The sequence below is a fragment of the Anomaloglossus baeobatrachus genome, chromosome 4 (assembly GCF_048569485.1).
Source record: "Anomaloglossus baeobatrachus isolate aAnoBae1 chromosome 4, aAnoBae1.hap1, whole genome shotgun sequence".
Classification (NCBI taxonomy): domain Eukaryota; kingdom Metazoa; phylum Chordata; class Amphibia; order Anura; family Aromobatidae; genus Anomaloglossus; species Anomaloglossus baeobatrachus.
In genome coordinates, this window is record NC_134356.1 from 223,348,545 (window position 1) to 223,636,902 (window position 288,358).

General features: G+C 46.1%; 3 protein-coding genes across 3 annotated transcripts; 2 read left to right on the forward strand and 1 right to left on the reverse strand.

Annotated features, from left to right (window-relative positions):
* The first annotated feature begins 401 nt into the window (after positions 1–401).
* On the forward strand, positions 402–62,311 carry GAS2L3 (growth arrest specific 2 like 3). The gene is made up of 10 exons (XM_075344685.1): positions 402–519; positions 18,555–18,613; positions 27,945–27,988; positions 36,662–36,830; positions 38,353–38,471; positions 38,903–39,044; positions 42,419–42,482; positions 44,489–44,624; positions 45,263–45,370; positions 55,993–62,311. Exons 3-10 carry the CDS (start codon positions 27,971–27,973, stop codon positions 57,229–57,231), a joined length of 1,995 nt encoding a protein of 664 aa, XP_075200800.1. The 5' UTR covers positions 402–519; positions 18,555–18,613; positions 27,945–27,970; the 3' UTR covers positions 57,232–62,311.
* A 1,747-nt stretch (positions 62,312–64,058) lies between these two features.
* LOC142303383 (uncharacterized) lies at positions 64,059–205,046 on the reverse strand. The gene is made up of 15 exons (XM_075344687.1): positions 204,857–205,046; positions 149,411–149,477; positions 147,777–147,925; positions 145,692–145,829; positions 128,423–128,493; positions 120,195–120,274; positions 118,671–118,736; positions 93,858–93,940; positions 90,306–90,419; positions 88,440–88,562; positions 83,855–84,031; positions 82,852–83,002; positions 80,354–80,478; positions 72,583–72,716; positions 64,059–64,873 (listed from the first exon to the last, which is right to left on the reverse strand). The coding sequence occupies exons 3-15, from the start codon at positions 147,779–147,781 to the stop codon at positions 64,578–64,580; spliced, it is 1,563 nt and encodes a 520-aa protein (XP_075200802.1). The 5' UTR covers positions 147,782–147,925; positions 149,411–149,477; positions 204,857–205,046; the 3' UTR covers positions 64,059–64,577.
* Positions 204,795–206,820, forward strand: LOC142303382 (polyadenylate-binding protein 1-B-like). The gene has a single exon (XM_075344686.1). It carries the CDS (start codon positions 204,875–204,877, stop codon positions 206,660–206,662), a length of 1,788 nt encoding a protein of 595 aa, XP_075200801.1. The 5' UTR covers positions 204,795–204,874; the 3' UTR covers positions 206,663–206,820.
* The last annotated feature ends 81,538 nt before the right edge of the window (positions 206,821–288,358 follow it).

A 288,358-nucleotide genomic window follows, 5' to 3' on the forward strand; every position in this document is an offset into this window, starting at 1 on the left:
CTACATGCAGCTCATTAGCCCTAATGCCTTTCCTAGCAGCACATCATTCCCCTTTTGCATGAGAACCAAGTGTACAGAATATTAACCCCTCCTGCATTACAGTACTGCCCCCAGCAGTCCCACACAGCGTCAGCCCCTCGGCTGGAGCACCTGTTTCAGAGCCCCCCTCACTCCAGCAGGCGGCTACAGCGGGGGTCGTCCATTACTGTGAGTGTGGAGCCTCCAGCTGCCGCTCTGCAGCACGGACTCCCCCTCCTTCTCCTCACACCTCTGCCCTGGGCGGGTCATCACAGGGCTTGCAACACCCGAAATCTGATTGGATAATTCGAAGCAGTGTAGAACTGCCCGCCAATGGTGATGAAGAATGGGGAAGAGGGCGGGGCAGGCGGTTTGTCCGAACTGCAGAGTGTGTGACTGTAGGTCCGGGTGCTGCGCCTCAGAGCGGAGGGATCGTCCGTCCCGGGGACAGCGCACTGAGGATACGGCGGGAGCCGGGCTGTACCGTAGTATCACCGGCCGGTGAGTATCCGCACTATCTGCTGCAGTGCGTGCTCCACGTATCCGCACAGAAGTGCCGTGATTTAGGGCGGACTGCAGCAGCAGGGGGCGCTGTGCTAGGCTGCAGCTGTCAGTGCCCATCACTGGGGACCACTGGTGTCCGCTGCCTGGACCCTGCCTGTTCCTCAGAGCACAGCAGCTGGCACTTTCTTATTAGGGGTGGGAATCTGCAGTATACAGTCCCAGAGGAGATGTTATATGGTGGCCATACAGTGAGCAGCTATATAGGGGGCTACCAGCCATAAGCCTGAATGGGCTGATCAGAGACCCCCAGGGGGTCCACACAGGAGGCTTCATCTGCAGTATACAGTCCCAGAGGAGATGTTATATGGTGGCCATACAGTGAGCAGCTATGTGAGGGGCTACCAGCCATAAGCCTGAATGGGCTGATCAGAGACCCCCGGGGGGTCCACACAGGAGGCTTCATCTGCAGTATACAGTCCCAGAGGATGTTATATGGTGGCCATACAGTGAGTAGCTATGTGAGGGGCTACCAGCCATAAGCCTGAATGGGCTGATCAGAGACCCCCGGGGGGGTCCACACAGGAGGCTTCATCTGCAGTATACAGTCCCAGAGGATGTTATATGGTGGGCATACAGTGAGCAGCTATATAGGGGGCTACCAGCCATAATGGGCTGATCAGAGACCCCCGGGGGGTCCACACAGGAGGCTTCATCTGCAGTATACAGTCCCAGAGGAGATGTTATATGGTGGCCATACAGTGAGCAGCTATGTGAGGGGCTACCAGCCATAAGCCTGATTGAGCTGATCAGAGACCCCCGGGGGGGTCCACACAGGAGGCTTCATCTGCAGTATACAGTCCCAGAGGATGTTATATGGTGGCCATAGAGTGAGCAGCTATGTGAGGGGCTACCAGCCATAAGCCTGATTGAGCTGATCAGAGACCCCCGGGGGGTCCACACAGGAGGCTTTATCTGCAGTATACAGTCCCAGAGGATGTTATATGGTGGCCATACAGTGAGCAGCTATGTGAGGGGCTACCAGCCATAAGCCTGAATGGGCTGATCAGAGACCCCCGGGGGGTCCACACAGGAGGCTTCATCTGCAGAGATTCCCAAGCAAAATCTGCTACGGTTTTTGTTGCAGAAATGCTGATTTGCTGGGGATTCCAGAGTGAAAACCATGAATTTCCAATCTGTGAGGGGGTTATTGTGGTTGCCATACCCACCAGTAATGCATAAGGCCCGCTGTGGTCTCACCCATGGGGGCACTCACTTTATAATGTTGGAGGGGCGTGTGTATGCCCTGTATCTTGCAGGCATGCATCGCCTATAAGCGTCCTGTAAAATCTATACCAGCAGTATATGGTTGTAACACTACTTACAATGTAAAAAAGTAGGGTATGACCTAAGGATGAATGTGGCCTTTGAGACCTCATCTGTGTTGGTTTTTATGTGTCACCATATCACATACTTACAAGACCAAAAACTGTTTCCTATGTTAATAATGTCAACATTGCCATAAATCAGGCACTATATGTATGATCCGTATGGGAGCCCCTGGCATGGGTAAGTTTTCTGTATGGAAAAGCTGCCATCTGAAGAGTGCTATTCAATAACATCAGAGTCCTGTATGTAAGGCTAGTTTCACACTTGCGTTGGCCGAAATCCGCTGGGTCCGTTGCTGCGTCGTTTTAACGCATCCGTTATTTTTGTGGTGTCAACGGATGCAACGGATCCGTTATTTCACAGTAATCCGTTAACTGATTCCTGTGAAATAACGGACCGTTGCATCCGTTTGGCGTCCGTCTAACGGAATCCGTCGGCTCTTTTCTTTTTTCATTTTTTTCATTCTGGGCATGCTCAGTAGAAATTAGCGGAATCCAGCAGCGGATTCCGTTGTTAAGCACTTAGCAACGGAATCCGCTACCATAGGGAAACATTAAAAATTTTAACGGAAGCAACGGAGCGTCGGCCAACGGAAGCAAAGCAGGTCCTTTTGGCACAATCCGTCATCAATGCAAGTCTAAGGGAAACAGCGGAATCCGTTAACGGATTCCGCTGATTCCCAAGACAGCGGATTGCGCCAAAAAAAAAATAACGCAAGTGTGAAAGTACCCTAAGTGAATAGGGGTGAGGTGTAGAACCTGGGAGCAGCCATGGAACAAGGTATGGAGACCCTCTGCTCCAACTTTATACATTGTTTACATCTGGGCGCTGCCCATGTTGGAGCCCCCTTATTACATTGATAAGCTAGCTGTGCTCAAAATGTTATTCCCAGGCAACCCCCATAAATTGTATGAAGCGGCAGTAGTGTGCTCACTGTTATTTCATTGAAAGGGAATCTGTCAGTAGGGTCATCCTATCTATATAGGTATACAGGTCATAGGAAGCTGAATAAAATGATACATTGATATCTGCAATCTGATCTTATTCCCAAGAAATCGGGTTTTCTTATAGATCTCCCCAAGAGTCTGCATCTAGAGCTTATTCTACATAGAAAGGGGGAAGGTCCTCTCTGTGGTTGTGCAGTAAGGAGGAACAAGGGACTCATTACCCCTGTCCTAGAGGTTAGGTTGGGTGGCATTGATCATTCCCTAGGGTTGGGTGACAAATGTTGCTTAGCCAAGTGTGGCAAAACCCCTTTAAAGGGAACCAATGACCAGGATTTTTGTATATAACCTAAAGCCAGAGCTATACTGGCACTATCAGGCTGATTCTATACATACCTGTAGTGGTCAGCTCGGATGTCTAGGTTTTGGAATCCAAGAAAGTAAAGTTTATAAAATCGGTAGCTGCTTGAGTGACAGCAGCTGAGGATCAGATAATATCTGGGGGGAATTCATAGTTATCCTCTCCCCGTTAGAATTAGCATAAGTACTATACAATCAATTTACTTTTTCACTAGCAGGACCTGCGTGAGGTCATACCCATGTGACCAGAAGGGGCGGGTGCTTGTATGTGCTTTTTTTTAAATCATTGGAGTTCCTTGCAGCTATTTCCTCATCTCGTGGTCTTTACCGAGGGACCTTGCTGCAGGGAAGTCTGGTTATGTCACAGGGTGGATCAAGTTCATGCCAGCAGATCACCGGGGTTTCCTGCAGATCCACCGGCATGAACTCTGTTCACCTTGTGACATCACTGGGGTTCCCTGCCAGAGTCAGCAGACATTTTTTTCATCTTGCGGTCTTTACCATGGGACCTTGCTGCAGGGACCTCCGGTGATGTAGGTGCTCAGGTCTGTGAGGCGATCTGTACCTCAGGAACCCGGCCGGGGTCGTCATGGTGACGACCCAGGGTTATCATTACAGCAATCGGGTCCCTGTGATCACATTGCAGTGACCCGATTGCCAGGGAGAAATAAGCGATTCCTCTCCTTGCCTCCTCAATGCTGCAATCCCACTGATAGCAGCATTCAGAGAGTTAAACTGCCGGAAGCGGCGCAGGCACTGCTCCTGGCAGCGAGAGCAGAGTCCAGGCTGTAACATCAGCTGGTGACCCAGTGGCCATTGCGGGGGGTACAGCGCCTAAACCCCCAGTCGTCAAGACTTAAAAAAATAACAGAAGCATGGAAAAATTATGTGAAAAAACGCGCAGACGCAATAAAAAAAAGTGTGTTTTTTCAGCTTGTTTTTTCCTGCCAAAACATGCGTTTTTGCGTGCAGGTTTTTCTGCACATAAACATGCAATGTGGGCACATAGCCTAAAGAAATTCCGTCAGCACAGAATCACTATTCACACCAAGTACAGGCGCTTGGAGCATCATGGCAGGGCCAAACATTTATACACCTTCTCATCTACTTGTTTTCCATCTATTGCCGCCCTTTTTGCTCTATGAAGCCAGAGCTGTCAATCGCAGAAGTGGCGAGGGTGGAGACAGAGGGAAAACAACCCGGTGAGAAGGTGCAGGTAATTGTTTAGCCCTGCCATGATACACGAGCGCCTGGACTTGGTGTGAACAGTCATTCTGTGTTCCAGTGCTCAAAGTAAAGAGGTTCTCCGCTACTTTTACAATGGTGGCCTGTCCTTAGGATAGGTCACCAATGTCTGATTAGCCGTGGTCCAACACCTGTCGCTCCAGCCTATCTGCTGTTCTTGGTGCTGGCAGAGCAGGTTGCCAGAAATGCTGTGTCGGAGCTGCTCCGTCTTCTGATAGCGGACAGGTACTGCACATCTGCCTCCTGTTGATTTTGATTGAAAGGCAAAAGTACAGTACCTGGCCACCACTATCAGAAGAGGGGCAGCTCCGGAACTGAGCATTTCTGGCTGGCATGGAGAACAACTGATCGGTGGAGGTGCCGGGTGTTGGTCCCTGGCTGATTAGACATTGCTGATCTATCCTAAGGATAGGCAAGAAGGGCCATTTCTACTGTGGATGCCGTAGGCAGAGGAGTTTTTAATAGATATAATTTGAAGTCCTAATACTTCGGGGTTTTGCGCTACCTGGGCAACTTCTTCTTAAATTCAGTTGTGCCACATGTAAAATAAAATTACCCTATACTCACCTCCAGCACTATCTGTGCAGGATCTCCCAGTGCTTGGGTGACATTGTCATGCCATGTAAGCCCTACAGGCCGCTAATGAGGTGCAGTTTTCACATTTTATTCTGATAAAACTCAGATATCCAAGGGAAGTATGAGTGAATGTTAGACCACATTGGGGCCACTGATTGGCTGCAGCGCTTTTGTGATATAATAATGTTATGCGAGTGCTGAAATCACTGTTACGGTGCTGGGGCAGGGCGTGTGTATAAGGTATTCTTATTTCAAACTGGGTAATTAGGAATGGGTTGTCCGAGTACTGGACAACCCCTTTAATAAATAAGAATACTAGATAATTGCCCATTGATTGATTTCTTACTTTTTGTCAAATACCATGAGCTGTTTCCTTACTAGAGTCATTAATGTTAGATGGCGTCATCAAAAGTGTACCCAGTGCTATAGTACTGTCTTCTATGTGGTTTAGTCTGTATTTTGAATATATTTTTATGGTTTCCTGGCAGATTTCCCACTTGCATATTCGCCAGCCAGTTTGACAGACATATTGGATGTACTGTAATTGCCTATTGTCTTCATAATGGTGACAGTGCCTCTGATCTTATCCAAAACATCCTTCAGTTGTAGCTATTTACAGCTTCTCATTGTGATATTTGTATCTTGAGGCAATGACCTGATGAGGGTCATGGTACAAAAATAAAATCTTTGAAAGTGTCCCATAGGGATGTCTTTGAATAGGTACTGTGATGTATGAGACACAATGTCTCACGGGTTCTTACTGTTTACTGCACAAAGCTCTGGCTGATGGATGGTGGTCCTGAGAAAATCCCCTTCATGCCCTAATGGAAAATATGGACAACACTTGCCGTTCACCGTGCATATAAGTGATTACTTGACTTTTTGTTTCAATAAATTGTTTTAAATGAGAAAATCACCATTGCATGCTTCTACTTAAAGTGCACCAATCACCAGGATTTTCCTATATAATCCAAAGCCAGTGCTATACTGGCACTATCGGGCTGATTCTATACATACCTTTTAGTTTTCAGCTGGATGTATAGGTTTTGAAACACAAGCAAGTAAAGTTTCTAAAATTAACAGCTTTTTGATTGGCTGCAGGTCCGAGCAGCTAACATCTGGGGTTGGTATTCATAGTTATTCCTGCCCCCCCTGCCTGTCCTTTCTCCCGCTATCTATTTTTTATGCTAATTCCATTATAGATGTTTGTGGCTATAAATCATGGTGACTAGAAGGACCTTGCTGACTTCATACGCATGTGATTAGAAGGGCAGGGGCCTCAGCCAACAGAAAAATAATGTTGCTTCCTGGTATCAACTGTGTTGGCAGAAGCCCCGCCCCTTCTGGTCACATGGGTATGACGTCAGCAAGGTCCTTCGAGCCATCATGATTTATAGCCACAACCATTAGTAAAAGGTAACGTCTAAAACCCAGTAGCTAGAGGAACCTCTGCTGACGTCATGCCCATGTGACAAGAAGGGGCGGGGCCTCTGCCAACATAGCTGATACCAGGAAGATACTTTATTCTTTAAAGTCCACGTAGACATGGAGTTTATTATAATAGAAGCGGGGGTCTGGGGGTAAGAACCACAGACAAGGGAGGTTCAGGGGGGGGGAAGGCCCCCCCCCTTGCATGAGTATAGTGGATTAGAGGAAACCCACTAACCAAGCCTGTCACGCCCACAGGTCCTTCTACCCATTGGGATTTAGTCACACCCATTAGTAAAACACTTATATAATGGAATTCGCATAACTAATAGGGGAAGGATGGACAGGCAGGGGTCGGGAATCGCTATCAAAACCCACCCCAGCTATTGGTTGCTACCAATTAAAAAACTGTTCATTTTACAAACTTGCCTGTATTTCAAAACCTATACATCCGATCTCACAACCAAAGGTATGTATAGAATCCGCATGATAGTGCCAGCATAGCACTGGCTTTAGGGTATATTGGAAAATCCTGGTGATTGGTGCGCTTTAAATGCCCTAACTTCACCTGCAGGACAAATAACCCTAACGTTTTGTGAGTAGTGTATGAATAATTGGGTGACAATTGTTTTACCAGTGTTGGGTGTGCCCCTGCATGCTCACACTGTCCAATCACTGCTCAGTGTTAGATTATTTAGGCACACTCCTTTCACAGGTGGAATGGTAACACTTAGGCCCTGTGCGCACTGGAAAATGGAATTTTCTCAAAAAAATTCCGCAGTCATTGAAAGAATACCGCACCCGCGGTAAAAAAACGCGGCAAACCGCACCCGAAAACCGCATGCTTTATTACATTCAATGCAATAAAGCACATTGAAAAAAAAAATCATTTCATTCTGAGATAGTCCCTGTGAGCACACGCTGCATTTCTCACGGTCGGTAGTGTGTTCACATTACCGGCCGTGGGAAATGCCCTGTGGTTACCTCTGCTGTCTCGCTGCGAGGCTGCATTCAGCGCTGTGTCAGTCGCGGCTGGATGCAAGCGTCGCAGGACGTGGATTACGCCGGAGCTGTGTGTTTCGGCGGGGTTAATAAACGGGTGAACCAGGAGCTTTTTTGTGTTTTATTTAAAATAAAGGATTTTCCGGTGTGTGTGTTTTTTCACTTTACTTACGAGTTGATCATGTCAGCTGCCATGATCAAGCCTGGACTTAGTGGCGGCGAACCGCCGCCATTAACTCCTTACATTACCTTGATTGCCACCGCATTACGGCAACAAGAAGAGCCGGGGACACTCCGGTACTGTCGCATAATGCATGCGACAGTCCCGGGGTAGCTGCGGCTGATATTCTCGGCTGCGGGAGGTGGGAGGGAGACGGGGGACATTAACCCTGCCCCTCGCCCTCCCCAGCCTGAGAATACCGGGCCGCCGCTGTGTGCTTACCTCGGCTGGAAGGTAAAAATACGGCGGAGCCCACGTGTTTTGTTTTCTATATTTCCGTTTGCTTTCTATGTGTATTCTATATGTCTGTGTCTGTGTTCTGTGTCTGTGATGTCTGTGTGTGTCTGCGATGTGTGTGTGTTTACTCTCTGCTCCGCTTCCTCTTCCTGTCATAATGACATCACTTCCCTGCAAACCACAGGCAAGCGATGTACATTACCACAGGTAAACTGCGAAATACCGGAGGGAATAACGCAGGAAAACACAATGAACCACACAGAATTTGCTGCCTGCGTTTTTCCCTGCGGGATTTCACGATTACATGGCAGTCAATGGAGTGAAATCCCTCAGCGACGTACGGAAAAGAAGTGACATGCAATTGTTTTTGCTGCGGGAATCCCGCAGCAAAACATGCAGCTGTCAAATTCCGCATAGTGCGTGCAGCATTTTTTTTTCCCATTGGATTTGCTGGTGAATCACTGCAGAGATGTTATGAACATTTTCTGCAGCGAAACATGCAGCAAATCCGCAGGAAATCCGTGGGAAAAACCGGTAAGTGCGCACAGGGCCTTAGCTATTAACTTATTTGTAGCTGTTAAGGAAGAATAATGGTGGAATGGCACAACGTAGTTATGAAAATTTTTCACTAAAACTGCTAATTCCAGGTTATTATTAAACGGCCTTCAGCTTGAACTCAAGCTATGGCAGCTTCATGGATGAACGTTCTGTAGTTAGTTCGGGATCCTAATCTTCCTCTTCGCCTTGTTCCTTCTAATCTTCTGACCATGATGTACTTCTCCTGTGATTGCTCTCTTGATATGATGTGTCCAAAATAGCCAAGTTTTAGCTTGGTGATCCTTGCTTCAAGTGACATGTCTTGCTTGATTTGTTCCAAAATTTTTTTTTTCCTTCTTCTTGCCATCCGTAGTATAGATAACATCCTTCTCCAGCACCACATTTCAATGGCGTTTATTCTTCTCCTGCCTTGTTTCTTTATCGTCCAGGTTTCACATCCTTATGTTACTACAGAAAAGACCAGACTATGTACGAGCCGTTTCTTTGTCACCAGTGAAATGCTCCTTGTATTGATTTCTAAATTGTGTATTTGATCATTCCAAATAAATCGAAGTACTTATTAACCACTATTTATGGGCCACTTTCTCCGTCTCTGACCCAGCAGATTTTCAGATTTTTGTTTTGTTAGTCGCCACCCCCCCCCCCCCTGCATACATATGCTTTCGACAACTCTAAGAACAATGGCTGGTATTATCATTGGCGGTACATATTTAAAATGAGATAATCTTGCTACCTTTGACCACCACTATGGGAAGCTTATACAAGGGGCTGTTAATAAGTCTTTGGATTTACCCATAAAGAAACGAGATGGGAAGATGAAACTTTATAATTATTCCACTGATGTCAACACACTTCTTGCACCAGTATTCCAAGTTCTGTAAGCCTAGCAAAAAAGGATTTTGGTTGTGCCTCAAACCAAGCATCTGTAGCAGCCATGCCATCAGAAATGGTGTCAAATTTGGTACCCTTGAGGTGTTACTTCAGGTTTGGAAACGGATGATAGTCAGAGGGAGCTAGTTCTGGTGAATAAGGTGGGTGGTCAACAAGCTGGAAAACCAGCTCTGCCGGTTTTGTCGTGGTCACTTGTGCAATGTGAGCGGTGGCGTTGTCTTGCAGGAACAAGATTCCTTTGGACAGCTTGACGCACCTTTTGGCCTTCAGAGCTTCCTTCAATTGGTCCAAAAGTTCAATGTAATACCTTGCATTGATGGTGGAACCCTTTTGAAGGTAGTCCACTAGCAGCATGCCCTCCTTATCCCAGAACACAGATGCCATCACCTTTAGTGGCTGATTTTTGCACCCTGAACTTCTTTGGACGAGGAGAACCACTGTGCCTCCACTATTTTGACTGCTGCTTGTTTTCAGGGTCATACAAATAAATCCAGGTCTCATCCATAGTGACCAGTCCATCCAGGAAGTTCTTATCAGTCCGGAAATGCTGACAGTGACGTTGAATGTGGAATATAAAGGGCATTGATCCCCCCCAATGTCTGCAACATATCCCCATGAATATCCTTCGCGGACTTTCCTTGCAGAAACAAGAAGAATGTTATCACTCCTCTGCTCTCAGTTGCTGTGAATATCGCATTAGATTCCGCCATTTTGTTTTGCCTTAATCAACAAACACAACATTTTGAAAACATATATTAGACACATAGCTTTCATGTGATGTAACATTCGTTAACATGGAAACAAAAAGATCACAAAGCCAAAGACTTAGCAGCAGCCCCTTGTTTAGCTCCCTTTGACTTTAAATAAGTCGTCCAGTATATTGATGACCCATATAAGATTGGTGGGGATCAGAAAATTGACACCCCACCAATCACCTGTTAACACCTCCAGTGGTGGCTGCCAGATGGAACTGATGTACGGAGGCGGACATCACAGCTCGGTACACTGTTTAATATCCGCTGCAGAATTGTTGTTCTTAAAACGAATAGAAGCTGGTCTGGAGCAGCCACTAAACAGCGCACGGAGCCACGCTGTACCGCTCCATATGTCGTTTACATCAGGCTGCCGCCACTGGAGGTGATGACAGGTGATCGATGGTGGTGACTGTTGTTTGATCCCCACCAATGTCACTATATAAGTACCGGACAACCCCTTTGCCATATAAATACATATACCATGAGGTGGCCACTAGCTGCTGCGCAGTATAATATTTCATACTTCATTACAATTCTTATGCTTTACTTTTCCAACTATTGATTGAATTTAGCGTTTCCCATTTGTGACAATGAAGTCTCTGTCTTAAATGTCATAGAACATTTTCTGGTGCAGACATTCTCTGGCATTTGCTTTACTAGTCGTGGTATTCAGAATGTAAATTCCTCCATTTATCTGTAGCCCATGTGGGCAGCAGCAGTGGATGTTTTATCTTCTTGCCGGAGGGTCCGGCTCATACACATTCCTGCGCCAACATCTGACATTGTTTGGTCACTTCTTAGACTCTCCATTTTATGCCTAATTTCTTACAGATTTTCTTCATATTATGCTAGCATACAGCACAGAGATCGACCCTACATCCTGTAGATATATTTGGATTCTAGGAGGAAATGATCTCATTAAAAACATGGATGCGTTCAATGCAACTACTGCCTTTCTGATGTTCAGATGTTAGTGCCCAGCAGTGCAAGGCAGCACTGCGAATAACACGCATGTCAAAAAATACTGTTCACTTGCAGATATGGGGTTAATCTGCAGGTCGATAAACCTGTGTAGCCACTGCACTGAAAGCCTGGATACCAGGAAAAAATTAACTTTATTCTTCCAGGCAGCCTCCAGCTTTCAGTCAGAGGCGCTTTCAGTCACTGCTCAGTACATAGTAAACGGCGGTTGTAACCACACCCTGGCACTAACTGACCGTTGTCTTTGTACTAATGCACTGTAGAGTCAGCTGTCAGTTACTGTGGGATGTGGTTACAGCTGCTGCTCTGTGTACTGAGCGGTGGACTGAAGCTCCGCCTCCATAACTGAAAGCCAGAGGCTGCCAGGAGGAATAAAGTTAATTTCTTCCTGGTAGTCATGTTTTCAGTGTGGCAGCTGCACAGTTTTCAAACTTCATTGCTTTAGTTCAGCTCCTGCAATAGACTCAATTACAAAGCGGGGTACAGGGATTGTACACTACTGTTACAGAGCGGTGTATGGGCTCAATAGTAAGTCAGTATGGCCATACACTACTGTGGAGTGTCGGGGACGGATACATTGGTGCAGGGGCACTATCAATACATCAGTGCTTAAACATGTGTGAAACCTTCAGATTTTTTCATGTTTGCAGAAATTTGAAACTACCTCAGATTTTCACACAAGTCTCAGGCTATGTTCACACTCAGCGTTTTTATGGTATTTTTCCTGCAGTCGAAACCTGCAATTAAAACACATTTTCAGCGTTTTTGTGGTGTTTTCACTGTTTGACTCATTTTTTTTTTTTTTTTTTACAACATTTTTTGGGGTGCAAATTACATGTGTGCTATGTCTACAGTAAACTTGTGTTTTTGCAGCTTTTTTTTTCCTGACTGCTTTCTATGAGTGGGGAAAAAAGCTGCAGAAACAATGAAAAAATAGATTTAAAAACACCTGCAGTTTTCCAGTTCAGGTGTGTATATGAGATTTCTGAAATGAAAGAAACATATCTGCAAAACACAATGTGTGAAGATAGCTTTAAAAGTAGAAAAGATTATTAAGGCTACATTTCTACAATGAGCTTTTGGTGACTTTTTGTTTTTGATGTTGCTAAATGGGTGCACATATTAAAGGGAACCTGTCACTAGGTTTTCCCAGTATAAGCTGCGGCCACCACCAGTGAGCTCTTATATACAGTATTCCAAAATACTGTATATATGTGCCCAGACCGCTCTGTATAAAATAAAAATGAGCTTTTATTATACTCACCTAGGGGGCGGTGGGGTCGGATGGTTATTGCTGCTCTCGTTCCGGCGCCCCCTCCATTTTGCGCAGTCGCCGTCCTCCTTCCCAGCCCCATGTGTATGATGCATTCACAGAGAGGCCTCCATTACGCTCCTGCGCATGCACACTTTCATCTGTTCTACTGAGGGCAGAGCTAAGTACTGTAATGCGCAGGTGCAAGGAAAACTCAAAGACCACCCGCGCATGTGGAGTACAATACTTTGATATGCCATCAGCCGGGCAGAGAAGTGCACTTGCACAGTAGTGCAATGGAGGCCTGTGTGTGGATGTCATAGGACATCAACTTAGAGCTTGGAAGGAGAACATCGACTGCACAAGACAGAGAAGATGCCCGGCCGAGAGCAGCGACACCCATTGGACCAGACCACCCCCTAGGTGAGTATAATAAAGGTGTTTTTTACATTCTAAAGCATGGCCTGGGCTCTTGTATTGTGTATTGCTCTATATAAGAGCTCAGTAGTGGTGGCGGCTGCAGGTTATAAGGGGCAATACTGGTAACAGGTTCATTTTAAGTACATCGGGTTATTTGTTTTTTTGTTTTTTATTTTTCCTTGTATCTTTGTGGACTTTTTTCTCTGTATGTGTTTTTGATGCTGCGGTTTTGTAATTTGGTATGTCCTGTTTTAACACTAGAAGTCCCAGAGAGGGGTCATTTAACATTTCTACCATTGGAATCCTATGGAGCTCGAAATCTCTGGGACTTCTAGTGTTAAACCAAGCTGCTTTGTTTTTGATACTTGCTGATATTTGGCTTTGATAAAACGTTATCTTCTGAACACTTCCGGTCAGTGCGCCTCTCTGAAGCGGGGACGCTTTCATTCGGCTTCAGAAGCTCAATAATGTGAGGAAACAAATCCGCGCGCATGCGTGAACTTTGTATGGTGGTGGCGATGACGTTGGCTCTTGTAAATCATCTTATCACACCCACAGATGTGTAATAACATGCTAGGTGGCCTTACTAGTCTGAGGAACTAACACCCCGTCATCTAGTCAAGGGGGTCATTTGCAGATCATAAAACGGGCTTTAGAAATACTTTTTTCTAAAAGATCTGTTTGTGTGCTATATAATAAAGGCATTGTTAGGAGGGGGAATTTAGATGGTACACCCAGCTGCTGGTGGTTGTGGGGGCACGGGGGGACCTGACATGTTCCCTTTTAATACTTTTTCCTTCTGTTTCTCTACTTGCCTCAAAAAAAACTGAAGGGAAAGCATTCTGTCAGCATGTGATCATAAATATGATAAGAGTAAATGGAATGTGGTCAATCATGTGACGAGAAGTGTAAAGGCCGCTTTACACGGTGCGATATCGTTACCGATATCGCTAGCGTGCGTGCCCACCCACATCGGTTGTGCGTCACGGGCAAATCGCTGCCCGTGGCGCACAACATCGCTCGGACCCGTCACACTACTTACCTGCCTAGCGACGTCGCTGTGACCGGCGAACCGCCTCCTTTCTAAGGGGGCGGTTCGTTCGGCGTTACAGCGATGTCACTAAGCAGCCGCCCCATAGAAACGGAGGGGTGGAGATGAGCGGGCCGAACATCCCGCCCACCTCCTTCCTTCCTCAATGTGGGCGGCCGCAGGTACGGTGATGTTCCTCGTTCCTGCGGTGTCACACATAGCGATGTGTACTGCTGCAGGAACGACGCACAACCTGCGCCCTGCAACAGCAACGATATTTGGGAACTGGACGGTGTGTCAACGAGCAACGATAAAGTGAGTATTATCGCTTGTTAACGGTCGCTCCTGCGTGTCACATGCAACGACGTCGCGAACGAGGCCGGATGTGCGTCACGAATTCCGTGACCCCCAACGAGACCTCTTTAGCGATGTCGTTACGTGTAAAGCGGCCTTAATCCTAACGGTGAGTATATTGCACATTGTTAGGATTCAACATGTTACTGTACTTTGCAAATTTGATATGGCCCTATCACCCCCTTTTAGACTTCGTGTGTATGACCGCAGTTGCTGGCTGCTATCCCAGTATACCGGACCTCCATAATTGAGGCTTGTGTGATCTCATACACCATGTTTTGAACTTGTCATTCTTTTGTGATGAAATGATGCGGCATGTGCAGAAAGGCATGGAAATTGTGCTGCTAGAACAAATGTGCTATTCTATTTTGTGTGCCATTCCTAAATATCTGACCCTCTGATTTCATATGCTCGGCTAACTTGTGTGGGTGTAGTGACATGCATGTTTCCAGTCCAGCATGGGGCTGGGAAAGGGAACACTCACTAACGTTTAGCACAAGGATTCCCACTGTTTATTACCAGATGCATGAATAGTGGGTTTGTTGAAGGCAAAGAAAATCCTCAAAAAAAAAAAAATGTGGAAAAAGGTCCCAAATGGAAGATAATTGTTCAACTGAAGAGAAGTAATTTAGTTTGGAACGATGCAGGCCACTTTATATACTGTAATGTCACGAGTAAAGGGGACAAAAGTATTGGGATGGGCCTCAATAATTGAATTCAGGTTTTTTTTCAGTCCCATTACCACGGGTGTAGACCCCCCCCCCCTTCCAGCCATACTGTCTGCCTGTACTAACAGTTGTGATTGTCTCCTTCTGAGCTCACTGGTACCAGCATGGTCCTGAAATTGGATGCCACCGGTGTAACTAGTTGGGTCACGAAGTTTCCTCCCTTCTATATAAGCCATTGTTGATTACAAAATAAAGGGGTAGTATTGAAAAATGTGACACTATCAACTCAGCCATAAAGTGGAGACCACATAATGGTAGAGCGGGGTCATAGAGTGAGTGCCGAGGTGCATAATGTATAAAAGCCGCCATTGTTCTCCTGACTGAAGGCCAAATCTCTGCTGTATCTGCACAAACACCGTCATGAGTTTTTGTGTCTTGACAGGTAGCTGCCTTATACCACCAAACACAATAAGTATCAGATGGAGTGGAGTAAAGCACACCACCGCGGGAATTTGGAGCAGTGGTGACGTATTCTGTGCGGCAATGAATTGCACTTCTCTAATGGAAGAGTGTGGCTTTTGGTAAAGCCAGGAGAGCAGTACTTGCCTGACTATATTGTGCCAACTGTAATGCTATGGTTTGTTTTTTTTATTTTAAGATTTCCTTTATGTTCCTGTAGAATGTTCTAGTTTGTCCTATGTTCAGTCCCCACTTAAAGGGAACCTGTCAGGTGCAATATGCACTCAGGACCACGAGCAGTTCTGAGTGTATATTGGTAATCCCTGCCTAACCGTCCCTGTATACACTAGCATAGATAAAGGGATCTATAGAAAAAGTATTTCTAAAGATCCCATATGATATGCTAATGAGCGCAGGAACTAGTCTCAAGGGCGTTCCTGCACTCAGTCCGCCCTCTCAGCATGTTGGCACGTGCTAACATGCTATTCAATGCCCATTGCCCAGCATCATCATTGGTACTGACACTCGTACCTGTGTCCATTACACCGCTTCAGAACACTGGGCATAGGGTCAGTGCGCATGGATCAGAAGTCAATGGCACTTCCGGTCATGTGCACTACATAAGTTTGAAGCCAAGACAAATACACCCGGCTTCATAGTGCGCATGACCTGAAGTCCGGGGATCATGCGCACTAAGCCGAAATCCAACATTTGGTGCGGTGGCAGCAGAGAGGTGAGTGCGACCATGCCTCTGACACTGCGCATTCATTAGAATAATTGTACGCCCACAGGGGCGTGCTTACATGCTAAGGGGGCCAACTAGCCAGGAGAAGTAATGACTTTGTGACTAGTCCCCTCGCTCATTAGCATATAATGAAATATCTTTAGAAATACTTTTTCCAAAGATCTCTTTATATATACTAGTACAGGCTGGGATTGCTAGGCAGGGTTTCACAATATGCACCCAGAACTGCTGGTGGTTCTGGGTGCATATTGCACCTGACAGGTTCCCTTTAATGAGAAGGTTCAGCAGTTGCCGGCTGTGTCAAACAGCCAGCATCTGTCTGTAACAGTAGCGACTGGAACTTTGTTCTGATTGCTACTTTTCAAATATTTAAATCCCACTGTCAATCACTGGCAGTTATTCCTTTACCGACATATGACATACTGAGAGAGAAAAGTGAAAGCAATACAATAATAATATAGGGATCAACCAGTATGCATACTTAAAATGGATCAATAGGAAGCAAAAAAGAAGTATGCGATAATACTGGGATAACCGAATAAAAAAATCTTTTACATAATATGTAATTATGAGATAAAATATAACAAAAGCAATAAAAAGCCAATAGACTACAAAAGAACAAACATGGTGTGCCTATAATGAGGCTAGAGCTGATCCTCATCTGCACACACAGGGAAATATAAATGGGCTGAGGCAACAGAGTGAAGAAAAAATGGCAGCAGTAGATAAATATGCTTGATAGCCCTGTCCTGGTGTTAGAGAGTGTGGTTCTTCATCATCATCACAAATGATGCCCAACTGTGTGTGGTCGCGGGCGTAGGAGGGGACGCTGCGCTCACCCACTGCTCGGGTCCGGCTGCTGCTGCTCGGTGGTGGCTCGAGCGGTGGGCCGGATCCCGGGGACTCGAGTGGCGTTCCTCGCCCGTGAGTGACAGGGGGTTGGTGTGTGGTTTGGGGATATTGTCCGTGACGCCACCCACGGTTGTGGTGAAGTTGTGACACCACCGCTGCTCTGGATGGGGATCCCGGGAGGAATGACAGGGAGCAGCTTGGATGTTGGTTCTCCCCTCCGTGGGTAGGGGGGTTGGTTGTCCCGGGGCCCCGGTGAGGGGTTTTGGGGATGACAGGCGGGTTACGGGGCCTGGTGAGGTGCAGGATCGCGGGGGCAGCGCTGTGCCGCACGGCACGGTGGTACTCACTCAGCCAGTAATTTACACGGAGTCTCTGGTCAAACAAACGGCTGGATGGACGGGTCCCACAGACGGCTGCGGTGTTTCTCCTCCCGGCAGGTTGATGGTGACTGCCTTTCCCTGCACCTGTGTTGTGTTTACGGTTCCAATGGCTTCCCACCGGTAACCCGCTCCCCAGCTTGGATGGATGCTGAGGGAGCCCCTTTTGCCCGCAGGCTCTGGCCCTGGGAACTGTAGCCTTGGCGGTGACTGTGTTTCCCTTTACGGTGTGAGCTGTTGCCTTCAATCGGGTCTTGACTGCTGGGAAACCCCGGAGGTTCCCTTCGCTAACGGATTTGACCAGTTTTACGGCGACTCCTAGCCTGGTCGGGGTCCATAGGCCCTGCCGAATGGTGCTGGCTTCTCTTCACTTCCCGATCCGGTACCGGCGGGCCACCGCCCGTCCCCGGTCCTTACGGTTCACTCCAATCAGCCTCTCCTGCAGACGGTCACCACCGTCTGCCAACCTTGCTGTATGTGCCTGGGCCACACACCCGGACACAGTCAGGCTGCTCCTCTACCACTTCACTTCCAAAACTCAACTGCCAACTCTTCCCGCCTCCAGGACTGTGAACTCCTCGGTGGGTGGGACCAACCGCCTGGCCCACCCCCTGGTGTGGACATCAGCCCCTGGAGGAAGGCAACAAGGATTTGTGTTTGACCTAGGTGTGCCTAGCCGGGGTGTGGGGTGTGTTGGTGTAGTACCTGTGACGACCTGGCTTGTCCAGGGCGCTACATGTGTCTCATATATATCCATCTCTAACCCTGCCCCAAAGTCAGCAGCCACATACCTACAAGACTGTTGATTTCGGGTCATCAGACCCATGGCTGATCTGTGCATTACACCTTGTAAATGCGACTGTGTGAATCTAGCACTGAAAAGCAAGTAGCTCTTAGAAAGCTGCAGTCATTAATCTGCTGTCCATTTTTCCTCTTTCACTAATGGTGTATAATGGCGACAGTGTGGTTGCAGATTACCTCTCGGATCTCTTTAGAAACTGCGGAAGCGGCTTTAAGGCAATGATTACCACTAAATGCTATTTTTATCACTTGTTTGCATCTGTATTTTCAAGCAAAAATTACATTTAAAAATAAAAACAATAAAACGCTTGGTTTAGGCTTTAATATATAGGTGTAAATTCAGCCCTTGTAAAAGTGGCCTTATCTGTAGCCCACAGTTATTGCTTCCTGTAGCTATAGTCCTCCGAGGGTTTTTAGTGCTAATTTAGTTTTGTTTGTTGTAGATATAGTGATGCTGTGTGCATTTATCTGTATGCTTTTTTTCCTTTAAGGTCATGACTGCAGAGTTCATCCCTAGCACAGCCCATGTTGGAAGATTCCTGAAGGCCAGGTGGGTTTTCTCCCTTTTCTCTTCGAGACTATTTTCATGACTGGACCAGTCCATTCTTCAAGGTATAAGCCCAGGTCAATACTGAGCTTGGGAGTTATCTCCCAATGCATATATTAATATTCCCATTGGCTGACATTGGCCAAAGTAACATTGTCAATATTAGAAAGCAAATTGCACTGCATTTTCCTATACAGAAGGTAATATATAGTGCGCGGCGGCATATATATTAGATGGATATATATCTCTTTTCTCAATATATCTATCTATCCAAAGAATCAGAAGGTAGCACGCTACATTCCTTTCAGATAAAATCTTCTTTAATGGCCCATCACACAGGACGTTTATTCTTGTTCATAGAAATGAAGTATAGTCCATGCGAGAAATTGCCAAGAAACTGAAGATTTGTTACAACGGTGTGTACTACTCCCTTCAGAAGAGAGCACAAACAGGCTCTAACCAGAGTAGAAAGAGAAGTGGGAGGCACCGCTACACAACGGAGCAACAAGACAAATACATTAGAGTCTCTGGTTTGAGAAATCGACACCTCACATGTCCTCAACTGGCAGCTTCATTAAATAGTATCCGCAAATCGCCAGTGTCAAAGCCTACAGTGAAGAGGCTACTCCGGGATGCTGGCCTTCAGGGCAGAGTGACAAAGAAAAAGCCATATCTGAGTCTGGCTAATAAAAGGAACAGATTAATATGGGAAAAAGAACACAGACATTGGACAGAGGAAGATTGGAAAAAAGGGTTATGGACAGATGAATCAAAGTTTGAGGTGTTTGGATCACACAGAATACCATTTGTGAGACGCAAAACTACTGAAAAGATGCTGGAAGAGTGCTTGACACCATCTGTAAAGCATGGTGGAGGTAATGTGATGGTCTGGGGTTGCTTTGGTGCTGGTAAAGGGGGAGATTTGTACAAGGTAAAAGGAATTTTGAATAAGGAAGACTATCACTCCATTTTGCAATGCCATGCCATACCCTGTATACAGCGCTTGATTGGAGCCAATTTCATCCTACAACAGGACAATGACCCAAAGCACACTTCCAAATTATGCATGAACTATTTAAGGAAGAAGCAGGCAGCTGGTATTCTACCTGTAATGGAGTGGCCAGCCCAGTCACCAGATCTCAACCCTATTGAGCTGTTGTGGGAGCAGCTTGACCGTATGGTACGCAAAAAGTGACCATCAAGCCAATCCAACTTGTGGGAGAAGGGGGGGGGGGGGGGAGCATGGGGTGAAATATCTCCAATTACCTCAGCAAATTAACAGCTAGAATGCCAAAGGTCTGCAAAGCTGGAATTGCTGCAAAGGAGCATTCTGTGCCGAAAGCAAAGTCTGAAGGAGAAAATGATTATTTCAAGTAAAAACCATTATTTCTAACCTAGTCAATGTCTGGACTATATTTTCTATTCATTATGCAACTCATTTGATAAATAAAAGTATGATTTTTCATGGAAAAGATGAAATTGTCTGGGTGACCCCAAACTTTTGAACTGTAGTGTGTGTGTGTGTGTATATACGTACATGTGGTACCGATATTTAAGAAAGGTAAGAGGATAGATCCAGGCAACTACCGTCCAGTAAGCCTGACATCAGTAGTATGCAAAGTCTTTGAGGGTTTTAAGGGATGACATGCAAAAATATATTTGGAGAAAATAATATAATAACTGACAAACAGCATGGATTCATGAAAGATAAGTCGTGTCTAACCAATCTGTTGGGGTTCTATGAGGGGATAAATGCAAACCCGGATATTGGTAATGCAGCTGATGTGATTTATTTGGACTTTGCAAAGGCATTTGATACTGTACCACATAATAGCCTTATACTAAAGCTCCAGAAGCAAGGACTAGGGGACACAATATGCAACTGGGTAAGGAATTGGCTAAAAGATAGGAAACAAAGAGTAGTCATAAATGGTACCTTCTCTAAATGAGCTATAGTCAGCAGTGGGGTGCTGCAGGGATCTGTGCTAGGACCGATTCTTTTTAATCTCTTTATTAATGACCTTGTGGATGGGATTGATAGTAAAGTGTCAGTCTTTGCTGATGACACCAAACTATGTAGGATATTAAAAACTGACCTTGATATTACAATATTACAAAAGATCTGGATAAGATGTCAAAATGGGCAGATACTTGGCAAATGAGATTTAATGTTGATAAATGTAAAGTAATGCACCTAGGACAGGGTAATCCTATAGCTGCGTATACCATATTTTTTGGATTATAAGACGCACTTTTCCTCCCAAAAATTTGGGAGGAAAATGGGGGGTGCGTCTTAAAATCCGAATATAGCGTTACCTGGGGGTCCTGTCTGTGCGGCGGCCGGGTGCCTGTGGCTGCGTGCAAGTGGACGGGTACCTGTGCTTGCTTGCGTATGGTTGGCAGCCGGGTACCTGCGCCTGCGTGCGGGCGGCAGTCGGTTGCCTGTACGGGCGGCAGGCGGGTGCCTGTGTGCAGAAGGGTTCCGGCACCGACAAGCACCCGGCTGCTGCCCGCACACAGGCACCCGGCTGCTGCCCGCACACAGGCACCCGGCTGCTGCCCGCACACAGGCACCCGGCTGCTGCCCGCACACAGGCACCCGGCTGCTGCCCGCACACAGGCACCCGGCTGCCGCCCGCACACAGGCACCCGGCTGCCGCCCGCACACAGGCACCCGGCTGCCGCCCGCACACAGCCATAGGTACCCGGCTACCACCCGCACGCAAGCACAGGTACCCTGCCGCTTGCATGCAGGGTGGGCGGGCAGCCTGCTGGCTGCCACTCTGTGCGTGCGGGGCGGGCGGCTGTGCAGCAGGTTACCCAGTTTGTCCGCGGTCCCAGTTTCAAATGATGGCGCTGGGAGTGGGCACGTGCGCAGATGGAGCTCTTGGATGAGAGCTCCATCTGCGCACGTGCCGCTCCGGGAGTCAGCGCGTGCGCAGATGGAGCTCTTGGATGAGAGCACCATCTGCGCATGCGCCGCTCCAGGCGCCATCATTTGAACCGGGACCGCGGACACTGGGACACTCTCACTGTACTGGCCTGCTGCACGACTCTCCCGACGCCGCTCCTTCCGCCTTGGACGCCACCGCGCCTGCCGCCTCAGACTCCACCGCACCTGCCACCACAGATCCCGCTGCCACTGACCCACCGCGCCTGACAGCACAACCTCTGCCTCCTGTGACCCCACTTCACCACCACTGCTGCCCCCTTCCAGTAAGAGAACACCGGAGTATAAGACGGACCCCATTTTTCTTTTTTTTTTTTTTTTCCTTTTTTTATGTCTAAATTTAGGTTGCGTCTTATAATCCAGTGCGTCTTATAAAGCGAACAATACGGTACATTAAATGGAAGTAAACTCGGGACTACAGAACAGGAGAAGGAGTTAGGTATTCCTATTACAAATAAGCTGAGCAGCAGCACTCAATGTCAGGCAGCAGCTGATAAAACAAACAAGATTTTAGGGTGTATAAAAAGAGAGATTAGATCCCATTATCCCAACATATTGTTACATAGATATATCTATCTATCTATCTATCTATCTATCTATCTATCTATCTATCTATCTATCTATCTATCTATCTGCCTTATACCGTGAAGAATGGTCTAATCTTATCCAAAGACTGTTTGATTATTCTACACCATATTTGAATAGAAATCAAAGAGTATTCTTAGACTAGTAAGTTTGTATATTAACCATGCAATTTCTGTTTTTTTCTAACTTCTAGTATTGGAATGATGCTTTTAAGGGAACCTGGCAGCAAAAAAAAAGCTTTTTATCTGCAGTCACTGCGGTAATCTGCTGGTCAAGACCGTATTAAACATATGGAAGAGTCTAATGGGAAGTTGGTCTTAGGGAGAAAAAGTAGATGGTTTCAATATGTAGTGGCTGCTGCCAGGTACTACAGAACAGCTCATTTTTTTTTTTTTTTTTTTTTTTTTAATCGGTTAAATTTTTATTTTTCACCAGGTATACAAAACATGTGTTTATATTTTCAGCAATAACGAGCAGAACTATAATCTTTCCCTCCTCGACATCCCCTCCCTCCCTCTCCCCCCTCAGCGTACATATTACCCATATCATTATCAAAGATCTTACATTTTAACCCTTCAATAGCATATATTGGAATGTATAGAACTATCTCTGCCCCTAGTCAAACATCTCCCAACTCTAATATTTATCCATATTGCAACCACGGATTCGACAATCTATCAAAAAGTGCAAGTGGTTTCCTTTTCCCATATATGCTTCTCTCCATTCGAACAATATGATTAAGATATGTGACAAATTCCCCTCTAGTCGGTGGGTCCCCCTGCATCCAGTGTTTGGCAATTACCTTCCTTGCCGCATACAGCAGTCTGGCTATCGCTATTTTAAAATTGTTGTCTACTTTAATTTCCTCCACGTAACCTAAAAGACATACCAGGGGTTGTTGGAAAGTTTACATCTAGAAGCTCCTTCTATTCTATTAAGAACAGTTATCCAAAAGGGTGCCAACCTGGGGCACATCCACACCATGTGGAAAATGCCGGCACCTTCTCCATTACATCTAGGATAGTCGGAGTTACTCCTCAATCCCATTTTACACATAATTAGCGGGGATCTTTATGCCCTATGCACCACGTAGAGGTGGGCTAATCTTGCTGGTTCACTCATTGATAATTTCGGTATGTATTCCAAAACACTATCCCATACCTCATCAGTGATCCCGTCTATCTCTGCCTCCCATTTAGTCCTAGTGTTTACAGGGTGATCAAGTAAATATGTATGCAGTAGGTCCCTATATATAGTAGACATGATTCCTCTTGTGGGTCCACTACTACACACACATTTCAGTACTAGGTCTGTCTGTACCAGCAATGATTGCTTAACCCCCTGAGCCACCACTGCACGCGCCAACCGTTTATATTGGTACCACCCAAGTGGGGATATTCCAAGCTCATCCTGTATTTGTGTAAACGATTTCAAACATCCCTGGCTAAGAATTTGCCCCATATACCTTTACGTGCCCATTCCTTAATTTTGCCTATCTTGTATATCTCAGAGCAGTTTTCATTGTCCCACAACGGAGAGAATTCAGTTATTGCTGTAGTCCCTCTTATTTGCTTGATCTTCCTCCAGTTTCTATTCATCAAGGTAAGTGTGGGGCTCGTTTTTCCTATTCACCCAAATGATCCGTCCTCCAGACCGAACACTAATGGTTTCCGATGCAGAACATGCCCTAACAGTTTGGATGCTGGGTCTACCACCCCTAAATCTGCCCATCCCCTGAAATGTTGACTCTGAGCTGCCAGATAATATATTCCCGGATTTGGTGGTGCTTGCCCCCCCTTATCCTTCGGTCTCTGTAGCGTCTCGAGTTTAAGTCTGGCTTGTTTGTTCTTCCATATTAGAGCACGGAACATGGAATGAATCTCCTTAAAGTGACTCTGAGGGATCCAAACAGGAGAATTGTGCAACACATAGAGTATCTTGGGCATAAGCACCATTTTAATAAGATTAATCCGTCCTATTACTGATTAAATAAAGCTTATTCCAAGCAGTTATCTTACTTCGCAGTCGCTTCAGCAAAGGGACTAGATTAATAGTAATGTAGTTCCCAATTAGCATGGATACCTGAATGCCCAGATATCTAAACTGGTCCACATCCCGCAGTCTGTTGACCTCATCACCCAGGATCGACCTATCCACTCCCGCATCCACCTGAAACAGATTTGATTTGGTCCAATTGATAGTCAGTCCAGAGATTCCCCCCCCCCCCCCCCCCGTACCGCTCGATCACCTGCATGGCACAGCTCAACAATGCCCCTGGGTCACCCGGAAACAATAGAATGTCGTCAGCATAGAAGGCTATCTTCTCTTCTAGATGGCCATATACAAATACCTTTGTCTCTGTTCTGCCGTATAGCAGCCGCCAGTGGTTCCACTGCCAGAGCAAAAAGGAGAGGCGAGAGCAGACATCCTTGGCGAGTACCCCTTTGTAAATCCACCATGTGTGACAACATTTCATTAATCCTCACTTTAGCTACTGGTCTAGTATATAACAGCTGTATCCAGGATATAAAATTAGTGCCAAATCCCATATGTCTTAGCACTCCCCACATTACTCCTTGTTCCGGATTGTCCACCGGCAGTTGTATGTTAAGGTATAATCTTTGTATATTTTTTTGCCGTGGATCTATTAGGCATAAAACCAGACATCCTGGTAGATTAGGGTAGATATCACTTCTGTTAATCGATTAGAGAGTACTTTGGCCAAAATTTTAACATCCGTCGTTAACAGTGAGATGGGCCTGTATGATTCGGGGAGTTTTGGATCCTTATCCTCTTTAGGTATTACTGTTATCGCCTCCTTCATAGACTCTGTCAGTGCCCCCCCCTCTCGCTTGCCTCCTCCAAGACACTCAGCAAATTGGGTAAGAGTATTTCTTCCAAAGATTTGTATATACCTCCACCGGTAGATCATCTACCCCCGGGGCTTTTTCATTTGCCATGCCATGCAAAGCGCTCTCTATCTCCTCAAGTGTGATAGGGCCCTCTAGACTGTGTTTCTCTGTCTCTGTAATTTTGGAGAATGTCATTGTACCTAAGAAAGCCTCTAGGTCGCTCTGCCTCGTCTCCCCTCTAGTGGAATATAATTCCTCATAAAAGGCTGCGAACATGTCCAGAATATCTACCCCCTCCGTAACCAAATCTCCCATCCAAAGGATGATTGTCTCTGGGCTGCCGTCACAACCGACAACAGATGTCCCAGCTTTTCTCCCTCCACATAAAAGTTCTGTTTTTGAAAAGCCTGCTTCCTAGCTACTTTCTCCAATAGCACCTTATTACATTCTTCCTGCGCTGCTTTTAGCTTCTGCCTATTCTCTGGTGTGGGCTGTGTTACCATCTCTGTTTCTGCTCCCTTCAAGGCCTCTAAGCAATCAATTCCCCCCTGTCTACTACGAGACTTACACCGGCAAACGTCTCTAAATAAAAGGCCTCTCAGGTATGCCTTTATGGCGTCCCAAACTACCAATGGATCCGCACTCCCTCTATGAAGGGTAAAATATTCCAAAATCTCACTGGCTATACCATCCATGTCAATACTTTTTACCCAAACCGGATATAACTTCCATTCTCTTGTTAGCCTCTCCCCTACTCCCCATTTTTTAATAGATACCAATATTGGACTATGATCCGATATTACTCTAGCCAAATATTCAACACTTGAAATTCCAGAGTCCATAAGTTCATTTCCCAAGGCCAGGTCTATACGGGAAAGCGTACCATGGGTCGCTGAGTAACAGGAAAAACAGGTCACCCCTACATTCCTTATCCTCCAAACGTCTACCAACCCCAATTCTTGAATAAAGATACCAAATGCTGTTGCTCCGTCCCTCATCGCCTCACGTGAGTTTCTGCTCCTGTCCCAATATGCATTTATGACATTATTAAAGTCACCGACCAGCAAGAATGGCAAATTCCCCCATTTAGCCGAACGCTCGCTCACCTCTCTAATTTAGACACTAGTGTAAGGCGGTGGAACATATATAGCAGTAATGCATAATAATTGTCCATACAACTTACAGATCACCATTACATATTGTCCCTCTGTGTCTATCCATGTCTCCATATAGGGCGGATATATGGACCAATACAGAGACCCCTCTAGCATAAGTAGAAAAAGTAGAGTGATACGCCTTTTGCACCCATCGCTTGTTCAGTACATTTGTCATTTCGTTCGTCAAATGCGTCTCCAATAAACACATTCATGGTCTCTGGTCTAGCATATATTTTATCATTGCGTCTCTTATACCTCTATCTGACAGTCCCCTTACATTCCAACATAATATTTTAATCTCTCCCATGTTGAAAATTACTGGTTATCTTTAAACAAACATCCTGTCCTTCTGTACGCTGAGTCTTTCCCTTCCCCGCCCCTTAGAACCACCCCAACAAAACTCCTCCACCTCCGATTTACATCTTTAACTCCCTTATAGGGAATGAGGTCTTTCTCTCCCAGACCGGTCATCCTCCTTCCTCCTTTTCTCTCATACCAAAGCTGTCTCATCCCAGTGAGCAGAACCCCCTAACTCACCTCCCGCCTTCACCATATTCGTTTTCGTTTGCATATATCATATATAATGTAAACTACTAACATATGAATTTTTGAAAACTTAAGCATTTATCAATCGCCGCCGCATGGCCAGAAGAAAAAAAAAATATGAAAAAAAATGTATTATCCTCCTCCTGTCATTGTCCAGCTTAGTGTTACTAAATTTCTCCCTGCCCCGTGACGGACGCACTAACTATGTTGTTCGTCGTTGGCAGGGTGTCAAACACAGCAATATGTCTGCTGCGTTCGAACGACGAACAATATTTTGAAAATGAACGACGTGTCAGCGATTTTCGCTATATTTGCGATCGATTGAAGTCGCTCGTAGGTGTCACACGCAACAACGTCGCTAACGACAGAAGTGTTTCACGAAAACCGTGACCCCGACGACATATCGTCAGATAAATCGTAGCGTGTAACAGGGCCTTAAGTCTTGGGATAGGTCAAGTGTCAGAAAACTCTATTGTGTGTTTTTTTTGTTTTTTTTTTTTTTTTTTTAAATTATGGAATACATTCTAAGGCTTTGTGCGCACTAGAAATTGACTTTTTTTCAATCCATACCCTCTGAAAGAATCCCGCACCTGCGGTAAAAAAAAACGGACCAAAACCGCAACGAAATCCGCATGCGGTCTTGCCGTGGTTTGGTGCGGATATGCCACGGTTTTTCTGCAGATTGGTCCCTGCGGATATTTACCATTATCTATAGCAAAAACCGCAGGTACCTGCGGAAAAGAAGTGACATGCACATTAATTCCACAGTGGAAATTCCGCGGTTAAATCCGCAGGTATAAAAAACGCAGTGTGCGCACAGCATTTTTTTTATACTCATAGGTTTTGCTGGGGAATGACTGCAGAAATGTTAGATAAATTTTCTGTGACAAATCCGCGGTACATCCGCAGCGTGCGCACATAGCCTAAGAGAGCCGACATTGCTTCTTTCCTTCTACTGTGACAAATCTGCCTATTAAAGCCTTCTATATAAAACAATATGAATTCCCTGGTGCTTGTAGAAGTAATCTAAATTCAGGTTTTATTCCAAGTGAACACCATCTTCAATGCTGAAATTTCTCCACTTCTGGACTCCATTTGCAGAGATTTCCAGCATGGTCATAGTTGGCTGCTCCCTTGGAATAACTACCTGAAGCACCAGGGGTCCTGTATATGGAACTGATTGATAGCTAGAGTTTATTTCCATTGCAAGTAAACACATTTGGATTTTTTTGTATCCTTTTTAGAAACTGAGCATAATCTGACGAGAAATATGATTCCAGCTGTTCAGGTAAATATCCCAATCTTACAACTATTACTTTCAATTTACACCTCCCTACCTCCTTCATATAATGGAAATAGTGGTTTCTGTTTGCCTAACCATTACTTTTAATTCTTGTGTGTAAAGCTCACCAAATATATTAGATTGCTGTTAGTGATGAGTGCACACTGCCATGCTCAGGTGCTCTGTACTTGTAAAGAGCAGTTGGATGCATGGATGGGCGCAGCTTGAGTACCCGAGTATACTGGAAGTCAATGGGGGACTTGAGCATGTTTCAGAAGAGTTCCCAGAAAAATGATTGAGTTCCCTATTGACTTCTATTATACTCGGGTACTCGAGTAACGCCCGTTCATGTATCCAACTGCTCTTTATAAATACCGAGCATAAATGAATGTACAACAGCAAAGGGAAGCACATGGTTTACGCTTATGAATTGACCACAATAAATAAAGATACAATAATCTACACTATGCATATTATTTACCCAAAAATCATATGAATGGGCATGCCTCGAAGCGCGTTTCGCCTGCTTCTTTCTCAAGGGGATGCTAGGGGATGTGACATAAGTCCTCCTTTTTACTCCCCACTAGCTAATCATGAAGTTGATGACATATGGAAGGCAGTTACTCCCTTTAAGTGCTCACCTAGTTCACAATTCACTCACTTTTTCTCTATATATACACTTCTTGTATCTTGTTTCATTTTTTTTAAGAATTTACGCTTCAGTATCTTCCTTTCCTTCTAATGTACTTTTAATACTGGCGCTCCGGGTGTTAAACTTATTTATACCGTCACATGCGCACCGTAAATGGTCACATTTGTGTTCCACAGTGGAGCGCATGATGTGATGCGTTATCATGTATGCATACTGCAGATTATTGTCTTATTTATTGTAATTAATTCATATGGGTAAACTGTGCTTCCCTTGCTGTTGTACATTTATTTATTTTTATAATATATGATCTGCATAACTACCATTTGATACTTCTATGAGAGGCTGCTGAGAAGTCTTTGGCTTTGTGATCTTTTTTTGTTTCTATGGCAAAGAATGTTACATCACATGAAAGCCTTATGTGTCTAATATATGTTTTCAAAATGTTGTGTTTGTTGCTTATGGCAACACTATTCTACGTACGCGGGAAAACAAAATGGCGGAGTCTAATGCGAAATTCACAGCAACTGAGAGCAGAGGGGTGATAACATTCTTGTTTCTGCAATGAAACTCCGCAAAGGATATTCACGGTGATATGTCGGAGACATTGGTGGATCAATGCCCTTCATATTCTACAATAAAGAACTGGGTTGCCAAATTTAAAACTGGCCACTTCAGCACTAATGATGAGGAAATTCCTGGACGACCGAGAGTGGTTGTTGTTCCAGAGATCTTTGATGCTGTGCACAACCTCATACTGGAGAATCGACGAATTTCAGCTAAAGCAATAGCAGACATCATGGGGATTTCCCGTGAACGTGTTTGTCATCATCCATGAACATTTGGACATGAGGAAGCTATCTGCAAAGTGAGTCCTCAAATGTTTGACAACAGATCAGAGAAGCACGCAAGGGAAAACTTCCCAGTCCATTTGTCAGCATTTCCGGACTGATAAGAACTTCCTGGATCGACTGGTCACTATGGATGAGATCTGGATTTATTTGTATGACCCTGAAAACAAGGAACAGTCAAGAGTGGAGGCACAGTGGTTCTCCTCATCCAAAGAAGTTCAGGGTGCAAAAATCAGCCAGTAAGGTGATGGTGTCTGTGTTCTGGGATAAGGAGCGCATGCTGCTAGTGGACTTCCTTCAAAAGGGTTCCACCATCAATGCAAGGTATTACATTAAACTTTTGGACCAATTGAAGGCAGCTCTGAAGGCCAAAGGGCACTAAGCTGTCGAAAAATCTTGTTCCTGCAAGACAACGCCTCTGCTCACACTGCACAAGCGACTAAGGCAAAACTGGCAGAGCTGGTTTCCCAGCTGGTTGACCACCCACCTTATTCACCAGATCTAGTTCCCTCCAACTATCATCTGTTTCCAAACCTGAAGAAACCCCTCAAGGGTACCAAATTTCACACCATTTCTGATGCCATGGCTGCTACGGATGCCTGGTTTGAGGCACAACCGAAATCCTTCTTTTTGCTAGGCTTACAGAACTTGGAATACCGATGTAAGAAGTGTGTTGACATCAGTGGCGAGTATGTGGAATAAATGTAAACTTTCATTATCCTATCTCGTTTCTTTCTGGGTAAAGCCAAAGACTTATCAGTAGCCTCTTGTACATATGTCCGTTAAAACAAATTCAAGGAAATACAAAACCAATAGTTTAATCTTGAATAAAATATTATGATGTACTATTGTAATATTTATCAGCAAAATTATATTTTCTTTGTCGCTCCATTGGGAGACCCAGACAATTGGGTGTATAGCTTCTGCCTCCGGAGGCCACACAAAGTATTACACTTTAAAAAGTGTAACCCCTCCCCTCTGCCTATACACCCTCCCGTGCATCACGGGCTCCTCAGTTTTATGCTTTGTGTGGAAGGAGGCACACATCCACTCATGCATTCTCATATTAGTTATATCGGTTGGAAGAAAAGAGGGCCCTCACGGGGCCCCCGGCATGTTCCCTTCTCACCCCACTACGTCGGCGGTGCTGTTAAGGTTGAGGTACCCATTGCGGGTACAAAGGCCGGAGCCTCATGCCGTCTCCTTCACCATCCCTTAGCGGCTCTGGGAGAAGTGGGATCCTGACCGGTCATCCATTTACTGGGACCGTGCTCCCTCCGCAGCCCCTGTGGGAATCTGCCGGACAGGAGTCTATTCATCCTCAGGGACCGGGCCCTGCATCTCTAAGGTACTCTGTGTCCCCATGGGGACTGTGCAGGGAGCGCCTTCTTCCCGGACGCTGCAGCAGCTGCTGATTTGAGAAGACCGGCGGACTTCCGCGACGACCGCGCCTGCTTGTCGGCCGCGGTCTTAAATTTAGTCCCCGGCTTCATCGCGGCCTAGTAGCAAAAATCCCGCCCCCGGGCCTGCCTGTCAGGGGTAAGGGCGGGACTGCCGACCTGACGTCGGATGTGAGGGCCGGAGCATCCTGTATGTTTCCTCCCCCCTCACTGATCACTGTGGGGACCCCAGATTCCCGCACTTTCCTAGCGCCGCCCACGGCTCCACTCCTCCCCTGAGAGCTCCGGCAGCCATTTTTTTGGCATTCTGCCGGTGGAGGATTATCAGGAAAGAGCTCTGCAGCTCTGGGAGACCTAAGGCAGGGAATCTGGAGGACACACACTCCGCTTTTTAGCGGTCGGTAAGCCACACCGGTCACCCGGTGCTGGTCCCCCTAGGGTGCCGGAATAGATACGTATTTATATATATATATTTCTGTTCGGTCGGGCTGTATACCCTTTCCCATATACCCTCAGTGATCACTCTCCTAGGAGACAACAGCATGTCGTCCACAAGGAGCAAAGGTGCTAAGGCACAGGGTTTTTTTGCGGCCTGTACCTCTTGTGGGGCTTTGTTACCTGCGGGTTCCACCTACCCTCACTGTGAGCAATGCTCGACCCCTGTTTCGCTTGCTCAGCCGGAGCCTCGGTCACTAGTGGGCCCCTCGGCTCATGTAGACCCCCCTGCTCCCCCTGTCCAGGCGGCAGGGACAGAGTTCGCCTCTTTTGCTGAGAAACTCTGAGTCACTTTCACAATCCATGGCTCAGTCTATGGACAAATGGTCTGCCAAGCTGCTAGAAGCTTTGCAGTCCAGACCGGTCCTTACACAGGCCCCGGCCCCTGTTGGATCGTCGCCTCCAGGCCCCTCTCGGTCCGCGCCGCAGCGCGCTCCCAGGGTGGGCCCTAGGTCTCACGTGGAGGACTCCTGCCCGGACCACAGTCCTAGACAGGCTAAGCGGCCGCGCTGGGAGTCTTCCCCGACTTCTTCACGCTGCTCGGGTTCCCAGCTTGAGGACTTGCTGGAGGACGAGGTGGACGTCGCAGCTCAGGGCTCTGACCCTGACGTCGCCCTCAATCTTGATACACCTGAAGGGGACGCCTTAGTAAATGATCTTATCTCGTCCATCAACCAGGTGTTAGATCTCTCTCCCCCACCTCCACCTGTAGAGGAGTCGGCTTCTCAGCAGGAGAAACACCAGTTTCGGTTCCCAAAACGTACACGGAGTGCGTTTTTCGATCACTCTAACTTCAGAGATGCTGTCCAGAAACCCAGAGCGGTTCCGGACAAGCGCTTTACTAAGCGCCTTACTGACACATGTTACCCCTTCCCCTCTGACGTAGTTAAGGGTTGGGCTCAATGTCCCAAGGTGGATCCTCCAGTTTCTAGGCTGGCGGCTAGATCTGTGGTATCGGTTGCAGATGGCTCATCGCTAAAAGATGCCACTGACAGGCAGATAGAGCTCCTGGTGAAATCCATCTATGAAGCCACGGGCGCGTCTTTTGCCCCGGCCTTTGCAGCCGTGTGGGCACTCCAAGCTATCTCAGCTTGTCTGGCTGAGATTAATGCGGTCACATGTAATTCTGCTCCGCAGGTTGCGTCTTTGACTTCTCAGGCGTCAGCTTTTTCTTCCTACGCCATGAACGCAGTCCTAGACTCTGCTAGCCGTACAGCGGTGGCATCCGCTAATTCTGTGGCAGTCCGCAGGGCCATGTGGCTGCGCGAATGGAAGGCAGACTCGGCCTCCAAGAGGTTCTTAACCGGTTTGCCGTTTTCTGGCGACCGATTGTTTGGCGAACGATTGGATGAGATTATTAAGGAATCCAAGGGAAAGGACTCCTCCTTACCCCAGTCCAAACCTAAGAGACCTCAGCAACGAAAAATACAATCGAGGTTTCGGTCCTTTCGTCCCTCCGCCAAGCCCCAATCCTCTTCATCCAGCAGGCCGGAGAAATGCCAGAGGAACTCCTATGCGTGGCGGTCTAAGTCACGCCCCCAAAAGGCCGCCGGAGGCACTGCCTCCAAGGCGGCCTCCTCATGACTCTCGGCATCCCCGAACCGCATCCTCGGTCGGTGGCAGGCTCTCCCGCTTTTGCGACGCCTGGTGGCCACATGTTCAAGACCGATGGGTGAGAGACATTCTGTCTCACGGTTACAGGATAGAGTTCAGCTCTCGTCCTCCGACTCGTTTCTTCAGAACCTCTCCGCCCCCCGCTCGGGCCGACGCACTTTTTCAGGCAGTGGACGCTCTGAAGACAGAAGGAGTTGTGATCCCCGTTCCCCCTCAGGAACGTGGTCGCGGCTTTTACTCCAACTTGTTCGTGGTGCCAAAGAAGGACGGATCGTTCCGTCCCGTTCTGGACCTCAAACTACTCAACAGACATGTGAGCACCAGACGGTTTCGGATGGAATCTCTCCGCTCGGTCATCGCCTCGATGTCACAAGGAGACTTCCTAGCATCGATCGACATCAAGGATGCTTATCTCCATGTGCCGATCGCACCCGAACATCAACGCTTCTTGCGTTTCGCCATCGGGGACGAACACCTTCAGTTCGTGGCATTGCCTTTCGGCCTGGCGACTGCCCCACGGGTGTTCACCAAAGTCATGGCATCCGTTGTGGCGGTCCTACACTCTCAGGGCCACTCGGTGATTCCTTACTTAGACGATCTCCTAGTCAGGGCCCCTTCTCGGGTGGCGTGTCAACACAGCCTTACCGTCGCTCTGGCGACTCTCCAGCAGTTCGGGTGGATCATCAACTTCCTAAAATCCAAGTTGACACCGACCCAATCACTGACTTACCTCGGGATGGAGTTTCATACACAGTCAGCGGTAGTCAAGCTACCGCTGGACAAACAGCTTTCTCTGCAGGCAGGGGTGCAATCTCTTCTTCGGGGTCAGTCACACCCCTTGAGGCGCCGCATGCACTTCCTGGGGAAGATGGTGGCAGCGATGGAGGCAGTGCCGTTCGCGCAATTCCATCTGCGGCCACTCCAATGGGACATTCTCCGCAAATGGGACAGGAGGTCGACTTCCCTCGACAGGAACGTCTCTTTCCCTTGCAACCAAGACGTCTCTTCAGTGGTGGCTCCTTCCCAATTCTCTATCGCAAGGAAAATCCTTCCTACCCCCAACCTGGGCTGTGGTCACCACGGACGCGAGCCTGTCAGGGTGGGGAGCGGTTTTTCTCCACCACAGGGCTCAGGGAACCTGGACTCCGATAGTCTTCCCTTCAGATCAATGTTCTGGAGATAAGGGCAGTGTATCTAGCCCTATTGGCTTTCCAGCGGTGGCTGGAGGGCAGGCAGATCCGTATCCAGTCGGACAACGCCACTGCCGTCGCATACATCAACCACCAGGGCGGCACGCGCAGTCGTCATGCCTTCCAGGAAGTCAGGCGGATTCTGCAGTGGGTGGAAGCCACAGCTTCCACGATCTCTGCAGTTCACATCCCGGGCGTAGAAAACTGGGAAGCAGATTTTCTCAGTCGTCAGGGCATGGACGCGGGGGAATGGTCTCTTCACCCAGACGTGTTTCGAGAGATCTGTCGCCGCTGGGGAACGCCGGACGTCGACCTCATGGCGTCACGGCACAACAACAAAGTCCCGGCATTCATGGCCCAGTCTCAAGATCACAGAGCTCTGGCGGCGGACGCATTAGTTCAGGATTGGTCGCAGTTTCGACTGCCTTATGTGTTTCCTCCTCTGGCGATGCTGCCCAGAGTGTTACGCAAGATCAGGTCCGACTGCCGTCGCGCCATTCTCGTCGCTCCAGATTGGCCGAGGCGGTCGTGGTACCCGGATCTGTGGCATCTCACGGTGGGTCAACCGTGGGCGCTTCCAGACCGCCCAGACTTGCTGTCACAAGGGCCGTTTTTCCATCTGAATTCTGTGGCCCTCAACCTGACTGTGTGGCCATTGAGTCCTGGCTCCTAGCGTCTTCAGGGCTATCTCAGGATGTCATTGCCACCATGAGACAGGCCAGGAAACCAACGTCCGCCAAGATCTATTACAGGTCTTGGCAGATCTTCTTATCCTGGTGCTCTGATAATGGTTTTACTCCATGGCCGTTTGCCTTACCCACTTTTCTTTCATTCCTTCAATCCGGAATGGACAAGGGTTTGTCACTCGGCTCTCTCAAGGGGCAAGTATCGGCGCTCTCCGTATTTTTTCAAAAGCGCCTAGCCAGGCTTCCGCAGGTCCGCACGTTCCTGCAGGGAGTTTGCCACATAGTCCCACCTTACAAGCGTTCGCTGGAACCCTGGGACCTTAACAGGGTGCTAACGGCTCTTCAGAAACCACCTTTCGAGCCGCTGCGGGATGTCTCTTTATCACGTCTTTCGCAGAAGGTGGCATTTCTAGTGGCAGTTACATCACTCCGAAGAGTGTCGGAGCTTGCAGCGCTGTCATGCAAAGCCCCCTTCCTGGTCTTTCACCAGGATAAGGTGGTTCTGCGTCCTGTCCCGGAATTTCTCCCTAAGGTGGTATCTCCTTTTCATCTCAATCAGGATATCTCCTTACCTTCATTTTGCCCTAATCCAATTCACCAATGTGAAAAGGATTTGCACTCCTTAGATCTAGTGAGAGCACTCCGTCTCTACGTGTCTCGCACGGCGCCCCTGTGTCGTTCAGATGCGCTCTTTGTCCTTGTCACTGGCCAGCGTAAGGGTTCGCAGGCTTCCAAGTCAACCTTGGCTCGGTGGATCAAGGAACCGATTCTTGAAGCCTACCGTTCTTCTGGGCTTCCGCTTCCTTCAGGGCTGAAAGCCCATTCTACCAGAGCCGTCGGTGCGTCCTGGGCATTGCGGCACCGGGCTACGGCTCAGCAGGTGTGTCAGGCAGCTACCTGGTCTAGTCTGCACACTTTCACGAAACACTATCAGGTGCATACCTATGCTTCGGCAGACGCCAGTCTAGGTAGGCGAGTCCTTCAGGCGGCGGTTGCCCACCTGTAAGAGGGGGTCGTTTCGGCTCTTTTTATCGAGGTATTCTTTTACCCACCCAGGGACTGCTTTTGGACGTCCCAATTGTCTGGGTCTCCCAATGGAGCGACAAAGAAGAAGGGAATTTTGTTTACTTACCGTAAATTCCTTTTCTTCTAGCTCCTATTGGGAGACCCAGCACCCGCCCCTGTGCCCTTCGGGCTGGTTGTTTTTTTGTGTACACATGTTGTTCATGTTGAATTCTTCTTTTGGTTCATGGTTTTCAGTTCTCCGAACATCCTTCGGACTGCATTTACCTTAGACCAATTTTATAAGTTTTCCTCCTTCCTGCTTTTGCACCAAAACTGAGGAGCCCGTGATGCACGGGAGGGTGTATAGGCAGAGGGGAGGGGTTACACTTTTTAAAGTGTAATACTTTGTGTGGCCTCCGGAGGCAGAAGCTATACACCCAATTGTCTGGGTCTCCCAATAGGAACTAGAAGAAAAGGAATTTACGGTAAGTAAACAAAATTCCCTTCTTTATTAATTTTCAGATGTGTGATATAGTACTTTTTGTAAGGATATATGAATAGTTGTGTACATAAATCTACTGTTATTCTTTATATTTATGTATAGTTTTTTTGGTTGATATTAATGATACCAGGTCATGATCCAATGTTCATGTCATGATGATGTGGTCTGGTTTGATACATGGAAATCTACTTTTCTATAATATTTAGAATACAGTATAGTGGCTTTAGTGGTGATGTGATAAATATGTAATCCTTTGGGAACCAACCCTTTTTAATGTATTTGTTAAGGTTTGGTTCGGAGAGGATCTCCCATTAAGTCCAAGAAGTCCTCTAACGCCAAGACATGGCCCAGGTCTGTCTGATGTTTCTCAGTATGATCAGTGGTTGGCTGTTCGCCATGAAGCCTCCCTTGTACCTATGCAGGAAGATCTGGCAATATGGCTAAGTAGTTTGTTAGGTAAGTAATAATTGATCCATGTTTTAAAGTCATCTGGCCTAATTAGTCGTCATGTGCCTTGAAACAATTTACTAACCCCTTGCTTTTCTAGGCTGTTTACAGACTGTTTTTTGGTGCTGTCAAGAGATCACAACGTTTTGCAAGTCAAATGCTCCTCCTTTGGGGAGTTTTTAATTTCCTGAAGTGGTTTGAGTTGTTGACTCATGTTGGAAAATGCATTTTCAGAACCTTTAAGGCCGCTTTACACGCAATGATATCGCTAGCGATCTCGTTAGCGATGCGATGTGCCCAGATTGTTGCTACGATTTGCCAAGATTGCTCATAGGTCGTTTTGTAGCGGTCACACGTACCCATCTCATAAACGACGCTACATCGTTCAGCGATCTATTGTTTGACCAAGGCAGTCGTGTGGACACCGTCACACAGCATTCCTCCCAACGATTCTGGCAATGACAGAGGCGTATAATTTTCCATAGCATACACCCTGGCATGACACCTTAGCGGAGGAGGCGTGGAGCATTGCTCGTAACGACACGCCCGCGTCGCTGATAACGAACGCACGAACGATGTTCGTCGTTGGCAGGGTGTCAAACGTAGCAATATATCTGCTGCGTTCGAAGCGATGAACAATATTTTGAAAATAAACGACATGTCAACAATCAACGGTTTTCGCTAGTTTTCCGATCGTTCGGAGTCGCTCGTAGGTGTCACACGCAATGACGTCGCTAACGAAGACGGAAGTGCGTCACGAAAACCGTGACCCCGACGACATATAACGATATGTCGATAGATATATAACGATAGATATATCATAGCGTGTAATGGGGCCTTTACACGCTCCAACATCGCTAGAGATCGCACCCGCCTCCGTCGTTTGTGAGTTACGGGCAAATCGCTGCCCGTGGCGAACAATATCGCTAGTACGCGTCACACGCACATACCTTCCTAACGACATCGCTGTGGCCGGCAAACAAACTCATTTTTTTAAGGGGGCGGTTCGTGCGGCGTCACAGCGATGTCACGCAGCGGGCCACCAATAGAAGCGGAGGGGCGAAGAGCAGCCGCATGAACGTCGCTCCCACCTCGTTGCCGGAGGATACAGGAACGCTGTTGTTCGTCGTTCCCGGGGTGTCACACGTAGCGATGTGTGCTGCCTCAGGAACGACGAACAACCTGCGTCCCAAATGAGCAACGATATTTGGGAAAGGAGCGAGGTGTCAACAATCAATGATTTTTGCCGCTTTTTGGATCGTTAGCGGACGCTCGTAGGTGTCACACGCAACAACATTGCTAACGACGCCGGATGTGCGTCATGAATTCCGTGACCCCAGCGATAGCTCGTTAGCGATGTCGTTGCGTGTAATGAGGCCTTAACAGTTAATTATTGGTGTGGCTTTTGGCTTTACCCTATCTAGAGTTATTTGTATATTAGATGATCATTGCTTTCTTATATGTTAAGCCTCATGAATTATTCACGTAGCATGATGTGTTGCAAATTCTCAAAATGATTGTGTTTTTATAGGTGTAGAGGTTAGAGGGGAGCGCTTTATGGATGACCTTGACAATGGTGTTCATCTCTGCCAGCTAATTCATGTTGTGCAGCACACAATGAGACAATGCTGTACGGCTGAAGAGCTAGTGGTAAGTGTATGACTTTTACTACAGAGTGCCTAAGAACTAACAATAGAGCAGGCAACCCCTGTAAATGTAGGAAGATAAAAAACGACAATTACAAAAGCACTTCCTAAATTTAAAACACGTAAACCTAGAAAAAAAAACTAATAAAAACATAATACACTCAAAAAATGGGACTAGGGTTCAACCCATATGACCTTCATGACAACTAATAGTGCAATATAAAAGTACTGGAGATCTGAAAAGGATGTATGGTTAGCACTTTCCCCTAAAATGTTGTCAAATATAAATCAGTAAAGAAAAAAAGTTGCAGTACAAATATGCAGATAATACACCAAAAATAGGCAGATGCCATCTCTGTGCCATCTATACTGGAGAAACCCGTTAAGAAGAGTATATTTTGTATATTTGTTTAATATGACTTCTCTATTTTCCAGGGTATGCCCATGAGGAGAGTCCCATGTAGAAAAGACGCACCACCCGGGTCATTCTTTGCTCGAGACAACACAGCTAACTTTCTTCGTTGGTGTAAGAGTATTGGGGTGGATGATATCTATCTTTTTGAATCTGAAGGTCTGGGTAAGTGTTTATGTAGAGTTTTCAATAAAATGTTTTAACAGAAGTATTAAGATTCTACATTTGAGAACAGTTAGAGTATGGGGCCAATTCATGATATCCGTTTCCCCCAGTTTCACGTTTGCACCATCTTCTGAGCTTAGAGCAGTTTGATCATTAACTGCCAGATTGACAAACTTTCATAGTCACTGAAGACTTTTCTTCTCACTCTTCTCAACTCTCTACCGGCAATTTTGTTTTTTGCTTCCCTTCTGCCATAACTTTTTTTTTTTAAATTTTCATTGATAAAGCTATTAGACGAATGAACCAGTGGAAGTTCGTTTCGGTGGATGCAGCCCAACCGACCCACCAGGGGTTCAGACTTGACCCGAACCCCAATGGACGTCACTAATTGGCAGTTCGGATCTCCGCCCGCATGCAGCCAGCCATAAGCAAAACACATCCGGGGGAAAGTGGACGGGTTTTTTTTTTTTTTTTTTTTATTGGGTGGGGGTTGCACACCAAATCATGCTGCTGTTACCCCCAGTGTGAGCCGTTGAAACACTGCAAGTGGCTCACACTGGGCTGAGCGATGAGTGTACCCTAGCACAGCGATGCTGACGCAAGTGGTCAGCATACGTAAAGCACCTGAACTGGTTTGGGTTTTTTTTGGGGTGGGGGAGTCTGTATTTGGGCTGAAAACCAAACATGGGGTTTGCTCATCTTTAAGTTTGTGAGGTTTTGTTTTTCTTTTCTTTATGGGGGGACAAGAATTCTAAGTGAGGTGAAAATTGTTTTGTATTTTGTTTTTACAATGGTCAATATGCTGTAAAACATATCTGGAATTATGATTCTACAGGTCAGTAAGAATACATAGATGCCAAACTTGTATAATTTATTATTATTGTGGGGGAGGACTTGGTTCTGTCATGACTATAATGTCACGATCATGGGGGTACACAGCGCATAGAGAGGAGGATACTGTATCCTAATGTATGTGAAACACCTCATATGGTGTCATGCGCCGTCCGTATCCACACATGCGAATTACTTGTACTGTGTTGACTCTGTTCACATTGCAGATTCCGACTGGCAAACTGGTCTCTTTTAAGTGCTCAGCTCGGCTGGGCGCCGACTCAGTTTCACAGCTCCCAGCCGTGCATGTGTTAATCCTTGTTGGAGTAGCGTGCTTAAAGCCAGGTTACTGATTTCCTACCACAGCTGGTCTCCTCCTACTAAGGCTGGGGAGTGTAGTAGAAGACCGTTGAAGATGGCTTCTGCTTGTTGTTATCTCAGAGTCATGGTGATCCTCTATTTGGTGACCAGCCATTTATCTGCGCTGTATGATAGCTCCCTGGTGTGCCTTACTCCTTCCACTTTGGTTTATTCCCTCCAGTGTCTTTTTTTTTTTTTTCTCTTTCTTTTCTTTTCTCTCTGCTGTGACTATTTACGGTGTAACCTTCAGTTTATCCCCATGTCTTGTGGGTGGTGGTGTTCTTCATGTCCTGCCTAGCACTGGGTTGGGGGATATTAGGTCAGGGCCCGACAGGAGACAGGAACACACTGATGGCTCGACCCTGATTATCTCCAAGTCTAGCGTCGGAATAACGGACAGCACAGGGTCCCCAGCCTTAGCGTCAGCTCAGGAGCCCCTGTGCCATCCGTATTTCCCGTGACATATGGCCCCTAATGCTACTTCTTGGGGAAGCCTGGCCTATGTACGATTTGACAAAAAGTAGCCTCTCATTACAGTCAATGCTGTACCCTATCTAAATATGTTTCTAATTCTACATCTTCCTAGACCTTTGGCTATTTTTACTGTTACCTGGTCACATTCAATAACAAAAAAAAAAAAAGTCTGGAGCCTAGCCCTTTACATAGTCTTTCTTTCACACTTATCTGGTGTGTGGCACATGGATCATGTTATTTTAAATGTTCTTGTGTTAATATTTATTTGACCCAGTTCTGATCATTAATAATGGCTTTGTATATATTCTTATGATGAGAAACTAAAAATAAGTTCCAACAAATGACTCCTTTGTGAGAGGCCATTTTGAATCTACTATCCTTTTAAAAATATAATATCTTGTGATTGATACTTGGGGACTGTCAGGAGATGCTCGATCTCTACAAAAGCTTTACATTCTTCACATTACAGCCTCCACATTCATGTAGTAAATTCTGCCTTTAAGGTACTGGCTACCAGCTGCCGTGTAGCATTTGTCAGAACATTTCGCAGCTCATTATAAGAGGGAATGTATCTCCTATTGCAATTAAATTCCTCTGCCTCAATAGTCCTTTTCAAGACTTTCTTTTTGTCAGACCCCATCGTATTTTGATTGACGTGTAACTCTTTTGAGAAACAACCCCACATAATAGATGATTTATTATTATAGATCCATTTATTCCATGGCGCTTTACATGTGAAAAGGTGTTTACATAGAGGGGGGGGAGTACAATAATCATAAACAATACAAGGCACAGACTTGTACAGGAGAGGAGAGGACCCTGCCCGCGATGGCTGTCTACAAGATAATAGTAGTACATCTTTTTTTTTTTGTATTGGTGATTGTGTTTTTATATGCAGTAAAAAATGTTTGGGATCTCAGTGGTAATCTACCATATTTTTCGGATTAGAACAATTGGGAGGAAAAGGCAGGGTATGTCTTATAATCTGAATGTTGCTTACTGGTGATGGTGGTGAGGGGTCACAGGAGCAATGCAGCGGGTGCCATCTTGAAAATGTTGGCGGTGTGGACTTCAAAATAACGACGTCAGTCGGCGTGTGCGCAAATGGAGTTGTTGACTCAAGATCTCATCTGCACGCGTGCCTCCTCCGGGTGCCATTTTCCTGAAGTCTACTGCCGGGAGATCAATGGGCCGGAGGCGGCGCGTGCGCAGATGATATCTTAAGTCGAGAGCTCCATCTGCGTACATGCCGACTCTGGGCTCCATTATTTGAAGTCTGCACCGCTGACATTTTCAGGATGGCGCCTGCAGCCTCAGCACAGCGCCCTTAGCCTGCAGCCCCAGCACAGTGCAGCTCCAGTATGTCGCCTGCAACCCCTGCAGCATCGCCCTATTCCACCACCGCCTCAACCTCCTGTGACCCCGCTCCACCACCGCTGCTGCCCGCTCCCGGTAAGACAACACCAGATTGTAAGATGGACACCTTTTACTTTATATATATATATATATATATATATATATATATATATATATATATATATATATATATATATATATATATATATATATATATATATATATATATATATATATATATATATATAAATATAATATTTTTTTTTCCCTTGAGGTGCATCTCATAATCCGATGTACCTTATAAACCAAAAAATATGGTACTTTTGATTAAATCTGTCTTAACTCTTTTCCAGTTCTCCATAAAGACACTCGACAAGTGTGTCTCTGCCTCCTTGATGTGGGCCGAATCGTATCCAGGTATTTTATTTATTTTTTTTTTTACCTTTTATTACCTTAACAATGAAATGTAAAACTACCTTCTATTAATATACCGTATTTTTCGCTTTATAAGACGCACCTGATTATAAGACGCACCCCCAAATTTGGTGAAGGAATAGAGAATTTTTTAATAAATGGGGTCCGTCTTATAATGCCAGTGTCCGTCTGACAAATCATATAGGGTATATGTCCCTCATAGCCCCCCCCATCCTAAAATTAGCCCTCTGAATCTGGATATGGCCCAGTGATGCCACATGTCCCCTATGCCTGGCACACATCCTCTATGGCTGGCACACAGCCCACTGTGGCTGGCACACAGCCCACTGTGGCTGGCACACGGCCCACTGTGGCTGGCACACGGCCCACTGTGGCGGCACACGGCCCACTGTGGCGGCACACGGCCCACTGTGGCGGCACACGGCCCACTGTGGCGGCACACGGCCCCATGTGGCTGCACACGGCCCCATGTGGCTGCACACGGCCCCATGTGGCTGCACACGGCCCCATGTGGCTGCACACGGCCCCATGTGGCTGCACACGGCCCACTATTGCTGGCACATGGCCCCATGTGGCAGCACATGGCCCACTATTGCTGGCACATGGCCTCATGTGGCTGCACACGGCCCACTATTGCTGGCACATGGCCCCATGTGGCTGCACACGGCCCCATGTGGCTGCACACAGCCCACTATTGCTGGCACATGGCCTCATGTGGCTGCACACGGCCCACTATTGCTGGCACATGGCCCCATGTGGCTGCACACGGCCCCATGTGGCTGCACACAGCCCACTATTGCTGACACATGGCCCCATGTGGCGGCACACGGCCCCATGTGGCTGCACACAGCCCACTATTGCTGGCACATGGCCCCATGTGGCGGCACACGGCCCCATGTGGCGGCACACGGCCCCATGTGGCGGCACACGGCCCCATGTGGCTGCACACGGCCCCATGTGGCTGCACACAGCCCACTATTGCTGGCACATGGCCCCATGTGGCGGCACATGGCCCCATGTGGTGGCACACGGCCCCATGTAGCTGCACACAGCCCACTATTGCTGGCACATGGCCCCATGTGGCGGCACATGGCCCCATGTGGCTGCACACAGCCCACTATTGCTGGCACATGGCCCCATGTGGCGGCACCCGGCCCCATGTGGCGGCACACTGCCCCATGTGGCGGCACACGGCCCCATGTGGCGGCACACGGCCCCATGTGGCTGCACACGGCCCACTATTGCTGGCACATGGCCCCATGTGGCGGCACACGGCCCACTATTGCTGGCACATGGCCCCATGTGGCGGCACACGGCCCCATGTAGCGGCACATGGCCCACTATTGCTGGCACACAGCTCCCTGTGTTATATATCGCCCCATGCTGCTGCTTTTAGGAAAATAAACTTTCCTTACCTTCTCCAGCATTGTCCTGTCTGTGTCCCCTCCTCGGGGTTGATCTCCAGCCTCCTGCATTTCCTGGTTCTCGGCCGGTCATGTGATCGGCACGGCAGAGTGAAATCTCTTGTGCCTTATCATAGCAGCAGGAGGGAGGCCGGGCAGACACGCTGGAGGAGGTGAGTAAAAAGTTTATTATTTTACTGTTTGCAGCAGCATAGGGGACATAGCTAACACGGGGGAGGGGGCATGTGCAATCAAAGAAGGGGCAGGCAGATATAATATACACTGCTGCCCCAGCCTATCGCCGCGGTGCACTTTCAGCACCATGGTGGTGGACAGCAGCTGTGCATATTATATGAGCGGGTGCAGGAGATCAAAGGCTTCTGCTCCCAGCTTTTATAAGTCCCCCAGCAGAGCTCCAGAGCTGCCCGCACCTCCCCTGGACTCTGTAGTGTGTGTATATATATATATATATACACCCCCCCCCGTATATTCGGATTATAAGACGCACCCCCTACTTTCCCCCAAAATTTGGGGGAACAAAAGTGCGTCTTATAAAGCGAAAAATACGGTATATTTTTTTTTAAGATATGGAGTGGAACCTCCTGTCCTTGTAAAGCTTGAAAAGGAGATTGAACTTGAAGAAACCATGTTAATGGAGTCTGGACCTCTAGCTCCCACTACTATTGAGAAATCCTGCTGTCACCATGAGCTCCATGAGGCCGTAAGATACTACATAGTCTAGCTTGATATAATTGTAGCACTAATGATGAGTAGTGACTAAACATGCTCACCTCATTTCCTACCACATGTTGTCGCCAGAATCCGTATTCACGCTTTGGTTCCTTGCTGTAAACAGAAGGAGGCTTGTTACTTGGCGTTCTGCTGCCACTTACTTTGCAAATTTTATTTTTGTGTGGGTTAAATGTGCGGAAAGTCAAACATTACATCAGATCCCAGCATTCCTAAGTAATATTTTCCATGTCAGTAGGTGCTGTCAGTCCAATGTTTTATCAAAACCCGCGCTGAACTGTCCCTGATTTGTCTTGCAAATTGTAAACCTCTTTTGCTACAGCACCATAAGAGACTTTTCTGCTTTTAGTCCTGTGATTATGTCATAAAGAAGTTAAAAATTGCTGCGAGGGTTAGAAGAATGTATGGAAAAAAAATAGACTAAATTTGATAATCAGTTGAGTGAATAATTTATTGTAAAGTCAATCAAAAATACCTAGGGGAAATCTCTTGACTTCATCTCCTATATGCTCTACTGCTTGTTAAACATTTGTTCAATAGTTGCCGTAATAGAAAAACAGAAAATTGTTAATTTTCTTCATTTTTTTTTTAATTGCATTCTCTTTACAGGTGACCCACATTGCTCAAGATCCTCCCTGCAATTGCTCACACAGATTCTCTATTGAATACTTATCAGAAGGTCGCTATCGGTTAGGGGATAAAATCCTATTCATAAGGGTAAGTTTAAAGGGTTATTCTGATCGTGTCTTTAGCAGCACACAGCTCTCCGATCTCTTCACTTGTTGCTGGAGAGGGTAAGCATTCCTACTTGAGTGAGCGTTTTGGTCACTTCCCTTCTGCTGAGCTTATGTGCTTTTATGACACTAAGATCTTTCAATGTCCTTGATAAAGAGTATAAACTGCTTTCCCTAGCTTTGCATATAGCGATAACTGGGCCTTTGAGCTAGCACATGGCTCAGGAAAGTGAGAGCAGTGATTAGGAAAACTGCCCTGGAAGCAGTGACAAGTGTTGGCAAGGGGCTTATTTCTGCTGCACTGATTACTATACAGCAGTTAGCTGATGTTGTCAGTGGGTTGGAGAGTTGGGACCAAGATCTTGGTGGTCAGTGCACTAATCGTACATGTGGGTTCCTGGCGGCTTCTTCCCACCCGCTGTCCTAGACTAATAGGTCTTTGCCTATGCACGCACATGCCAGTCACTGTCAGTGGGTGGGGGAAGTCGCCAGGGACCCGCCTGTATGACTAGTGCACATTGTGGCTCAATCCCTAGCGGCTATTAAGTGTGTTCTGTTTTTTTTATGTTAAACGCTGTAGCATATCATGTGGAGCATACCTGGCTGTGATCATACAACCAGTGGGCAACTGTATCAGGTGACTGGTTGCCTTTAAATTCTCAGCCTAGAATATAATTGTTGCCATAATCAGCCAGGCTGTAGTGGTCGATCTCCTTAACAACCAGCTGTAAGCTAGTAGTAAGACAAAAGATCTCTTAGCAGGAGAATGACAGCAGATAGAAAATGCACGTCAACTGCCAGTTTGCCGATTTTCATGCTGCCTGCCAATTCCATAACCCGAGAGTAACCCTTTACGACTTTTAAAACATGATTGCAAGTTCTAGAAACAATGTACAAGTAACATCACTACTAAAATGTCTTCTGTAAAATTCCATTTCACAACAATTTAATGCCTGTATGGAATCCACATCAAAGCAGTAGCTTTGCATTAATTATGAGATGCCCATTAAAACGTCAGAAAGATCAAAAATCACTGAAAGAATTTCCAACATGCTAACATTTGGAATTACGACCTAAGGAGGATTTTGCAGCCACAAGGCACATCTTTTTGTTTTCTCTCTTATATAACGGTGCCTCACAATACGAGTAAATCAGCATTGCTAAGGTATTGCAGACAGATCAGCAGGAATGGTGTACAGTGAAGAATAGACTGCATAAAGAGGTGCCTTTTTAGCATATCATTACGTAATTTAGGCACATCAGTCTTTTGTTTCCTCTCCATGAATTGCTAGAGCTCAGACCTGGCAGCAGTTTCCTTGAGGAAGCATCTGTGTCTGTAACCCAATGTCAATGTCCAGCGGGTAAAGGAAACTGCAAAATTAATGGAGTGTTAAAGCATCACAAAAGGAAGCCGTGCGCCCCCTGTAATACGCTGGTCTTTGTGTTAACCTTTTTCCTGATTTATGGTCTGCTCTGAAGATTTTATATTTTTTTTTCAGCAGTAGTAAGAACATTTAATTTGCCATTGAAGTCACTTGTAAATAAAGCTTACATTTTTTTGCAATGAGCTGAAGCCAAACCGAGCTAAAACACTGGCAAAAAATGCATGGTAGACAAAAATACATACATTTATTAAAAAAAAATCTTAAGATTTATCAACAAAATCTTATTCTTTTTAGGAATCCTCTGACTCAGCATCAGGTGGATAACTTTATACTTTTGGAATTTATTTTTCTGAATTTTAGTAAGAATGCTTCACTTGCTGACCACAAGCAGAGATCGTGCCGGTGGTGAGGGATTAAAACATTAAAAATAAACTTGACATAAAATGGGAGAAGCCAGTGGCGAAATAAACTGGTAGAATAAGATAGAGATGACGTTAATGCTCTGCCTTTGACAAATTCACGGACTGTGCCTTTTTTCTTATTGCATTTTGATGGTTGAAATGAACTGCTATACACGTCACGGTGGCCTCATTCTGTCCAGTTACAGGCATTCGGAAAGACACAGATGCATCATGAATCCTATCACTTTGGTTACTTGATACACATTTGCAAAAAGACAGATTTGTAAGAAAAACTATATAAATAGAAGAAATATAATCTACAAAATGTAGTGGCAATGTATGTGTGAGTGTATATATGTGTGCGATTTTTATATATATATATATATATAGATAGATATATAGATATAGATAGATATATATAGATATATTATATATATAAATAATATGTGTGTTTATACCGTATTTTTCGGACTATAAGACGCTCCGGACCATAAGCCGCACCCTGGTTTTAGAGGAGGAAAACACTTATGGGGGGGGTAATGTCACCAAATTCTCTACTAAGGTACCCTATCCTGGTAATGATCCTCCTGCCTTGTATATGATCCCCATCCTTGCATATATGTCCCTCATCCTGCTATATACCCCCGTCCTGGTATACGTCCTGCATCCTGACTTACACAAAAATAAACGTTTATTCTCCCCGGTCCTCGCTCCAGCAGCATCGCTCGTCTTCCTGTCTGTTCCAGCAGCAGCGCCGCTGACCTGTGTGGGAGCCGGTCGCCAGTCCCTGCAGCATCGCAATGTCCTCCTATCTGCCGGCCTGCTGATGTGTGTGCAGAGTGCCCACAGGGATGACTACATCGCTGTGCTCAACGCTCTCTACACAGATCAGAGGGCCGGCAGACAGGAGGACATCGCGATGCTGCAGGGAACAGTGAGTATACCGTACTTATTCACTGCCCCCCGCGCTGCTGATGATATGCGGGGGGCAGTGAATATAGCTGCACATGATCACTCCAGGCTGTAGTTGCCGGGGATGATCACGTGGGTTCTGCTGCTAATTATGCGCGTATCCCCCGCCCATCATCCCACCCACCTGTCAGCAACGGCTTCAGCGCTGAGAGATGATGGGCGGGAGGATGCATGCATATGAAATGAGCGGGCCCACATAGTCACGACAGGCGCTGCTACAGCCTGCGCATGCCGCCGATGACCTGCTCCACCGCAGCACCCTCATTCCCCGCAGCCATGCCCTACATTTAGACTAAGACGCACCCCCCACTTTCCTCCAACATTTGGGGGAAAAAAGTGCGTCTCATAGTCCGAAAAATACAGTAATATTAAACACACATGCTCTAGACATATATACACTGAAATAATAGAGCAAAACTCGAATAAATATTGCGCGCACACACACATACTATGGACATATATACACTGAAATAATAGAGCTAAATTTTTATAATGTACTAGACATAACTAACCAAATGGTATAAAATAGCTCAAACAAAGAGTATATTACGCTTAAGATATTTTATTTCCGATGACATATGTAAATTAAATAGTAATTAAAGAATACAGTGCAGAATGCTACCTAAAATGCAGGGATGGACATATAGAATGCTCCCACATATGCATTGCACATCACAAAATGCTCTGTCTTTTTTTTTTAGTAAAAAAAATTCCTTATCGATAAGTAGTAGCCTGTCAAAATAACATGGGGATTAAAGGGATACTCCAGGGACATAAAAATATTCGTCCATGGTCCGTTCCCTCATATCTATAAAGCTGAGATGTCCAGTGCAGTTCTATTATCCTTACAATAAATTTAATTCATTGTGACAGGAGCTGCTCTTTCTGCTTCCCCTCGCATCTGGGATGTTACATCAGGGGGTGTGACTGGCTCCATGCTGTTAGTAACAGCCAGCTCCCTTATAGTAGCTGCTACTGTCCAAGAAGATGCAGCGTAGTGTTGGTGTGGCCATGCTCCCTGTTCTCCGACAGCAGAGAATCTGCTATTACCAGGGGGCTGGCTGTTATTAACATGGAGCAGGCCACACCCCCTGATGTGTGATGTAACATCCCAGATTGGAGTGGGAGCAGAAAGAGCAGCTCCTGTCACACTGAATTACAGGTATTGTAAAAATAATCTATTATGGATTAATTCTTTACCCTGCTGTTTTTATTATGACCTCCTGTCCTATTTTTTTTAGTATTTTGTGATGTGCAATGCATATACTGGATTGTTCTATTTGTACATCCCTGCACTTTAGGTAGAATTCTACTATATACTTTTAACTAATTATTATATATGTTATTGGAAATAAAATATTTTGAACTTGGTATACTCTTTATTTGGGCTATTTCTTTGTCGCTCCATTGGGAGACCCAGACAATTGGGTGTATAGCTATTGCCTCTGGAGGCCACACAAAGTATTACACTTAAAAGTGTAAGGCCCCTCCCCTTCTGGCTATACACCCCCAGTGGGATCACTGGCTCACCAGTTTTGTGCTTTGTGCGAAGGAGGCAACACATCCACGCATAGCTCCACTTTTTAGTCAGCAGCAGCTGCTGACTATGTCGGATGGAAGAAAAGAGGACACATATAGTGTCCCCAGCATGCTCCCTTCTCACCCCACTGTATGTCGGAGGTGTTTGTAAGGTTGAGGTACCCATTGCGGGTACGGCGGCAGGAGCCCACATGCTGATTCCTTCCCCATCCCTTTTTACAGGGCTCTGGGTGAAGTGGGATTTACCGGTCTCCAGGCACTGAGACCGTGCTCCATCTACAGCCCCTGGAGAAGATGCTGGATGGAGCGGAGTACATCAGGGACATGGCCCTGCTTCCTCAAGGTACTCTGTGTCCCCGTGCATTTGGCGCTCACACCGCAGCATGCTGGGTGTTGTAGTGCGCCGGGGGACATCAGCGCTGCGGCGCCTGTGCCATGGCCTCATTCAGCTTTGCTGAAGCAGGCTCACTTATGGGAATTGGTCGCGCCGGCCGCTGGGACTGCGGCGCGGCTGGCACTTGTAGTGCGCCGGGGACTTCAGCGCGGCCTGCGCTTTTACGGCGGCCGCGCTGATAACTAGAGTCCCCGGCTTTTGCGGCCTGCTTCCGTTCGTTCCCGCCCCCAGACCTGCCAGTCAGGAGAGGGGCGGGACGCTGGCCACTTCCAGGAATCGGTCGCGCCGGCCGCTGGCAGCGGCGCGGCTGGCACTTGTGGTGCGCCGGGGACTTCAGCGCGGCCCGCGCTTTTACGGCGGCCGCGCTGATAACTAGAGTCCCCGGCTTTTGCGGCCTGCTTCCGTTCGTTCCCGCCCCCAGACCTGCCAGTCAGGAGAGGGGCGGGACGCTGGCCACTTCTATGAATCGGTCGCGCCGGCCGCTGGAACTGCGGCGCGGCTGGCACTTGTGGTGCGCCGGGGACTTCAGCGCGGCCCGCGCTTTTACGGCGGCCGCGCTGTTAACTCGAGTCCCCGGCTTCTGGGCCTAGTCTCCCTTCGTTACCGCCCACAGCCCTGACAGTCAGGGTAGGGGCGTGACGCTGCATAGAGCAGAGCTGAGAGCTGGAGTATGTTTTGCATACTCCACCCCTCTCACTGTGTGCACTGTGAATCCGGATTCCCGCACTTTCTCAGGCACGCCCACGGCTTCCTTCTCTACAAGGACACCGGCAGCCATTAGTGTCAGTTTCTGTACGATACAGAGACAAGTGTGGAAGACCCTGGCATTCTGATAGTCACACAATCGCTGTAACAGGCGTTAAGCAGCACCTGTGGTGCTAACCCCACTAGTGCAGAAGTGCACTTATAGATATGCTTGTACTATATACATTGCACTGTTTGGTCGCACGTTGTATATACCCTCCTGGATTATGCGGAGGAGTTATCAGCATATTCTCTGTGTAAAACAAAGGTGCAGAACCACATGTTTTTCTATACAGCTGGTACAGCATGTACGGCTATACGGCCGGCAGGTACATAGACTCCCACTGTATGCACTAATGGCCAGGGGATGAGGACGGTGTCTGCAGTATTTACTGACAGTTTTTCTGAGACTATGGCTATGATACTAGAAGCCTAGCAGTCCGGACATGTCTCTCACAATATGGGCACTGTTGAATCATTGATCCATGGCCCCCCTCAGTGTGAATAACTAACAGCTCCGGGAATGTCACACGCATCCCAGAGTCACGGCTCTGCACGGACGTCAGTCCCAGACAGCCTAAGTGGGCTCGCTATGAGCGGCCTCGGTTTCATCAGGGTCCTAACAGAAGGACTCGCTGTGTAATGAGGCGGAAGTAGCGGCTCAGGATTCTGATCCTGAGACCGCTCTCAATCTGGATACACCTGATTGTGACGCCATAGTAAATAATCTTATAGCGTCCATCTATAGAATGTGGGTTATTTCTCACAGCTCCTCCAGTGGAGGAGTCAGCTTCACGTATTTTTCTGGACCACTCTGCCTTCAGAGAGGCAGTCCAGGAACACCACGCTTATCCAGATATGCGCTTCTCCAAACGGCTTAGGATACACGTTATCCCTGTCCCCTGACTTGGTCAAGGACTGGACCCAATGTCCCGAGCGGCATCCTCCAATCTCCAGGCTTGTAGCTAGATCCATAGTTGCAGTGGGAGATGGAACTGCAAACTCAAAGATGCCACTGACAGACAGATGGATCTCTGGTCGAAAGCCATCTATGAGGCTGTCGGCGCACCGTTGGCTCCGGCATTCTCTCCCTTGGGGCACTCCAAGCTATTTCAGCTTGTCTTACACAGATTGACACGGTTACACGTACATCTGTGCCGCAGGTGGCATCCTTAACCTCTCAAATGTCTGCATTTGTTTCTTACGCGATTCAGGTTGTCCTGGACTCTGCGAACCGTGCGGCGGTAGCCTCCGCTACTCCGTGTTTTTAAGCAGAGCCTGGTCTGCTCGTTAAGTGAATGGAAGGCAGATTCTGCTTCCAAAAAAGGTTGCCTAACCAGTTGCCTTTTTCTGCTGACCGACTGTTTGGTGAGCGTTGGATGTAACCATCAAACAGTCCAGGGGTAAGGATTCATCCTTTCCTCAGCCCGGACACAACAAACCCCAACAGAGCAAGAGGCAGTCGGGGTTTTCGGCCTTTTCGAGGCTCGGGCAGGTCCCATTTTTCCTCGTCCAATGTGGACTCAAAAGGATCAGAGGAGCTAAGATTCTTAGCGGGCTCAGTCTCGCCCAAAAAAGCGACAGTCTGAAAACCCGCTTCCAAGGCGGCTTCCTCATGACTTGCGGCCTCGGTCGGTAGCAGGCTCTCCCGCCTTGGCGATATTTAGCTGCCATAGGTCAATGACCATTGAGTGTGAGACATTCTGTCTCACGGGTACAGGATAGAGCTCACTTCTCGTCCTCCAACTCGATTCTTCAGAATTTCTCCACCTCCCGGCGGGGCCGCTGCTCTTCTGCAAACAGGGTGCACTCTATAGGCAGAAAGAGTGATGACCCCCGTTCCTCTTCAGGAACAAGGTCACGGTTTTTACCCCAAATTCTTTGCGGTATCTATAACAACGGGCCGTTCCGTCCCGTTCTGGATCTAAAAATGCTCAGCAAGCTCGTGGACACCAGGCGGTTCCGGATGGAATCCCTCCGCCATGTCATCGCCTCAAGGTCCCAAGGATATTTCCTAGCATCATTAGGCATCAAGGATGCTTATCCACACGTGCCGATTGATCCAGAGCACTAGCGTCTCTACGCTTCGTTATAGGAGACGAACACCCTCTGTTCGTAGCTCTACCTTCCGGCTAGCGACAGTCAACTGGTCTTCGCCAAGGTCAGGGCAGCAGTAGTCACAGTCCTGCACTCTCAGGGTCACTCTGTGGTCCCGTATTTAGACGATCTACTTGTCAAGGCACTCTCTTAGGAAACATGCCAACACTGCCCGAACGTTGCGCTGGAGACTCTCTAGAGTTTTGGGTGGATCATCAACTTTTTAAAGTCAGATCCGACCCCGACCCTATCGATAACATATCTAGGCATAGAGTTTCTTACTCTCTCAGCGATAGTGAAGCTGCCGCTAGACAAACAGCATTCACTACGGGCTGCAAGCTCTTCTTTAAGAACCAGTCGCACACATTGAGACGCCTCATGCACTTCCTACGTAAGATGGTAGCAATGGAGGCAGTTCCTTTCGCGCAGTTTTACTGCGTCCACTACAATGGGACATTCTCCGCCAATGGGACGAGGAGTCGACGTCCCTCAACAGAGTCGTCGTTCTTTCTCAGGCGGCCAAGGAATCTCTACGGTGGTGGCTTCTTCTCACCTCTTGGTCAAAAAGAAGGTCCTTCCTATCCCCGTCCTGGGCGATAGTTACGACAGACGCGAGTCTATCAGGGTGGGGAGCAGTTTTTCTCCACTACAGCGCTCAGGGTACGTGGACTCAGCAAGAGTCCACTCTTCAGATCAATGTTCTTGAACACAGAGCAGTGTATCTTGCCCTACAATCCTTCCAACAGCGGCTGGAAAGCAAGCATATCCGACTTCAGTCGGACAGCTCCACAGCGGTGGCATACATCAACCACCAAGGAAGAACGCGCAACCGGCAAGCCTTCCAGGAAGTCCGGCAGGTTCTGATGTGGGTGGAAGACACGGCATCCACCATATCCACAATTCACATCCCAAGTGTGGAAACTAGGAAGCTGACTTCCTAAGTCGCTGAGGTGTGGCCGAAAGAGTATGGTCTCCTCACCCGGACGGGTTTCAGGAGATCTGGCGCCGCTGACAGAGGCCGGACGTCGATCTAATGGCGTCACGGCACAACAACAATGTGCCAGCTTCATGGCACGGTTTCACAATCATCGAGCTCTGGCGGCAAACGCCTTAGTTCAGCATTGGTCGCAGTTCCAGCTACCTTAGGTGCCACCTCTGGCATTGTTGCCCAGAGTACTGCGCTAGATCAAGACCGACTGCGGCCGCGCCATCCTCGTCGCTACAAATTGGCCGAGGATGTTGTGGTACTCGGTTCTGTGGTGCCTCACGGTAGGCTAACCGGGGGCACTACCAGACCAATCAGACTGGCTGTCTCAAGGGCCATTCTTCCATTTGAATTCTACGGCCCTCAACCGGATGGTGTAGCATTGAGTCCTGGAACCTAGTGTCGTCAGGATTACCTCAGGACGTGGTTGCCACCATGAGACAGGCTAGCATACCAACGTCCGCCAAGATTGACCACAGGACGTGGAAGATGTTCTTATCTCGGTGCTCGGCGCAGGGTGTTTCTCCCTGGCCGGTTGCATCGTCTATGTTTCCTTCCTTCCTGCAATCTAGGTAGGAAAATGGGTTGTCGCTCAGTTCCCTTTAGGGACAAGTCTCAGCGCTATCTGTATTTTTTCAGAAACGACGACTTCCTCAGGTACGCACGTTCCTACGGGGAGTTTGTCTTCTCAGCACTCCGTACAAGCGGCCGTTAGAGCCCTGAGATCTGAACAAGGTTCTAATTGCTCTCCAGATGCCGCCTTTCGAGCCTTTGAAGGATGTCTCCCTTCCCGTTTTTCACGGGAAGTGGCCTTCTAGTAACGGTCTCGTCTCTTAGGAGAGTTTCCGAGCTAGCAACGCTCTCATACAAACTCCCTTCCTGGTCCTTCACCAGGACAGGGTAGTTCTGCGTCCGGTTCCGGAATTTCTCCCTAAGGTGGTATCCCATTTTCATATCAATCAGGATATCACCTCACCTTCTTTGTGTCCTCGTCCAGTCCATCAATTTCAGAAAGATTTGCATCTGTTGGTTCTGGTGAGAGCACTCAGGTTCTACTTCCCGCATGGCGCTCCTGCGCCACCCGGATGCACTCTTTGTCCTTGTCGCTGGTCGGCGTAAACAGTCGCAAGCTTCCAGATCCACCCTTGCTCGGGGGCTCGAGGAACCAATTCTTGAAACCTACAGTTCTACTGGGCTTCTGGTTCTCTCAAGGCCGAAGGCCCATTCTACCAGAGCCGTGGGTGCATCCTGGGCATTACGGCACCAGGCTACGGCTCAGCAGGTGTGTCAGGCATCCACCTGGTCGAGTCTACTTACTTTTACCAAGCATTATCAGATGCATACCTACGCTTCGGCAGACGCCAGCCTAGGTAGATAAGTCATTCAGGCGGCGGTTGGCCACCTGTAGGAGAGGGCCGTTTGACGGCCCTATCATGAGGTATTCTTTTACCCACCCAGGGATTGCTTTTGGACATCCCAATTGTCTGGGTCTCCCAATGGAGCGACAAAGAAGAAGGGAATTTTGTTTACTTACCGTAAATTCCTTTTCTTCTAGCTCCAATTGGGAGACCCAGCACCCGCCCTGTTTTCTCGGGGTTTTTCTGTTTTTTCGGGTACACATGTTGTTCATGTGGTATGGTTCAGTTCTCCGATGTTTCCTCGGATTGAATTGGTCTTTAAACCAGTTATTGGCTTTCCTCCTTCTTGCTTTGGCACTAAAACTGGTGAGCCAGTGATCCCACTGGGGGTGTATAGCCAGAAGGGGAGGGGCCTTACACTTTTAAGTGTAATACTTTGTGTGGCCTCCAGAGGCAATAGCTATACACCCAATTGTCTGGGTCTCCCAATTGGAGCTAGAAGAAAAGGAATTTACGGTAAGTAAACAAAATTCCCTTCTTTACAGTATATTCCAAAAGTGAGTACACCCCTCACATTTTTGAAAATATATATTAGCATCACTTTATAAGATGATAGTAACCCTTTAATATAATTCAGTGAGTGGATTCCTGTTACATGCAAAATGTTCGGTATTTTTGCTATTATTGTTAATATTATTTATTTATTTATTTATCTTATTTTTTTTTGCAGATGCTACACGGAAAGCACGTCATGGTAAGGGTAGGAGGAGGATGGGACACTCTTCAAGGATTTTTGTTAAAATTTGACCCTTGCAGAGTCCTTCAATTTACAACTTTGGAACAAAAGATTCTACAGTTCCAGAAAGGTGTACAAAGTGACAGCGTGTCAACACAAAACAGCAAATCTCTACATCCTCCTGTAATGAACCCCATATCTGCAATCAATGGGTCACAAAAACTGACATCTACCCCATCGCCACAAGTAGCCCCTTCCAGTGTTAATCTCAAAAGTCAAAACTCCCCTACATCGACTACTCCTAGAGGAACCAAGATTACGCCATTGCCATCAGTACGTCCCAAAATCCAGGGCATGCCGAGAAAGGGGTCTCCTTTACTTCCTGAGCCACAGAAAAAGGTAGCAAAAAAATCCTATTCGCCACCACATACTGCTACGGCTAAGCCTGAAATGAAAGGTACACAGAAAAACCTTGGTTCACCTACTAATGTTGGGAAAACCAATTCTACCAAAATAGTTCAGAATGGTAAAAGCATGCAGTGTGGGGGTACAAACGAGAGGATGCAGACTTCCAGAACTTCTCCCACATCTTTGGCTCATCAAGTAACCAAGTCTAAGGGTGTGCCTGATCTTCAGACAAAGCCAGGACCATTAAAAACACCATCTTCTAGTAAACCAGCTGTTACAACATCAATTAAAAGTGATTTATCTAAACGGACTGAGGTTGTAAAGCAGAACTGCAAAAGCACTGCCAATCAGAAATCTGTCCCAGCCACAATTTCCCCCAGGGATGTAAAAGTAAGTAAAAAAACAGATATGCCAAAGAACAATCTCCAGGAGAGGAAGCCCTTTGTGGTATCTTCTCGTGTGCCTGACAAAATCCCTATTTATCCATACCTTTCTCAGCCATTGTCTAAGCAGCCAACTGCAGGTGCTGTTAGCCGGAATACTACTAAACCAGCCCAGTCTGCCACAAATGGCACCAACAAGAATGCACCTGATAAGATGGCAACCTCTGGACGCACCCCACTTTCTGTAGTTAAACTTCCACAGTCTGCACCCAAAACACAGTCCGTACCAAAAACAAAATCCTCTGCCAAAACTCAGCCTATAAGCCATGCTGTAAAAAAAGATAAAGCACCAACTATGTCCGATCAACTGGGTTCAAGAGCAAAATTGTCTCGACGGGCTGCTCCTGATTCCACAAAAGAAAAATTGCTTAACAATAAGTAGGACCACCTTACTGTAACAGTGATCCAAAAGACCTTTCCAGTGTCACTAAGCTATTCATTGGCGAATAAGTTAATTCATATGTTTTTACTATAGGTTTAATATAGTAGGATGTTTTTATTCTCTAAACGTAACGCAAAGTACAATCATAAAGCTCTAGCTATAACACTATGCAAGAAACACATCTATAGGTTGTGTTACCGTAGCACTACAATTACCAGGAATCTATCTACATACGCACAATGCTCTATGGATATTCCTGCTGGCAGGAACCTTCCAGTTTTAAAGACTTTTACAAAATACTGCCTCACGTGGAGATTGTAATAGTTATGTGCCTTCCCATAAGGGTGTTACATGAATTTATAGATGGGTATTTTACAAAATTATGACTGGATCTATGTAAAGTTTAAAAAAAAACAAACAAAACCCAAACAAATCCTATACACTACAACACCAATTTAGTCCTTCACTGGAGGTTAAAATGTTTGGTATGGAATGATGTGTGTATTTTAGGTTTGCCAAACATAACCCTTTAAGTAGTCTTATTTTATTATTTTTATTTTTTTTAATCACATGATACATTTTCAAGCCCTCGGCCATTTTTCCCCCATTGCTGATTAGGCACATTTTCAGGTTTTGTTTTACATGCGCTTTTAACAACTCTTTAGAAAAAAAAATTCTGGCTTGGATATTTATATTTTTTTTTTCTGGCAGTATAAGGGCTTTATTTTTCCCACATTATCCTACATTTTATGTGGTTGTTAAAAGAAAAAAAATCCCTCAAAATGTTTTCCTTCGTCCGTAGAAATTATTTTAATATATTGGACATATTCTTTCAATGTGGGTGGTCCAAGAAACAGGGATTCATACTAGCAGTATAATGTATTTTTATTTATGCTTTTCTATTTTTAATTTTTTTTTTTTATTAATTTTACACTGTACCCCTATAAGGTCTTTGAAGATCTTTTGAGGGGAATTTTAACATAATACACCGTTAATTTTTTATTGCTGATTTCCCCTGTAACTGGGTCAGTTACTGGGGAAATTTAACCCCTTGTTTGCATTGCGGAATTGACTGGGTCTCCTAGAACCCAGCAGCTTCTGCTCCTTGCTACATCCAGCGAAAAAATCCAGAGAAAGCTGCACCGTTTGTGCTTCCCAAATCTGTATTCTGGTCCAGCACTGCATATACAGAGATTGACAGGGTAAACTCTGTAATAAACCATGTTAATCTCTCTAGGGAGTCTGGCTATGTCTGACAGCCAGCTCCCTGCCCCAACAGCTGCACAATCTTGTGCAATAGTCTTATACTACATTGATGTTTTAGAAGGTTGGTACAAAGAAAAGAGTGGACTGACCAGACATTTATAATCTGATTAGCTAACTGAAGAGTTACTTGTATAATGGAATCAAAATCGAATTTTTAACATTTTATGTTTTCACATATTGGTTTTCTTATTTCTAAGCCAGCCTTGCATTTTCTACCTCCTTTCTCTTTTCTATCACCCCCTTGTTACAAGTAAAGTGTGATGTGGCCTTTTAATTAGTTTATTCTCAATCATTTTCTAATATTACAAGGAGAATTTATGATGTGTTCATTCCACTCATGGTGAAGAGAAAAAAAAGAAGAGCATGCCATTCCCTTAAGATAACTTTCAACTACCATTTTGGTAAAATTAGGTAAAAGAAGCCAATGAAATATTACGGTAATTTGAGGGAAAACCGGAAGCAGTAAAAATACAAAATGTAGCGTGGTCTCAGCCAGAACCGTATTGGTGCCTTCTAACACCAGGAATGTATTATCATTATGAGGTCATTGTCCCTTCATGTAAATTTCATCCATATTCTTTGCGTACATTAAGTGGAGTATACACATTGTCCATTTACTGGCTTACTAATGGTCTGGTCTCAGCTGCAGCACTGATCCTATTGACCATAGTTGCCATAAACATCGCAGTGTCATAAAACTCATTACTATAAAGTGATGGCACTTCCTTTTTATTACGTTTGTGCCCAATTGTACAATTTAAAAATGTCAATACCATAGAATTAACTACCGTAACTTGCCTTTTTTCTTTTGGACACTCTTATATTTTTCTTTGTGGTTGGGTTTAAATTTAAACCTTGAGGAAAAACAGTCTATAGTTAACCTTCTAACCTCCTTGTGTACACCAACTAGATTTAAGACCACGACTTATTTTGCAGAAGAATTCATAAGGGGTTTGAACCAGATACTAATGAGACGTCAGCTGGATTCCAAATGTTAAGTTAGAAACTATCGTTTTTCCATTTAGTTCCCATAAATCATTATAAACAGTCACTAAAGTGGTATTTTACTGTAGTTCTCTGAATGGTAATGTGTTGGGGACTACTACATTATAAATGTGATGGTGTAGGCTGGTTGTTTTTTTTACTTGTTACTAGAATAACACATACTGGCTTAGATTTTGCACTTTTTCCCCACATTTATTAATCAGCTTTTGCCAGTTTTTCACATGTATGCAAAATATTGGAGTATATCGTATGTGGAAACTGTATGTGCTTTTGAAATTCTTTACGCTAGTCTCAATAAGTTTGAAAACTCCTTTAAAAAAAAAATATCTTTTTTTTTAGTGCAAATTATTTGTAAATGTTAGCCAAAAGATATAAGGCATAGGGATGTGTTCAACCTGTTTAATGAGATGCACAAAATATGAGTGACCATTTTATTCAATTCTGCAATATCTGTATCCTTACAATCATGCCACAACCCTTGAAGTCTCAGAGATAAATCTGGCAATACCCACTGTAAGCTTTACAAATAACTTTGCTAGCCTTTATGTTACAGAAATGTTTGCATTGTTTTGTTGTTTCTTTTCATTCTCCTATTCTGACCTAAACCTTTTTTGCAACAAATTTGCAGTGCAGTGCATGTGACAATACATATATGTAAAGCTCTTTCCAACTCTGCTTAAATATGTAAATGCTATCCAGTTTGAAAGGAGTCAGCGCCAAATAATTGTTCAAAGCAAGTACACGAGTTTGGGGCACCCTTAGCCTGGCTGATCAGCACAGGGCATCTTCCCACTTATTTGTCCTGCGTCTATCGCCTCTACTTTGATGTGACAGCTCTGCCTTTACAGGAGCCAGATGAGGGTAGACATATAGAGCAATTAGGAGAGAGGTGCATTGAATGATTGGTTTAGCCATGCAAAGGGTAAATGGGTCATGTGTGCTTGATTTACAGTTATTTTATATTGATTGACTCACTTTTAAAGAGACTCTGTTAGTAATATTAGTCTAAAGCAAGTAAGAGTCTTTAAGAGAAGGCAGTGTAAAACCTCAGTGCACTTAATGAGCTAGTCTCCAAAGTTAGATAAATTGGGAATAATAGGATGAGACAGAAAATCCCTATATAGATATATTGAAAAATTTTAATACATTTTACTAATATATTGTTCATATGATTTCCTTTGCTTTTTTAAACATTGTCTTCTATTTGAACCCCTTCACGACCTTAGGCATACCGGAACATCCAAGGTTGTCTGTTCCTTAATGCGGACTTGCTCGGTGAGCCCATGTTTCTCTGCACGTCTACTGATCTGCCGATATGTGCAACTAACAGGCACTGGTGGATCTCCGGTCCATCCACACCTGTTGATCAGTTAAATCCCTCTGTCAATTTCGGACAGAGGGATTTAACGCGTGCCAGTTGGGAGTACGTTATTCCCAACCCCCATTGCAGCCCCCTGACGCCGATGGGTGGTCATGACAGCGGGGGGGTCAGCTGATCGCCACTGTCATGGCATACTTCCTGTGAACACTGAGTGCCAACATTCACAGGAGATGAGCATTTCTACTGTTCAAAGCGGTGTTTATGTACTGCTCTATACAGCACAAGCAATCAGACTATATGCTTATATTTTTTATTTTTTTTTCACCACTTAAAAAAAACAAAAACAAAACTATACATGCTTAGTGTCTACAAACTCCTACTTACCCAAGGAATCTAACTACCAGGTCAGTTTTACAATATAGTGAACATGGTAAATAATAAAACAATCATGGAATTGGACTTTTTTTTTTTTTATTTTTTTGCAATGTCACCAAACTTGAATTTTTTGTTTTCCTTTTTTCCAGTACAATGTGGGGCAGAATGACTGGTGTCATTCAATAGTACAACTCGTCCCTCAAAAATCAAGCCCTCCTATGTAATGTTGAGTGAACGTGCTCACCACTGCTTGACATTTGATCTACTAGCAAAACATCCCTGCTCTCTTTTCCCTGGCAAGTGTTTGTGGGTGGAGAGACAAACTGCCCAATCATTGACTTCCATTATACTTTTTACTCGATTTGAACCCTTTCAGAGTATCTGACTTGCTCTACTCGAGTAATAAACACCCGAGCATTTTAGTGCTCATCCATCACTACTCATGGTTATAAAGTTATGGATTTTGGGAGAAAAGGATGGGGAAAAAGCCAGAAAATTGCTGGGTGGTGAAGGTGTTATCGTGCTTAAAGGGAACCAATCATCAGGATTTTCGTGTATAAGCTAAAGCCAGTGCTATACTGGCACTATCAGGCAGATTATCTACATACCATTAGTGGTCAGCTCAATGTTTAGGCTTTCAAATCCAAGAAAGTAAATTTTAAAAAATCGTCAGCTTCTTGAGTGACAATTGCAACTGAGCAGATAATATATGGGTGGGTATTCATATGGATTCCCGCCCCCCCCACCTGTTGTTCCTCCCTCCTCTCTGTTCTAATGTTGCTATTCATCTTTTTCGTCTCTAAGAAGGCGTCAAAGTTGGCGCCTGCGCATAGCTCTTATCTCCGGCGCCATCTTTGTGAAGACCCTGTTAGTCTAGTCTTGTGGCTGAGAGGGCGGCGCATGAGCCCTCGCTTCAGCTCTCATTGGGAGCGCGCGTGGTCACAACAGGAGTGGAGAACAGCTGATCGTAGCAATTCGCTGCAGAATAGGACACCGGGCGCCAACTCCGATGCCATCTTAGTGACGAAAAAGATGAATAATAACATTAGCATAGAGAACAGAGAGGGAGGAACAACAGGCAGGGGGGCTGGAACCTTCCCGAACCCACCCATATGTTATCTGCCCATTTGCAATTGTAACAAGAAGCTGACGATTTTTTTTTTTTTTAAAGTTTACGGTCTTGTATTTGAAGGCCTAAACTTCCAAGCTGACCACTATTGGTATGTAGATAAGCAGCCTGATAGCACCAGTATAGCACTGGCTATCACTGTCACCTTTTGAGTGAATTTGCTTTAAGGATTTTGCTTGTATATATCAGTGAACTTGTAGTTCTCAGCTCCTCTTTGCTTCTCCCTACTGGCAACAATGGAGACAAGCTCTGCATATAAATGTCGCATTTCTGAGCAAATTAACCCCAGATAGTGACAAAATTCTATCCTTAGGCGTGACGCTGCACTATCGTGCAGAACCTCTGCTTGCCTAGGGCAAATGTTCCTGACAGATTCCTTTTTAAAGCTGAGATGCACATACAAAAAATCCTGGTTTCTCTAGAAACTGGTAAACTAGCTATAGACATTTCAGTGTTTCCAATAAGTCCTACTATTTCTGGTGGGATCTGCTGACAAGCTAATGTCTTTAGGCACTATCAGACTTAATTGTCCATTTGTTCTGAGATATAGACTTGTCCCTTCCAAGATATGAAAGTTTATGCTGCATTTCTAGTTTAGACTGGTAATTATAGCTTTAAATATTCAGAAAAAACTTACACTTTATATCCGATGATTACTTAACCCACAATGAAGTCAGTTAGATACTCCATATGTGAGTGATAATTACTGAGGAGCAGGTGTGCTCACCACCAATCATTACTCGATCGAGCCTCGGTTTGAAAATAATATTCAGTTATATAGTGCCATTAATTCCGCAGCGCTTTACATACCTCAGCAACACTGTCCCCATTGGGCCTCCCAATCTAATTTCCCTATCAGTATGTTTGTGGAGTGTGGGAAGAAACTTGAGGAAACCCACACAAACATGGGGAGAACATGCAAACTCATTGCAGATGGTGTCCTTGGTGGGACTTGAACCCAGGACCCCAGCGCTGCAAGACTGCAGTGCTAACCACTGAGCCACCGTGCCGCCCTAAATGCTTGAGTTTCCTGTTGACTTACATTGTACTCATTGCGGCCGAGCACCGATTAACAAGCAGGTCACTAGTTATAATGCATGCCTTAAAAATAAAGATGTAGCTAGACAGACTATAGTACATTTTATAAATATGTTGCCTAAATAGCTATAAAATGTAAATCTTGCATTTATGGTAATTAAAATCAATATTCTGATATTTGGGAAAATGTGGTGTGCTTTAATTTAAAATCCATCTTGGACACCAATTTGCACTCATTTACCCAGAGAGATATAGTGTTGTTTGTTCTGATGGTCAATTTGCATAATTTAAAATAACCCGTATAAATAGGTTTTAAAAAGCACATCTGAGGATTAGCAGTGACTGTTTTTTGTTTAATTTAGATTTTTTTTTTTTTCTTCTCTCCAAGACCTAAAACTTCTTAGTGACTCAGAAGTTGCATAGTTAAGATGCTTGGCAAAAATGTTTTCTCTTTAAAAAAAAAAAAAAAAAGTGCCTAGAATTTGCTTTTTTACTTTATGTATTGTAACGGCAGAGTGATGTAAATACAAGTTGTCTATTTTTATTGCCTCCTGTTCTTTCGCAGTCTGGTTTGGTTACAGAAAATCTACAATTGTATGTGCTCTTGTTATCTCTGTATTTGTGAGTGAGCCCTATCCTTATCATTATCGAAGAGGAAACAAATTAACACCATATCTTATGATTATGCATTTTTTTTATTCTGAGATTCTCCGATCATGAGTATGTACAACAAAATTCTATCAACAGTGATTTTTTTCAATTGGGTAAAATTTCTTGAGCATATTCCTTTTACTGAATGTAATGAAAGTTGCACAAATGACCCATTAGACAAGTGTAATGTTGAGTGAATATATAATATTGTGTCTCCCTGATTACGATATGCTCTACTCTTGGTAATGCAACAATCTACTTCGGGTGTAAGTTGTATTCTACTTGATCTTTCTAAATTGCTGTATTATATTATTAAGCACCGTTTCTTGTCTCGTCTCTTCAGCCATGAGTATTACATTTTTATTGTATTCAAAAATGTCTTTTAATTTTCTGTAAAATGTCATCTAAATGTTTGCTTTGATGTTTGGAATAGAGGAAACTGCACTTTAATAAACACTGGGGAAAAGCAGAACGTGTTCATGACTAGTGAATGAGAAATAACTCTTTATTTTTAACTCTACTGTAAGAGGAAATCAGTGTATCATCTGTACTGAGTCACGGTTAGTCATAAGACATGGTGATATACTTTTGCTTCCTCATATAAAACTGTAGGAAAGGCATGTAGTGAAAGTTTCCATCTTGATTGAAATCAAATGCTTGGCACAAAATGTCAAATTCAGTTGGACCAACATTGATTTGTAACGTCAGGAAAGTTGAACAGATTTCCGAGAAGGAGACTTGGCCTGTGCCTTGTGGATCTCTACTTTTTAAAATTGCCTTTACTTCTTTCCAGTACTTGGTAATATCTCCGGTGATTCTGGTTTGGACAGTCTCCACTGGACTCTGTCTTTTGCCTCCTGTAGATAGAATTACAAGTGAAAGACTAGCAAAATCACTAGATCACCTTTTTTTAGACACAAAACAGTCACGGCAGTAAATGGAGTCAAAATTCTTCAACCCCAATTGCTAATTAGGTTTATTAGTATGAAAGAACAAACTTCATGATGATTGTAATAAACCACATAAGAACAATTTCGATGAGTCCATATAGTTAATATATTGAATCGTTTGTACAAATTCACACACAAAATACTACTTAGGCTGCTTTCACACTACGTTTTTTTAACATGCATCCTGAACGTTTTTTTAACGCAAAAACGGATCCAGTGCAAATGCGTTTTCATTTCAATGCATTTGCAATGGACTCGCGTCAACATGCGTTCACCTGCGTTTGCGTGCGTTATAGTGAGGATCCAGCAACTTGCAGTTTTTTAACTTTTTCCAAAAACCGCTACTTGTAGCGTTTTTGAGCTGCGTCCAAATACTGCAAATTGCTGGATCCTGACTATACTGCACGCAAACGCATGTGAACGCTGGCATGCTGACAGACAGGATCCTGCTTGCTCTACTGAGCATGCCCAGAAACCAGCCTGGTGTGATCAGTCTCTCTCTCCCCCTCCCTCTCTCCCCCGCCTGAGAGCTGCGGAAGCTCGTAACCAAGGTAAACATCGGGTAACTTGCTTGGATACCCGATGTTTACTTGGTTAAGTGTGCAGGGAGCCCGGCTCCTAGCAGCTGCAGACGCTCGTAACCAAGGTAAATATCGGGTATCAAAGTAAGTTACCCGATGTTTACCTTGGTTACGAGCCTCCGCAGCTGTCAGATGCCGGCTCCCAGTCTATCACGTTCAGTTCCCCTCACTCCCGATCACATGACTCCAATGCCCGCCCATAAACTTCAAGTGACAGGATCCTGCAAAATAACACATGCGTTTGCATGCGTTTTTCTCAAAAACAGGATCCGCTTTTGCAGCAAAAAAAGTTCATGACGCATGCTAAAAAAATGTAGTGTGAAAGCAGCTTTATACAGACTGTTGTAGTGGTTGGTAGAGCACACCTGGCTGATATGACCTGCTGTGATGTTAAGCAAAGCGAGACACCAGCTTTTGGCAGCATCCAAAACGATTTGCTTAGGCTGGTTTCACATCAGCATTTTTTTGAAGGACGTAAAAAACCTGCAAACCACATGTGACTGGATCCTATGGATTAACAGTTGAACGCATGGAAATGCAAGTGTTATTTGACAAGATCCTTTCACTTGCAGTTCATGGGTGGGCAATGGAGTCATGTGCTCGGGAGTCGAGAGAGGGAGACTCTGTTATTACGCCTGCTTTCTGGGCATGCTCAGTACAGCAAAAAGGATCCTTTCTATCAGGATACCACCGTTCACATGCGGTTGCATGCAGTAGAGTCAGGATCCAGTGACATGCAGTATTTGGATGCAGGACAAAACTGCTAAAAGTAGCGTTTTTGAAATAAGGTAAAAAAATCGCAAAACAACGGATCCAGTATATGACACATGTAAACGCATCTTACTGTGAATCCATTGAAAATGCATTGAAATAACGCATTTGTCAAGGATCCAGTCACAAGCGTTATGTGGGGGTTTTTTCGCAGTCAGACAAAAAAAACGCTGATGTGAAAGCAGCCTTATTCCATTCCTCATTGCAATGCGCTACATTGTGCTTGGGTTCTGGAGAGTGGTCCAAAATACAAATTGATTTTCATTCTTAAATCCCCATCTATGCAATGCCATAATCTAAACCATTTTCTAATACTTGAAGTAAAAATTCCCTATCTTTCCCTAACTACACAAATTGCTTGCCAAGACAGAGCCTTGTAGCACCCCACTTGATACGCTCTTTCAATTGGATGTGCAACCATTTTACTACCACTTTTTGAATGTGATCATTCAGACAGTTATGAAGCCACTTAACCGTAGCTTTGTCAATCCCAAAGTTGGTCATTTTCTCAAGTGAAATGTAGCGTCATCAGAGGCTAGTGTCATGACTTCTGTACGGTAGCCTGCGCTTCATTGCACCAACCAATTTCATTAAGGTTTACTTTCAGAATAAGCCCTGAAAGATTATGGTGTGGCCATCAGTTGAAAGACTTAAAGGAAATTTGTCACCAGGTATTTGCTACCCAATCTGAAAGCAGCATAATGTACAGGTAGAGACCCTGATTCCAGTGATGTGTTACTTACTGAGCTGTTTGCTGTCATTTTGATCAAATCAATGTTTTCTCTGCTACAGATCTAGCAGTTATACAGAGCTCATGAATATGCTGGACTACCTGGCAGCACGCCAAGTAGTCCTCTAATGATGATCTATTGCTGGTTCATCAGTTATTTTATCAACACTACACTAAGCATACCAGTAAGTGACACACCGCTCCAATCAGGATCTCTGCCCCTACATCATGCTGCTCTCAGATTAGGTGCAAAAAAACTGGTGACAAGTTCACTTTAAAATCCCACTAAAATTCAGCATTTAAGAAGGTTGCCACAAACAAATTCAAGAATATTGGAGCATGCATGAATATTGGTGAACTGCAGGCCACTGCCTGTTAGGGGCTAAGAATCCTCATGACTGCTGCCACACAAACTGATTATGCATCACATTTGCAGTAAGTCAGAACAGCCAAAGATTGCTTTATAGAGTTTAGCAAAAGTCCTCACTTCCTCAGCTGGCTGAACGTCTCTGTTGTTTAAGTCTTTCATGACATTGCAGGCTCTAGTAAACACTAAAACATAAAGGCTCTAAAGATGTCAGCTGCTGAAGGAAGTCTGACGTAGTCCGGCTATTACTGAAAACTGGCCTGGACCTCATACCAGGGCAAATCTATTTGTACAACTCTACTGCTCTATTATTAGGCTATGTGCCCACAGGAGTTTGTACCTGCGTATATATCCACAGGTACGGCCACAAGTTTCCTGCAGCTGCTCGCCGGAATCCGCAACTATTTCTAGCTGCGGTAGTACAGCAAAATAGCTGCGGAAAACCTGTGGACATTCATGCGGATTACCTGAGGAAGTCCCGGCCTCTATCTCCATAGTGGAGGGCCGTGATTTCCGCAGGTAATTCTGCAGAATGAATAGACATGCAATTACGTGCGACTGCGGAACATCCGCAGCATGTTCCGCAGCCGCACGTATCCGCAGCATGGACACAGCACTTCTCATGTCCCATAGGATAACATGGGGATTGTACATGCTGAAACCTACGGATTTTCCACAGATAAATCCGCAGGTTTAGGCCCTGTGCGCACTTGCCGGTTTTTGCCGTGGATTTCCTGCGGATTTGCTGCATGTTTCGCTGCAGAAAATGTTCATACCATCTTTGCAGTGATTCACCAGCAAATCCTATGGGGAAAAAAAAATGCTGTGCGCACTATGCGGATTTTGACAGCTGCATGTTTTGCTGTGGGATTCCCGCAGCAAAAACAATTGCATGTCACTACGTTTCCGCAGGTCCCTGCGGTTTCGAGGGCTGGCAGATCAATCACCCGCTGATTCTGGGTCGGCGGAGAATTGATCCCCGGTATCTGGCCAGATGCTGCTACCCATATAAAGTTTATGGCGAACAGAATCTGGCCCAAAGGGGGTAGGAGCAAGCACTTCATACTCACCGATGACCGGGCGGCTGTCACACTGCTCCCGCGGCGCTCTTTCATCTTCCAGAGCCGGCCGCTCATTATTCAATCTCTTATTCACTCCTTCCCTGCTCACCGGTGGCTGTGATTGGTTGCAGGCAGACACACCCCCACACGAAGTGACAGCTGTCTCAGTGCAACCAATCACAGCCGCCAGTGGGTGGGTCTATAGCGTACAATAAAATAAATAATTTAAAAAAAAATGGCGTGCGGTCCCCCTCAATTTTGATAACCAGCCAGGATAAAGCCTCACTCCTGGGGGTTGGTATTCTCAGGATGGGGAGCCCCACATTATGGGGAGCCCCCCAGCCTAAAAATATCAGCCAGCAGCCACCTGGAATTGCCGCATCCATTAGATGTGACAGTCACGGACTTTTCCCAGCTCTTCCCATTGCCGTGATGCGGTGGCAATCGGGGTAATGAAGGAGTTAATGGCAGCAGCCCATAGCTGCCACTAAGTCCTAGTTTAGTGATGGCAGGCGTCTATATGACACCCCCTCATCACTAAACTGCAAGTGAAAGTAAATAAGCGCAAACACCCCAAAAAATCCTTAATTTGAAATAGACAAAAAAGCCCTGTCTTTCACCACTTTATTAACCCCTAATAACAGCCCTCCAAGTCCGAAGTAATCCACAAGATGTCCCACGACGCTTCCAGCTCTCCTACACCTGGCAGTCACAGTGAGCGCCATAGACCCATGACTGCTCGCTGTGAGGGTCAGGACGCAAGTGAAGTGAACCGCTGGGATCAGCGGTGACTTCACTGATGTGCTTTGCAGTGACAGGTGGAGGACTCCAGAGGTGACTGCACATCAGCTGATGTCACCGCTGATCTTATACTCACATTCTCCTGCGAGGCTGCCTCCGGACACTGCTCTCCTGCTTCCAGGCCGGCTCATGCATATGCAGTGCAGAGCTGACCTGCTAACAGCAGAGCGCCGGAGGGACAAAAACACAACTTCAGCACCACGGACAGCATGAGCGGGGAGAACTGTGAAATCCTGCAGGGAACAACCTTCGGCAATTCCGCACCAAATCCACAACAATACGCAACATACCGCATGCGGATTTTGGTGCGGATTTTTTGCTTTTTTTTTTTCCCCCCCGCAGGTGCGGAAATCTTTTAAGAGCCTGCGGAATTTTCTTAAGAAAATTCCATTTTCTAGTGCGCGCAGGGCCTTAAGTGGGCTTTACACACTACGATATTGTTAATGTTTTCTCGTCGGGGTTACGTCGTTAGTGACGCACATCCGGCGTCATTAACGATATCGCAGCGTGTGATACTTATGTGCGATTTAAAACGATCGCAAAAGTGACAAAAATCGTTTGCCGTGGAGAGGTCGTCCTAAAACCAAAAAATCGGTCACCTCTCATTAGCGATGTTGTTCTTCGTTCCTGCGACAGCACACATCGCTGTGTGTGACACCGCAGGCGCGAGGAACATCTCCTTACCTGCCTCCATCGGCAATGCGGAAGGAGGAGGTGGGTGGGATGTCCCGCTCATCTCCGCCCCTCCGCTTCTATTGGACGGCTGCCGTGTGACGCCACACGACCCGCCCTCTTAGGAGGCGGATCGCCGGCCCTAGCGACGTCGCAGGGCAGGTAAGCCGTGTGACGAGGGAGTGCGATTTTGTGCGCGACGGGCAGCGATATGCCCGTGTCGCACAAACAAGGGGGCGGGTACGCATGATAGCGATACCGTTACCGATATCGCTCCCGTGTAAAGCCCCCTTTAATCTCACATGGGCAAGAGGTTTGTAGTGAAGACTGCCTTAGCCCTGTACCAACACAGGTTGTACTATGTACATCATATGTCTGCTCCCTGTCTTTGGTGCGAGCTAGCGAGTCTTATCTTTCCCAGCAAATGATGGCTGTGATAATCAGCAAACATCTGCATCTAACAGCTCTACTCTATCCCAGGCAGCTGTTAACCTGTTAAATGCCTTTGGCGATCTCTGACAGTGGTGTTTAATGCTCGTCTGCAAGGGGGTACTCTATTCTAACCCCTCATCGGTGCTCCATCGACATGATTGCAGACCGCCGATGGGTTGTCGTGATAGACACAGAGGTCTTCAACAGACCTTGGCTATCATCCTGGTACGCCTGTGAAAACCAGCCCATGTCTACTCTTTCTTTGTAGTGATTTTTGCTATATACATCATACTGTGGCATTGTTGTTATAGCACAAGTGCTCAGATGATAGATAGGTAAAAGTCCCCTAAATGGACTAAAAAATGCCGTGAAAAGTAAAAACTGGCTTAAAAAATATATGAAAATAAAGGTTAAAATCACCTGCTTTTACATAATTAAAAATGAAGAAATAAATTAAAATACACATTTGGTAACATTACGTTCCTAAAAGTCCGTTCCATCAAAATAGAAAAGACAAATTTATTTAACAAAATTAAAAAACTGCCCGGAGTGCGTTTTTTTTTTTTTTGGCAGCTGCAACAACACATAAAAAAATGAAAAATGTAATAACAGGAGATCAAAATATCCTATTATCCCCAAATAATATAAAAAAAAACCATCGGCACAGGGCACAAAAAACAAGCCCTCATACAGCTCCATATCTTCAAAAATTTAAAACGTTACAGTTCTTGGTAAATGGTGACATAAGTAAATTCTTTTTAGTCTCCAAAAATTAATAAAAATTCACCACAAGTAAAATAAATATCGTACTTTTCATTTTATAAGATGACCCTGTTTTATAACGCACCTCAAATAATATGAGGTCTATCATATAATCCGGGGTGGGGGAAGGAGGGGTGCAGCTGTGGTGGAGCAAGGTCACAGGGGGCAGTGGTAGAGTAGGGAAATGGCGCGCAACACGTGCTCAGATGGATCTTTCGGCTCGATGACAATCCAAGATCTCATCTGCGCATGCGCCACCTCCGGATGCCGTCTTCTTTAGGGTGCTCTCACATCAGCGATATTTCGCCACACTGCCGGATCCGTCACAACTCCAGTACAGTGCAATACAGTTCAATGGCATCGAGGCAAGCTCTAGTCACATGCTCCGGTCACATGCCAGCATGTAACCGGAGCTTGCCGCGATGCCCTTGAACTGTTTTGCACTGTACTAGAGTGTGCCGGATCCGGCAGTGCGGCGAATTACCGCTGATGTGAAAGCACCCTTAAGTCCTCTGCAAGGAATCAATGGGCCAGAGGTGGCGCGTGCGCAAATGACATCTTGAGCCGAGAGCACCATCTGCGCACTCGACGACTCCTGGGCGCCATTATTTGAAGCCTGCACAGCCGACAGTGGCCCCTGCCTCACTGCTCACAGCATCTCCCCTGCCTCCTGTGACCTCCTCTCCACCATCCCCGGTAAGCTACATTCGGGTTATAAGACTCACTCCTCATTTTCGTTCCAAATTTTTAGGAGGAAAAGTGCCTCTTATAAACCAAAACATACAGTACTATGCATGTTTAGTATCGTGGTAATTATGCTTTCGTGGACACTTATATTGCCAGGTCATTTTTACCGTAAAATGAACGCTGTAATTTAAAAACAAACATTTGTTTTTTGCTATTTTGCCACAATTGGAATCTTTTTGCCTGCTTTCCAGTACATCATGTGATAAAATGGATGGTGTCACTGATAAGTACAACTCTTCTCGCAATAATTAAATCCTCATGGCTATATCGACGAAAAAAAAAAAATCTTATGACTCTTGGAATAAAAGAAGGAAAAAATGAAAAATTGGAAAATCACTCTCTCCTTTGAGATTTATGTGGAATTTGGAGAAAGCACTTGTTATATTGTGTTTGTTTGGCAGAGTTCAATAAAAATGTGTAGCAACCTTGCACAGAAATATCATGTTTAGTATCTACAGCTCCTATGCTAACCTCTGCTTACAGACTACAAACAATAGATATAGTATTCTTTAGCCATATTTTATTCTTTTTTTTTTTTCCTCCTTTAGAACCCAGCTCCGCCCCATACTTCTATTCGAAGATTAGCAAAAAGTAGAGGACACGTGCAAAAAGAGTAAAGTACAATATTTCTTTAGCTTCTTCTGTGGGAGTACATTGTTGTTTTTTTTTTTTAATTCATGATCACATCTTACCAAAATCTTTTGGTCTCTTCATGTTCACGAAATATGAAAGGAGCTTTCGTAAGGAGATTGATTCAACAGGGTAAGTTATCGGTAAGCTGTGCCAGAGGGTTTTCAGTTCTTCAGGCAGCAGAACACAGTTCATTCTGCAAAAATGCAATGCACAATTGTTACGCAATAGAGACCTCTAGTGATGTTACTGAGGTAGTGCAGTTTTGAAACAACGTTTTTTTAAGTTTCTTAGAAAAGAGTATATTCGTTCCCTGAAGTTTTCAAGCTTTTCAGGTCATAATGGAAATCTTGTAGCTAGTGATCATGTCAGTACCAGCTCCATGGTGTGCTTTGATCTTGTTTCTGTTATAACTTATTTTGCTATCCTATATAACTGTATCCTATTACAGTTCTGTACTCCCCTCAAGTGTAAAGTGCCGCAAAATATGTTGGTACTATATAACTATAACTATTATTACAGCAGCCAAAATCGTGTTAATAAAATATTTGCCAAAGGTCCTATTAACCTTTCTAGGTTTCCCCAAGATCCTATTTATGAAGGTCATGGAAATTTGAATAAATAAAACATTGATAACTGCGAACTGATATGCTATTCCAAATCAAACTACATTTTTCTCAAAATGTAAATGAGCTGTTAAGATCTATAGGCCGGACATAGATCTCACTGAGAATCTGCCTCCAGAGCTCATTTTAAAGGGAACCTGTTACGGTTGCTGCGAGCACTGGAGACTATGTCCAGATTTCTTGCTACTGCACATGTGCGAGCGCTGGAGACTAAGTCCAGATTTCTTGCTACTGCACATGTGCGGGCGCTGGAGACTAAGTCCAGATTTCTTGCTACTGCACATGTGCGAGCGCCGGAGACTAAGTCCAATCTTGGAGCCATTGCACATGTGCGGGTGACATCATCGCTGACACGAGGTCACATGTCTCTGACACCTTCTATGCCGATTGGTCGCTGGTCATGTGCTTGTGACGTCTTGCTCGGTGATAGGCCAGCATGACGTCACTCCTGTCGTTCTGGAAGCGGATTGGCTCTGGTGTCCTCCATCTTGGATGAGGCACAGAGTCTATATAAGACCCTGACACACGCCGCATGGTGCTCAGTCCTCTTGGTTCATGCATATGAGTAGACGCTCTGTGCGCGTTCCTCTAGGCATTCCTCTGTCTATGCTAGGTGAGCGCTACCGGCAGGGTAGCGTTCTTATACCTTACAGCTTCGGCTGCTGTCCGTATCCTTACCTCTTAGGGGAGCGGACATAGGCAGGTGCCTGAGGCACATGGTCTGGCTGGGCCTTGTGATTGTACTCGTAGGTGGACGTTGCCGCTAGGGTAACGTTCCTTATACTGCGTCTGGCAGTTGTTCGTATCCTCGCACACTAGGGGAGCGAACAGAGGTAGGAGCTTTGTGCGGCTTACGCTGCTGTTCGTCTCTTTTGCACCACTAGAAGAGCGGACCTAGGCAGGTGCCATATCTAGTGGTTCGTGTCCTCGCACACTAGTGGAGCGAACGCAGGTAGGAGCTTTGTGCGGCTTACGCTGCTGTTCGTCTCTTTTGCACCACTAGAAGAGCGGACCTAGGTAGGTGCCATTTCGCACACATTGCCTTTGTCTCTGTGATTATTAACAGAGATCATTCCACACACCCTCCAAGTAAGGGAGGAATTGCTTTACTTTCTTATTATATCCTTCTGTGAGTTAACAGAGGTATTGCACTCTGCCATAGTCTGCAGCAAAGTCTTTGCACGGTGGACCCTGACTGTCTGATACTCCTTTCGGTTATTATCAGACAGCCCCCCGTAACATTAGGACTGAGCCAAGGGTCTGGCAGTTATGGCAGAATATCAGCAGTTACACCGTTACATACAAGTACTTGAGTCACGGCTCAAGAGTATAGAGGATAAACCTCAGACCATGGTGACATCTGCACATGATCCTCGACTTGCTCTACCAAACAGATATTCTGGCGATGCCAGATCATGTCGTGGTTTCATTAGTCAGTGTCAGATACACCTAGAGGTTAACTCTTCTCGCTTCTCTACGGAGAGGTCCAGAGTAGGCTTTATCATCTCCTTACTTCAGGACAAAGCCTTAGAATGGGCGACTCCCCTATGGGAGCGCTCTGATGTGGTTACTCTGAGACATCAAGACTTTCTTGATGCTCTTAAGGCGGTATTCATGGGTCCGCAGGTTACCCATGATGCGGCCCTGAGACTGTTAGATCTATCTCAGGGTTCGTTATCCACTAGTTCTTATGCCATTGCTTTTAGAACTCTGGTGGCAGAACTAGATTGGCCAGAGAAGGTGTTGATTCCTATCTTCTGGAGAGGGTTGGCTGGCTATGTCAAGGATGCCCTTGCTACTCGTGAAGTCCCTGCTTCTCTGGAGGACTTGATCACAGTAGCAACGAGGATCGATGTACGCCATAAGGAACGTAGACTCGAGGTCTCTTCCTCACGCCCTAAGCATCGGGCTATTCCAGTTGTTGAGGGTCCACTACCATCTTCCTCAGCATCTGAAACATCTCCCACTCCTATGGAGTTAGGTCATACGTTCTCCAGACTACGCAAGTCTGGTCCTCCTATATGTTACGTATGTCGTCAGGCTGGGCACTATGCCAACAAGTGTCCTAGTCGTCAGGGAAACTCCCTGGCCTAGTAACCATTAGAGGGGGGTTACTAGAGACGTCTTCTGCACCCTCTAAGTGTTGTATCCCAGGTCAGCTCTCGTTCTCTGAGAATACATGGCCTATTATGGCTTTTGTGGATTCCGGAGCTGACGGGATTTTTGTGTCCTCAGGATTTGTAAAGGGACACAATATTCCCTCTATCATGTTAGAGGCGCCTATTCCTGTCCGTGTTGTTAATGGAACTATGTTGTCTGACTCCATTACATTGAGGACAGTTCCCTTGCGCCTTTCCCTGTCTCAGGGTCACATAGAGGAGATTTCTTTTCTTGTTTTGCCTGAGGGTATAGACGACGTCCTTCTGGGTCTTCCATGGCTTCGGACTCATGCTCCTCACATTGACTGGGAGTCTGACAGCATTATTAGTTGGGGTTCGAAATGTCAGTCCCGATGTCTTCCCTTACCACCTAAGGTCGTTGCAGTTGCATCAACTGATCTCTCTCCCATACCTACACCCTATTTGGATTTCGCTGACGTGTTCTCCAAACAGGGTGCTGAGGTTCTTCCACCCCATAGGCCGTATGACTGTGCCATAGACCTTATCCCAGGTTCGGTTCCACCTAAAGGCAGGGTTTACCCCCTGTCGATACCTGAGTCGGAGGCCATGTCGACCTATATAAGAGAGAGCTTAGAGAAGGGGTTCATTCGTAAGTCTGTCTCTCCCGCGGGAGCTGGGTTTTTCTTTGTTCGGAAGAAAGAGGGTGATTTGCGTCCCTGCATAGATTACAGGGGTCTCAACGCAATCACAATAAAGAACAAATACCCATTACCTTTAATTTCGGAGCTCTTTGACAGACTGAGAGGAGCTCAAGTTTTTACGAAGTTGGATCTGCGGGGTGCGTATAACTTGGTACGAATTCGAAAGGGTGACGAATGGAAGACCGCTTTTAACACCCGAGACGGTCACTATGAATACCTCGTCATGCCTTTTGGGTTATGTAATGCACCCGCAGTATTTCAGGACTTCGTAAATGATGTGTTCAGGGATTTACTGTTATCCTCAGTAGTGGTGTATCTGGACGACATCCTGATTTTTTCTCCTGATCTGGAGACTCATCGTCAGGATGTCGTTCGTGTCCTTTCCCGTTTAAGGGAGCACTCATTGTTTGCTAAACTCGAGAAATGTGTATTCGAGCAGTCCTCATTGCCTTTTTTGGGTTACATTATCTCACAAGAGGGTCTGGCTATGGATCCTGCGAAGCTCTCTGCTGTCCTGCAATGGTCCGAACCTCATTCCTTGAAGGCGGTGCAACGCTTCTTAGGATTTATAAATTATTACAGGCAGTTCATACCCCATTTTTCTACTTTGGTGGCCCCTTTGGTGGCCTTGACTAAGAAAGGTGCTAATCCCAAAGCCTGGTCTACTGAGACATCTCAGGCTTTTGAGGCAGTAAAAAGACACTTTTCAACTGCTCCCGTTCTTCAAAGACCCGATGAGAGTAAGCCCTTCCTCTTAGAGGTTGATGCCTCTTCAGTGGGTGCTGGTGCGGTCTTGTATCAAAAGAACGGTGCAGGTAGAAAAAGGCCGTGTTTCTTCTTTGCTAAAACCTTTTCACCGGCAGAGAGAAACTATACCATTGGGGATAGGGAACTGCTCGCCTTGAGATTAGCCTTGGAGGAGTGGCGTCACTTGCTGGAAGGAGCGAAACATCCTTTCCAGGTCTATACAGACCATAAGAATCTGACGTACTTACAAACCGCTCAGCGTCTGAATCCTCGCCAAGCCCGCTGGTCCTTGTTTTTCTCCCGCTTTCACTTCTCCATCAACTATTTGTCTGGGAGTAAGAATAACAAGGCAGACGCCCTGTCTCGCTCTATGCTTTCTACCCAGGAAGAGATTGACGAACCTCGTCTTATCCTTCCCTCCAGGGTTTTTCATACGCTCTCTCCTGTGACGTTAGACCAAATCCCACCGGGCAAGACATTTGTTCCGCCTGATCGACAGAATGATATACTGTCATGGGCCCACACCTCAAAGGTGGGTGGGCATTTTGGTATTAGGCGGACACGAGAGTTACTGGAGAGGTGGTATTGGTGGCCACACTTAGCCAGCCACGTCAAGAGATATGTCGGTTCCTGCTACTCGTGTGCTCGCAACCGTCCATTACGGCAGAGACCGGCTGGGCTCTTGCATCCTTTACCAGTGCCAGATAGACCATGGGAGGTGGTAGGCATGGACTTTGTGGGTGATCTTCCATGTTCACAGGGACATAGATTTGTGTGGGTCATTACGGACCATTTCTCCCGGATGGTTCATCTCGTACCGTTATCGAGAATCCCATCTTCCAGGGTACTAGCCAAACTATTCCTCAAGCATGTCTTTAGGCTTCACGGGATGCCAGATCGTATCATTTGTGATAGAGGCCCGCAATTTACTTCCCGTTTCTGGCGAGATCTTTGTAGCCTTCTGCAAATTGAGTTGAATCTCTCTTCGGCATACCATCCGGAGACTAATGGTTTGGTTGAACGTACCAATCAATCTATGATTATATACCTTCGACACTTTGTTGCTGAGAACCACGATAACTGGTCCTCCCTCCTACCCTGGGCAGAATTTGCCCTTAACAATTCGCTGGCTGAGGCCACTGGGCAGACACCGTTCGTACTCAATAATGGGCAACACCCTAGGGTACCGGTACCGTTTCCCGCTGCTGCACCTCCTCCTCTTGTGGCCGACTGGGCAACTAATGCCAGAGAGGTTTGGGATCGGACTCAAGAGTCGATCCAAGCAGCTAAGGACCGTATGAAGACGGTGTCCGATCGGTTTCGTCGCCCGGCTCCTGTCTTTTCTCCAGGGGACTTTGTGTGGCTCTCTGCAAAACACGTGAGACTTAGAGTGAGCTCTGTCAAATTTGCTCCTCGCTTCCTGGGTCCTTATGAGGTTCTTCGACAGGTAAATCCTGTAGTCTATCAATTGAAGTTACCTGTCCATCTTAGGATTCATGACAAATTCCATGTCTCACTGCTAAAGCCGGCTATTTTACCTCACGCTCGTGAAGTGCACTCTCCTGCCTCTGATTCCTCTCGCTCTAGCTATGAGGTACGAGCCATAGTTGGTTCTAAGATGGTTAGAGGGCGCAGGTTCTTCTTGATAGATTGGGAGGGCTATGGCCCGGAACATCGCTCTTGGGAGCCTGAGGAGGCTGTCCATGCTCCCGACTTAGTTGCCGATTATCTGCGTCGCCGGGAGGGGGGCCCTTGAGGGGGAGGTACTGTTACGGTTGCTGCGAGCACTGGAGACTATGTCCAGATTTCTTGCTACTGCACATGTGCGAGCGCTGGAGACTAAGTCCAGATTTCTTGCTACTGCACATGTGCGGGCGCTGGAGACTAAGTCCAGATTTCTTGCTACTGCACATGTGCGAGCGCCGGAGACTAAGTCCAATCTTGGAGCCATTGCACATGTGCGGGTGACATCATCGCTGACACGAGGTCACATGTCTCTGACACCTTCTATGCCGATTGGTCGCTGGTCATGTGCTTGTGACGTCTTGCTCGGTGATAGGCCAGCATGACGTCACTCCTGTCGTTCTGGAAGCGGATTGGCTCTGGTGTCCTCCATCTTGGATGAGGCACAGAGTCTATATAAGACCCTGACACACGCCGCATGGTGCTCAGTCCTCTTGGTTCATGCATATGAGTAGACGCTCTGTGCGCGTTCCTCTAGGCATTCCTCTGTCTATGCTAGGTGAGCGCTACCGGCAGGGTAGCGTTCTTATACCTTACAGCTTCGGCTGCTGTCCGTATCCTTACCTCTTAGGGGAGCGGACATAGGCAGGTGCCTGAGGCACATGGTCTGGCTGGGCCTTGTGATTGTACTCGTAGGTGGACGTTGCCGCTAGGGTAACGTTCCTTATACTGCGTCTGGCAGTTGTTCGTATCCTCGCACACTAGGGGAGCGAACAGAGGTAGGAGCTTTGTGCGGCTTACGCTGCTGTTCGTCTCTTTTGCACCACTAGAAGAGCGGACCTAGGCAGGTGCCATATCTAGTGGTTCGTGTCCTCGCACACTAGTGGAGCGAACGCAGGTAGGAGCTTTGTGCGGCTTACGCTGCTGTTCGTCTCTTTTGCACCACTAGAAGAGCGGACCTAGGTAGGTGCCATTTCGCACACATTGCCTTTGTCTCTGTGATTATTAACAGAGATCATTCCACACACCCTCCAAGTAAGGGAGGAATTGCTTTACTTTCTTATTATATCCTTCTGTGAGTTAACAGAGGTATTGCACTCTGCCATAGTCTGCAGCAAAGTCTTTGCACGGTGGACCCTGACTGTCTGATACTCCTTTCGGTTATTATCAGACAGCCCCCCGTAACAGAACCTGTCACTAGATTTGGCGACTATGAGCTGCGGCGACCACCAGTGGGCTCTTATATAAAGCATTCTAGAATACTATATATAAGAGCCCAGGCCGCTCTGTAGAATGTAAAAAACACTTTTATAATACGTAGGGGGCAGTCTGGTCAAATGGCTGTCTCTGCTCTCTGGTCTGGTGCCTCCTCTCTGCTGCGGTCTCCGTCCTCCATCTATCCAGCCCAGGCTGGCATTGTGGTCTTGCGCAGGCGCATTTTCATCTGTAATGCTGAGGGCAGATTAAAGTAATATAATGCACAGGCGCAAGGAAAGATTAAAGATCGCATGCGCACTACAATACTTTGATCAAAGTGCGCCTGCGCGGGGCCTCAATGCTGGCTAGTGTGGATGATGTGGGACGCGTCATGCACATGGGCCTCAGAAGAAAGAGGACGGAGATCGCTGCAGAGAGGAGGCGCCGGAATGAAGAGCAGCGACACCCATTGGACTGGACCAACCGCTAGGTGAGTATTTTATAAAGTGTTTTCTACGTTTGGCCTGGGCTATATACCTATATACCTATATATATATATATACCTATATATATATATATATATATATATATATATATATATATATATATATAATGTATATATAATATAAAAACACTTTAAGATAAAAAAAAAAACAAAAACAACTCCTCCTGGCACATCCTGAAGCAGTTTTTGTTTTGGCCACATGAGAGAGAAATAAAGTCATGAGGACATAGCATAGTAGTTTCCGTAAGGCTTACCGCATTAATACAGCATCAAGCTTCTCCTTGTCTGCACTACATTCATTGTTTCTACATTCACTGATGAAAGATCTGCAGAATTGCCAGAATTTATGCTGGAGAAGATCCCAGACAATCAAATGTATCTGCATCAAGAAGAAAAATATTCTACATTAACAAAATGTTCCCCTACATGACAGCCATATTGTCTGTCGGTATAAAATATTTAAAGGGAACCTGTCAGGTGTAATATGCACCCAGAACCACAAGCAGTTCTGAGTGCATATTGCTAATCCCTGCCTAACCGTCCCTGTAGCATAGATAAAGAGAGCTATAGAAAAAGGATTTCTAAACATCTTATATGCCTATGAGCTTGGGGGCTAGTCCCCTGGGCGTTGCTTTCCTTGCTAGTTGCCCCCATTAGCATGTTAGTATGCCCCTGTGGGCGTGTTAACATGCTAATGAATGCGCAGCGTCAGAGGATGATCTCACTCACCTCTCCACTGCCATCGCCGCCCGACACTGGATTTCAGATCAGTGCGCATGACCCCGGAGTTTTGGTCATGCGCACTATGAAGACGGGTGTACGCGTCCTGGCTTCAAACTGAAGTAGTGCGCATGACCGAAACTCCGGGGTCATGCGCACTGAGCCGAAATCCAGTGTCAGGCGGCGATGGCAGCGGAGAGGTGAGTGAGATCTCCTCTGACATTGTACATTCATTAGCATGGTAGCACACCCACAGGGACGTACTAACCTGCTAATGAGGCCAACTAGCAAGCGAAGCAACGGCCTTGGGACTAGTTCCCTCGCTCATTAGCATACAATAAAAGATCTTTAGAAATACTTTTTCTAAAGATCCTTTTATCTATGCTGGTGTATACAGGGATTTTTAGACAGGGATTAGCAATATACACCCAGAACTGATCGTGGCTCTGGGTGCATATTGGACCTGACATGTTTCCTTTAAGGGTATAGTGCAGAAGGCTGTATTTGGTAATAATATACAAAAAAGTCTGGAATATAGTCCAAAGATTTAGGTAATTACCAAAACTTTCAGAGTTTTCTTATTTCCAAGTTGGTGCCTTTGAACTGAATGCCTGTGCTCTAGCCTCAAGAGCGATCTACTCTCTATAAGGCCTCTTTCACATATCCATGAAAATCACGCACGTCTTGCACGGACGTGTAAAAGGTGTGCCATGATTTTGGCACACGAATCACGGATAGCACACGGAGAGTAGGTAGCAGGAACTTTCTGCTCACCTGTCCCAGTCGCTGCTGTCCGTGGTGCTGATGTCTTCTGCTCTGCGGTCTCCGGATCTGCTAACTCCCCGCTGCTTCTGGCCCACAGTGCAGTGAATATGCGATGAGCATAATGAGCAGGGGTCGGAAGCAAGTGACAGCAGCGGCAGAGACAGCAATGCTGGAGAAGGGGAGTATAGAAATTTATTTTATTTCACAGAAACGAGATTTTCTCCAGTATGTGTTACTGTGATGTCACACGGATCACATCCATGTGGTCCATGTGACACCCGTGCTGCCGGACAAAAACGGACATGTCTACGTGTGGAGCACATGGACACGTATGCTCTACACAGACACATGGTCCATGTGAAAACACGCATGTGTGCGCAGACCCTTTGATTTTAATGGGTGTGTGCCCGACTGCCCGTGTCTCCTGATACGTGTGAAAACGGACGTCACACGTATTGGAGACACGGATGTGTGAAGGCGGCCTAAAACATAGTACATATATTTTCTATCTTCACTAGAGTCTAAGTGATGCATCTTCTGGAGCAATATATAATCATTATCCATTATTACTGGCAAATAGAATCTTCCATCAGCTACATTTATTAGTAAGCTTTGGGCTTTAACTGTATAATGTAAAACCTTAAAAGACAGAACCGAGCCTTTTATTAAAATGTTATTGTGCAACCCATATCATGGACTGCGAGATCTGGCAAGATTTTTTACAAAGATGGAGCATCCATTAACCCGGCATACTAAAGAAAAGAACAATTCTGTAAGTACTGTGTAACCTTTTTCTCAGGAAGTGGAAGGTTTACTTAAGCTTAGTACAAAAAAAGACCTTTAGATAGCTTTCATAAAATCATGATGGACGCCTCTCAAAAATAGATGCATAGTTAGGCTATGTGCGCACGTGTGCGCTCTGCACCGTACCCAAAAGGTGCGCTTCAGAGTGCAGCTGAAAAGCTCCGTTCTGAAGCGCATGGTGCCGGCAGAGAATGTGCGCTCTGCATGCTGCCTCTCCCTATAGACAGCATGCAAACTGCACGGAAGAAGTGACATGTCACTTCTTAGAACGCAGCGATTCGGGCAGCAGCCGAATCGCTGCGTTCTAATATGCCATGTGCGCACGGCTCCTGCACAATCTCCATAGACTGTGCAGGGGACGCAGGACGCATGCAGTTACGCTGCGGTGCAGAACGCAGCGTAACTGCATGCAATACGCACACGTGCGCACATACCCTTATGGAATGACATCTACATTGCTTACCTCGGGCAACTTTCTTGGGGTTTGTGCATGACTGTACCTTGATAAATCCATTTCAAAGCTTTTGTGATAACGAATTTTGTCTATGCGGTAATGAACTTTAATCAGAGATGAAAGCCGTTCCACTTCTTCCTTTAGCTCAAACGTTGAAGGCCTTTCATAATAATAAAATTATCATCATATTGGAGGAATGCAAGTTACATTGAAATGGATTTCTTTTTTCTAATTTCATTAAATATTGCTAAAGCTCATACCTACACCTCAGCTGTTACCTGGTCAGTGTACCTCAATTTGCTCACCATAACCATTAAAGGGAACCTGTCAGGTGCAATATGCACCCAGAACCACGAGCAGTTCTGGGTGCATATTGCTAATCCCTGCCTAACCGTCCCTGTATACACTAGCATGGATAAAGGGATCTTTAGAAAAAGTATTTCTAAAGATCTTTTAAAGTATGTTATTGAGCGCAGGGACTAGTTCCCTGGGCGTTACTTCCCCTGGCTAGTCGGCTCCATTAGCATGTTAGTACACCCCTGTGGGCGTGCTGACATGCTAATAAGTGTGCAGCGTCACAGGATGACCTCACGCATCTCTCCGCCACCCTCAACCCCGGAGTTTGGGTCATGTGCACTATGAAGCCGGGTTTACGCATCCTGGCTTCAAACTGAAGTAGTGCGCATGACCAAAACTCTGTGTGGTTCTTGGTGCATATTAGCCCTGACAGGTTCCCTTTAAAGCCAATACATGAGTCTTGTTCTATAACATCACAAGTTAGCCTATGTATAAATACGGTGCAGAGATCTCTACCATCACATCAAATCATGCTATTCACATAGAATAAAGTTTTGTATAATAGATTATACATTTCCAAAGAGAAAAAAATTATAGCAGAACCCCTTTAAATAAGACTATTTCAGACTCCTACATTTTTGACCTTGGGATTACTGAAAATGTCATTACTTAAAAACTTTTTTTTCCACTAAATAATGATGTGAGTTAGACATACCTATCTTGAATAAGATCAATAAACTTCATGAAAGGTAAAACTGTAGAGCCCTGTTCTCCAAGAAGAACAGCAAAGCTGTTGACTTGTTCTGCAGTGAGTGGAGTTAGAATTGTTTTCTCAATGATTTCCTTAAAGTCATCTAGATGAATGCAGCCGTTTCCTAGAACATCTGCTTGGCTAAAATGCAAATACATGTCAATATGAAATAGCAATGCATTTATCAACAGCCCAATTAATATGGGTGGGTAGGGATGGTGACCCCGGGACCCGGTGACTTGGTGCAGGGGACGGTGATGGCAGGGACCGATGCACCTGGTCAGACCAGGGAGTCTTAGCTTACTCACGATGAAAGAAGTCAGACAAGTCCTTTGGTTAACCAATGTGATGGTGGCCGGCCGCCGCGGCCGGGTGTGTTCTGGTCTCCCACCCGGGCTGGTGGTCTCTTCCCTCTGCACTGTGCTGTAGTGTTTTGGACTTCCCGGTCTGGAACTCGAGAGTCCGCTCCCGGTAATACTGCTGGGAGCTGTGCCCGCTGACGCTGACCCGTGGGATCTACAGGCTCTGACGGATGCCCTATCCCTCTCTGTGGGTGGTTGTCTCTTTTCGGGACTTAGGTTTGGACAGGACCTATAATCCTGCCCTCAATTGGTTAATTAGCTAGGCCGTTGGTTCCAGTCCTGGCTTCAAGGTCCGTGTACCCCCTCTGTGCATGGTTTCTGGTCGGGTCTCCGGTGTCGGTACCGGCGGGCTCCAACCCTGTCCCGGTCCACCTTGGATCTGCCGAGCCGTCTTCCTGTCTCCTGCTAGCTACGCGCCCACTGTATGCCACCAAGCTAATGTGTCCGGGCTCCGACCCTGACACCTGTCAGTTCAGCCTCAGGCCTACAGCAGAGGCCTGGACTTCACTCCACTCAACTCCACTGCTCACTTAAAACCTTTTTCAAAACTGACTCCTTTTACCTGCCCCGGGCTCTCCAGACCCCTAGGTGGGCGTTTCCTTCTGTCTGGTTCCGCCCACTGGTGTGCCTGTCTTTCCCTGGGGGAGGTGATTAGGGTTTTCTGGTTGGCTGTGTGTAACCTAGGTGAGGGAAGGTGTTATGCGGGGGCCTATGTGTGACTACCTGCAGTGTCAGGGCTTCACATTCCCCCTTGGTTAAATACAGACCGTCAGCGGGCTGTCCTACCACTACCATTTATTAAACTGGAACTGTAGAAAAAGGGGATAAAACAGGTTTACAAGTATAATAACATATTTACATTGAGATAACTTTCTTCCCTTACGGGAGGCACAAAGCTTAAACATTGCTAACGGACCGGGCCACCTTCTGTTCGCTCCCGCCACCCAAACAACCTGTTCCCTAGTGCCACCACTAAGACAGGTGACACCCCTTTACCCTTTACCCCAGTTCAGAAACAGGCCCAGGTAGCACCCACATGGACCGGGTAATAAGTTCCTTACCCGGCAGTCCTTGCTACGGGTCCCCATGGTCTGGAGGGTGGTCACCGGTTGCAATGGTGACGGACCTCGGCCGACTTCCTCCAATCTGCCTCTCCGGAGACTGGGTCGGTGCTGTATGAAGGTGGACGGTAATTATTTACAAGACCCAATAGTTCTTGGATTGGCCTGTCAGTTCACGGCCATGGTCTATGTTTAAAACGGTGTCACTGCAGAACGGTCCCAACGGGGACACATAACTGGGTAGCCGGGAATCTTCTACCTACTCATTTTCAGGCAATGTAGAAGGTGAAGGAGGATATGGACACATCATTCCTTTTACATTCACCCAGTTCCGAACGTTGAGGACGAACCATCTTCTCTCCCCACAATGCTGGGTGTATGTAACCAGCTCTCCGGGCTCCAGGTCGCGGTCCGGGTGTCCTGTGGGCAGGTGCGGGGCTACGTCTCTCCGGGACACGAAAATTTCGGCATCCATGCCCGGCTCGTAGATGAAGCCCCACCCACACTTGGGGTTAAAATGGCAGACCTGCCCTTGATAAGTTGGACTCCGCACTCGGAAGGTGGATTGCCGGAGGTGATCCTTTTCTAGGTATGTTTGGGACAACACATCAGCCTTCCTCTTTTCCCAGTCTGCAATCTCCCCCCACAATTGCCTCTGCTGCCGCTTCCAATATGGAGCGCAATCCTCAGGCTCTTCCCCCTGCTCGGGAGCTCGGCTCATGCGGAGGCTCTCACTGCCGGCCACCACCGGTTCCACTCTTGGTTGAGAGCTCCGCTCCATAGCTTGCTCCGCTTCCCGGCAGGTATACACTGGCTGCTCCACAGCCTGGTCTGGGTACGAGCTGATGCGGGGACTCGCTGCCGGGGTTGTCTTCTGGGTTGGCTCTGCCTCCGATGCGGCTGGGCGGACTGCCGGGGCCGGTCTCGTCAGACGTGTGGCCATCCTCGTGGCCGGAGGTGACGTCATCTTCGGCGCGGCCGGGCTCGGGGCTGGAGAGGATGTCTTTCGGGTCTTGGTCTGGCGCGGGACTCATACGGGTGCCGGAGTGGTGGCATGCTCATGGCCTGAGGGTTCCATGACCGAGGCCTCGCTAGCAAATGGAATGGGCTGCACTGCCGTTGCTTGGGGCAGCGGACCAAGCGGGACATCAGCTGCAGGTACGGGCGTCAAGGGAGGCGACGTGGCGGACGGGGGCAGACCGAGCTCCTCAGCCTGGTGGGCCGGTCCCAGTGGGACATAGGGGTTTGGGTCGCTTACCCGCTCCTCCGAGGCCATCTCCACTTCGCGGGCCCGAACGGCCGCAGCCAGATCCCTCATCTCGGCCATCCATCTTTTTAGCAAGAAATTAGCCTGGGCCTGGATCTTGCGGCACATCCGTTCTGTCTGGGCTTCGACGCAGTCAGCAGTCCTGGGAGCTGGTTGCTCCATCTTCGGGTCGCCGGACCGGTCGGACATCCTTCCACTTGGTATCCAGGAGCATAAGATGGCAGAGTCCTGGCATCCCTGCCCTTTATCCCTTCGGGTCACATAACGCAGCTTCTCTGCCCGCCCCTTTTGGTCTTTTGCGAGCACTCTCTTTTTTGCTCCGCTCCTTAGTTTCGATTTCGGCCTCAGTGTCCTCCTTCCGGCTGTGATCCCAGGGGGCGGGGCTTCAGCTTTGCGCCCTTTCTCGGGGAAGAAGACGCTGGGTTGTCCTTTTTCTCGCACAAAAATGGCGGCTAAAATGGCGGTTTTCCAAAATTTCGCAGCGGAGCACCACTGACAGTCCAATACAATGGCGCACTTTCACCAGGTAAGTGAACGGGTATTTATCCTGTTCGTGACGCCAAAAATCGAGGTGTGCCACCCCTGTGCCAGCAGCTGGCGCTGCTCGGATCCGGATATACGGTATGGCTCGAGGAATCCTGCCGGACCCGGGGGTCGCGCGGACACTCCGACTAAAAGGGGACGTATTTGTACGGGTATGGTAGTAAACTGTCGGTGACGCCACCCACGGTGTGTGGTGAGATGTGGCACCACCGCTGCTGTTGTGGGACACCCGGGGCGATGGGATGGCAGCTTGTTGTTAACCCCTCCATGGGTAGGGATGGTGACCCCGGGACCCGGTGACTTGGTGCAGGGGACGGTGATGGCAGGGACCGGTGCGCCTGGTCAGACCAGGGAGTCTCAGCTTACTCACGATGAAAGAAGTCAGACAAGTCATTTGGTTAACCAAGGTGATGGTGGCCGGCCGCCACGGCCGTGTGTATTCTGGTCCCCCACCCGGGCTGGTGGTCCGTCTCTCTTCGCTCTGCACTATGCTGTAGTGTTGTGGACTTCCCAGTCTGGAACTCGAGAGTCCGCTCCTGGTAATACTGTTGGGAGCCGTGCCCACTGACGCTGACCTGTGGGATCTACAGGCTCTGACGGATGCCTTATCCCTCTCTGTGGGTGGTTGTCTCTTTTCGGGACTTAGGTTGGGACAGGACCTATAATCCTGCCCTCAATTGGTTAGTTAGCTAGGCCGTTGGTTCCGGTCCTGGCTTCAGGGTCCGAGTACCACCTCTGTGCACAGTTTCCGGTCGGGTCCCCGGTGTCGGTACCGGCGGGCTCCAACCCTGTCCTGGTCCACCTCAGATCTGCCGAGCTGTCTTCCCGTCTCCTGCTAGCTACGGGCCCACCGTCTGCCACCTAACCAATGTGTCCGGGCTCCAACCCTGACACCTGTCAGTTCAGCCTCAGGCCTATAGCAGAGGCCTGGACTTCACTCCACTCAACTCCACTACTCACTTAAAACCTTTTTAAAACTGACTCCTTTTTCCTGCCCCGGGCTCTCCAGACCCCTAGGTGGGCGTTTCCTTCTGTCTGGTCCTGCCCACTGGTGTGCCTGTCTTTCCCTGGGGGAGGGGACTAGGGTTTTCTGGTTGGCTGTGTGTAACCTAGGTGAGGGAAGGTGTTATGCGGAGGCCTATGTGTGACTACCTGCGGTGTCAGGGCGTCACAGAACCGGTTACATTGAACTCACTAGAAGTTACGAGTACTAAGCACCCAAGCATGGTAGTGCTCGCTCATCACTAGAATAACGCTTCCACTCCTCCACTAAACCTAAGTTAACACTAATATAGCTGTAAATATAATCGACTTACCGGAATTGTGCCAGTAACTGAACAAATGGGCCCTGGCATAACTGGAAAAGCAACCATTCGGCTTCTACAGCAGAAATTACTTCTTTTGTGCCATTGGATGGTCCACAGAAATTACTGCCCTGCCTAAAACAGAAAAGTAGGAAAGATCATTGTTTCTTATGCATATTTATTTTATTTTTTTCATACAAGTCATTATTGACTTTTATAAGAAGATTTACAATGTTTGCGTGTTCGTTTACATTGGATACATCTCCTATAAAAACTTATGCAGGAAACCTGTCAATCACTCTGTGTCCAATACATTCCCGCTTTCAGTTTTGCTGCTAGGGCAATTCCAACAAGCCCACAATTTCTTTAGCTTTGCTTTATAACTGGGACAATATGGGAAAAGTTATAACATTATGATAGAGGGTGAGCAAGTAAAACTGAGTTCACATATTCTGTAATCATCCGTTAAAACGGATCCTGCAGAGATCAACTGGCAAAAAAGTTTTGCAAACACAACTTTTTGTGTCCATTGTTAAGTAACTAATCTCTGCTGGATACGTTTTTTTAACCTTGGAGTTTATGGAGGACGGATTCATTAATGGATTGCTATTTAGACATTCATTTTTCTTGCATTTCGAAGGCTGCTTTCACACATCCGTTTTTTGCTGTGCGTCACAATCCGGCTCTTTGCAGAAAAAACACAACCGTTTTTTTTTGCCGTCGGTTGCGTTTTTTCCGCATAGACTTTTATTAGTGCCACAGTGTATTATGGGAAATTTCCTAGGCATTCTGGGTAACGGCATCTATTTTCAGGAGTTAATTCACCACAGGAAGACGTGTGCTATTCTGTGTCCTAGCACTCTCCTTGTTAAAAGCCTACTATCCTTACAAAAGCATATCTGGTACGGGATTACTACTGTATGTAACTACATGTTGTTCAAGTCTGTTGTTTAATTATATAGCTGTGATTATATACAGAGATTAGGCCAGATAGAAATTCACATGTATGTGCAGTCTCCATTTTGTATAGCACTTCCTCTGTACAATGAATGTATTACCAATGCGCATTATGTGCTCCATACTTACTATTGTTATTTATATTCTTAAGGCTGCTTTACATGGTACGACCGATTGTGCAATTTCACAATCGATCGTACCCGCCCCCGTCCTTTTTGCGTCACAGGCAAATCGCTGCCCGTGTCGCACAAAGTCAGTAACCCCCGTCACACATACTTACCTCTCGTGCGACCTCGCTGTGGGCGGCGAACGTCCACTTCCTGAAGGGGGAGGGACGTTCGGCGTCACAGCGACGTCACACGGCCGCCGGCCAATGGAAGCGGAGGGGCGGAGATGAGCGGGACGTAAATATCCCGCCCACCTCCTTCCTTCACATAGCCGGCTGCGGCCGCGTGACGCAGGTGAGCTGCTGTTCATCGTTCTTGGGGTGTCACAAGGAGCGGCGTGTGCTACCCCGGAAATGAACTACTAAATTAAACGATATTATGGAACCTAGCGAGCAGTACACGACTCACGATTTGTGAGCGATACTGCGTCTCTAGGAGGTGTCACACAGGCCGGCATCGCCAGCGATGCCGGATGTGCGTCACAAAAACCGTGACCCCGACGATCTATCGCACGATAGATTGTCTGGTGTAAAGCAGCCTTTACAGTTTTACCATATATACTCTTTCGCACCAAGTGTACTGTTAACCAATAAATAAGTTTAGACTACAGAGCAACAGTCTGCTTACTTGAGAAATAGTGAAGGTTTATGCTGTATGTCAGATTGCACACTGTGCAAACGTGCATGAAGACAGAACAATAGTAGATTACTGGAAAAGAAATGATAAGGTTTGTAATATTTGCACCGAACCAGACCTTTGTTCTACTTGTTTCACCATTTTCTTCATGAAGCTGAGTCTGGATCTGCTCTTCAGTTTATTCACAAACATGATAAAGTCCACAAGGCCATCTTTTCTTCTCATATTAAATCTAAATGCAAATATATATATTAAAGGGATGATGAAAAAGCAACACTACAGTATGCAGTCAGCTAATCTTCATTTAAGGCAGACTTCCCTGAGAAGACATGTACTTGTAATTCCAAAACCTGTTGGTAAACTTTTCAAGAATACAATTTTTGAAGCAACAAGCAAATTACGTGCTCATGAGCAGTACGAAGCACCATCCCTCAATTAGTTAAGCTGCCCAATTGCAATGCAATTGTAATGCCGTGTATTACAGCCTGCAACTGGCCGGGCCTAAGAAGCTTTCAATGATAGCAAGCCCAGAGGCCATTGTAAGGAAATAAGCATTGGCGCATCGCAAATGGGGTACAGGGGATCCAATGGGGTTACAGATGTTCATTTTTGACTGGGCTATTGTTACGGAACTGCCTAATAAATGGTGGAAGCAGGCTATCAGGCAGTCAGGGTCCACCGTGCAGAGCAAACCTGCTGTTGGTGATGGCAGAGGGTATAGGGAACCTGTACCACAAAAGCGGTACTTGGCGCTGTTACCTCACAGCGGCACTAGGACCAACTGCGGTACTCCCTGTTAACTCACAGTGACTACCGAATTAGCATAAACGTAAATGAGGAAATGCTAATAGGCTTATGGGGAGTGCCTAAATAATATTAGAGGTGAACATGTAGTTCCTGTCCAATCACAGCAACTACTATACGTGAACGGATGGTAACCCCAACCGTAGTCCACTAACTGACTTCCTCTGTTGCCTCACAGAGGTAAAGTATATGAATGAAGGTAGGAAATCCGTTACAGGTCACGGAGATCCCTGGACGCTAACCTCTATTAACTCAGAGGATATGTACCTAAGGTGTAGGTGCAAGCAGTACTAACCGTACTGTCAAGGCTCAATGTGCAAGTTCCTGCCTAAACCTTTTGTGCTAGCCGCCAAGTAGGGAGAAAGGAAGCTCTCTATGCTAGCCGCAGAGAGTCACCTGAGAGCACAGTGAATGAGGTGCCTGCCTAAGCCCGGTTCCACTAAGATGCAAGGTAGCGGACACTAGTGGTGCACTAGTAGGTAGGTGCGCTTAACCAGCGGGTGTTCACTGGCTTGTAACTGTGAGCATAGGCTAGCTAATAGGAGAGGTCACACATGAGGCGGCTACCTCATGCATGCACCAAGACGACTGAGCACCGAGCAGCGTGCTGCAGGGTTCTTTATAGATTAAGCACCACCCACAAGATAGAGGCACCGAATCGGTTCTCGACCAATCAGCATCAAGAACATCAGCGGTGACGTCACCCGCGGCCAATCCGCAAGGAGAGCATCACAGTCATTGCATCAGCAATGCGTGACCAATCAGCGGCTGCCACGTGGTGAGCATGCTCAGGGCGACCAAGGCTGACTTAGTGCAGATAGCAGCTTGTCTACTCGCGCATTCGCAGAAGCCCCATTTCAGGACTTAAGGGTGCTTTATACGCTGCGACATCGCTAACGACATATCGTCGGGGTCACGGTGTTTGTGCACATCCGGTGTCGTTAGCGACATCGCAGCATATGACAGCTAGGAGCAATGATCAACGATCGCAAAAACGTCAAAAATCGTTGATCGTTGACACGTCGCTCCTTTTCATAATATCATTGGTGGTGCATGCCGCTGTTTGTTCGTCGTTCCTGCGGCATCACACATCGCTATGTGTGACACCGCAGGAACGACGAACATCTCCTTACCTGCGTCCACCGGCAATGAGGAAGGATGGAGGTGGGCGGAATATTCCACCCGCTCATCTCCGCCTCTCCGCTTAGAAGGAAGGGCGGTTTGCCGGCCACAGCGACGTCGCAGGGAAGGTAAGTCCGTGTGACGGGTGTAAGCTATGTTGTGCGCCACGGGCAGCGATTTGCCCGTGACGCACAACCGATGGGGGCGGGTACTCTCGCTAGCGATATCGCAGCGTGTAAAGTGCCCTTTAGCCTCAGCTGCTAAGGATTTCTCAGGCGGGTAGAACGCCATGGCAGAGAACCAGAGGGAGAAGAAGGAGGACGCGGACCAGCAGACCCACGAGCCGTAACAGCCATCTAGGGGTATACAGGTCTGTGCTTTGTGCTAGCACTTATCCCAGCAATTGCCTGCTGCCATAATAAGTTAAGCTAAATCCCCACAGAACTGTTCAGTTCATGTCATTTGGACACAATGGCAGCACTGCCTAGTCACATATACTGAATACTCAGCGTGTGGGCTGTAATCATGCCCACTCTTCTTTGATTGACAATCCTTTCTACCCAGTACAGCTATGAATAGTCAGATCTTCAGCTCCGCCCAGATGAAATGAGCATTTCATAGTGAGGACCTTAATTTCTATTTTGTTTTCCATTTTTCACTGTTAATTTCAAAATTAATACATCTAAAAAGGTTAATATCTACACTATGTTATCCTGCAATTAGTTACAGAGAGAAATCTATAACGTCAGTTTCCCTTTAAATATCACCTTGAAGTTCCATATGTGACTTGGGCTTCTATATGGCTATGAAGCTCCTTTGTTACTATGAATATTCTTATAGTGTACAGTAGGGAATGCATTATTCCATATATAAAAATCCTGTTACTTTTAGGCTAGGGCCACACGAGCGTATGGCATCAGATGCGATATGCTATATGCGATATGCTAATGACCCTCGACTCTCGCCCTGCTGTGAGCGTGAGCTGAGTGTCATGCACCTGTCATCCAATCTTGTGATCGGATCACAGCTGCGGAGGAGAGGGAGGGACTAATCTCCCCATCTCATCTGTTGTCAGTCTGTAAGTATATTGCACTGCAATTAGATGTCATCTGAGTACAGTCTGATGTTTCACTCGCACCCATAGTCATGTACGGGTGCAAGTGAATAGAGCTCTTGCATACACTCACAGCATCCTGCGATTGCTTGCTCTGTCCGATTCTGCTTGAGAAAAAAAATTATAGATGGGGAACTGCCTGATAGACTAACATTGGTCCGTGTGGAATGCAATTTATCACACTCCACTTGTCCGATTTTACTCACCATGTGTCCTAGGCCTTATTTTGAAATATTTTTTAATGATTTTAAAATATTTAATTTATAACAGTAATATAAATACATATAATTAAAGAGCTATCGTCAACTAAAATATTTTTTTCAATTGTACTCTATCTCTAGATCTATAAAAAAAAAGGAAGTTGTGTAATATTTGTTAAGGCCTGTGCAAAGTGCTGGATGTATAACATTTGGAAACACCTACTAACCTCCCACATATGAAATTAACAAACTGTTAAATTACAACACTTATATGTACGTCTTTAAATGTCCCTATAATCAAGATAGCTGAAATAAAAAATAATCATCTCAACACCTGCAGTTATTAATCCATCACATGAATATAAAATACATGTAAATGCTAAATATTACATTGCATGTGATCATACAGAATTATTACATGAGCACATACCTTGCAAGTAAGTGTTCCAAATCTACAGCTGACATAGAAATGTTACATTTTTGAAATATGAGACGAAATTCAGACCTGTTAATCTGAAATAGAAGATGGAATATATGTAGTGTACATTGATTGTATATTTCTGAAAACTTTCAGTCTATGTCAATTTTTGGGTCCTCTGTAGTCAAGCTGATTGCTGGAATGTCAATTGCTGAGGAAAGCACTTACAGACTACTGTAATCAGTCCACTGAAATCAAAGGGATTTTTAGAGTTTTTCCTGTGATACATTATATGCCCTGTTATTTTTTTCTTGTGAATCATGACTAGGGATGAGGAAACCCGATCGGTAAAGTTGGGGGTTTGTAACAGACACCGAGTGTCCGGGTCTCAGACTCAAAGACACACTTTTAAAAAAAATCCATGTCCTAGTTCGGGTAATGTTTGTATGCTAATGAAGTCTGTTGAAAGGCTGCAACACAGTCAATCAACAAGCTCAATTGCATTCGGAAGTTGCTGTGAACAATAAAGAAAAAAAAAATGACATGAGCTCCTGCCTGTTTTTGATAACCAGCGCAGGTAAAGAAGACAACCGGGCACTGCAACGCTCAGCTATCTGCTTTACCTTGGCTGTTTATCAATAATAGAGGGGATACCAAGCCGTTTTCTATTTAAATTATTTAAATAAAAATTTTTAAAAACCAGTGTGGGTTGTGATTTGCGTCCTATTTTTGATAACCAGCGCAGGTAAAGCAGACAGCAAGGGGCTGGTATTATCAGGCTGTGAAGGCCCATGGTTATTTGGCCCTCCCCAACCTAAAAATAGCCAAAAGCTGACCCAGAAGTGATGCATCAATTACATGCAAAAATTCTGACACTTTGCCCGAATCATCCTGATTGAATCTTCCCAATTGCTCTGATGCTGTTGCAATCATGGTAATACTTTTTGAGTTGGATTTAGCTGTGAATTGACAATTTTCATCAAGCTCAGGGGTTAGTAATGGATAGGCATCTATCAGACACCCCCATTACTAACACGGTAAGTATAGAGTTAAATAAAGTTCCATAGGTCCACTCTACTCTAGTGGTAACCATATCTTTAGGGATACCAAGGTGAATATTTTTGCGGGGCAATTCAGAATGCATTTTTTTTTCTCACTTGTTTGCCTTTTGTATTTTTACACTATAAAATTTAGCAGTAACAGTTTACCCTAAAAACTGAACATCTAATTTTCTTGTGAATAATCATGCCAAATATACGGTACCAGTCAAAGGTTAGGACACGGCATAAATCATACCGTACTTACAGAATGGATTTTTTTTATTTTCCCTTTTTATGCATAATACAAACTTTCATTGAGTGACCATAAACTTTCAAAATGCAAAAGAATATTACATTTTTAATCATCCAAAGAAGCTTCCATTTGTCTTACAGTGGCTATAAGGCGGGATTTGCACGTTGCGACATCGCAATCCGATGCTGCGATGTCGCACGCTATAGTCCCCGCCCCGTCGCAGGTACGATATCTTGTGATAGCTGGCGTAGCGAAAATTATCGCTATGCCAGCTTCACATGCACTCACCTGCCCTGCGACCGTCGCTCTGGCCGGCGACCCGCCTCCTTCCTAAGGGGGCGGGTCGTGCGGCGTCATAGCAACGTCACACGGCAGGCGACCAATAGCGGCGAAGGGGCAGAGATGAGCAGGATGTAAACATCCCGCCCACCTCCTTCCTTCCGTATAGCCGCTGGCGGTAGGTAAGGTGATGTTCCTCGCTCCTGCGGCTTCACACACAGTGATGTGTGCTGCCGCAGGAACGAGGAACAACATCGTACCTGTCGCGGCACCGGCATTATGGAAATGTCGGAGAATACACCGGTGATACGATAACGACGCTTTTGCGCTCGTTTATCGGATCATCTAGGATTTACACACTACGATGTCGAAAGTGACGCCGGATGTGCGTCACTTTCGATTTGACCCCACCGACATCGCACGTGCGATATTGCAACGTGCACAGCCGCCCTAACATGAATGCTAATTATTACTTATACACAGGATAGATTACACTTGCTCATTTGTGGGGATTCCGAGATCCCCACCGATCCCAAGAATGGGGTTCTGAAGTGCTGTGCTGTGGAGTGTCCCCACCAACTAGCGTCAGCTACCAGAGATGCATTTTTAGTTACTCTGACCACTTTCTGCTTTTTCCTGACGCTAAGGTCTATGTTGTGATAAACCATCTGTAGTTGATTTAGGTCAGAGGACTATGAGAGCTTGTTATTGTAGTACAGCACTCCATCAAGACCCCTACACTGCCAGGAGTTGTTTAGGATCAGTATCCTGTTGAAATACAAATTAAGACCCAACTACCAGTAAAGATTGATTGGCATGTCTCAACAGAAGTTTGTGGTAGCCATGGTGGATTACTGTGCCTGATTTTTAAACAGATTTTTTTTATCAAATAAAGTTACACAAAAAAAAGAGAATCACATAAACACAATAGAGCAAACAGAGCCCTTAATTTACATACATAAAAGGGAAAAAACCCATGAGTAAAGTTCACCCCTCTCCCACCCACCCCTTTGCCAACAAACAGTATTGTTTATTTATTATGTTTATGCATTGCTTTGACTACACAGTATTCAAAATAGCTTATTAGATATAGGGTAATAATAATCCTTTTTATATTCTATAAGGTATTTAGGAAACACTGTTTTATGATCAAAAAAGTGTAAAATTCATCTCACCATGACAAGGTGTATCCCAATCAAGCACTTATATAACTAGAAGATAGCACTGTTGATTGGGGTACACCTTTTTCCAGTGGAATGACTTTCAAAGTTTTTTAATCAAAAACAATGTTTACTAAGTACCCTATGTTATTTATATGTACTGCCATATTACTATTTACTTACTGCAGGTTATATATTCATTTTGTTTCTATCTTGGATTTTGACTGTTAAATGCCCACAGTGTGAACATAGAAGGATGGAGACTGCAATGTCAGGGTCAATTTTCTAGCACAATGGGCGCTTCCTAGAGTCCTCTGCTGCTAGCAGTAGATTAGACGCTGCTTTCTTCTGATGTACAGCTAGTCTCTCCCGAACCAGTAATGGCCCTCCCTGACAAATTTTTGGGGAAGAAAGACCAATTTAGGGTGTTCAGGGAGAGCGGTAGGTAATTTTTTTACCCTACAGGCCCGGTGAACAGGAAATGAGTCTATTTCGGGTGGAAATAATCAGATCCCTACTGAGGGGGGTCCTCGGACTTGGGTATTTTCTTTGTTTCCACAAGCCTCAGGTCAGTCATCTGGTGATACTTTTTTTTGCCTTATTTTTAATCTATGATGAGCCCGACAGAATCCAAGTTGCGGAGGCACAGATCATGGACTTGGCACTGGGGGGCCGCACTGCTGAGAACTAAAGTACTGAGGTGGAATGTTGCAGCTCTCCAATTTCAGTTTCACTGTGGCCATTCGGGTACACTTAAGGATGCTATGACTTTGCATACCCCACCTTGTTCCTTGGGGGAGGCCATGATGCAGGCCATTCAGATGGATTACAGGATTTGTGAAAGGCGCGATGAGCGACAGGGGGTTTGATTGTTTGTCCAGAATTGGTTCACGTACTTGAAACAGAATCAATAGAAGTTGGAGCTGCCCACTCTCGGACCGTTGAGAGAAGACATCAGCGCAATCTCGGACTCTGGCTCTCCTGCGGATGCGCAGATTGGTATTGGGATATCCATGGCTGTGTATTCACAATCCTGTCATTGAGTGGTGTTGGAAGAATATTGTTAAGTGGAGCCCCAATTGTCATAAAAGATGTCTTAGTTCTGCACAGGTTTTCTCCGCTAGTCTGGAAGGTCTGCCGAGGTACCTGAAAGGCTTTGGAGATGTTTTTATTGAAAAAGAGGCAGAAATATTACCTGCCCATTGTCATTATGACTGTGCTATCAACGTTATCCCTAATGCCAGATTACCCAAAGCTCTCCTGTATTGTTTATCAGGTACTGAACATACTGAAACTAAAAAAAAAAAAAAATATGAAAGAATATGTAAATGAAAATTTACGGAAGGCTCATATCCATCCAGGCTCCTTGTCTGTAGTTGCTGGGTTTTTCTTTGTTAAAAATAAAGATGGGGGTCTGTGACTTTGGCTTGATTTCCGTGAATTAAACAAAATTATGGTTGTAATACTTACCCACTTCTACTTAACTTATCCCCGACCCATTTAATCACCTTACAGGGACTAAGTGGTTTTATAAATTTAATCTTAGAGGGGTATTGTATAAAGTCTGAAGGTCTATTTGAAAATGTAGTCATTTCTTTTGAGTTAATCAATGCTCTGACAGTTTTTAAAAACTTTCTGAATGACAGCTTTTCTGACTGAATTGGAAATTTTATTGCAGTATATTGTGACAGTATTCAGATTTTTTTTTTGCCTGATCTGGATTCACACTATGAACATAACAGTTTGTTTTACAAAAGCTTAGAGAGTTTGTTTGCTAAATTGCAAAAATGTTCTTTTTCTGTGCATGAAATATAATTTATGGGGTTCATTGTATCAGCTGAAGGGTTTAAGATGGATCTTGTGAAAATGCATTCTATAATTGATTGGGTTCAATCTTGAAACCTTAATGCACTGCAACGGTTTCTAGTATTTGCAAAATTACTACAGAAAATTTGAGATTTTTCTCAAATTGTTACACCTCTTTTTTTAATCAGATAAATTTTTATTTTTCTCCAAGTATACAAAACATGTGTTATATTTCAGCAATAACAAGCAGAACTTTAAACTTTCCCTCCCCAACATCCCCTCCCTCTCCCCCCTCAGCGTACATATTACCCATATCAATATCAAAGATCTTACATTTTAACCCTTCAGTAGCATATATTGGAATGTATAGAACTAATCTCTGCCCCTAGTCCAACATCTCCCAACTCTAATATTTATCCATATTGCAACCAATATTCCACAATCTATCAAAAAGTGCAAGTTGTTTCCTTTTCCCATATATGCTTCTCTCCATTCGAACAATATGATTAACATATGCGACAAATTCCCCTCTAGTCGGTGGGTCCCCCTGCATCCAGTGTTTGGCAATTACTTTCCTTGCCGCATACAGCAGTCTGGCTATCACTATTTTAAAATTGTTGTCTACTCTAATTTTTTCCACGTAACCTAAAAGACATACCAGTGGTTGTCTGGGAAGTTTACATCTATAAGCTCCTTCTATTCTATTAAGAACAGTTATCCAAAAGGCTGCCAACCTGGGACACATCCACATCATATGGAAAATGCCGGCACCTTCTCCATTACATCTAGGACAGTCGGAGTTACTCTTCAATCCCATTTTACACATAATTAGCGGGCATCTATATGCCCTATGCACCACGTAGAGGTGGGATAATCTTGTTGGTTCACTCATTGATATGTATTCCAAAACACTATCCCATACCTCATCAGTGATCCCGTCTATCTCTGCCTCCCATTTATTCCTAGTGTTTACAGGGTGATCAAGCAAATATGTATGCAGTAGGTCCCTATATATAGTAGATATGATTTCTCTTGTGGGTCCACTACTACGCACATATTTCAGTACTAGGTCTGCCTGTACCAGCAATGATTGCTTAACTCCCTGAGCCACCACTGCATGCGCCAACCGTTTGTACTGGTACCACCCAAGTGGGGATATCCCAAACTCATCCTGTATTTGTGTAAACGATTTCAGACGTCCCTGGCTAAGAATTTTCCCCATATACCATATACCTTTACGTGCCCATTCCTTAATTTTGCCTATCTTGTATATCTCAGAGCAGTTTTCATTGTCCCACAACGGAGATAATTCAGTTATTGCTGTAATCCCTCTTATTTGCTTGATCTTCCTCCAGATTCTATTCATCAGGCTAAGTGTGGGGCTCGTTTTTCCTATTCTCCCAAATGATCCAATTGTTACACCTCTTACTGATCTCAAACGTGAGGGAGCAGATCTTAGGGTTTTGTCACCTACAGTTTTAATTCACCCAGATCTCAAGAAACCATTCATTGTGGAGGTGGATGCTTCAGAAATCAGGGTTAGGGGCTGTTTTATCTCAAGGTCCCAAAATGCTGAGAAAAATGATGATGTGGGTATCATGAGTTGCTCACTGCCAAATTAGCTTTTGAAGAATGGAAACATTTTTTGGAGGGAGCTGTTCATCAAGTAACAGTTGTGACAGATCATACAAATTTAGCTTATATTGAATTAGCTAAATGGTTGACTTCAAGGTAGGCCAGATGGTCTTTATTTTTCTACAGATTACATTTTTTCTATCACGTTCAGGCCAAGGTCCAAGAATGTTTGGCATGATGCTATGTCATGCAACCTTCAGTTTCTACTCCATCCTCTAATCTTCCTCAGATATTGTGACTTCTAATTTATCCTGGGATTTGGAAGTGGAGTTCCATGAACTCCAGTCATTGGCTCCTTCCACTACTGCTTGGTCCAAGTTATTTGTTCCTGTGTAGCCAAGATTATGTCTGTTCCAGATATTTGATCATTCCGTTTTGAATGGTCAAGCTGGAGTCACAACTCTGCAGAAAGCTATTCCTAGACTCTTTTAATGCCCATCCATGCGTATTGATATTCAATCATTTATGTCCACTTGTGAAATTTGCACACAAGCTAAAATCTGTCATAACCGACATGCCAGGAAATTGGTTCCATTGTCAATTTCAGAAAGACCGTGAATTCATTTGTCCATGAATTTCATTATGAATTTGCCTTTATCTGGAGGGAATGCTGTGATTTGGGTAGTAGTTGACGGATTCAGTAAACAGGTTAATTTTGTTCTGTCAGGGTTACCGAATGCTGAGACTCTTTCCATGTTGTTTATCAATCAGAAAGATTAAGATCCCAATGCTTTTCATCCCAAATGTGTTCTACAAGTTCCTTTTGAAGAGGCTTGTGTCATCCGTGTTGTCTTTCTCTTGCTTCTGTCAATGAAGGTTTGGAGTATGAGGTGCAGAGGATCGTGGATTCTAGGAAAATCCAGAATTCTCTCCAATATCTCGTTAATTAGAAGGAATACGGACCCAAAGAAAGATCATGGGGGTCAGTTTGTTCTGTGAAGGTTGATTGTCTGATCAGCGCGTTTCATTGTAGATTTACTGGGAAACCTGGGGATATAGTGCCTCCCCCTAGAAGCTGGTGTACTGTCATGAGTCCTAGCAGTATGTCTGGATCCAGTGAGTGTCAGTTCAGCAGTCCAATCAGAGGCTGGGGCATGCTGAGCTGTCAGTACGGCGATGGACAGCTCAGCCATCAAATGGAGGCTGGGGCATGCTGGATTTCCTCCATGTGTCTCCTGTTTGGAGTGACTACCTAGCTATTTAGCTGGCTCCCTGTGTGCAATTCCAGCCATTTGTAGCTTTCATCGCGGTGGTGCCTGCATGCCTTGTTTTCCTATGCTCAGTATCTCATCTATTGTTACATGACCTCAGATCTTTCTTCTGAGTATCCTTTCCCCTTGCCCCTTTGTCTTTATAAAGTACCGTATTTTTCGGATTATAAGACGCACTTTTCCTCCCAAAAATTTGGGAGGAAAGTGAGGGGTGCATCCTATAATCTAAATGTGGCTTACTGGAGGAATGCAGAGGAGTCACAAAAGGCCGGGGGAATGTGGTGGTGGCTTTGGCTGGGCTGGTGCTGTTGCGGCTGATGCTGGGACGGCTGTGCGGTGTTAGCAGTTGCTGTGCGGGGTCTCTGGCAGCTGCATCGGCTCTGCGGGTTCTGCACGTGGTCTCCAGTGGCTGGTGCTGGGGTTGCTGTGCAGGGGCTCTGGCGGCTTTACTGGCGCTACGAGCTGGGCAGTGAGGAATTCAAATAATGCCGCCCAGAGTCAGCGCGTGCGCAGATGGAGCTCTCGGCTCAAGCTCCCAACTGCGCAGGTGCCACCCTCCGGCCCCTTGATCTTCCTCCATCAGACTCCATTTCTTTGAAGCCCTCAATGTCCGCAGCAGCAGCTGCTGCAGCCCAAGCACAGCTGCCTTAGCACGGCAGAACCTGCCCACGCCGCAGCCTGAGCCCTAGCCTCCCCTGTAGCAGCAGCCGCCGCAGCCCAGGTACAGCTGCCCGAGCACTGCAAAACCAGCCTCCGATGCAGCCTGATCTCCAGCCTCCGCCGCAGCAGCCGCCGCAGCCCGAGCCCAAGAATAGCTGCCCAGCATGTCAGAACTAGCTTCTGCCGCAGCCCCCCGCAGCCCGAGCCCAAGCACAACTGCCCCAGCACGGCAGCACCAGCCTCCACCACTGCCCTAGCACAGCCTCCTCCACCACTGCTACTGCCCCTTCCGGTAAGACACCACCAGATTTTTTCAGCTTGTCTTGCTCTGAATTTGGGGTGCGTCTTATAGTCCGATGCATTTTATAAAACAGAAAATACGGCACAGTGGAACCTTGGTTAACGAGAACAATCCGTTCTGGGAGTGTGCTTGTTAACCAAGTTACTCGTTCAGCAAAGCAAGATTTCCCATAGGAAATCATTGCAATGCAGACAATTCGTTCCACAACTTGTTAAATGTCCCATTCAGGTCCCCTATTGTGTCATTCCAGACATGCACAAACACGTACAAACACGCACAAACTCACAAGCACGCACGCACATATTATGCTCACCTTACCTTCCGTTCCATCGCCGGTCTCCTGGGACTTGCTGTTCTCCGGTACGGGCTGTGTATCGGGTTCCAATAATGACGAGGGAGGGACTTCTGCTGCCGTCAAAGGCAGGAGCCGCTTGCCTCTGATTGGCCAGCGCGCTGCCTTTGGGTGGCGGTGGCGGCGGAAGTTCCTGCTTCATCGCTATGGTTGCCGATACACAGCCTGGAGTGGGGCGGCGAACTACAGAACCCAGGAGGCTAGCGATGGAACTGAAGGTACAAATATTCTGCTCACCTTACCTTCCGTGCCATCGCCGGCCTCCTGGGTCTTGTAGTTTGCCGCGAGGACGTCGCAATGAGCCGGCGGACTACAAGAACCATGAGGCCGGCGATGGAACGGAAGGTAAGGTGAGCATAATACTGTATGTGTGTGCGTACGTGTGTGTTTGTGCGTGCTTGTGTGGACTGCAAGTGCGGGTCAGAGCGCGGTGGATGTACGGAACCGGAAGTGTGTGCGGTGAGGATTTTGCTCGTACAGCAAAGTTTTCTCGTAAACCGGGTTACAAATTTACAGAAAGCTTTGCTTGTTAAGCGAAATTCTCGTTAAGTGAGTTACTCTTTAAGCGAGGTTCCACTGTACTTAGAATTCTGACCTTAGATCATGACCTGACTAAACCTTTGTCTTACCCCTTTGTTAGATACCAAGCAGTCTTGGTATTTGACATTGGACCTCTTGACTACCCAGCCTAATAGCTAGCCCGTGAGTAGTGACTAGGGTCACATGTCAATAAAAGTGTATATACTTATGAAATACTAGATCTAAAAACAATGAAGCAGCAAACTTCATGAAAACAAAACATTTTGTTAGTCTCAAAACTTTTGGCCATGACTGTGCTTTATTTAACATGCATAGAGAGCAAACATTCATATAATGTCAGGTTTGCCGTGGGTACCCAAACAAAGTGTCTGGTAACAGTGTAAGTAGCATGCCTTGACAACATAGCAGCAATTTAACAACATTTATTTTCAAAACAACCCCAATCCATTAGTAATAGGATCACTACATAATATTTAAAACTAAAGCCTGCTTTCCATGTTACAATTAATCGTGCGATCGCATTTGCGATCGCACCCGCCCCCATCGTTTGTGCGGCACAGGCAATTTCTTGCCCGTGTCGCACAATGTTGTAACCCCTCGTCACACGTACTTACCTTCCAAACGACCTCGCTGTGGGCAGCGAACATCCTCTTCCTGAAGGAGGAGGGACGTTCGGCGTCACAGCGACGTCACACAGTGGCTGGCCAATAGAAGTGGAGGGGCGGAGATGAGCGGGACGTAAACATCCCACCCACCTCCTTTTTTTCGCATTGCCGGCAGCCGCAGGTAAGCTGCAGGTCATTGTTCCCGGGGTGTCACACGGAGCGATGTGTGCTGCCCCGGGTACGATGAACAAAAGGACGTGTGATTTTTAGAAAATGAGCGACGTGTCAGCGGTGAACGAGAAGGTGAGTATTTCTGCTCGTTCGTAGCTGTCACACGCTACAATATCACTAACGATGCCGGATGTGCGTCACTTACGACGTGACCCCGCCGACATCTCGTTAGATATATCGTAGCATGTAAAGCCCACTTAAGGCTATGTGCGCACACTGCATCTTTGTGCTGACCACAAAATGCACGTTGTTGGTCTCAAAAAAACGCATCCTCGGCATGCATGTTTTGACACGTTTTATTGTATTTTTCACCGCGTTTTTGCTCAGTGCGTTTTAAAGTAAAATCTATTGACTGGAAGGGCTCAAAAACACTGGCAGAAATACAGAAAGAATTGACATGCTGCATCTTTGTGGTCATCACAAAGATGCAGCCAAAAAAAAAGTTGCAATGTGCGGACAGAAGAACTGAAATCTCATAGACTTTACTGGGGAAAGAAATGCAAACACAGCAAAAAATGCGGCAAACAACGCAGCATGCGCACAAGGCCTAAATGTTTGTTTAAAACCTGATGTTATCTTGTAATTCCTCTGCTAGTCATAAACTCCTCTGGGTGCATACACTTTGCTATACTTATTAATATTAGTATAAGTAAGGCTACTATTGATCTATTTTACAATAAGTAAGGAGTCAAAAAGTAAGTTATAAATCAGCCTTGCTAATTGCCAACACTGAGTATGAGGGACAGGTTGAGAGATAAGAGGTTTGATTTGCAGTGAAATTTCATCAACACTCAAAATGGCAATAAAGGTTACACTCATGCTATGGGGCGGACAATCCATTTGTTTGTGCCATTTTTGAAACAGACAAATGTAATTCGTTTCCAAAATACATCATATACAACATATTTTTCATTCTAAAAACGAACACATAACGGAACCCAGACTGATCCCATAATAATTAATGTGGTATGTTCCCATTGCTTTTGTTTGCACCAATTATGGATCTGTTGGATACCAAATAGAATGTTTGACTGAAAGTATTAACAAAGCCTAATTGTCCCTACGATTAATCAGTGAAGTATGAGTGTGCGTGTTTATGGGGGACAGAAGACAGTTAGGCTAGTTTTACACATCCGGTTTTTCCTGTGCGGCACAATCCGGCGCTTTGCAGAAAAACCGCAACAGGTGTTTTTTGCCGCTGGTTGCGGTTTTTATACATAGACTTTCATTAGTGCTGGATTGTGCCGCATGGGCTTGCGTTTGGTCCGGTTTTTGCCGCGTGCGGCAGATTTAGCCGATGCAGCGGCCAGATGGAATGTTGCTTGCCACGTTTTTTTGTCCGGCAAAAAAAACCGCATCGCGCTGCATCCGGCCGATGCGGCGCGATTTGCAATGCATGCCTATGGATGCCGAATGCAGCATCCTGCGGCAAACACCGCATGCGGTTGTTTCCACTGCGCATGCTCAGTAGCCTGCCACAAGCGGCAAAAACCGGACGGGCTGCATGTGAAAAACGTATGCAAAAGGATGCGGTTTTGTCGCCGCATCCGTTGCATAGGTTTTAGAGCCAGATTGGCCGGCTCTGCTAAAACCGGGGGTGTGAAAGCAGCCTTAATGGCCAAACTAACATGTAATGTATCAATGCAGTGTACTCTGTCCACATCAGAAAAGCATCTGATGCTGAAAATTCAGTATACAGCAGTTCTATCTAGCTGTTCGGTTTTTATTTGCTGGGGGCTAATTTGAAATATTCTATTAAAAATATTTTCAGACTTACGATATTGATGATAAATCCCTAATCATCAATATTGTGCCTACACAACCAGTTGTTTGAGTTCCCAAGACAGCTGGACGCAAACAGCATATGAATCCCAAACAGCTCAGCTCCATACAGTACAGCATGTATTGTCCAATCTTGGGTACTGGAACTCCGCTTCTATACCATTCAATAGGAGGTAAGCTGCAGTAATAGAAAATAGCCGCTGCAAAAAGCTGATTGATGGGTGCGCCAACTCTAGGCCCCCCACCAATCTTATATTTTATTTTTTTTTACTTATTCTAAGGATATGCCATTGATACTGTATGCCTGGAAAACTTCTTAAACTAACAAATATCCTTTTTCATGAACCATTCTGTTTACTCATTCTATACTCATGTAGTGGTAATCTCCAAAAGATATGTTCTACAACTAATAATTGTTCACTTATGTACAGAATAGGCAGACCTCAATCCCAGCCAATCTCCAGCCACTGATTTTTACCTTCTAGTGGTAAATAACACTAGAATTTAGGGACTGCATTTTCTTGTCTTTATTACAGCAGCAAGGTTCAAGCAGCCTAACAGCAAGTCTTGTAAGGCTGCTTTCACACTACGTTTTTTTTAGCATGCGTCATGAACGTTTTTTTGCTGCAAAAGCGGATCCTGTTTTTGCAGAGAAAAACGCATGCAAACGCATGTGTTATTTTGCAGGATCCTGTCACTTGAAGTTTATGGGCGGGCATTGGAGTCATGTGATCGGAAGTGAGGGGAACTGAACGTGAGACTGGGAGCCAGCATCTGACAGCTGCGATAAGCTGTAACCAAGGTAAATATCGGGTAACTAAGTGAAGTGCTTTGCTTGAATACCCGCTATTTACCTTGGTTACGAGCGTCCGCAGCTGCTAGGAGCCGGCTCCCTGCACACGTAATCAAGGTAAACATCGGGTAACTAAGAAGCGCTTTGCTTAGTTACCTGATATTTACCTTGGTTACGAGCGTCCGCCGCTCTCAGGCGGGGGAGAGAGAGAGGGGAGAGAGGGAGAGAGGTAGGGGGAGAGAGGGAGGGGGAGAGAGACTGATCACACCAGGCTGGTTTCTGGGCATGCTCAGTAGAGCAAGCAGGATCCTGCCTATCAGCATGCCAGCGTTCACATGCGTTTCATGACGCATGTTAAAAAAACATAGTGTGAAAGCAGCCTAACCAAACTAACAACTTCATACTTCATGGGCATACATGTGGCTCTTTGTTTGGGCTGCAGTTGGGATGGCATTTCTAGATATAATGCTAATTTGAAAATGGCCCACTATAAATTAAATTAGCCGTATGGGATATATGAGAATCAAACGTAAAGGGAATCTGTCAGGTGAAATATGCACCCAGAACCACAAGCAGCCTAACCGTCCCTGTATACACTACCATAGATAAAGGGATCTTTAGAAAAAAGTATTTCTAAAGATCTTTTATCTCATCCTAATGAGCGCGGGGACTAGTTCCAAGGACGTTATATCCCCCGACTAATCTGCCCTCTTAGTATGTTAACACACCCACAGGGGTGTGCTAACATGCTATTTAATGCAGCGTTACCAGCAGTGCCGTACGTACCTGTGTTCGCAGTGACCGCGCTTCTGAATGCCGGGCACTTCCGGTCATGCACAGTATAAAGCCGGGTGTACGCGTTCCGGTTTCAGAGAGGTCTAGCGTGCATGTCCGTAAGTGCCGGGCATTCAGAAGATCGGTCACAGTGAACACAGATACGCGCATTACCGCTGGTGACACTGCATTGAACAGCATGTTAGTACACCCCTCTAGGCGTGCTACCATGCTAAGAGAGCGGACTAGTCGGGGGGATATAATGCTCTTGGGACTAGTCCCTGCGCTCATTAGCATATCATAAAGGATCTTTAGAAATACTTTTTCTAAAGATCCTTTTATCTATGCTAGTGTATACAGAGACGGTTAGGCAGGGATTAGCAGTATACACCCAGAACTGCTCGTGGTTCTAGGTGCATATTGCACCTAACAGGTTAGTTTTAAGCAACAATATTTTGGTACAATACAACATATAGATACTTAAAAGCATTTATTGTAGTATCTGCTTCAAACCCCTTTACACTTGGCTTTGCTATCTTGTGTGCAAGCCAGTCTGCAAGGATTATGCATTATCTACTATCTCAAATGTTATTGCAATATTTGTATTACTTGTTAGGGAGCTGACATGCTGATAGGCCCTTCAAATGCCAGCAAAGCAGTATAATGTAGTAAGCCCTCACTTTGCAGAGTCAACATATTTTAAGTGACATGTCAAGAGTACATTTTTTTCAGTCTATGCTAATAAGCCTGAATAAAGGAATGAAGTGTCTGGGCCATGCATTTGGAATTATTTATGTGCAATTTTTAAACTGCTGAATTTTAATTCTGATTTGGATTCCAAGAAGGCACAGAATGTAAAGATAAATGCATTTTAGGAGGCTCTTAATGTCCTCTCATTGGACATCTTATTTGTTAAGTGAGCAGAAAATGCTTTTTAAATCTGGCACGGAAATAGCTTTAACTCAGTTAAACCCTTTCCCTATTTGAGGTAAAAATGTTTCTAATTATCAAATCCAAATCTAGAGAACAGCTGAATCATGTAAATGTATGTATGCTCAAAAAATCAATTGTCCTCATTTTACACTGATTTTTTTCTTTCCTTGATGAGCATACAGTTGGATATTTTTAAGAAGACTATAAGGAATATTTATTAGACATGAGCGAATATATTTCAGAGCAATGGAATTGTAATTGAATAATATAAAAATTCACGGTCGCCAAGCTCCAAAGTGCGCTCTTTTTTTTAGAATGTAGCTCTGTTGATTTGGCCACCCTTAACATTTTTACTATCTCTCTGATGGATTTCTTCTTTTTTTTTAGCTTTATGGTCTGTTTCTCTTCACTTAAGAGCTCCTTTGACCACATGTTGTGAGTTCACAGAAACAGCTTCCAAATACAAATGCCACAATTGGAATAAGCTCCAGACCTTTTACTGGCTTATTTGATGATGGCTTATCAAGAGAATAGCCAATGTATCCCATTGGAGAGCTTTTGAATTAATTGTTCAATTACTTTTGGTCCCTTGAAAAGGATGCAGCTACATATTAAAGAGCTGTAACTCCTAAACCCTTACTCCAATTGTGATGTAAATACCCTCAAATTAAGTGTCAGAACCTGCACTTTAAGCCCATATTGATTATGTAACCATATCTTGAATATACAGTGGGTGAAATAAATGCTGAACACGTCACCAATATTCTAAGTAAGTATATTTCTAAAGGTGCTAATGGCATAAATGTCTTACCAGATGTCGGTAACATCCAATCCACACAGGCAAGGAAATCAAACCATAGATGTCCATAAATTTAGTGCGATGTAATAATGACAAGTGACACAGGGAAAAATTATTGAACACGTTTAATGAAATATTTTTTTCTACTTCATGCAAAAGCCTTTGTTGGTGATGACCGCTTCAAGATGCTTCCTGTATGGAGAAACTTGTCCCATGCATTGCTCAGGTGTGATTAGGCCCTTCCTTCCACACAAACACTATTGAAATCCTGAAGGTCCTGTAGGCTCCTTCTATGAACTCTGAGCTTTAGATCCTTCTATAAATTTTCAACTGGATTCAGGTCAGGTGATTGGCTGGGCCATTCTAGCAGTTTTATTTTATTCCCCTGAAATCAATTGAGAGTTTTCTTGGCTGTGTGTTTGGGATAATTGTATTGCAGAAATGTCCACCCTCATTTCATTTTCATCATCCCGGTAAAAGGCAGCAAATTTTAATCAAGAATATCTTGGTACATTTGTCCATCCATCTTTCCTTCAATTACATTAAAGAGGTTTTCCCACAAAGTTCATTTTAATCAATAGATTTTAGACTAATAATAAGTTCCACCATTGGATCTGTTTAAAAAAAAATGTTCCTGTGCAGAGATAATCTTATAAATGTGTCCCAACGATATACTGTGTAATGACTGTTTCTGACCATACAGGGACATGGTCTAATCATACCACATCTCCTGGGCCAGGGAGGAAGTAAAAAAGTATATACCGTATTTTTCGCTTTATAAGACGCACTGGATTATAAGATGCACCCCCAAATTTGGTGAAGGAATAGAGAATTTTTTTTAATAAATGGGGTCCGTCTTATAAAGCCAGTGTCCGTCTAACAAATCATATAGTGTATATGTCCCTCATAGCCCCCCCATCCTAAAATTAGCCCCCTTAATCTGGATATGGCCACCTTATATTGAATATAGCCCCCTTGTGCTGGCACACGTCCCCCAGTGATGCAACATGTCCCCTATTGCTGGCACACGGCCCCTATGGCTGGCACACAGCCCCTATGGCTGGCAGACGGCCCCTATGGCTGGCACACACTGCCCCCTGTGGCTGGCACACACTGGCCCCCTGTGGCTGACACACACTGGCCCCCTGTGGCTGACACACACTGGCCCCCTGTGGCTGGCACACACTGGCCCCCTGTGGCTGGCATACACGCTGCCCCCTGTGGCTGGCACACACGCGGCCCCCTGTGGCTGGAACACACGCTGCCCCCTGTGGCTGGCACACACGCTGCCCCCTGTGGCTGGCACACACTGGCTCCCTGTGGCTGGCACACACGCTGCCCCCTGTGGCTGGCACACACGCTGCCCCCTGTGGCTGGCACACACGGCCCCATGCTGCTGCATTTAGTAAAATAAACTCTTTCATACCTTCTCCAGCACTGTGCTCCCTTCGTTTACCCCTCCTCGGGGTTGAGCTCCGGCCTCCTGCATTTCCTAGTTCTCCAGCACTGTGCTCCCTCGTGTACCCCTCCTCGGGGTTGAGCTCCGGCTTCCTGCATTTCCTGGTTCTCCAGCACTGTGCTCCCTCGTGTACCCCTCCTCGGGGTTGAGCTCCGGTTTCTTGCATTTCCTGGTTCTCCAGCACTGTGCTCCCTCGTGTACCCCTCCTCGGGGTTGAGCTCCGGCCTCCTGCATTTCCTGGTTCTCCAGCACTGTGCTCCCTCGTGTACCCCTCCTCAGGGTTGAGCTCCGGCTTCCTGCATTTCCTGGTTCTCCAGCACTATGCTCCCTCGTGTACCCCTCCTCAGGGTTTAGCTCCGGCCTCCTGCATTTCCTGGTTCTCCAGCACTGTGCTCCCTCGTGTACCCCTCCTCGGGGTTGAGCTCCGGCCTCCTGCATTTCCTGTTTCACGGTCCCGGTCATGTGATCGGCACAGCAGTGTGACATCTCTGCATGCCTGATCACAGCAGCAGGAGGGAGACCAGGCAGACACGCTGGAGGAGGTGAGTAAAGAGTTTATTATTTTACTATGGGCAGCAGCATGGGGGCCATAGCTAACACAGGGGGGACATGTGTGATCAAAGGGGAGCACAGGCACATATAATCTGCGCAGCTCCCCCAGCCCATCGCCGCGGTGCAGTTTCAGCACCACAGTGTTGGACAGCGGCTGTGCATATTATATGAGCGGGTGCAGGAGATCAAACGCTGCCGCCCGCAGCTTCACAAGCCTCTACCAGCCTCCACCAGCCCCCCCAGCAGTCCCCAGTACCGCTCCAGAGCGGCCCCCACCTCCCCTGGACCCTGCAGTATATAATCCGTATATTCGGTTTATAAGACGCACCCCCTACTTTCCCCCAAAATTTGGGGGAACAAAAGTGCGTCTTTATAAAGTGAAAAATACGGTAGATATTAAAGTACGGGATCGCAAATAATTCTTTCTTTGAAGTAAAACATTTATTAAAAACAGAGAAATGTTTTACCTCACAAAAAGAATCATCTATGATCCCCTGCTGTAATGTCTGTATTGTCTCTTATGCGTCATCCCCTACCGAGGAGCTATGGCACGGTCAAACCGTATTCCTGCACGGTCAGACACGGACATTACTCAGTACATAACAGGGGCACATTTATAAGATTATCTCATCACAGGAACATTTCATTTATACACATCCAATTGTGAAACTTCTTGTTATTCCAAAATCTATTGATTAAAATGAACTTTAAAATTAGCTTTGTTCATGGAAAAACACCTTTAAGTTTGCCTCCAAACTTCACTGTTATGGTGTTTTTGGGGTGCTACGCAGTGCATTTTGGCCTCCAAATATGGTGTGTATTATAGCATCCAACAAGTTCAATTTTGGTCTACTCTGACCAGACTATATTCTCTCAGTATTTCACAGGCTTGTCTAAATGTTGTCGAACAAATTTTAAAAATCTTTTAACATTTTATTTGTTCAGCAATGGAGTCTTGCGTGGTGAGCATTCATACAGGCCATGGAGATTGACTGCATTACTTTTTGTTTTCTTTAAAACAATTATTTGTGCTGATTCCAGGTTTTCTGTAGCTCTATACAGGTGGTTATTTGCTCTTGGCAATTCTTCTGATAATTCCTTTCACTCCTCTGTCTGAGAAATTTTGCAGGGATCACCTGGTTAAGGCTGGTTTATGGTGAAATGACGTTCTTTCCACTTCCAGATTATGGCGCCACCAGACACTGGAACCTTTAATGGTATTGGTTACAGAAGAATTTCTAAACGATCAGTATGTTTTGCAACATTAAGGTTGCAAAGGTCTTGAGACAGCTCACTGGTTTTAACAATCATGAGATGTTTCCTGTGTGGAACCTTGGTAACGAGACACTTTTTTATAGTCCATCAGCTGAACCAACTGATATTTTTTATTAAGTGGCAAGGTCTTTCATTCTAATTACTGATAGATTTCAGCTGATGTCATGACTTTCCATGGCTTTTTGTACCTCTCTTTATTAATATGTTCAATGCTTTTTCCCTGTATCATTTCTTATTATTACACATAACTTAATTAATGGACATCAATAGTCTGATTTCTTTGCCTGTGTGGATTGGATGGGTTGTTACCGAAATCTGGTGAGAAATTCATATCAATAACACCTTTAGAAATATATGTACTGTATTTTTCGGACTATAAGACGCACCGGACTATAAGACGCACCCTGGTTTTAGAGGAGGAAAAGAGGAAAATAAAACTTTAAGCAAAAAAATGTGGTCATGACACACTGTTATAGGGCGAGGATCTGCTGCTGACACTGTTATGGGGGGTAATGTCCCCAAATTCTCTACTAAGGTACCCCATCCTGGTAATGATCCTCCTGCCTTGTATATGATCCTGCTCATATACCCCCATCCTGCTCATATACCCCCATCCTGCTCATATACCCCTATCCTGTTCATATACCCCCATCCTATTGATATACCCTCCATCCATCCTGCTCATATACCCTCCATCCATCCTGCTCATATTCCCCCATCCTGCTCATATTCCCCCATCCTGTTCATATACCCCCATCCTGTTCATATACCCCCATCCTGTTCATATACCCCCATCCTGTTCATATACTCCCATCCTGCTCATATACCCCCATCCTGTTCATATACCCCCCATCCTGCTCATATTTCCCCCATCCTGTTCATATATCCCCCATCCTGTTCATATACCCCCCATCCTGTTCATATACTCCCATCCTGCTCATATACCCCCATCCTGTTCATATACCCCCCATCCTGTCCATATTTCCCCCATCCTGTTCATATATCCCCCATCCTGTTCATATACCCCCCATCTATCCTGCTCATATACTCCCATCCTGCTCATATACTCCCATCCTGTTCATATACCCCATCCTGTTCATATACCCCCCATCCATCCTGCTCATATACTCCCATCCTGTTCATATACCCCCATCCTGTTCATATACCCCCCATCCTGTTCATATTTCCCCCATCCTGTTCATATACCCCCCATCCTGTTCATATACCCCCCATCTATCCTGCTCATATACTCCCATCCTGCTATATGCCCCCATCGTGCTTATATACCATTCTGGTATATGGCCTGTATCCTATAGCACAGAGCAAAAAAAACAAATGTTTATACTCACCTTTTCCTCACTCCCTGCAGCCGATCGTCTTCCTCTCTGCACCTGTGTGTGTGGAGCCGTTCCCCTGAAGCACGCGATGTCTTCCTGTCTGTGCCGATCAGCTGATCAGCACAGATCAGCTGACCGGCACAGACAGGAAGACATCGCGTGCTTCAGGGGGACGGCTCCACACACGGGGACGGGTGAGTGTACTGATTCACTGCACCCCGCGCTGATGATGCGCGGGGAGCAGTGAATACAGCCGCACATGATCACTCCAGGCTGTAATTGCCAGGGGTGATCATGTGGCCTGGCTCTTTACTATGCGCGCGTCCCCGCTCGTCCTCCCGCCCACCTGTCAGCGCCGGCTTCTGCGCTGAGAGATGGGCGGGAGGATGGGCGTGCATATGTAATGAGCGGGCCCAAGTGGTCACAGCAGGCTGCTACAGCCTGCTCGTGCCCCCGATGACCCGCTCCACCGCAGCAGCTCATTCCCCGCAGCCACAGTCAGACCATAAGACGCACCCCCAACTTTCCCCCAACATTTGGGGGAAAAAAAGTGCGTCTTATGGTCCGAAAAATATGGTAATTAGAAAATTAGTGACAATTTTGGGTTTTTTTTATAAATTTAACTTTTATTAACATTATCAATAACACAGGAAACACTGTATTGTACAGAATAAAGCACAATGTCAGAACACAAGCATTGTATCGAGGAATTGTTAGCAGATCAAATCCTAAAATATGGGGAGATACAAAACTCAAGACTGTATAAACAACGATGAGAACTGTAACCGATTACTGTCGGGAGGATCAACATAATACCTTTTTATACTATATAACGAGGCCACATTAGAGAAGTGAACAAAACTGGGGCCGTAACTCAAGTGTGAGTTGGCAGAATAGAAGATACTGAGTAAAACATGAACAAGAAAGAAAAAGAGAGAAAAGAAAGTCAGAGAAGAAAAAGGTGGGAGGGTTGGGGTCAAAAAGGGTAAGTGAATTTGTCAGGATGGAGGGGGAGGTGGGGGGAGGTTCCAGACACTGACAGTGCAAATTCAACCTGTCTCCAACAGTGAAATGTAATCATCAGATCCCTTAAACTCTGTCCAGTTATACCAAGTTCTAATAAATCGGTCTTGAGAGTTGTGAATTATGGAAGTGAGGTCTTTAAGCAACATCGTCTCGTTTATCCTGGCGAACCACATTGCCATAGTAGGAGGATTATCTTTTTTCCACAAGCGAGGTATGCAAGCTCTGGCTGCCGTGATTAAGTGTCGTAGTAAGGAATTCTTGTACTTTTTCGTTGAGATGTCACAATGATGTAAAAGGACAAGGGCCGGATCCAGAGCGGTGGTCAAGCTAGTAACTTTATGTATAACTGTTTGCACATTCTCCCAAAATGGGGCAAGGCACCTACATGACCAGAAAATATGCATCAGACTACCATCCTCCTCATCACATCTCCAACAGAGTGGGCTCACTTCTGGGAAGATTGAGTGCAGTCTAGTAGGAACCCTGTACCATCTGGTGAGCAACTTAAAACTCGCTTCCTGATCACGGGACGAGATAGAGGATCGATGGGTCAGAGAACATATCTTTTCCCATTGGGCCTCAGAAAACTGGATTTGAAGATCGTCCTCCCATTGTGATTGAAATTTGGTTTTAGTGTTCCCAGTGGGTGTGTTAATAATATTATATGCCATAGAAAGAGTATGTCTAATGGGACCTGTGCTTATACATTCCTTTTCAAAAGGTGTCATAGAGTTAGAAAAATGGTATCTAGGAGGAAGGGATTTCAAGAAATGTGTCAATTGGTTGGCTCTCCATACATCGAGGGCATGGGGAGTTTGGGAGCTCATAAGTTGCTCCTTTGTTGGCCAGGCATTTCCACTACCAAAGTGCAGCACTCTGTGATAGCCCTCTATCATAATTGACCGGAATATCCAGTCTTCCACCCCCGGCGGAAAAAGCGGATTTCCCAGAACCAGAAACAATGAGGACGATTGGGGGAGTATGTGTGATCTAATGAATGAATTATCGCAACATGCCAAAGTAGCCCCGATTGTGGGGTGATCTCTCAGATGTTTTACTCTGCTGAGACCCACCCATGGAATGCCCAGTAAATATATATCTGTGAAGTCCTGTTCCACTCCTACCCAGGCCTTCATCTCACCATTCCTACACCAGTCCAGAATTCTGGAAAGATGAGTAGCTAAGTAATATGATTTGAAATTAGGAAGTGCAGTCCCTCCAGCCGGCTTGGAGCGGTGCAGGATCTTTCTGCTAATTCGTGGTGGTTTGTCTCCCCAGATGAATTTAGTTTGGATTGATGTGAGGCTTTTAAAGAATGGTGAAGGGACCATAATTGGGAGGGCTTGAAGGATATATAATATCCTGGGAATTAGTGACATGTTTAATACTTTTTTACTCACTGTATTTTATTTGTGTCACTGTCCAAATACTTCTGGATGCATCATTACGGTCCAGAAATGAACATAAAAATCATATTTTTCTCCACAAAAATGTTGTTTTAGCCCCACAAGTTTTATTTTCACATGCGTAAGAGGAGACTATGCGCTGTACAGTTTGTTGTGCAATTTTTCCTGAGTACAGTGATGCTCCATATGTGGTGGAATACTACTGTTTGGGCACATGGCAGAGCTTGGAAGGGAAGAAGTACAATTTGACGTTCGCAACGTAAAATTGACTAGAATCAATAGCAGATGCCATGTCACCTTTGGAGAGCCCTTGATGTGACTAAACAATGGAAAACACCGACATGTTATCCCATTTTGGGAAACTAGACCCCTTAAGGAATTTATCTAGATGCATGGTTAGCACCTTGAACCCCTGCATGGTTAGCACCTTGAACCCCTGCATGGTTAGCACCTTGAACCCCAGGTGCGTCAAAGAATTTTATAACTTTGAGCTGTGCAAATAAAAAAATCATAATTTTCCCCACAAAAATAGTTGTTTTAGCCAATATTTTTTTATTTTCACAGGAGAAAATGCATGCTAAAATTTGTTGTGCAATTTCTCCTGATTAACCTGATACCCTATATATGGTGGAAAATTACTGTTTGGGCGCACAGCAAGACTTGGAAGGGAATGACCGCCACTTGACTTTTTTAATGCAAAATCATCTGGATTCAATAGCAGACGACATGTACACAGTTGGAGAGCCCTTGATGTGCCTAAACAGTGGAAACCACCAAGTGACTCCATTTTGGAAACTGGACCCCTAACTTATCTATATGCGTGATGACCACCTTGAAGCCCCAAGCACTTCATAGGCTTTTACAATGTTAAACGGTAAAAGTGAAAAAATAGATATTTCCCACAAAAATGTGAATTTAGCCCCAAATTTTTTTCATTTTCACAATGGTAGTAGGAGAAAATAGACCCCAAAATTAGTTTTACAAATTCTTCTGAGTACGCCAATACCCCATATGTGGGTGGAAAACTACTGTTTGGGTATACTGCAAAACTCCAAAAGGAATGGTTTGCGGCCATCATGTTGCAAAGAGCCCTTGATGTGCCTAAACATTAGAAACCCCCCGACAATTGACCCCATTTTGGAAACTAGACATTTCAAGGAATTTATCTAGATGGATGATGAACACCTTGAACGCCCAGGTGTTTCACAAAATGTTACAATATTGAACCATTAAAATTAAAAAGTAGAATTTTTCCCACAAAAATGTTGCTGTACAATTTCTTCTTAGTGCATTGATACTCCATATGTGGTGGAAAACTACTGTTTGGGTGAATGGTAGGGCTCATAATGGAGGGAGTGTAAATTTACTTGTTCAATGCAAAATTGGCTGGAATCGATAGCGGACACCATGTCGCCTTTGGAGAGCCCTTGAAGTGCCAAAACAATAAAAACCCTCTACAAGCATCCCTATATTGGAATTGATCTGGTGTTTCCCTGGTATATGAATTTTATAATGTGTTGGCATATGTTAGTTGTGTTAAGTACATCAGGTTGCCATATATGAGTTGTGTAGGTTGTATAGAGTACATTAGGCTGGCATATGTGAGTTGTGAAGACGTCAGGTTGTATAATAATAGTATTGCCATCTGAACGATGTGAACTGTCAGCTTTTTTGTACCATACTTTTGTCCTGAAAAGATAATTCTAAATGTACGATGTGAACACAGTAAAAACAAATACTGAGAGCTGGCAATTAACTGACACCAACTGGAATTATACACGTTAGTAAAAAAAACTTAAGTATAAGCTTATTATTACAGTATATTTTATTAGATTTTCCTGTCCCAAAATCTATCTAACTCTATCAGCTAATTATTTGTTTTTTCACTAAGAAAAAGCAAAACACAAAACACAAACAAAAATTGAACACAGATACCGATCAGTGATAAACATCACTAACCAGTCCAGTACTCAGCTCTCACGCCGCACACCGAAGTGGTGTGAGAGTAAAAAGTAACAGAACAAAAATGGTTCTGTCCAAAAATGAGCACAGGCACTGATCAATGATGTACGTCACTTACCAGCGCTTAGCTCACAGTAGCCATCTTCACCCGATCACCGTGTCTTTTGATATTGTTGTATCCTTCACTTTTTTTGTGTAAATAAATTACTTTCTTTCTTGGGTTTCATGACATTTCTCTTTCATGTGGTGCCATTGCGGACAGAATGGACTGGGAAACGTGTTTTCTTTGTTAGCTAATGCCCTTTTATAGTCAACTGTCTGCTGGACACGTTTAATGAATAACTGGACTTGAATTCTTGTTAATTAGAATTTTGTAGTCTAGACTTTAGCTGTACTCAGTTTTGCAACATGATCTTGAATTAATGTTAGGAAAATTACATTTGGGTGTTCAAAATAAGAAATCTTGCTTGCAATCAATGGCCCACATTTGTAGTAGTATTTTGTAGCATGGTATCCCATAGAAAATGTTAATTCTGAAAGGAATCTACAGGTTTTCTTACAAATCTGTTGGAGTGTACTCATTTATGCAGTGTAAAACTTATATATGTCTACACCATTAAAATATGGTCATGCAAAGTCTGCACAGAATCTTACCAGACCGGATCGTGAGGTGTTCATTTTGCTGAATTCTTGCACCAATGACAAACATGCTTCATTTAACTACAAAACAAGTCAGCAGTTATTGAATACTGCATTGCTAATGGCTCCTGACCTTCAAAAACAAGTGCCTACTATAATGTGCTCTTCTCTATTTTAATGACTTTTTTTAACCTTCTAATGCCTGACACTACCAGGTAAGCACAGCGAAAACACAAGCATTACTGAAATAGGGTGAGCATTAATTAAGACATGCCATTTCAGGGTACGGTATTAATCTTAGCCACCATGGACTATAAGTGGAACCTAATGAAATTAAAAATCTAGAGCAGGTCCACTCAACAAACACTGTACTGCTATATTTACCTTTTTATGCTACAGAGAGCACTCCGAACCTTAGGTCATAACCTAATGCTTGGATGTTAAGCTTCATATTTCTAACTACCAAGCAAAGAAAACTACAAGGTAGGACTTCTTGGAAGCAAAAATAACAGTTGTCATGACACACGATCAAGGTAAAGATTACAGCTCTGTTACACTGTATGTGTGGGTTTCTTGGTGGACCACAGCAGTCATATTACTTCTACTAGTCCACACATTTGGTTCTCCGATAGCAGATAGGACAAATCTTCTCCCTATAGTGTTTCAATCACCTTTCAAAAGAATTCCCTTCTTACGCCACTTTAGGGAACACCCAAATCCCCATCCCTTCTCATGTGTCTCTTGCCTTTTTCCTCTCTTGTTTGGAAACTATATTGGATCCATATGTCTATTTGACTAAAATCAACTTAAAAATTATTTTTTGTTAGAGGGAAAACCCTTTTAATGTAACTATTGTGCCAACTGGTTATCAATTTTTATTCTTAGAATATGTAGTCTCTATTCTAAACAATAAAAATCTCGTTTAAAAAACTTTTATGGGCAGTATTATTAGCTTTCCTAACACATTTTGCATAAATCAAGTATGCATTTGGCAATAAAATGTCGTAATCTAATACCTAATATGAGACTTCAATCAGCAGTTATTTCAAGCAATACCACGTGAAAGACTTTGAGTAGTTTTTCACGTGGTATTGCTTGAAATAACTGCTGATCGAAGTCTCATATTAGGTATTAGATTATGACATTTTATTGCCAAATGCATACTTGATTTATGCAAAATGTGTTAGGAAAAGCTAATAATACTGCCCATAAAAGTTTTTGTAAACACGATTTTTATTGTTTAGAATAGAGACTACATATTTTAAGTATAAAAATCACAGATTGTCGCTCAATTTTATGACTTTTTGCATTTTTCCTAGAAACCCAGAGAGAGGGGTTCTTCTAATCTTTCCAGGAAGAAGATTGACCCCCCCAAACACAATCTAATAGATTTACTCTAATTTAAGACAGAAATTGATGTAAATTAAATTGGAAACCTTCATCAGCTCATGTAGATGTAGATTGATATGTTAGCTTACCTGGTAGATGCAGCAATGATCAGTGAACTATGTGTTATTAGACAAACTCTTGTTATTTTACCTTTTCCTTTATAGTGCAGATTACTTCCTCTACATTTTTATAAACTTTGTCATTACACATGTTTACAGCTTTATTATTTGCTGAAAAATAAATCATATGATAAAATGAGCTATGAAGACATTACAATTAAATTAATTACTGCAATACCAATTGATTTCCAATTGTGTGACTACTAGCTTTGCTTTGGCCTGAGACAGTAACTTAAATGTTTCCTGTAGTGTGAGCACCGTTTACCAGGGACAGCAAGGGATATTATGGTGTGCACAGAGACCTATTATTACTCTGTGTGTCTAAGAAAACTGTTGTAATCTGCATCTGGAAGCACAAATTTTAGACTGTTCCTGCAAGAGCTGCTGCAGACTGATCTTCGATAGATTGCAAGGTGTTCCATTATATCTTTCTCAAACCTCAAAGCTGCGGGGCACTGTTTGTGGTGTCTCTTAACCTTGTAACCACTAAGCTTTGTGCATCCTTAAAGGGAACCAACCAGCAGGATTTTCACCTTTTGCTCTGAGATTGGATGCCTTATTTCAGAAATATGTACAAGTAAAGTTCCAGCAATGCACTGCTATTTGATTGACAGGTGCAACAGGAAGGGAATATGTGGGTCGGGTCTTGCTATCAAGTTCCGCCCCTGCATTTGCCAGAATTAAAGTCTATGATGGCGACAAGGGGAGGAAGGCCAGGCAGGCAGACAGGGGCGGGAATAGATAGCAAAACCCAACCCACTTATTCCCTTCCTGTTGAATCTGTCAATCAAATAGTATGTCATTGCTGCAACTCTACTTACACATATTTCTGAAATAAAACATCCAATCTCTGAACAAAAGGTATGCTTACATTCAGCATCCAAGCACCAGTATAGCACTGGCTTTACTTTATATATGAAAATCCTGATGGTTGGTTCCCTTTAAAGTGTAAATGCTAAGCGTAGAGACTGTTCCTAATAATGTGTACACCCCAAGCACCTTCTACTCTATATATTGACATGTAGCCAGAAAGAAACCGTACTAAAGCTGCTGAGTAAAAACTAAGCTTGTGCCCATTAAGAGACTGTAACCACTATGTATGCCTGCTTCATTGTGAGTAAATCCTGTTTCAATTTATCCTACCGTGTCTGTGTCCTTCACTGCATTGCTAAAGCTGGGAACCGCATTTGGGAAACACCTATCTACAGTATGTCTTCTTACATGATCACTACTAATTTGCCAGAGCAGAATATGGTCACAGGGACATTGTTCTCCTGGTTTGGCACAACACTGGAACACATGTTTTGAGGTGCTTTCTATAGATTGCAACTAGTAAATGCATTAGCAGAGGAAAATCCTGAGTTCTGCTTAGAACGCTTTGACATAAAAGGACTGTACAAAGAGTATAACTCCTTTAAACTGTCATGTTATTTCAAGTTAATAAAAAATCTATTTTATAATTTATCATCACTTTTTTTGTCAGGGTTGGATGGGGATTGAATGTCATACAGTTTGGCCTAAAATACAGATTCCAAAGTAGTTGTTACATAGCTGCTTTGAAATCGTAAATCTGACCAGCAATACGGGGGTAGGGGAGAATGTATTATTGCAGGTAAATGCGTCATTTAAGACTTTGGATGCCAAAACCAATACATATACTGTACACACGTGGTCAAAATTGTTGGTACCCCTCGTTTAATGAAAGAAAAACCCATAGTGGTCACAGAAATAACTTGAATCTGATATATTTTTTTTAAATCCTGTGGAAGCATGGTTGAAAAGCAATGTCTCACTTTTATTTGTTCATTTTAATAGATATTTTATTTATTACTTTTGTCAGATTCAAGTTATTTCTGTGACCATTGTGGGTTTTCTTTCATTAAACGAGGGGTACCAACAATTTTGACCACATGTGTATTTACATATGGTCTTATTAGGACTATAAAGCCCACTTTACACGTTGCAATTAGTTGTACAATCGCATTTGCGATGTGACACGCCCAGGTTGCATACGGGATCTATGAGATTTCACGTTGGTCGTTCATTTGCTGTCACACGAGCGTTAGTAGTCTATGTTAAATTGATCAATGTTATGTGCGATCCTTTAGATCATGTGTTCTGTGACGTATGCATTGGGCACCTTTTTTTTTTAATTTATTGACTTGCCAAGCGTGTGTAATGTGTAGGGATGCGTTTTTACTATGTCATCTGCCATTCAGCTCTGCTACATGGCCGCTGACAGCAGACACAGACAGCCATGTAGCAGAGCTGAATGGCAGATGACAGCAGACACAGACAGCCATGTAGCAGAGCTGAATGGCAGATGACAGCAGACACAGACAGAGCCGCACTGTCAGAATGAACTCGGGTGAACCTCACCCGACTTCATTGTCATGCTGCGGCTCTGTCTGTGTCGCGCCCTGATTAGCGGTCACCAGTGAAGACTCATCGGTGACCGCTAATCTCCTAAGTTACTGAAGTTAGCAGCCCTCTCTCATATACTCACCAATCCCCGATCCCCGGCGCTGCACGGCGTTCACACTGCTCCGGCGGCTTTTACTGTTTTGAAAAAGCCGGCCGCCCATTAAACAATCTCGTATTCCCTGCTATCCCCGCCCACCGGCGCCTATGATTGGTTACAGTGAGACACGCCCCCACACTGAGTGACAGGTGTCACACTGCACCCAATCACAGCAGCCGGTGGGCGTGTCTATACTGTGTAGTGAAATAAATAATTAAATAATTAAAAAAAATGGCGTGCGGTTCCCCCCAATTTTAAAACCAGCCAGATAAAGCCATACGGCTGAAGGCTGGTATTCTCAGGATGGGGAGCTCCACGTTATGGGGAGCCCCCCAGCCTAACAATATCAGCCAACAGCCGCCCAGAATTGCCGCATACATTATATGCGACAGTTCTGGGACTGTACCCGGCTCTTCCCGATTTGCCCTGGTGCGTTGGCAAATCGGGGTAATAAGGAGTTATTGGCAGCCCATAGCTGCCAAAAAATCCTAGATTAATCATGTCAGGCGTCTATGAGACACCCTCCATGATTAATCTGTAAATTACAGTAAATAAACACACACACCCGAAAAAATCCTTTATTAGAAATAAAAACACAAACATATACCCTGGTTCACCACTTTAATCAGCCCCAAAAAGCCCTCCATGTCCGGCGTAATCCAGGATGCTCCAGCGTCGCATCCAGCGCTGCTGCATGGAGGTGACCGGAGCTGCAGCAGACACCGCCGCTCCTGTCACCTCCACGCAGGTAATGAAGACAGCCGAGCGATCAGCTGCTGTCACTGAGGTTACCCGCTGTCACTGGATCCAGCGGTGGCCGCGGGTAACCTCAGTGACAGCTCAGCTGATCGCGCTACTCACCTCAGTTGCTGCGTGGAGGTGATAGGAGCGGCGGTGAGTAGCGCGATCAGCTGAGCTGTCACTGAGGTTACCCGCGGCCACCGCTGGATCCAGTGACAGCGGGTAACCTCAGTGACAGCAGCTGATCGCGCGGCTGTTTTCATTACCTGCGTGGAGGTGACCGGAGCGGCGGTGTCTTCTGCAGCTCCGGTCACCTCCATGCAGCAGCGCTGGAAGCGACGCTGGAGCATCCTGGATTACGCCGGACAAGGAGGGCTTTTTGGGGCTGAGTAAATTGTTGAACCAGGGTATATGTTTGTGTTTTTATTTCTAATAAAGGATTTTTTCGGGTGTGTGTTTATTTACTGTAATTTACAGATTAATCATGGAAGGTGTCTCATAGACGCCTGACATGATTAATCTAGGACTTATTGGCAGCTATGGGCTGCCAATAACTCCTGATTACCCCGATTTGCCAACGCACCAGGGCAAATCGGGAAGAGCCGGGTACAGTCCCAGAACTGTCGCATATAATGTATGCGGCAATTCTGGGCGGCTGTTGGCTGATATTGTTAGGGTGGGGGGCTCCCCATAACGTGGAGCTCCCCATCCTGAGAATACCAGCCTTCAGCCGTATGGCTTTATCTGGCTGGTATTAAAATTGGGGGGAACCGCACGCCGTTTTTTTTAATTATTTAATTATTTATTTCACTACACAGTATAGACACGCCCACCGGCTGCTGTGATTGGGTGCAGTGTGACACCTGTCACTCAGCGTGGGGGCGTGTCTCACTGTAACCAATCATAGGCGCCGGTGGGCGGGGATAGCAGGGAATACGAGATTGTTTAATGGGCGGCCGGCTTTTTCAAAACAGTAAAAGCCGCCGGAGCAGTGTGAACGCCGTGCAGCGCCGGGGATCGGGGATCGGTGAGTATATGAGAGAGGGGGATAGACTGACATGGACAGAGAGTGAGGGACAGAGATAGTGACGGACTGACAGAGATTAGTGAATGACAGACATTGTGAGGCGCTTCAGAACGCAGCTTTTCAGCTGCGCTCTGAAGCGGACCTTTTTTAAGCTGCGGTGCAGAGCGCACACCTGCGCACATAGCCTCAGACACCAAAATCGTATGAGGGATGTCACACGTTACAATTCACTAGGTTCGTGCAACAAAACGCTCAATTCTAGAGAATGATACGATGTGTTTGCGATCAACGTTTTTGCGTTCAATCCTGATCGCAAGTAGCTGTCACACGCAGATACCTCACAAACGATGCCGGATGTGCGTCACTTACAACTTGACCCCAACGACGGATTGTGAGATATATTGAAGCGTGTGTAGCGGGCTTAAGACACATTTTTTGACAAGAAAAACTCTTGCTAAAAAGTGTGCATGTCTTATAGTCCAGAGGCAGCTTCCTGAGATTGAAGAAAACACCGCGTCCTGAACTGCTCTCTCTACTCATGCTACACACTGATCTATGTGTTCGGTGCAGAAGAGGAGAGGAAGTCTACTGGGACCTGCATATCCTGAGCAACTCAAGGACCCTCCACCCGATTAACTCAAGTACCTTTCTGGACATAAGATCATTCACATGCGTGGAAGAAACTGCAAGATGTGTAATGTATAGTGTGTGAATGTGCAAGTAGCAGAGCTTTGTGTGTTTGTAAATGTGTGTGTTAGTAAATGTTCATGTAGCAGAGGTGTGTAAGTTTATGTGTGAATGCAGCAGAGCTATGTGTGTCTATATGTGCCTGTGTAGCATAGCTGTGTGTCTATACATGCATGTGTAGTGCCCCTGCAGCTTCAGGCGCCACAAGGTACTGCATCCGCATTAGGGTGTAGTACTCATCCTGGGTCCAGGGAAGGTCGAGGCCGGTTTACATATACACAAACATACAGTCACAGGGTTGCCCTCCCCAATGGGGACTGAACCATGGTCAGATCACAGTAGGGGGTCACTACAGCGGTGGGTTTACAGGATGCCACCGCACAAGGGGATCCATTGGGCTGGGGACTCAGGGTCAGTGAGAAGCAACCACCAGGGGGAGATAGGAGCACAGTGGGAAAAGCAGGTTGACCTAGTGAGCGTAGTGAACCAGTCAGTGGCAGCGGCTGGGGGCAACAGCTCAGAACACACAACACCACAACAGAAGAAAAAACAGCTTCAGAGACAGAGCAGAGCGGATATGTCGCGAGCAGCTCTGTGGGCCAAGGCGTTCAACACAGTTGCTGGGGAGAAGCAGGGTAGCTGCTTCCGCAGGACTGGCACTGTCGGGATATAGAATCCTAGGGCAGGCATACTTCACGTTGTTTACCAACTCTGCAAGGGTCGCAGGGAACGGCTACGGAAAGTCACCGCACCTATCCCATGAGTCTGCAGCAAATAGCACATAGGATCCTGGGTTGAGGACCGGCTCCATAACGGAACCGCGCTATCAGCATACAGAACGGGACACTTTTACTGACATTGGGACCCTCATGTGCTTCACGCCACGGGGGTCCGATACTTAGTGCATCAAAACAGGAAAGGGCTCACAGACTGACACACACCAGACTTGACCTTTCACAGATCTGGGATCGGCTGGAACCCCTCGTGGCGGAGAACAGTACCCTGGGTAGCGCTTGAAAGACTTGTGAGTAAAAACACCTGGAACCACAGCTCTCCTTTACCGGCGCCATCGCCCAGCGCTGCGGCAACAATGGGGACTACCACTACCCCTGCCATCCTCCCAGGATAATCCTGCTCCGCCTGTAGGGAGTGACACCATCCCGGCTGCACCCATCACCTGCCCCGGTGAGAGACCCTGTAGCAGTGGCCCCCATCCCTGGGCACGTACCACAGGTGGCGTCACGATCACCTTAAAAAGACTTTCCTAAAATTCCAACTACTACCTCCATCCTTCCTGCCACCCTCCTATCTTCCTTTCTGTACGCCTCGCGGCAATGGAACCGGGCCAGGCCACCCCGCGACGACGCAGAGGATCTGCACCCCCGGCCCGGCTACGAGTAGGTTAAAACACCTGCCCCGTAGAGCGCTACATATGTAGCAGAAATGTGTGTGTCTATATATCCATATGTAGCATAGGTGTGTCTTTATGTGCATGTAGCAGAACTGTGTGTCTATCTGTGCATATGTGGCAGAGAGGTGTGTCTATATGTGCATGTAGTGTGCATGTAGCAGAGCTGTGTGTGGTGTGTGTCTATATGTGCATATGTAGCAGCACTGTGTGTGTATAATACATGCTTCAGAGTAACACTAACGAAAGATTTATTACATCCTTATTCTACCTTAGTGGATTAAAATTAATGATACTAGCCACTCCACTTTACACTACCAGGGAAGTTTTAATTAACAGGAAAAATGTTTTTCCTATTTTCTGCTCTCTAAATCTGGGGGTCATTTAATAAGAAGGTGTATTTTATAGTTCGGAAAAATACTATACATATATAATGTTTATTTTATTTATTAGTTAAAAGTTGCTTTAAAAGGTTTATGTCAGGTTTTGAAGTTATCCACAAAGTTAAGATATAATTGCCCCTTCACTGGAGTTACAAACAAAGTGATAGGAGAAAAATTTAAAACTTAGAGCAAAACTATTAAAGTTTGCCACTACTTTTACATTGATAGCCTATCCTTAGGCGGGCTTTACACGTTGCGACATCAGTAACGATATATCGTCGGGGTCACGTAGTTAGTGACGCACATCTAGTGCCGTTACCGACATCGCAGCGTGTAAACCCTAGGAGCGATGATCACCAATCACAAAAGCGTCAAAAATCGTTGATCGGTGACACGTCGCTCCTTTTCATAATATCGTTACTGCTACTGGTACGATGTTGCTTGTCGTTCCTGCAGCACCACACATCGCTGTGTGTGACACCGCAGGAACAACAAACATCTCCTTACCTGCCTCCACCAGCAATGCGGAAGGAAGGAGGTGGGCGGGATGTTATGTCCCGCTCATCTTCGCCCCTCCACTTCTATTGGCCGGACGCTTAGTGATGTCGCTGTGACGCCGAACACACCTCCCCCTTGAAGGAGATATTGTTCGGCGGTCACAGCGACGTTGCCGACCAGGTATGTGCGTGTGAAGCTGCCATAGCGATAATGTTCGCTACGGCAGCAATCACCACATATCGCATGTGCGACGGGGGCGGGTACTATCGCACTCGACATCGCTAGCAATTGCTAGCGATGTCACAGTGTGTAAAGCCCGCCTTATGGCTCGCAGCAGAGTCTGACCTATGGGTTGTTAGCATATCACATCCGATGCTCTCGCATCTGATGCCATACGCCAGTGTGACCTCGACCTGCGATATAGACAAGCCTGTGAATGGAAGCAGTCAGCTGACATGCTGACACTCAGTGTGGGGGCATGGCTGACTGCAACCAATCACACGCACCGGTAGGTGGGGAAAGCAGTGTATATTCAAAGAAGGCTGCTCCGGAAGTGAATGATGGACCTAGAAGCAGCCTACCGCAATGACAGAGCATGGGTGAGTACAGCACCCCCGCTCCTATCGCTCTATCCCTTTTACCAACATTTTTAATCTACGGTTTCTGATCACCATAGACTTATACGAAGACCAAATTCTGGATTGGTATCGAGTTTTAAAAAAAGGGAACAGGGACTCGCCGGTCCCGGTTTTCTTTGAGTCTGCCCACCTCTATTAGTGATGAAATGTATATGCCAAGATAGTCAAGTTTCACATACAGATACATACATAGACTGCAGTATTGTGCTCAAAAATTAATGTTTACTTTGTGAACTAACCATTTATTTCCTTATACTTAGTGATTTTGTAGTTAAAGTATGCATTATGCAGTAAATTGTAATGCACATTATATATGCTATCAAATGCACATAATAAATGTTTAATTTAAATTATACCTGGAAACTTTAATCCCAACTTTCTGAAAAGAAGAACAGCAGGCATTGCAGGCTGTGTTCCATTTTCGGTCCTGCAAATAAAACAACACGTTAACTGAAATAATAAGTGGAAACTTTTTTTTCTGAGTTGCAGTTGTGGTATTAGCTGTTATTTCTGTGTGTGTGGTCTTTAATCGAAAAAAATGCCTACCTACCATTTATATATAAAAGTAACGAGGCACTCCAATAACGTGGAACACAATTTTTTTAATTTTTGAACAGCAGCCAATCCAATATAACAAACATGTGAGTCTCACAAGCGGTAGATACCGCGTGCACCCCTGATGACCAGTACAAACAGCACTTCCTCAGCAGCATGTCTCACTGAAGGTCTATGTTCAAGACCAAAATGTTTGTTATGATTGTCTGCTTTTCAAGCATTAAAAAAAAATTGCGTTCCACGTTATTGGAGTGTCTGGTTACTTTTATACTTAATTTACGGGTTTAGATCCTACCATTTCACACTAACATAGTCAGAAGTGCCGTGCTCTGTATAGCATTATACCTACCATTTAAAGTCGTCACCTTATTTATAAGATGCTTTCATTCTTTAATTTAGCTGTCATGTTGCATGCTGAAGATCCAGTAAGGCTATGCAACAAATGCATAATTCTCCAATATATAACCTCTAACTCTAAAGGCTGCTTTACACGCAGCGACATCGGTTGTGCGTCACGGGCAAATCGCTGCCCGTTGCGCACAACATTGCTAACACCCATCACACATACTTACCTTCCTAGAGATGTTGCTGTGGTCGGCAAACCGCCTCCTTTCTAAGCGGGCGGTTCGTGCGGCGTCACAGCGGCATCACTAAGGGGCCGCCCAATAGAACCGGAGGGGCGGAGATGAGCAGCCGTAACTTCCTGCCCACCTTCTTCCTTCCTCATTGCCGGCGGTCGCAGGTACGATGTTGTTCCTCGTTCCTGCGGTGTCACACATAGCGATGTGTGCTGCCACAGGAACGACGAACAACCTGCATTCCTGCAACAGCAACGATATTTGGGATTAGAACGACGTGTCAACGATCAACGATTAGGTGAGTCATTTTGATCGTTAACGGTCGTTCCTGCGTTTCACACGCAATGACGTCGTTAATGAGGCCGGATGTGCGTCACGAATTACGTGACCCCAACGACATCTCGTTAGCAATGTTGTTGCGTGTAAAACCCCCTTAAGACTACTATAATATAATTTCTTAGATGTTTTCCTCACAGGATTGTAATATATGACATTTTTTGCAAACAATAAGGTATTTGGCTTTCCTCTTCATTTTATTTAGTAATGTACAAACAAAGACAAAATTGTAGGTACCCTTCTGCTAAAGGGGTTGTCCCGTATAGAATAAAAAGTCTGCAGTCTCTTTCTGTGACTGCAGACTTGAGAATCCTCCCAGTGTACACACTGCACTATGAGGATTTGCCGGTGTCTGAGTTGAGAACGGCGGTAAAGTATGCACATACATACTCCCACCAGAACCCAACTAGTGAGCGAAGCGCAAGGCTGAGCCACATCTAGTGGGCACATCCTTGCACTGGCCTAATAGGTGGGTTCTGGCTGGGAGTCTGCAAATCACATACTTGTGGTCATGTGATTGTCATTCCTCGCTCTCACACCGGCAAATCCACGCAGTGACACAGTGCATGCGCTGGGAGAATTTATAAGTCTGCAGTCACACAGAGTGACTGCAGACTTTTCTTACTAGACTGGATAATCCCTCTAAGGCAAGAAAAACACACAATAGTCACTAAAACAACTTGAAACTGACCAAAGTAATTTGAAATTTTAATGTACTGATAACACAGGTCTACAAAAAAAAATATTTTTTCAGATGCCAAGCTTTTTTGAATGGATTTAGGGTATTTTGAGGGTGCTGAAATAAACAATCCCATTAGTTCTGCTAAATTGCTTCCAGTTTTTGAGATAATGGACATCCATGAAAATAACGCATTCCCCCAATGCAACTTGTGTGTGATAACAAATGCAATCGCTTTTGGTCTGTATATTGACTCTTTAACAGTATCTTAGATGATGAAATACCCATATATATATATATATATATATATATATATATATATATATATATATATATATATATATATATATATATATATATATATATTTATTTTGTATTTCAATTTGTAGGCCTACAATGCTATAAAAGTGACTGTAAAAGCAAGAATTCTACTGTGAATTTGCTGGGGAAAGAAGTCGGTTACTGTAAAAGTTTGTCAACCCAGTCTTGGTTTATACCCAACTAGCTGTACTACCCGGCTTCGCCCGGGTTAATAACTGTTGTTAACAAAATAGAATGTATTAACAAAAATGTATTCTGCACACAAAAACCACAAAACAAATAGATAGAAATGTAATTATTAAAAGGCAAAAACTAAGCTAATAGAAGCATTTCACAACATATATTTCAACACCACAGATATTCCACACAGATTTAACTAAACTGGCCAAGTAATGTGCTCAGTCTGTCTCTTTTCAGGTCTGTCTCTTTTCCCGTGTGTCTCTTTCCCCGTCTGCCTGTCTCTGTCTGTCTCTTTTTTTTCTGTCTCTATCTCTGTTTCTTTCCTCATCTGTCTCTTTCTCAGGTCTGTCACTTTCCCCGTCTGTCTCCCCGTCTCTTTGTCTGTGTCTTTTCCTGTCTGTCTCTTTCCCTGTCTGCCTGTCTCTTTCTGTCTCTTTCCTTGTCTGTCTCTATTTCTCTGTCTCTTTCCCCGTCTGTCTCTATCAAGGTCTGTGTCTTTCCCCATCTATCTTTGTCTGTCTCTCTGACAGTCTCCTCCTTTCCTGTCTGCCTGTCACTGTACCTGTCTGCATGTCTGTCTGTCTCTTTCCAGGTCTGTCTCTTTCCAGGTCTGTCTCTTTCCAGGTCTGTCTGTCTGTCTCTTTCACCGTCTGTCTTTGTCTGTCTCTTTCACCATCTGCTTCTGTCTGTCTCTTTCACCATTTGTCTCTATCACTCTGTCTCTTTCCCTGCCTGTGTCTGTCTCTCTGTCTGTCTCACTGTCTCTCTGTCCGTCTCTCTGTCAGTCTCCCCACCGACATCTTATTACCTCACATATAAGCTTCTTATACTATGAATGTCTTTTGTTCCTTTAGCAACCACTCACAGGTCCTACTAATAACCTGTAGTTCTAGGCTCCATTTACTTTAAAGAAGGCATGTTTTTGCAGAGTAACTGTAAAGCGCGGGGTTAAATTTTCCTGTCAAAATATAGTCTACGACATTCCCTGCGTCACATGAGGTGTCTGTGCAAAATTTTGTGATTGTAAATGTGATGGTGCAGATACGCTTTTTGTTTCACTTTTTCCCCATTATGTAGATAGGGGAAAAATTGATTGGTAAATTGGGTTAAAATTTCGCCTCACAACATAGCCTATGATGCTCTTGGGGTCCAGACGTGTGAGTGTGCAAAATTTTGTGGCTGTAGCTGCGACGGTGCAGATGCCAATCCCGGACATACATACACACACACACACACATACACACATACATACACACATTCAACTTTATATATTAGATACATTCTGCCTTTAATAAGTATATATATAGATTTAAAAATTATGACCACAAAGAAGGGCAGGAACTGTGCAGATATATTCTGCTACATCTGTGGATAGTACATGGCTGAAAAACAAAGAAATATCACAGATTTTGTGCATCGAGTATATCTGGCTTATTTTGAAGTACAGCTTGGAGACCAGGCTAACTCTTGGGCTCCACATATGGTTTAGAAAACATGGGGAGTGTCTATGACAGTGGACAAATGGTGAAAGAAAAAGTTTAAACTTTGGTGTGCCAATCATATGGAGAGAACCGAAAACCCACAATGATGATTGTTATTTTTGTGTTGTAAAGATTAAAGGCTTTAATTATTCCTTGAAAGCTTGGTGGGATTATCCTGATTTGGAATCAACAAGACTTCTACTCCACATGGAAAAGAGGTTCCCATACCAGTGTTTACCAGGTCATCCACTGTAATCTCATAGACTTTGCTGGCTTCAGGATAGGCATGCAGATATTAGTGCAGATTTGTATAAAAACGCATTAAAAAACGCACCGTGTGCACATAGCCTGTGGCGATGGGAGGAGGGGGAGAGCTATAGGCAGAGGGAGAAGCTATAGGCAGAGGTCCGCCGCCTCCCTCTTTTTTCTACATAGAATCTCATCAGTAACAATGGCCATCTCCTATCTCAGTAAAGGCCCAGTCACACACAACGACTTACCAGCGATCCCGACAATGATACGCCATGTTAAGGACCGCTGGTAAGTCGCTGGAAGGTCACTGGTGAGATGTCACACAGTCAGGCCTTACCAACGACACAGTAACGATACAGGTTGCAGTAGCGACCTGTATAACGATCTTGGCAGTCACTGGGACCCTGTCACACAGTGTCAAACACAGAGATTTGCCTTGCCCAGCAGGACATCGCCTTTGAAAAAAATGATCCTGACCATTCTGCAATGACTAGCGATCTCACAGCAGGGGCCTGAGGGCTGGTAGGTGTCAAACATAACAAGATCACTGGCGAGATCATTGCTGCATCACAGAAACTGTGACTCAGCAACGATCTTGTTAGCGATCTCGTTGTGTGTGACGGGGCCTTAATTCAAATATAACTGAATGATCTGATTCAAGACTTAAATCTGTCCAAGCAATCATCTGACCTTTTAGCATCCAGACTTCAACCAAGGGGAAGAACTTGGATACTGCAATGATATCCCAGGAATTGTACTTCAATTGGTGCTAACAGAATATTGACCAGAAGACTGGCGGCTTTTTATAGACCGCTCTAGTAGAAGTTTGAAATGTGTTTTTTTGCACAATGGCAACTGTTATGCATCTCTTCCCATTGCTCACTCAAGAAAACTTGAAAATCTAATAATCGTATTACAGAAAATCCGTTATCATGAACATCAGTGGTCGATTTGTGTTTATCTGAAGATGGTAAACGTCTTGTTTGGACAGCAATCTAGATACACAAAATCCAGATAATTGCACAAAAGTGTCATGGCCTACAAGGGAAGACATGATTGTTGGTGTTGCAAATATTATCAACAAGCTGCTGGTGGACAAGAACAAAATCATTCTCCCACCACTTCATATTAAAGGGAACCTGTCACCAGTTTCTCGGCCTATAAGCTGCGGCCACCACCAGTGGGCTCTTATATACAGCATTCTAACATGCTGTATAAAAGATCCCAGGCCGCTGTGTAGAATGTAAAAAACACTTTATAATACTGTTAATATTACCGATTAATTAGCATGAAATCGGTAGTGACGCCCCAGCAGCAAAACAGAGTGGCAGAGAAGAAGCTGTTCTGTTGATATGACGTCATCGGAAGCTGCAGATCACCGGACGGAGTGGTCTGGGAGGGATTGGCATTGGGTAGAACCGGCATTCAGTTAGCAACTACCTGCCTGAAAGTTCTTAGCTCCATAATTAAAAATAAACTAAGTTTTGGATAATCTCTTTAATTCATTATTGTGTTTCATGTTTAGAAAATGTCCATTTCACTATTTCTGATCAATGTGTAAAATTATACTGTATATTGCTATACTTTATTTCACCAAGAAACAACACTGCATTTATTATGATTCTGATTAGACAATTCTGTGTAATAAACTTGTGTTTTAGGGGCTTTACAGATATCGCTGTAAATTAATTGCATTAGTTCACCTTTTGTTTAGTGGGATACCATATAATGAGATGCTATTACTAAATTTATCAAGAGCCCCACATGCTGTTCTGCACTTTAGCAACCTCCCGTGAACATAATTGATAATTTAACAAGTATTTTTATCACATTAATATAAGTCAAAGTGAAATAGCATAGAAGGATGCAGATTTGTATGAGTTACATATGAATAGCAGCAATTGGCTGTCCTGACAGCCAAATTAGGGGACAACAGAGCAAAGTAGGACATAAAAAAAAAGCCTGTAAGGACTGAGTTATGTACAAGCTGCAGATTCAGTACATCCTGTTTCTAAATTGCTGTATTAAAAAACATCCAGTCATCACAAATGAAAAACAATGCACGTTCGGCAGCGGATTCAGCAAGGATAAATACTATGCATGAATCAATAGGCTCTAGGCATTCATTCCAGATATAAATGCAGTGTGAACAAAGGCTGAGCTATACTTTACCAAGGCTGAATCAAACAGCACTATGTCTGTGTGATGGAAACGTAGGACATCTATATGTAAGCATGTAATCAAATCTAGAATTAGTATATTTTGTCATACTCAATATATAAAAAGCCCCATACACCTTGAGTTAGGCAATTATTGGGCAAAACAGAATGTGCTATATTATATCTCAATATACCATTGGACAGTGTTTCATATCCCAACATCTAACGAGAACTACCATTATCCACATAATCTCCCTCAAACCTCCGCAAGTGTGTCTGGAAAAGAATTCCACAAACCCCAGATTTTGCTAAATTTTCCCGGGCACCCCTATTATAATATACCACCCGCTCATAGACTATGGTTGCATTGACTAGTTTAACCCAGGACCGCACAGTTGGATTTGAATCTCCCATCCACCTCAGAGCTATTAATTTCCTAGCCAGAAACAATGCCTCTCTGAGGAATATTGTCATGTAATGATCCCAGGACTCTTCCTCCATTACCCCAAAAAGGCATATGAAAGGGTCACACAAAACAGGAATCGACACAATCGATGTCAGCAGAGATGTCACTCCCCGCCAGTACGAAGATATATTGGGACAGCTCCAAATCATATGTATGAAATTTACCCCTGAGAGATGACACCTCGGGCACTCCGATGTACGAGAACGGCCCATACTAAATAATCGAGTTGGAGTAAGGTATGCCTGGTGGACAATGTAGCATTGAATCAACTTATTATTAACCGAAGGGGATACCGCAGTCGGGGATTCCAATATCTCTTCCCATTCCTCTCCCGGTAGAGAGGGAATTAGAGATTTTCATCTATCCTGGGCTGGCAAGGGGTCCGACTCCACCCTCACCGACAACAGGTTAGTATATATAGCTGAGATTAGGCCTCGAGGTCCTTGTGATTTTAGAAAACCTATCATAGGAAGTGATGATATCAATTTCCTCACTCCAATTTTCTGTTTGTGGGATTGAATCGCTGTGCGAATCTGCATGTATCTAAAAAACTGTGATCTTGTAACATTATATTCAATCTGGACTTGTTCAAAGGACTTGAAGGTTGTGGTTCCCGGGACAAAAAGATCACCTAATGCACTGACGCTGTGATTGGCCCAGAATTGCGCCGAGGGGTGATCTCTCAGAGTATGGAAGTGGCTATTCCCCCATAATGGGAGTTCCGCCACCACCCCTTCGAAGTGTACCACCCTCTTGGCTTGTCGCCAGACTAATCTTGCCAATCTGAGGAGGGGTAATTGCCGTGGTGTGCTCAGTCCATCTGATTCCAGAAAACCCACTAAACAATCAGTCCCAGCCGCGTGTGCCAAGTGACTCTCAGAGTTTGGTAGCTGACATCCAGGCATCCAAGTCTCTAGTGCTCTAAGCTGTCCCGCGAGGTAGTAGAGGAAGAACTCCGGTAAAGCCATCCCTCCCAGTCTTTTGGATCTCTGTAAAATGGATAACCGAAGTTTGGGTCTGGATTTCCCAAATATGAAAGAGGTAGTAAGCGAGTTCAACATTGAGAAGAAGGATTTGGGCACTGATACTGCACTATGTTGTAGTGTATAACTAAGCTGTGGAAGTAATATCATTTTGATTAAATTTATTCTGCCAACCACTGACAGGGGTAGCTTGCTCCACAAGTTATATTTAAGTTTAACGTGCTCCAGAAGTGGTGTTATACTCGTCTGCAGGTCTGTGTATGGTCTTTCTGTATGTGTATTCCCAGGTATTTAAAGCTAGTTACCACTTGCAGAGGTGACCTACCCTCCATTAAAATTCTAGACCCATACATTAATGGCATCAAAGCCGACTTATCCCAGTTGATGCGTAGTCCCGAAAACTCGCCAAATTTATCTATAGTGTCTATAACCACTGGTAGAGTCTCTTGCACTTGATTTAAGAAGACAACCATGTCATCCGCATACAATCCTATTTGATCTGTGCGGCCGGCTATAGTGATTCCAGTGATCTGTGGATGAGAGCGGATTCTAATTGCCAAAGCTTCAATAACTAGTGCAAGCAATGCTGGAGACAGAGGGCATCCCTGTCTTGTGCCCCGAATCAATGAGAAGGGTGTAGACATAGCACCATTGACTAGTATCTGGCTGTCGGGGACCTATACAACATATGAATCCAATTACTGAATTTAGGCCCAAAGGCGAATCTCTGGAGGCATGCAAATAAAAATGGCCATTCTACCGAGTCAAATGCCTTGGCCGCGTCCAGCGAGGCCGAGGCCCACTCGTTCTCCTGGACCAGTGTGCTATATTGCACTATGGACTGGACCCATCTTATATTTATAGAGGTTGCTATATGTCTTTATTATACTACATTATTACAATACTTACTATAGGCAATTGTATGCTATATTTTCATTTGCACTTCATGATGAAAAAAATGCATTTATCACTATAAAGACCATTTATCAATGCCATTCGATTGGAGCTGTACTAGTCTAGTGTCCAGTCTGGTCCTCTGTGGCAGCATGTCTTCATTTCTGTGCCTACACTCTTTGGCCTGGCATCCTGGACATATTTGACGGCGCATGTCATGACTTGGAAGGAGGTATAGCAACTAAAGGGGGGCTTTACACGCAACGAGCGTACCCGAAAGCACCTGCCCCCGTCGTTTGTGCATCACGGGCAAATTGCTGTCCATGGCGCACAATATCGATAACACCCGTCACATATACTTACCCTCCTAGCGATGTCGCTGTGGGCGGCGAACAACCTCTTCGTTAAGGTGGAGGTTCGTGCGCCGTCACAGCGACGTCACACAGCGGCCGACCAATAGAAGCAGAGGGGCGGAGAACAGCCACATTAACGTCACGCCCACCTCGTTGCCGGAGGATGCAGGTAAGCTGTTGTTCGTCGTTCCCAGGGTGTCACACGTAGCGATGTGTGCTGTCTCAGGAATGACGAACAACCTATGTCCACAACGATCGAGATTTTGAAAATGAACGACGTGTCAACGATCAACGATACGGTGAGTATTTTTGATTGGTAATACTCACTCGGAGCTGTCTGAACCAGTCTGGGTGACAGACCTCAGTGAATCGAAATGCTAAACAGTAGTAGACTGGCATAAAAAAATGGCCAATGTTGTGTTAATCATAAAAAGCAAATGGAAGTATAGCATATAATCACCCAAAGTATTACAATGAGGTAGAATAATACAGACATATAGCACATTCCATTATATATATTGAATATGACAAAATGAATAATAAAAATTAAATATATAGATGTGGTGTGTGGTATTGTTGTTTCTACTGAAGAAGCAGGATAGCTTTGAAATGCGTTGAATGCATGTTCTTCCCCCATGCGTGCTGGACTCCTTTTACACGGATAATTTCTCACAGCAGCGCAGATCTAGCATAATTTTTCCGGTTTAACTCTATCTGCACTTTTGTTTGCAACAGCCGATGTTCTATCCCCATACAGTGATGTGTATCACACAACCCTATCAGGTGAGCACACCACTGTAGTTTGTAAAAATAGAAAAAATAACTAACTCGCCTGAAACGGTAAAGTTGCATGTGGAGCACGGATAAAAGCCCTGACCACTGTGTTTAGACCAATAGATGATTAAAAGAATCCAGCTCCAAAATTGTAGACAAAAGTGTTAAATCTTTATTGAGAAATTAAAATACAAATCGATGGTGAAATATCATGGTGACCACAAATATGGTAGTCGCAAAGTGGGTGGCATGCGACCACAGGCGGAACGAGCTAAGTATTTCAGATGCACTCCAGAATTCTTTATGCAAGCTGAAGTGTCTAGAAAGTGTCCAGAAACTAGAGTCCATAAGAATAAACAAGGAAAAAATGCGGTGTATCGAAGAATGCACATGATCCTCGAACCCAGTGCATAGTGGTTAAAAACACATGTAACCCATGTTCCACTATTAAAAGTCATTAAGCTTTCTTATTCCCCCAATTTTATGTACATGTTCACACATAGGATTTTTGAAATGAGTATCCTGATGCTAAATAAAAAAAATAAAAAAATATTTTATATTTATATATATATATATATATATATATATATATTTATCCTAATCCAAACAACTCGTGTTGGATAACCACAACATGATATATTGAGCCAGAGAGAAAGAGTGGTACAAGTCCATATAATAAAAAAAAAAAAAATTATTTCACATATAAAACACACAACATTATCAATAGCAAAATTCACAGCAGTAGATCCTCAAAAAAATGGGTGAGCTGGTATCATAAAACAAAAAGTGATTATAAACAGTTCATGCAGAAACAGGTCAGCAACATTTGACAATAATATTGTAAGCACGTACGTCCCCTGAGGAAGAAAGTGAAACGCGCGTTGGGACAGGCAGGTGTTGCGGTATCCACTTTACTGGTCAGTACGGGCTCAGCTCTTTGACGTTTATATAATTTACAGGGATTACCTTTCTAGTTGGTAGGCTGCTTGACTGTTTAAAGCCCCAATAGACCTTTGGTTTGCTCCTTGGTATTATAGTTCAAAACTATCTGCTTACAATATTATTGTCAAATGTTGCTGACCTGTTTCTGCATGAACTGTTTATAATCACTTTTTGTTCTATGATACCAGCTCACGCATTTTTTTGAGGATCTACTGCTGTGAATTTTGCTATTGATAATGTTGTGTGTTTTATATGTGAAATAATTTTTTTTTTTTTATTATATGGAGTTGTACCACTCTTTTTCTCTGGCTCAATATATATATATATATATATATATATATATATATATATATATATATATATATATATATAGACCCTTTCCAGGGGTCTTTTCGTCTGTCCCCATCCGTCTATGTCCCCGTCCGTCTATGTCCCCGTCCGTCAATCTCCTCGTCCGTCTATGTCCCCGTCCCTTTACTTGTCTCTGTCTCTTTCCCTGTCTCTTTCCCTGTCTCTTTCCCCGACTGTCTCTGTCTCTTTCCATGTCTCTTTACTTGTCCCTGTCTCTTTCCCTGTCTGTCTCTCTCTTTCCCTGTCTGCATGTCTCTTTTACTGTCTGTCTCTGTCTGTATGCCTCTGTCTGTCTCTTTGACTGTCTGTCTCTCTCTGTCTCTTTCTGTCTCTCTCTATCTGTCTCCCCACTGACATCTTATTACCTCACACATAAGCTCCTTATACTAACAATTTATTTTGTTTCTATAGCAACCAATTACACCTCCTATTAACCCCTTAACGACCCATGACGTACTGGGTACGTAATGGATCGTGTGCCGTTAATCCCCGCCCCCTGCGTGGGCATGCGGTGGCGATCCGCGCACATATCAGCTGTTTTCAACAGCTGACATGTGTGCCTGCTAGCCGCGGGTGGAATCGCTTCCACCCGCGGTCATTAATCCCTTACATCTCGCTGCCAAAATCTGGCAGCGATATGTACAGTTAGGTCCAGAAATATTTGGACAGTGACACAAGTTTTGTTATTTTAGCTGTTTACAAAAACATGTTCAGAAATACAATTATATATATATAATATGGGCTGATAGTGCACACTCCCAGCTGCAATATGAGAGTTTTCACATCCAAATCGGAGAAAGGGTTTAGGAATCATACAGTTAGGTCCAGAAATATTTGGACAGTGACACAATTTTCGCGAGTTGGGCTCTGCATGCCACCACATTGGATTTGAAATGAAACCTCTACAACAGAATTCAAGTGCAGATTGTAACGTTTAATTTGAAGGTTTGAACAAACATATCTGATAAAAATTGTAGGAATTGTACACATTTCTTTACAAACACTCCACATTTTAGGAGGTCAAAAGTAATTGGACAAATAAACCAAACCCAAAAAAAAAAAATTTATTTTCAATATTTTGTTGCGAATCCTTTGGAGGCAATCATTGCCTTAAGTCTGGAACCCATGGACATCACCAAACGCTGGGTTTCCTCCTTCTTAATGCTTTGCCAGGCCTTTACAGCCGCAGCCTTCAGGTCTTGCTTGTTTGTGGGTCTTTCCGTCTTAAGTCTGGATTTGAGCAAGTGAAATGCATGCTCAATTGGGTTAAGATCTGGTGATTGACTTGGCCATTGCAGAATGTCCCACTTTTTTGCACTCATGAACTCCTGGGTAGCTTTGGCTGTATGCTTGGGGTCATTGTCCATCTGTACTATGAAGCGCCGTCCGATCAACTTTGCGGCATTTGGCTGAATCTGGGCTGAAAGTATATCCCGGTACACTTCAGAATTCATCCGGCTACTCTTGTCTGCTGTTATGTCATCAATAAACACAAGTGACCCAGTGCCATTGAAAGCCATGCATGCCCATGCCATCACGTTGCCTCCACCATGTTTTACAGAGGATGTGGTGTGCCTTGGATCATGTGCCGTTCCCTTTCTTCTCCAAACTTTTTTCTTCCCATCATTCTGGTACAGGTTGATCTTTGTCTCATCTGTCCATAGAATACTTTTCCAGAACTGAGCTGGCTTCATGAGGTGTTTTTCAGCAAATTTAACTCTGGCCTGTCTATTTTTGGAATTGATGAATTGTTTGCATCTAGATGTGAACCCTTTGTATTTACTTTCATGGAGTCTTCTCTTTACAGTTGACTTAGAGACAGATACACCTACTTCACTGAGAGTGTTCTGGACTTCAGTTGATGTTGTGAACGGGTTCTTCTTCACCAAAGAAAGTATGCGGCGATCATCCACCACTATTGTCATCCGTGGACGCCCAGGCCTTTTTGAGTTCCCAAGCTCACCAGTCAATTCCTTTTTTCTCAGAATGTACCCGACTGTTGATTTTGCTACTCCAAGCATGTCTGCCATCTCTCTGATGGATTTTTTCTTTTTTTTCAGCCTCAGGATGTTCTGCTTCACCTCAATTGAGAGTTCCTTAGACCGCATGTTGTCTGGTCACAGCAACAGCTTCCAAATGCAAAACCACACACCTGTAATCAACCCCAGACCTTTTAACTACTTCATTGATTACAGGTTAACGAGGGAGATGCCTTCAGAGTTAATTGCAGCCCTTAGAGTCCCTTGTCCAATTACTTTTGGTCCCTTGAAAAAGAGGAGGCTATGCATTACAGAGCTATGATTCCTAAACCCTTTCTCCGATTTGGATGTGAAAACTCTCATATTGCAGCTGGGAGTGTGCACTTTCAGCCCATATTATATATATAATTGTATTTCTGAACATGTTTTTGTAAACAGCTAAAATAACAAAACTTGTGTCACTGTCCAAATATTTCTGGACCTAACTGTAGCTTTGTAATGCATAGCCTCCTCTTTTTCAAGGGACCAAAAGTAATTGGACAAGGGACTCTAAGGGCTGCAATTAACTCTGAAGGCGTCTCCCTCGTTAACCTGTAATCAATGAAGTAGTTAAAAGGTCTGCGGTTGATTACAGGTGTGTGGTTTTGCATTTGGAAGCTGTTGCTGTGACCAGACAACATGCGGTCTAAGAAACTCTCAATTGAGGTGAAGCAGAACATCCTGAGGCTGAAAAAAAAGAAAAAAATCCATCAGAGAGATAGCAGACATGCTTGGAGTAGCAAAATCAACAGTCGGGTACATTCTGAGAAAAAAGGAATTGACTGGTGAGCTTGGGAACTCAAAAAGGCCTGGGCGTCCACGGATGACAACAGTGGTGGATGATCGCCGCATACTTTCTTTGGTGAAGAAGAACCCGTTCACAACATCAACTGAAGTCCAGAACACTCTCAGTGAAGTAGGTGTATCTGTCTCTAAGTCAACAGTAAAGAGAAGACTCCATGAAAGTAAATACAAAGGGTTCACATCTAGATGCAAACCATTCATCAATTCCAAAAATAGACAGGCCAGAGTTAAATTTGCTGAAAAACACCTCATGAAGCCAGCTCAGTTCTGGAAAAGTATTCTATGGACAGATGAGACCAAGATCAACCTGTACCAGAATGATGGGAAGAAAAAAGTTTGGAGAAGAAAGGGAACGGCACATGATCCAAGGCACAACACATCCTCTGTAAAACATGGTGGAGGCAACGTGATGGCATGGGCATGCATGGCTTTCAATGGCACTGGGTCACTTGTGTTTATTGATGACATAACAGCAGACAAAAGTAGCCGGATGAATTCTGAAGTGTACCGGGATATACTTTCAGCCCAGATTCAGCCAAATGCCGCAAAGTTGATCAGACGGCGCTTCATAGTACAGATGGACAATGACCCCAAGCATACAGCCAAAGCTACCCAGGAGTTCATGAGTGCAAAAAAGGGGAACATTCTGCAATGGCCAAGTCAATCACCAGATCTTAACCCAATTGAGCATGCATTTCACTTGCTCAAATCCAGACTTAAGACGGAAAGACCCACAAACAAGCAAGACCTGAAGGCTGCGGCTGTAAAGGCCTGGCAAAGCATTAAGAAGGAGGAAACCCAGCGTTTGGTGATGTCCATGGGTTCCAGACTTAAGGCAGTGATTGCCTCCAAAGGATTCGCAATAAAATATTGAAAACAAAAATATTTTGTTTGGGTTTGGTTTATTTGTCCAATTACTTTTGACCTCCTAAAATGTGGAGTGTTTGTAAAGAAATGTGTACAATTCCTACAATTTCTATCAGATATTTTTGATCAAACCTTCAAATTAAACGTTACAATCTGCACTTGAATTCTGTTGTAGAGGTTTCATTTCAAATCCAATGTGGTGGCATGCAGAGCCCAACTCGCGAAAATTGTGTCACTGTCCAAATATTTCTGGACCTAACTGTATATGCGCGCCGCCATGACAGTCACTTACCCCCGCCCACCGGAAGTCACGTGACATGATCACGTAACTTTCGGTGGTTGCCATGGTAGCACAGGGTCATGTGATGACGCCTGCAGCTAACATGAGTCACTTCCTCTCATGCCGGAATACAGCCGGCATTGAAAGTAAAGCACCAAATCTGCAGTTCTCAGCTGTGTAGCGGATTGCTGATCGCTATAGCCCCCTAGAGGGACTAGTAAAATTAAAAAAAAAAGTAAAAAAAAAAAAGTTTTAAAAAATTAAAAAAACCTAAAAGTTCAAATCACCCCCCTTTCACCCCATTGAAAATTGAAGGGTTAAAAAAATAAAAAATATACACATTTGGTATCGCCGCGTTCAGAAATGCCCGATCTATCAAAATATAAAATCAATTAATCTGATCAGTAAACGGCGTAGCGGCAAAAAAATTCCAAACGCCAAAATTACGTTTTTTTGGTCGTCGCAAATTTTGCACAAAATGCAATAACAGGCGATCAAAACGTAGCATCTGCGCAAAAATGGTACTGTTAAAAACGTCAGGTCAAGACGCAAAAAATAAGCCGTCACTGAGCCTCAGATCCCGAAAAATGAGAACGCTACGGGTTTTGGAAAATGGCGCAAAACGTGCGCCACTTTTTTTGGACAAGCTTGTGAATTTTTTTTAACCCCTTAGATACAAGTAAACCTATACATGTTTGGTGTCTACAAACTCGCACTGACCTGAGGCATCACATAGATACATCAATTTTACCATATAGTGAACACAGTGAATAAAATATTCCTAAAACTATTGTACAATCACACTTTTTTTGCAATTTTTCCGCACTTGGAATTTTTTTGCCGTTTTCCAGTACACTATATGGTAAAACTTATGGTTTAATTTAAAAGTACAACTCGTCCCGCAAAAAACAAGCCCTTATTTGGCAAGACTGATGGAAAAATAAAAAAGTTACGGCTCTCGGAAGAAGGGGAGCAAAAAACAAAAACGCAAAAACGGAAAGTGCCCCGGGGCTGAAGGGGTAATAACCGAGTAGCTCGCAGCTTCATTAATTTTAATGGAGGTAGGTTTTTTTTGAGAGTAACTGTAAAGCGCGGGGTTAAATTTTCCCGTCAAAACACAGTCTATGATGTTCCCTGAGTCACATGGGGTGACTGTGCAAAATTTCGTGATTGTAAATGCGACATTGCAGATTCCTTTAGCGGACATACACACATACATACAAACATACATAAACACACACAAACATACATAAACTCAGCTTTCTATATTAGATATCATTGATATTATACATCAGAAAATCATTGGTTGTTTGATTTTGCACCGTATCTTATTCTTTCAGCAAGTTGGTTTCTTGTGAGCAGATACAATTTGCTAATTAAATGCAGCAGTACCGCTAAGTTTTCCAGTCGGTATGGAATCCATTCTGTTTTTTTGTTTATATCATATTTTATATAAGATTTTTTTCTCCATATTCATTTTTTCACGATTCATATATTTCACTGTTATACAATTTTTCTAAGTTTTAATCAATTTATTTAACATGTGAATTATGCATTATTCACTTATTACATATATTTCCTAGCTGCATGATCTGAATTCAGCTCTAAATGATTAGATACAAATATATATCTACCGTATATTACTGCAACCTTCCTTTTTGTAATTGTGCAATGTTTTTAGCTACATGTGTATTTAACATATTAATTACCACATATGATGCGCTGAGTCTGATAATCATGTGATTTCTTCCATACATTGGAATTATTCCTTGTTGATTCATATGGACTCTACTATCTGGGACTCTTCACCTTGGAAAAAAGGATGCCGGATTGCGTCTGAAAAGCATAGCTCGTTACACCTGTGGATGCACGTCACTTTGTGACTACCACATCTATGGTCACCATGATATTTCACCATAGATTTGGATTTTAATGTCTTAATAAAGATTTAACACTTTCATCTACAATTCCAGAGCTGGATTTTTTTCATCATCCACTGTGATTTGTACCCCATTTTAACCAGTTGCGCTTTTGCTGCCCCATTGACTTTTTAACTTGTAGCAATGACGAGCCACCACATTGCATTCCCTAGCATGCTATTACGATAAAGTGGTAAAGAGACCTTACAGTTTCACACAAAATTATAGTCATATTTATCATAAATAACAATACATAAGAACTGTGCTACATCATTGTAAAGCATTTTCTATACTTAAATTATTTTAGTCATAGTCATCCTTAACAATCATATTCAAAAGCATAGCAATATCCCAAGGGAGCTCCAGTGAGCTATTACAGACCTTGTGTCACTTAACCAATTTTTAGGTCCTTTGATATGAAATTGAACTTTACCTGATCCACATAATTGGAAGCTCCTCGTCGTTGAACATTACGTCCATACACTTCAAAGCTAGAGTAAATTGCTCTAATGTTATGAGTCCTGATACACAAAAACAATTTGGAGGGAGGAACTGTTCGAGAGGTCCACTGCTAGAATGTGACATAAGACAAAAGGCACAAGTCAATCAGAACGGATGAAAGCAACACATAGTACAGAAAGGGTCACCAGTCTGAAAATGAGATTTATTATTTCACTGTTGTCACCACTAACATGTATGGGTCTTCCTAGTAATTCAAGTGAAAATACGGAGAATTTTAGGAAAGTTGATCTTAAATCCCGGTTATCTCTACATACACAGCTGCTTCCAAATTTTTCCAGTGCTTGTGTGTACTGCTCCTCATTGTGTGTGTGCAGCACCTGCCACTATGCTTGGTGAAATGCGCCCAATGCACTCAGCGCACTTGTGCACGGTGGATCTGCTTTGTTGAAGCTCATTTTGTAGTTTGAGTTCTCAGTGTACAGTGTGTGTCCCCTCCAGTGGGCCCTCACCCCTACTGGTCACTCCTCCTCCTCATCATCATTTCAGATTTAATCAGTGCGTCAGAATCTGTATCAGAGACCAATGAGGATTACAAGTCTTTCACCGCTTCCAACTTCATCACCAGGCTTAAGGTACCGTCACACTAAGCCACATCGCTAGCAATATCGCTGCTGAGGCACAACTTGCTATCGATGTTGCTGTGTGTGACATCCAGCAACAACCTGGCCCCTGCTGTGAGGTCGTTGGTTGTTGCTGAATGTCCTGGACCATTTTTTAGTTGTTGCTCTCCCGCTGTGAAGCACACATCGCTGTGTGTGACAGCGACAGAGCAACAACTGAATGTGCAGGCAGCAGGAGCCGGCTTCTGCGGACGCTGGTAACCAATGTAAATATCGGGTAACCAAGAAGCCCTTTCCTTGGTTACCCGAAATTTACCTTCGTTACCAGCGTCCGCCGCTCTCAGCTGTCAGTGCCGGCTCCCTGCTCCCTGCACACATAGCCAGACTACACATCGGGTAATTAACCCAATGTGTACTGTGGCTAGGAGTGCAGGGAACAGGGAGCCGGCACTGGCAGTCTGAGAGTGGCGGACGCTGGTAACGAAGGTAAATATTGGGTAACCAAGGGAATGGCTTCTTGGTTACCCGATGTTTACCGTGGTTACCAGCGTCCGCAGAAGCCGGCTCCCTGCTGCCTGCACACGTAGCAGAGTACACATCGGGTAATTAACCCGATGTGTACTGTGGCTAGGTGTGCAGGGAGCCAGCGCTAAGCGGTGTGCACTGGTAACCAAGGTAAATATCGGGTTGGTTACCCGATATTTACCTTAGTTACCAAGCGCAGCATGCTTCCACGTGTAGCGACGCTCCAGCGATCCCTGCCAGGTCAGGTTGCTGGTGGGATCGCTGGAGCGTCGCTTAGTGTGACATCTCACCAGCGACCTCTTAGCAACTTACCAGCGATCCCTATCAGGTTGTATCGTTGTTGGGATCGCTGGTAAGTTGTTTAGTGTGACTGGGCCATTAGCCAGTGTAGGCACACAGTAGCGGACATGGGGAGGCCCTGAATGTTGATCGCACAATTCCCTACAAGATGAAAAAGTCTGTAAAAGCTATTAACACAACTGGGCTGGCCCACATAGAGAATGAGGAGCAGTGCACACAAGCACTGGAAAAATTTGAAAGCAGTGGTGTATGTAGAGAAGACCCAAATTTAGGAACAGCTTTCCTGAAGTACTCTGTATTCGCAAAATAGCTCACTGCACTTTTTACAAATCTAGTAATCAAAGTGCACAGATATGTGATTATGAAGTAATTTCCAATCCTCCCAAGACCTTCTTCTCTTTTCTACACTTATTCATTTCTCACCCAATCGCCTCAAAGACTTCTCCCAAGTATCCCCCATCCTCTGGAATGCTGTGCCTCAACACATCCAGTCTGTCACATTCAGAACCTTCAGACGGAACTTGAAAACCCACCTCTTCACAAAAGCTTACAGCATGCATTGACCCCTTGCACCCCATCATCATTGGGGCTGCTGCAACCCCCCAACCTACCTCATTTTTATTTTTGCTCCCAGTATTCTCCATGCTCTATCATTGTCACTACTTGTGCTGTCCTCACTTGCTGTAGTGCACTTTTGTTTTCCCGTATTTCTCTGCAGATGTTTTGATGTGCTGGGCTTTATCCATTCTGTATTATGGGCCTAGATAAAATAAGCACATTGCATGAAAATCACAAGTGAAAGTTTTCTTCACAGTTTAAAGTAGAGTAAACAGGGAATATAAAGCCACCCCTACTTAAAGAACAGCTAAACTATAGAAAACGTGAAAATATACATAAAATCATGGCCAAAAGGGTTGACACCCCTGAAATTGTTCCAGAAAATGAAGTATTTCTCCCAGAGCATTATTGCAATTACACATGTTTTATTATACATGTCATGTCATGTACAAGGGTCCCCCGTATATTGACACCCAGTGCAGATAAAGCAGATGGCTACAGGCTGCAGCCTCCAGCTGTGTGCGTTATCTTGGCTGTGTATCAAAATACAAGGGACACCATGCAGCTTTTTTTTCATTATTTAAAAACACAATTAAAAAACAGCGTGTTGTCTCCCCAAATTTTTGATACCAAGCCAAGATAAAGCCGACAGCTGGACGGTTGTATTCTCAGGCTGAAGAGAACCATGGTTATTGGGTCCTTCCTAGCCTAAAAATAATAGCCTGCAGCCCTTTCTGCCCTAAATCTGCATCTCGAGGCAAATAAATGCATCAAAACTACATGCATTTTGATGCGCTTTTGGTGCATTTTTTTACCAGGAGATGCAGATTTGGTGCAGATGTTTTTCCAATTATTTACACTCCACTTCGGGGACCCAGGCAGGTAGTGTGAGGGCAACCAATGATAGATTTCACTTGCAATCCCCTAACCCTTACTACCACCATTTTATAGCACTTCTGTTCGGGTCCCCATATGGGGTTCGGTGTTCGAGCTTAACTTCGTGTCAAGTACAGTCCTGAACCAGACTTTTTTTTTTTTAAAGTCAGGAGGACCCGCCAACTCCGAACATATGTGGGTTCGCCCATCTCTACGAGTATAACAAAAGGAATAATCACAATCATTTTCTCATAGAAATACTATATTTTCTGAAACAATTTTAAAGGGTGCCAACACTTTCAGCCATGACTGTATAAAAGTATTTAATCCTAACACTTTTTCCTCCCTGTCCTACAATTCAGGAATCTGGTGCATGAAATGATAAACTAATGGTTTACACAGCTATATTGGTTTCTTTGTGGTTACATTAGATCATAATCACTCATGGCAGAAAAGACCACTAGAACTTTTATAAAATGCAGGTTGAAAATCACAGTCACTTCAGAAATATAAAACTGAGTTGTTGGTTACCCAAAACACATGGGCACTGCAAAGCAGAGTGCATACAATTATTCTTTAGTCAAAGGGACTTCCTACTGAATAATAATAATTTCCACACGAAAAGGAAATGTGGTCCTCTATACTTGTTGTGCTTCACATGGCAATGCTGGACTATTGTAGGTTGGTAGTTGATTAAATTCAGAGAATTACCTGGGCGATGGCTCGCAGTACAATACATTCATTCACAATGATTTCACCCCTATTCTCCAGTCATAAAATGTATTCCGTAAACACAAAATGACAGCCTTACCTTATTATTCTGAAAACAATTGTTGAAGTCATCGAAAGAAATGCTAGATTTCCCAGACAAATGTAATCTGTAATAACAGCACACAATGAAAGGTTTTAGTAAACAGGATTGGTCTGAACTGAGCTGAATTTGTCATAGCAACAATTTTTCATGCACAGTGATAACTCACTGACTTAAAGGGGTTGTCCAAAGGACCAGAATCATTTAATAGCATATTTAGACAGGATAGGTGCGCTTCCAAAGTATACAGAACAATCAGTAATAGATCTTAAATAGGATGATGTGCTGCCTGAGACAATGATTTTTTTAAGCAAGCCAAAAGATTTTTTTGCTCATTTGCTGGGTGATCAGCAGCCTAATTACACTGCACGATTATTCCTGGGAACTCTCATTTGTAATAATCGTGCAGTGTAAATGCACTCTAAAGGGGGCTTTACACGCAGCGATATCACTAACGATATCGCTGATGAAAGCACCCGCCCCCGTCATTTGTGCGTCACGGGCAAATCTCTGCCCGTGGCGCACAAAATCGTTTGGAGCCGTCACACAGATTTACCTGCCTAGCAACGTTGCTGTTGCCGGCAAACCACCTCCTTTCTAAGGGGGCGGTCCATGCGGCGTCACTAAGCGGCCACCCAATAGAAGCGGAGGGGCGGAGATGAGTGGCCGTAACATCCCGGCCACCTCCTTCCTTCCTCATTGACGGCGGCCGCAGGTAAGCTGTAGTTTGTCGTTCCCGAGGTGTCACACATAGCGATGTGTGCTGCCGCAGGAACGACGAACGACCTGCGTCCTCTACAATCAACGATATTTTGAAAATGAACGACGTGTCAACGATGGACGATTTGGTGAATATTTTCCATCGTTAACGGTCGTTCGTGCGTGTCACACGCAACGACATCGCTAACGATGCCGGATGTGCGTCACGGAATCCGTGACCCCGGCGATATATCGATAGATATGTCGTTGCCTGTAACAGGGCCTTAAAACATTGCAGCCTATTTGTTTAGGAAAAATAGAGCTTTATACAATTCTTCCCAGCTGTGGGATGTTCATGGGATAATGAACTTGATGATGGTCTCCCATTACAGCTACTGGTCGGGGATGTCTACAGTCTAAACCCCAGTATATATTGATCTAATATAGGGTACTACTAATAGCTCAAATTTAGTTCCAAGGACATTCAAATTGAAGCCTTAGGCCATGTGCGCACTTACCGGATTTTGCCGCGGATTTTTCGTGGATTTGCTGCATGTTTCGCTGCAGAAAATGTTCATAACATCTCTGCAGTGAATCACCAGCAAATCCTATGGAGAAAAAAAATCCTGTGCGCACTGGGCGGAATTTGACAGCTGCATGTTTTGCTGCGGGATTCCCGCAGCAAAAACAAGTGCATGTCACTTTTCCGCACATCGCTGCGGGATTTCACTCCATTGACTCCAATGTTAATCATGAAATCCCGCAGGGAATAACGCAGGAAGCAAATTCTGTGCGGTTCACTGCGTTTTCCTGCGTTATTCCCTGCGGTATTTCGTGGTTTACCTCCGGTAATGTACATCGCCTGTCTGCGGTTTTGCAGGGAAGTGATGTCATTACAGGAAGAGGAAGCGGAGCAGAGAGTAAACACACACAGATCACAGACACAGATCACACACAGACATAGAACACAGACACAGACACATAGAACACACATAGAAAGAAAACGGAAATATAGAAAACAAAGAACGTGGGCTCCGCTGCATATTTACCGTCCAGCCGAGGTAAGCACACAGCGGCGGCCCGGTATTCTCAGGCTGGGGAGGGAGAGGGGCAGGGTTAATGTCCCCTGCCTCACTCCCCCTCCGGCAGCCGAGAATATCAGCCGCAGCTGCCCCGGGACTGTCGCATACATTATGCGGCAGCACCGGGAGTGTCCTCGGCTCTTCCTGCCGCCGTGTAGCAGTGGCGGCAGGGTAATACAAGGGGTTAATGGTGGGGGATCACCGCCATTAACCCCAGGCTTGATCATGGCAGCGTCTATGTGACAGCTGACATGATCAACCCGTAAGTAAAGTGAAAAAAACACACACACCGAAAAATCCTTTATTTTAAATAAAACCAACAAGCCTCGTTAACCCTTTTATTAACCCCTCCCGCACCAAAGCTCCGGCGTAATCCACACAGCTCCGGCATAATCCACAGGTCCTGCGCTGCTTCCATCCAGCCGCGATGTGTCACAGACACAGCGCTGAATGAATGCAGCAGACAGCAGAGGTAATTACCAGTCATTTCCCACGGCCGGTAATGTGAACTCACTGCCGACCGTGGGAAATGCAGCGATCTGTCATCTATCTATCTATCCCTCTATCTGTCTGTCTATCTATCTATCTATTCTTCTGTCTATCTATCTATCTATCTATCTATCTATCCCTCTATCTATCCCTCTATCTATTCTTCTGTCTATCTATCTACTATCTCAGAATTAAATGACTTTTTTTTTTTTTTTTTTCAATGTGCTTTATTGCATTGAATGCAATAATGCACATTCCAACCCGCACGCGGCAAAACCGCGGCAATACCGCGAATAATACCGCGGTAAAACCGCAGCAAACCGCATGCGGTTTTCGGGTGCGGTTTCCCGCGGTTTTTTACCGCGGGTGCGGTAATCTTTGAGAGCATGCGGAATTTTCTCAAGAAAATTCCATTTCCCAGTGCGCACAGAGCCTAAATCCTCTTTCAGACATCTATTTTTTCATATATGTGTTCCATTAGTGATATTTCCGGATAGAACATTTGCTTATTAACCCCTTACCGCCGAAGTCTGTTTTCACCTTCTTCGCAGTGCCAAATTTTACAATTCTGATCAGCGTCAAATTTTGACGTAATAACTCTGGAATGTTTGAATGGATTCCAATGATTCTGAGACTGTTTTTTATTCGTGACACATTGTACTTCATGTTCGTGATAAATTTAGGTAGAAATGTTTTATGATTTGTGACAATGTGGGCCCCAAGTGTATGTGGGCCACACATCAGGTAGCGGGATTAAAGCACGCCAGAGTAATTGGTCTCTTTAACAGACCATCTGGTTTATTAACAGGTCCATAAACCATATCAGGTCACATAACATAAAGATGCCGTTCGTTGGCTTTCTCCTCAAAGACCAACACATAATATAAAGTCCACACACTTTTGGACTGCCACCCATGTGTCACTGACCCTTGTCAGTATCCAGACCCCAGGTCCAATCCCAGTTACCTTCCTCTTAAGGTGGCTAGTGTCCTTTCCAGGTTCCCCCTGGCTCCAGCCACATGGCTTTACACATGGACCTAAAAGCCCCTTCCTTCAGAAGAAGGTCTCCGGAGGAGTGCAAAACACCCTGCTTCTGCTCTCTCCATCTCCAGCACACACACTGGAAGTCTAGAGCCAGTCTCTCCCTAGACTGCCCTCGACACTCTCCACCCAGGTTCAGAGACAGGATTGCTTTAATCCCTGGAGCCACACCCACAGGTGGTAAGGAGTGTGTAATCAGCATCACACACCCTTCCATGGCTCTGCATGAATGCAATCCTGTGGAACCACAGGTCCCAGCCAGTTTCACATTGCAGAGCACCCACGCTTCTGCAAAACATACCGGCCTTTTGTAATACAGCCGGTTGATACCTCACATACCCTCCCCCTCTGTTCAAACCCGTAGGGGAGAACACTTGCCAATGACCTGGGGCCGCGAGACAGGGCATCCCCGCTGCCATGCCCCACCAGTCGAGAGGGCCGTCCAAGAGCAGTAGTCCCTGAGGCATCGCCCGACACTGTCACCAAACCCTGTCTGGTCAACCTAGGGTTAAAGGACGTCCCATTTCCAGACCGTTCTCTCCCTGACCCCCTCCCAGGGTCACCGTAGTAGAGAGACATGTCCCCAGTCAAACCTACAGTCTTGTCCGAACCTAGGCTTTCTCGAGTACCCCCAAGGCTACTGTCGGGAACTCTAAGCTCATAGCGGCCACTATCTACCGTACATCGTAGGTTACCACTCTGTCGGCGATTCCTTTTATCGCGCGTCTGAACTACTGGACCGACACGCCATCTTCCACTTCTTTCCCCTGAACAACGGGTGGAAGACGGCTGCTGTCCCCCACACAGTTGGCGAAGCTGCTCCTTAATTTTCAGGTTTTCTTGCCACAACCGCTCCATGTCACGTACATGGTGTACCCGATATTCAATAAGGCTTCGAATGGTTCCAAGACTCTCTACAGTCCCGACACAGACAAACGGAACCATACCAGCTTCCCTGGGTATCTTGCTCTCATTAGCAGCAGGGATTCTTAATCTCACCAATCCCGACTTATTCACCATGTCTTGCATGACTCGTCCGGTTTTTCCAATGACTCTCCCCACCAGAGCCCGGGGTACTTGGAAAATATCTTCCGCCAGACTCTGCGCTTTCCTTTTATACTCTAGCTGTCTAGTGGCTTCTTCCTTTTGCAGTTGGGCCTGCCACTTCATACGAACACATCTGAAGTGCATGTCCTTTAGAATAGCCACCCGCTGCCCAGTAATTTTACTGGTAGACAATATCACTAACTGTTCAGCCCCTGGGGTACAGTAGACCTCACACGCTTCCACAGCTCTCTTAAATTCGTCATGCATGCACCCGGTGGCACACGCTTCTCTTAAGTCCTCAGGTATATCCACCATGCACTTGACTACAGAAGTCTCATTCATCCCTGCCACATGCTTGTCAAGTTTAGCTTCCAGAGTTAGCTCTCTTTGGGCCTCCCCTGCTTCAACAAGTTTGGTCAGGAGTGACACTCGCTGCTCCATCTGCTCCAAGTCTCCCTGGGACTTGGACTGGTACTCTGCCAAGCGACTTCGGAGCTCAGCCACTTCTTTCTCCAGCTCCCTTACTCGACTCTCAGTAGCCTGCCTAAGAAGTATCTCTTGTTGCAGATGGTCTTTGCTCATCCTCTTGAATGAGTCTTCACTTGCGGACCTCTCTGGTCTATGACACACTATTTCTGAGGCTTCTTCCACCTCAGCTTCAGAACATTTGGGTTTCTTACTCTTCTTACCCACGACCTTCTCTATATCCTCCATCATGGTTTTACCAAGCAGGTCAGGCAGGCTCCCAGTCCTGGATGAGACCTCTGGTCCAGGCTTCACCTCCTCAGAGGCTCTCTTCACTTCAGCGCCAGCTGTTTCTTGGTTCTTCACTGCATTATCTTCCACTTCCTCTGGGGTCTCTGCAGTGTCACCCTCAGCCTGGGTGTCACACCCTTCAACATGGCACTCTGTTCCTTTTAGAGATTTGGGGCTAAATTCGCTGTCATCCACCCCAGCACTTGGTAGTTCACCAGTCTGCTCACCACGACTGTTGGGGATTATTCCTTCCCCCACACTCTCTAGGATTCCATTTCCTATACCATTCTCGCCTGACAGACTATCAACTTCACACTTTGAAATCATAGGGACCACCACCATTACGTCCTTGGTTGGCTCCTTCTCTGCACTTGCAGCGCGCTGATTTCTGTCGTCACAATGTGTCAGTTCAATCTCTGATTCCTCAGTCTTTTGTAGGATATCACCGTCTGACTCCACAGTAGCAGGTGTTATTAGCACCATGTCTTTATTAATCAGGCATGTCACTTTCTCTGCACCCTCAGACGGCCTACACTGTGCCCCCTCTCGGCGCTTATTACGTCTTCGGCGTCGGGAGGAAGTTTTGCCCTTCTCGCCCATCTGTACCACACTGTACTCGTTTGTCACCTTACTAGAGTCAGTGTCTTTACTGGAGTCATCATCGCTCCCCCTGGTATCCTGGACTATCATGTCCCCACTTAACCAGATATCTGCCTCCCTTTCTGGAGCTACCCCGTTTTTAACGGTCACACTATCGGTTATTCCCTTAGTCCTTATGTCACTAAGTTGGGTCCGTCCATCATTTTCTTTGGTCACCCCTAACTTAGGACAGTCAATTTTAGGAGGTGCTATCTCCTCCTTACCACACATAACTGCACAACAAGGACCCCTTTTCACCTCCCAATGTGGTGGGGTTTCCTTTGGGCTGTTCCGGCTCTTACACAAGCAACCGTATACGTCCCCCTGCTTCCACAAGTGCACAAATAATTTAGAGTCCCAACCTATAATAATTGGGTGCAGTAAATCTGAGACTACACCAACATCATGAGAACCACTGTCCCAGGCTGTCTTAATGACCACGCTGGAGACCGGGTATTCTGTCTCATTACTGTGGGTGCAGCCGACGTGGATCTTCCTTCCAGGAATCAAGTGGACATCAGAGGTGGCCCTCACCAGGGTCACCAAGCTCCTTGAGTCTACGACTCCTGTTACAGATTCCCCATCCACTTCCACGGAACACAGACGTGGCTTCTCGTCGGATGGGTGGTCTATATTGCAAACAGGACACTTGTGGCATGAACACTGTTGTCCCTGGCTACAGTCCATCTGCGCCACTTCACCCTTGGATTTGGGATGCTCCGCACCCTTTTGGGGGACCACCGCTTTCTGGGACTCCATCCCCTTATGGGCAACCACCCCTTTATGGGCAACCACCCCCTTATGGGCAACCACCCCTTTATGGGACTCCACCCCCTTATGGGCAACTATTCCCTTCTGGGACTCCGCCCCCTTTTGCGGTTTCCATGCAATGTCCTTAGCCCCCAGTTCACACCGTTTGCCCTTGTCTCCCTGGGCACCCAGTGTCCATACTGGCCCCCGAAGGGTACGCTCAAACTGGTCCATGGCTGCCACATCGCTGCACACTGACAGCTCCTGCTGTCCCTGCACCAGGAACTGGTACAGCTCCTCCACAACGTCTGCAGGGACCATTCCCTCTTTTTGGCTTTTAGCCCCCACTGCTGTCACTGGACCTCCAGGCACATGCTGTTGGTGCTGCTGGCTCTGCAGCAGCTGGTTCAGGAGCTCCTCCATGCTGCAACGAAAAGAGGAACAGGAGGGGCGCTCCAATGGGTAATACCCGGTGGTCAAAGACAGGGGGGGGGGTTAGAGAACCACTAACCTTTCCGGGTTGTACCGCCCGTACAACCAGGGTCTCCAGCTTGTGGTGTATCACTGCTCACCAAGCACGGCCTCGCAATTCCGGCTGGCCTGGAACCTCCAGTCGCTTGACTCTCGCCACTGCAGCACAGGTCCCCAACGACCTGCTGATTCACCGCCAGGTGCTTGAGAGCGCTGTCCCTGTTCGTGGACCCGCCGATCCACCGCCAGCTGCTTGAGTGCGCAGACAATTTTCGTGGACCCGCCGATCCACCGCAAACCGCTTCAAAAAAATTTTCGTGGACCCGCCGATCCACCGCAAGCAGTCCGTATCCACAGGAATATGTCCTAGGCCGTTGCCCTTAGCAACCAGGCTGCATTGCCCTTAGCAACCAGGCTGCGTTGCCCCTAGCAACCAGGCCATATGCCCGCATTCTCCACCATAATGTGACAATGTGGGCCCCAAGTGTATGTGGGCCACACATCAGGTAGCGGGATTAAAGCACACCAGAGTAATTGGTCTCTTTAACAGACCATCTGGTTTATTAACAGGTCCATAAACCATATCAGGTCACATAACATAAAGATGCCGTTCGTTGGCTTTCTCCTCAAAGACCAACACATAATATAAAGTCCACACACTTTTGGACTGCCACCCATGTGTCACTGACCCTTGTCAGTATCCAGACCCCAGGTCCAATCCCAGTTACCTTCCTCTTAAGGTGGCTAGTGTCCTTTCCAGGTTCCCCCTGGCTCCAGCCACATGGCTTTACACATGGACCTAAAAGCCCCTTCCTTCAGAAGAAGGTCTCCGGAGGAGTGCAAAACACCCTGCTTCTGCTCTCTCCATCTCCAGCACACACACTGGAAGTCTAGAGCCAGTCTCTCCCTAGACTGCCCTCGACACTCTCCACCCAGGTTCAGAGACAGGATTGCTTTAACCCCTGGAGCCACACCCACAGGTGGTAAGGAGTGTGTAATCAGCATCACACACCCTTCCATGGCTCTGCATGAATGCAATCCTGTGGAACCACAGGTCCCAGCCAGTTTCACATTGCAGAGCACCCACGCTTCTGCAAAACATACCGGCCTTTTGTAATACAGCCGGTTGATACCTCACAGATTATTTATGAAGATAAAGGAATTTTGGAGAAAATTTGCACAATTTTCAAATTTTGAATTTTTAAGCTCTTAAACACTATAGTTATATCACACAAAGTAGTTACGAAATAACATTTCTAAGTGTCTATTTTATATCAGCATCATTTTTGAAACACAATTTTTTCATTAGGAAGTTAGAAGGGTTCAAAAAATATCAGCAATTTCTCATTTTTCCAACAAAATTTACAAAACCATTTTTTTAGGGACCACATCACATTTGAAGTGACGATGAGGGGCCTAGGTGACAGAAAACACCCAAGAGTGACACCATTCTAAAAACTGCACATCTCAAGTGCTCAAAACCACATCCAAGAAGCTTATTAACCCTTTAAGTGCTTCAAAGGAGCTAAAGCAATGTGGAAGGCAAAAAGGAAAATGTTACTTTTTACTCACAAAAATATTGCTTTAGCCCCACTTTTTCATTTACTCAAGGGTAACAGGAAAAAAATGGACCACACAATTTGTTGTGCAACTTCTCCTGATTTTGCTGATACCACATATCTAGCGGAAAACTATTATTGGGAACAATGTGGCGCTAGAAAGGAGCATTGTTTGACTTTTGAAATACAAAATAGTCTGGATTCGTTAGAGGACGGCATGCCGTGTTTGTAGAGCCCTTGATGTGCCTAACCAGTGGATAAGTGACCCTATTTTGGAATCTAGACCCCTCAAAGAATTGATCTAGATGCGTGGTGAGCACCTTGAAGCCCCAAGTGATTCACAGTATTTTATATTAAGCCGTGAAAATAAAAAAAAAATCCAACTTTTCCCACAAAAATGTGGTTTTAGCCCTACATTTTTTATTTTCACAATGCAAACAGGAGAAAATGCGCCATATGCTTTGTTGGGCAATTTCTCCTGAGTATGCCGATACCTTATATGTGGTGAAAAACTACTCTTTTCGTACACAGCTGTACTCAAAAGGAAAGGACTGCCATATGACTTTTAAGCCCGCTTTACACGCTGCAATGTATCTTACAATGTGTCGGTGGGGTCACGTCATAAGTGACGCACATCCGGCATTGTAAGTACATTGCAGTGTGTGACAGGTACGTGCGATTGCGATTGAACGGTAAAACGTTCATCGCATACACATCGTACCTGTCTCTAGAATTGCACGTTAGATTGTTCATCGTACCCGGGGTAGCACACATTGCAGTGTGTGACACCCCGGGAACGATGAACAGATCTTACCTACGTCCTGTGGCTCCCGGCCCACAATGCGGAAGGAAGAAGGTGGCCGGGATGTTTACGTCCCACTTAGCTCTGCCCCTCCGCTTCTATTGGCCGGCTGCCGTGTGACGTCGCTGTGACGCCAAACGTCCCTCCCACTCCAGGAAGTGGACGTTCGACGCCCACAGCGAGGTCGTATGGACGGGTAAGTACGTGTGACGGGGGTTACTCATATGCGCGGCATGTTCAACAAATTGAATGTGGTACACATACGATGGGGGCGTTTCAAATCGCATACGAAATCGTATGCGAAATTGCAACGTGTAAAGCAGGCTTTAGGATGCAAAATTGGTTGAAATAATAGCAGAATCCAAGTCATATTTGGAGGGACTTTGATGTGCCTAAACAGTGAAAACCTCTCACAAGTGACCCAATTTTGGAACCTAGACCCCTCACAGATAGAGTTGAGCGGACTTGTAATAATCCGGGTCCGGAGGATCCGTCGCGGGTTGGAAAAGGAGTCCGGATCTGATCCGGAATCCGGAGCCATGTATGTGAATGGGGGGGGGGGGGGTGGAAGAGAGAGAGAGAGAGAAAAAAAAATTCCGGATCCGGATCGTGCAGCCGGATTCCCGCGGCCGGGTCGGACCTGGATCGGACGCTGAAACCGCGCGGATCTGGATTTTTACAGTTCGGGTCCGCTCAACACTACTCACAGAATCAAGATGTGTGGTGAATACCTTGAACCCCCAGGTGCTCACACAATTTTTTAACATTTAGCTGTGAAAAAACAATAAATCACATTTTTCACCATAAATATGTTGTTTTAGCCCCAATTTTTTTTTATGTTCACAAGGATAACAGGAAAAATGTACCATACATGTTGTTGTGCAATTTCTCCTGAGTACATCGATATCCCATATGTGGCGGAAAACAAGTGTTTGGGCAGACAGCAGGACTAGGAACTAGGAAAGGAAGGAGCAGACGCCATGTGGTGCTTGGAGAGCACATGATGTGCCTAAACAGTGGAAACCTCCCTCCAGTGACCTCATTTTGGAAACTAGACTCCTTAACCCCTTAACGACCGCAGGCAGTAAAATTACGTCCTAGCGGTCATAACGTTACTGCCCGCGGTCTGCCGGCAGCAGCATGCTGCAATCGGCGCACATCTCAGCTGATTTTCACAGCTGAGATGTGTGCCTGCTAGGCACGAGCAGAATCGTTATCTGCTCGTGCCATTTAACCCCTGTAATGGCGCTGTCAATATGTGACAGCGCCATTATAAACGCGATCGCGGTAAAGTTTTACTTACCGCCCAATACCAGAAGTCACGTGACATGATCACGTGACTTCCAGGTGGTTGTCATGGTAGCACAGGGTCATGTGATGACCCCTGTGCTAGACATGAACCACTTTCACTTTCGCTTTGTACGGAGGCCAGGGAAGCAGGAAGTGCACGTATCTGCTGTTTACAGCTGTGTAGCTGTGATCAGCAGATAGTGCAGAGCGATCGGATTGCTGATCGCTATAGCCCCCTAGGGAAACTAGTAAAATTAAAAAAAAAAGTAAAAAAAAAGTTTTAAAAAATTAAAAAAAACCTAAAAGTTCAAATCACCCCCCTTTCGCCCCATTGAAAATTAAAGGGTTAAAAAAAGAAAAAATATACACACATTTGGTATCGCCGCGTTCAGAAATGCCCGATCTATCAAAATATAAAATCAATTAATCTGATCAGTAAACGTCGTAGCGGCAAAAAAATTCCAAACGCCAAAATGACGTTTTTTTGTCGCCACAACTTTTGCACAAAATGCAATAACAGGCGATCAAAACGTAGCATCTGCGCAAAAATTATACCATTAAAAACGTCAGCTCGAATCGCAAAAAATAAGCCATCACTGAGCCATAGATCCCGAAAAATGAGAACGCTACGGGTCACGGAATATGGCGTAAAATGTGCGCCACTTTTTTCAGACAAACTTCCGAATTTTGTTTAACCCCTTATATAAAAGTAAACCTATACATGTTTGGTGTCTACGAACTCGCATCACACTCACACATCAGTTTTACCATACAGTGAACACAGTGAATAAAATATCTTAAAACTATAGTGCTATCACACTTTTTTTGCAATTTTTCTGCATTTGGAATTTTTTTGCCGTTTTCTAGTACACTATATGGTAAAACCTATGGTTTAATTTAAAAGTACAGCTCGTTCCGCAAAAAACGAGCCCTCACATGACCATATTGACTGAAAAATAAAAAAAGTTACGTCTCTCAGAAAAAGAATGGCGAAAAAAACAAACGAAAAATCGCTGGTCGAAGGGGTTAAGGGTTTTATCTAAATGTGTGTTGAGCACCTTGAACCCCCAGGTGTTTTACACACTTTTATAACATTGAGCAGTAAAAAAAAAAAATCACATTTATCCCACAAAAATGTTGTTTTAGCACCCAATTTTTTTATTTTCACAAGGGTAACAGGATAAAATGCACCATACAATTTATTGTGCAATTTCTCCTGAGTATGCTGATATTCTATGTGCAGTGGAAAACTATTGTTTCAATGCACTTCAGGTCTCGGAGTGGAAGGAGAGCCATTTGACTTTTGCAACGCAAAATTGGGTGGAAACTATAGCAGACTCCATGTCTTGTTTGGAGAGCTGTTGATGTGCCTAAAATTTGTTATGTAATCTCTCCTGAGTACACCGATACCCCATGTGTGGTGGGAAACTACTTACTTGAGTGATATAACTCAAATGTTATATTACACACACACACCCACAGCTATCCTTATACATACACACAGAGGAGGCCTTTTTTATATATATATATATATATATATATATATATATATATATATATATATATATATATATATATATATATATACATATACATATATATATATATGTATATATATATATATATATATATATATATATATATATGTACATATATATATATATATATATATATATATATAAAAATATATATATGCAGTGTGTCCACCCATATCCTGTCCACCGCCATTAACTAGAGAACGGCAGCAGCTATAGGCATAGAAGTGGTGTCTAGGTATAGCATACCTCCCAACTTTCAAAGAAGGGTAAGAGGGACAAACTGTGTGGCGTGCATAGCGCGCCACGGCAATTTTAGGCAACACCCTTAACCACACCCATTTCACAACTAGTCACACCCATATCCACTCTCCATACACACCCATTCAGCACTGACGATCACATTGCTTTATAAACAATAATTAGAAACAGAAAAATTATAAAATATTCTTAATGCAAACTTGGTAGTATTTATTTTAAATTACAATATTTTAAAACTACAAAATTCTATTCTAAAGCAGATCTGAGACCTTAATCTACACTATATAAAAGCTGCACATTACATATCAGGTCTACTCTATTAGATAAATTATCTTTAATAACATTGTGCTTTTTGTTAACCCCTTTACGACCCCAGTTTGTCCTTGGTAAGGTCGGGGTAATTACCGCCGGCTGCTGCGGTGAATCAGTGGTGACCTCCCACACATCTGCTGATTTGAACAGCAGACATGTGGGGCTAACGGGCGCAGGTGGATCCGCGATCCACCCGAGCCTGCTTTTCACTTAGATCATGCTGTCAAAATGTAAGAGCATAATTTAAATGGCCACGCCATTCCCCGCTGCCATCGGTGCCCTGTGAGACGATAGTTGCCATGGTAGCTCGGAGTCATGTGATGACTCCGGTTGCTACCATCACGTATTTCCTGTGAGACCTGACAGAGCGCTGGCACTGACAGGAAAGAAGCATTTCTGCTGATCAGAGCTGTGCAGCCTAGATCAACAGAAATGAACAAGTGATTAGACTGCTGATTCTTATAGTTCTCTCGGGGAAAAGTAAAATAAATTAAAAAAGTTAAAAAAAAGTTTTTAAAAATATGAAAGAATAAAAAAACCTAAAAGTTCAAATCACACCCATTCGCCTCACTGAAAATAAAACTGTTTAAAAAATAAAAAATATACACATATTTGGTATCGCCGTGTTCAGAAATACCCGATCAAAATATAAAATCAAATAATCTGATTGGTACACGGTGTGGCGAGAAAAAAATTCCAAAGGCCAAAATGACAGTTTTTGGTTGCCGCAAAAATTATTTACAATGCAATAACAGGTGATCAAAACGTAGCATCAACACAAAAATTGTATTACTTAAAACGCCAGCTCAAGATGCAAAAAATAAGCCATCATTGAACCCCAGATCCTGAAAAATGAGAACGCTAAGGGTCTCGGAAAATAGCGCAAAAAGCCCAATTTTTTGAGGGACAAACTTCTGAATTTTTAACCCCTTAGATAAAAGATAAAGTATACATGTTTGTGATCTATGAACTCGTACTGACCTGAGGTGTCCTACTGACCTGTCAGCCTCACCATATACTTAACACGGTGAATAAATATCCCAAAAACAATTGCACTTTTTTTGCAATTTCACCCTACATGGATTTTTCCCATTTTCCATGACCCCAATTAACCAACATCACATTATTATTTGCGCTATTATAGGTATTATACCTGTCACTTTAAGGCTATGTTTATATTGTGTTTTTGCCAAACATCAATTGCTCCGTCGGGGCCTTCTGTGTGAAGCCCTAAAAAAATAGGATTTTAGCACAATCTGTGAAGTGGCTATTGACTTTAATAAGGCAGACCCAGGACCCAGCAGAGCTGAACTGGTGGGGCAGCCAGGACGAAGCAGAGCTGAACTGGTTGGGGAGTCAGGACTAAGCAGAGCTGAACTGGTTGGACAGCCAGGACCCAGCAGAGCTGAACTGGTTGGGCAGCCAGTATGGAGCAGAGCAGAACTGGCTGGGCAGCCAGGATCCAGCAGAGCAGAACTGGTTGGGCAGCCAGGATCCAGCAGAGCTGAACTGGTTGGGCAGCCAGGATAAAGCAGAGTGGAACTGGTTGGGCAGCCAGGATAAAGCAGAGCGGAATTGGTTGGGCAGCCAAGATCCAGCAGAGTCGAACCAGTTGGGCAGCCTGTCCAACAGAAATTAAAGGGATCCTGTCACCCATCCGACCAGTCTGCACCGCACCGCCCCGTAGGTGACTATTATAAAGTGATTTTTACTTTCTACACAGCGACCTGGGCTTTTATATACAGCATGTTAGAATGCTGTATATAAAAGCCCACTGGTGGTGGCCGCAGCTTATAGTCACCAAATCGGGTGACAGGTTCCTTTTAAAGTGAACCTGTCAGGTGGAATATGCACTCAAAGCCACAAGCAGTTCTGGGTGCATATTGCTAATCCCGGCCTAAAGGCCGCTTTACACGCTGCGATATTGTTACCGATATTGCTAGCGTGGGTACCCGCCGCCATCGGTTGTACGACACGGGCAAATCGCTGCCCGTGGCGCACAACATCGCTCAGACCCGTCACACTACTTACCTGCCTAGCGACGTCGCTGTGACCGGCGAACTGCCTCCTTTCTAAGGGGGCGGTTCGTTCGGCGTCACAGCAGCGTCACTAAGCAACCGCCCAATAGAAGCGAAGGGGCGGAGATGAGCGGGGCGTAACATCCCGCCCACCTCCTTCCTTCCGCATTGCCGGCGGCCGCAGGTAAGGTGAGGTTCCTCGTTCCTGCGGTGTCACACATAGTGATGTGTGCTGCCGCAGGAACAACGAACTACATTGTCCAAGCATCAGTAACAATAATTGGGAAGAGGGGGGGATGTCACCGATGAGCGATTTTGAACGTTTTTGCGACGATTCAAAATCGCTCATAGGTGTCACACACTACGACATCGCTAAAGCGGCCAGATATGCGTCACAAATACCGTGACCCCAACGACATCGCTTAAGCGATGTTGTAGCGTGTAAAGCCACCTTAACTGTCCCTGTATACACTCGCATAGATAAAGAGATCTTTAGAAAAGTATTTTTTAAAGATCTTATATCTTATGCTAATGAGCGCGGGGGACTAGTCCGAAGGGCGTTACTTCGCTTGGCTAGTCGGCTCACATAGCATGTTAGTACTCCCACAGGGGCGTAATAATATGCTATGTGAGCTGACTAGCCAAGGGAAAGTAACATCCTTGGGACTAGTCCCCGTGCTCATTAACATAAGATATAAGATCTTTAAAAATACTTTTTCTAAAGCCCCCTTTATCTATACTAGTGTATACAGGGACAGTTAGGCCGGGATTAGATATATGCACCCAGAACTGCTCGTGGCTCTGAGTGCATATTGCACCTGACAATTTCACTTTAACAGGTAGGGCAGTCAGGATAAAGCAGGGCTGAACCTGTTGGGCAGCTAGGACCCAGCAGCTCTGCTCTGCAGGCAGGGGACCATGTGATTGGTAAGCTAATAGAAGCATCGGCAGATGCTAACTCTGCATAGGTTATTACGGGCCAGTGCTAACTGCAGGAGAGGAAACGAGTGTTGGTTGCACTGTCTTCTCATCAGTTTTCTGATTTCCCGTGTGTCTCCAACAGAGAGAAGCAAACACAGGGGAGTCAGAGAAAACAGGTGTTGAGAAGAGCACAGGCTCCAGGGCTGGGGAGTGATTCATACCTTAGCAGCAGCGCAGTCACAGGAGTTTCATGTAGCGCGCTCGGCTCTGTAATGGTCACTGGATAGAAGGGAGGAACAGCGAGGCGGGGTTACAGTGGGTGGGCGGAGCCACGGAACACATAGCTCCCGCCCGGGACTCGGGAGCAAAGGCCCAAAAGCGGTACTATCTCGCTGTATCCGGGATGGTTGGGAGGTATGGGTATAGTAATGTAGCCATGCACTACACAATGAAACCACCTATAGTGCCACCTGGTGGAAAACAACGGAGTTAGCATTTTTATCTCGAAAATGAAACGAGATAGAAAAAAAAGTGAATTACAAAGTTGTACAGCATTATTAATTCAATACGAATCGACACCTTGCATACAGTATGTACGTGCAGCAAGATACAGTATGCTGTCCAGAGCGCAGATGTGCATTCAAGCTGACGGCGGCCACTTTGAGCATCAATGTTAAATGAGCGCCATATGTGTGACCAGCATTCAATGGTTTTTTTTTGTGGGGGGGGGGGTCATGGGTTTTATATCATAGCATTTCTGTATGCAAGGTGTCGATTTGCATTGAATTGATGATGCCGTACAATTTTGTAATTCACTTTTTTTTCTATCTCGTTCCATTTTCGAGATAAAAATGCTAACTCCATTGTGTTCCACCAGGTGGCATTATAGGTGGTTTCATTGCGTAGCGCATGGCTACTTTACTATACCTAGACACCACTTCTATGCTGTCACGCTCTCCGGTCCCCGTGGCCCGCTCCCCGTGCCCCGCTCTCCGGCGCCCCTCTGCGACGCAGGACACACTGCCGGGCACTCCTGCACCGCTTCCTGCTCTGGCTTCTGGCACACGGGCCTCGCGCATGCGCATTAGGGCGCGCGGTCATTGACCCTCTCTTAAAGGGCCAGCGTCCAGAAACAGGATATTGCATAGACAGGTACAGGGTATAAGAGGATTCTCCTTCCTGGTGGGTGGGGCCTGTTCTACGTGTTTAGTAAGCTAGGAGTTCAGGTCCCCGTATTGCTTTGTCCAGTATTAACCCCTGTCTGTCTCGCAGAGCCTGTCCTGCCACGCCAGCCGGTCCTGACCACGTCTGCTCCAGTACTCCTGTCGGTGACTGTCGGCTGATGTTCCACCACCTCTTCAGTTCCGCCAGTCTCCGGTCCCTGGCTCCGTTTGGTGACCTGCCATCTCGCTCAGCTGGTTCCGGATTCCGCCTGACCTTACAACCCGGCCTCGGACCCTGAGCCTCATCACCCGGACTACCGTCTAGAACTCTGTGTTCCCAGGGACATCTACTTTCCAGCTCTCTATACGGACTGTCTTGCTACCAGTAGTGCTTCGGCTGCCGTGCATCAAGGCCCTCTGGCGGGGTGACCTGCCTGGCTGCCTCACCAGAGGAATCCGGTGTACGGCCCAGTGTTTCCACCACCCGGACGCAACATATGCCTATAGCTGCCACCGTTCTCAAGTTAATGGCGGTGGACAGGATATGGGTGGACACTGTGTATACTGTATATACAGTATTTATAGTTTATATATATATATATATATATATACACACACACACACACAGCCAGGCTTATACATACATTCGGGAGGCTTTATACAAATAAGTGTGTGTATATTACAGTAGAGACCAAAAGTTTTGACACACCTTCTCATTCAAAGAGTTTTCTTTATTTTCATGACTCTGAAAATTGTACATTCACATTGAAGGCATCAAAACTATGAATTAACACATGTGGAATGAAATACTTAACAAAAAAGTGTGAAATAACTGAAAATATGTCTTATATTCTAGGTTCCTCGATTACTGCTTTGCACACTCTTGGCATACTCTTGATGAGCTTCAAGAGGTAGTCACCGGAAATGGTCTTCCAACAGTCTTGAAGGAGTTCCCAAAGATGCTTAGCACTTGTTGGCCCTTTTGACTTCACTCTGCGGTCCAGCTCACCCCAAACCATCTCGATTGGGTTCAGGTCTAGTGACTGTGGAGGCCAACTCATCTGGCATAGCACCGAATCACTCTCCTTCTTAGTCAAATAGCCCTTACACAGCCTGGAGGTGTCTTTGGGGTTTTTGTCCTGTTGAAAAATAAATGATGGTCTAACTAAACGCAAATCGGATAGAATAGCATGCCACTGCAAAATACTGTGGTAGCCATGCTGGTTCAGTATGCCTTCCATTTTGAATAAATCCCCAACAGTGTCACCAGAAAAGCACCCCCACACCATCACACCTCCTCCTCCATGCTTCACGGTGGGAACCAGGCATGTAGAGTGCATCCTTTCACCTTTTCTGCGTCGCACAAAGACACGGTGGTTGGATACAAAGATCACAAATTTGGAATCATCAGACCAAAGCACAGATTTCCACTGGTCTAATGTCCATTCCTTGTATTCTTTAACCCAAACAAGTCTCTTCTGCTTCTTGCCTGTCCTTAGCAGTGGTTTCCTAGCAGCTATTTTACCATGCAGGCCTGCTGCACAAAGTCTCCTCTTACCAGTTGCTCTAGAGATATATCTGCTGCTAGAACTCTGTGTGGCATTGACCTGGTCTCTAATCTGAGCTGCAGTTAACCTGCGATTTCTGAGGCTGGTGACTCGGATAAACTTATGCTCCGCAGCAGAGGTGACTTTTCGTCTTCCTTTCCTGGGGCGGTCCTCATGTGAGCCAGTTTCTTTGTAGCGTTTGATGGTTTTTGCCACTGTATTTGGGGACACTTTCAAAGTTTTCCCATTTTTTTTGGACTGACTGACCTTCATTTCTTAAAGTAATGATCGCCACTCATTTTTCTTTACTTAGTTGCTTTGTTCCTGCCATAATACAAATTTTAACAGTCTATTCAGTAGGACTATCAGCTGTGTATCCACCAGACTTCTGCACAACACAACTGATGGTTCCAACACCATTTATAAGGCAATAAATTTATTATTAAACCTGACAGGGCACACCTGTGAAGTGAAAACCATTTCCGGTGACTACCTCTTGAAGCTAATCAAGAGAATGCCAAGAGTGTGCAAAGCAGTAATCAAAGCAAAAGGTGGCTACTTTGAAGAACCTAGAATACAAAACATATTTTCAGTTGTTTCACACATTTTTGTGTTAAGTATTTCATTCCACGTGTGTTAGTTAATTAATAGTTTTGATGCCCTCAATGTGAATCTACAATTTTCAGAGTCATGAAAATAAAGAGAACTCTCTGAATGAGGTGTGTCCAAATGTTTTGTCTGTATTGTATATATATACATATATATATATATATATATATCCTATAAATACTGTATATATATATATATATATATATATATATATATATATATATATATATATATAATATATATATATATTATATAAATGCAAAACAAAGAAGCCGCGGAGACACCATCACATGTTTCTCAACGCTGGCAGGAAACTAGCCAGGTCTTTCACCGGGAAGGAAAAACCACGGGAAGGGCAGTCTCCAGTCAAGGAAACCACCTATGCCAAAACATGGTATCCATCCACAGACAGCTGTTTCGGGGTATTTGCCCCTCATAAGTGTGGAGTAGGAAACTGGCTAGTGGGAGCAATGCCTAGTAGAAGACTATATAGGTAAGGATGGTTGACCTTAGGGAGATCAACATGCAGCACCGCGGAGCACCAAAAAGTTTTTTTTTCTCTCGTACAGTGGGCTGAAGTGATCATTCCGTTTCTGATGTGAGATACCCAAAAAGCGTACTATGACCTCAGCCCTGATGATGGCCATGACTATGGGAAGCTAAAAGGTTAGATTCTTGCCCGAATGGGGGTTAAAACGTATGTACAGGCTCAGCGGGTACACCAGTGGACTTATGAGGAGAGAAAACCTGTACGATCCCAGGCTTTTGCCGTGCTGCACCTCGTAAAAAAATGGCTCCAGCCTGAGACCTTGAGCCCAGCCCAGATGATAGAGCGAGTGGTGGTGGATATGATTGTGCGAACTTTGCCGGTTCCTATTCAATGTTGGGTGGGGCAAGGGGATCCAGGTAACCTGGATCAGATGGTGAGCTTGGTATAACGATACGCAGCTACGCAGGAATTAGTCCGAGACACTCGGTCACTCTGTGCAGCTCGTCGGCACCTAACCCCTGTGTCCGTGAAAAGCACCCGACCCTCTGCTGGACTTCTTCCATCACCCCACTCACACCTATTGCCAATCCTCATGATACGTATATATAGCCTGGGTCTCAGCTTCCCATACACGGTAAGTTTTTTAACTGCATGAGAGGACACACACAAGCTAGGGACCCCAACATAGAGAAATACTTTGGCGTAGTGTTGGGGCTCTATTGCATTGATCAATTCAGTAGCTAAATTTCTCTTTGTTCATATGTTCATGGCAGTAATGCAGGTTCCATTTTTCACATTTCATTCTTACATATAGCTATTGAATTTTTCATGTCAGTATTCACACAGCAGTTTCTGCTATTACATGTATTTCCCTTGCATAGTCACTGGTGTGCATACCTTATCTCCATATAGTGATGGTTTTTTTAGGTTTTTGCACCCAGTTCAGACATAGAATGGAGTTCCAAACGTTATTCCTTATTTGTTAGTAGTTTTTCGTTTGTGAACCCACCCCACTCACACCTATTGCCAATCCACATGATACGTATATATAGCCTGGGTCTCAGCTTCCCATACACGGTAAGTTTTTTAACTGCATGAGAGGACACACACAAGCTAGGGACCCCAACGTAGAGAAATACTTTGGCGTAGTGTTGGGGCTCTATTGCATTGATCAATTCAGTAGCTAAATTTCTCTTTGTTCATATGTTCATGGCAGTAATGCAGGTACCATTTCATTCTTACATATAGCTATTGAATTTTTCATGTCAGTATTCACACAGCAGTTTCTGCTATTACATGTATTCCTCTTGCATAGTCACTGGTGTGCATACCTTATCTCCATATAACAATGATTTACTTTACTGGGTAGAGAAGATCTGGGATGAGGTCGTGGAACAACTGGTAGTGTCACAGTCACACAGTCAGGCAGTGCTCAAGATGGCGCATACACACACCTTCCGGGGGGGCAACTAGGGGGTTAAAAAGACACAAGAGCTCATCTTACAGCGGTTCTTTTGGCCGGGGATTTACGCAGAAGTACAAAAGTACTGTGAATCCTGCCCGGAATGCCAGTTGACCTTGCCTACCGCAAATTTTCGGAGTCCATTGGTGCCGCTACCGATTGTAGAGGAACCTTTTTAACGGATTGCAATGGATTTGGTGGGGCCCATTCTAAAATCCGCACGCGGTCACCAACACATTCTGATAGTCGTAGATTACGCCACTCGTTATCCAGAGGTCATTCCGCTGCGCCATACCTCTGCTAAGCTTATTGCCAGGGAATTATCTGCCATGTTCTGTCGCCTTGGGCTACCAAAGGAGATCCTTACAGATCAAGGGACTCCTTTTATGTCCAAGGTGACAAAAGAACTATGTAAACTGTTGAAAATAAAACAATTGCACACATCGGTGTACCATACGCAGACAGATGGGCTGGTCGAGCGGTTTAATAAAACCCTTAAATCCATGCTTAAAAAGGCGTCCAAGTGTTTTTCACCCTTTGAGCTACTGTACGGCAGACATCCTAGGGGGTTGCTGGATGTAGCCAAAGAAACATGGGAATAGGAGCCCACCCCATATAAAAGCGTAATTGAGCATATGACACAAATGCAGGATCGCAGCACAGCGGTCTTACCTATAGTAAAAGAGCATCTAACAGAGGCCCAGGGAGCACAAAGGCGCACCTATAATACACGGGCCACCATCAGATCCTTTATAGTAGGGGATCGATTTTGGTCTGAGTGCCCACTGCCGAAAGTAAATTGTTGGCCAAATGGCAAGGGCCATATGAAGTTCGGGAGGAGGTGGAGGAGATGAATCACCAAATATACCAGTCTGGGAAGAGAAAGCTGGAACAATTGTATCATATCAATTTGCTTAAAGCCTGGAAGGACCGTGAATGCATGATTACAGAGGTAACTCCGGATGTGTCATTTGGGGACCCTCCGGCGCCGCCCAACCAGGGGGCCGAGGGAGAGGTAAACATAGGTGAAGCTCTCACTAAAAAACTCAGAGCTGGGAGGCCTGGAAATTAGTGCAGCAGAATCCAGATGTATTCTCCGAACTGCCCGGCCGTACTTCGGTAATACAACATGACATCGTCACCGAGCCTCGGGTAAAGGTAAGAATGAAACCGTACTGGGTGCCAGAGGCCCAGAGACAGGCCATTACAGCAGAGGTGAAACAGATGCTTAAACTGGGAGTGATCGAGGAATCAAAGAGTGATTGGGCTAGTCCCATTGTGCTGATTCCAAAGCCGGACGGATCGCTGCGTTTTTGTAACAATTTCCTGAGACTGAATGAGGTTTCAAAATTTGACCTTTATCCAATGCCCCGGGTGGACAAACTGATTGAAAGATTTGGGAAGGCCCAGTACTTCACAACGCTTGACCTAACCAAGGGTTACTGGCAGGTGACGTTGACAGAATCGGCCAAGGAAAAAGCTGCCTTTATAACACCGGAGGGCCTCTACCACTATATTGTCTTGCCTTTTGGCTTAAATGGGGCCCTGGCTACTTTCCAAAGGCTGATGGACATAGTGTTGGAGCCCCATCAAAAGTACGCATCCGTGTATTTAGATGATATTATCATCTTCAGTACTGATTGGCAGTCCCACTTATCTCAGGTTCAGGCAGTAGTGGACTCACTCCGAGCTGCGGGACTGACAGCTAATCCAAAAAAATGTGCAATCGGTCTAGAGGAAGCCTGGTACTTGGAGTATGTGATTGGCTGTGGGGTTGTCAAGCTTCAGGTGAATAAAATCGAGGCCATCCAAAAGTGGCCCAGGCCTGTGTCTACTAGACAGGTGAGCGTGTTCCTCGGCATAGTTGGGTACTACCAACGGTTTATAACAAAACTTTGGTGGCCTTAACCGATCTGTTGAAGGGTAAGAAATCAGCAATGGTATGCTGGAATCCTGAAGCAGAGGAAGCATTTCAGTCCATGAAATTGGCGTTGTCTGGACAGCCGGTCCTCATCAGCCCCGACTTTAAAAAAGCTTTTATTGTGCAAACAGATATCTCCGAGGTGGGTCTAAGTGCCATCATCTTACAAGAGGTGAACGGAGATGAACATCCGGTCACCTACTTGAGCAGGAAACTTACCCCGGCAGAGAAAAATTATAGCGTACTGGAGGAGTGCTTGGCTATTAAAGGGGCCTTGGAGTTCCTGTGCTATTAATTGCTCAGGCGACAGTTTCGTTTGGTAATGGATCATTCACCCCTTGTTTGGATGAGGAATGCGAAGGAACGGAATGCTCGGGTCACCCGGTGGTTCCTGTCCCTTCAAAATTTTAGTATTACGGTGGAACATCGGGCTGGGACATCACAGGCCAATGCGGATGCCTGATTGCGGGCGGCCTGTATGGTGACGAATGTTCAACCCCACACGTTTGAACAGAGGGGGGTGGTATGTGAGGCAGCGAGGGGAATCATATGTGAAGGACGGTATCTATCCCCCAGAATGCGCACGGAAACATATTAATCCCTTTAGAGAGCAGGACAGTGGTCGGTCCACTCCCTCCAGGCCAGGTTTTCCCTGTGGCTCATGGCCACAGATTCCATTTAAAAAAGTCTCTGCAAAGGTTTGGGAGTGGCAGAGTTTTGTTTGCAAGGTGCAGAGCAGGGAGCTCTATGTATGTCAGCCTGTGTGAAGTTTGAACACAGGTCTGTGGGAGCAACTGGCATGCCATAGTGCAATACGGCGTGGCCGTCTTCTATGGGAACAGCTTCTTTTGTTTTGGACTGTGTGGAACCCCGGTTGTGATCTGGAGAACATCTACTGCTGTAAGTGCTGAATAAAGCCGTTTTAAGTTGGACTTATCTGGGTCACTGCCTCTCTGTCGCCCTGTGTGAACCCCGCTTTATTAAAATATATATACAGTGGGTATGGAAAATATTCAGACCACTTTAAATAGTTCACTCTTTGTTTCATTGCAGCCATTTGGTAAATTCAAAAAAGTTCAGTTTTTTTTCTCATTAATGTACACTCTGCACTCCATCTTGACAGAAAAATTTGCCAAAATTTCTACATTTGTTTTTTATTAAACAAGAAAAACTGAAATATCACATGGTCATAAGTATTCAGACCCTCATACACTCATACTTAAGTCACATGCTGTCCATTTCCTTGTGATCCATCTTGAGATTGTTCTACTTCATTGTAGTCCAGCTGTGTTTAATTAAACTGATAGGACTTGATTTGGAAAGGCACACACCTGTCTATATAAGACCTCACAGCTCACAGTGCATGTCAGACCACATGAGCATCATGAGGTCAAGGGAACTAAGGAACTGCCCAAGGAGCTCAGATACAGAATTGTGACAAGGCACAGATCTGGCCAAGGTTACAAATGAATTTCTGCAGTACTCAAGGTTCCTAAGAGCACAATGGCCTCCATAATCCTTAAATGGAAGAAGTTTGGGACCACCAGATCTCTTCCTAGACCTGGCCGTCCAGCCAAACTGAGCAATCGTGGGAGAAGAGCTATGATGAGAGAGGTAAAGAACCCCAAGATCACTGTGGCTGAGCTCCAGAGATGCAGTAGGGATGTGGGAAAAAGTTCCACAAAGTCAACTATCACTGCAGCCCTCCTCCAGTCGCGCCTTTATGGCAGAGTGGCCCGACGGATGCCTTTCCTCAGTGCAAGACATATGAAAGCCCGCATAGTTTGCAAAAAAACACATGAAGGACTCCCAGGCTATGAGAAATAAGATTTTCTGGTCTAAAGAGACAAATATAAAACTTTTTGATGATAATTTTAAGCGGTGTGTGTGGAGAAAACCAGGAACTGCTCATCACCTGCCCAATACAATCCCAACAGTGAAACATGGTGGTGGTAGCATCATGCCAGGACGACTGGTTGCAATTGAAGGAAAAATGAATGCGGCCAAGTACAGAGATATCCTGGAAGAAAGCCTCTTCCAGAGTGCTCTGGACCTCAGACTTAGCACACAGCTAAAATAGCAAAGGAGTGGCTTCAGAACAACTCTATGACCATTCTTGACTGGCCCAGCCAGAGCCCTGACCTAAACCCAATTGAGCATCTCTGGAGAGACCTGAAAATGGCTGTCCCCCAACGTTCACCATCCAACCTGACAAAATTGGAGAGGATCTGCAAGGAAGAATGGCGCAGGATCCCCAAATCCAGGTGTGAAAAACCTGTTGCATCATTCCTAAGAAGACTAATGGCTGTACTAGATCAAAAGGTGCTTCTACTCAATACTGAGCAAAGGGTCTGAATATTATGACTATGTGATATTTCAGTTTTTCTTTTTTAATATATTTGCAAAAATTTCTACATTTGTTTTTTTTTTCTGTCAACATGGGGTGCAGGGTGCACATTAATGAGAGAAAAATGAACTTTTTTGAATTTACCAAAAGGCTGCAATGAGACAAAGAGTGAAAAATGTAAGGGGGTCTGAATATTTTCCATACCCACTGTAATATATATATATATATATATATATATATATATAGGCTGAGTGTATGTGTGTATGTATGTCCGCTAAAGTAATCCGCATCGTCGCATTTACAATCACAAAATTTTGCACAGACACTCCATGCGACTCAGGGAACGTCATAGACTATGTTTGGGCGGGAAAATTTAACCCCGCACTTTACAGTTACTCTCCAAAAATACTGCCTCCATTAAACTGAATGGAGGTGGGAGCTATAGGTTATTAATAGCAACTGTCAGTGGTTGCTATAAGAACAAAATAAACTGTTAGTATAAGAAGCTTATGTGTGAGGTAAAATGATGTCGGTGGTGAGACGGATAGAGAGACAGACAGAGACAGACAGACAGAAAAAGACACAGACAAACAGAGACACAGACAGACGGGGAAAGAGACAGACAGAGACAGACGTGGAAAGAGAGACGTGGAAAGAGACAGACGTGGAAAGAGAAAGACGGACAAAGAGACAGACGTGGAAAGAGAAAGACGGACAAAGAGATAGCCCTGGAAAGAGAGACAGCCCTGGAAAGAGACAGCCCTGGAAAGAGACAGCCCTGGAAAGAGACAGCCCTGGAAAGAGACAGACAGGCAAAGCGACAGACCTGGAAAGAGACAAACTGGGAAAGAGACAGACGGGCAAAGAGACAGCCCCGGAAAAGAGACAGCCCCGGAAAAGAGACAGCCCCGGAAAAGAGACAGCCCCGGAAAAGAGATAGCCGGGCAAAGAGACAGACCTGGAAAGAGACAGCCCTGGAAAGAGACAGCCCTGGAAAGAGACAGACCTGGAAAGAGACAGACGGGGAAAGAGACATCCCTGGAAAGAGACAGATGGGCAAAGAGACAGACGGGCAAAGAGACAGACCTGGAAAGAGACAGACGAGCAAAGAGACAGATGGGCAAAGAGACAGCCGGGCAAAGAGACAGCCAGCCCTGGAAAGAGACAGACAGGCAAAGAGACAGCCCTGGAAAGAGACAGCCCTGGAAAGAGACAGACGGGCAAAGAGACAGACGGGCAAAGAGACAGACGAGCAAAGAGACAGACGGGCAAAGAGATAGACGGGCAAAGAGACAGCCCTGGAAAGAGACAGACGGGTAAAGAGACAGACGGGAAAAGAGACAGCCCTGGAAAAGAGACAGCCCTGGAAAAGAGACAGCCCTGGAAAAGAGACAGCCCTGGAAAAGAGACAGCCGGGCAAAGAGACAGACCTGGAAAGAGACAGACCTGGAAAGAGACAGACCTGTCAAGAGACAGACTTGGAAAGAGAAAAACGGGGAAAGAGACAGCCCTGGAAAGAGACAACCCTGGAAAGAGACAGACGGGCAAAGAGACAGACGGGCAAAGAGACAGACCTGGAAAGAGACAGACCTGGAAAGAGACAGACGGGCAAAGAGACAGACGGGCAAAGAGACAGACGGGCAAAGAAACAGACGGGCAAAGAGACAGACCTGGAAAGAGACAGACCTGGAAAGAGACAGACGGGCAAAGAGACAGACTGGCAAAGAGACAGCCGGGCAAAGAGACAGCCGGGCAAAGAGACAGCCAGCCCTGGAAAGAGACAGATGGGCAAAGAGACAGCCCTGGAAAGAGACAGCCCTGGAAAAGAGACAGCCCTGGAAAAGAGACAACCGGGCAAAGAGACAACCGGGCAAAGAGACAACCGGGCAAAGAGACAGCCCTGGAAAGAGACAGCCCTGGAAAGAGACAGAGGGGCAAAGAGACAGACGGGCAAAGAGACACACATAGAGACAGACACAGAGATAGAGACAGACACAGAGATGGAGACAGACTGATACAAATACAGACAGAGATAGAAACAGACAGACAGAGACATAGACACAGACAGACAAGGAAGAGACAGACAGACAGACAGCAACACACATACAGAGACTGGGAGAGAGACAGTTACTAGTCCGGGCAACGCCCGGGTACTACAGCTAGTATATAAATATATATATATATATATATATATATAGTGGGGAAAAAAGTATTTAGTCGGCCACCAATTGCGCAAGTTCTCCCACTTAAAAAGATGAGAGGCCTGTAATTGACACCATAGGTAGACCACAACTATGAGAGACAAAATGAGAAAACAAATACAGAAAACCACCTTGTCTGATTTGGCAAAAATTAATTGCAAATTATGAAAATAAGTATTTGGTCAATAACAAAAGTTCATCTCAATATTTTGTTACATATCCTTTGTTGGCAATGAGGTCAAACGTTTTCTGTAAGTCTTCACAAGGTTGGAACACACTGTTGGCCGTATGTTGGCCCATTAATCCATGCAGATCTCCTCTAGAGCAGTGATGTTTTGGGTCTGTCACTGGGAAACACGGACTTTCAGCTCCCTCCAAAGGTTTTCTATGGGGTTGAGATCTGTAGACTGGCTAGTCCAGCCTAGGACCTTCATATGCTTCTTATGAAGCCACCCCTTCATTGCCCTGAAGGTGTTCTTGGGATAATTATCATGCTTAAAGACCCAGCCACATTTCATCTTCAATGCCATTGCTGATGAAAAGAGATTTACACTCAAAATCTACATAGCCCCATTCATTCTTTCATGTACACGGATCAGTCGTCCTGGTTCCTTTCCAGAGAAACAGCCCCAAAGCATGATTTTTTACTCAAGAAGTAGGAGGGCACCAAATCCTGGGATCACCCCTGGCACTAAAAGTTAATGTTTAATAGAGAGAAAAGAAGTGCCAAAAAACTGAGGGATCACCATATACATAATCAAAGAAATTTTTATTGTATATCAAGGAACATAAAAAGCACATTTGTGTCACACAACACCAAATGGTATCACAACAACCATAGACAAATTTTAAAAACATTTAAAAACATACAAAAAGGAGACCATGTGATTCCCTATATAAAATGGACCAAGATTCTAACCAAGCTAGCTGGTGTAATAAACAGATCAGAAGTTAGTTACATTTTCAAAGCACATAATGTTGCAACATAGCAAAAAATGTGCTAAAGCACTTCACAAATAATTGTAATACATATTAAACCCAGCAACAGCTTATAATGCAGTCATAATAGACCCTGATACTTAGACAAAGCAGCCCTGTGCAAAGAATTGATGGAAACCCCAATATCTCAACTAGCATAACCCCAGGTTGAACCTGAGCACCACAATTCCCAGAGCTGCAGCCTGATAATCCCTAGCCCTCGGCTGAGAAAATGAGTGCAAAAAATAGCTTGCCTCAAGGAGACAGATCTTTGGCTCAACTCGTGTGTCTATGCACCAAAGTACAAGGGGTTAAAGCAGGATAATGTACAGCACAAAGCTGTTTGAAGGTCCAGGGAATCTCCTTACCCACCCGCACCTGCGCAGTATTATACTGGGTACTGTGGCAGTGCCCATATGCAAATGGTCACAGAGCACTGCTCACGGATCTCCTGCTAGGAACACAGCTATTTGTTAACGGTCTCAGGTGAGGAGTGTAGACTCTATTGCATATGCTGTATTTAAACAACCAGAGCACAAGGTTACTCATTACTTTTTTGCCCTTGAGAAAGTCACTAAGTGTGATGACACGCGTCGGTGGGTAAGGAGATTCCCTGCATCAGCCTCTCTCCTCCCAGCCTCCTCCAGCATCAGCCTCTCTCCTCCCAGCCTCCCCCAGAATCAGCCTCCCCCTCCCAGCCTTCCCCAGGATCAGCCTCTCTACTCCCAGCCTCCCTCCTCCCAGCCTCCCCCAGCATCAGCCTCCCCCTCCCAGCCTCCCCCAGCATCAGCCTCTCTCCTCTCAGCCTCCCCCAGCATCAGCCTACACGCTCCCAGCCTCCCCCAGCATCAGCCTACCCCAGCATCAGCCTACACCCTCCCAGCCTCCCCCAGCATCAGCCTACCCCAGCATCAGCCTACCCCAGCATTAGCCTCTCTCCTCCCAGCCTCCCCCAGCATCAGCCTCCCCCTCCCAGCCTTCCCCAGGATCAGCCTCTCTCCTCCCAGCCTCCCCCAGCACGCCGTGCTCCTCTGCTGACACTCACAGATCCGATCGCATACACTCACACACACACATCAGAACACATTCACACACATCCGATCGCATACACTCACACACACACTGAAAATATCGCACATACGCGCTCACACTCACAACATCCGGAGATACCACATGCTTCTGGCCATGTGATCCTCCGGCAGGTCCTGGAAGGTCACTCCACAGTATCGCCGCCGAGAAGCAAGCGATATCCCAGGATGTTGTGAGTGTGTGGATGCGATGTGATGTGTGTGTGAGAGTGAGTGTGATCTGATGTGTGTGTGTGTGTGTGTGTGTTGTTATGTGTGTGCGTGTGTATGTTCCGCCGCTGGACCTTGATGCGCTGGTAACTATGCTACCATGGTTACCAGCGTATCCCGTCCCCCGCTCGCACGGGAGCCCACACCAGCATACGGCGGCAACCCCATCAATGCGAGGGTATGTGTCGGCTGGGTTGGCGGCGTACGCTGATGTGGGCTCCCGGGGGTACAGTACTCACCTGGGAGTCATGGCTCCGTGTCGGTTCGGGGAATGCGTGCGGGGGGCGGGGCCAGAGAGAGCATGCATTGCGTGAGGGGGGCGGGGCGTGGCCGAGTTGCCAATGCGTGCAGGGTGCCGGGGCGAGAGGCCAATCCGTGGGGGGGCGGAGCCTGGGCGAGCGGCCGGCCAATCTGTGTGTGGGCGGAGCCTGGGCGAGCGGCCAATCCGTGTGGGGGGGCGGGGCCATGGCGAGCCCAGCGGCCAATCAGCTTTGTGTCACCATAAGGACACAATTTTGGAGCAAGACAGACAGACAGACAGAATAAGGCAATTATAGATATATATATATATATATATATATATATATATATATTGCAATTATTATCCCTTGGTGAATATGTCCTCCTCCCGGTATATATATGTCCCATCCTGGGGGCCTTCTGATATGTATATATCCCCCCTGGGCACATGCGAGTATATATGTTACCAGCCTGGTTTATGACTCCTACTGGTGAATATGTCCTCCTCCCGGTATACATGTCAACAGATTGGTAAATCATATACATCATGTAGGAGACGCTGAAGGCACATACATCACAGGAGGGGCTGGGGGCATAGATATACACATCACAGGAGGGGCTGGGGGCATATATATACATCACAGGAGGGGCTGGGAGATATATATATATATATATATATATATACAGTCATATGAAAAAGTTTGGGCACCCCTATTAATGTTAACCTTTTTTCTTTATAACAATTTGGGTTTTTGCAACAGCTATTTCAGTTTCATATATCTAATAACTGATGGACTGAGTAATATTTCTGGATTGAAATGAGAAAACAGAAAATGTGCAATCCACATTTAAACAAAATTTGACTGGTGCAAAACTATGTGCACCTCAACATAAAAGTGACATTAATATTTTGTAGATCCTCCTTTTGCAAAAATAACTGCCTCTAGTCGCTTCCTGTTGCTTTTAATGAGTTCCTGGATCCTGGATGAAGGTATATTTGACCATTCCTGTTTACTAAACAATTCCAGTTCAGTTAAGTTTGATGGCCCCCGAGCATGGACAGCACGCTTCAAATCATCCCACAGATTTTCAATGATATTCAGGTCTGGGGACTGGGATGGCCATTCCAGAACATTGTAATTGTTCCTCTGCATAAATGCCTGAGTAGATTTGGAGCGGTGTTTTGGATCATTGTCTTGCTGAAATATCCATCCCCTGCGTAACTTCAACTTCGTCACTGATTCTTGCACATTATTGTCTGCTGATACTGAGTTGAATCCATGCGACCCTCAACTTTAACAAGATTCCCGGTGTCGGCATTGGCCACACAGCCCCAAAGCCATGATGGAACCTCCACCAAATTTACTGTGGGTAGCAAGTGCTTTTCTTGGAATGCCGTGTTTTTTTGCCTCCATGTATAACGCCTTTTTGTATGACCAAACAACTCAATCTTTGTTTCATCAGTCCACAGGACTTTCTTCCGAAATGTAACTGGCTTGTCCAAATGTGCTTTTGCATACCTCAGGCGACTCTATTTGTGGTGTGCTTGCAGAAACGGCTTATTTCGCATCACTCTCCCATACAGCTTCTCCTTGTGCAACGTGCGCTGTATTGGTGACCGATGCACATTGATACCATCTGCAGCAAGATGATGCTGCAGGTCTTTGGAGGTGGTCTGTGGATTGTCCTTGACTGTTCTCACCATTCTTCTTCTCTGCCTTTCTGATATTTTTCTTGGCCTGCCGCTTCTGTGTTACGGGGCTGCCTGGTATTATAACTAATTACGAGTAACAGGCAGTCAGGGCCCACCGTGCAACTGCTGCTAGTGACAGCAGAAAAGGGTGTCTGTACCACAGAAGTAGTACTTGTTCCTGTTACTTCACAGCAACACTAGGACTAGTACGACACACCCTGTTTAACTCACAGCGAGTACCGTATTAGCATAAACTAATATGTGGTAGCAAATAAATAAGTTAGGGCGACTACCCCATACGAATAGGAAATACAACTGTTACTTCACAGAAGTAAGCTAGTAAATTAACAAAGCATAAACAATGCTCCTAGGTAATAAGAGAATGCACAGGTCTCCTGTTAATGGTCACAGGCAAACCTAAGAACTAACCTCTATTATGCTCATAGAGGAAAGTGTAATATGACAACTGATAACAGAAAGCATTTCAAATGGTATATATGTGTCCCAAAAAGAACCACATACACATAGGAGTATAATTTTCCAAAAAACATCAATTTTTATTGAACATATAAATACACACTAGTATAAAATCACATGATTCATCTATCAAAAGGTATAAGGAGGACCTCTACCTAACATCCACCCCCCACAAAAGTAAATATGTGTGTCTGGATAGTATAGAATAGAGGGACAAACAAAGTAAGTAAATCCCATATCTTAATTACAGCTAACAGAAAATTCGCTGTCACCAATCATTATAAAGCTCCCAAATAGTCCAGGGTAAATGCCATATAAAAAGATCATACAATCAGTATAAAGAGTATATTAGAGGCTTACCCATTAATTGGACAAAGATCGGAGCATCAAACACACAGCAGTGGGGGGAAGGAATGCAGCTCCCAGTCCCGGACGCGTGTCGCTTATCGCTTCTTCAGCAGGATGGAGGCAGGGGCGGAAGTGCGCTCATTCCCCAGTTGTCCGTACTAAATACCCATGTGTTATTTAATTAAGCCCCAGGTGATATGCGCGTGCCAGCGCGGCGCACGCGCAGTGAACAGCCTCAAGTGATTATGTGAAACAAGCCACAGCATTCCAACTCCAACGCGCAGACTCAGGGAGAAATTTCCCAATGACGTCACCGAGCATGCGCATTGGGTAAACGGAGGCCGTGAAGTGTCTTACCCGAAGAGGACTGTCAGAGAGCGCGCGCCCAGACACACACATACATCACCAGGAGATAAACGGGGGCTAATGCAGCACCAGTCACATCACACTTATGTCCAAGATCACCCAGTACGTATTGATCGGCAAGCTTAAAACATAGAAAAAGCATAGAGAAAGCGTAATGTACTGTGGTCATACCACATTCCCACTGAGACAAAACCGCATCAACCAGATAAAAATAGTATCTCAAGGTCATGATCAAATTCCCACAATACAATTCAATCATTCAATAGTCCCAAATATAACTATCATAGTAAAAACAACCCAGCATAATATGTGCGATATTTCACTATTATAATTGCCCAGAGGTTTTAAAGAGTCTCATTTAGTAACTATAGAGTTTAATCACTCACCAAAATTTAGGACTACAGGATAATTGAATATCAACTTCGCACTTTCTATGTATGTTGATCGGTGGTTCTCTGCAGCTCGTCGTGAATCTTGTCTTCAAGCACACCCTCTGAGCATCTATAAAAAGTCTACCATATGGAAAATTGTTTCAGGATTTGAAAAAGTCTGGAGACCAATTCTCAAAAAATTACTGTTATGGCTGTGTAATGGCAATGAATATGAGAATAATTGCCGGGAGGTTTTATGTATACATAGAAAGTGCTGACTTTCCCAGTGGGACTGGGAGCTGCATTCCTTCTCCCCACTGCTATGTGTTTGATGCGCCGATCTTTGTCCAATTAATGGGTAAGCCTCTAATATACTCTTTATACTGATTGTATGATCCTTTTATATGGCATTAAAGCTGGGTTTACACACTGAGACTTTCTAGCGATCCAACCTGCGATCTCAACCTAGCCGGGATCGCTACAAAGTCTCTGGTGAGCTGTCAAACAGGCAGACCTGGCCAACGACCTAACAGCGATCCGGACCTGCAGAGCGACTAGCTGGTCGTTGGGGACGTGTCAAAAAAGCAGGTGAACTTCACCCGACTTCAGCTCAGCTGATCGCGCTACTCACCTCATTTGCTGCGTGGAGCTGACCGGAGCGGCGGTGAGTAGCGCGATCAGCTGAGCTGTCACTCAGGTTACCCGCGGCCACCGCTGCATCCACCGCTGGATCCAGGTAACCTCAGTGGCAGCTCAGCCGATCACACGGCTCTCTTCATTAGCTGCGTGCAGGTGACAGGAGCGGCTGTGTCTTCTGCTGCTCCTGTCACCTGCATGCAGCAGAGCTGGATGCGACGCTGGAGGACCGTGGATTACGCCGGACAAGGAGGGCTTTGTTGTGGGTAATAAATTGGTAATGAGGGAATTTGTTAGTGTTTTTTATTTCTAATAAAGGATTTTTCGGGTGTGTGTTTTTTAACTGTAATTTACAGATTAATCATGGAAGGTATCTCGGGGAGACGCCTGACATGATTAATCTAGGACTTATTGGCAGCTATGGGCTGCCAATAACTCCTTATTACCCTGATTTGCCAACGCACCAGGGCAAATCGGGAAGAGCCGGGTACAGTCCCAGAACTGTCGCATCTAATGTATGTGGCAATTCTGGGCGGCTGCTGGCTGATATTGTTAGGCTGGGGGGCTCCCCATAACGTGGAGCTCCCCATCCTGAGAATACCAGCCTTTAGCCGTATGGCTTTATCTGGCTGGTATTAAAATTGGGGGGGACCTCACGCCGGATTTTTTAATTATTTATTTATTTATTTTACTGCACAGTATAGACACGCCCACCGGCTGCTGTGATTGGGTGCAGTGACACAGTTGTCACTCAGCGTGTGGGCGTGTCTCACTGCAACCAATCATATTTGCCGGTGGGCGGGGAAAAGCAGGGAATACGAGATTGTTTAATGAGCGGCCGGCTTTTTCAAAAAAGGAAAAGCCGCCGGAGCAGTGTGAACGCCGTGCAGCGCCGGTGATCGCGGATCGGTGAGTATGAGAGAGGGGGGGACACTTCAGTCACTCGGGGGATTAGCGGTCACCGGTGAATCCTTCACCGGTGACCGCTAATCAGGACGCTACACAGACAGAGCCGCGGAGTCGCTGTAAAGTCCCCTTTACACACTGAAACTTGCTAGCGATGCATGCTGCACAGCGGGAAACAAAGGACCTAGGAATGGTCCTGAACGATTTGTAGCGATCACAACTTCACAGCAGGGGCCAGGTCGCTGATAGGTTTCACACACTGCAATGTCGCTGGGGAGGTCGCTGTAACGTCACAAAACCGGTGACGTTACAGCGATGTTGTTTGAGATGTTGCAGTGTGTAAACCCAGCTTTACCCTGGACTATTTGGGAGCTTTATAATGATTGGTGACTTTCTGTTAGCTGTAATTAAGATATGGGATTTACTTACTTTGTTTGTCCCTCTATTCTATACTATCCAGACACACATATTTACTTTTGTGGGGGGGTGGATGTTAGGTAGAGGTCCTCCTTATACCTTTTGATAGATGAATGATGTGATTTTATACTAGTGTGTATTTATATGTTCAATAAAAATTGATGTTTTTTGGAAAATTATACTCCTATGTGTATGTGGTTCTTTTTGGGACACATATATACCATTTGAAGTCTGTTGATGGAGTTATTCCAGCTATTAATCCCCACAGAAGGGAATCATAAGAAATTATTACTATGATACTGCATTTTTTCCCTTTGTCTTTGGCCTTGTTTATAGTGTTTGCATCTGTGTTTTTCACAGCCTGTGATCTCAGAGACATGGATTTTAGAGCCAGGGATCAGTCGTGGCTCTGCCAAATTAACGAGGTATTTAAGGAGGACTCTAGTGGGTGTTTTAACATGAATCAAAAAGACCATTCAACCCAGATAAATCATCTTAAATCTTTACTACATAGACGCATCAAAACATGGTGGAACAAGGGATTTCTTGAAAAATACGTTACAAAAGGCCTTATTCCACGTGGCCTACGGATTCAAGTATTCCCATCCTTTTCTGTGGAGGATGAGTGGTTCAGAAAAGGATGGGAAGAAAGTGCCAACCTTTGTTCAAAAAAATTCATGGAATTATTACGGTAATTAAGTTGAACGACCAAACCATCCAAGAATTGGAGAATGAGATTGAATCAGTTCAAGATGTCCTTAAGAAAGAACTGAGCTCTGCAGAATGGGTCAAATTAAAAGCGGATATTGAAGTTGATCTCACGAAATGGGAAGGGGAACTTAAATCAGTTAAAACAAAAAAGTTCCAAAGAGATGTAACTGATCAACAGAGCAATCAGATCTACAGGTGGAGGAGTAAGAAATTCCCCCCCTACTATAAGAACAGGTCAAGGTCTCAGTCCTTTTCTTCAGTTACCTCAGGCGAGGGATCCGATACTGAGGGCTTGAGAAGTGGACAAAATCTCTTCAACTCATATAGAGGAGGACCCAAGGATGTCTCCAAGATTAACAAAGGTAAAGGCCCTGCAAAGAGGAAAAATATATCTCCTGGGGCTGTACAAGAAACCAAAAGAAAACAAGGACAACCAGAGGTAATCAATCTGTCATCTCGTGTCCTCTCTGAGGCCCAGAAACAAGTACTACAGCTAGGTCTCACATTTGTGCCTAACAAATCCTTTGACTACTTCATGGCAGTCAAGGATCTTTCTCTTTTCTCTCGCAAGTTAATCTTAAGGAAGCTACACTGTAAGAGGGAGGAGCCTGGTATGCGCTTGACTGAGGTGGAACAGGAGGCCATCCGCACTTTGGAGGAACTATTGAGAGAACAGACTACAGACCCTGTACAACGATTTCCGATGTCTTTGCTGCCCAAATCGGTGACTTTCCCCCCTTGTCGGTATGTTCACAAATTGAAATCTTTACCAAATTAGTCATGGAGGACTTTGGTAGAATCCCTAGATTTAATTATGGGGATAACCTAACTAACTGTCAACGAAAAGCAATAAGAGAATTAAGAGAAATGAGGGATAGTGATCAAAAATGCCGACAAGGGGGGCAATGTTGTTATTTGGCCAGCAAATCTATATGAACGCGAGGGATTCCGCCAATTGAACATTAAAACAACATATTTACGTTTGAGTCATAACCCTATTAACCCTATTCCTGATTTCAACTTGGAATTACAGGAGATCTTAGACAGGGCCTGTATACAGGGAATTATTCCCAGGAAAGTGATGGATGGCCTCCTAGTTAAGCACCCCAGGACTCCAACCTTTTACTTGCTGCCGAAGGTCCACAAGGATGCCACCAATCCTCCTGGACGTCCAATCGTCTCGGGGATTGGTGGCATCTGTGACCCCATTTGTAAATTTGTGGATTTTTACCTTAAACCCATTGTGCAGGATCTGCCCTCATACACACGAGACACTACTGATGCGCTTGCCAGGATAGAGGGACTCCACATTGAGCCAGACATGTGGCTGGTGGCAGCGGATGTGGAGTCTCTCTATACGTGTATAGCGCATCAGGATGGTCTGGAGGCGCCGCGTCTCTTTTTGGATGGCAGCCGTCTGGACGGACCTACTCGTGGACTTATTTTGGAATTATTGGATTTTATTTTGACTCACAATGCATTTTTATTTAAGGATAGGTATTATCTACAGAGACGCGGCACCGCCATGGGGGCGGCATGTGCGCCATCATATGCTAATCTTTTTTTGGGCATGTGGGAGAGGGGATTGTTCCATGAGGACGATCTCTTCTCCCAACATGTGATATGTTGGCATAGATACATAGATGACGTGCTGTTCCTGTGGCAAGGTGCCGCGTCTCTGTTAGATGAATTTATGATTTATTTAAACAGGAATAATTTAAATATCAAATTAACTTATGTTGCTAGTCAAAAACAATTGGATTTTTTGGATATTCATTTTGAAATGGGGGCTGATGGCGCGTTGCACACTGATATTCATCGGAAGGAAACTTCCGTGAATTCTCTGTTGCATGCGACATCAGCTCACACCAAGTCCACGATTAGGGCCGTCCCGACGGGGCAATTTCTGAGGGCGAGGCGTGTCTGCTCGACAGACCAAAGTTTTGAAAGTGAGTCACAAGACCTGAGGGTACGTTTCCAACAAAGGGGATACAGTAACCGCAACATAAAGAGGGGTTATCTGAGAGCCAGACACACTCCGAGAGAACAGCTTTTGTACAACTCAACTAACATAAGGAAGGACAAAAATAAAGGGAATGAGATTAGATATATTTCAACATTCAATTGCCAGTGGGACAAAATGAGAGATTGCCTGAAAAGACACTGGGCGATTCTGAAGACAGATAAGATCTTGTCCCAGAATGTCTCTGAGAATCCCTTGATGACACCTCGACGAGGGAAAAATCTCAGGGACATTCTGGTTGACAGTCATTATGTGGCACCTGTGACTAATCCATTTCTTGTAAATGAACCAACTAGGAGGGAGGGTTGTTTTGTATGCGGGGAGTGTCTGGCTTGCAGAGAACACAATCTTATTTCAGGATCCGACTTCCGATCGGCCGACGGCAGCAAGTATTTTAAAATCCAGAAGTATATTACCTGTAAAAGCTCCTTCTTCATATACTTAGCAACATGTCCTTTTCCGAAGCTGTATGTTGGACTAACATCCAGACAGCTCCGGATAAGGACGAGGGAACACGTTCGAGACATTCGCAACTCGAAACAGGTTGTTGATGATACTACCCTCAGGACAATCCCGAGGCATTTCAAGACCTTCCATGGTTGTGATGCCTCGGGGTTGAAACTTAAGGGCATCGAAATTTTTCATTGTGGCATCAGAGGGGGTGACTGGAAGAAGCAATTGGCACAGGTCGAGTGTCGGTGGATTGTCACTCTGGGCACAATGATGCCAAATGGGCTAAATGAAAAACTTAGCTTTGCCCCATTTTTGTAGAAAATCAGTAGTAATTGGTTTTTATGGTGTTTTTTTATTCATTTTTAATTGTGTTTGTTTGTTCTCCTTGTTTTAAAGTGATTTATTCATCATATGAACCTGTGCCCATGTGTTTCTTCGTGATCGGTGGTTCTCTGCAGCTCATCGTGAATCTTGTCTTCAAGCACACCCTCTGAGCATCGATAAAAAGTCTACCATATGGAATATTGTTTCAGGATTTGAAAAAGTCTGGAGACCAATTCTCATAAAATTACTGTTATGGCTGTGTAATGGCAATGAATATGAGAATAATTGCCGGGAGGTTTTATGTATACATAGAAAGTGCTGAGTTGATATTCAATTATCCTGTAGTCCTAAATTTTGGTGAGTGATTAAACTCTATAGTTACTAAATGAGACTCTTTAAAACCTCTGGGCAATTATAATAGTGAAATATCGCACATATTATGCTGGGTTGTTTTTACTATGATAGTTATATTTGGGACTATTGAATGATTGAATTGTATTGTGGGAATTTGATCATGACCTTGAGATACTATTTTTAACTGGTTGATGCGGTTTTGTCTCAGTGGGAATGTGGTATGACCACAGTACATTACGCTTTCTCTATGCTTTTTCTATGTTTTAAGCTTGCCGATCAATACGTACTGGGTGATCTTGGACATAAGTGTGATGTGACTGGTGCTGCATTAGCCCCCGTTTATCTCCTGGTGATGTATGTGTGTGTCTGGGCGCGCGCTCTCTGACAGTCCTCTTCGGGTAAGACACTTCACGGCCTCCGTTTACCCAATGCGCATGCTCGGTGACGTCATTGGGAGATTTCTCCCTGAGTCTGCGCGTTGGAGTTGAAATGCTGTGGCTTGTTTCATATAATCACTTGAGGCTGTTCACTGCGCGTGCGCCGCGCTGGCACGCGCATATCACCTGGGGCTTAATTAACACATGGGTATTTAGTACGGACAACTGGGGAATGAGCGCACTTCCGCCCCTGCCTCCATCCTGCTGAAGAAGCGATAAGCGACACGCGTCCGGGACTGGGAGCTGCATTCCTTCCCCCCACTGCTGTGTGTTTGATGCTCCAATCTTTGTCCAATTAATGGGTAAGCCTCTAATATACTCTTTATACTGATTGCATGATCCTTTTATATGGCATTTACCCTGGACTATTTGGGAGCTTTATAATGATTGGTGACAGCGAAATTTCTGTTAGCTGTAATTAAGATATGGGATTTACTTACTTTGTTTGTCCCTCTATTCTATACTATCCAGACACACAAATTTACTTTTGTGGGGGGTGGATGTTAGGTAGAGGTCCTCCTTATACCTTTTGATAGATGAATCATGTGATTTTATACTAGTGTGTATTTATATGTTCAATAAAAATTGATGTTTTTTGGAAAATTATACTCCTATGTGAATGTGGTTCTTTTTGGGACACATATATACCATTTGAAGTCTGTTGATGGAGTTATTCCAGCTATTAATCCACACAGAAGGGAATCATAAGAAATTATTACTATGATACTGCATTTTTTCCCTTTGTCTTTGGTCTTGTTTATAGTGATAACAGAAAGCAATAGCTTTCTCTGAAATGGCTCAAGTGCAAGTCCCTGTCCAAGCCCCGTGTGCTAACCGCACTATAAGGAGCCAGGGAACTCTCTATGCTATCCGCAGAGTAAACAGGAGCGAAGGGGGAGAGGTTCCTACCTAGCCCGACTCCCCTAAAGTATGGGAAGCGGGTATATTATGCAGACTCGCATGGAGCGTCTACTCCCACACAAGCACATGTAACGACTGAGCACCGAGAGGCGGGCTCCAGGGCTCTTTATAAATTTGGCTCCGCCCACAAGATGGAGGATAATTAACAGGAACGACCCTGGGCCAATAGTAATGAGCAAAGACAGAAGTGACGTCACCCTCGGCCAATCATGTAATGCCACATCACATGCCGAGGACCATGTGATCCCCGCATCATGTGACATCACCCACGGCCAATCATGTAATGCCACATCACATGACGAGGCCCATGTGATCCCCGCATCATCTGTGACATCACCCACGGCCAATCATGTAATGCCACATCGCAGACATGCTCAGAACAGAGTACACACTTAGCCTCAGAAATGACTAAGTCCGTGAGCATGCTCAGTAGCTCAAAATTAGGACTTAAGACTCAGGAAGCTAAGAAGTTCCCAAACGACTGGAATGACGCAAACGAGAAGCAGATTGGGAAGAAGGGGAACGTGGAGCAACAGACCCAGAGGCCGTAACATTCTGGGCTTAACAAGAACTGTACCTGTGTTCTTCCATTTCCTTACTATGTTCCTCACAGTAGAAACGGACAGTTTAAATCTCTGAGACAACTTTTTGTATCCTTCCCCTGAACAACTATGTTGAATAATCTTTGTTTTCAGATCATTTGAGAGTTGTTTTGAGGAGCCCATGATGCCACTCTTCATAGGAGATTCAAATAGGAGAACAACTTGCAAGTGGCCACCTTAAATACCTTTTCTCATGATTGGATACACCTGCCTATGAAGTTCAAAGCTCAATGAGGTTACAAAACCAATTTAGTGCTTTAGTAAGTCAGTAAAAAGTAGTAAGGAGTGTTCAAAACAAGATATTGATAAGGGTGCCCATACTTTTGCATCGGTCATATTTTGTTTAAATGCGGAGTGCACATTTTCTGTTAGTACAATAAACCTCATTTCAATCCAGAAATATCATTTCAATCCAGAAATATTACTCAGTCCATCAGTTATTAGATATATGAAACTGAAATAGCCGCTGCAAAAACCCAAATTGTTATAAAGAAAAAAGGTTAATATTGATAGGGGTGCCCAAACTTTTTCATATGACTGTATATATATATATATATATATATATATATATATATATATATATATATATATATATATAGATAGATATACACATACATACACACACACACACACATACATACATACATACATACATACATACATACATACATACATACATATATACAGTGCTGGCCAAAAGTATTGGCACCCCTGCAATTCTGTCAGATAATACTCAGTTTATTCTTGAAAATGATTGCAATCACAAATTCTTTGCTATTATTATCTTCATTTAATTTGTCTTCAATGAAAAAAAATTGTCATAAAGCCAAATTGGATATAATTCCACACCAAGCATAAAAAAGGGGGTGGACAAAAGTATTGGCACCGTTTGAAAAATCATGTGATGCTTCTCTAATTTGTGTAATTAACAGCACCTGAAACTTACCTGTGGCACCTAACAGGTGTTGGCAATAACTAAATCACACTTGCAGCCAGTTGACATGGATTAAAGTTGACTCAACCTCTGTCCTGTGTCCTTGTGTGTACCACATTGAGCATGGAGAAAAGAAAGAAGACCAAAGAACTGAGGACTTGAGAATCCAAATTGTGAGGAAGCATGAGCAATCTCAAGGCTACAAGTCCATCTCCAAAGACCTGAAAGTTCCTGTGTCTACGGTGCGCAGTGTCATCAAGACGTTTATAGCCCATGGCACTGTGGCTATCCTCCCTAGATGTGGAAGAAAAAGAAAAATTGACAAGAGATTTCAACGCAAGATTGTGCGGATGGTGGATAAAGAACCTCGACTAACCTCCAAACAAGTTCAAGCTGCCCTGCAGTCCGAGGGTACAACAGTGTCAACCCGTACTATCCGTCGGCATCTGAATGAAAAGGGACTGTATGGTAGGATACCCAGGAAGACCCCACTTCGTACCCCGAGACATAAAAAAGCCAGGCTGGAGTTTGCCAAAACTTACCTGAGAAAGCCTAAAACGTTGTGGAAGAATGTTCTCTGGTCAGATGAGACAAAAGTAGAGCTTTTTGGGAAAAGCCATCAACATAGAGTTAACAGGAAAAAAAAAGAGGCATTCAAAGAAAAGAACACGGTCCCTACAGTCAAACATGGCGGAGGTTCCCTGATGTGTTGGGGTTGCCTTGCTGCCTCTGGCACTGGACTGCTTGACCATGTGCATGGCATTATGAAGTCTGAAGACTACCAACAAATTTTGCAGCATAATGTAGGGCCCAGTGTGAGAAAGCTGGGTCTCCCTCAGAGATCATGGGTCTTCCAGCAGGACAATGACCCAAAACACACTTCAAAAAGCACTAGAAAATGGTTTGATAGAAAGCACTGGAGACTACTCAAGTGGCCAGCAATGAGTCCAGACCTGAATCCCATAGAACACCTGTGGAGAGATCTCAAAATGGCAGTTTGGAGAAGGCACCCTTCAAATCTCAGGGACCTGGAGCAGTTTTCCAAAGAAGAATGGTCTAAAATTCCAGCAGAGCATTGTAAGAAACTCATTGATGGTTATCGGTAGCGGTTGTTCGCAGTTATCTTGGCTAAAGGTTGTGCAACCAAGTATTAGGCTAAGGGTGCCAATACTTTTGTCTAGGCCATTTTTGGAGTTTTGTGTGAAATGATCAATGATTTGATTTTTGTTTCATTCTCTTTTGTGTTTTTTCATTGAAGACAAATTAAATGAAGATAATAATACCAAAGAATTTGTGATTGCAATCATTTTCAAGAAGAAACTGAGGATTCTCTGACAGAATTGCAGGGGTGCCAATACTTTTGGCCAGCACTGTATATATATACACACACACACACACACAGATCACAGGAGGGGCATATACACATATTACAGGAGGGACTGGAGACATATACACACATCACCGCAGGAGGGGCTGGGGACATATACACACATCACAGGAGGAGGGGCTGGGAACATGTATATACATCACAGGAGGGGCTGGGGACATATACACACATCACAGCAGGAGGGACTGGGGCTCGGACAGTACTGCTGGGCACGGACAGAACTGGCAGTGGCATGGACAACACTAGAGGGGCATAAACAGGACTGGAGGACATGAACAGGACTGAGGGAGCACAGACAGCACTGGGGGGTGTGGCACACAGCACTGGAGGGAGGGTGGCTCGCAGCACCGGGAGGCAAGAGCTCACAGCACCGGGAGGCAAGAGGCTCACAGCACCGGGAGGCAAGAGGCTCACAGCATCGGGAGGCAAGAAACTTCCAGCACCGGGAGGCTCACAGCACCAGAAGGCAAGAGGCTCACAGCACCAGAAGGCAAGAGGCTCACAGAACCAGAAGGCAAGAGGCTCGCAGCACCGGGAGGCAGAAGGCTCACAGCAGAGAGGCAGGAGGCTCACAGCACCGGGAGGCAAGAGGCTCACAGCACCGGGAGGCAAGAGGCTCACAGCACCGGGAGGCAAGAGGCTCACAGCACTGGGAGGCAAGAAACTCACAGCACCAGGAGGCTCACAGCACCAGGAGGCTCACAGCACCAGAAGGCAAGAGGCTCACAGAACCAGAAGGCAAGAGGCTCACAGCACCGGGAGGCAGAAGGCTCACAGCAGAGAGGCAGGAGGCTCACAGCAGATAGGCAGGAGGCTCACAGCAGAGAGGCAGGAGGCTCACAGCATCGGGAGGCAAGAGGCTCACAGCAGAGAGGCAGGAGGCTCACAGCAGAGAGGCAGGAGGCTCACAGCAGAGAGGCAGGAGGCTCACAGGAGAGAGGCAGGAGGCTCACAGGAGAGAGGCAGGAGGCTCACAGGAGAGAGGCAGGAGGCTCACAGCAGAGAGGCAGGAGGCTCACAGCAGAGAGGCAGGAGGCTCACAGCAGAGAGGCAGGAGGCTCACAGCATCGGGAGGCAAGAGGCTCACAGGAGAGAGGCAGGAGGCTCACAGCAGAGAGGCAGGAGGCTCACAGCAGAGAGGCAGGAGGCTCACAGCAGAGAGGCAGGAAGCTCACAGGAGAGAGGCAGGAGGCTCACAGGAGAGAGGCAGGAGGCTCACAGCAGAGAGGCAGGAGGCTCACAGCAGAGAGGCAGGAGGCTCACAGCACAGAGGCAGGAGGCTCACAGCAGAGAGGCAGGAGGCTCTCAGCAGGGAGGCAGGAGGCTCACAGCAGGGCGGCAACAGGCTCACAGCAGAGTGAGGCTCACAGCAGAGTGAGGCTCACAGCAGAGGGAAGCTCACAGCAGAGGGAGGCTCACAGCAGAGAGGCAGGAGGCTCACAGTAGAAGGAGGCAGGAGGCTCACAGCAAAGGGAGGCTCACAGCAGAGGGAGGCTCACAGCAGAGAGGAAGGAGGCTCACAGTGGAGGGAGGCTCACAGCAGAGAGACAGGAGGCTCACAGCAGAGAGGCAGGAGGCTCACAGCAGAGAGGTATGAGACCACTGGCCGGAGGTTCCCCACCCCTGATCTAGCTGAAGCAAGACAGGGGTTGGGGTCGCCGGGCTTGCAGTTGGTGGGCTCACGGCCGGCGAGTCTGTGGTCAGCGGGTTGGCAGGCCGGCAGTCTGCGGGCCTGAGGTCGGCCCCAGGCAGAGATTAGCGGGCCTCCCTCGGGCTGGGATCAGCGGGCGGGCCTCCCCACCACATCACCCCCCCCGGCGATCGTCTTCAGCTTACAGCGCTTACCTGTCCCCGCTGGCTGCAGCGTCTTTGCCACCTCCGCGTTGCCCGCAGCACTGTGATGAGGCGCAGAATGATGACCTCATCACATTGGGCTGCGGGATGACGCGCCCCCTCCCTGCTCTACACACTTCCGACCACAAGGCTAATTTGCAGGCGATGCCCTAGAAGGGCTTCGCCTGCAATTTAGCCGTGTCTGCAGTGGCAGAAACGACACGGCCGGGCCCCTCTGCTGAGGCTGTGACTGGGGCCTGGTGAAGAGAAGGGGCCCTTCCTGCCTGGGGCTTAACAAACTCAAGTAATTACCCCGGGCCTGGCCGGGCACCCTCTCTTCACCGGGCCCGGTACACCAGGCACAGTGGTAATGCCCTGATGGAGGCCCTGCACAGCACACACAGACCCCGTATACAGTACACGCACGCCCCGTATACAGCACACGCACGCCCCGTATACAGCACACACACGCCCCGTATACAACACACACACGCCCCGTATACAGCACACACACGCCCCGTATACAGCACACACACGCCCCGTATACAGCACACACACGCCCCGTATACAGCACACACACGCCCCGTATACAGCACACACACGCCCCGTATACAGCACATACACGCCCAGTATACAGCACACACACGCCCAGTATACAGCACACACACGCCCCGTATACAGCACACACGCCCCGTATACAGCACACACATGCCCCGTATACAGCACACACACGCCCAGTATACAGCACACACACGCCCAGTATACAGCACACACACGCCCAGTATACAGCACACACACGCCCAGTATACAGCACACACACGCCCAGTTTACAGCACACACACGCCCAGTATACAGCACACACACGCCCAGTATACAGCACACACACGCCCAGTATACAGCACACACACACCCCCTATACAGCACACACACGCCCAGTATACAGCACACACACGCCCAGTATAAAGCACACACACAGGCCCTGTATACAGCACACACACAGGCCCTGTATACAGCACACACACAGGCCCTGTATACAGCACACACACGCCCCGTATACAGCACTGACTGGGTAATGTGTAGCCAATCAGCGCTGGTTTCTTCTTCTCTTCTGTCTCCTCTGCGGTGCACACACGCCCAGTATACAGCACACACTCGCCCAGTATACAGCACACACACCCAGTATACAGCACACACGCCCAATATACAGCACACACGCCCAGTATACAGCACACACACGCCCAGTATAGAGCACACACACGCCCAGTATAGAGCACACACACGCCCCGTATACAGCACACACACGCCCCGTATACAGCACACACATGCCCCGTATACAGCATACACACGCCCAGTATACAGCACACACACGCCCAGTATACAGCACACACACGCCCAGTATACAGCACACACACGCCCCGTATACAGCACACACATGCCCCGTATACAGCACACACACGCCCCGTATACAGCACACACACGCTTAGTATACAGCACACACACAGGCCCTGTATACAGCACACACACGCCCCGTATAAAGCACACACACGCCCAGTATACAGCACACACACGCCCCGTATACAGCACACACACGCCCCGTATACAGAACACACACGCTTAGTATACAGCACACACACAGGCCCTGTATACAGCACACACATGCCCCGTATACAGCACACACACGCCCCGTATACAGCACACACACGCCCCGTATACAGCACACACACGCTTAGTATACAGCACACACACGCTTAGTATACAGCACACACACAGGCCCTGTATACAGCACACACACGCCCCGTATACAGCACACACACGCCCCGTATACAGCACACACACGCCCAGTATACAGCACACACACGCCCAGTATACAGCACACACACGCCCAGTATATAGCACACACACGCCCAGTATATAGCACACACACGCCCAGTATACAGCACACACACGCCCCGTATATAGCACACACACGCCCAGTATACAGCACACACACGCCCCGAATACAGCACACACACGCCCAGTATACAGCACACACTCGCCCAGTATACAGCACACATTCGCCCAGTATACAGCACACACGCCCAGTATATAGCACACACTCGCCCAGTATACAGCACACACACGCCCTGTATACAGCACACACACGCCCCGTATACAGCACACACACGCCCCGTATACAGCACACATACGCCCACTTTAAAGCACACACACGCCCAGTATACAGCACACAAACGCCCAGTATACAGCACACACACGCCCAGTATAAAGCACACACCCAGTATACAGCACACACACGCCCAGTATAAAGCACACGCCCAGTATACAGCACACGCCCAGTATACAGCACACACGCCCAGTTTAAAGCACACACACGCCCAGTATACAGCACACACACGCCCAGTATACAGCACACACACGCCCAGTATACAGCACACACACGCCCAGTATAGAGCACACACACGCCCAGTATAGAGCACACACACGCCCAGTATAGAGCACACACACGCCCACTATAGAGCACACACACGCCCACTATAGAGCACACACACACCCACTATAGAGCACACACACGCCCAGTATACGGCACACACACGCCCAGTATACGGCACACACACGCCCAGTATACAGCACACACACGCCCCGTATACAGCACACACACGCTTAGTATACAGCACAGGAGAGAGGCAGGAGGCTCACAGGAGAGAGGCAGGAGGCTCACAGGAGAGAGGCAGGAGGCTCACAGCAGAGAGGCAGGAGGCTCACAGCAGAGAGGCAGGAGGCTCACAGCAGAGAGGCAGGAGGCTCACAGCAGAGAGGCAGGAGGCTCACAGCAGAGAGGCAGGAAGCTCACAGGAGAGAGGCAGGAGGCTCACAGGAGAGAGGCAGGAGGCTCACAGCAGAGAGGCAGGAGGCTCACAGCAGAGAGGCAGGAGGCTCACAGCAGAGAGGCAGGAGGCTCTCAGCAGGGAGGCAGGAGGCTCACAGCAGGGCGGCAACAGGCTCACAGCAGAGTGAGGCTCACAGCAGAGTGAGGCTCACAGCAGAGGGAAGCTCACAGCAGAGGGAGGCTCACAGCAGAGAGGCAGGAGGCTCACAGTAGAAGGAGGCAGGAGGCTCACAGCAAAGGGAGGCTCACAGCAGAGGGAGGCTCACAGCAGAGAGGCAGGAGGCTCACAGCGGAGGGAGGCTCACAGCAGAGAGACAGGAGGCTCACAGTGGAGGGAGGCTCACAGCAGAGAGACAGGAGGCTCACAGCAGAGAGGCAGGAGGCTCACAGCAGAGAGGTATGAGACCACTGGCCGGAGGTTCCCCACCCCTGATCTAGCTGAAGCAAGACAGGGGTTGGGGTCGCCGGGCTTGCAGTTGGTGGGCTCACGGCCGGCGAGTCTGTGGTCAGCAGGTTGGCAGGCCGGCAGTCTGCGGGCCTGAGGTCGGCCCCAGGCAGAGATTAGCGGGCCTCCCTCGGGCTGGGATCAGCGGGCGGGCCTCCCCACCACATCACCCCCCCCGGCGATCGTCTTCAGCTTACAGCGCTTACCTGTCCCCGCTGGCTGCAGCGTCTTTGCCACCTCCGCGTTGCCCGCAGCACTGTGATGAGGCGCAGAATGATGACCTCATCACATTGGGCTGCGGGATGACGCGCCCCCTCCCTGCTCTACACACTTCCGACCACAAGGCTAATTTGCAGGCGATGCCCTAGAAGGGCTTCGCCTGCAATTTAGCCGTGTCTGCAGTGGCAGAAACGACACGGCCGGGCCCCTCTGCTGAGGCTGTGACTGGGGCCTGGTGAAGAGAAGGGGCCCGTCCTGCCTGGGGCTTAACAAACTCAAGTAATTACCCCGGGCCTGGCCGGGCACCCTCTCTTCACCGGGCCCGGTACACCAGGCACAGTGGTAATGCCCTGATGGAGGCCCTGCACAGCACACACAGACCCCGTATACAGTACACGCACGCCCCGTATACAGCACACGCACGCCCCGTATACAGCACACACACGCACAGTATACAGCACACACACGCCCCGTATACAGCACACACACGCCCCGTATACAGCACACACATGCCCCGTATACAGCACACACACGCCCAGTATACAGCACACACACGCCCCGTATACAGCACACACACGCCCCGTATACAGCACACACACGCCCCGTATACAGCACACACACGCCCCGTATACAGCACACACACGCCCCGTATACAGCACACACACGCCCCGTATACAGCACACACACGCACAGTATACAGCACACACACGCCCCGTATACAGCACACACACGCCCAGTATACAGCACACACACGCCCCGAATACAGCACACGCACGCCCAGTATACAGCACAAACTCGCCCAGTATACAGCACACATTCGCCCAGTATACAGCACACACGCCCAGTATATAGCACACACTCGCCCCGTATACAGCACACACACGCCCCGTATACAGCACACACACGCCCCGTATACAGCACACACACGCCCAGTATACAGCACACACACGCCCAGTATACAGCACACACACGCCCCGTATACAGCACACACACGCCCCGTATACAGCACACACACGCTTAGTATACAGCACACACACAGGCCCTGTATACAGCACACACACGCCCCGTATACAGCAGTGACTGGGTAATGTGTGGCCAATCAGCGCTGGTTTCTTCTTCTCTTCTGTCTCCTCTGCGGTGCACACACGCCCAGTATACAGCACACACTCGCCCAGTATACAGCACACACACCCAGTATACAGCACACACGCCCAATATACAGCACACACGCCCAGTATACAGCACACACACGCCCAGTATAGAGCACACACACGCCCAGTATAGAGCACACACACGCCCAGTATAGAGCACACACACGCCCCGTATACAGCACACACATGCCCCGTATACAGCATACACACGCCCAGTATACAGCACACACACGCCCAGTATACAGCACACACACGCCCAGTATACAGCACACACACGCCCAGTATATAGCACACACACGCCCAGTATACAGCACACACACGCCCCGTATATAGCACACACACGCCCAGTATACAGCACACACACGCGCCGAATACAGCACACACACGCCCAGTATACAGCACACACTCGCCCAGTATACAGCACACATTCGCCCAGTATACAGCACACACGCCCAGTATATAGCACACACTCGCCCAGTATACAGCACACACACGCCCTGTATACAGCACACACACGCCGCGTATACAGCACACACACGCCCCGTATACAGCACACATACGCCCACTTTAAAGCACACACACGCCCAGTATACAGCACACAAACGCCCAGTATACAGCACACACACGCCCAGTATAAAGCACACACCCAGTATACAGCACACACACGCCCAGTATAAAGCACACGCCCAGTATACAGCACACGCCCAGTATACAGCACACACGCCCAGTTTAAAGCACACACACGCCCAGTATACAGCACACACACGCCCAGTATACAGCACACACACGTCCAGTATAGAGCACACACACGCCCAGTATAGAGCACACACACGCCCAGTATAGAGCACACACACGCCCACTATAGAGCACACACACGCCCACTATAGAGCACACACACACCCACTATAGAGCACACACACGCCCAGTATACGGCACACACACGCCCAGTATACGGCACACACACGCCCAGTATACAGCACACACACGCCCCGTATACAGCACACACACGCTTAGTATACAGCACAGGAGAGAGGCAGGAGGCTCACAGGAGAGAGGCAGGAGGCTCACAGGAGAGAGGCAGGAGGCTCACAGCAGAGAGGCAGGAGGCTCACAGCAGAGAGGCAGGAGGCTCACAGCAGAGAGGCAGGAGGCTCACAGCAGAGAGGCAGGAAGCTCACAGGAGAGAGGCAGGAGGCTCACAGGAGAGAGGCAGGAGGCTCACAGCAGAGAGGCAGGAGGCTCACAGCAGAGAGGCAGGAGGCTCTCAGCAGGGAGGCAGGAGGCTCACAGCAGGGCGGCAACAGGCTCACAGCAGAGTGAGGCTCACAGCAGAGTGAGGCTCACAGCAGAGGGAAGCTCACAGCAGAGGGAGGCTCACAGCAGAGAGGCAGGAGGCTCACAGTACAAGGAGGCAGGAGGCTCACAGCAAAGGGAGGCTCACAGCAGAGGGAGGCTCACAGCAGAGAGGCAGGAGGCTCACAGCGGAGGGAGGCTCACAGCAGAGAGACAGGAGGCTCACAGTGGAGGGAGGCTCACAGCAGAGAGACAGGAGGCTCACAGCAGAGAGGCAGGAGGCTCACAGCAGAGAGGTATGAGACCACTGGCCGGAGGTTCCCCACCCCTGATCTAGCTGAAGCAAGACAGGGGTTGGGGTCGCCGGGCTTGCAGTTGGTGGGCTCACGGCCGGCGAGTCTGTGGTCAGCGGGTTGGCAGGCCGGCAGTCTGCGGGCCTGAGGTCGGCCCCAGGCAGAGATTAGCGGGCCTCCCTCGGGCTGGGATCAGCGGGCGGGCCTCCCCACCACATCACCCCCCCCGGCGATCGTCTTCAGCTTACAGCGCTTACCTGTCCCCGCTGGCTGCAGCGTCTTTGCCACCTCCGCGTTGCCCGCAGCACTGTGATGAGGCGCAGAATGATGACCTCATCACATTGGGCTGCGGGATGACGCGCCCCCTCCCTGCTCTACACACTTCCGACCACAAGGCTAATTTGCAGGCGATGCCCTAGAAGGGCTTCGCCTGCAATTTAGCCGTGTCTGCAGTGGCAGAAACGACACGGCCGGGCCCCTCTGCTGAGGCTGTGACTGGGGCCTGGTGAAGAGAAGGGGCCCGTCCTGCCTGGGGCTTAACAAACTCAAGTAATTACCCCGGGCCTGGCCGGGCACCCTCTCTTCACCGGGCCCGGTACACCAGGCACAGTGGTAATGCCCTGATGGAGGCCCTGCACAGCACACACAGACCCCGTATACAGTACACGCACGCCCCGTATACAGCACACGCACGCCCCGTATACAGCACACACACGCCCCGTATACAGCACACACACGCCCCGTATACAGCACACACACGCCCCGTATACAGCACATACACGCATAGTATACAGCACACACACGCACAGTATACAGCACACACACGCCCCGTATACAGCACACACACGCCCCGTATACAGCACACACATGCCCCGTATACAGCACACACACGCCCAGTATACAGCACACACACGCCCCGTATACAGCACACACACGCCCCGTATACAGCACACACACGCCCCGTATACAGCACACACACGCCCCGTATACAGCACACACACGCCCCGTATACAGCACACACACGCACAGTATACAGCACACACACGCCCCGTATACAGCACACACACGCCCAGTATACAGCACACACACGCCCCGAATACAGCACACGCACGCCCAGTATACAGCACACGCACGCCCAGTATACAGCACACACTCGCCCAGTATACAGCACACATTCGCCCAGTATACAGCACACACGCCCAGTATATAGCACACACTCGCCCCGTATACAGCACACACACGCCCCGTATACAGCACACACACGCCCCGTATACAGCACACACACGCCCAGTATACAGCACACACACGCCCAGTATACAGCACACACACGCCCCGTATACAGCACACACACGCCCCGTATACAGCACACACACGCTTAGTATACAGCACACACACAGGCCCTGTATACAGCACACACACGCCCCGTATACAGCAGTGACTGGGTAATGTGTGGCCAATCAGCGCTGGTTTCTTCTTCTCTTCTGTCTCCTCTGCGGTGCACACACGCCCAGTATACAGCACACACTCGCCCAGTATACAACACACACACCCAGTATACAGCACACACGCCCAATATACAGCACACACGCCCAGTATACAGCACACACACGCCCAGTATAGAGCACACACACGCCCAGTATAGAGCACACACACGCCCCGTATACAGCACACACACGCCCCGTATACAGCACACACATGCCCCGTATACAGCATACACACGCCCAGTATACAGCACACACGCGCCCAGTATACAGCACACACACGCCCCGTATACAGCACACACACGCCCCGTATACAGCACACACACGCTTAGTATACAGCACACACACAGGCCCTGTATACAGCACACACACGCCCCGTATACAGCACACACACGCCCCGTATACAGCACACACACGCCCAGTATACAGCACACACACGCCCCGTATACAGCACACACACGCCCCGTATACAGCACACACACGCCCCGTATACAGCACACACACAGGCCCTGTATACAGCACACACACGCCCCGTATACAGCACACACACGCCCCGTATACAGCACACACACGCCCAGTATACAGCACACACACGCCCAGTATACAGCACACACACGCCCAGTATACAGCACACACACGCCCCGTATATAGCACACACACGCCCAGTATACAGCACACACACGCCCCGAATACAGCACACACACGCCCAGTATACAGCACACACTCGCCCAGTATACAGCACACATTCGCCCAGTATACAGCACACACGCCCAGTATATAGCACACGCCCAGTATACAGCACACACACGCCCAGTATAAAGCACACACCCAGTATACAGCACACACACGCCCAGTATACAGCACACGCCCAGTATACAGCACACACACAGGCCCCGTATACAGCACACACACGCCCAGTATACAGCACACACACGCGCAGTATACAGCACACACACAGGCCCTGTATACAGCACACACACAGGCCCTGTATACAGCACACACACAGGCCCTGTATACAGCACACACACAGGCCCTGTATACAGCACACACACGCGCCGTATACAGCACACACACGCCCAGTATACAGCACACACACAGGCCCTGTATACAGCACACACACAGGCCCTGTATACAGCACACACACAGGCCCTGTATACAGCACACACACAGGCCCTGTATACAGCACACACACCCCCCGTATACAGCACTGACTGGGTAATGTGTGGCCAATCAGCGCTGGTTTCTTCTCCTCTTCTGTCTCCTCTGCGGCGCCCAGTATACAGCACACACTCGCCCAGTATACAGCACACACACCCAGTATACAGCACACACACGCCCAGTATACAGCACACACACGCCCAGTATACAGCACACACACGCCCAGTATACAGCACACACACGCCCAGTATACAGCACACACACGCCCAGTTTACAGCACACACACAGGCCCTGTATACAGCACACACATGCCCCGTATACAGCACACACACGCCCCGTATACAGCACTGACTGGGTAATGTGTGGCCAATCAGCGCTGGTTTCTTCTCCTCTTCTGTCTCCTCTGCGGTGCACACACGCCCAGTATACAGCACACACACGCCCAGTATACAGCACACACACAGGCCCTGTATACAGCACACACACGCCCAGTATAAAGCACACACCCAGTATACAGCACACACACGCCCAGTATACAGCACACGCCCAGTATACAGCACACACATGCCCAGTTTAAAGCACACACACGCCCAATATACAGCACACACACGCCCAGTATACAGCACACACACGCCCAGTATAGAGCACACACACGCCCACTATAGAGCACACACACGCCCACTATAGAGCACACACACGCCCACTATAGAGCACACACACGCCCAGTATACGGCACACACACGCCCAGTATACGGCACACACACGCCCAGTATAAAGCACACACACAGGCCCTGTATACAGCACACACACACGCCCAGTATACGGCACACACACGCCCAGTATACAGCACACACACGCCCCGTATACAGCACTGACTGGGTAATGTGTGGCCAATCAGCGCTGGTTTCTTCTCCTCTTCTGTCTCCTCTGCGGTGCACACAGGCCTGAATGCACAGGACGGGAGGGTGAGAGGCTGAGCACATTGCACTATGCAGTCTCCGAAAGTGCCGTGCATGCCCCTCCCCCATCTCACTGCTTCCAACTGCAATCTGATAGATCAAGTGCATGCTCTCACATACATACACAGACAAATACACTTACAAGCATAGACACAGAGACCTATATCTATCTTTCCATGACTAATGTAGGTGGAGAGCACTGCAGAGGAAGCCATGGCAGGCGGGCAATGATTGGAGCCGGTAATGGCCGCAGCCCTCACATCCCCTGCACTAGTCGCAGGTGTATCCTTCCTATGCAGCCCTCTTCTGTGGGTGTGGTTGTTAGAAGTATAAATAAAGTTTGTTGAATGTTCTCCGGCGCCGTGTCCCGCCCCCCGCGCTCCATACTGTGGCAGGCAGCGTGCATGTGACGGAGATAGCCGTTACTACCAGACACCGTTACCTCCGGCTGCAGAGGAAGATGGCCGAGCCTCAGCAAGTGTCGGGCACGTCCCTGTACATCGGCAACCTGCACCCAGACGTGTCGGAGGTGGTGCTGTATGAGAAGTTCCGTCCTGCGGGCCCCATCGTCTCCATCCGGGTGTGCAGGGACCCGCTGAGCCGCAGGTCGTACGGCTATGCTTACGTCAACTTCCAGAGTGCAGGGGCCGCCCAGCGTGTGGTGGAGACCATGAACTATGACGTCATCCGCGGCTGGCCGGCGCGCATTATGTGGTCTCTACACGACCCCTCCCTGTACAAGAGTGGGGTGTTCGTCAAGAACCTGGACCCTTCCACTGATAATAATGCCCTGCATGAGACTTTTTCTACATTTGGAAACATATTGTCTGTCAACGTCATGGGTGATAAAAATCGATGCGGATTTGTTCATTTTGAGAGCCAAGCGGCTGCTGAGAAAGCCATAGAGATGATGAACGGCGTCCCATTAAAGGACCGCATATTATCAGTGGGACACTTCAAGTCACGCAGTAAGCGGGTGGTTGAGTGTAGAGCCAGAGCGAGCACAGACTTCACCAACATATACGTCAAGAACTTTGCACAAGACCTGGATGATGAGCAGCTGAAGCAACTGTTTAACCATTATGGCCGTATGCTTAGCGTTAAAGTCATGATGGATGAAGATGGGAAGTCAAAAGGATTCGGCTTTGTCAACTTTGAGAGTCATGAGAATGCGGTAAAAGCTGTGGAAGAAATGAACGGCAAGGACATAAATGGTAGGGCCATTTACGTAGGCCGAGCCCAGAACAAGGTGGAGAGACATTTTGAGCTCAAAAGAAAGTTTGAACAATTGAAGCTGGAAAGGATCATACAAAGCCAGGGTGCCAACCTCTACGTTAAAAATCTGGACCTCAGTATTGATGATGAAAGACTTCGAAAAGAGTTCTCTCCGTATGGTACCATCACCAGTGCCAAGATAATGATGGAAGGTGGGCGCAGCAAAGGATTTGGCTTTGTGTGTTTCTCCTCTCCACAAGAGGCAACCAAAGCTTTGGCCAAAATGAGCGGTAGAATCATCGCTATGAAACCGCTATATGTTTCCCTGGCACAGCGCAAGGAGGAGCGTCAAGCTCGTCTAACAGACCAGCATATGGAAAGGTTGGCCAATAAGAGAGTGGCAACCAACCCACATAACCCTTGCCAGTTACCTGTGTACAAAACCATGCCACCTATTACACCAGTTCAGAATAATTCTTCATATTGTAAAAATAGACAGATCGCTCAAGTTAGGCCAAGTCCACCTTGGAAGTTACAGCGTGAACGAGTTTGCTTGTTTCAGAATATGCCAAGGCCCATCCAATGCCCTACTCCTAGACTTCCAACATTTGACGCAATAAGATCAACTCTGAGTGTTGACATTTCAACACAAACAACCGGGCTGCAACCTATATCTACTTCCACAAGTCACTCAGTCTGTCAGTATAAATATAATGCTGGTGCCCGTAATCTACAGCAACTTATTAATCAACCACGGCTTACTATGCAGCAGCCTGTCGTCCATGCAGAAGGGACCTTCAAAGCCACTATGCTGTCCTCAGCTTCTCCAGAGGAGCAGAAAGAAATGCTGGGCGAGCACCTCTTCCCTCTGATCCAAGCCATACATCCTACAAAGGCCAACAAGATAACTGGAATGTTACTAGAGCTTGATAATTCAGAACTGCTCCACATGCTTGAGTCACCAGAATCCCTCCGCTCCATGGTAGAGGAAGCTGATGAAGTACTGCAAGCCCATCAGGCAATAAACAAGTAACATGAAACTGTTGCTGAACCAAAGATGTCTAAATAGCCTAAGAGCAGAAAACTACGGGAACATCAAAGGAAAACTCAAAATATGAAAATGTTATGGCTTGATTAGAATTTGTAGTTTTACTTTTGTTTTATTTTGAAGGAGCTTCATGTTGCATTACAATTACATTAAAATTTAAATTCATAATACTAAAGTGTTTTGCGTATGGAGTATACTGAATGTATTTTTCGTTTTATGCACCGGATTATAAGACGCACCCCAAATTTAGAGTAAAAAAAAAGGTAAAAAAAAATTAAAAATGGGGTCTGTCTTATAATCCGGTGTTGTCTTACCGGAGGGTGGATGCAGCGGTGGTGGAGTGGGGTCACAGGAGGCAGAGGCTGTGCTATCAGTGGCGGTGGGTCCGTGGTGGTGGCGGCGGGTCAGTGGCAGCGGTGGGTCAGTGGTGGAGCAGGCCGGTGTGGTGAGTGTCCCAGTCTGTCCGCAGTCCAAGTTCAATTGATGGCGCCTGAAGCAGCGTGTGCGCAGATGGAGCTCTCATCCTAGAGCTCCATCTGCGCACGCGCTAACTCCCGGCTCCATCATTTGAAACCGGGACCACGGACAGAGTGGAACACTCATCGCACAGCCAACAGGCCGCCCACTCGCACAGAGAGGCAGCCGGCCGCCGGCACCGACAGGCATCCGGCCACCGGTACCGACAGGCACCCAGCCGCCCGCATGCAGCAACACGCACCTGGCTGCCCGCACACAGCTGCACAGACAGCACGCGGTAAGCGATATTCGGATTTTAAGATGCACCCCTCATTTTCCTCCCTAATTGTTGGGAGGAAAAGTGTCTTATAATCTGAAAAATACGGTATGTTATATTAGACCAGGGGTCTCAAACACGCGGTCCGCATGCGGCCCCTGAGGCTGCTTGTGGCGGCCCCCAGAACCCCTGATGATCGCAGCTCTGCAGTGGGCCGGCTCGGCTTTACTAAAGTTGATTCATTAGCAGTGCTGCCGCCGCGCAGAGGAGCTGTCAGCACAATACCTATGGCTCCTGCCCGCCAATCGGATGCAAGGAAGTGACGTCGCTGTATGATGTCACCTCCTTGCATCTGATTGGCTGACGCAGCCAGTGCTATAGTGCACAGAGCTCCTCTGAGCGGCACCGCAAATGATTCAACTGTTGTAAAGCCGTGCCTGCGCCGGTCCACTGGAGAGCTGCGATCATCACTGGGTCTGCTGGCTGCAACAAGAAAGTAAGGTACGTGCCCCCTCTCAGGACTCGCGTCCTGGACGTGGCAGGTCCTGACCTGTGGGGCCACCCGCAAGTCTCCTCCGCGGAAGACCGCAGCTGCCCGTGCCCAAGTTCAGGGTTCGGGCCGCTGCGGTCTCCTCGCTGTGTTCTCCCTAAGGAGGACACATGCGACTTTGCAGCAAAGAACGGACGTGCTGCGGCCTCTTAAAGCCACACCGCAGGTCAGTACGTACTGATCATGGGCACAGAGCCTAATAAGAGGAGGAAAGGTGAGATTATTTTTTTTTTGTGTGTATTACTAAAGGTTGAGCACAATACCACAGGATGCTACTGAGCACAATGCTACAGGATAGTACAATACTACTGGGCACAGAGATGAGCACAATACTGCAAAGATGGGCACAATACTACAAGGATGAGCACAATACTACTGGGCACAATACTGCAAGGATGGGCATAATACTACAAGGATGAGCACAATGCTACAGGATAGGCACACTACTGGGCACAAGGATGAGCACAATGCTACAGGATAGGCACAATACTACTGGGCACAATACCGCAAGGATAGGCACAATACCACAAGGATGGGCACAATACTACTGGGCTCAATACCACAAGGATGAGCACAATAGAAGGATGACCACAATACTACTGGGCACACTACTACAAGGATGAGCACAATACTACAGGGCACAATACTACTGTAAGCAATACTACAAGGATGAGCACAATATTACAAGGATGGGCACAATACTACAGGGCACAAGGATGGGCACAATACTACAAGGAAGGACACAATACAGGGCACAAGCATGGGCACAATACTTCAAGGATGAGCACCATACTACAGGGCACAAGGATGGGCACAATACTACAGGATAGGTACAATACTGCTGGGCACAATATTGCATGGATGGGCACAATACTACAAGGATGAGCACAATACTACAGGGCACAAGGATGAGCACAATACTACAGGATAGGTACAATACTACTGGGCACAATATTGCATGGATGGGCACAATACTACAAGGATGAGCACAATACTACAGGGCACAAGGATGGGCACAATACTACAAGGATGAGCACCATACTACAGGGCACAGGATGAGCATAATACTACAAGGATGGGCCCAATACTACAGGCCACAAGGATGGGCACAATGCTACAAGGATGGGTACAATACTACTGTACTATTGAGCACAATACTATAGGATGGGGGACATTACTGCAGCACGCGGACATTACTACAAGATGTTGGCTAAGATTACTACATGATGCTGTTAATTGTAAAGCAATATTTCAAGAAGGTGATAAAATTTAAAAAAACAAAATCAAAGCATGAATTATTTTTTTTGCCATTAAAAATGCTTTTTCATACATAAACTTAACTAAACAAAAATGTGCAGATTTGTCATAATAAACAAGCAAAAACTGTTCAAAAATGTGACCCAAAAGGTGTATGGAAAAAAAGTAAATGGAATCACTAAAAATGAAACTGGGTCCTGCAAAGAATGTGGCCCCTCTCAATTTCTTTTTTTCTATGTGCGGCCCATACACCCAGCTGAGTTTGAGACCCCTGTATTAGACTCTGTTCACAGCACAACATTTTGAGAGTATTCCCCCACTAGCATATCCCACTGCATTGTGGATGTTAATAAACTCATACTGCATGGAATACTTTACAGCACACCTTGGCAAACTGACGCCAGCAGGCTATATCCACCCCTCCAGCTGTACTTGTCTGGCCCACAGACGGATACAGCTGACAGGTTGAAAACAATGGCGACACCATGTACTCCCCTCCCTCATCCCAATATCACTAGATAGCAGTGAATATGCTGGTGGAGGACGGAACGGCTGAGTCCTTCCACTTATTGTGTGTGCAACTGAGACACAAGACGTGATGACATCACTATAGCTATTGCCATGCCCGATACATTGTAGTGCCCATACATTGTGCGCAGTTCGTACTTCTGGAGACACACACACCCTATAAATTAAAGAGTTGTTCCACAACAATATATAGTGGCCACATCGATTTAAAGCTGAAAGTGAAGGCTTTTTCCAGTTACCTTCTGTTGCCAATTTTGCCTTTGAGCCACACTATCGCTGTCGACTCAATCCCCATGACGTGACCCGGGCTGCATTGACCTCTGATGTCCGGTGATGTTACATCAACTTCTGGAATTGGAAATAGACCCTACATCACTGAGGTGGGACCCCGTCTCCCTGAGTGACTGGGTCTGGGTGGAGTTTCATCTCACGCCAGAGCCCAGCATTGTACGTGCTCTCTTCACTGCTTTCCTTAACAGTGCTGTGAGCACGTGCAATACTGAGCTGTGATGGGTGGTCAAACTCCGCCCACAGCCCAATCATTCAGGGAGAGTCCTGCCTCGGTGATGTCGGGTCAACTTCCAATTCCAGAACTTGACATGACATCCGCATACCTCAGAGGCCACTGCAGGCCAGGTCACATGATGGGGAATGAGTGGACAGCGACAGCATCGCTCACAGGTAGAATTGGCAACAGAAGGTGTGACGCCCTGGCCTATCAGGTCGTTGCAGGGTATTGTGCAATCTGCCCTTCTGCATGATATCCAATCCTCCTTGGTTACGGATCCCTAGCCTGTGGTGTTGCTAAGAACAAGCTAATCAAAATCCTAGAAACACTCTGCACCAAACCCACTAGACACACCTGTGGACAGCCTGAAGAGAATAGGGCTGGACACTTGGGGAGTAGGTAAGGGGAGGTCAGGAGTGTCAGGGGTAGTCAGTCAAGTGGTGACTCTCGAGAGGAGAGGTCACAAGTCGTTGGAGGAGGTTAGGAGCTGGGCTCCTCAGTTACTAGGCAGATGTTGGTCTGGGCCTGGTAGGAGCTGGAACCCCGGTCGCAGGGGATCGTGTCAAGGGGCACGGAACTGCCGAGCAGGGCAGCCGGCAGCCTTGAGCCATCTCCGGGCAGGGGCCAGGGCACGGCGGGGTACGTAGACCCTAGTCTAGGAAGTAGCTTCACGCGTCCTGGTAATTTACCCGACGAGGTCGAATACTTCACTATTCGTCCTCCACCCGCTCCAAAATCGGGGTACTAGCGCAACGAGGGGGACAGGACTTTCCCAATATACAGTCCAGAAAATCCCAAGCGTGAACCCTGAGAGCAAGCTCACTCCGTTAGCCATACGGGTGAGCGGGACCTGTTCAGTTTCAAGCTGAGAGAGACCAACTACAGACAGAGGTGCCAAGGTCAAGGTCACAGGCTAACAGGCAACACCATAGGGCACGGGATCCCAGCGTGCTCCCTCTGCTTCAGCGGTGCTAAGAATTCTGGTTTACAAGTTGTCGGTGTCAGCGTTATTGGACTGAGTGAGTACGCAGTGCCTGTTTCCTCCCCAACGGTTCTCCCCTCTCACCATCACCAAGCCCCGGGGCATCTCTCCCCTACCCACGGAGGGGTTAAACATCTGGCTGCCATTCTACCGCCACCGGGTGCTCCCAACAGCAGCGGTGGTATCCCACCTTACCACACACCCGTAAGTGGCGTCACGTACTCTAACCACAAAATCCCCTGTAAATACCCCCATTTAGTTCGAGTGTCTGCGCGACCCCACTCGGGTCCGGAGACCCCTCGAGCCACCACGGATCCGGATCCGAGCGGCGGCCCGGCTGCTGGCGCTGGGGCGGTACACCTCGAAACTTCTGGTGTCACGAACAGGATACGAGCAGGACCCACTTACCTGAGTGACGTGCACCTTAGAGCCGAAAACCGCGAGTCAAGATTCCTCTTCCTGCCAATTCCGCCATTTTCCGCCATCTTTTCGCTCCAAAACGCCATTTTCCCCGAGAAAGTGCGCAAAGTCTAAGCCCCGCCCTTCGTCTTGCTTGTGAGGCCGGAACCGGAACGGAAGTTCCCAGAGGGCCACAGCGCGCGAAGAGTGCGAAGTGAAAACCAAGGGGGCGCGCAAAGATGTCAGCTCCAGACGACAGAAGTGTGGCGGCGCTGCCTCCGTCCGACCAGGGCAATGCTGAGGCAGTGTGTGCCTCCTCGGCTGCAGGAGCGGCGGCACTGAGACCCGAGGCAGTTGTTCCAAAAATGCCGATAACCTTGCCGTATGTACCGGGCGCTGCCTGGCTCCCACAGTATGATGGCCGACCAGACGCGCTGCAAGGATTCAAGCGAAAAATCTGCAACATCCTCGATATGTTTGCTTTGATCGGACGGCAGCGGGCGTCTGTAGTGCTCGGGCAGCTGACTGGCGCTGCCGAGCTGGAAGTGGAGACGTGGACCGAAGCGAATCGGATCGGATATCCGTAACCGCCATTTTCAGGAGACTGGGAGCTGTATTTGTAAACCCGCATGGAAGCGGAGCTCAGGATGAGATTTTACAGCTGCAAGCAACGGCCCCAAGACAGCATTAGAGATCATGCCTTGAAGCTACAAGCGGCACTGCGGACCCTGAGACTGACCAATGATATCGGAGAGCCAGCGGGGAACAAGATGCTAGTGGAGCAGTTCCTGCAAGGCCTTGGGTCGGTGGAAGACCGCAAGCAACTTAGGCTGTGGGCCCTAGAGCACCCTGCTTTTGACTTTGCTACCCTGAAAGAATGGGCAATTAAAGCCCTGCAGCCCCCAGAGGCCCCTGACTCTCCACTCCAGTCCTAGCATGCTGGAATGTCTCCAATGCAAGTGAAGCCCTCTGCCCTGCCACTGCCAGAGCCCCCTCTGTTAACAACGCCCGGGACCGGAACAAGCGATTTGTCTACCCAAGTACATCCAATTGGCTGACTGCCCTGAGGACATCCCCTGGATGAGAAAGCGGACCTCGGCGTATAAAGGATGGAGCAGTGATCGGTATGGCCCACCGGTATGCTACAAGTGCAATAAGACCGGCCACTACGCACAAAGCTGTCTTTTAAACGAGCAGCCCCTGGGGCCAAGGGCCACTCCACAGGAATAAATTGCCAAGGCCCAGCAGACTGGAGAGAGCGGTATGTTGGGGGACAGCCCATTGTTTCCATCACCCTGGATGGGATCCCGACCTCTGCACTTCTTGATACCGGCTCCCAGATAACGACTATTCCCTATATACTGTATAAGAAATTCTGGCTTGATGATGATCTGACCCCGCCGGATGACAGACTGACCATCTAAGCTGGCAACGGGTTACCTGTGACTCAAATTGGGTTCAAGGAGGTGACCATTAAGGTGGGCAGGGTAGAATTGCCGAGACAAGGCCTCATAGTAGTGCAAAATGACCCTAGTGATCGGAACCCGAAGATCATTTTGGGAACAAATGTCATTGAGAATTGTATGGGTGAAGTACTGTTTTTGCTTCAACAGCTGTCTGAGATTGCAGGAGCAGGGCGACAGAGAGTCCTGCAACGTGAGATTAGAGCTCTCGTGCAGCGGCAGTAGGTAAATCTTTCCGGAGCAGAGATAGGTGGTGTACGGATAATGGATGTGGCCCCTCTGGTAGTACCCACACGAAGTGAAATGTTGATATGGTGCAGGGCAGCTGTAGGCTCCGAGGGACAGGATTACCAGGCAGTGGTAGAGCCCCTACCCTCAGAGCATTGGCCCACCGTGTTTACGGCCAGGGGGGTAGTTGATGTCCAGAGGGGGAGAGTGCCCGTGCGGATGCTGAACTATGGGGAGGAAGAAGTTACACTACCCAGATATGCCACCATAGCCAAGCTGTTTACAGTAAATGCAGATGACATCCATGCAACAGGCTCTTCGGATAAGACTAGTCAGCTCCCCAGAGCTAGCCCCCAGGACCCAGCAGAGAATTGGTGTCAGGAGTTACACGTGGGCACCGACTCTACACCTACACATCATAAACAAGGGGTCTACAGGGTTGTCAGGGAGTGTGAGCAGGTCTTTAACACCCATTGGACTTTGGGAAGATTAAGGGGGTACAACACCACATATCCACAGGCACTCACCCACCTATCAAAGGAGAGGTATAGCAAAAAGGGAGGAGAAAAATGAGTTTTGTAAGGCCATACATAATAAATAACATAGACGCACCCAAAATTATATGCAAATATTTATTAATATAGCAAAGTTTATATAAATAGGGGCACTGTTATAAGAGATGCAAACATAAAACAAATAACAGTGACATGGATACAAAAAGAGTCAGAGGTGTCCCAAACTAGGACCTCAACAGCATCCTAATGTATACTAATAACAGCTCCAACATTGCAGAACGTGATATATAGTCCAGAGAATCAAACTGAAACCAGCCCAACAGGGCATGTATACATACAGCTATCAGTATCCAATGTTTGAAGTTGGAGCAATTGCTTACCCATGTTATAATGCCAGTATGATTGCCGTGTCAAAGGTCCAGGTAATGGAGAGGGGAAGCCCTGAGACGTTTCGCAAAGATGCTTCCTTGGGGGGCAGTGTCACCCTGTATAGTGAACCCCCAGTATATATACTCGTGTGGACATTGCCTAATTACCGCCGTTTTGAGCGCTGCATGCGCTGTGACAATGCCCGAGTCCCGCGCGTCACTTCCGGGTCTCCCAGCGGAAGTGACGCTCATAAGGGGAGCGTCACCACACACCGATTGGAGCTCCTCAGTGCGCGCGAGATCCCCAGCAGCACAGGGCATGCGAGTCACGCGCGGCCATCTTGGATGTGGGCAAATCCATAGGTAAGTGAAAAAAGATGCCCATAACATAAATATCGCTGCACTGCGATGGCGAGCTAAAGGAGCCCCACTATATAGTAGATCTATAATGAGGTGTAAAGATAGGGCAAGAGTGCCTCAGAGTAGCATTCGACCACCATGATCCAGTAAAATAGGGCATACAGCCGCCCATAGGGACAAAATGGGGATCTTGCGCGCACTGGGGAGCTCCAATCGGTGTGTGGTGACACTCCCCTTGTGAGCGTCACTTCCGCTGGGAGACCCGGAAGTGACGCGTGGGACTTGGGCATTGTCACAGCGCATGCGGCGCTCAAAACGGCGGTAATTAGGCAATGTCCTCACGAGTATATATACTGGGGGTTCACTATACAGGGTCACACTTCCCCCTGAGGAAGCATCTTTGAGAAACGCGTCAGGGCTTCCCCTCTCCATTACCTGGACCTTTGACACGGCGATCATACTGGCATTATAACATGGGTAAGCAATTGCTCCAACTTCAAACATTGGATACTGATAGCTGTATGTATACATGCCCTGTTGGGCTGTTTTCAGTTTGATTCTCTGGACTATATATCACGTTCTGCAATGTTGGAGGTGTTATTAGTATACATTAGGATGCTGTTGAGGTCCTAGTTTGGGACACCTCTGACTCTTTTTGTATCCATGTCACTGTTATTTGTTTTATGTTTGCATCTCTTATAACAGTGCCCCTATTTATATAAACTTTGCTATATTAATAAATATTTGCATATAATTTTGGGTGCGTCTATGTTATTTATTATGTATGGCCTTACAAAACTCATTTTTCTCCTCCCTTTTTGCAATATTATATTGAGTGGCCATTTATATATGCTTGGATTTCCATTTGTCTCCTTTTTTAACTATTCAAAGGAGAGGTATAGGCCCATACCACCTGTTCATTACCAATGTGCCAAAGATATGCTGAGCAGCATGAAAGAAGCTGGAGTGATCCGTGACAGCTGTAGTCTCTGGGCCGCCCCACTAGTACCAGTAAGAAAAAAGGATGGGACAATGAGGATGTGTGTCGACAGATTAACAAAATCACACATAAAGACGCCTACCCTTTACCCCAAATTGAGGAATCATTAGCCGCTTTGAAGTCTGCTACTTACTTTTCCACCCTTGATCTCACCAGCGGGTACTGGCAGGTGGCAGTTGCCGAGGAAGACCGGGAGAAGACCGCATTCGCTACTCCGATGGGCCTATGTGAATTCAATAGCATGCCATTCGGGTTGTGCAACGCACCCGGGACGTTCCAGAGGTTAATGTAGTGCTGCTTGGGCCACTGCAACTTTGAGACCATCTTGTTGTATCTGGACGGCATCATTGTTTACTCCAAAACCTATGATGCACACCTGGAGCACCTTGCTGAGGTGCTTGACGCCCTATCCAAATACGGCATGAAGCTCAAGCCATCTAAATGTCACCTACTAAAGCCGAAGGTACAGTACTTAGGGCATGTGGTGAGTGCCGAAGGTGTGGCACCGGACCTCGAGAAAATCACAGCCATAAAGAATTGGCCGCGGCCGACTACTGTCAGAGAAGTGCGGCAGTTCCAGGGCCTGATGGAGTAGTACCGGAGGTTCATCAAGGGGTATACCCAGATGGCAGCCCCCTTGCAGGACCTCCTGGTGGGTCAGACGGTACACGGCAAATCCTCTGGGCCTCCATTCAAATGGGGCAAGGAACAAGAAGATTCCTTTGAGCGGATGAAGTCTGTCCTGACCGGGGACGAAATCCTGGCCTATCCCGATTACGGTCTCCCATTCGTGTTGTACACGGATGCCTGTAATGGGGGATTGGGAGCCATTTTGACGCAAGTGCAGAAAGGCAAGGAGAAGGTGATCGCCTATGCCAGCCGGAAGTTGAGACCTATGGAGAGGAACCCAGAAAATTATAGCTCCTTCAAGTTGGAATTCCTGGCGCTTGTCTGGGCTGTGACAGAAAGATTCAAACACTACCTTGCCACTGCCAAGTTCACGGTGTACACAGACAATAATTCATTGACTCACTTGGATACGGCGAAGCTGGGAGTCCTGGAGCAACGATGGGTCGCACGGTTAGCTAATTATGATTTTGTTATCAAGTATCGGGCTGGCCGCAAGAACACTAATGCCGATGCACTGTCCAGGATGCCTCATTTGCTGAATGATGACAGGGATGAAGATGACCTGGAAGAGGTGGAGCTACCTGCATTCCATCAGCACATGCCTGAAGAGTATTCCAGATCCAGTGTTCACCAGCAGGAGATGACCTGTAATCTGTTGCCTCATCACGGCTGGCAAGAGGCCCAGGACCGAGACCCTGCAATCAAGTTGTCAAGATGTTCCTGGTCAGAGCTGATGCCCGTCTTGGACGAGGTGCCCCAGAGGAGGCCAGAAAACTGTGGCAAGACTGGAGTTGGCTTTATCTGCACCAAGGCAAGCTATGCAGGAGCTTGACCAACCCTAAGACCCACGAGGGAATTTGCCAGATTGTGGTTCCCAAGTCGCACGTCTCAGTGCTGCTGGAGGCATACCATGATGGAGCCTGGCACTTTGGGTGGAAGAAGCTGGAGATGTTGCTCAGAAGTTGCTTCTATTGGATAGGGATGAGAGACTCCATAGAAGCATGGTGTAGGAATTGTGGCCCCTGTGCCTTGAGGAGGAAAGACGGCACGAGTCAGTGAGCACCACTTCAGTCGATCATCACCAAGCAGCCCCTGGAGATTGTGGCTTTGGACCATGTCAAGCTAACTCCCAACAGAAGCGGATACACGTATGCGCTCACGATGGTTGGCCACTATTCATGGTTCCTGGTGGTGGTGCCTGTTAAAGATTTGACTGCCAGTACTGCGGCAAAGGCGTTCCAGGCCCACTTCTGCAGGCTGCATGGGTTCCCCGACCGAGTCCTTACGGATCAGGGCCCTGCATTTGAAGCTGAGATTTTTCGGGAGTTCTGCAGCCTGTACAGTTGCAAGAAAATGCGCACTACACCCTACCATGCGCAGACGAATGGAATGTGCGAAAAAATGAACCACCTGGTGATCAATTTGCTGAAAACTCTAACCCTGGAAGAACGGAATCGGTGGCCTGAAAAACTGCCAGATCTGGTAGACATCTACAACAACATTCCGGTGGGATTCACCAAGTGTACCTCAGCCTACCTGATGAGGGCTTGACCTGGAAGACTCCCGGTGGACTTAGAGATGGAGGTTGAATTGCCTGAATCTTGCGCACCTGAAGAGGATTGGGACACAAGTCGCCAAGCTCAGTATAAGCAGATTGAGACGTGCGTTGAAGAAAGTTTGAATCAAACCCGGGAACAGCATGAAAGGAACTTTAACAAACAAAGCGAAAGCAGCTCCCTTCGCCCATGGTGAAGTTGTCTTAAAAAGAAAGAGGAAACAACACAAGTTGGATGATCAGTGGGAGAAGGAGCCATATATGGTACAGCTGTCCAACTTCGACAACCAAAAGACCTGTTTGATCAGCAAGGATCATGGGAGAACTACGGCTACGGTATCTCGGGACCATTTGAAAAAGTGCCCAGAATCTTTAAGAATGGCAGAAGAACCTCAGCCCCAGCCTCAAGTGGTAGAAGAAAGGAAAAGGGTCATCCATACCATTCTAGGTAACTTCCCAGACGATTGGCCCATGCAGAATGGAGCAGTAATAGTCCCTGTGTTAACATTCCCACAACCCATGAAGAACCACAGCAGGAAAGGCTTACTGACACTGCACAAACTCCAGCACCTAGAGTAGCGGCTGTTCCCTTGCCACGCACATGTAGGGTCTTGCCAGTTACACACAGCACTGAGAGCGAGGGACCTACAGGGAGCGTAGCCATGTCATCAGAAGGGGATGAGAGTCCCCCACTCAGGAGGTCAACCCGTGTTAACTTTGGTCAGCCTCCACGGAGGTACAGAGAAGAGTAAAGTAAAATGTTAATGCCAGTACTTTTACGATGCCATAGAACTGTTAGGTATCGGTGTTTTCGTTTGTTATTTTCCACAGTTTGTTATTTTCTAAATAGAATTGTTAGCAAACGAATGTTCGAGTAACCAATTACAAATGAACGAAGAAATTACCTGATTAACAACTAGATTCCTTTGCAGAATGTACACCCGGTACATGGACTCCGTTGTCTTTATATATATATATACATAAATATATATATATATATACAGTTAGGTCCAGAAATATTTGGACAGTGACACAATTTTCGCGAGTTGGGCTCTGCATGCCACCACATTGGATTTGAAATGAAACCTCTACAACAGAATTCAAGTGCAGATTGTAACGTTTAATTTGAAGGTTTGAACAAAAATATCTGATAGAAATTGTAGGAATTGTACACATTTCTTTACAAACACTCCACATTTTAGGAGGTCAAAAGTAATTGGACAAATAAACCAAACCCAAACAAAATATTTTTATTTTCAATATTTTGTTGCGAATCCTTTGGAGGAAATCACTGCCTTAAGTCTGGAACCCATGGACATCACCAAACGCTGGGTTTCCTCCTTCTTAATGCTTTGCCAGGCCTTTACAGCCGCAGCCTTCAGGTCTTGCTTGTTTGTGGGTCTTTCCGTCTTAAGTCTGGATTTGAGCAAGTGAAATGCATGCTCAATTGGGTTAAGATCTGGTGATTGACTTGGCCATTGCAGAATGTTCCACTTTTTTGCACTCATGAACTCCTGGGTAGCTTTGGCTGTATGCTTGGGGTCATTGTCCATCTGTACTATGAAGCGCCGTCCGATCAACTTTGCGGCATTTGGCTGAATCTGGGCTGAAAGTATATCCCGGTACACTTCAGAATTCATCCGGCTACTCTTGTCTGCTGTTATGTCATCAATAAACACAAGTGACCCAGTGCCATTGAAAGCCATGCATGCCCATGCCATCACGTTGCCTTCACCATGTTTTACAGAGGATGTGGTGTGCCTTGGATCATGTGCCGTTCCCTTTCTTCTCCAAACTTTTTTCTTCCCATCATTCTGGTACAGGTTGATCTTTGTCTCATCTGTCCATAGAATACTTTTCCAGAACTGAGCTGGCTTCATGAGGTGTTTTTCAGCAAATTTAACTCTGGCCTGTCTATTTTTGGAATTGATGAATGGTTTGCATCTAGATGTGAACCCTTTGTATTTACTTTCATGGAGTCTTCTCTTTACTGTTGACTTAGAGACAGATACACCTACTTCACTGAGAGTGTTCTGGACTTCAGTTGATGTTGTGAACGGGTTCTTCTTCACCAAAGAAAGTATGCGGCGATCATGCACCACTGTTGTCATCCGTGGACGCCCAGGCCTTTTTGAGTTCCCAAGCTCACCAGTCAATTCCTTTTTTCTCAGAATGTACCCGACTGTTGATTTTGCTACTCCAAGCATGTCTGCTATCTCTCTGATGGATTTTTTCTTTTTTTTCAGCCTCAGGATGTTCTGCTTCACCTCAATTGAGAGTTCCTTAGACCGCATGTTGTCTGGTCACAGCAACAGCTTCCAAATGCAAAACCACACACCTGTAATCAACCCCACACCTTTTAACTACTTCATTGATTACAGGTTAACGCCTTTAAAGTTAATTGCAGCCCTTAGAGTCCCTTGTCCAATTACTTTTGGTCCCTTGAAAAAGAGGAGGCTATGCATTAGAGAGCTATGATTCCTAAACCCTTTCTCCGATTTGGATGTGAAAACTCTCATATTGCAGCTGGGAGTGTGCACTTTCAGCCCATATTATATATATAATTGTATTTCTGAACATGTTTTTGTAAACAGCTAAAATAACAAAACTTGTGTCACTGTCCAAATATTTCTGGCCCTGACTGTATATATGAGTAAATATGGACCACTGTCACAGGACTTGCGTGACCAACACGAACTTGTGTATTGTACATAGTTTTACCTCCTGTGCCAACCAGAGTCGTCTAAAGACAACTCCCAGGACCTTAACATGGTCACGGACCCGCAGATAGGTTTCCAGGGTTTCAGGTTGTTTGGGTGGCGGGGGGTTGCTAGGAATCGGGACATTGGGTCTGGACAGGAAGGGGCTGCAACGGAGTAGGTTGGGTCTCTGCTGCCACCAAACCCGGTAGCGTCCCATCATTGGGATATGAACTCTCTAATGTTTAGTAACGTTTAAGTAAGATGCCTCTCCTGTTTGGGATGGAAGCTGTTAATAAAAAAATGTTTTCTTATCTCTTACAATTTTTTAAAAAAATTAATAAATAAACAGACACAGATTGTATACACAGACAGACTGTATATACAGACATATACAGTATACACAGACAGTATACACAGACAGACTGTATACACAGACAGACTGTATACACAGACAGGATACACAGACAGACTGTATACACAATCAAAGGTTAACTCCGGCACACTATTATTTCCCAAAGAAATACCAGACAGGAGACAGTCATTGGATGTCAAAAAAATCCTTTTTCTTTTATTTTGTTGGTGCAAACGTGAAAAGTGAACAACGGTGCTATACAATTGTCCGCCAGGTGTCGACGTTTCGGCTAGCAAGCCTTCATCAGGTCGGACAGACTTGACCTACACTGGAGTTACCAGCCTGGTAGATATGTAGGATAGTTGTAAGGATAAAGAGACCTCCGTACGAGGACAGCCTCTATGAGGACCCTGGGTAATATCGGTATGCCGAATCCGGCCCTGGGAAACTCTATGTGTTGGTCCTAATGAGGGAGTCTTTATAGTAATGTGTGTCTCTTATTTGAACATCCAGATGTTCAGAAATGTGGTGTCCACAAGTATGTCAATAACAGAGTAATTCCTATTGGCTTGGTAATATAGTCAGCTGTTAGTTGTGTAGAATACTGTCCTTATAGGACTATTGAGGAAAGTTCCCTACAGGACGAGCGATCTACCTCTGCGGCACCCCAGGCACATGCCAGTTACCTTGATTCCTCCCATGCCAACGGACTTTCCTCCAGGCCATTCTCTCAAGGTTATTAGCCAAAAGTGATAATCAGACATAACACTCTGATTGCAAGCGTGAGCTCTGGACTCTGTCTTTATACTATAGGAACTTCACTCTGTGTGATTTTCCCACAAGGGCAATGTTCCCCTAATACTACGGACCTCCCCCGGGCTGCACCACTGAAGCCATTAGCCTAGCAACTATTCCTGACCCCGACGAGTCCTGGACACAGATCTAAGCTGTGGGAACTTTCCTCAATAGTCCTATAAGGACAGTATTCTACACAACTAACAGCTGACTATATTACCAAGCCAATAGGAATTACTCTGTTATTGACATACTTGTGGACACCACATTTCTGAACATCTGGATGTTCAAATAAGAGACACACATTACTATAAAGACTCCCTCATTAGGACCAACACATAGAGTTTCCCAGGGCCGGATTCGGCATACCGATATTACCCAGGGTCCTCATAGAGGCTGTCCTCGTACGGAGGTCTCTTTATCCTTACAACTATCCTACATATCTACCAGGCTGGTAACTCCAGTGTAGGTCAAGTCTGTCCGACCTGATGAAGGCTTGCTAGCCGAAACGTCGACACCTGGCGGACAATTGTATAGCACCGTTGTTCACTTTTCACGTTTGCACCAACAAAATAAAAGAAAAAGGATTTTTTTGACATCCAATGACTGTCTCCTGTCTGGTATTTCTTTGGGAAATAATAGTGTGCCGGAGTTAACCTTTGATTGACTGTCCTATTTCTCCTGAGCACCTATGGGAGGTGATGCGAGGTCATTCCTTTCTCATAGACTGTATACACAGACTGACTATATACACAGACTGTATACACAGACAGACTATACACAGACTGTATACACAGACAGACTATACAAAGACAGACTGAACAGGCAGACAGGAAACAAAAAAGGTAGAATCAGCTCACCCAGATATCATGGAGACTCCAATGGAGGACAGGTGCACGGTGAAGCCGGCCCGGCTGAGAACTCCAAGAAGAAAAAAATCCACCACTCGTGTCCAAGAAATGTATAAAATCTTGCTTTTTTATTCAATATTCATAATAAAATGGAAATGAATCATATCCACAAAGTATAAAAAATCCCCATAAAGATGAGATGAGATGACAGGGGGGTACGCGTTTCGAGCTACATGCTCTTAATCTCAATCCACATTGAATAGACAACCAAATGGAGATTTAAAGGAAAAAGGGAAAGAGGGAGGAGAAAGGAAATTAAAACGGATATGACACCATAGAAAGAAAAAAAGTCAGACTCAAGGGAAAATAGCAATAGATAGAAACAGAGCAGTACGACTGGGTACATAATATAAGTAACAACCCCATATATATGCATAAAGGAGGAACGATTTACAACACGAATATGCAATATAAGATAGCACATATACCAATAAATGTACAAGTACATCCACTTAACATAAAAACAGATGTACAACATTTTATTTTGCCAGAGTCATGATATCAGTTTTAATACATTAATATATATTCCTTAATTCATCCTTTAAGTTCATGCCTTGGGGTGTTCTAGTTTCCATTAAGAATATCCACTTTGCCTCTTTCTTGCGCATAATTTTTGTGATATCACCCCCTCTATATGGCAGCACAATTTTCTCAATAGCATTCACACGGCAGCTGTTTGTACAGCCACCATGAACAGAAATGAAATGTTGTGAAGCACCCGAAGGACTCCTACTGCTTCTGTTACAAGCATCATATAGGTGTTCTGAAATCCTTTTTCTAAGACTGCGGCCAGTGCTTCCAATATACTGAATATTACATGTATCGCATGTAATGAGATACACAACATGAGTTGTACTACAGTTAATAAAAGAATTGATATTATACTCTTTTTTTGTTACACTAGATATGATTTTTTTCATGTTAGGCATAAATTTACATAAGCCGCATGCCTTCTGTCCACACCTATATGAGCCCGTGACAGACAGCCAGTTATATGCATTGTTCTTATTACGGTTTGTATGATCACTTGGAGAAATAATAGAGGCAATAGTGTTATTACGTTTTGAAACAAACTTCACTCCCTTCTCAAGAATACATTTAACGGTATCATCTGTACTAAGTATAGGGAGATATTTTTTTATGATGTTAACAATGGAATAAAAATCTGTACTATATTTGGTAGAAAATACAATTGATGACTGTTTATGTGTATGGCCTCTTTGTTTGTCCAATAGATATTGATCTCTGGTCTTAGAATCTGCACGTGCTTTAGCTTTGGAGATAATCGCATCAGACAAACCCCGACAGAGAAACCTTTCCCTAATGATCCTACATTCTTTCACATATGCTTCCTCTGATGAGCAACACCTCCTCGCCCGTATGAACTCTCCCGTGGGAATGTTATCCACTACATGTTTTGGATGACAGCTATTAGCGTGAAGCAGGGAATTCCCTGCTGTCGGCTTTCTAAATAAATTACAAGTTACATTCTCACTCTCAGGTTTGGATGAAAAAATAACATCCAAGAATGTGATTTGCTCCCTGTGATGTTCATATGTAAACCCTAGATTGTAGGGGTTATTGTTTAAATATGTCATGAAATCTCCAATCTCCTCATCTTCCCCCTTCCACACAATAATCACGTCATCAATATAACGAAGAAATATTGCAATATTATGTGAAAATGGGTTGTCCACAGAAAAAATATTCCCCTCCTCTCACCAAGACAAAAAAATATTTGCTAGGGAGGGGGAAAATTTCGCACCCATAGCACAGCCCTGGGTCTGGACATAGTAGCTGCCCATAAAGGTGAAAAAATATATTTTTTTTCTGTGGACAACCCATTTTCACATAATATTGCAATATTTCTTCGTTATATTGATGACGTGATTATTGTGTGGAAGGGGGAAGATGAGGAGATTGGAGATTTCATGACATATTTAAACAATAACCCCTACAATCTAGGGTTTACATATGAACATCACAGGGAGCAAATCACATTCTTGGATGTTATTTTTTCATCCAAACCTGAGAGTGAGAATGTAACTTGTAATTTATTTAGAAAGCCGACAGCAGGGAATTCCCTGCTTCACGCTAATAGCTGTCATCCAAAACATGTAGTGGATAACATTCCCACGGGAGAGTTCATACGGGCGAGGAGGTGTTGCTCATCAGAGGAAGCATATGTGAAAGAATGTAGGATCATTAGGGAAAGGTTTCTCTGTCGGGGTTTGTCTGATGCGATTATCTCCAAAGCTAAAGCACGTGCAGATTCTAAGACCAGAGATCAATATCTATGGGACAAACAAAGAGGCCATACACATAAACAGTCATCAATTGTATTTTCTACCAAATATAGTACAGATTTTTATTCCATTGTTAACATCATAAAAAAATATCTCCCTATACTTAGTACAGATGATACCGTTAAATGTATTCTTGAGAAGGGAGTGAAGTTTGTTTCAAAACGTAATAACACTATTGCCTCTATTATTTCTCCAAGTGATCATACAAACCGTAATAAGAACAATGCATATAACTGGCTGTCTGTCACGGGCTCATATAGGTGTGGACAGAAGGCATGCGGCTTATGTAAATTTATGCCTAACATGAAAAAAATCATATCTAGTGTAACAAAAAAAGAGTATAATATCAATTCTTTTATTAACTGTAGTACAACTCATGTTGTGTATCTCATTACATGCGATACATGTAATATTCAGTATATTGGAAGCACTGGCCGCAGTCTTAGAAAAAGGATTTCAGAACACCTATATGATGCTTGTAACAGAAGCAGTAGGAGTCCTTCGGGTGCTTCACAACATTTCATTTCTGTTCATGGTGGCTGTACAAACAGCTGCCGTGTGAATGCTATTGAGAAAATTGTGCTGCCATATAGAGGGGGTGATATCACAAAAATTATGCGCAAGAAAGAGGCAAAGTGGATATTCTTAATGGAAACTAGAACACCCCAAGGTATGAACTTAAAGGATGAATTAAGGAATATATATTAATGTATTAAAACTGATATCATGACTCTGGCAAAATAAAATGTTGTACATCTGTTTTTATGTTAAGTGGATGTACTTGTACATTTATTGGTATATGTGCTATCTTATATTGCATATTCATGTTGTAAATCGTTCCTCCTTTATGCATATATATGGGGTTGTTACTTATATTATGTACCCAGTCGTACTGCTCTGTTTCTATCTATTGCTATTTTCCCTTGAGTCTGACTTTTTTTCTTTCTATGGTGTCATATCCGTTTTAATTTCCTTTCTCCTCCCTCTTTCCCTTTTTCCTTTAAATCTCCATTTGGTTGTCTATTCAATATGGATTGAGATTAAGAGCATGTAGCTCGAAACGCGTACCCCCCTGTCATCTCATCTCATCTTTATGGGGATTTTTTATACTTTGTGGATATGATTCATTTCCATTTTATTATGAATATTGAATAAAAAAGCAAGATTTTATACATTTCTTGGACACGAGTGCTGGATTTTTTTCTTCTTGAACAGGCAGAGAGTATATACAGACACTGTATACACAGACAGACTGTATACACAGACAGACTGTATACACAGACTGTATACACAGACAGACTATACAGAGACAGACTGAACAGACAGACAGTATATACAGACAGATAGTATACACAGACATACACAGTATACACAGACAGACTGTATACACAGACAATATACACAGACAGTATACACAGACAGACTGTATACACAGACTGTATACACAGACAGACTATACAAAGACAAACTGAACAGACAGTATATACAGACAGTATACACAGACATACACAGTATACACAAACAGACTGTATACACAGACAGACTGTATATACAGACAGACTGTATATACAGACACACAGTTTTTTAAGACAGACAGTATACATAGACAGACTGTATATACAGACACACAGTTTTTTAAGATAGGCAGTATATGCAGACAGACAGTATACACAGACAGATAGTATATATAGACAGACAGACAGTATACACAGATAGTATACATAGACAGACCGCTACATATTGCACAATATACAGGACACACATATCTTATACATAACACATACAGACAGCGCATAACACATGATTCATATTATACTCACCTGCCCATGATGCAATTCAGCGCCCTCCCGCGCATCTAGCTGAGGCAAGGCAGGGGTACCTAGCTGGAATCAGCGCCCTCCCCCAACCCCCCCAGGCTGAGATGAGCGGGCGGGCCACCTCACCACCTTTTCTCCGCCCCCCTGGGCTGAGATAAGCGGGCCCCCCCGGGCTGAGATGAGCAGGCGGGCCACCTGACCACCTCACCCCCCCCAGGCTGAGAGAAGCGGGCCCCCCCGGGCTGAGATGAGCGGGCGGGCCACCTCACCACCTCACTACCTCCCCCCCGGGCTGAGATAAGCGGGCCCTTCCCGGGCTGAGATGAGCGGGTGGGCCACCTAACCACCCCCCCAGTCTGAGATAAGCGGGTTCCCCCGGGCTGAGATGAACGGGCAGGCAGGCCACCTCACCTCCCGAATGTCTTCAGCTCCCAGCGCTTACCTGTCCCGCTGGCTGACGCGTCCTCGCCACCTCTGCCGCTGTTACTTGCAGGAGTGTAATGAGGTCGCAGAGTGATGACCTCACCACACTGCTGCAGGGCACAGAGATGACGCGTCGGCGCCCTGCTTTGCTCCAATGACTCTGCCTCCACTCCACCACATGGCTAATTTGCATGCTCTGCCCCGAAGAACTTCGACGGAAGATGAACATCATGAAGGACGCCCATCAACATCCCTCAATGAAGAAAACATGAAAAAAGTTGAAGACGTATTGGCAGATCGAAGAGTGACTATCAGGCATGTAGCTGAGGTCACAGGGATCTCATATGGCAGTATTCAAAGAATCCTTGCAAAAGCATTGCAAATGAGAAAGGTCTCCGCGTGTTGGGTGCCAAAAATGTTAACCGCCGAGCAAAAGAAGAAACGAGTTGACATTTCAATAGCAAATCTCGAAAAGTTCCAAGCAGACAAGGAGAATGTTTTGTCACGTTTTTTGACCATGGACGAGACCGGATCCACCACTTTGATCCTGAAACTAAACATCAATCGATGACATGGAAACGAGCTGACGAACCGACGCCGAAGAAATTCAAAGTGTCAAGCTCAGCAGGGAAGGTTATGGCGTCCGTTTTTTGGGACGCTGAAGGAATTATTATGGTGGACTATTTGGAGAAGGGAGCCACTATTACGGGCTCCTATTACGCAGAACAAATAAGAAGATTGCGGGAGGCTATCAAGGAGAAAAGGCGCGGCAACCTGCGGGCTGGAGTGCTGTTTCACCAAGATAACGTGCCTGCTCACAAAGCTGCAGTTGCCATGGCAACCATTCAAGAAGCGGGCTTTGAACTGGTGGAACACCCCCCCTATTCGCCAGATCTAGCCCCCAGTGACTTCTTTCTCTTTCCTCGCCTCAAGGAACACCTCCGGGGCAAGAAATTTGACGACAATAGCGACGTGATAACCGCTGATTTTTTTGAAGGTCAAGATCAAGAATTTTTTTCAAAAGGAATTCTAAGTTTAGAAAAGAGATGGACTAAATGTATAGACTTGTTAGGAGACTATGTATAAAAATATATATATTTTTTTAATATATGCATTGTGTTTATTATTGATTATCATTACTTTTGGATCGCCCCTCGTATGTATATATGTATATATACACACATACACTGTAATATATATATATATATATATATATATATATATATATATATATATAGATACACACATGTATATGTATAAACAAAACCTCCCAAAAACATCCATAATAAAGTGTGGAAATAATTCAGTGTCAAATATGAACAGCATTTGTTATGATTAAGAAATTATCTATATGAAACATAATTTTCTAAAAAGAAAAAAAAGAAAAAAACCAAAACCCCTCCAATAACCATGAAAAGTAATGACATTTCTCATACATTAAACAACATCGTAAACAGCCATGTCGGTGGAAAACTAAAAAGTTATGGGCATTTAAATGCAACAGAGACAAAAAAATAAAAAGTGTATTGATCATTAAGTCCTTTTTAGCTGCGGTCATTGAGGTGTTAAGAGTGTTTCAATATTTTTTTCTACAGGCCATGCCTGTGGACCCAAATAAAAATTAAAAGTGGAGAATCGATTTAATTAAAATCATAAATCAGCATAATGTAATCTCCAGCTACTTAGTGAGGATCTGCAATATAGTAGAAACGTTCCAATGAAAAGCTCTACTTGGTAGCAATTATTAAAGGAGTTGTCCGAGATAAACTCTAAAAAAAAATGTAAGCTAATCTGTGCTGTATTGTCATATAAAACAACCCTACATTATTTTTTTTTGTTTTTTAACTTTTCCTCTTCTTCAATTATCCCTTTATTCTCTGCAGACACGTTATTTACCTGCAGCTCAACCAAACATGACATTTTTCTATGCACAGTCAGAGCTGGCACCGCCCGACCTCAGTGTCCAGACCCCCCCTCTGCATACTCATTGGCTGTCAGTATTCTGCCCAGCACTGACCTCTCATCACTTCAGCAATGGAAGTAACAGCCCCACATAGGGCTCTGCACCCCCCACACAGGCCTTTGCACCCCCAACACAGGGCTCTGCACCCCTTCACACATCGCTCTGCAACCCCCACATGGCACTCTGCACCCCCCACATAAGGCTCTGCACCCCCCACACAGCGCTCTGAACCACCCCATATAGGGATTTGCACCCCCCACATGGCTCTCTTCACCCTTTATACAACGCTCTGCACCCCCCACACGGTGCTCTGCACCCCCCACACCGCACTCTGCACCCCCCACATGGTGGTCTGCACTCCCCACACGGCACTCTGCCCTCCCACAAGGCACTCTGCACCCCCCACAAGGCACTCTGAACCCCCCACATGGCGCTCTGCACTCCCCACATGGCACTCTGCACTCCCCACATGGCGCTCTGCACCCCCCACGTCACTCTGTACCCCCACATGGCGCTCTGCACCCCCCACACCGCACTCTGCACCCCCCACATGGTGGTCTGCACTCCCCACACGGCACTCTGCCCTCCCACAAGGCACTCTGCACCCCCCACAAGGCACTCTGAACCCCCCACATGGCGCTCTGCACTCCCCACATGGCACTCTGCACTCCCCACATGGCGCTCTGCACCCCCCACGTCACTCTGTACCCCCACATGGCGCTCTGCCCCCTCACACGGCGCTGTGCACCCCACACACGGTGCTCTGCACACCCACACGGCACTCTGCACCCCCCACATGGCGCTCTGCACCCCCCGCACAAGGCTCTACACCCCCCAACCAGGGCTCTGCACCCTCCCCCTCACACAGGGCTCTGCACTTCCCTCACACAGGGCTCTGCACTCCCCCTCACACTGCGCTCTGCAGCCCATTATAGCATTATACGCCCCCACTGTGTAGGGAATAAATACATAACTTTCCTCGGTCCCCGCCGCTGCTCCTTGTTCGCCTGTTGTCTGTGCTCTGCCCATATCAGCACAGTAGTGACGTCACCACTGTCCTGAACTGTCAGAGAGCACAGACAGCAGGACAATGATGAGAAGCAGTGCAGCGCTCCCTCTCATCAGTGCTTTCAAATGTATTGGCATCTGTGATGCCAATACATTTGAATGTGGGACCCTGAACAGGGGGCCCGATGCTGGCACTGACATCGCGGGCAGCCACCGCCAGGTCCTTCCCCTCAGCTCACGGGTCCCACAACAGTGGAGTGGGAGAGTACGGAATTTGTGAGAGGGTGCAGTGGAAGGGGGTGGGGACTCTGGTGCACTGTACATGCCCAGCAGGGCAGCTACATGAGGTCAGCTGAGATACCCGTCTACAAGGCGAGCATAAGATCCCGCCTCTGTCGACGTGACATCACAGGAAGCAGCAAAGTCCCGGCAGGAGCAGTCACATGACCACTCTGAGCCGGGGGAGAGGGGATAACAGCAGGGCAGGTAGATAGTTGCTATCTACTTACCTGCCCCAATGTAGCCGAATAGTGCAATAAACAAAAATAAACAAAATAAGCCGGATAACCCCTTTAAGAAATAACTAGTATATTCTAAGCTACTGTCAGAAATCCCTTATAAGACAAAAATTTGCAAAATATCAAAGTGACCGAAGACAATTTGGCTGCATTATGGGAGGTCTCTTTAAACACAATGAGGGGAATTGCCCATAAAAGCCTAATAAAATGTTTTGGGTTTTTTTCTATTTTACATGTCTGTTGTGGAGATATTAGCTATTAAAGTATTTGTTGGCTGAGTTAATTTTCGTTAAGGTGTTATAAGAGTTTCACTGGTGGGGGTGTACAACTTACTCCTGTATCATGCTGACAAATCACAAACAGGCAGCAACACTCAGGGGAAAGAACACTCCCCCACCAAAGCTTAGAGCAGGTTTCTCAATGAGTGACATGTAATGATACATCCCATTTTTTCTGGATTAACCTTCTGCATGAGTCAGAGTGGGGCAGGGGCAGTGCAGCTGAGCTTAGTTGATTTACATTACAAACCCTTCTAACAACTCTCCTCATATCATAGCAATGTCACCTGTTTTTTTCCGCTCTGCAGCCACTATTACATCTAATGTCATGTTACACATGAAAAATTTGGTGAAAGGTTCTCTTTAAAGGGGATGTCTTTAAAGGGGATGTCCACTACTTTGACAACGCATACTTATTCCCCTTGTTCACCCAATAAAAATAAATAAGCCTATACTCACCTCTGGTGCGGCCGCGGTTCTAGCGATGTCTGAAGTGCCATTCCCGGGGCCCACGTGACATTGTTATGACACATGAGCCTTGTAACCAATCAGCGTTTGAGCAGGAAGTCAGCACAGTGCTCACATCTTGCTCAAGTGTCCAAAGTTGCGAAGACAGACATCGCTGGAACCGCGACCGCTGCGGCGGTATCGGATTATTTATTTTTCTAGGGCAAACAAGGGGAAAGAGAAGGGGGTGTCCAAGTAGGGGACAACCCCTTTAAGGAATGTACATTGAAATAGTTCATATGTGTATGTTGTTATTGAGAGATCTGAGATTCAAGACATTAACCCCTTCAGGACTAGCTGATTTTTAGTTTTTGTAGTTCAGTTTTTACCTTCCTTTCTTCCAAGAGCCACATTTTTTTTAGCTCTCATTTGATAGCACCTCATAAGGGCTTGATCTTTTTGTGGGATGAATTATAGTTTTGCCACCATTAATTTTACAATATCATGTACTGAAAAAAGAGAAAAAAAAGTTTCCCTGTGGGATGACATTGTAAAAACACTGTATCTCCACCATTATGTTTGTGGTTTTATTATTAATAGAATTCAATGTACCGTAAGAATAAAATGGCACCAATTGTTCCTAGGTCATTAGTTTTTTGGTATTGTAGCGGTGAAAACAAATTCTGAAGAACTGTTGCTTGTATCGGCATTTTCTGAGAACCCAACATTTTAAATTTTCTGTCAATGGAGCTATGAGGGCTTGATTTTTGTGTGTGGGGCTGTAATTTTTATTGATACAATTTTGTGAAAAAAAATGTATATCACATTTTTATTGCATTTTTCAGGGGAACTCAAGTGACTGAAAAAAGTATCAATCTGGCGTTTTGATTTTTAGGGGCCAATGAGTGTGCTCATTGGTGATTGTGCGATTTAAATTCTGCTATCAGAGATTGACAGGCAGAAGCCGGCTGCATATTACAGCCGGCATCTGCCCTCAGTGGAGCAGGCTCAGCTCCTGACCCCACAACTTTACATGTGCACCCTGATTGTTCTGTACCATTACATTAGGGTGCATGAAGGGGTTTATACAACATTAAATCATTGATAAGATACTGCAGTCTTCACTTTACAGCATAACCTGACTGTGACTTTCTTTACTATAGATGTATTAAATAAATTATTTTAACATGCTATCATATTGCTGAAAGTGGACAGAATGACAATAAATATCAGCTTTTTGCTAAATAATTCATGGCATTTAGATCTCTTTAATCACCAGCAAGTGTTTTTTTTAGCCTGCTTTGAAGCAAAGGGCACTAAACCTTCTCAGTATCATATCAGGTAACAGGAATGGTATCATCATGTCATCTGTATACACCAGATCTTAAGGCCCCGTCACACTAAGCAACATCGCTAGCAACATCGCTGCTAACGAACAACTTTTGTGACGTTGCTAGCGATGTTGCTGTGTGTGACATCCAGCAACAACCTGGCCCCTGCTGTGAGGTCGTTGGTTGTTGCTGAATGTCCTGGGCCATTTTTTAGTTGTTGCTGTCCTGCTGTGAAGCACAGATCGCTGTGTGTGACAGCGAGACAGCAACAACTAAATGTGCAGGCAGCAGGAGCCGGCTTCTGCAGAGGCTGGTAACCAATGTAAACATCGGGTAACCAAGAAGCCCTGTCCTTGGTTACCCGATATTTACCTTCGATACCAGCCTCTCTCACTGCCTGTGCTGCCGGCTCCTGCTCTGTGCACATGTAGCTAGCTGCAGGACACATCGGGTTAATTAACCTGATGTGTGCTGTAAGTAGGAGAGCAGGGAGCCAGTGCTAAGCATTGTGCGCTGCTCCCTGCTCTGTGCACATTTAGCTGCAGCACACATCAGGTAATTAACCCGTTGTGTGCTGTAAGTAGGAGAGCAGGGAGCCAGCGCTCAGTGTGCGCTGCTCCCTGCTCTCTGCACGTGTGGCTGGACACTGGTTGCTGGTGAGCTCACCAGCAACTCGTGTAGCCACGCTCCAGCGATCCCTGCCAGGTCAGGTTGCTGGTGGGATCGCTGGAGCGTCGCAGTGTGACAGCTCACCAGCAACCTCCTAGCAACTTACCAGCGATCCCTATCGTTGTTGGGATCGCTGGTAAGTTGCTTAATGGTACCTTCACACTTAGCGATGCAGCAGCGATCCGACCAGCGATCTGACCTGGTCAGGATCGCTGCTGCATCGCTACATGGTCGCTGGTGAGCTGTCAAACAGGCAGATCTCACCAGCGACCAGTGAACAGCCCCCAGCCAGCAGCGACGTGCAAGCGACGCTGCGCTTGCACAGAGCCGGCGTCTGGAAGCTGCGGACACTGGTAACTAAGGTAAACATCGGGTATGGTTACCCGATGTTTACATTAGTTACCAGTGTGAGCAGGGAGCAGGGAGCCGCGCACACTGAGCGCTGGCTCCTTGCTCTCCTAGCTACAGTACACATCGGGTTAATTAACCCGATGTGTAATGCAGATACATGTGCAGAGAGCAGGGAGCCACGCACACTGAGCGCTGGCTCCTTGCTCTCCTAGCTGCTGTACACATCGGGTTAATTAACCCGATGTGTACAGCAGCTACATGTGCAGAGAGCCGGAGCCGGCAGCACAGGCAGCGTGAGAGCTGCAGAGGCTGGTAACTAAGGTAAATATCGGGTAACCACCTTGGTTACCCGATGTTTATCTTGGATACAGCTTACCTCAGCTGTCAGACGCCGGCTCCTGCTCCCTGCTCGCTTCATTTGTCGCTCTCTTGCTGTCACACACAGCGATCTGTGTGTCACAGCAGGAGAGCGGCTTTGAAGAAAACGAACCAGGGCTGTGTGTAACGAGCAGCGATCTCGCAGCAGGGGCCAGATCGCTGCTCATTGTCACACACAGCGAGATCGCTAATGAGGTCACTGCTGCGTCACAAAAAGCGTGACTCAGCAGCGATCTCGGCAGCGAGCTCGCTGTGTGTGAAGCACCCCTAACACTAAACTGAGTCAGATCTGCGATGCAATATAGATGATTAAAATCTTTTCACACAGTATGAAGAAAAGTAGATTACAGAGAAAAACACTAGAATTATTAATGTTAGCTATAAGGAAGAGCATTCTTGGATCAATTACTGTATTTTTTGCTCCTTAGGCCGGGGCCACACGGGGCACTAGTGCGATCTTCACTTGACACTCAGATCATGCTGGCAGCACAGCAGGAGCCGGGTGTCATGCGAGTGTCACTGCGACTGAGGTCCAATCATGCGAGCGGACCTCAGCTGCGGGGGGCGGGCCGACACTGAGGAGGGGTGGGCCGGCTCTGAGGAGGGGTTGGGCCGGTGCTGAGGAAGAGAGGGAGGGATTTAGCTCTCTCTCTCCTCTGTAGCCGGCTATTGCCATTCTCGCACTGCACTCGCGGTACACCGGTGTACCGTGAGTGCAGTTCCATTTTTCTCTCGCTCCATAGACTTGAATGGGTGCGAGAGAAAAAATGATCGCATTGAACTCGCAGCATGCTGTGATTGTTTTCTCGGTCCGATTAGGGCTGAGAAAATAATCGCTCATCTGTGCTAGCACACAGGCTAATATTGGTCCGAGTGGAATGTGATGTTTTATCGCATTCCACTTGCACCGATTTTCATGCCGTGTGTTTTAGGCCTTAAAGATAGGCTCACACTAAAACTGATACATTTTGTTATGCATAGTGCAATGTCTGGAAGGATGGTATATGACAAGTGATGGGCAGAGTCGCAGATAAACGGGATGAACGGGTCCAACCGGGTTTATAAAAAAACAAAAAAAAGCAAAAAACAAAACACCTGGTTCGGGCCCAGAATTCATCCAATTTTTTTTATTTATTTATGTATTTTTAGATCAATCTAAAAAAATTGTTTAAAAGTACTGAGAGTCCTCAGTGGTTGATACCTTTTAATGGCTAACTGAAAAGATCAATCTAGGCGCAGACACAATGCCTTTGATTGGTTGCAGTGAGTGGCCCCAGAAGTAGAGTGAGCGGCCTAGAAGAAGTGTACAGCCGCGCCGGAGACTCTGTAAGTATAAAGCGCTTGCGTTATTCTTATTTTCTTTCTTTTTTCTTTGATTTTTTCTTTATATTACCCGGGTGGCCGGACCCGGATTATTACCTGGTGTTCTCTGAGAACTCCAGGCCCAGGGTTGGTGCTCGGGTTCTTTTGAATCCGCACAGATCCAGACTTTTACAGTCCAGGTCTACCTATCACTATACATAACACAAGGGTAAAGTGAACAAAAAAAAGTATGGTGTTGTGACACCCCTGGACTATCAGGTCGTCACAGGGTACTGCACAAGCTGCCCTTCCGTGCAGTATTCTACCTCCCTCTTGGTTTTGGGTCCCTATTTAAATTGTGTTGCCTCCAACAGCAAATCAAATCCTAGATACACACTGCACCACACCCACCAGTGGACGGCTTGAGTGGAATAGAGTCGCCCACCTGGGGGGGGGGTCAGGGAAGGGAGGTGGGGAGAGTTGTGAGTAGTGAAGTGGAAGAGGATCGTGAAGGAGCCCTTGAGCTGTGAGGAGCTCAGAGGAAGTCGGTAGCGGTGGCTCCTGAAGGAACTGTCTAGGTTGCAGATGGTGGTCTGGGCCTAGAGGAGGTGGACTCCCGGTTGCAGGGGATTGTGGCGACATGCCTGGACCTGTAGAGGAGGACAGCCGGCAGCCTAGCACTATCACCAGTCCGGGACCGAAGACACGACGGGGTACACGGACCCTAGGTCGAGGAGTAGCTTCAGCCAACCCGATAATTTACCTGAGGAGAACGGAGCCTTTATGATCTGTTCCCACCCGCTCCAGAATCGGGACATTAGCGCAACGAGGGGGATAGGACTTTCCAATCCAAAATGGTTCCGAAAATCCCAAGCATGAGCCCTGAGAGCTAGCTCCCACACTTAGCCATAGTGGGGAGCGAGGCTCGGCTAGTTCCATGCTAATGGGCCACCAAGTTGAAGTCAAACTAAGTGCCAGAGGCTGGTCACGGATCACCAGGCAGCACCATTGGGGACAGGACCTGGATAAGCCCCGCCCAGCGGCAGCGGTACCCAGAGACTTGGTTTACCCGGTTGTCAGTGTCTGCTTGCGATCTGAGTGAGTACGAGAGTGACCCCTGCACCCCATGGCACCCCTCACCGATTTCCGGGGCATTCCCCCTACTCCTGGAGGGCTATGACACCTTGCTGCCCCACTTCATCACCCCGGGTACTCCCAGCGGCAGCGGCGGTACTCCCCAAATTACCGTACACCACGGGTGGCGTCACGAACTACATATCAACTCCCCTGTAAATATCCCCTTTCATTTGAGTGGCCGCATGACCCCCGGGTCCGGAGATCCTCGAGCCACAGTGAACCCGGATCTGAGCAGCTCGGCTGCTTCCACGAGGGTGGCACAGTATTAGTTCTATTCATTGTTCCCAAGGATACGTGCACATAGCTAATTTTTTAGGAGGGCAAACCCCAAGAGGAAGGCACTTCAGGAAACAATATCATTTTTTTACTGTATTTTTTAATAATTTTTATTGTCAGTACTCTTGCAACATTTGTGGTTTTCATCAGTGTTTTCCATAGTTTTTGGGAAGTCTTTAATATTAGACTTTATTATTTGAAATAAAAATGCTGGCAAAATGCTCAACAGACACCTTCCCATTGACCTATATTAAGCTGAGTTCACTTGTCCAGTAAGCATTCGTTAGAACGGATCCTGCAGAGATCTGTTGGCAAAATGATTTCTGCTGGAAAGTTTTTTTTAACGTGGGTGTCTATGGAGAACGGATCCATTAATGGATTGCTTTTTATCTTCCATTTGAAATGGATCCTGTAAGAAAAAAATGGGCCGTTGCAAAGGCAAGAATAACGGATTGGCCAAATTGCTATCCATTAACGGATCTGTTCTCCATAGACTCCAATGTTTAAAAGATGGATCTGACAGACATCAGTTATTTAACAAGGGACAAAAAAGTTGTGTTTGTACAACTTTTCTTCCAATAGATTGCTGCTGTATCTGTTCTACTGGATAATTACCGGACATGTGAACTCAATCTAATAAAAGTATGGAGTGTCTTCTAAGCTGAAAATGCCTGAAGAATGGTCTGCTCACTCATTTTAGCCACTTGACATCTTTGAAAACCTGAAGCCGTTAAAAGGCACTCAAAACCCAGAACATATGACCAGCAAGTGTCACATAAAAAAACACACATTTCATCCTGTTGAGTACTTGAGCACTTTTTCTTGGGGATTTCGGAGCAGAGTCCACCTCAAAACATGACGCATCTATAAGGGATAAGCAGGTTATCCTGTAAAACACACCCCCCGTACCATATCTACCTAAATGAAGACGAGAACCACGACTTTATTGCAGGAATGGCCACAGTTTTATTTTACCGTATATATGTATACCAAACTTGTGGCCCAACATGCCACTCAATTGTTAAACTTAACCTTATACATATATACCCGTATAACCAGAAACACCGATAGATCCGTCCGAGAGGCAAACCATCATTCCTAACCCCCCGGCCGTAACCTCCAAACCGGCCCAGAGGACCACCTCGGCCGTGACCACCCGGCCCGAGGTGAGGGGTAACAACGTTCCATCGTTAATTACCCCTACCCAGAACCTGCGGGACCTCCGCCCACAAGTTCCCATCCACTCCGAAGCCACTCCCCTTGAGCGACTTCGTACCAACAAGCCGACTGTCGGTACTCCCAACCTCTCAGACGGACCTATCACCCCGCTGTGACAACAATAAATTAGCAACTCAACCTTGTATTTTCCTTTATTCCTCTTTTTTTTTTTTTTTTAAAGTTCTTTTTTTTTGAAAAAACCATCACCTTTTTATTTTTTTTTTTTTTTGAACATATACATATAATTATATATCAGGGCGGGCGGGTGGGACACAAAGATCAATCGACGAAAGGGGAGGTAAACAGCACACCCCCCTCTCTTATACCTCTCCCAACACCCCACCCCTTCCTTGCTCCCCCCCAATCCCCTTACAGCTCCCTACTACCAATCCTGTACTCCCACACATCCCCCATCCCATGCAAACCTATTAACCCTTTCCTAACCTTGCACCCTCCCGATCGTCATGGGGTCCATTCACCCCTATGGGGCTCACTGCCCTTCTTGACGCATCTATAAGGGATAAGCAGGTTATCCTGTAAAACACACCCCCCGTACCATATCTACCTAAATGAAGACGAGAACCACGACTTTATTGCAGGAATGGCCACAGTTTTATTTTACCGTATATATGTATACCAAACTTGTGGCCCAACATGCCACTCAATTGTTAAACTTAACCTTATACATATATACCCGTATAACCAGAAACACCGATAGATCCGTCCGAGAGGCAAACCATCATTCCTAACCCCCCGGCCGTAACCTCCAAACCGGCCCAGAGGACCACCTCGGCCGTGACCACCCGGCCCGAGGTGAGGGGTAACAACGTTCCATCGTTAATTACCCCTACCCAGAACCTGCGGGACCTCCGCCCACAAGTTCCCATCCACTCCGAAGCCACTCCCCTTGAGCGACTTCGTACCAACAAGCCGACTGTCGGTACTCCCAACCTCTCAGACGGACCTATCACCCCGCCACAGGCCGGCCAAGTGACACCCTTACTTGGCCCGGGCCCCCCACACCCCCAGTGCTTGCTCTGGGCCATCCCTCAAACCCAACATCCATAAATCCAGACCCACATCAGTCAGGTGAACCCCATCTCTCCTTAGATACTGCTCCGTGGACTCCTCCAATTCTCTATGCCGCACCACCAACCCACCATTTCTCGCCACAAACCTGCCAATAGCCCGGTTCAGCTTGCTCCGAGCCCTATTAATACGGTCCACCGACCTCCCAAAACGCCACTGCGTCCGAACTATAATGTCCGACCAAACGATAACTATGCCCGGGAACGCCCTCCACAAATGTAACAGGTCCAGCTTTATATCCCTTTTCAATTCCCTCGCCGACCTTACTCCCAAATCGTTCCCTCCCACATGCAAAATTAACACATCAGGAACACGATCCATACGGCTATAATAAGCCACCTCAGGGCGCACCCTACCCCAGGTCATGCCCCGAATTCCGAGCCACTTTACTCGAGCTTCCGACACCGACACTCCGAGCTGCCGACCGTCACGCCGCACATCCGCCCGCAACGCTCCCCATACATAGACATAAAATACAAAGACCACGAATAAAAACAGCAACAGCACAAGAAATTGCCCACAAACCGGCATCTAACACCAACCTTGAATCCCCCATCCCTGACCATCACCTGACCAAGTGAGGCCTGATGTACAAACGGAACCTGGAAGACTCCCACCTCCCAATCCGCCGGATACAATCCTCACTCAAGCCCCACCTGGCGGCCTCCGTTGCCGCCCCAATCCGGAAGGAGTGAGACCCGTACTCACGTGGCTCCTCCCCCACCCTTGCTAGAGCCATCTTCAGCACCGCATTGAATTGATACCGCGACAAAGCCAATCCGTCCTTATGTCTAAGAAAAACACCAGGGTAACCGCCGCGCACCTTTAAAAACTCTGACACATGTAACACTGGGCACAACTGGTGCCCCGGTAAAGCGTACAACACTACTAAGCGCCCCCGGCCCCTCTGATCCGTCTTAGAAAAACGAAGCCGACATTCCACTCTATCCTCCCCCAGCATCACATCACCCAACAGCAAACCACCCATCGCTTGCTTAGTCGGGCTGACCAATTCGCCAATACGAAAGGCCCCAAAAAACGCCAGTACAAAAGCTACCGAGAACAACACCCGCTCATAAGGAGATGAACACAACTCCCCTAAACACCCCACCAAACGCACCAACAATGGCAATGACACAGGCCGCCTACAGTCACGCGACTGGGCCCCTTTTCGAAAACCCTTCATCGCCTGTCGCACCAGAAAATCCTTAGTCGCGTCCCGAACCCCTTGCATCTGGAACAAAAAGGCCAACGCCGCCAACTTGCAACCAATCACCGAAACAGACCTGCCTTCCGAAAAATCCCCACTTATTAACATCAGTACCCCCAACACTCGACCCTTGTAACCCGACTCCATGAACTCCCTACTTTCCAACTCTGCCCATTCCTTCCACACCGCCTGATATTGGCACCAAGTAGCCTCAGACACCGATCTCCGAATTCCCTCAAATGCTATACCGATGCCAGGTCCCACAGCCAGTTCGGGCAAGGTTCCCCCTCCGCGTCTGCTTCCGGCACCAGCTTCCTGAACCTGCAAAACTGAAACCGTGATAGCGCATCAGCCACCTCGTTGCGAAACCCAGGCACATGCCGAGCCACCACGCAAATGTTTAACTCCAAACAACGCAACACTAGATGCCTTAAATACCCCACAACCGGCGGGGATTTTGCCGACAGTGCGTTGATGGAATGCACCACCGCCATGTTGTCACAATGCATGCAAACCCTTCTTCCAGCAAAAACAGGGCCCCACAACTCCACCGCCACAATAATGGGAACAATTCCAACAGCGCCAAATTCCTCACCAAACCTGCTTCCACCCACCGCCGCGGCCACTTTCCCACGCACCAGCGCGTTTGAAAAAATTGCTCCAAAACCTGTCGCCCCAGCCGCATCCGTGTACAATTCCAGCTGGCTATTGGACACCGCCTCGCTCATCCAAAGGGTCCGACCGTTGTACCGGTCCAAGAACTCCTCCCACACCAACAAATCCCCTTTCATCATTTTTTGTCACTCTGACAAAGTGATTTGGAGCTTTTACCCCTGCGGTTGCACTCGCCAGTCTCCTATTAAATATCCGCCCCATCGGCATAATGCGACAAGCGAAATTCAATTTTCCGAGCACTGACTGCAACTCGCGCAACCGCACCTTCTTGGCCTGAGACAAAAACCGCACCGACGCCTTCAAATCCAACAGCTTTCCCTCCGGCAACCGGCATTCCATTGCCAGTGTATCAATTTCGATACCTAAGAAACATAATACCGTCACCGGCCCTTCTGTTTTGTCTTTTGCCAACGGAATACCCAGGCTCCGCGCGATCCGCTCTAACGTAAACAACAACAAGGAGCAAACCGAAGAGCCCGCCGGACCCACGCAAAAGAAGTCATCCAAATAGTGAATCACCGAATGGACTCCTGCCACCTCCTTGACTACCCATTCCACAAACGTACTGAATGCCTCAAAATAAGCACACGAAATGGAACAGCCCATCGGCAGGCAACGATCCACATAGTATTCACCATCCCACATACACCCTAAGAGATGAAAGCTCTCTGGATGCACCGGGAGTAAACGAAAAGCTGCTTCCACATCCGCCTTTGCCATCAGGGCCCCCCGCCCCGCTACCCTTACCAGCTCCAAGGCCCTATCGAACGATACATAACATACCGCCGACAATTCTGGTGATATCCCATCATTCACCGACAATCCCGCCGGATAAGATAAATGATGAATGAGCCGAAATTTGTTCGGCTCCTTCTTAGGTACCACCCCAAGGGGGGAAATCCGTAAATTAGAGAATGGCGGGTCCTGGAATGGGCCCGCCATCCTCCCCAACTCCACCTCCTTCTGCAGCTTTTCCTTCACCACCGCCGGATGTTCTTTTGCGGACCGCAAGTTTCCCGGGCGAAACACCGGCGCCTCAGATTCAAACGGAATCCGAAAGCCCTCTGTAAAACCACGTTCCAACAACTCCGCCGCCCGCACATCCGGGTATCTACTTAAATAGGGAAGCATCGCCTCTACCCTCACTGGCGTCCTCCCTTTTTCCAGACCCCTCCCCCGCCTTTCCTTTGCCTTTCTTGAAGCACCTGGCCAGAGGGTGGGACCCTCCACATCCGGAACACTCGTGTCTGAACCGACAAGAGGCCCCGAACTTACACTGTCCCTCGTTATACTGCCAACAAGCTCCCTTTTTCTGTCCAGCCGAGGACCCGCCACTCGCACCCGGGCTCCCGGCACCCCCTCGAAAGGGCTGAGCCGGCGCCGTCATTAACCGCATCCACAAAGAAATATCCTTGTGGCCCCACTGGACTCCCGGCCGCAGAGCCTTCCGCTGCCGGAACTGCTCATCATATCTCAACCACCCCAAACCGCCGTATACTCTATACGCTTCCCCTATCGCGTCCATATATCCAAATAGGGCGGAACAATGCTCCGGCTCCTTTTCCCCGATCACACTGGCTAAGATAGCAAAGGCCTGCAACCAATTGGTAAACGTCCTCGGGATCAACCTATACCGCCGTTTTTCCTCATCCTCCTTCTCCTTTTTTGTATCACTAGGTTTCACCTTATCCAAATTAAACTTTTCCAAGGGAAGCAGGGAAAAAATTTCCACATACTCCCCCTTCCAAATCTTTTCCCTCACCTCCTTTTTCAAATGAACCCCTAACTGCCCTTCAAAGCACACATAAATTTCACTCCGTGCCCTATCATCCAAACGCACTACCTCATCCTCCTTTTCTTTTTCCTTTTCCGCCTCCTTACTCGCACCCACGGAAGCCGCCCCACCAGCCTCCTGTCCCGTACCTGCCGCCGAGGTCGTGTCCCCCGCAGCAACATCGCGCACCGGCGCTTCTGTCCGCACCACCTCCGTGGGGCCCACCCACGCCCCCACCGGAGCCCCAGGCCCAGTCCGACTACCCCATTCCGCAGACAACCCCTGCAACACCCCCAAAAGCTGCCCCCAAAACTCTGGACCCGGTAAACCAGACTGCCCGACCGCACTCGCCCCCAGCGCAACGCGTCCCGCGACGGAACCCCCGCCCTCGCCCGCGCTACCCACAGCATGTAACATTTCTGTTGTCTGCTCACCAGGCTGCCGTTGAGCCGACGCCGGAACAGCCGTGCCACGATCTTCCAGCTGCCGCTCCGTCCGACCTGCCGCTGCTCCTTCTTCCTCGCTGGAGTCTGATGCGCTGCCGAAATCCTCAGGGGGGACCAGCGAGGGGACAGCCCGCACCTGGCGGCCGTCGACCCCCACGGTCACCGCACCCCGCTCGTCCGGGCGACTCCTGCTTGACCTCTTCCTTTTCTCCCGCCGTGGCGCCCTGCCGCCGTCTCTTCCCGCTGTAATCGTGATATCCTGCTGCGCCGCCCCTTCTCCTGTCGTCCTCAGTGGGCTCCCTCCCTGCCGACTGCCGGAAGGCCGTGCCGAGCTTGCTCCTCGCCGGGACCCACCCCCAGCACGCTCCTCGCCGGGGGGGACCGTGACTACCGATCTCCTCTGTGCCTGCGGGCCACCGTACCCCTCCTTCGATCCGCTCCCGTCCCCCGTCCTGTTGCTCTCCCCTGCGGCCTGCAGGGAGTCTCCTCCTGCAATCCGGCACGCCGAGCGCCACCCCCAGCCGGCACATCACTGGGGGCTGCCGTCATCCATGCTCCGGTCTGGTGCTGCGCAGGCCGCGGACCGGAAGTGGGCCTCGCAGAGGCTCCGCCCACCCCCGACCCACGGGATCTCCGTCGCGGATTCCTCCCGGTGGCCGGCTGCTCCCCTAGGTTAGTTGGAGGGCTCCGCCGCTGCTCCGGAGGGTCCCCGCAGGGGCTCCTTGATCTGATTCTCCCCCTCCAGCTGGGGGAGTAGCGCTCCGGCGGTCGCGCCCGCCGAGCACGTAGCCACGGCCCGGGCGCTGGAACAGCAGGCGGCGCCGCTCCAGCCCCACAGACCGCTGCCAGCTGCTGCCTCAGGGCATCCACTCCCATGACCTCGGATGCCCCCCGCACCATCTCCAGGAGTTCAGCAAGGGCAGCCATGGCAGGAAGCAGCAGCAGCACTACGTCCTGGGACACAAAGATCAATCGACGAAAGGGGAGGTAAACAGCACACCCCCCTCTCTTATACCTCTCCCAACACCCCACCCCTTCCTTGCTCCCCCCCAATCCCCTTACAGCTCCCTACTACCAATCCTGTACTCCCACACATCCCCCATCCCATGCAAACCTATTAACCCTTTCCTAACCTTGCACCCTCCCGATCGTCATGGGGTCCATTCACCCCTATGGGGCTCACTGCCCTTCTAAGCTGTGTGTAGTTGAAAAAGTAAAGTACCGTGTAACTGTCACAGTGACAGCAGGCTCCAGAGATGTGACAGGATATTACCATGTTTACCTGAAAATAAGACACCATCTTATATTATTTTTTGCCCGAAAAATGTGCTAGGGCCTATTTTTGGGGTAGGGTTTATTTTCTGGGAAACACGGGTTGGGGATAAGTTTACCGCCCCTAGAAAGGCAGACCCCCAGGGGAATCATATTTACCCCTGACATCTGCATTACTCCCAGGTCCTTAGCAAGCACTTCCTGCAGGTCCTTGTCTTCTCCACAGCGGTCTTCCCCTTCTGGCACTTACACTCAAAGATCACACATATATCAGACACATACACACATATCCGGTGATATTGCACTACTTCCGGCAGGCAGGTGGACGGGGGATGCTGTGAGCATGAAGACCAGCAGTGGAGTGCATAGAGCACCTGCGGTGGAATGCATCGATGCGTTCCACCGCATGTCCTCGATGCGTTCCACCGCAGGTCCTCGATGCATTCCACAGGGTTCCAGGTCACCAGAGCAGTATGGTATCACCAGATGTGTGTCTTTATGTGTGTGTGGGCATATGTGTGTGTGTGGTGTGTCTGTTTTCCACCGCAGGTCCTTGATGCGTTACGCTGCAGTTCCTCGCGTTCCACGGAGTCCAGATATGGTGAGTAGGATTACGAGATCTTTCTTCTTTCTTTTGGGGTTGTCTGTTTTCTATAATGAAGTGTCCTGCAGTATTCTTTATTTTTTTTTTTAGCTGCATGGGTGGGCACTTCACTATTGAACCACAACTAGGGCTTATTTTCAGGGTAGGGCTTATTTTCAGGGAAGCACGGTATTTGATTAATCTTTTTTGTTTTGCCTTTTCAATTTTTCAGTCATTTAAAATATCTTTTCACCATTTTTATGATGTGTAAAAGATTGGACATTTGATAAACATTAATGAAAAAGGTAAGTTACCTGCTGAGTAGGTTATTGATTTGTTGTGTGGTTAGAAAGCCGCATAAATTCCATAAAACTCTTATCAGTGCTTCCCTGAGGAACAAATGAGAAATAAATTATGTAACAAACCTGTATAATTGTATAATAGGTGCTCACTAACTAGAGGTTTACCTTTAAAGGGTACATCCCTTGTAATTAATTTTATTTTCATTAATTAGGCTTAAAGGGTTATTCCCATCTCTAAAATGCTATCCCAATATGTAGTAGGTGTAGTAATATTAAAGGGAACCTGTCAGCAGAAAGTACCTGTAAGCACTAAACCTAAAAGATTACCCTTCTGCAGCTCCTGGGCTGCATTCTACAAAGGTTCCTGTTGTTATTGTGCCCCCTTTTAGACCAAAATAAATACTTTATAAAGTGGTACCTTTTTGTATGCAAATCTTGTTAATTGTACACGGGGGCGGGCTGTCTGACCGTTAATCTGCCTTCTGCTGCTTTACGCCTTCCCCATCACTCAATTTCATACCTCAGGACGCCGCCCAGTGCGCCCGAGGTCTCGCGCATTCACCGTGCCACTCTAGCGGGACTGTGCACTGTGCACAGTGTAACTGCTGGTGCAGAACTGTGTGCTTATCTTTGCTGTGTTTCAAAATAAAAGTAACCTCCTGCAGCTTTTTTTTTAATTATTTAAATAAATAATTTAAAAAAAACGACATGCAATCCCCCCAATTTTGATACCCAGCCATGATAAAGCCCAACAGCGTGGTGCTGGTATTCTCAGGCTGTGGAGACCCATGCTTATTGGGCCTCCCCCAGCCTAAAAATAACAGCCTGCAGTGGCCCAGAATTGCCGCATTCATTATATGTGACAATCCCAAAATTTACCCTGCTCATCCCAATTGCTTTGGTGTGGTGGCAGTCAGAGTAATAAGGGAATCTATGCTAACAGCTGCCACTAAGCCCTAGATTAGTAATTGGAGGCATCTATGAGACCCCCATTACTAATCTGTAATTGAAAAGAAATAAACAGAAACACTGAAAAAATCCTTTATTTGACATAAAATACACACACCCTCTTTCTCCCTTCACACCTCCTTTTGCCAGCATGTTTTTGCCAGGAGGTGTAGATTGGGTACATGGTGTTTTGATGCATTTTTTTGCCAGGAGGTTTAGATTGGGTTCAGGAATAAGGTATAGAAATTCCTGGCAAAAAAAAAAAATGCGGTTTTCTGGAGGGAGATGCAAGTCTGTGAACTCAGTGACCTCACCTGAGGTTACCTGCAGTCATAAGTGGAGGACTGTGGGAACCCCCATCTGTGACCACAAATAACCTGAGTTATGTCACCGTTCATCGCTGTGGCTCAGTCTCTGCCTGAAGCCCACAGTGGGCAGTTATGTTCTATGCCCACTTGCTGTGACTTTGGATGTAGCAGAGCTGGCATCATCATGGGACCTCGTGTGGATTATGTCATACTTGGGTGTTTTGGGGGTTAATAAAGGGGTGAAAGAGGGTTTTTTTTGCATTTTATTTCATATGAATGATTTATTTGATGTTTGTGTTTATTTTTCACTTTTCACTTACAGATTAGTCATAGGAGAGGGGTCTCACAGGCACCTCCAATTACTAATTTAGGGCTTAGTAGCAGCTGTGAACTGTTATTAACTCCTTATTACCCCGATTGCCACCAAACCAGGTCAAGCTGGGTTAAGTTCTGAGATTGTCACATCTAATGGATGCGACAATCTTGGGCGACTGCAGACTGCTATTTTTAGGCTGGAGTGGCCCAATAAGCATGGGTCTTCCCAGTCTAAGATTAACAACCCATAGCTGTCAGCTTAAGCATGGCAGGGTTTCAATTTGTGGGGGACTACACGCCATTTTTATAATTATTTATTTAAATAATTTAAAAAAGCCACATGTGGTTCCTTTTATTTTGATAAACAACCAAGGTAAGCACACGGCTGGGGGCTGCAGCCAATTTTTTATGTTTCATGTTTACACCAATATAGGTACAAAGATGGTGTCTCTGATTCTGATAGACAGCATTCAGACAGGGTGGGGGTGCGGTCTGACTACAACCAAAGACGCTGAAATTGTTGGTGGGCGGGGCAAGCAGTACATATACATGAAGATGAGCTGCCCGAAAGCAGTGTACAGCCAGGCTAGAGATTCGGAAAGTATAACATGCCTGCTTTCCCGTTTTTCTTTCTTTTTCCTTTATTTTTTTTAATGCCCTCAGTTGTCCGAGTTTCCAGTCCCTCAATTCAGCAGGGAGGTGCAAACAGTGCGCAAGACAATCTGGGAGGGGTAAAAAAAACAAAATCTACGTCTGCTTGCGGTCAACACGAGGTGTCCTGTATTCCTAACTCTCTGGCCGACAGGACATGGAACAGTTCCTTTTTCCAGTGCAATTAGCCCAAAAGGGATGCTGCAAAACTGGATCTTATTTCCAGCAACAATATTTCCATTGCAGTTGTTCTCAGACCCAGGTCTCCTTGAACTTTGAGTGTCTTACGTAGATGGCCGAATGAGCTCCTTTGGCCACAAACGCAACGGCTGGAGAACCGGCCAACTCACACAAGCCTAAGGACTTTGTGTCTACAGCGGAGGCTGAGATGCTGTAGTCAGTCCCTTCACTGCTCTCTCTGGAATGTCCAAGTGGTTTCGGGTATGTAGGGGTGTGAGCTGCAGGCACATTCCTCCATGGATGCCTGGGGGTTCCTTCTTTCAAGTCGTACCCTGGTAACCACCACCTCATACCACCCCCGTGAGCGATCCTTCACAATCTGGACTCAGTCCCTTTGCTGCAAACAGGGTCCATGGTGTATAGAGCTGGCCTTCACATAAACCCAATCCCCTGTTTTCTCTTCCTTGATTGAACCAATACCCCCTTCTGGGGTTAAAGTGTCTCATAGCACCATGAGTGACCTGGCCGATGATTGCTCAACTCCCGGGAAGCTCTAGCTGGGCATGCATCCACTGTTCTCTCTGCTTCTTCCTGCAGACAACACCTGTCACCCCGTTAGCTTTGGTGGGATCCAGGGTCAGGGGTTCCTCCTCCACATACATCTACAGCTGTGGTATCAGGGCTGGCTCTTGCATGGGCACTTTAAGAAGACTCACACTCCACTGAGCCACCAGGGACTTCGAACGTTTTGCCTTGCAGCAGGGCATTTGCCACATGGAAGCGGCTGCTGCAGCCTTAGGCTCAAGTACCAAGTCCTGGACCTCTTGTGGAATCTTTCGTATCTCTTCCTTTTGCAGGACCAGCCACTTCTTTCCAATCCGTCCATCCTGGTCCTCCACAGACCGTCACTCTAGCACAGGCCGTCTCTCTCGGGGATCACTCCGTGATGCTCCATCCTCTGCTGCACTCTTATCAGCAATGGCAGCATGCCACACTGCTGCAGGCCTTCTCTTGCTCCTTCTTTTTCAGGATGGGACCTTTTTTGACTCATCTACCTGTTTCTTTAGCGCCGCTGCTCATTCTCCATCAGCTTTCTGCAATGTGCAGGGTCTCTTTTTCTACCATGCTCTCAGAGGGCAGGGCACTGCTCACGAGAGGATGGATTCATGGGCTGGACACATCTTCACACCTTCACAATGCTACAACACCTACGATGGGCAGAGCTTCTTCTCCTTACTGTTGCATAGTCAGCCATCTTTCCCCACACCACGGTCGCCGTCTCTGTTATCACAGGAAATTTCCCCGAATTAAACATATTTTTTGTGATACATGGTTCTATAATCCCAACTTTACCACATGTAGGGTGCCAAAGGGCAGTAGTCGTGGGTGAGCTGGGGCAGGTGCATAGCGCCCTAGCACTCTACATAGAAACTGGGTTCCTGATTGTATGTGCTGTTCTGTATGGAGTGCATTGTACTTATTGTTGGACCACAGGCCTCCACTAACTTCAGTTTCAGGAGGGAGCCACCGCACATAAACCAAGGTACACCCAGTTTGCTTCCAAATGAAGAAGTATACTGATCAGCCCATAGCCATCATATTGCAATACGTAATAACGGTACATGTCCTTCTGGTCAACTTCTCAAATGTGTAGCATGCGTCCAAGTCTTTTGTTCGTTCCACCTTGACTATTTCTGCTTTTTTTCGGATCTGTCTGTCCCAGGAATGCCCAGCCCAGTCTCACAGTACATCCAAAGTCTGTGTCTTCTCCCACTCATGACTCCACGTCTATCTTCCTCTTACAGGAAAGAGTTAAGATACTCACCATTGCAGAACTCAAGCCTTTAGCTTTAGACATTTAAGAAATGTCCACCCAGGGAATTTTTAATCCAGCTAAAAAATGGATAGCAGTTGGAAAGGATGCAAACAGTAAACATATTTCAATTTCTATAATACTAAAACTCATAAAAAAATTGACAAAAGTAAAAGTCGTGAACGTAGACTTAAGGACTCCACACACATTAGACAAAATTAGGCCGAACCCGCCGATATCAATGGATTTGGCAGATGGTCTAATGTGTATTAGGGTGCTGGCCGACTGATGGTCGTCAGAAATGTCGATCACGCATGTCTGATTTCAAACTGCCGATCACATTTTCTCTCTGAAATAAACCTCCGGACAATCTGTCATCAGTCAGCAGCTTTCTCAAGAACACAGAAGTGAGGGCTGATGTTTATGAGAGAGTTGGCTGAGTTGGCTGTCAGCCAAAGGAGTGGCCAATGCAAAGTTTGGCCGACAGCCATCTGTGTGTGGCCAGCCTTCGACGTTATCCTATCCTACCTAATTCTTATCCTTAAATCTTGGTGAGAGGTTCGTTGGCCTCTTATAAATATTTGCCCTTGTTTGTCTCTAACATAAATAAATTAGATTGTGAGATGAGATTTAGCAAAATTGTTAAAAAAATACCACTTTTTTATGTCATGTTTCGAGATTTATGCAGTCCATCCTCTCTGCCCCACGATTTTGCAGTAGCTTTGTATTATTGAAAACTTCAAAATGTTCTTCCAATCGAAGCGGCAAGATACAACAGTCAGTGTAGTTAGTGTATATCCCCATGTATTTATAAATTTGTTTTTAAAATTAAAAAAATATATATCCTACCTGGACAATGTCCCTTGTCCCTTGGGGTCATTGTTACAAAACATATGGTGGACATAGTTATGGGAAGTTATTAACTTCTCCTTTATTATATCGATTAGCTAAAAGGCAAAGAAAAATTAAATGTTTGACAATAGGGAAATGAAAACAGTAGAGTATATACATCAATGGGTGCTGGAAATCTGTAGTTAGATGACGCTGAGTGCCTTGCCACTCCTGATGACTTTATGGTAGAAATTGGTTACTGGTTTTATGAATTACATAGAGAAATAATGTTAATTGTGCATTTTTATTGTTTACTTTCTTGGCAATTTGTACTATTTAAGGATGTTTATCTATTTTGAAGATATATACCAAGTCACTGGATTACAGGCAATCATGTAAAATTAGTGGGCCACCTGCATAATGCAAGTGGAGCATATTGTTTGGAACTTTACTGTCTATTTTTGTCCTTGTATGTTCTTGTATGGTAATAAATGTATTGTTTTATTCTTGATGCTCCCCTGAGTAATCCATTTTTTTTTTAACTCATAGGATTCTTTGCACTGCTCTGGATTTTTACCATTTTTACCTTGGTAAAGACTATATGAATTAGTATTAAATAAAGAGTTCCATATTTATCGAACTGTATAGTGGATTTAAAGGGTATCTATCAGCAGGTTTTTGCTGTATAATCTGAGGACAGCATGATGCAAGGGATGAGATATGGATTTCAGGGATTTGTCTCTTATTACACTGTGTCCTGTTGTTCCCATACAACGAGGGTTTTATCAACAGGAAATTGTCACTACACGGATTAGATCCAGTGAGACCTGATCCAACCATCCCCCAGCACTGATAAGCAACTTTCAATATACGATATACATAAAAAGCTGTGGTATGGGCGGGGTCAACTTTTTGAGCTATGCTACATCTAAAAACTCTGATTGTGTCACCCAATAAACTAAAGAGACACAATGCTGGAATCAGGGTCTCTTTTCTCCTGTCCTAAATTATGTTGCTCTCAGGTGAGGTAGCAAAAAGCTGGAGACAGATTCCCTAAAATAAAAAACAAGAAAATGCCGGAATATTTAGGGGAGAACCTGAAATCAAATCTGAGCTAAAACTGTCCACTTTTGATATAGTGAGTTATTTTTTAAGATTAGATAATAAAACCAACTAAACATGTATTACCTCATTAGTGCTGTAAAAGTGTGTTGCCGTTATCTCTCCGGATAGATGTCCATGTGCAGTCCTTGCTCTTGTACTGTCTTTATCCATTTTCCTCTCTGTAAAATATAATAACTTGTAGAGATGAGCAGATCAGGCAAAATTGTAATTCCCCTGCTCACGCATTTTTTTTCCCCTATAAATTTGATTTGCGGAGAAGTTATTCTCTGCAAATTTAATGTCCCATATGGGGTCTTTTCATAAAATCCCCCAAAAAGGTATTTTATTGGCATTTTATGTGATATACCAACACTATGTAGCAAGGATATGTGAAGTATAAAGGAAATGATACATGGTTTTCTAATAGTTTGACAAAATAAATCAGAAAATCTTGATGTTCATTTGTATTCAGCCCCTATAGTCTGTTATCCCAAAATAAAATCCTGAGTGTCCAATTGTCTCCAGAAGTCACCTACTAAGTAAATTAACACTAGAAGTCCCAGAGAGGGGTCATTTAATATTTCTACCTTTGGAACCCAGGGAGCTCGAAATTTCTGGGACTTCTAGTGTTAAGTCCACCTGTGTGCTATTTATTCTTAGTGTAATTACAGCTGTTCTTTGAAGATCTCTGAGGTTTGATTGAGTACATTAGGGATCAAACACCATCATGAAAACCAAGGAACACACCAGACAAGCCAGTGATAAAGTTAGGAGAAGAGTAAAGCAGGGTTAGGGTATAATAAAATAGACAAAGCTCTAAGCATCTCACGAAGGATTGTTCAATCTATCATCTAAAAATGGAAGAAGTATTGCACAACTGTAAACCGACCAAGACATGGCTGTCCACATAAACAGAATCCTAAGAAAGCAAAGAACTATTTAGAGAAGAGAAGCAGCCAAGAGGGCCTTGGTCACGCTGAAGAAGCTGCAGAGATCCACAGCTCACATGGGAGAATCTGTTCACAGGACAACCATAAGGGCTGGCTCACATGAGTGTACACATCAGATGGATACTATCCGATGTTGTATCAGATAGCACTCAGTCCAGTGTTATACCATCCATCAGTGCCGACCAGAGCTTTATTCATACCGATTTGGCATAGGAAAAAGATTGCAGCATGCATCAATTGGCAACTTATATCACATGCAACATAATCGGATCTCAGTAAATGACACTCAGCTCCAACTCTGAGCAGACTTTGAGCTGAGTGTCATTTGCATAATCGCCCCTATTCTCTCGCATGAGGGAATCTATGGCTGTAAAGGCTGCTTTACATGTTGCAATTTCGCATAAGATATCGTATGTGATTTGCAACGCCCCCATCGTATGTGTGGCACGTTCAATTTGTTGAACGTGCCGCACAAACGATTAACCCCCATCACACGTACTTACCTTCCACACGACCTTGATGTGGGCGGCAAACGTCCAATTCCTGGAGTGGGAGGGATGTTCGGCGTCACATCGTCGTCACATGGCAGGCGGCCAATAGAAGCTGAGGGGCGGAGCTGAGCGGGACGTAAACATCCTGCCCACCTCCTTCCTTCCGCATTGTGGGCTGGGAGCCGCAGGACGTAGGTAAGATCTGTTCATCGTTCCCGAGGGTGTCACACACTGCAATGTGTGCTATCCCGGGTACGATGAACAATCTGATGTGCAATTCTAGAGAAAGGTACGATGTGTATGCGATGAACGTTTTAACGTTCAATCGCAATCGCATGTAACTGTCGTAACTGTCACACACTGCAATGTACCTTACGATGCCGGATATGCGTCACTTACGACGTGACCCCGCCGACACATTGTAAGATACATTGCAGCGTGTAAAGCAGGCTTTAGACTCCAGCCTTAGTCATATATTTCAGAAATCTGGCCTTTATGTAAGAGTGGCAAGAAGAATACCATTTTGCAGGAAGGCATAAGAAGTCCAATTAATATTTTGCAAAAACTGCATGTAGGAGACACACCTAGTTTTATGCACACTTAAAGGAGTTGTCCGACCGACATTAGCTTACCAAACATTTTTGAGTTTATCTGTGCTGTATTGTCATATAAATCATCCCTACATTGTTTTTTGTTTTCTAACTTTTGTTCCTCTTGAATTATCCCTTTATTCTCTGCAGCTCCTTTTTTACATTCAGCTCCAGCAAACTGACTTCTTCCTGTGACACACCTCCCACTCAGAGCTGGCACCGCCCGGCCTCAGTGTCCCGGCTTGCCTCTGCCCGCCCTCACTGTCCAGCCTCGCCCCCTGCCCACCCCCTGCACACACATTCCCTGTCAGTATTCTGCCCCAGCACCTGACCTGTTATCACTCTAGCATTGGAAATAACAGCCGCCCATCGGGCTCTGCACCCGCACATTGGACTCTGCGCCCCCCAGACACATCGGGCTCTGTGACCCCCACACACATCGGGCTCTGCGACCCCCACAAACATCGGGCTCTGCGACTCCCACACACATCGGGCTCTGCGACCCCCACACACATTGGGCTCTGCGACCCCCACACACATCGGGCTCTGCAACACCCCCCCCCCGCGCACACACACACACACGGCGCTCTGTACCGACCCCCCCACCATTGTTCTGTACTGACCCCTACCCCCATAGGGAACACGTGTAGGCTACATTCACATGCCCGTTCCATTTTTGCGGTCCGCAAAAAAAGGTCCGTTTTTTTCACGGATGCATCCATGTCATCCGTGTGCCTTCCGTTTTTTTGCGGACTGCAAAAAAAGGAAGCAGCAAGAAAGATGAATAGATGAGTAGATATAGAGATGGATAGATATAGAGGCAGAGAGAGAGATGATAGATAGATAGATAGATGAGAAAGACCTATATAATGTCCCACCTCCCTGCATATTCTAAGCTGGCACCCTTTAGTGACTTTCATGTGGCACTAAAGGGTGCTTAGCCTTGTATTTAGCCAAAAATTAATAAAAAAAAAAACGACGTGGGGTCCCCCCTATCTTTTGTAGCCAGCTAGGGTAAAGCAGATGGGTGCAGCCTACAAACCATAGCTGGCAGCTTCACCTTGGCTGGTAATCCAAAATAGAGGGCACCGCACACTGTTATTTTAAATTATATAAATAATTTAAAACAAAAAACGTGGGGTCCCCCCAAATTGGATCACCAGCCAAGGTAAAGCGGACAGCTGTGGTCTGGTATACTCAGACTAGGGAGGTCCACTGTTATTGGACACTCCGCAGCCTAAAAATAGCAGGCTGAAGCCGCCCCAGAAGTGGCGCATCCATTAGATGCGCCAATCCTGGCACTTCGCCCCAACTCATCCCGTTGCCCTGGTGCGGTGGCAAACGGGGTAATATACGGGGTTGATGCCAGATGTGTAATGTCACCTGGCATCAAGCCCAGCAGTTGGTGATGTCATGCGTCTATCAGATACCCGACATCACAAACCCAGTCAGTAATAAAAAAAAAAAAAATAGACAACAAAAAAAGTTTTACTTGAAAAAAATACTCCCCCAAAACATTCCTTCTTTCACCAATTTATTGAAAAGAACAATAAAATCAGGGTCCGGCGTAATCCAATAAGGGGGTTCCATCAGGGCCGGCCTTAGCCTGAATGGCGCCCTGTGCAAAACTGCCCTTTGGTGCCCCCCCCCTACTGATTTTTTACCCAGTTTCCCAGGAAACAAATGACGACAGGAGCCAATTTTTTTTTATATCCTAATAAAATTCAGCTCTTCAAATGTACAATAAACTCCAAATTTGTGCTGGAGAATCTGCACCTCAAATCCACCACGTTTGATCTCGTTCTTTTAGAGGTCTTCCGATTTCAACCATTTATGCCATATCCCTGGATATTAAATCATGGATGGAACATGCGGATCCCCCCAATGGGGCGCACATGTATCTGGAGAATGAGGCGCTGCCGCTCTTCATAGATAGATGATATATATTTCTATACACTTAGAGCGGCGCAGGTCGTGGCCCCATTGGTGGGATCAGCATCTACTATACAAATCCTAAGGATAAAAGTACAGGATGATGCCAGATAATGCACGATGGAGCCGGCGGCCGATGCTGCGTGTGCTCTGGACCAAAAAGTCCAAAATACAAATGTTAAAGGGGAATGTACGAAATTAGAAAAAAAAATCTCTGCTTTCTATGTAATAAAGAGTCCTCAGGTTATATGTGTCACTGCCTCTCAGCTCCAATGACCTGAACATACTCAGGTGCAGCACCACATACACACCTTGAGTACGAGGAGTGCTGTGTATGTGTCACTGCCTCTCAGCTCTACTGACCTGAATAGACTAAGCTGCAGAACCACATACACACCATGAGCGAGAGGCCCTGTGTATGGAAGAACTATGGCATATATAATGTAATCACTTTATGAACCAGTTTGGGCTCACACCTGCTGGCAATGCTGCAAATAATTTTGTTGGAAAATTTGTAAGATAAATCCACGCTGAATCGTGATATTCTGCAGACCTTCATAATACACACCTCAGCTGCTGCAGAACATCATCATACACATCTCAATTGCTGCAGAACCTCATCATACACACCTTCTATGCTGCAGAACCTCATTATACACATTTCAGCTGCTGCAGAATCTCATAATACACCTCAGCTGCTGCAGAACCCCATAAGGCTATGTGCGCACGTTGCGTATTTGCATGCAGGTATGCTGCGATCTGCACCGCAGCGTAACTGCATGCGTTCTGCGTCCCCAGCATAATCTATGAAGATTATGCAGGAGACGTGCGCACGTGGCGTATTAGAGCACAGCGCTTCGGCTGCTGCCCGAAGTGCGCGTTCTAAGAAGTGACGTGTCACTTCTTTCGTGCGCTCTGCATGCATCCCCCGCCCTGTCTATGGGAGGGGCTGCAGTCAGAGTGCATGGAATCGTCTTTTTTTTTTTTCATTCTGGACTCTTTCTGCAGCGATTTGAAGCGCACGTGTGCTGTTCAAATTGCTGCAGAAATTTCTGCAGGGCAGAACGCTACGTGCGCACATAGTCTAATACACACCTCAGCTGCTGCAGAACCCCATAATACACATCTCAGCTGCTGCAGCTCCTCATAATACACCTCAGCTGCTGCAGAACCCCATAATACACATCTCAGCTGCTGCAGCTTCTCATAATACACATCTCAGCTGCTGCAGCTCCTCATAATACACCTCAGCTGCTGGCGATGCATTACATTGATAGAGTGGCCTTCATACCTACACTAAACCATTCCATGTGATGTGCAGACGGCAGTTACGCCATGTCACGTATGAGACTCCAATGATAAGTTCTCTGACAGCTGATTCCTCCTGCACGACCCCCGAGTGGAAGGAATCAGACACTGGCTCCATTATTGCAGACAGGCGGCGGGCCGCACAGAGAGGCGGCGGTCCGCCCGCACAGAGAGGAGGCGGTCCGCACGCACAGAGAGGCGGCCGTCCGCCCGCACAGACAGGCGGCGGGCTGCCCGCACAGACAGGCTGCGGGCCGCACAAAGAGGCGGCGGTCCGCCCGCACAGAGAGGCGGCCATCCGCCCGCACAGAGAGGCGGCCGCCCGCCCGCACAGAGAGGCGGCCGGCCGCACAGAGAGGTGGCGGTCCGCCCGCACAGAGAGGCGGCGGTCCACCCGCACAGAGAGGCGGCGGTCCGCCCACACACACAGGCGGCCGACCGCCCGCACAGACAGGCGGCCGGCCGCCTGCACAGACAGGCGGCGGGCCGCACAGAGAGGCGGCGGTCCGCCCGCACAGAGAGGCGGCAGTCCGCCCGCACAGACAGGCGGCCGACCGCCCGCACAGACAGGAGGCGGGCCGCCAGCACAGAGAGGCAGGCAGCCTGGGGGCCTCCAGCACGGAGAGGAAGGCAGCCTGGGGGCCTCCAGGATGGAGAGACAGGAAGCCTGGGGGCCGTCCGCCCGCACAGACAGGCGACCGGCCGCCCGCACAGTGATGCGGCCGGCCGCCCGCACAGACAGGCGGCGGGCCGCACAGAGAGGCAGCGGTCCGCCCGCACAGAGAGGAGGCGGTCCGCACGCACAGAGAGGCGGCCGTCCGCCCGCACAGATAGGCGGCCGGCCGCCCGCACAGTGGAACGGCCGGCCGCCCGCACAGACAGGCGGCGGGCTGCCCGCACAGACAGGCTGCGGGCCGCACAGAGAGGTGGCGGTCCGCCCGCACAGAGAGGCGGCGGTCCGCCCGCACAGAGAGGCGGCGGTGCGCCTGCACAGACAGGCGGCCGACCGCCCGCACAGACAGGAGGCCGGCCGCCCGCACAGTGAGGCGGCCGGCCGCCCGCACAGACAGACGGCGGGCCGCACAGAGAGGCGGCGGTCCGCCCGCACAGACAGGCGGCGGTCCGCCCGCACAGACAGGCGACCGACCGCCCGCAAAGACAGGAGGCCGGCCGCCCACACAGTGAGGCGACCGGCCGCCCGCACAGACAGGCGGCGGGCCGTCCGCACAGACAGGGGGCAGTCCGCCGCACAGACAGGAGGCGGGCCGCCCGCACAGAGAGGCGGCCGTCCGCCCGCACAGAGAGGCGGCCGTCCGTCCGCAGAGAGAGGTGGCTGTCCGCCCGCAGAGAGAGGCGGCTGGCCGCCCGCACAGAGAGGCGGCCGTCCGCCCGCACAGAGAGGAGGCGGTCCGCACGCACAGAGAGGCGGCCGTCCGCCCGCACAGACAGGTGGCCGGCCGCCCGCACAGTGAGGCGGCCGGCCGCCCGCACAGACAGGCGGCGGGATGCCAGCACAGACAGGCTGCGGGCCGCACAGAGAGGCAGCGGTCCGCCCGCACAGAGAGGAGTCGGTCCGCCCGCACAGAGAGGCGGCCATCCGCCCCCACAGACAGGCGGCCGGCGACCCGCACAGTGAGGTGGCCTCCCGCCCGCACAGACAGGCGACCGGCCGCCCGCACAGACAGGCGGCCGGCCGCTCGCACAGAGAGGCGGCCGGCCGCCCGCACAGAGAGGCGATGGGCCGCCGCACAGAGAGGCGGCCGGCCGCCTGAACAGAGAGGTGGCCGTCCGCCCGCACAGAGAGGCAGGAAATTAACTTCTTACCTCTCTGCGGCGCCCCCCCCAAGCATGGTCCTCGGCGCCCTGTGCGACCGCACAAGTCGCACATGCCTAAAGCCGGCCATGGGTCCCATGACAACCCATACCATAGTCAATGTCCCAGTCAATGAAGAACAGAATGTTCCCCATTGTCTGGGAGACCAGTGCAGTAACCTGAGCTAACATCAATAGCCCAGGTCACTGCAGGGGATGACGAGCGGTGCTGTCAGGAGGTTAGATGAGATCATTACCTGCAGTGACGATCTCCTGCTCTACTGACGTCAGCGCTGTCACTGACTTCTATGCCTGCCGCGTTCTCAGCAGTATCGCGAGAGCCCGTGACATCACCCCGCTAGTGACAGTCTCGGGCCGCCCGCGAGACGTGACGTGAGAACGCGGCGGGCATAGAAGGCAGTGACAGCGGTGACGTTGACAGAGGAGGAGATCATCACAGGAGGTAATGATCTCATCTAACCTCCTGCCAGCAGCGCTCGTCATCCCCGCGGCTGCACGCACTGTGAGAAGCTGCTGATACACTGCAGTGCGAGCAGCCGCGGGGCTGGCATGGAGCGGGACACAGACTGCACGGGCACTCCTGCTAGCCTAAGCACTGTAAGCAGGGGCGGGGAGAGTACGGGGTGCGGGGGAATGTGTGGGAGGCTGCAGGGAAGGGGGCGGTGACTCCACGCACTGTATCCGCCCAGCAGGGCGGCAACAAGCTGTTCCCAGATTTGCATGTCAACATGGTCCTGCCCATGTTGACATGAAATGACCGGAAGCAGCAAAATCGCGGCACATGACCACTCTTAGCCGGGGTAGAGGGGCTGACAGCAGGGCAGGTAAGTGGTCACTATCTACTTACCTGCCCCAATGTAGCCCAATAGGGTAATAATAATAAAAAAGTCAAAATAAGCCGGATAACCCCTTTAAGTGCACATGTGGTAAATAATGTAAAAATAAAGTTTTACTCAAGACTGCTACACCTGGTTCTTGTACAGACTAAAGGTCCTAACTGTGCAGTTCTAAAAGACCCCTGTGCAGACTGAAACAACCCAAACCAGATAACTCAGATGAACACTTTAACCAATTGTTCCAACAGCCAGCAGGCTGTAGTTCCAAGCAGGGTCCACTTTATAAATATTACCAGTGGGGAATGGAAGCCTGAGGAGGCTTTAAATAGTTACATCTACCGGGTGATAGAGCAGACCAAATTACATAATAGGAAACAGTTGTTGGTAGACAGACAATGGATACAAAAGGTGTAAAAACAGAGACAAATAGTTCAGGACTCAGGCAACTACCGGACCTGACTGTGGTCTAGTGGAGAGGGAAACGGACCACAGCACAGGAGGCAGCTGGATCAAATCCAAGGCATAGAATAGAATAAACCTGACTCAACCGTGTTTAGGAGGTGCTCTGAAGTAAAACATTAACAGAATATAGTAAGATAACTTCAGCACTCAAGGGGAATGGAAATTCATAGACAAAAAGATTTGTGTACTTATTTTATTGTGAGAAAAGAATTTTTTGAAAATAACTTTCCGATATGTTACCAACGTTTCGGCCTATACAAAATGGCCTTAATCACGGTGATAGGAATCTGTGTATGTATAAAATAATCACAATCAGTAGTGTACAGAGAAATCCAAAATCTGATAACAATGAATAATACAAAATCACAAAAGTAAATTCTTGGTACAGAGTGTATGCATCCATGTCAAAAGAAAAAAGACGAGCATATCCTTACCTATCAGAAAAACAACTTAATATTCAGTGTTTTTTTCAAAACAAGAGTTGCTGGAAATATGTATAACAATTTCTAAAAGAAAAAGAAAATGGCATGTTAAAAAATCTATAGTGATAACAATAACACCGACTGACCACACAGGGGCGATGTAGATTAAAGGGTAAAAAAGACAAAAATAAGAGAGAAAAAAAATGAAAAAGAGGAAAAAGAAGTTTGTATGTATACACTCTGTATCAAGAATTTACTTTTGTGATTTTGTATTATTCATTGTTATCAGATTTTGTATTTCTCTGTACACTACGGATTGTGATTATTTTATACGTACACAGATTCCTATCACCGTGATTAAGGCCATTTTGCATAGGCCGAAACGTTGGTAACATATAGGAAAGTTATTTTCAAAAAATTATTTTCTCACAATAAAATAAGTACACAAATCTTTTTGTCTATGAATTTCCATTACCCTTGAATGCCGAAGTTATCTTACTATATTCAAATCCAAGGCATGACAGTATCCCCCCTTCCACAAGGGGCCACTGGACCCTCTGAAATATCCTTCCTCTGACATCTTGGATAAAACTCTTTTACCAGAAGATCAATATGCAGATATTTTCTATTAACACAGGACCTAACATAACACAACCTTAACATAACCTCTCCATTTAACAAGATACTGCAACCGGCATCTGACACCCAGTATTCGCTCCACCTCATACTACCGATCCTCCTCCAAATCCACTTCAATTATGTCCCAAGGATCAGGTGTTCCATCAAACCTTTTAAGGAGAGAGGAATAGAAGGAATTATTGATCCACCATACAACCAGCAGTCGGAGTTTGACCATCACAGGATTAAGAATTTTAATTATCTTATATGGTCCAACAAATTTGGGAGTGACCTCTACTGAGTTCAATGAGGTCTCTTGAGATCAGGTTACCTGCAAACACTGGTGGAGGACAGTGGGAACCTCCAGCTGTGATCGCAAATAACCTGAGTAACGTCACAGCGCATCGCTGTGACTCAGTCTCTGCCTGAACCTCACAGCAGGTGGTCATATTCTATGCCTAAGCACTGTCACTTCAGATCTAACAGAGCTGGAATCATCGTGGGAGCTTGTGTGGATTACGTCGAACCTAGGTGTTTTGGGGATTAATAAAGGGGTGAAAAAGGACGATTTTTTTGTATTTTATTTCAAATAAAGGATTTGTTTGGTGGGTGTTTATTTATTTTCACTTACAGATTAGTGAGGAGACACCTCCCATTACTAATCTATGGCTTAGTGTCAGCTATGGACTACCATTAACCTCTTATATTACCCCAATTGCCACTACATCAGGACTAAAAAAAATGTGTTCACTGTATTGTAAGGATTTTTATGATTGCAGAGATGTCAAGTATGACTATGCTATTTATTGGTTTGGCCCATTTATTTTAAAAGGTATATTACAAAAAATGTCTTATCTAAAAGGCAACTTTAATTTTAGTATCCTCATGGAAAACAAATCTGTGACATTTGCTTTATATACAGTATATACTAGCTGTAGAACCTGGGCTAGTAAGTAACTAAGCCTCTCTCTGTCACTCTCCCTCTCTCCAACTTTCCCACTCTCCCCTTCTACCAATCTCCCTCTCTCCCACTTTTTCCCCACTCTTTCTCTCTCACCCACTTTCCCTTGCTTTCTCTCTCTCTCCCACTCCCCCTCTCACCCTCTCCCCACTCTTCCTTTCTTACACTGTCCCACTCTCTCTCTCTCCCACTCTCCCTTGCTTTCTGTCTCTCTCACTCCCCTCTCACCACTGAAATCATATTAACTGACACATAAGCTGTTTTATACTAAGAATGTCCTTCATTGCCTATAGCAACCAATTAGAGGTCCTTGACCGGTAACAAAATAGAAGCATACCTGTGATTGGTTGATATAGGTGACATGATAAATATCCAGGGTAAATAGCCAATATATTACCTCAAACATCCAAACAGTTTCTGTGTGTGTCTCTTTTTCTGTTTGTGTCTCTTTCTGTGTGTGAGTCTTTCGGTGTGTGTCTCTTTCTGTGTGTGTCTTTCGGTGTGTGTCTCTTTCTGTGTGTGTCTCTTTCAGCGTGTGAGTCTTTCGGTGTGTGTCTTTCTGTGTGTGAGTCTTTCGGTGTGTGAGATATACAGTATGTGTATATACACGTACATTATACCTGTAATGAAGAATGCTATAACATTGTAGGCACTGGCAGAGAAGAATTCTCATACACAACATAGCAAATTCTGGTTTACTGTAAGTGTTGCTGCCTTTCATACTATAAGTCCTAAATTCAATAGCTCAAGCTACAAAAACATGCTGAGAAACTTTCCGATAGCACTTGTAAACTCATCTGTTCAAGAAAGGTTATAGCCTGCACTTCCACCTTATCACCACTGGAGCTACTGCAACCCCCAATCTACTTTGTCCTTCCATATTATCCTGTAGACTGTGAGCCCTCAAGGGTAGGGTCATCCCTCTGTTCCCCTCTGTCATTGTTAGTTTGATCATTGTCATCTATATTTGTATTTTGTATGTAAATCCCTATACTACCATGGAATCAATGGCGCACTAAAGTAAATAATAATCAATATATATAATTGCCTTATTCTGTCTGTCTGTCTTGCTCCAAAATGAAGGCATTACAGTGACAACCGTCGCATTAGCCGCCCCGCCCCCCCGCACGCATTGGCCGCTCGGCTTGGCCTGCCCCCCTTGCACGTATTGGCCACTTGGCTCGGCCCGGCCCCGCCTCCCCGCATGCATTGGCCGCTCGGCACACGTTGGCCACTTGGCCCCGCCCCTGGCACACGTTGGCTGCTTGGCACTGCCTCCGGAACACTTTGTCCGCTCTGCCCCGCCCCCGACACACTTTAACCGCTCGGCCTTGCCCCCGGCACACTTTGGCCGCTCGACCCCGCCCCAGCACACTTTGGCCGCTCTGCCCCGCCCCCGAAACACGTTGGCCGCTCGGTCCCGCCCCCCGCACACTTGGGCACCTATACACCTCTCCCCCAGGCCTAATCCACCTATTAGACACCTCCCCCCAGCACTACTCCACCTATTAGACACCTCCCCCCAGGACTACTCCACCTATTATACACCTCACCTCCAGGACTACTCCTCCTATTATACTCCTCTCCCCCCAGGACTACTACTCCTATTATACTCTGCTCCACCAGGACTACTCCTCCTATTATACTCCTCACCTCCAGGACTACTCCTCCTATTATACTCCTCTCCCCCCAGGACTACTACTCCTATTGTACTCTTCTCCCCCAGGACTCCTCCTCCTATTATACTCCTCTCCCCCCAGGACTACTCCTCCTATTATACTCCTCTCTACCCAGGAGTACTACTCCTATTATACTCTTCTCCCCCAGGACTACTCCTCCTATTATACTCCTCTCTGCCCAGGACTACTCCTCCTATTATACTCCTCTCCCCCCAGGATTACGCCTCCTATTATACTCCTATCCCCCCAGGACTACTCCTCCTATTATACTCCCCTCCCCCCAGGACTACTCCTCCTATTATACTTCTGTCCCCCCAGGACTACTCCTCCTATTATACTCCTCTCTTCCCAGGACTACTACTCCTATTATACTCCTCTCCCCCCAGGACTACTCCTCCAGGACTACTCCTCCTATTATACTCCTCTCCTCCCAGGACTACTCCTCCTATTATACTCTTCTCCCCCCAGGACTACTCCTCTTATTATCCTCCACACCCCCCAGGACTACTCCCCCTATTATACTCCTCTCTCCCCAGGACTACTACTCCTATTATACTCCTCTCTCCCCAGGACTACTCCTCCTTTTATACTTCTCTCCCCCCAGGACTACTCCTCCTATTATACTCTTCTCCCCCCAGGACTACTCCTCTTATTATCCTCCACACCCCCCAGGACTACTCCCCCTATTATACTCCTCTCTCCCCAGGACTACTACTCCTATTATACTCCTCTCTCCCCAGGACTACTCCTCCTATTATACTCCTCTTTTCCCAGGACTACTCCTCCTATTATACTCCTCATCTCCAGGACTACTCCTCCTATTATACTCCTCATCTCCAGGACTACTCCTCCTATTATACTCCACATCTCCAGGACTACTCCTCCTATTATACTCCTCCTATTATAGTCCTCCAAATTATACTCCTCTCTGAGGGGTGCGCAGCATGGAGGGATGAAGCACGATGGGGGGTGCGCAGCATGGGGGGATGAAGCACAATAGGGGTGTGCAGCATGGGGGATGTAGCACTATGGGGGGTGCGCAGCATGGGGCGATGAAGCACAAAGGGGGATGCGCAGCATGAGGGATGGAGCACGATGGGGGGTGCGCAGCATGGGGGGATGAAGCACGATGGGGGTGTGCAGAATGGGGGGATGAAGCACAATAGGGGTGTGCAGCATGGGGATGGAGCATGATGAGGGTGCGCAGAATGGAGGATGGAGTACGATGGGGGGTGCGCAGCATGGGGGATGGAGCACGATGGGGGTGCGCAGCATGGGGGATGGAGCACGATGGGGGGTGCGCAGCATGGGGGATGGAGCAGGATGGGGGTGCACACCTCTCCCCAAAACACACACAAACACGCCACCACACATGCACCGCACAACACACCACACACACACTGGGAACCACAAACACTGCCCTACACAGACACCCACACACACAGACAACGCCGCACATGCACAACATCCAACACACAAACACCGCGGCACACATAAATATACGCACACAGCGCAACAACACACACATTGCACAAAACATACGTCCCCCCAAAACACACACATGCACTCCACACTCACACAAACTGCGCAACACATACAGCACCACACACACACACACAACGCTGCAGACACACAGAGCTCCACAAACAACACAGCTCTCACACACCCCCACACCCAGACAACACCCAGAACAATTACAAACCCCTACACAAACACTTGGCAACTACACACAACAATATCTATATATATATATAACAAAAATTATACATTAACTACACAATAAATTCTAGAATACCCGATGCGTTAGAATCGGGCCACCTTCTAGTACAATAATACAGCTAAAATATATCTTTGTACAATGTACTTTTCAGAAGTTAGACTTCCTTAATCATAACCATTGTTGTTATGGTTATGATTAAGGAAGTCTAACTTCTGAAATGCGTCAACCGCGTGTTTATAACTTGCTGCACTATGTTTTTTTAATTAGTTTTCAATAAAATGGAATTTTAAGAAAAATATTTTCCCTATGAAGAGGTTGCTGCTGGATATTTTTTTTTTTTTGCTGCAGTCCTGGATGGAGTATGCTGAGCCTTATAGTTCTGCAGCTGGTGTCTGCTGTCTGTTTGTATGGAGGAGAGCAGACAGCAGCTGCAGAACTACAAGGCTCAGCATGCTCAATTCACTAGTGTATGCAGGAGAGCAGACAGCAGCTGCAGAACTACAAGGCTCAGCATACTCCATCCAGGACTGTATGCAGGAGTTTTTTGCCCCCCAAAAAATTGAGGTGGGCTTCGCCATATTGTTGTATGGTAGCCAGGTACAGCAGGCAGGTACGGCTGCCCCCAACCCCCAGCTGCCTATTTGTACCCGGCTGGGAACTAAAAAAATAGGGAAGCCCTTTTTTTAATTATTTCATGAATTTCATGAAATAATTAAAAAAAAAAATCGACATGGGCTTCGCCCCATTTTTGTGTCCAGCCAGGTGCAACTAGGCAGCTGGGGATTGGAATCTGCAGCACAGGTTGGCCCGAGCTTTCTGGGAATTGCAGTCCGCAGCCGCCCCAGAAAATGGCGCTTTCATAGAAGCACATCATCTGGCGCTGTATCCAACTCTTCCAGCAGCCCTGGAGCCGGGTGGCTTGCTGGGTAATAATGGGCTAACACTAGCTTTCTTTTACTAGCTAGTATTAACCCAGAGATTCTTAATGTCAGGCAAGTTGACCCAGCCATTAAGAATCTCCAATAAAGGGTTAAAAAAAAGACACCACACAGAGAAAAAATACTTTAATAGAAATAAATACACAGACACACTTAGAGACTCCATGTTTATTACTCCCTCTCATCCCTCCATGATCCTGGTCTTCTGTCTTCTTTCTTCTTCAACCCATGCAGCTCTGCTACATCAGACAGCACTGCATGGGAGCAAGACGCTGCTGCTCCCGGTGAAGTCTAATCACTAAGTGAGTGAGCAGAGGCTGCGGGCTGTAGGCGGTGACGTCACCGCTGACAGGCAGTTACTATAGCAACGGTGCTCCGATCACGTGATTCCCAGTGCCGCAATTCACCAGCTGTGGCAGCCAGTCCTTGCATGTGGGCTGACTCTGTAAGGAGCGCCCACATGCAGGAATGGGGAAGCCAACCATGTGCCAGAGCATCTCGTCGGTACACGGAGATGCACAAATGAGCACCGCGTACCGGAGAGACACTGACAAGACCAAGCATGACGTCTAGCCATGTGACCAGTCTGTAGCCAATACACACGTGACTGGTCACATGCTATTTTGACGTCACGGAAGGTCCTATCATCAGTGCTGGTTACCGGGAGGCGATTATCGGAAGGAAAAGCGGCGAGAGACAGAGTGCAGGACGCGTCGCGGGGACCTGTAAGTGTAATGGTGTCAGGCCCAGGAGGACTGGTAGGCCCAGGAGGTGGATCCACTGGACCGAGCACTCCACCGGAGGGCAGGGTACATGGCAGCCGGAGCACTGGTGTGGCAGGGATGGGTCCCTCCGGGGACGGGTAGAACAAAGTCACACGGTACTAGGGGACCAGCGTCCCTCCGGGGACAGGTAGAACAAAGTCACACGGTACTAGGGGACCAGCGTCCCTCCGGGGACGGGTAGAACAAAGTCACCGGGGTCACAGAGTTCCTTGAGACAGTGCGGGTCACTGGTACAGGTGCCGGGTAGTAAAGACAGGCAGTAGTACAGGACATGGCACAAGGGGACCTGAGCACCTAGCTCACAAGACAAAGCTTCAAGACACGTTGATCAGGCCCCGCCCACATGGAAAGGCCAGTCTAATATACCCAGCACAGCCTCATGTCATTTCCTGCTGCAGGTGTGCTGGGCCTATAAGAAAAGGAGAGTGGGCGCAGCCCGGTCCTATACAGAACCAAGTGGCTAAGACTCAGAGTCAGACTCATAAGACCAGAAGCATGACACAGGAGAGCACGAGCGGGAGCGGCAGACATGACCGGTGGACACGTGGGCTGGATCAGTGGTTAAGGAGCGGTGCAATGACGGTGAAGCCGGATCAGTGGGTACAGAGCGGTGCAGCGACGGTGAGACCAGACCAGTGGGTAAGAAGCGCTGCTGGGACACCGGGAGCATGACAAATGGCAATGTTTATTAACTGTATTTGTACATGTATAATGTGTTTTTATGTGTTTGTGTATGCCTGCCATTGTTTCAATGGGGTTCGAATTGGTTTGTCGAACGTTCGACGAACTTGTCCTCCGTTCGACGAACTGCAATTCTGCAATTTTCTCCAGGTATTCACGATCTCTTCTCATCCTTGACGTTCTTGCCTCCATGTGTTGTTCACTGGTGACAAAGCTCTGGCGAGTGAAACCCTGCATTGCATCACTGTAGGAAAAGGACACTGGCACAGACAGAGTCCACAAGGCCTTCTGATGTTCGGACATTCCACTTCCTCTGGTGAGTCCTCCTGCAGTTTTTAGGGAGTGCATCAGAGCTTGCTCGATGACTAGGTCGCAACCCAGGCCTGCCCAGTACTGATCAGTACGCCTTACAACATGCAAGCCATTCAGACATCGTTAAATAATAAATATAATAGTAGTAATTGTAAAAGAAATATGATAGACAGCTTTGGCGGCCATGTTCTTTGACATCACATTTGGACCCTTTGTGGTAACCCTATCTTGGTAAACTCTTAGTATGTTTTTCCCTACATGTAATACTAAAAAAAAAACAATAAAATGCTTTCTTGGAATTTGTTCAAGGTAAAGGATTTTTTTTCCGCATTTTGACTGGACTATAATATGGTTACTTTTACATTCAAATTAATACACCTTGATATTTATTCTCTTTACATGATATGGTCCTAAATCTCCCAAAAATCCATCCATATAAACAATAAAGCTCCAAAGCTTTCCCTAGTTACCTAGTTATTCACAACACCTCTCCCACCAGGAGCCAAGATTAATGGATCTCGGGTTTACTGTGACTTCCTTGGTTAGACTTTAGTCTTAACTTATGGTATCCATGGATGAGTACTAATTTTGCCATGAAGATTTAATGGTTCCAATAATACAAAGTTTGTTCTTAAATACTGCAGAATCTCAATAAGATTTAATTACTATAGATGAAAGAGGCATGTGTGAGCATGCCTGCATCTAAAAATCACCCAACGGTTCTTTTTTTTTTTCTAAAAGTGGTATTTTGTTTCCACATTGTTGACAAATATTCACCTTGTTGCTTAGCAGCTCTATGTATGAGACTCTAAAATGCCTTAACTAGGGGGATTAGCTTTGCACGCTCTGTACAAACGCTCATTACAATGCCACAAACAATAATCGGACCTCCAAGTGTTTGAAGCATTCAATTCTGTACTTGGCCAGTCTTTCAACCAAGACAATAGTTTAATGTAACCTGGTCAAACACTAAGTAAAACTAACATCCTAGGTTAAATCTGGCTTAAGTCAACTGTAAACATGGCTAAAAGTTTTGAGACTGACAAAAATTTTAGTCTTTACAAAGGTTGTTGTTTCAAGGCATTCATGAAAGTCCGGTAAGTGCTGAACCATCTCCTAAAAGGAATCCAAACACTAATGCAGAGCTTGCTCAGGAAATGCAGCAGGCAGATCTCAGTACATTTGTTTGCACAGTGAGACAAAGGATTTTGGAGGCTGTCCTGGTGTCAGGAAGGAAGCAAGAAAGCCACTTCTCTCCATGAAGAACATCAATGACAAACTGACTTTTTTTTTGCAGGGCACATCAGGATTGGACTGCAGAGGACTAGGGTAAAGTTATTTTCTCTGATAGAGTCCACTTTAGACTTTTAGAAAGAATGATTGTCCAAGGAAGAAAATTTGAGAGCCACATGAGTTTCACCAGCACCAGATCACAATCTTAATGCACTGCAGGATGCATCAGCAGATCCCATGGTAATGGCAGAGATAGCAGAGGTGCAAATACTAATGAAACAACCACTCACACACCTACCATTCATGGAGGGGGTTTGTTGCCTAGTATTATAAATACCCCCAGATAAGACTTGAATAAGGCACCAGTAACGCAGGTATGTATAGTGCACTGTGTGTTGCTTACAGCCTATTAGTGGCACACATACCTTACACTCAAGAGACCAAGTGTACTGCTTAGTACTATATACACACATGGTCAGAATTGTTGGTACCCCTCATTTAATGAAAGAAAAACCCACAATGGTCACAGAAATAACTTGAATCTGACAAAAGTAATAATAAATTACAAATCTATGAAAATAAACAAATTAAATTTAGACTTTGCCTTTCAACCATGCTTCCACAGAATTTTTTAAAAAATAAAACTCATAAAATAGTCCTGGACAGAAATGATGGTTCCCTCCTTAACTTAATATTTGGTTGCACAACCTTTTGAGGCAATCACTGCAATCAAACGATTCCTGTAACTGTCAAAGAGACTTCTGCACCCCTTGACAGGTATTTTGGCCACTCCTCAAGAGCAAACTGCTGCAGTTGTCTCATGTTTGTAGGTTGCCTTTTCCAGACGGCATGTTTCAACTCTTTCCAAAGATGCTCAATAGGATTTAGGTCAGGGCTCCAGAATGCCACTGCAGAATAGTCCAATGTTTTCCTCTTAGCCATTCTTGGGTGTTTTTAGCTGTGTGTTTTGAGTCATTATCCTGTTGCAAGACCCATGACCTGCGACTGAGAGCAAGCTTTCTGACACTTGGCAGCACATTTCTCTCTAGAATACCTTGATAGTCTTGAGATTTCATTGTACCCTGCACAGATTCAAGACACTCTATGCCAGATGCAGCAAAGCAGCCCCATAACCTAACAGAGCTTCCTCCATGTTTTACAATAGGGACAGTGTTTTTTTCTTGATATGCTTCATTTTTTCATCTATGAACATAGAGCTGATGCGCCTTGCCAGAAAGTTCCATTTTTGTCTCATCTTTGCATAGGACATTATTCCATAAGCTTTGTGGCTTGTCAACATGTAGTTTGGCAAATTCAAGTCTGGCTTTTTTATGATTTTTTTTCAACAATGGTGTCCTCCTTGGTCGTCTCCCATGAAGTCCACTTTGGCTCAAACAACGTCAGATGGTGCGATCTGACAGACTGATGAACTTATGTTCCTTTAGATGGAAGTTCACCTTTAATCTCTTTCGAAGTTTTTCTGGGCTTTTTTGTTACCATTCATATTATCTGTCTCTTTGATTTGTCATCAATTTTCCTTCTGCGGCCACGTCCAGGGGGGTTGGCTACTGTCCCATGGATCTTAAATTTCTGAATAGTATGTGCAACTGTAGTAACAGGAAATCAAGCTGCTCCATAAAAAATTGGATTTGTAAATGTCCTTGAAAAACTGTTGCTACATTTTTTACCCATCTAACATTGTAACGAAATAAAAGGACATCTGAAAAATGAAGCTGAAATAAAGTAGGCAAATAGGAAATGTGTACATTGAGGGGCCTATATATCGAAAAAAAACCTTAGAAGTGGTGCCATTTTAAAAACTACACCCTGCAAGCTCGGAAAGATGTGTGTGCGAATATACTGCAAAACAATTTCACATGGACCTATGGATGTCCGCCACACAATGCAACAATCAAAGGTACATAGGGGACACTCAAACAATGGTGGGTCCTGGTGCTAGATAGCGGAGTGATGAGACACTCACCTGCAGCTGTGCCCAGAGGTCTCTAGCATTCCCTATACGGGTTCTTTCACCCCATCAAAGATAATGTACCTTGGCCCTTACTAGTGAGTAAGTGGGCAAGAGCGCTAGTCTTAATGCTGCACTACTAAACTGTAATGCCTGCCTGGATCCACAGACTCAGATGGGCTGTAATGGGGAGGCTAGAGGGAAGCCACTCACCAAGCAGGACCCCCAGAACCCTGAAACCCTTTAACCCCTATACAGGGATTTGGAATTACACAGGGCCCTGGAGATCACTACCTGTGGAAGGCTGCAGTCCGATGAGTAGTAGTAGTCAGACAGGATCAAACCAGGAATCGCGGAACAGGGACAGAATCGGCAGGGAATGACGTAGTCAGCAAACATAGCAGAGGTCAAATCCGGATTGGGCAGCGAGGTACAAAAACAGTAGGCAGGAGAGTAGTCAAAAAACACGCAGAAGTCAACACACAGTAATCACCAACAGAATAGGACGTAACAGGAGCCAGGAAAATCAGAACTATCTCTGGCAGGGGTCATGTGACAGGAGGGGGAATAAGAAGGGTGTGGTGTCTTCCCATTGGCTGTAGCTGAACGCTGGCAACTTCAGCTGGAAGACACATGCCACCCACAGTCAGCCAGTGGTACTGCAGATCCCAAGCTAACCCAGCCCAGTGGGTGATCGGAGCCTGCGCCCACCGGTGCCGCTGGCATCGACTCCTCTCCCATCACCAGCACCATCCACGGCAGGAACACATCGTCGCCTGGCGATCGGAGCAGAAGTCGCTGGAGCAGACTCCGGCGGTGACGTAACATAAACACAAAGGGAAGCAAAGACAGACAGGGGGAAAAATGATAACAACAGCAACTTCATGGCTGCAGCCAAACTCCTAGGCAGCAGATGGCTAGGCACCAGTTACTACACCAACAGCTACTTCTATCCAAGTGGCTGAACAGAATAAGATCCTATCACCAGCGTAAGCTGATGAGTCATATGACTATTTGAAGGAGATGTACGTGGTCACAGAGCAGCTGCTCCTGAGCAGAACTATTAAAGAGCTGCTAGCAGCAAAACTGACATTAACCCCTAATGCACAAAAAACAAAAAAAAACAACCCACATTTAATAGGAAGAGTCTCACATGGAAAAATGAGACTCAGGTCTCAAAACCTGTCTCAAGTCTGTTATACTAGGAAACCATTGTGACATACCCCTTAAGTTGTTCTAAACTACTATAAGGAAATTTTTTAAGCCTTCAGGCACTACACAGGAAATAAGACAAAGTCAAATGAAAAATTACATATTTATCACTAAAATATTGTTTTAGCTGAATTTTTTTTAGTTTCACAAGGTGTAATAGGAGAAAATGGATGCTAAAATGTATTAAGGGGGCTTTACACGCTGCGACATCGCTAATGCGGAGTTGTTGGGGTCACGGAATTTGTGACGCACATCCGGCCGCATTAGCGATGCCGTTGCGTGTGACACCGATAAGCGATTTTGCATCGTTGCAAAAACGTGCAAAATCGCTAATCGGCGACATGGGGGTCCATTCTTAAAAATCGTTACTGCAGCAGTAACGAAGTTGTTCCTTGTTCCTGCGGCAGCACACATCGCTGCGTGTGACGCCGCAGGAACGAGGAAGCTCCCCTTACCCGCCTCCCGGCTGCTATGCGGAAGGAAGGAGGTGGGCGGGATGTTACGTCCCTCGTTACGTTACGTTACATCTCCGCCCCTCCGCTGCTATTGGGTGGCGGTTCAGTGACGCTTCAGTGACGTCGCTGTGACGCCGCACGGACCGCCCCCTTAGAAAGGAGGCGGTTCGCCGGTCACAGCGACGTCGCCGGACAGGTAAGTATGTGTGACAGCTCTGGGCGATGTTGTGCGGCACGGGCAGCGATTTGCCCGTGTCGCGCAACAGATGGGGGCGGGTACCCACACTAGCGATATCGGGACCGATATCGCAGTGTGTAAAGTAGCCTTTAGTCAATTTCTCTCGAACATGGCAATATCTCACATATGGTAAAAAAATCTTCCATTTGAATTGGCTCAGAATTAAAGAAGTATTATTTCTAATTTGGCTGGAATAGTTTCCAGACAGTCTCATCTGGAGACCCCAGAGGTACCAAACCCCCACAAGTGGCCCTATTTTGGAAACTAAAGACTTTGATGAATTTATCAAGGGGTGTGTTAAGCATTTTGAACACACAGGACATTGACAGAACTTTAGCATATTTGGGTGTGATAATGAAAAATTACATTTTTCCAGTAAACTGTTGTTTTTGCCCCAAGTTTGTAATTTATACAAGGGGCAATAGAAAAAAATGGACAATATAACTTGTTACACAATTTCTCCAAAATGTAGAAATATTACTTTTGTCGTCAAAAACGGCTGTTTGGGTTCAGGGCATTGTCCAGAATGGAAAGAACGCTATTTGGAGGGTAAATTTGGGTGGAACAGATTGTGGATGCCATATTGTATTCCAGAGTCCTTGACATGCCAAAACAGCAAAAACCTCTGATAATTAACACCAATTTGGAAACTAGCTCGTGAGCATTTTGAACCCAGAGGTGCATTACAGAACTTTTTAACATTTGGATATGAAAACACAAATAGTTTTTTTTTCAGCTAAAATATTGTTTTTGCCCCAAGTCTGTAATTTTCACAAGGGATAGCAGGTGAAAATGGACCCCATAATTGATTATACAGTTTCTCAAAAACGTGGTGATATTCCATTTGTAATCAAAAACTGTTGTTTGGGTGCAAGGCAAGGCTGGGAAAGGAAATTATTATTTGATTTCTTGAGCATAAATTTGCCTCAAAATAGATTCCAGAAGCCATGTTGCATTTGCAGATCCATTGACAAAACAGCAGAACCCTTCTGACAAGTGACCCCATTTTTGAAAATAAACCCCCTCACGGAATTTTTTACCTGTTTTCAGTACTGAATAAATAACAGTGTTATAGGCTGGGTCCTTCTGAATGCAGAGATACTAATTATATTTATTTTCTTTAGTTTTACACAAAAAATTTTTAATGGCAAAACAACTTTTGGTGAAATTTGTATGCTTTTTTGCGTGTTTTTTCAACTTTTTTGCACATTTCATTTAACTTTTTAACTTAGTCCCACTGTGCATTATGAATAGAGATCGGCGAACCCGCAGATGGTGTGGATAGATAAGAGATAGCTAGATAGAGGGATAAATAGATACATGATAGATAGATAGATAGAGGGATAAACAGAGGTGTAAATAGATACATGATAGATAGAGTGAGTGCTTTTTTTGCGGTGGTATGCGCGCTGGCACGGCGTACCGGAAAATCTGAAGAGTGTCTCTGGCTCTGTCCACATGGCTAATTTCTAAACTATACAAATTAGCCATGTGGAGCGGAGGCACAAGCCAGAGGCGTCCCTAGGGTGTGCTGTTGGGCTGCCTGATGCGGCGGTGTGGGAGTCTGCCGGGGTGGGAGTCGGCTAATCTCTGAGCGTGGCTGTCACGCTGACAGCCGCACTCATAGAATCTGCTCAATTGTCCTTGTATCTCTCAGACGCGAGGACAATTAAGCGGTGAACCATGGCACTGACTTCCGGGTCAGCGTGACGGCTGTCATGTGATTAGGTCAGCTGATCAGACTGCTGACCCGGAAGCCAGCTCCGCAGCGCGGAGGAGGCAGAGGATGCTGATAAGTGCTCCACTGTGGAGCTGAAGAAGACACGGAGTAGGAACATTATGGGGTAAGAGGGGAGTATTTATGAAACAGTATGGGGGAGAGAGGGTGGGAGAAGGAACCATCTGTGGACACACTTTGGGGAGGACAGAGGATGAGAAGGGGGCAATATGTATATACACAGTATGGGTGGGGGAGGGAACTATCTGTGCACAGAGTATGGTGGGAAGAGAGGATGGGGAGGGGGAAGTATCTTTGGACACAGTATGGGGAGAGAGAGGATGAGGTTTCATTCATGGAGAGAGAAAGGATGAGGTTTCATGCATGGGGAGAGAGAGGATGAGGTTTCATGCATGGGGAGAGAGAGGATGAGGTTTCATGCATGGGGAGAGATAGGATGAGGTTTCATGCACGGGGAGAGAGAGGATGAGGTTTCATGCATGGGGAGTTGAGAGGATGAGGTTTCATGCATGGGGAGAGAGAGGATGAGGTTTCATGCATGGGGAGAGAGAGGATTAGGGGTGATGAATGGGGACAGAGGGGATGAAGGGTGATGCATGGGGACAGAGAGGATGAGGGGTGATGCATGGAGACAGAGAGAATGAGGGGTGATGTATGGAGACAGAGATGATGAGGGGGGATGCATGGGGACAGAGAGGATGAGAGGTGATGCATGGGGACAGAGAGGATGAGGGGGGATGCATGGGGACAGAGAGGATGAGGGGTGATGCATGGGAATAGAGAGGATGTGGAGTGAACTGGAAAGAAATTTTGAGGACACAGAATAAAGAATGAGATGGTATGAGGAGTAAGTGGGCAGGATGGGGGGTGAGGGGAAAAGTATATGGAGACACAGGAGGTAGTGAGGAGACAGTAAGAGATGAGAAGAATGTGAGGGGGCACAGAATAAAGACTGGGTAGTGGAGGGGGGTGGTATGGAGAGGGGGCAGAATGGGAGGACCGTGTGAGGTCATAGCAAGGAGGGGGGAGTGTGATGAGGCCCCCCCAGCTCCTCAATGTCAGCCGGCGGCGCGCCTGACAGCACCCCCCCCACTCCTCGCCTCAGAGATGCGTACCAGCAAATATTTTTTTACAAAAAAAGCACTGGATAGAGGGATAGATAGATAGATATATGATAGGTAGAGGGATAGATAGATAGATAGATAAAGGGATAGGTAAATAGATAGATACATGATAGAAAGATATAGAAAAATAGATACATGATAGAAAGATATAGATAAAGATAAATAGATAATAGATAGATATAAAATAGATAGATATAGGATAGGTAGATAGATACATGTTAGATAGATAGAGATCCATAATAGAGATAGATAGATAATAAATATATACTGCATCTCATAGTAGGTGAAGGAAAGCGTCAGATTCATTTGTTCCCATAAAACTACTATAAAGAAATGAGAAAAAAATACAAATATACATAATATTTTTTTTTTATTTTCACCCCCTTGGATTCAAACCAGCAACTTTTAAACATGTGTCCATCAGCTCTTAGCTCTTGAGCCACAAGGAATGATGTTGTCAGAGGGAAGATTTTATATAGAGAAACCTACAATGCAGTCTCTTATACAGCAGATTACATAGGACATAGAAATCCATTGTACAGAGTAGCATCTCTATGTCCTGTATTCTAGAGGGAGAGGAAAATAGATTTTTTTTTCGTCTAATAAAAATACTAAAAAAATAAAAAAATAGAATAATGTAATTTTTATTGCGCTTTGTTTTAAAACATAATAAACATCACAAATCAGCAAATAACATGGACATATTTGATGTCCCTGTAATTGTAATGACACGAACAACACAGATTATTTATAGGGATCGGTAAATGGCATAAAAAAGGCGCAATTTATTATTTTTCTTTATTTAAACTCATAAAAAAATGTAATAAAAATGTAATGCTGAGGCCGTGTTCACACGTAGTGTAAATGCTGCGTTTTTTCTGCAGGTGTCCACACCACACAACATAATAACAATCTTCTCTGATTATTGCGTGTTTGCAGTATTTGTTATGCATTGTCCCCCTTATTTGCTGCATGTTTGTTGCAGATGTGAATCTTGAAGCTTATAAAGAAAGAAAAAACCCTCAAATCCGCACAGTTCAGTGGCATCTTTAGACGTAAAAGGGGCTTAAATTTCATGACGTCTCATCCACTTTGCTTGGACAATTAGTCCGTGTTCACATGTAGTGTAAATGCTGCATTTTTTTCTGCTGCTTTTTTTGCACATTTATTCTGCTGTGTTTAATTATCTAATCAAAGTGGATGTGATTCCATGAAAAGAAGCCGCTGAACTCTGCAGTTTTGGTGCTTTTTTTTCTCTAGAAGTTTCTATGTGGAGCTTAAAAAAATGCATGGACCATTGTGACATACCCCTTAAGTTGTTCTAAACTACTATAAGGAAATTTTTTAAGCCTTCAGGCACTACACAGGAAATAAGACAAAGTCAAATGAAAAATTACATATTTATCACTAAAATATTGTTTTAGCTGAATTTTTTTTAGTTTCACAAGGTGTAATAGGAGAAAATGGATGCTAAAATGTATTAAGGGGGCTTTACACGCTGCGACATCGCTAATGCGGAGTTGTTGGGGTCACGGAATTTGTGACGCACATCCGGCCGCATTAGCGATGCCGTTGCGTGTGACACCGATAAGCGATTTTGCATCGTTGCAAAAACGTGCAAAATCGCTAATCGGCGACATGGGGGTCCATTCTTAAAAATCGTTACTGCAGCAGTAACGAAGTTGTTCCTTGTTCCTGCGGCAGCACACATCGCTGCGTGTGACGCCGCAGGAACGAGGAAGCTCCCCTTACCCGCCTCCCGGCTGCTATGCGGAAGGAAGGAGGTGGGCGGGATGTTACGTCCCTCGTTACGTTACGTTACATCTCCGCCCCTCCGCTGCTATTGGGTGGCGGTTCAGTGACGCTTCAGTGACGTCGCTGTGACGCCGCACGGACCGCCCCCTTAGAAAGGAGGCGGTTCGCCGGTCACAGCGACGTCGCCGGACAGGTAAGTATGTGTGACAGCTCTGGGCGATGTTGTGCGGCACGGGCAGCGATTTGCCCGTGTCGCGCAACAGATGGGGGCGGGTACCCACACTAGCGATATCGGGACCGATATCGCAGTGTGTAAAGTAGCCTTTAGTCAATTTCTCTCGAACATGGCAATATCTCACATATGGTAAAAAAATCTTCCATTTGAATTGGCTCAGAATTAAAGAAGTATTATTTCTAATTTGGCTGGAATAGTTTCCAGACAGTCTCATCTGGAGACCCCAGAGGTACCAAACCCCCACAAGTGGCCCTATTTTGGAAACTAAAGACTTTGATGAATTTATCAAGGGGTGTGTTAAGCATTTTGAACACACAGGACATTGACAGAACTTTAGCATATTTGGGTGTGATAATGAAAAATTACATTTTTCCAGTAAACTGTTGTTTTTGCCCCAAGTTTGTAATTTATACAAGGGGCAATAGAAAAAAATGGACAATATAACTTGTTACACAATTTCTCCAAAATGTAGAAATATTACTTTTGTCGTCAAAAACGGCTGTTTGGGTTCAGGGCATTGTCCAGAATGGAAAGAACGCTATTTGGAGGGTAAATTTGGGTGGAACAGATTGTGGATGCCATATTGTATTCCAGAGTCCTTGACATGCCAAAACAGCAAAAACCTCTGATAATTAACACCAATTTGGAAACTAGCTCGTGAGCATTTTGAACCCAGAGGTGCATTACAGAACTTTTTAACATTTGGATATAAAAACACAAATAGTTTTTTTTTCAGCTAAAATATTGTTTTTGCCCCAAGTCTGTAATTTTCACAAGGGATAGCAGGTGAAAATGGACCCCATAATTGATTATACAGTTTCTCAAAAACGTGGTGATATTCCATTTGTAATCAAAAACTGTTGTTTGGGTGCAAAGCAAGGCTGGGAAAGGAAATTATTATTTGATTTCTTGAGCATAAATTTGCCCCAAAATAGATTCCAGAAGCCATGTTGCATTTGCAGATCCATTGACAAAACAGCAGAACCCTTCTGACAAGTGACCCCATTTTTGAAAATAGACCCCCTCAAGGAATTTTTTACCTGTTTTCAGTACTGAATAAATAACAGTGTTATAGGCTGGGTCCTTCTGAATGCAGAGATACTAATTATATTTATTTTTTTTAGTTTTACACAAAAAAATTTGAATGGCAAAACAACTTTTGGTGAAATTTGTATGCTTTTTTGAGTGTTTTTTCAACTTTTTTGCACATTTCATTTAACTTTTTAACTTAGTCCCACTGTGCATTATGAATAGAGATCGGCGAACCCGCAGATGGTGTGGATAGATAAGAGATAGCTAGATAGAGGGATAAATAGATACATGATAGATAGATAGATAGATAGAGGGATAAACAGAGGGGTAAATAGATACATGATAGATAGAGTGAGTGCTTTTTTTGCGGTGGTATGCGCGCCGGCACGGCGTACCGGAAAATCTGAAGAGCGTCTCTGGCTCTGTCCACATGGCTAATTTCTAAACTATACAAATTAGCCATGTGGAGCGGAGGCACAAGCCAGAGGCGTCCCTAGGGGGTGCTGTTGGGCTGCCTGATGCGGCGGTGTGGGAGTCTGCCGGGGTGGGAGCCGGCTAATCTCTGAGCGTGGCTGTCACGCTGACAGCCGCACTCATAGAATCTGCTCAATTGTCCTTGCATCTGTCAGACGCGAGGACAATTAAGCGGTGATCCATGGCACTGACTTCCGGGTCAGCGTGACGGCTGTCATGTGATTAGGTCAGCTGATCAGACTGCTGACCCGGAAGCCAGCGCCGCAGCGCGGAGGAGGCAGAGGACGCTGATAAGTGCTCCACTGTGGAGCTGAAGAAGACACGGAGGAGGAACATTATGGGGTAAGAGGGGAGTATTTATGAAACAGTATGGGGGAGAGAGGGTGGAAGAAGGAACCATCTGTGGACACACTTTGGGGAGGACAGAGGATGAGGAGGGGGCAATATGTATATACACAGTATGGGTGGGGGAGGGAACTATCTGTGCACAGAGTATGGTGGGAAGAGAGGATGGGGAGGGGGAAGTATCTTTGGACACAGTATGGGGAGAGAGAGGATGAGGTTTCATGAATGGGGAGAGAAAGGATGAGGTTTCATGCATGGGGAGAGAGAGGATGAGGTTTCATGCATGGGGAGAGAGAGGATGAGGTTTCATGCATGGGGAGAGAGAGGATGAGGTTTCATGCATGGGGAGAGAGAGGATGAGGTTTCATGCATGGGGAGAGAGAGGATGAGGTTTCATGCATGGGGAGAGAGAGGATGAGGGGTGATGAATGGGGACAGAGGGGATGAAGGGTGATGCATGGGGACAGAGAGGATGAGGGGTGATGCATGGAGACAGAGAGAATGAGGGGTGATGCATGGAGACAGAGATGATGAGGGGGGATGCATGGGGACAGAGAGGATGAGAGGTGATGCATGGGGACAGAGAGGATGAGGGGGGATGCATGGGGACAGAGAGGATGAGGGGTGATGCATGGGAACAGAGAGGATTTGGAGTGAACTGGAAAGAAATTTTGAGGACACAGAATAAAGAATGAGATGGTATGAGGAGCAAGTGGGCAGGATGGGGGGTGAGGGGAAAAGTATATGGAGACACAGGAGGTAGTGAGGAGACAGTAAGAGATGAGAAGAATGTGAGGGGGCACAGAATAAAGACTGGATAGTGGAGGGGGGTGGTATGGAGAGGGGGCAGAATGGGAGGACCGTGTGAGGTCATAGAAAGGAGGGGGGAGTGTGATGAGGCCCAGCTCCTCAATGTCAGCCGGCGGCACGCCTGACAGCACCCCCCCCCCGCCACTCCTCGCCTCAGAGATGCGTACCAGCAAATATTTTTTTACAAAAAAAGCACTGGATAGAGGGATAGATAGATAGATACATGATAGGTAGAGGGATAGATAGATAGATAGATAGATAAAGGGATAGGTAAATAGATAGATACATGATAGAAAGATATAGAAAAATAGATACATGATAGAAAGATATAGATAAAGATAAATAGATAATAGATAGATATAAAATAGATAGATATAGGATAGGTAGATAGATACATGTTAGATAGATAGAGATCCATAATAGAGATAGATAGATAATAAATATATACTGCATCTCATAGTAGGTGAAGGAAAGCGTCAGATTCATTTGTTCCCATAAAACTACTATAAAGAAATGAGAAAAAAATACAAATATACATAATATTTTTTTTTTATTTTCACCCCCTTGGATTCAAACCAGCAACTTTTAAACATGTGTCCAGCAGCTCTTAGCTCTTGAGCCACAAGGAATGATGATGTCAGAGGGAAGATTTTATATAGAGGAACCTACAATGCAGTCTCTTATACAGCAGATTGTGGATGTGATTCCATGAAAAGAAGCCGCTGAACTCTGCAGTTTTGGTGCTTTTTTTTCTCTAGAAGTTTCTATGTGGAGCTTAAAAAAATGCATGGAAAAAACTTTTCTGTACTATAAAAACATTTAAAAACACAGATTCAAATTTGAACCAAAAATGCATGAAATAATGAGGAAAAGGCATAAAAAATGCAGCAAAAACGGAATAAGCAGATTGTTATTGTGTAGTTTGGTGCAGACAGCGGCAGAAACAAAAAAACACAGAATTTATGCAACGTGTGAACACGACCTTATAGGCACAAATAAGCAACATGGTGATGCTTATATAAATATAAGAAAATTCTGGCTGCTATGACTATGAATGAACAGTCCGGGGCATATGCTGAATGACCCTTACTGTCAAATGGGTGTGGCTAGGGGAGTGGTCAAAATTTGCCACGGCGTGCACTGCACAGTTTGCCCTCTTTCCTTTCTTCATAAGTTGGGAGGTATACTTAAAATGTATCGGTGGTCGTTAAGGGGTTAAGCCTTGAAAGTTCTAAAAGAGAGAAACAAAATAGGATTAGTAGGGATTAACACTGAGTGCAAAACTAATGCTTCAGTACTTTGAGAACGACTGCATTAATAATTTAAAACAATGGTTTACCGTATTTACTAAGTAGCACATGCTTAAAACGAATGTCCACCTTTTAACACTATCATAGACAATTTGTTAAACCATGAAGTTTTAACAAGCTGGTATTGATAGGGACAGCACTTCCCTGCCTGCCTCATCTGTTCCCTTTCCATAGAATCACAGACACAACTGTGAAGGTTTTGCAGTAGTGGATGCTGCCTTCATTTCCACAGTGATCTACAGCCCATCTTCTCATCCACAGATCATACTGGCTCCTCATTTTTTTTTTTTTAATTCTTTATTTAACAACAAACCCTGACCAGTTAAACCAACAACATTGGCATAAATACATAGTCAACAATATATAATAGAATCATTTAACATGTCTTAAGATTTGAAAAGCAAATCAAACTTTCTTCGGTCCCGGGTTTGTATATTACACTTAATACAATGTGTCTATAAAGAAGTAGAGAAATTCAGTGAAAAAGAATAAGACCAAGAAAGAGTGAGAAAAGAAAGGCAGAAAGATAGGGAAACATACACTCAAGGATAAAAGGTTTAGGGGAAAACAAGAGGAAGAGGGGTGGTGGGCATGAAGGGCTCCACCCTAGAGATATCCTACTCGTATCAGCTCCAGCGAGCTAACTGTCTGCATTCAGGGTGACATAATCCACCGAGAATTTGAAATCCAGTCATGGGAACCAGGTACCATAGAAGTGATCATGGCGATCGTATAGAGAGGACGTCATATCCTCCATTTGCATGAGGTCATTAACCTTGGAGGCCCATAAAGTCAACGTGGGGGGTGACTGACTTCCATCTCAATGGAATACACGCCCTTGCAGCCATTACCAGAAATTGCAACAGAGAGTGCTTACAGGATTTGACTGACGACTCCAACAGCTGCAAGAGAAACAACTCCGGTCCCAGCTCCTGAGTCGTGCCCGTCACCCGTCTGATCACCCTCCCCACCTCCGATCAGAACCTCTGCAAGGCTGAGCAGGACCAAAATACATGTACGAAATCTCCCTCCCCATCGCCACATCTCCAACAAACTGGGTCCGCTCTCGGGAACACCTGGTGTAGTTTGGTAGGGACTCTGTACCATCTTGCAAGTAATTTAAAATTAGATTCTTGAAGTCTAGAGCTAATTGTAGGCTTATGAGCAAGAACCAGGATTTTCCCTATCTGCTCATCTGACAATGTAATCCCAAGGTCACTCTCCCACCATCGAATATACCTAGGGGGCGGAGTATCCAATGGGTTGGCCAGCATGGCATAAACCAAGGAAAGGGAATACTGGTCCCTCAATCATGGACCCTGGTGATCCCCTGTGGACAGCAACTGTTAAGAGCTCATCTGGTGAGGTGGATTCTCTAAACCAAATCCCAGGGTGAACAGCACAGACCAGAGGCTATGATTCAAATGAGCAAGATACTTCACCAATTGTGAAACTTGTGTTTGGTGGATGTGCTTTTTTTGTTATTGAATATTCATATTCATTAATAGTGATATCTGATATGGGTAATACAGCTATTCATATTTTTGTATATATACTTATGTAGGTATTCATGTCTATACCTCTAAATACTTATTCATGTATATAGTTATTGCCCTTTAATTACAATTAACATCTCATTTGTAATTGTGATCTATTCCTTTTACCATTGGAAATCCCATTGTTGTTCTCTCACCAATTTTAGGCTTTTATCTATACTGCTGGTATTTCATAATTGTTACGATTTATATTGATTAAAGCTTATTGCCTTTCAATAATTTTTATCATTCATTATATCGTGGCACACATTTCTCCTTTTTGGTTTTGTCTCATTGATGTAATTTGCAAAAAAAGACAATGCTCGGGAGTATAAATTGTGACAAAGTGAGATTTCCCACCATAGTCAAAAACTGAATTATGGTCGAATTCATCCCAAGAAAACAAATCTGGCCAGATATTAACGATAGAACCACAAAGGATATTATAACTAAGGTAGATATTAATGATGACACAGGTATGCAAAATTTGGGTACATAAAAATTGGTTAAAATCCAATGATTGAGTCTTATGTTTTCGTATGTCATGAGTTAAAAAAACACTTCAATTTTTAGCCACATGTATGGATTATATACAAGCGAGATGAATAATAAAAATATTTATTGTAGCCAAACATGTTCACAATATTATATAGATTTATTGAGCATTCATTCTGCAACTTTATTATTGCACCTTTTCCGTTTCTCTTCAAAGCTTCTTTTGATACCTTTTCTCTTATAGAAGGCCTGCGGATCTTCTCTCTGAAGCATCCAGCAGTAGGCCACCATCATGTTCACTTTCCATCTACCTTAGTATCGTTGTTCCAACTCCTTGATATTTTCTCCTTGCTCTTCGCCAACAGCACAAATGTTTTTAGGAAAGTAATCCAAATGGGAATGTAAAAATGTAACTTCAAATTCATGAGACAACCCAAGGCTTTGATACGCTTCAGAATGTTCTACCCAATGGACTTACATTTTGGTTCTTTGTTGTTACCTAGAAATTTCTTCACGACATCTTTAAAAGAATCCCAAGCACTTTTCTCAACAGATTTCATTATTGTGTCAAACACGTCGTCCTTCATGAGAGTCCGAATATTCGGACCCACAAAAATGCCTTCATTTTTGCTTCAGATAGTCTATGAAACTTGGTACACAGGTACTTAAAAGTCTCTCCTTCTTTCGGTAAAGCTTTCACAAACTGCTTCATAAGTACAAGCTTAATGTGGAGTTGTGGCAGGAGAACTTTAGTGCGATCAATTAAACTTTCCGCAACTATGTTCTTGAGACCAGGTTGCAAAGATGTTCTCATTGGCCAACCTTTTTGGCTCCAGTGATGAGTCCTATCCCGGCTGTCCCATTCACACAAAAGACATGGGTTCTGTTACCTCTATGCTACCCATATTTTTATTTGAGAATAAAGTCTTAATTCTCATAGCTTTTCTTGAAGTAAACAGGATGCCACAGGAACTAAAATATTCTTGCTGCTATTTTGCAGTAGCACGGCGTTCAGACTTTTTTTGGCTGAATCAATAAAGAGTCTCCACTTGCTCACATTGTAAAATTTTTCCATCAGCCCAGGAACGATACACTAGAGCACCATCTTGAGAAAACTATGGAAGGAATTATTTTTTGGAATTCTATGGAATCAGCGTTTGGGCAAAATTGTACATGACAAAATGTTCAATATTTTTACTGAGTTCAGCAATCAAAAGTTCAATGTGGCTCAATTAAAACAATTCTGCAAAGATGAGTGGGCCAAATTCCTCAAGAGCATTGTAAGGGCTCGTGTGTACGTTGCTTTATTTTTGCGTTTCCGCAGCGTTTTGATCTGCAGCGTCACGTTGTCAAAATGCATGCGTTCTGCTTCTCCAGCAAAGTCTATGAGAATCATGTAAAATCTGTGTGCACGATGCTTTTTTGAACGCAGCGTTTTGAAAGTAAAAAATTTGACAAAATCTTTGCGTTTAAAAATGCAGCATGTCAATTCTTTTGAGCGTTTTGGCAGCGTTCTACACCAATTGAAATCAATGAGTTGTTGAAAAACGCTACCAAAATATTAAGCATCCAAACAAAGAGCCTCACGGTTAAACCTTAAGGTCTCAAAAGGGTCATACTGGTAAGGGGTATGATTTAACCCACCAGAATGTCCCAGAGACAGCACACTCCAAAAGACTGATATATAAGACAAAAAAGGAGTATTTGCGTGCAATTTACTGATGATTTTAATACAGATAGTTACAATTACATATAAAGGACATTAAGAAGCATAAATCAGGGAAAAACACATAGAGTCCCAGTAAATCACCCTGACTGTTGGGATAAAAATTATCATCAGAATAGAGTATCAGTATACAACAAAGATGTAGCAAATTGCTGCGGCTATATAAAGTGTGGTGCAGTAAAGGATAGAAAAAGGGGCTATATCAAAGGGGATTATAAATAAATGTATTATATTGTAATAGCCATCTCTCTTTAACCACCATCTAAACCGCCAGAGGAAAGTACTATATAAATGCAGAGCCACATTGAGGGCAAAGTGTAGAGAGAGTGGAAAAAATACCCCATTCAAAAAGATCATAGGCCGCTCCCGGAAGAAGCGGTCCTGTACCGCGAAATGGCCGTCGGAGGTCCCCTCTGGCTGGTCCCCCTGAACCAACTGCCTGTTGCTAAGCAATTCCTGCTGGCTTTCTCCGCCTATGGTCTTTTTGATGGAGTATTTTTTCCAGCCTAAAAATATCAGCCAGCAGCCGCCTGGAATTGCCGCATCCATTATATACGACAATCCCTGGAATCTATCCGACTCATCCCAAATTGCCCTGGTGCGGAGGCAATCGGGATAATAAGGAGTTAATGGCAGCAGCCCATAGCTGCCACTAAGTCCTAGGTTAATCATGGCAGGCTTCTCCCCGAGATACCTTCCATGATTAACCTGTAAGTTAAAGAAAATAAACACACACATCCAAAAAATCCTTTTTTTTGGAATAAAAGACAGAAAAACACCCTCTTTCACCATTTTATTAATCCTCAAATACCCCTCCAGGTCCAGTGTAATCCACATGAGGTCCCATGACGCTTTCAGCTCTGCTACATGAAGCTGACAGCGAGTGGCCACAGACCATGACCGCTATCTGTCAGCTCCACGCAGCAACTGAAGTGAGCCGTGAGATCATCAATGACGTCACTCAGGTTACCCGTGGCCACCACTCTCAGCTGGATGACTCCAGCTGTGGCCGCGGGTAACCTGAGTGACAGCACAGCTGATCGTGCTGCTCACTTCAGTCACTCAGGTGAGTCCTTTACAGGTGACCGCTAATCAGGACACAACACACAGACAGAGCCGCGGGATGACAATGAAGTTGGGTGAAGTTCATCTGAGTTTATTCTCATCACCCGGCTCTTTCTGTGTCTGCTGTCAGCGGGCATGTAGCAAAGCTGAATTGCCGGGGACCGCACTGACAAAAATGCATTCCAAACGCATGTCAAATGTAAGCAAAATGCATCTAAAATACATGCGTTTTGGATGATTTTTTTTTGGTCAAAACACAGTGTCAAGTCTGCCAGCGGGTGCGCTTTTTTCTGCACAACGCAGTGTGCACACGAGCCCTAAGACTCATTGCCAGTTATTGCAAACACTGGATTGCAGTTGTTGCTGCTAAGGGAGGTTATTAGGTTTAGGGACAATCATTTTTTCACCTAGGGCCCTATATTTTTTTAATTTCTTTTTCCCTTAATAATAAAGACCTTCATTTATAATTTGCATTTTGCGTTTACTTGTGTTATCTTTGTCTAACATTTAAATTTGTTTGGTGATCTGAAACATTTAAGTGTGAAAAAATATGCAAAAGAATAAGAAATCAGGAAGGGTGCAAGTACTTTTTCATACCACTGTAAATATCACATCTTTCTTTTCAAAGAATTTTACCTTTGCAGACCTCTGTTAGAGATAATTCAAAGGTATTGCTTCATATATGAATCCTCTCAGTTTGTCCATTACTTTGAGGGTGATAGGCAAAACAGATGTCTATGGAAAGTTTGTCATACTTGTGCAGCACCCTCCAGAACCCAAAAAGTCCATAAAAATTTCAGCTCAAAGTTCTTGTGGAATAGGTAGAGGCTGAAGAATATTGATGAGCACTAGAGAGGATTATATAATAAAGAGAGGGAGCTGTGAATAACAAAAATAACGAGAATACGCTTTGTAAGAGAAGCTGCTACACATAACAAGAGAGGAAACTATATAATAAAGGACAGCGCCATACATAACTAGCAAGGATGCTAATAAGGGACAGTGTTATACATAATAACAGGGGAAACTATGTAATTAAGGCTGGCGCTTTAGTTAGTAAGTACATCAAATACTAATGGACAGTGCTATACATCATAAGGCTACATTCCTGCATCCGTGTGCAGTGTCAGTGTGCTGCCTGACTTTTTCTTGTACAGCACAGAGAACCATGGAGTATGTCCTATCCCTCATAATCAGATCAGGATACAACAAAAACTGTGGAAAGAAGCGCAAATAGGGTCTTACCTGGGTATACACCAGGTTATTAATAGGTAATGAACTCACCTAGGAGGGTTGTGAAAGTCACAACACCTGTAGTCACGTATCAGATATGGCGCATAGCCGCAGCCCCGAATAGAGACAGTACGTAGAATGTGGAGGAAATCGGGTTTATGCCGCGTTAAACCAAGATGTGAAGGTGATTGATTTATCTGTTTTATTCTTGTCCAGGTCTACGTGTTTCAGAGATTTCAATCTCCTTCATCAGGACATCAAAGAGAAATGAACAGTCATAATATCATAATCAGATCAGAACAGCACATGCTCCGATTCTCGCAGATCTCATTCTCAGAGCTGTTATTTTCACAGATAGGTGAACGTATCTATGAAACTCTAGCAGTCCGTGTATTGTCTGATAAAAAAAGGTCTGGAACA

What these genes read in the sequence shown, in the direction of transcription:
- LOC142303383 (XM_075344687.1), bottom strand. An exon ending in GTGAAACAAGTAGAACAAAG is followed by an intron (nt 88,563 to 90,305) that starts GTCTGGTTCGGT and finishes TTTCTGTTTTAG; the next exon opens with GCAGGGCAGTAATTTCTGTG. An exon ending in CTTGATGCTGTATTAATGCG is followed by an intron (nt 72,717 to 80,353) that starts GTAAGCCTTACG and finishes GCATTTTTGCAG; the next exon opens with AATGAACTGTGTTCTGCTGC.
- GAS2L3 (XM_075344685.1), top strand. An exon ending in TTTTGAATCTGAAGGTCTGG is followed by an intron (nt 39,045 to 42,418) that starts GTAAGTGTTTAT and finishes ACTCTTTTCCAG; the next exon opens with TTCTCCATAAAGACACTCGA. An exon ending in ATAAAATCCTATTCATAAGG is followed by an intron (nt 45,371 to 55,992) that starts GTAAGTTTAAAG and finishes TTTTTTTTGCAG; the next exon opens with ATGCTACACGGAAAGCACGT.
- LOC142303382 (XM_075344686.1), top strand. Translation starts at nt 204,875, where the DNA reads ATGGCCGAGCCTCAGCAAGTGTCGGGCACGTCCCTGTACATCGGCAAC.